The sequence below is a fragment of the Pogoniulus pusillus genome, chromosome Z (genome assembly GCF_015220805.1).
Source record: "Pogoniulus pusillus isolate bPogPus1 chromosome Z, bPogPus1.pri, whole genome shotgun sequence".
Classification (NCBI taxonomy): Eukaryota; Metazoa; Chordata; class Aves; order Piciformes; family Lybiidae; genus Pogoniulus; species Pogoniulus pusillus.
The window spans coordinates 72,079,570-72,367,927 of NC_087309.1; the positions used below are offsets into that span (position 1 = coordinate 72,079,570).

Here is a 288,358-nt window from a genome sequence, read left to right on the forward strand (position 1 = left end):
GTATTTAAAGCATTTTTCTTCAGAAAAGGCAATAAAGTATTTTGGAGGAGTTGGTTTCTTCTGCCAAATAAATAGTGATTGCATGCAAGGAAATGCATTTAAATTGTGCCAGGGGACGTTTAGCTTGGACTTTAGAAAAACTTCTTTACTGAGTGGAGAGGCAATGGAACAGGCTGCCCAGAGAGGCAGTGAAGTCGCCATCCCTGGAGGTGTTCAAGAAGTATGTAGATGTGGCACTTCGTGATACAGTTTTGTGGTAGTTGGCTTATAGCTGGATATCTTAAATGTATTTTCCAGCCTTAGTGATTGTATAATTGTATGACATACTTGATGTAAGTGGGTTCTGAAACATCACATTATCAACTGCTATTTTGTGTTTGGCTCTAGCCTACTAATTTTTATTTGAACAGGCCACATGCTAGCATATTTTTGAATGCAGGAAGTGACTGACTGCTGTAAGAGGTTGTCATTTGCTACCTTCAGCTTTACTCCTTTAACCCTTTTCCTGATAAGATTCTGTTATAGCACCCTTTCAATACTTCAAAGTAAAATTCAGTACTCCTGTTTTGCTTTCAGCCACCTCACATCAAGTTCAATACAATATAATTTGCTTCTTCAGAAAACTACTGATTTGGTTACTTCTCAAGTTTATTTTCCAATCAGTTACAACCCTGCAGTGTATCCCTTGCCTCTTTTATACTATTGTTCATCAAAAGCAGTGCCATTAAACCTGATGGTGTCACTAGAGCTATAAGAAATTAGGGAGTAATTGCCTTTCACGATTTCCTTAAGTAAACTTCACAGAGGTTTGTGACATTGCCTCACCAAAAAGATTGGTTATCAGGAAGCAAACATCACTGTTTACCTTTGAGACAGGTTTGAGTTAAAAAATACTGATTGATACACAAATGAGGATTACTATGTGTATATCCAACTACACAGACAGAAACAGTCTTTCAAACAACAGCCATTTCCTCTTTAACTATTGGACTGTGAAGGCCAAATCAGCAGCACCCAGTGACAAGAACTGCATATGAATTTGCACTCTGTTTTCATGGAGAGCAGACTGTGACCTCTACTATAAAACAAAACCAGAACGGGGGACAGAACATTACCACTTCCAGAATCCATTCCAGGAGGCTCGCAGCAGCTCTGCATTCCATGGAAGAGATTCTGGACTCTCTATTGGGCTTGTCTCCAGTACTGTAGGCAGGAAAGAAGAACGTGTTAAGGATAAGAAAACTAAGGCTGTAACATGACAATGTAATTCATGCTATGTGAGCATGCTCAGACCCACTTGAATAGTGGAAAGAGAAACGTAACCTCACAGGGTGCTTTGATGTAATAAGACGATTTGGGAAAATATAATCCACATACATATAATCCACAACAGCCTAATGTTGACTGTTTTCTAAAGAAAGGATTGCTAATTTCATGGGTATGTACATGGTCACATAGAGGATCAGTTTAATAGAAATAGAATGCATTCAGCAGTTGTCAAAATTAATTTAATGCTGAAATACACTAAAATTTCAAAATTATTTTGACTACACTCTAAGACAGCAGGAAACTTACATTGCAACTAATAAATTTAGTGAAACACATAATCTTGACTACTTGAATTCTGAATAATAACCATTCTGTAGAAAAGAAAAGTAGATATAAAGAGCAACCCTGATTAGAGGTACACTGCTGGACTTTGTATTAACTAATAAAAAGGGCCTGAAGACATTAAGGTTGGGAACAGTATTGGGGACAGTGATTATGACATGATGGAGTGCAGTATTCTAGAAGGTAAAATCAGCCCAACAAGTAGAATTATAACCCTGGACTTCTGCAGAGACAACTTCATGCTCTTCAGAGATGTGCTTGTGGAAATCCCATGGGCTAAGGCTCTAGAGAGTAAAGGAGCCCAAGAAAGTTGGTCAGATTTTAAAGACCACTTCTTCCAAGCCCAAGCTGGGTGTGTTCCCCTGAGTAAAAAATCAGGTAGATGTGCTAGGACACCTGCACAGCTGGGTAAGGAGCTCCTGAAGAGCTCCTGAAGAGCTCTTCTCAGGGAAGAAAGAAACTTACACTTCATGGAAGAAGGGATTTGTTACTTGGGAGAACTACAGAGAAGTTGTGAGGACACGTAAGAAGGCAGCAAGGAAGAGCAAAGCTCTCTTGGAACTGAAGCTGGCAAAGGAAGTAAAAGAGAACAAGAAAGGCTTCTTCAAATACATCAGTAGAAAAGGAAGAGCAGGGAAGCTTTGGGGCCACTGCTGAACAAGAAAGCAGCCTTGACAACTGAGGAGGTGGAGAAGGCAGAGTTGCTGAATGCTTTCTTTGCTTCAGCCTTTACACCTAAGACTGAACTCCCCTATGTATTCTAGACCCTGGATGAAGGAGAGGAAGCCTGGAGGAGGGAATGCTCCCCACTCGTCACTGCAGACCGGGATAGGGATCAGTTACACAAATTGGACATTCACAAGTCCGTGGGCCCTGATGAGATGCAACCATGGGTGCTGAGAGAACTGCCTGATGATATTGCTTTGCCACTCTCTGTCATTTTTGCTAAATGGTGGTGGACAGGAGAGGTGCCTGAGGACAGGAGAAGAGCCAGTCTACCTTGACCTTAGCAAGGCCTTTGACGCTGTCTCCCATGACATTCAACTCAGCAAGCTGAGGAAGTGTGGGATGAAAGAGCAGACAGTACGGTGGATCGCGAACCGGTTATGAGATAGAGTTCAAAGAGTGGTGATCAATGGTGCTAGGTCCAGCTGGAGAGCTGTAACCAGTGGAGTCCTCCAGGGATCAGTGCTGGGTCCTGTTCAACATCTTCCTCAATGACATTGATGAGGGCAGAGAGTGTCTGCTCAGCAAGTTTGCTGCTGACACCAAACTGGGAGGCTTGGCTGATACAGCGGAATGCTGTGCAGCCATCCAGTGAGACCTGGACAGACTGGAGACCTGGGCACAGAGGAACCAAATGAGGTTCAACAAGGACAAGTGCAGAGTCCTGTACCTGGGAAGGAATAATAAACTGCACCAGTACAAGGTGGGAGGTGATCAGCTAGAGAGCAGCCCTCTAGAGAGGGATCTGGAAGTCCTGGTACATAACAGGTTAGCCATAGGGTAGCAATGTGCCACTGTGGCTAAGAAGGCCAATGGGATCCTGAGCTGTATTAAGAAGAGTGTGTCCAGCAGATCAAGGGAGGTTCTTATCTTACCTTGAATATTGTGTTCAATTTTGGGCTCCCCGTTTTAAGAGGGTCAGGATCTGCTGGAGAGGGTGCAGCTGAGGGCAACAATGATGGTTAGGGGACAGGAGGGCATGCCTTATGAGGAGAAGCTGAGGGACTTGGGTCTTTTTAGTCTGGAGAAGAGAAGACTGAGAGAGGATTTAATAAATGTATATAAACATCTGAGGGCTGGTTGGGGTTGGGGAGTCAGGCTCTGCTCACTTGCTCCCTGGGACAGGACAAGGAGCAATGGGTGTAAGTTGTAGTACAAGAGGTTCCACCTCAACACAAGGGGGAACTTCTTTACTGTAGGTCACAGTGCACTGGAACAGGCTCTCTGGAGAGGTTGTGGAGTCTCCTTCCCTGGTGACTTTCAAGGACTGTCTGGATGTGTTCCTCTGATCTGTGCTAGATTGCGTGGTCCTGCTCTGGCAGGGAGGTTGGACTTGATGATCTCCTTGGGTCCGTTCCAGCCCCAACATTCTGTGATGGCTACATCTATTCAGCAAATGTTGCAGGTAGGCTTCATGACTTGCTCAAAGTGAGGAGTGATTAAGCAGCACTCACATGTCAAGCATACTAAAAAGGTGTAAACACAACCTAACTATGCCATAGGACTTTGTGAGACTTCTCCAAAGGAGTTTTCTTCCCAAATAATTTGTCATGATCATGAAAACAAAATCCTTACTAGGAATTTTCATCAATTTTAATGATAAAGGGAGCATTGTGGAAGAAAAAACAATTTCAACTACCTGTCCAAGCCATTCTGCACTGTGAAACTGTGTACACTCGGTCCTTCCAATGTAGGACCACATCTATGGTAAGCCCTAAAATGTTACACTTCTTGCAGCGAAAAATTTTTTCTGAACTTTAACAGAGGTTTTCCTGCCACATCCCAAGTAAATTTTTTTTGTAAGTAGAACTGTATCATTGCCAGAATTTTGTATATAATGACTTAAGTAGGAATAAAACAAGTAAGATTGTGAATCCAAAATCACCAATATCTATGAAATCATGAAATAAAACATCACTTTAACAATATTAAAAATGAAGGTAAAGATGTCATCAAAAAATATTTTGGAACATCTAAAGCTCTTGTTCTGCGAGAGCTACATAAAAGATTGACATATAAATCACTGTATTATACAGAGTGCCATAAACTCTCTTAATGTGCTTACTAGCTACAACAGATCCCTAAGGTCACTAATAACCACTTTAGAAAGTTATAGGTAGGGAGTGTTTTAAAAATGTGAGACAGGGTCAGTTGACAGCACTTGTGAAGTACAAGAATGTAAACTGTGTGTCATGCTGTTATATTCCTCTACCAGTAAAACCTGGCTTATAACCATAATTAAAAGTTTTAAGCAGACAAAAATTGGTGCCAACTCAACAGAAAGCCTCACTGAGTTTATCTTTTTGAAAGATAAGAACACTTATTACACAGTGCACTTACATATATGTACTGATCTAAGATATACTCTGAGGCATTTTGAAATGATCAAGTTCTCATTTTAACACATTATTTTTGTAAGTGTGCATCTGTGTTTGTGAGTACATAGCATGGCGACCCAGTAAGTTGATCCCAAAATAAACCACAGTAAGTTGCAGTGCTAGGTACAACTCTCTTGGACTTTAGATACACACTTCAGACAGGAAATCTGTGAGGTTACATAAAAAATGGCCTCAGGATTTGACCCTGTATTAAAGGTCCTCTAACACTAACAAATCTCTGTGTTAAGATTATAATTCAACTATAAAAAATAATCCAACTGGGTTAGAAAATATTTGCTGAGTATCTTTTTCACTTATCTCATTCATATATATATATATATATATATATATATATATATATATATATATAAGCATATATTGTTCTGTTCATTTCAGACCTTAGGCTTTGAATGTAAACAAAACCAGACTAGTTCTGAATTAGTAGGCCTGAGAAATAACCATTCACTTTTCTTGATAACAGATGAAAAAGACAACCCCTGGCTCCTCTGATTTTTCAGAAGGGTTTTTTCACACCAGTCAAAACTCAGCACACTTGCCGTATGTACAAAACTGCCTAAATATTTCTTGCAGTTGATACACTTATGAGAAAACATTAGTAATATCTGAAAGACATTTAAAAACTACCTTCTCCACTTGCTAGATGACAGTACAGGTTATATAATCTAATATAAAAGATTTTCCATAAAAGAAGGAAAAAACAAGGAACTTTAAACACAAACCAGCCTACATTTAAAGACCCATCAAGGCTGTGTCAGAAGTGACAGAAGATAGGAAAGCAGAATGACAGTGACATTTTGATCTTAATTTACATAATTTAAAAATGGCAAGTTACAGCACATCTTCTAAATTTATGGGCTTCATGGTTCTTGCCTGAATGCTGCAAAACTGTGTAAACCACACATGATCAGTGACATAAAGAGTTAAATGTATACCATACATCCACCTAACTAAAATATTGCACACCAAACTTGCCCTACTCCAGCATCACAAAGTCACTGAAAATTAATGGGTAAGCAAGAGTGAACAGTGCTTAATTGCCCTCCAAAAGAAAATATGGGACTGTTTTGATGAAATAACTGTATCTACTTGATTTCAAAGACATTGAATATCTTTCCCATTGGAGCTCTGTACCTCATGCCAAACTCATGCGAGGCAAGGAACAATGAATCCTGTAATTATTTCTAGAACTCAATTTCTTTAGGTGTAATGTTTACTTTATACCTGGACTCGTTCTTCTCTAGGTGGCAAATTTCATGGTATTTCTGAAAGTCAAGATTTGATCCTGGCATAGGGTAAATGTCTTGTCGTTCAGAGTATTTGGAAGTGCTCCACTCCTTAGTAAAGGGTGCTCATGACCAATCTTCTAAAAGCTGGAAGATACACGAGAAGTAGTGTTCTCAGAATTAGGCAGGTCTTTTATCTCCAAATCTTTAAACAATATTTAGCTATCTAAATCCCACTAGAACACTGATTATCAATTTAGTAGATAAAAAAATTCCAGCTGAAATGAAATATGCAATTAGGCTGAGTATTGCAATACCTGACATGCAGATATTTTTGGTGGCATAAACTTGGAAGGTAGAACATATGTTTTGGTCCATTTTCTGGTGGATCACTTGCCATTTTAGGCAAGAAAAACTGTTTCAAAATAATTCAGAATCATTTGTCAGAAACCACTCCAGATGCTAGTTGTTTTAGCACTGATCATGGAGGAAACCCATTTTACTACAAATTCCATTCCAGAAAAGAGAAGGAATTTTTTCATACTGTGTCTCCTGCAGTCCTAGGCAGTGGTGGAAGATGATGTGCCATATCCACTTTTACGACTGCCACTGCTACTCTCTTTCAAAGTACTGAGCTCTTGAATACTGGACCTGTTATTGACGATTACATAAGCAATGTAAAACCTTAAGTGGCAAAACTTGGGTGTCATTTCTCATGAAGGTCTCAAGGTGTTCAGGAGATGCAGGCCTCAGCCAAAGAGAAAATAATACTAAAAGTCTAAGCATATATAATTTAGCTACCATCATTAAGGCACCAATTCCCGAGTGTAACTTTTGAGACTATCAGTTTGGAATACAGACATCAAAAACAATGCGACTAAATTGCATCTATTTTGCATGTAGGTTTACACTGCGCCTCATCAGAAACACAAACTGCCTGAAGGTAAATCTAGACATTGCAAGCATAGGAAAAAAAAAAAAAAAAAAAAAACCACCACAAAAAAACCACCCAGTCTGAGTCTACCCTCATACGCATCACCGCATGGCATTATCTGCGGTGGGCCTCGGCAAAAAACTGTTTTGGGGTCTTTTCAGGACACAGAACCACTAGGTGCAAAATTAGGGGGGAAATCGGGAATTCATATTACAGTTTGACAGCGGCAGCAGTAAAACAGAGATGAGACGGGAAGGCCTGACGCGTTCTGCAGACTACACATACTGTCGCAGTCACGCTGCCTGCGATATGCAGCTGTAGTTACCTGTCCCCTCCTTTCCACAGGTAATTTCCAGGGTCGTTTATTGCCCTTTCAGAAACCAGGACCTATCCACCTTCCTCCCACCTGACGCTGGCAGAAAATGCACCGTCGAAAAGTCAATTTACAATGTATCATTTAAGTGTACATCAATGTACATTTACCATGTATAATTTAAATGTCAGGTCTGTGAGCCTTACTCTTGCAAGCATCCATTTCCCAAGGACTGAATCCCTCAAGTAAAACCATCAGGAAAAAAGGCGCTAAATCGCATCGTATTCAGCAACTATAACACGGCAGGGCTCCGTCTGCTCAGACCACACACCAAGACCTGGTGGCAGCGGGCACGGGGAAAGAGTGGCGCAGGTGACTGACTTCAAACACCTAGAGGCCGACACGCTGGCTCCTCCGCTTCGCCATAGGTGCCTTCCGGCTGTACGTACTGCTGCGAAGGAAGGTCTGACAAGGCACAGCCTGGGCGGGTGAGGCGAGAGGAGGGCAGGAGGGCGCGCGCCCGCTCCGACAGAGATGCTTGGGGATCATCAGTCCCTCTTAGTAGACAGGCTCCCCATCCTGAACCCAGCGGCAGCGCCCTTCTACCCGACGAGCCGCTACGACGGGACGTGAAAGGCGAGGTCGGGGCCACCGCCCGAAGGGGTGGGCACACGCTGCGCCTGTTCTAAAGAGTCGGTGCCCCCTAATTAGCGCGGGTCCTCGGCGCGCAAGCGGCTGGCAGTGGCCGCGGGCGCTATGAGAGGAGGGGGGCCCCGGGGGCCCCCGGGTGCCCCCCCACCCCGCCTCTCCGCGCCACCGCCCAGCACGGAAGAGGCGATGGGAGCAGCAACGGCAGCGACGGCGGCAGCGACAGCCGACACTAGCCCCACGTTACTTTGATTGACGGCTGAACAAATGTTTCCCCTATTCGAACGCCGGCGCCACGGAACACCAGCGATCTTGAGGCTCCACCTCAGGCGGCGGGCAAACAGGAGCAGAGAGGTAGGCGGAGCCGCCTGATTGGTTTCGAGCCCGCGTGACGTAAGGCCCCCACGTGGGGGCTGAGTCTGGGTCCGCGCCTCCCCCTCCCCTCCATTACTGCCTCTCCGGTCCGTGTGCCCATTTGTCAGCGGCGAAATGATGGGCATTAATACAGAACGGCGATTAATGTGCGGCCGCCGCCGATTGGTAGCTGATGACGCCCTTCATAGGCGGAGCGGCTGAGCGGGCGCGCGAGGGGGGTAGGTGAGTGGTGCCGCGGTGCCCGATGGGAGGAGAAGTCCTAGGTAGGGCGGCATAGGGCCGGGGCGGCGAGAGGAGACGCCGAAAAGACTGCGGCTCCCAGGGTGCCCTGCGGGCGGCGGCCTTCCGGCTAGCGTGAATATGTATCAGAATGTTAATGACGAACTGCTGCTAAATTTGGTCAAAGGAGTCACCTCGCTAGAGCGTGCTGTGGGAGCGGCGCGGAGCGGCGGCGACGGGCCGGGCCGGGCCGACCCAGGCAGGGCAGGGCTGGGCAAGGCCGAGCCGAGCACAGTACAGCATAGCATAGCACAGCACAGCACAGCACGGCGTTCCGCGAGGCGCCGCAACCACTGCTTCCCGGAGTTGTGAAAGGCGAGGAGGGAAAGAAGGATAAAAAGCCCCCCACAACCAAACAACCATAAATAAAGCAGACCGGACCGTACCTTTTTCATATTTCTGGCTTTTTTTTTTAATCGATAAGAACAACTAAAACGAGAAAAGAGCGGCCAAGCAGCGCTAGTGGGGGAGATGCGGTCCGGCCGGTAGGAGGAGGATCAGCCCGCCACACAAAAGGGCATCGCACCGTACTTCCGCGGCAGCAACACTGCGCGGGGCAGTCGCCTTCCCCATCGGGGCGCTCCGCATCGTTCCTCTTCGCGCTGGGAGAGCCGCTGGTAGCAGTAAAAGTTTGCAGAAGGCGAGTAAACTGCCGGCGAGGGTCTCTAGCAGAACCCACACCGGCGTCCGCAGAGAGGCTTTCTCCGCCCTCTTCGCCCGCCGCCGCACGGGCCTCACTGCCCGCCGGAGCTTGTGGAGCGGCGGCGCTCGGGAGACCCGGTCGGCGCCGCCCGCTGACCGCCCCCGGGGGATGTGGCAGCGGCCCCCGCGCGCCGCGGACGCCGCCGTCGCCGCCGCGCCTCGTTGCTGTCGGCGGTGCCCCGCCAGCCCAGGGGCGGCGGGGCCGGGGCGTCCCTCCCCGTTGCCACCGCCGCGCTTGCAGCCCTGATCTCCGCTGCTTCACCCGCCTGCGCCCCGCGAAGCGGCGTGGATGATCCGCGACCTGAGCAAGATGTACCCGCAGACCAGGCACCCGGTGAGTGGCAGCAGCGACCCCGCGGTCAGCGTTCCGACACGCGTACCGCGGAGTTGTAGCCATTTTCTTATTGTTGTCCGCCGTCGCCCCGGGCCGATCTTGTCTCCCACGAGTTGCTCCCTTCTGGTGCATGGTGATCCTGGCTCCCGTTCCGCGGCTACGGCCGGTGCGGAGTCCGAGTGGGCGACGCCTGCCCGTGCAGCGGCCCCGCACCGCCGGCGACCCCCTCGGGATAACAACTCAGGGCGCTTTGGGCGTCGCGCCGCCGCCTCCGGGTAGACAAGGGTCGTGAGGGCGGGGGGCCTGCGCGCCGACTGGGCACGGGTCCGAGGACTGCAGCGGGGGCAGCGGCGGGTGGAGGGTGACGGCTGGGCGGAGGGAGCCGCGGGCGGCCGAGAGGGGCGATTAAAAGACCTGCTGTTCCTTGCTTTCAGGCTCCTCACCAGCCAACGCAGCCCTTTAAATTCACGATTTCCGAGTCCTGCGATCGGATTAAGGAGGAGTTTCAGTTTTTGCAGGCTCAGTATCACAGGTAACGCTGCCTACTCTCCCCGAGTCCCGCACGGGCTCGCTCCCCGCCGCTTCTCACCGTTGCTAGCCGGGGCAGGTGGTGGGGCAGGGGCGCCGGGACTCCCTGGAGAAGTCCGGGCGCGGGGAGGACACACTCGGTACGGGAGCTGCTCCGCTGACCCCTCGGCATCCCGCCACCGCGCCCGGGTCCCAAGAAGGGGGGATTACATGATCCACAAGCCGACTGAAGCGAACGGATTTTCTCGTTGTCCTCACGCTTCGGTTTTGGGTTGGGCTTTATGTGGTTTGGAATTTTTGTTTTGTTTGGTTTTGTTGCTGTTGTTTTTTGTTGTTCTTGTTTTCTTTTGTGTTGTGTTTTTTTTTTTCTTAACTCCGATCCGGCGGGGAGAGGGGCTAGTGATGGAAAAATAGGTGACTTGCTGGTCTCGTCCTCTCCGTTTCTTCAAAATGCTGCTCAGGACACGCATCTCGTCTTGGCTCGGCCCCCTCGCGCCTTTCATTGACATGTCAAGTGCTGATAACCTGGAAGTGAGGCGGCGAGCTATTTCGCTATCCTTAGGTGGAAGAGCACAATGTCCTCAAAGTGACAAGTGACTCTGGCAGGATTGTTTAGTGAGCTTCTGAAAACACAAAAACATAGCGGAGGTGCTCATGTTTACCATAGTATTCCTTGAATTATCTACAGTATTTTCCTAGCAGTTCTGGTCTTGGTAACAAACAAACAAAAAAAATCCATAAGCTTTTGCCCCCTTGTAGTGGTTACACACGTTTGATTCCTCCGTGGATTGAGTGAAAGCAAGAGGTGCTTCTAAAGCTTTTTTAAATAAAAATGCTGGAACTCAAATTACAGATTATTAAGTAACTTCTCAAGTTTAAGTGTTGTAAGTATGAACCCTTGCCATGTTTCTTCTGTGAACTAGTGTTGTGTTTTCTCTTGTTAGAGAAAATTACTCTTCTGTGCACTGTATGCAGTTCGCTTATGAGCTGAGGGTGTTGCACAGTATCTCTTGAAGGAGAAAAAGTGCAAACCCCACGCTGAAGTCCCAAGCGAAAGCTGCAATGCGTGTTTCTGTTTGGTTGGAGAAATGCTTGTAAAGGGGAATAGCCTGTGCTCAAAAGGATGTCGGTTTTGTGTTACGAAGTACCCATGCTTTTTCCCTCTTTATATCTTGAACAGTTTAAAGCTAGAATGTGAAAAACTGGCCAGTGAGAAGACAGAGATGCAGCGACATTATGTCATGGTAAGCAAGCTGCATAACAAATTCAAAATGTCTATTGGTTTGTATACTGATGCTGAAATACATTTGGATTGCTGGAGGTGAACAGAAAGATTATAGTCATTCTGCTGTTGTTGAGATTTCATCAGTCCTTCCATTATAAATCCTTAGTTGCAGAGGTTTATAACTTGTTTACAGCAGTTATTTCCATGTGAAACCTGCTTTTTAACCTTTTAAGCAATTTGATATTTCTTCCAAATGCTGGGAGATTACTTGTCAGGCTTTGGAAGCCTTGTACAACTTTCATAGTGTACCTGGTGATGGTGTTTTAATTTTTGCTGACTTTGCCCAATCCTCATCATATCTCTGTGAAATGGTTTGAGATTTTTTTTTTTATGTGTGATAAGCCAGAATTGTAGGTGTACTAATAAAACCTCAAAGCCTACTTCCTAGATCTGTTGCACCTGGACAGCTGGTTCATTGTCTCACAAAATTCAGAATGGCGGGGATCTCAGCTGTGAAAGAGGTTTCCACTGTGGTCGTGATCTGCCTGGTTAAATAATATACATAGGAAGACGTTTCTAAATGCATAATTGTGTGATACTGAATCACAGGAATGCCAGAGGTGCTCTTTCTGTCTCTTGTATATTTATGAAAGATTAGCAGTTTTTCATATGTACATGACAATACTCTGGTACTTTCAAAAAGAGTGAACAACCATGAAAAATTCTTAACTAAGAGCACAAACCAGTGTGAAGATTCTTCACTGTCTTTTTCATGTGTGATACGCCTAAGTCTTGGAAATTGTTTGATGTTAACATTCCATACTGAACTAAGCTTCCCACAATACTCGAGCACAACAGTTCATACTTAGATTGGTGTATCTGTTTTGGCTTTAAATTTCCATGTTCATTCTTTTTTGTGTTTTTGTTTGTTTTTTTTTTTTTTTTTTTTTTTCCTCCGCAATTTAGTTGCAGCTTTTTGTGTTTTTAAGTTTAAATATTGAATAACCAGTCTAATAGACATTGCAGATTTATATGTGTATCTGGTTTCAAGCAGTTTGGGTGAGTTTTTTGTCATCTTTTATGTGTTCTAGGGAGCAAAATCTTGAACATTTTATCTGTGGCTTTTTTCCTGCTTCTAATCTTTAAGTCTGGTTGTGATTACTTTTTATGATTTTTCTGCCTTGTTTTATTTCTAGTGTTTGTAAAGTAGGCATGATGCAATGTAGACTAAAAAAAAAAGGTTGCTTTGAAATGCTCTTTGGAATTCCAGACCTCCGTCAAGGCCAATAAATATTTTTAGGTCAGTGTGTCTACGTATAGATCATGTGTAGGTCAGTAAATTTGGGTCAGTGAATTTTGGAACACTTTTCACAATTGTGAGGTCTGATAGAGTAATCTTCTTCTCTCTTAGTATTACGAGATGTCTTACGGGCTGAATATAGAGATGCATAAACAGGTAGGTAGATAATTTGTTTTGTGTAAGAATGTTCTGTGACATTTCTCCCATCAGTCTTAAAAGACGTGTATTCCATTTGTCTTGCTTTAATTGCATGGTTGAATAGATTGGATTTTTTTTTGTACTTGATGGGGCCCCAAAACTTTTATTTGTCTAGGGTATATGGATTGTGCTCAAGTTAGAGTTTTGGCTACCAGTCGTGCATTTGTCAGTTGACTTTTCATATGCTATCTTCACACATGCAAGCAGTCCTATACTGTACAGAGAGTGTGTATGTGAGTAGGCATGGAAGTAGTTTGTACTTTCACATTTGTCGACGTCGAACTTTTGAGGTTTATTTTTTGGGATGATATCTACATCACAAATGCATATTAGGTGTTGAGGGATTTGTATTTATGTGTGAAAAAAGACTGTTCTCTTCAGTTAACCTGGACTGATTTAAGCTGGAGCTATGAAAGCAATTGATGCACATCCATGTTCCTGTTTCCTTCAGGTTGGCTACTTGGACTTTTCTGCAAAACCAGTGTCTTAACATGTGAAACAGGAAAGCGTAAATGAGCTTTCTGTGAGGATGTTAGCATGCTTGGTTTTGTCCCTTGAAGTCTAACACTTAGGCCAAGATTAGTAAATTAGTCAGTTGGAGCATGGAAGTGTAAATCAGAGTTTCTTATTTAGTAATGTGTGCTTTTAACCATCTCTAGAGGAGAATGAATTAAATATCTGACCTCTTTTCCAGCAAGGGAAACTTTTTTTTATGATGAAGTTTAATACTGACAGTTCATTTTAGCAAATGGTTGAGCAATTTACCAGCCTTGCTGGGGAGTGTAAACTGCAGCAGTAAAGAAATGACTGGATGGGAGAAGAAAGACCATCAGAAAATTGGTTTGTATGCATTTTTCTTCAAAGTTAGGGATTTGGAACTGCTCTGGATTTTGGAAATAGGATTTCTTTATCTTGTTGAGAGCAGACATACAAGTAATTTAAAAAAAAAAAGTTATTTATTGTTTATTGTATTCCATTAGCATCCTGATAGCAGTGTACTGGTGAGCTCTATTTGCATTAGATGGTACAAATATAAAGGCAGCCCTGCTTCCTGCCTCAAAACATCTTGTCTCTGCATCTCCAAACTTACGGAGCCTTGTACATGTGTAGGTTTGTTTTTTGTTCAAATATATACCTCACAGATACCATGAAGACTCAACAAATTAAATGAATTGTGGGAGGAAAAGGCTGAGATTGCAGCTTACTAGATTGTACACATGTGGTGACTGAACCTGATTTGTGTTGAGGTGCTGGTTATTGACTGTGAGAGATTTTGGGTCTGTTCTCAAATGATTAATTAAGTTCTTTCAAGTCCCATTAAAAAAAAAAAAAAAACAACAACACTGAAACAAAACGAAATGGAAAAAATCCAGCAACACACATTCCCTCTGCCCCCTTAAAAAAGCACAAAAGACACGTTAAAACCTGCCCCAGATCAGTCGGGTACTAGATGTGGAAACAATTTGCAAAGACCATAGTCCTTACAGGTCACCTATGCAGCAAATTGTTACGGGCATTTGAAGTCAAGTACTGCAGTCAAATTTACTTACATTTCTAGGTACTTTATTTTTACAACAATTTTTTCATGTATTCTGTGGACCAAAATCCAAGATGTGTAACCAAAGTGTTTTAAGTAGGGGAAAAAAACACACAGCAAAAGGCCTTTTAACTTTTAATTTCCAAATGCTTTACTTCATAAATTGTATACAGTTTTGGTGATGATGATATTCAGGAAAAAATAAATACTTTGGTGCAATTTATTGTGGGGATTACAAATGATTGAGTTTTAATTAAAAATGTTTTTTACATTACTGTTCAGTATATTCAAATGAGTAGTTAAGTAGCATACTCTTGTGCAAAAGAGTTAAATATTTTGTCAGATGTTGATTCAAATCAGCTGTGGTTAAGTTTACTATCATCCTTAAATCTGATACTAGTTTCACATCTCTCATGTCTCCACTTCTATTGCCACAGTGTTGTGGGCTTTTCTTTCCCTTTTCTTTTGTGTTTCTGGCTTTAGCAACTGCGAAGTATTTCCCACCTTGATGGTTTTATCTGATGCATGTAAGGCTTTTTCAGTCTTCCACCTTAAACTCCATGTCTTGCGCTCAGATCTTTGAATTTTACTTGTCTGGAATTGAGTGATTTGCCCTTCTCTTCCCTGCACTCCCCTCACTTCCTACCCCCTCAGCCCCGCATCTGCTTTCTAAATTCAGTCATATAAAAAATCCTGAGGACAGTTTATCACATTATGTACAGACAGCCCTGCAAACCACCTACTTATTATATTTTCTTTCTTTTTTTTCACTTTAGCAGGGAGGCATATCTGTCTTTATTTGTTTTTCTGAACAGACAGCCTTGGTTCCTCTCAGGTTCTTTTCCAGATGCACTCGCTGGATGCCCTTGTAATGGAAAGCAGGCAATAATGCAGTGAAGTTGCCCTTTGGCGTAATTGGGCCTAGTTCTCAAGATCAGGTTAGGCTTATTCACTTATTAGATTTGCGTCTCAAAGGGTTCAAGAGCAGGACTCCCTGGAGTCCTTGGAAGTACCCTAGTAATTGGTGGCCCTGATATTTGAAACCTTTGTGTATTTTTCTGTGAAAGCTTCTGTTCTTCTTGGCTGCTCCCAGCCACACAGTATTTATTTTTAGAGAATTTTTTCACTGGAACAGAAGATGATGGCTGTGGTGGAGTCACGACTCTGTGACTTAGCAAATTGATAAACGGATAAAAGTGCAGAGAGCAGTAGTAGTGAGTGTGCCTGTGTGTCTAGGGGGAGAAGACAAGGGAAGAGCATTTCGTTTCCCACCCCTTGTATGATGCTCATCATCAGTCATCTTGTGTTGATTTTGATAGAAGACTATTGAAGTGAAACCTATGGGGAATTCGTCATTCTGAAAGGAAAGCTAATGTAATTAGTACCAATTAAAATACATTTAGTAAATTGGATTTAATCTTAATTAAGCCTGCATGATGTTGCCAATTTTTAACAATTATGTTTGAGAACATAATTAATTTAAATTTTGGTAACTGAGTAAATAGTATTAGACTGGTAGAATTAGTAATTTTTTTTTTAAATGTCTGTGGTTGGTTGTGGCATGTGGTGTGAGAGCCTAAAATACTAAGCTTGTTTTTGACATTCTCTACTAGGACAATAGAAATTTGAGATAGATGCATTCTGGAAAAAAAAACCTAACACATCGAGTTGGGAGTTTCGTGTCCTGATGTGAATAGATACTTCCATGGAGTATTTAATTTCAACATTAATGTGAATATGAATATTTGAATGTGATCTGAAGATGATAATTTCTTAATAAGCTGCATTTTAAATGTAAGTGGCTCAGCTCATAGTTTATGAATGAATCGCTGACATGCTACTCTGTGTTTCAAATATACTGTTGGTACTTGGTGGTGGTCATTTGGTTTGATTTCTGAAATTAGGCTGTTTTTAATGTTATGGTAAACAGTTTATTTAAATTGGTGTAATCAAATACACTTGCTGAAGGTTTTAATTCAGCATTGTAATTATTGCTTAAAATAAATGTCTTTATTTGGCAACAGACAGCAGATATTTGTGAATGGGGCTGATGGAAAGCATGAATAGGATACATCATGCACTTTTTACTTTGATTATATCTTTTTGAAAGTATATGTAAATTCTGAGTCACTCTTTTTGGTTAGACCTGTGTCTTTGAGCCAGTTCACATGCTAGAGTGTTGGATTTCAGCATTTTTTAAAGAAAACTGAGGTCTTTTCAGAAGCTGGGTATTAAAAAAATAATGACTTTTTAAGATCACAGTAAAAGAAAAAAAAAAAGATGAGTCCAATCCATATAAATTTTATTACTAGACTTGGACAGCAACCATTTGAGTGCTAATTGGCTAGAAATGAAAGGGCTCTGCTAGCTGATAGGATATCATAATCATAGCTGTAGTAGTCGATGGTAAATGATGATAAATGGCATTAGGAACCTTTTAGCAGACCGTAATAACTATGAGGAGGGAAGCAGTATGGATTTGCATTATATCTGATACTCTCTAGTACCAAGTGGATTGCCAATACTGCTTGTTTAGCATTTTCTAAGGGCAATAGGATATTGATTCCTGACTTACAAGGAACGGCTCTATTTTCACCATTGAAAAGTATTGCAGGTTGTTAAGAAGAAATTGACTTGAAGAGGCCTGACTGCTGCCCATCATGGAGCAAATAAAGCAAAACTGCCGAAGCATAGTGGAGCAGCGAGATGGGGCCCTCAGCAATTTGTTGCTATTAATTTACCATGCTCGACAGCAAATCAATCGGCGTCTACTTCATCTGCTGGAGAAAATGCTGTCCAGGGCAGATAAAAGGCCCTGTGTAGTACAGGGAATAGACTGGATTGGCCAGGCAGAGGCTGTAGTTAATGTGTAAATAAGTGAAATCAAGCCCGCTGTTGCCGAGAAAGCTGTTTTTAATTAGGTTGGGGCTTTATAGTGAGCTATTTAAGAAAGTAGTATGGAGAGTAAGGGTAGATTTATTGCTGACCAAGTTAATATATGGGCTATACAACACCAAAGCCTCGAGTCTGCTTGCTTTTTAAGCCGTAGTAAATTATTTTGGTAAAATGGTAACGGTGGGAGTCAATTTGTTTAATTTAGGGCAGAGTTTAGAATTATTTTTCATCTTCATAGCTGTAAAACATGTATACAACAGAAAAGTGGTTTGTACGTGTTATCCATGTGACAGAAGAATACTCTTTTTTATGGCAATGGTTTGATGTGTGTGTGTGCATGCATATGTGCACAATTTTTTTTGTCATGTTCAGTAGTTGACTGTATACTGTCTTCCATTTGAGGAATAGCTGGAGAGCCCTCTTAAAATTACGCCGGCTGAATTTATTCTCCATTATAAACAGTAGGAGAGATTTAATAGAGATACAAGCAGTGAGTAGACAGAACCAAACGGGAAAACTTCAAAATGAGAGATTAGAAGTGAAATTTTGAAGACTGCAGCTTACATAGGACTATTAAGGCAAGAGAAAAACAAGTGGCTTTCCCATCAAGGTTGCAGAATGTGAAAAATAGACTGTCAAATCAGTTTGACAACTGAGGATTGTTTGTTCCAGTTTTAGGTTATTTAGCGTCCAAAGCCAGCGGAAAAGCTTAGAAGCTTATGGAAAGTTAGAAAATATATTGCTCTGCAGTTAAACGAGAAACCTATTACTTGGAAGTAACTGCTAAGTTCTGAAACAAGATTATGTGCTTTCTTTTGCTCATGATACAGGTTTAGCCATTCTGTGGAGGGGTCCTTTTAATTACTGGGAAGTTTTTTGTTGCCTGTTCTGTACAAATTACTGTTGAAAGAGGCTTTGCCACTGCAGCTGGAGGGTAACATGCATAAGGACTGTAGCTTCCATTCACTCTGGTTTTGCTGTTCATAAAAAAAGGAAAGTGTAGTTTTCTCCCACTTATTTTGGCAATTCAGGCAAATGCTTAAGATACAGGAAGTAGCAAAACATGTTGAGCAAATTTTTAAATTAAGCCATACACTCAGTCTATACTGGCAAAAGTCTGTACTCTGCAGTCCTTAAACATAATATAATTTTGAAAGTTGCTAATTGTTGTGATGCTGCCTCAGGGATTGTGTTAATTTATAGGCCAGCTTGTAATTATGAAAGGACCCAGTGGTGACCATGTGGTTAAGGCTATCTAACACCTTGCCCTGTAAAACTAAAAAAAAATTGCAGTAAGGAACACAATTCTCATGAGAACTCCCAGCTCCTTTTGGACAGTATTAAGGGAGAGGAAAGGCAGAGGGCGAGGCTTCTTCCCACCTGGTGTTTTGCTGTCTCCTTGGGTCAGCTGGTGTGTCTGGAAATAAGACTCTAGCATAAGGCTACTGTAGATCAATCAGAACTTGCTACTCACTGTGAAGAGGGAAGCTGTGTCATCATTTTCTATATAATAATTTATATGGTGAGATTTGCCTACCTTTGGGTATCAGAATAGAAATGCTGATGTTACTCAGTGCAGGAAAAGATGTTATTCAGCAAACGGGATTCAAAGCAAAGCACGGGGATGCTGAGATGCCCAAATTTGGCATGGATCTTGCCCTGTTGTGTATGTGCTTTGTGGTATAGGTTTGACCTATACACTCATTACTAGTTTTCCTAGAAGACCTCTTTCAGTACAGAAAATAAACACTGGGAAAGCAGAATTAAGACTGCAGAGGTGATTGTAAATTTGGTTTGAAAATGTTTGGCTGCTTGGTTTGGCAACTGGAATAACTTTAAACATAAAGCAGGCTTTAAGCATGTGAAATAAGTTCCACTGTAAGCTCCTTGAGGCAAGGATTCTGATTTTGGGTTTTGTTATAAAAAGTGAAGTTGATGCTCACACCTGTAAATCACAGTCTATACCGTGGACTTGGTGCATTAATGCCGGGAAACAGATTTTGTGACTCTTAACACTTGGGCTGTGAAATGTTGATAATTAAGAATTGTCTACTTGGTCTTACTTTTTTTTCGGAGTGTGTGGATTTGTGATTTTTGTTAGGTTTTTTTTTTTTTTTTCCTGTAATGTACTCTTTGTGGACATAATAGAGAACTGAGTTTATCACAGACATGGGCCAGTTTGTGAAGAGAGCAACTATAATTGTCACAGAAGTCGCTTCTTTTGTTGTCTGCAGATTGAGCACATCTGTTGCCACTGACTTTCAGAAAACCTATTTAGACACAAGGCACAACAGGAGCTGAACAAAGATGATAATATGAAACACAGGATGTATAAACTGAAACATGAACTAACAGATGACAACATACTCAAAGCCAAATCTATCTGCACTCAAGGAATGCTAATCTGTGAAAGAAATCAAATGTTTCAATTAAAAAATATTTTTCTTTTAAAATTAAAAAAAATGAAATAGTTTTAAACAGAGTGTCAAAAAGGTATTGTTATCTGTGTGTTTTAACAATTTATGTTTTTGTTCAAGACGTAAGGTATGCTTTTTCCCTTGATATTGTATGTCTTAGTAATTATACAAACTGTACAAACTGTAGTTCAGTGTAGTTGGGAGCATTTTGGCATAATGTCAAAAGCAAGTGTCTGTAACTTTTAAAGATAATAAATTTAAATATAGTGCAAGTATGTCACAGATAGTAAATGGAACTCTAAATAGTGCTTTCTTGCCTATGTGGATAGGATTTAGGCATAAGCCATCATCTTTCCTGGTCCAGGACAGGTATATAATGCTCTGGTATTGAACACTGTGATGTTACGGCTAAGACATTTAAATGTGCAAATGTCAAGTAAGTCAAAGTTATAGTCCCCACAGTAACTTTGAGTTGGTGTCTTTATGGTTATGTATTTTTATGGTATACTATAAACCCAACTCTAAACGTTAAATCATGCCAGTCCCCAGAAAATCATGAGATTGACTTAAAATTAATCACAAGTTAAAAATAATAAACTTTGGATTCTTTTTAATTTCTCTTCTAATTCCAAGCTGTCCAATTCTGCTTATTTCATGCTTCTTAGTTTTCCCTCTAGTACTCTTCTATAGTAGCTTTTTTTTTTTTTTCAAGAAAAGAGTGAAACATCCCAGCATTCATGATAAAGTCAAGGGAGCTGGGTATGAGTTATGACTGGCAACTTTGTCATAATTTCCTGTTCTTGCATGACATGTGAGGTGTAATGTCTTAAAAATAATACTAAATTTAAAATACATACGTACTCATTCTACAATTGCTTGTTAAGCTTTTGTGTATTTAAATATCCTAATATGACACAGATATGCTGGTCGCAATACCCTTTTCTGTGTTAGTAGAGGGAGCACAGTTTTGAGTGGAGGTCTTCTAACTTAGGCTCTCTCCTTTGGTGTGCTTAAATGGTTTCTCTGCAGGATCTTATCCTGCTATAACTTTCTGACATTTGCTGGATGAAATTTAACTTCTTCAAGAGATAAAAACCTTTCTCTTATGTTTGGAATGTGGAACACTGGAAATGAGAACATGTGCTTTTCTTTTGTATTTGCTTGGAAACCTTAGCAGAGCATCTCTCAGATGAGCAGAAGTCAAAAATCTATCTCTTTTGTACTGTAAGTAATATACATAACAATGGGTCCTGCTGCTGGATTTTGTTTGGTGTGTGTCATGTTGTGTACTGTGTGCTTATTGTGTATCATTGATAGCATTTAATTTAAAAACAAAAGCTGCTCTTTCCTCCATCTTAAATCCAAGAAACTTATCTTGTATTTGCTCTGTCTGCTTACATGCATGGCTTCTCCTAGCATTGGTTGTTTGAAGAATTTGCAAATATGAAAAATCCCCTCTGCTTCCATCCTGGCATAACTCAGAGAGAAGTGATTGTCCTAGGATGGAGTAACCAGTGGTGGAGTATCACTGCCTAGAGGGCATGGTGAAGCTGCCTCTGAAACATAACCCAAGTTGCATTTGCAGGCATAGCCAGTGATGCAGGTTTACTTTAGCAAAGAGTTCTTTGGAAAGCAAAGGGTTGCCTATTGCCGTTTCTGGCTTTGAAACCAAAATCAAGAAATGAAATTTATCAATATTTAACAGCAGTCCTGGCTCACTGGAGAGATCCCCAAAGACTGGAAGCTGGCCAGTGTGATGCCCATCCACAAGAAGGGCCTGAGGGAGGAACCAGAAAATTACAGACCTGTCAGGCGAGGTCATCAGACCTAGGCAAGGTCATCTTGAGTGCCATCACAAAGCACCTACAAGATGGCCAAGGGATTAGGCCCAGTCAGCATGGATTTTGGAAGGCCAAGTCCTGCCTGACCAACCTGATCTCCTTTCATGATCAAGTTACCCACCTGGTGAATGTGGGGCAGACTGTGGATGTAGTCTCCCTGGACTTCAGCAAAGCCTTTGACACTGTCTGCCACAACAATCTCCTAACAAAGCTGGCAGCTCATGGCTTGGACTGATTCATTCTGATATGGGTCAAGAACTGTCTTGAAAGCCAGGCCCAAAGAGTGGTGGTGAATGGTGCCACTTCTAGTTGGCAGCCAATCTTTAGTGGTGTCTCCCAAGGATCAGTGCTGGGCCCAGACCTGTTCAATATCTTTATTGACAAGAGGGTTGAGTCCAGCATCAGTAAGTTTGCAGATGACACCAAGCTAGGAGCAGGTGTTGATCTGTTGGAAAGTAGGAGAGCCCTGCAGTGGGACCCAGACAGGCTGGATGGGTGGGCAGAGGCCAGCAGGATGAGGCTTAACAAGGCCAAATGCAGGGTCTGGACTTTGGCCACAACAACCCCAAGCATCACTACAAACTGGGCTCAGAGTGGCTGGAGAGCAGCCAGGCAGAAAGGGACCTAGGGGTACTGGTAGATAGTAGGCTGAAGATGAGCCAGCAGTGTGCCCAGGTGGCCAGGAGACCTATGGCATTCTGGCCTGCATCAGGAACATTGTGGCCAGTAGGACGAGGGAGGTTATTTTTCCCTTGTACTCAGCACTGGTCAGGCCACACCTTGAGTACTGTGTCCAGTTCTGGGCTCCGCAATTCAAGAGAGATGTTGAGATACTGGAACATGTCCAGAGCAGGGAGACAAAGCTGGTGAAAGTCCTGGAACACAAACCCTATGAGGAAAGGCTGAGGGAGCTGGGGTTGTTTAGCCTGGAGAAGAGGAGGCTCAGTGGTGACCTCATTGCTGTCTACAACTACCTGAAGGGAGGTTGTAGCCAGGTGGGGGTTGGTCTATTCTCCCAGACAACCAGCAATAGAATGAGGAGACACAGTCTCAAGTTGTGCTGGAGGAAGTATAGGCTGGATGTTAGGAGGAAGTTCTTGACAGAGAGAGTGATTTGCCATTGGAATGGGCTGCCCAGGGAGGTGGTGGAGTCACCATCCCTGGAGGTGTTCAAGAAAAGCCTGGATGAGGCACTTACTGCCATGGTCTAGTTGACTGGCTAGGGCTGGATGATAGGTTGGACTGGATAATCCTGGAGGTCTCTTCCAACCTGGTTAATTCTGTGAAAACATGGCAAAGGCGACACATGCTCTCTGCAAATACTTTATAAAACGTTGTGGTATTTGTAGGTAGTGACAGCAAATGTTGAAATTTAACACTGACAATTTTGAACTCAAGAACAACACCAGAAAGGTCTAGTCTGGGTCTGCTGTGTCCTCAAGGCAGAGAGCTTCCTCAAAACTCATTATTGGGTTACAACAGTAGGTTTATCAGGCAGCAAGGGAAGAAGAGGTAACTTGAAGCTCTCATGGTGCAGTGATTTTTGGGTCCTCCCTGCAGCAGCTGGGGGAGGCTTGCGAAATGGCGTATGGACCTCAGTATTTGGAAAGTCTGAGTTGCAGAGTGGTGTCCTTGACAGTTGCTTATTCGCTGAAGCTATCATTTGCCACATTATTGTGATGGCATTGTTTTAAATTAATCATAATGCAAAGTAGAATGAGTTTTTGGCTGGGAGTTGAGGAACTTTCTCATGTCTCTTTGCTTCTTGACAGAAGAGCTGGAACATTGTTTTAACTCATTCTTTATAAAACAGATAGCTAACTGTAGACTTCCAGTTTAAAATACTCAGATATCCAGTTAACTTACCTATCTTAGTAATTTTGTTTTTTTGGTGGTCAACCAGTTGCATTTGACTCAAATTTAAAAAAGTAGAGCAATCATTGAGGAAAAGTTTTTGTCTTAGACACCACTTCTTCCCCTTTCTAAGATTCACAAGGATGAGTAAGGAGTTTTCAGCCATGCTGTACAGCAGAAACACTTCTGGACTTCATTTTTAGAGTACAGTGTTGGTTTCCTGTTAAGCTCTTCTATCAAAGAGTGCAAGGGAGAAAAAATAACTGTAGTGCAGCCCAGTTAAAACTTTTAGGAGGGAGTATTCTTAAATCTGCAGCGATGCCCATGTGTTCTTATGACGACAACTTCTCTGGGGCTGTGAAGGGCTATGAAGACCACTTTTCTGAGGCTGTGCAGGGCTAGGTTTCTGTCAGTAGCCCTGATGGTGTCTGACCTGCTCCCTGTATGCCTTGGAAGATCCTGCATTGGGTTTGAGATGGAGAAGCCACCATCTAGTTACTTTACAAACAAGTAGCCAATGGCGTGTGGACTCTGCATGTGTACTTGAATCCAGTAGATGAGAGACTCAAGAAAATCACAGAATATTCAATGAGTATGTATTTGCTATGAAGGGAAGAGAACTTCTTCCAACCCGTATCTGTGTGTAGCGAGGTCCAGCAGTGCCTTAACTGTTATGAGGCTTACTTTGTTCTTATGTCCTAAAGGTTACCAGGAGATTGTAATACAGATACTTTAATTGTCCTCTTACCTGCTACTCTGTTAATTGAATTTGGAGATAAAAGCTTGAAGTAGGGAGTGGCTGGTCTTGTGATAACATTTGAAGGAATAAAAAGCAAACAGAATAAGGTCAAAGTTACCTGTAACACTTGTGCTGGACTTTTTGTTTGAGAGAAGAGGCAGGGAACAAGGAATGATTGGAGTAAGTTCATTTTGTGTCCTAGTTCCCTTCCCTTGTATAACAACCACGCACTTTCACAGAGCCCCATTTGAAAGATGGTATTGTGCTGATGTGTGGAAGAGAGTCAGCTACAGCACCACCATTGTTTGCTTTCTGTAATTTTATAAAGCGTGTGACTGGAAACAAAATAGTTGCCTCTTCTTAAAATATCAATCCATAGTGTCTGAACAGCACAAGATTGGAAGGGCTTTGCGCATAAGATACACCCCATATGTTCATGTCAATGTGTTAACAAAATATGATTATGTGTTATTATACTCAATTTAACCAATAGGCTTTCTGTTCTAATTGCAGAAAGCTGTTGCAGTCTGAGCACATTGTTTATTTACAGTTTTCATCAGTATTTCTTAAATTTCTGTGAGCAAGCTGTGTTTTCTTCTGCAGGTCTTATCCTGAACACCTACAGCAAAATCCAAGCATTGATGAATTTCTTGCAGATTTGTTACTGCAAAATAGTATTGTTGCAAGAGACAGTTTCTCCAAGTATCAAAGGACTTTCTATGTCGGTTACTTGTTATGTAATTGTCCATGTGCAAATATGGAGGTATTACTTTGAAAAGTAGATTGCTTGTAAACTCTCAGTGTAATACATTCAAGAGTTATATTCCTGTTTACTTTGAATCTCTCTGCTTTTCATGCACATCTAGAGATGGCCATTAAGGTCATCATGATGAAGCTAATAATGTATCTTTAACGGAGACAGTATGAGGAGAAAGATGTTTTCTGTGACAAGACACTCAGTTCTTTTCCCTTTCATAAGGTTCCTTGGTTTGTCTCTGCAGACTCATGACACCAAAACGTACATCCTGTTTCAGTTTTTAGCAGAAGACAGTTTTAGAGTTCTGTGTCTGGGACATCCTGGAAATTTCTGAGGAATGGTTTATTTCTGACATTTTCTCTAAACCCACATTCGACTGAGGATGGCAATTGTTCTTTGGTTTGATTATGTAGACAGAGATATAACAGCACCACAAGATTGTAGAAAAAGGGGGGCCCCATGAGCATACATGTGGGTGTTGTTTCATGTTTGTTTTTCTGAGGTTGTAGGTTTCCATTTGAAGACACCCTTTCTAACGTGTATACACAATGCTTTTCAAACTAATTTTATCAGCCTTGCTGTTATGCATTTTCAAAATCTACTCTGTAGAAGGACACAAGAATTCCTTTTGTAGATGTTAACCTCCAGCTTGCTTACATATGCAACTTTTTTTTTTCAAATTTGCCTTCAGCCATAGGGGATATAGGCTGTGTGAATGTACAAAATGATGATATTTTGTCCTTTGTTTGTTGCTATTTACTTGGCTATGTTTTCTGCCTGAACATCAGATGTGAATTTGTTCTAAGGCATTGATTTTTAGCAAGTCTCTTTGTGTGAGTGAAAAGAATTCTGGGATAATCCTAGTTCACACATTTTCAAATAAAAATGACACTGTAAGTATACACTGTGTTAAGGGTCATGAGATTTGTTTAAGCCTTCAAGAGAACCTGGAGAGAACCTGAAAACCTGTAGACACAGAAATTAACTCTCTCTATGAGAAGTGAAGCACAAAAGCTTGCAGGTGGGGATGAGAGGAAGCTGCCAGGGTCTGAGGCTTGGGGGGATTCAGATAGAAGTTGGACTGTGCTGTCAAAGGCTTCCTGTGATACCTGAGACAAGTTGCTTTGTCTGCAGTGAGGTGAGAGCCAGGCCATGGGTGCTTTTATGCCATTGGGCTGTAGGGCCAGCTGAATGAGAGCAAAGTGATGCTTGTGGTGTGTGTGGCAAGTCACGTGATTCAGCTGAGAACCAAAGAAATCCAGTACTTACAGAGGGTAGCTCCTAGAGAAATGTTGAGGTCATGGGTGTGTCTTAAATCTCTGAACTGCCTGAAGGCTGACACATCAGGTGGTTGCTGCCAGGATATGCTGCCTTGGCTGGGTACTTTCAGAACATTTTTCGAAAGATGGCACCTAAATTTTTTAAAAAGTTTAAGCATAACATGGATTTTCCTTAAACTGACCCAACCAACCAAAAAACCAGAACTATCCCCTCAAAAACCAACCAACCAAAAAAAAAAAACCACCCCCAAAAAAAACCCCAAACCAACACTCTGACAAAAGGAATACTCTTGATTTATTTTAGTTCAGCTACTTTTCTGTTTACTAATGAGAGTGATGTTTCTTTTCTCCCAGCAGAAAAACTGGGATACTCAGCAGAAAGCTGTCTGGTTTTCATGAGTTCTTTAGTGGTTCATGAGAGCTGAAAGACAAAGAGATGTGTGCTGTGATGTTGCCTCATAAAGACTCTGTCCAGCAGGAATGAGTTCTGGGTTCTAAAACCCATTTACATGTTTTAGCCCATAGTGGTTTTCTGTGTGGGACTTTGGGGACTTTGCATCTCCAGTGGAAAAACTGTATTTCCTTCTCAGGTTTCACAGAAGCCTATTAGACAGGATGTTCTTGTAGGAGATGGGAAGAAGTAAAGAAAGAATTGAAGTCACGTATATGTTGTTTTGATTAAACTTTTTAGTCACTAAGCTGTTACACATAATTCTACCTGTTCTCCACCCTTTTGGTTTCTTTTAACTCTTTTTTTATTTTAATGTGCTGCTGCTGTATTTCATGTGAGAGTAAATTCTGGCAGTGTTTCTCAATTCCCAGGAGGCATGGGTGGAGAAGCATTGAACTGAGGGAGTTTCAGGGGAAGGATGTTTGCAAAGCTTACTTGTGAGCTGCATGACAAAAAGCTTGGTCTGGATATGCCAAAGGTACTTCTTGATGTGTCTGTTCAGGGAGCTCAGCAAGGTTAATGGGGACCCTCAGTGCTGGAGGTGACTTTCAGCACTGTGTCATTCCTGAGTGAAGAGGCGAAGGGGGTGAAGATTATAGTTTGGGATTCTAATGCCTAAGTTCTTAGGGTGCTCTAGCCTTTATATTTGATGTGCCTTTTTTTTTTTTTAAGATGCAAGGTACATTTATGTATCTAGAGGTGTGAATAGGTGCCCCCTGTGCTGAGGAGTGCTTGAAAATCTTGAGCATTTGACTGTTACTGACTTTTAGCCTGAATTACATGTCTAGTCTGTATAGGCCTCTTTAAAAATCCCATTACATACCTTCTGGAGACTTCACTTTTGGTTTTCATTGTTTTGGTTCTGTGGGAAGTGGAAGTAAATTTAGAGAGTGTGTAGTATCTCACTGTACATTCTAGCTTGGTCAGTAGAGCTGGAGAAAGCCTAGTTTACAAGTACATCAAATGAGCTCTACACAGATTCTGCAGTGGATATGGAGTTGAGAATTTTCTGTTGCTTTGGGCTATATTAGCAGCAAATGGCATCTGTTTTTAAAGCTTTCCTTATAGGTACAGAGTTAAAGTGTTTTTTTTTGGTGCCTGTGGATGATATTCAAGGGTATGACAAGTACTCACAGTTGTTTTTTAACCACCATTGAACAGACTTGTTTAGGTCCTGCTAACTGAGGAGTAAACAGTGTTTTAATGTGCGGAGTATTTCTTCAGCTTTTTGTGTAGTTTTGCAGCTAGTATAAGGCAACTTCAATTTTGTGTTCATGAGCAAAGGTTATACCAGGCAGTGGTAAATTCATTGTATCCCTTGTTTATGATTATTAAAAAATAAACTTTTCTGTTCTCTTTTGTTTGTTTTTGCTTGTACATCATGGTATCTTATAGTAGTGAAAACACATAACTTAATACAAATATCAGTCATATTGAAATGCCTTCCCTTTATACTAAAGCTTAGTATTTTCCAACTTATTTTTTTCTCTTCTCTGAAACCCATACAACAGAAAAACAGTCTGAGCTATACATTATCAAACATATTTCCTTAACACCTCCCAGCTTTTTTGTGTTGTCTCTATGAAAGAGCAGGTAGTGATTATATGCAAAGTAGTTTCCAAACAGTAATTTTAAGGTTTCTATTCATGCATTTTGGAAGATTTATAATGAAAACAGAATAGCACAATGAAGTCTTTAATTGTCATGGGAAGCTGCTCTTTGGAAAATGAATTATTGTAATAGTTGTGCAAAACAGATTCTCATAAACTAAATCAGATACAAACTCTTTGTATCTCAGTAGGTAAAAATGTTAGGATTTGAATTATTATTTTTTGTTGAAATGCTTGCCTGAAGACTTTTGATTAAAAGGGTGGAAAGATTACAGATGTAGCAAACTAATAAGAAATTAACAACCCTAAGACTGCATTTTGGTAAACCATGGCAGAAAGCCAGAGATCCATTTAAAAAAAAAATCTGGCAACAAATTAAAACTCCCCAACAAAACAACTGCACAAAAAAAGACAGGAAAGTGTTGTTTTACTGTCTGTTTTGTGGTCTGCTGTAACTGAAAGAATATATATTCTTCTATGAGTGTGTTTTTTTTCACAGTTTTGACCACAGCATTTAGTTTCTTCATCTGACCACTACCAACCTAGTGCATTCATTGCTGATGTACAGTAGTTTTTATTTATTTATTGTTTTTAATTCTCTGTGCTGTTTGTTATTGGTGATTTGGTTTACCAGAGGATCTTAATAGGTATCTCTAAAGACTAGCCAAGACTTGTAGCTAAACCAGATTGTGATGCTAATCTGAAAAGTGAAAAGTTTGGGATGTGGCTGACAGCACTACAACTTGGTTGCAGGGTAGTGGAGGAAATGAAATAGAATGTCTTCCCATGCTCAGAGAGGTATTGTTATCTGTTACAAGATGAACAGATTGCCAGGAAGTCTGAGCACAGAGATCTTGTGTGCTCAGAGACGGAAGTTTTTTGAGCACTTCAAGTGAGAGAAGATGACATTGGTAATGAAAGAGGTGATCCTGCATTTGGGTTAACCCCATGGTAAGTTTGGTCTGGGGTGAGGGTTATATTTAAAATTAAAAAGAAATCGGGGGGGGGGGGCGCTGTTTTTTAACTTGGGTGTGCTCATCACAAAGTTTACCACATGGATAGAAAAGCGCTAGCAGCACAAGGATGGAGTGAGCAAGAGTATCTGGATCAGGTGAAGCCTTCTTCTGCATCTCATTTTATGCCACTGTGAAGTACATGCGAAGCTACAGTGAAAGTCTTCTCTCTGTCTCAAGAGCAGATACAGCATAACTGGTGGATTCATAATCTGGCCCAGAGATCATTATAAGAGGTGTCGTGGTTGCAGAATTGTACCATCTCTCTGAAGGAATCCTATTTGACTGATGCTTTTTCTAATAAGAACATTTGATCCTATTATCACATGGTTAATCTGTTTACAGAGTTATTTACTCATTTGCTCACATTTGACCTACTGTCCACGGTCTACATGTTTCTGTTAAAATCTGTAGATGCAGTATTATGAAAAGTACATTTAATGTATATTACATCTTAAACATTTGTCTGAATTTAATGTTATTCATCGTGGGTCTCCACATAAAGTGTCATTTCACAGGGAGTCACAGCACTGGAAAAGGTTTCATGAAATCTGCATTTCCTTTGCTCTTTGCCTTCTGTTCTATTTTTTATGCATTTTCTTAAACTTTGTTTCTTTAGAAAGTTATTTTATGTTGAAATCCCTTTTGTATGTAGAATGTCTGAAAACTTCAATAGTACTGATGCAGTTTAAAGGTAAATGCCACTTAATGTTGCTTGACTCAGAGTCTGTCCTGTCAGGAATTTTACTAGGGGAATGCCATTCAAATTACTCTGAACATATATACTTGATGTATCCAACTGTCTTGGACAAGTGAATTTCCTGAATATACTAAGGATACATGTCTTACAAATGCTGTAGCATTTGTGTTTCAAAGATGTCCTCTTAGGAAGGTTAAAAAAAGAATTATAAACTGCCTGATTATTTTAGATATACTTCGCTAGTGAAACTACTAATCGTTAGATATTCACATGTTGAAGGGTAAAATTACCTGCTCTTTCCTTGTCTTCCATCACTTAGGAGAAAAATAGCAAGAAATTCCAGTTGCAGAAAGGCTGCAATTCAAATAGAGATTTTTTCAGCAGAAGTGATTATGATCCACAGCTATTGAAATTATGAGCAATGACAATTCATATAAATATTTTTTCCTCAATAGTAGTCAAAGCTAGACTTTTTTTTTTTTCTTGGTTTTTTTTTGGTTTTTTTTTTGTTTTTGCTTTCAGGAAAGCAGCACTGTGCTGTATCAAGGATCTCTTCCCTTTGAGCCAGTTACAGCAAGTATTTTACTTAAAAAAATAAGAATATGAAGTTGTATCATCTGAGTGATGGCAGAGATGTGTGAAATGCTGGAACTTCCAGTCCTGCCCTGTTGGATGAACTTGCACAGTTGACCAGCTTCTTGGTACTGTCCCATTGACTTTTATAGCAAGCTGCTCCAGAGAAAGGGAAATGGAATGCTGACTGGCTGTGTTATCACAATGCTGTGTGATGTAAATCTGAAGCAATGTAAATCTGAAATGATGTTTAGTGATAATTTATCCTAGCTTGCCCATCCATAGAGTGCTGCAGCATGGAAGTTCATTGCTGGTACATCAGTAGGAGTGTGATATTGTCATTTCAAGGCAGGAAGAAACAATGAGTCCTGGTGTTGGAGCTTGCATTTAAATTCAGAATAAAAAAAGGTGTCCATAATAATTTAGATAATTTGTTGAGTGTTGATTAATAGGGGAAGAAAAAAAAAAGGCATCTCTCTAAGTGGGGAAGTGAAACAGATGTCTAAAATGTTATCTGATTCTAAAATGATGATTTTATTCCAGAAACTAGGTCTGATAAATACCAAGGACTATGAAACATTTGTTTATCTTCAGCAAGATAAACAATGCAAGTAGGTATCATACTTCCACTTGGTTTAAAAATCAAGATAATAGCATACGTTGCAAGGATCCAGAATTGAAGCTTGATTATAGCATTGCTGTAAAATCCACTGCACTGTCCTTTAATTTATTTCAAGGTGATTTTGAAACCCTGGGTTTGTATACTAGCTTAAAAGGGGCAGGATTTTTTTTGTATTCTATCAAATACAAAAATCAGTCACGTTAGTATATGGAAACTGCAGGTGGCTATTTTAATGGTACAACAGAAAGGTGCAATGGGAAAGGAGGTAAATGTTTCCTTTGTATAGACTACTTTTCCTTGAAATAAATACTAGAGGTTTTTTTCTGTATTTCTTAGTCTTTTTTTTTGCCATGTGGTTTGAAGTTACTGGGTAGGAAGAAGAGTTGGGGGATTGAAGGCAAAATATGGTAAAGTTTTCAAACACTCTAAGAATTCTTGCAACCAGATATAACAAGTCCTCTGAATAGGTCAATTTGCTAATTCTGGAGTTTATCTTTTTTGGAAGCAAACATAATAATGAATCAGACAAGCTATGGGTGCTGTCATTCATGAACAGCAGGACTGAGGTGGATGAGGAAAGGAAACGAGACACGGCAGAGAAGAGGTAATCTTACTTCTAATGCAAAAGGCTGATTCCTGGCCTCTAGATGAATATGGAAGAAATAAATCAACTTCAGCAGTTGTGTTGCTTTTCCTGTTTATATAAGGGACTAATGATATCTTCTGTTACAAGTTAATTGATCATCTTTATGTTGCTCTTTAAAATCTGGAACAAGACAGTGCTTGCTGGAGAAACTATATTTTCTTCTTTTCCTTTAATCAGACTACTCTGATTTACTACTGTTTGCAGTATTTTTTGCAAGGTTTGAGGCTGAAAAGCACAACTTCATAGATAAAACTAGAAGTCTTGCACAATCTCCAAAGTTCTCAGGCAGGCTAGCCTATCCACTTCTTCTTGTTTAACATCTGGAGCATAGTGCTCCAGAGAAAGTTTTGTAGCCATAATGCAGAGAGTAGATGTAGGATAATGGATGCCTATATATAGCTACTTCTGAGTGTTCTTTATGCATATATGAAATGAAAGATAAATGCTGATGGGGGTCAGATGTGAACACTAACAGCTCTGATTTATATAAGGAAGACAAAATTAATGTGTGGGTTTTTTTTTTTTCCCTAATATTTGAAAAGAGAGTCAGAACCCTCTTTCCTAAGTACTCCGTATGTAAATTTTAAAAGTGTGATTTCTTTTAGTATCACTTAGTAGAAATGTTTTTGTTTGGATTTTTTTTTTTTTTTTTTTTTTTTTTTTTTTTCTGAGATGCTGCCTCCTTAATATTTTTCTGGGATGCCTCAGGTTAAATGTTAACATGCTGAGAAAAGGTGCTGTCTCATACTTATTTGTATAGTTATTTATCAGTTTTTTATAATGTACTCATATAAATTAATGATCTGCAGTATTTCTCACTACTTTTCCTGCTACCCCAATGTGATAGTTTGAGTGTTACCATACCCCCACACTTTGTAAACCACACAGACTAGACTCAGACAAGTTGGAAATGGAATGAAGCTTTATATTTACAGTTTAGCACAACATACGAGCAGCTATTTACAATATATACAGTTATATACAGAAATATACAAATGAAAAGGTAATACAGAAACACAACTCCTGTCCTGGAAACCTGAGTCCCCAGGAAGGGCTCTCAACCAGCCTTCCACCTTCCTCCCACTCCTCTACCTTATCACAGATCTTGCCTCATGTTTAAGGCAGTTTTGAGGGTCGGCCAGAGGGGTTAGGAAACAAGTGGATTAGTCACAAAGATGGCAGGTTAGGTTAGAGAGAGAAAAGTGCAGCCCACAAAGCCCAGAAAGCGACAGCCTTATCTATGTTTTTGTTCTTGTACATCTCAGCAAGCCTAAGAGTGAAATAGACATCACCACTGTTTCCTTTTCACAGCCTGTAATCTAATTCTCACCAAAACATTCTAGTTAGGCTCAAACTGGCACACCTGAGAAACAGAATATTAACTTGTGATGTGCAAAATAAATAGGATAAATAAATAGGTGTCGCGGAGGGGTATTCTGCCACCTATGCCGATTGTGGCGGAGGGGAGAAATTAATTGGTGCAAGATAATATTCCATAAAAATATGTATTTATTAACTTCAATATTCTGAACTCTCACCACCCCCAACCACTGTAATTTAATATTAAAATGGATCTTACACGATCATGAAAACATTCTAGGATGAATATAAACAGTAACTTGTGAATAACTAGCATACATTCAAACTGTAAACAGAGAGAGGAGTTTCCCCGCAGCTTAATACCACTTGGTGTCAATATGCTATGTGCCGAGCAGGTGGGCTGAAAACTCTTTCTGCTCTAGAGAGGAGGCAATAGATATTACAGAGGCATCAAAACATTTACTTACAAGTTTTGATTATCAATCACCCTCCGGGGCTACATAACAGCCTATTACTAATGTCCAAACTTCAGAGGAATCTTTGCCCATGGACTTTGAGGCTGGAATCCTCCCGGCTTGAGGGGAAAGGAGAATCTTTCTGGTTTCTGAGGAAATGATGGTCTCTGACCCTGTGTCCTGGCTTCTTCTGGAGGCTCTGTCCACGGGCTGTTGGCAGGACCTTCAGGTACAGGAGTAGGATGTACATGTGGTACAGCACGGTCTCACGCTGGCTAGCAGGCCAATCGTGTGCAGATAAGTGAGTCTGCTTCTGGTTAACTCAGCATCAGTGGCATGCTTACCAGCCAATGATAAGGCAGCGGGCGTGCAATACTGTACGCGGCTGCACGGGAGCCTGAGCGCCGTAGGTAAAGGCAGGCAATAAAGGATCTGGTCCTGATAACTCACCACAGCGGCATGCAAGCGTGCACAGCTGCCTGGGAGACTATGGGCTCCACATATACACAGGCAGGCAAGCAATGCGGGGAGCCCAAGCTATGCAGGGGAGTCCCAGCATGTTGTTTACCTGTGTACCCCTATTTATTAAATGTGGGCCAAGATTGATGGCCCCTTGGCCACTAGAATGACCAAAAAGGTATTGGCAGTCAGCCTACAATACCATAATAGGCAAAAGCCACAAGCCTGGACTTTTCAAATATGGTAAACACAACAGGCTAGAACTCAGCAAGTATGAGCTGGGCGCATGGGCTTACACAACATGTTCTCAAACAGGGGTCCTGGGCAGACCAGACTTTATGGCACCAGGCCTATTGTGCCCCTTTTATCCATTTAATATGTTTACCTCTGGTTTGAGCAGAAAAACATGTCCAGGAAGGGCAAGGCATAAAAAAGCCTATTTTCGGGCCTACAGGCTCTCCACAACAACATGAAACTTTCTGTGTCCAATAAATAAAAAAATGCATGCTGAAACCACTGCATGTATACAGTTGCAGGGACAGGCTCAAACCAGCTTGTATCATTTCCAGCAGGTGCAGAAGAACAGCGGTCAAGAGGGAGGTTATTCTTCCCCTGTACTCTGCACTGGTCAGGGCACACCTTGAGTACTGTGTCCAGCTCTGGGCTCCTCAATTCAAGAGAGATGTTGAGGTGCTGGAACGTGTCCAGAGCAGAGAGACAAAGCTGGTGAGAGGCCTGGAACACAAACCCTATAAGGAGAGGCTGAGGGAGCTGGGGTTGTTTAGCCTGGAGAAGAGGAGGCTCAGTGGTGACCTCATTGCTGTCTACAACTACCTGAAGGGAGGTTGTAGCCAGGTGGGGGTTGGTCTATTCTCCCAGACAACCAGCAGTAGAACAAGGGAACACAGTCTCAAGCTGTGCTGGGGGAAGTACAGGCTGGATGTTAGGAGGAAGTTCTTGACAGAGAGAGTGATTTGCCATTGGAATGGGCTGCCCAGGGAGGTGGTGGAGTCACCATCCCTGGAGGTGTTCAAGAAGAGCCTGGATGAGGCACTTACTGCCATGGTCTAGTTGACTGGCTAGGGCTGGGTGATTAGTTGGACTGGATGATCTTGGAGGTCTCTTCCAACCTGGTTGATTCTATGATTCTATATATAGTAAGAGTGACTGATGCTTGTGCATGTATTGCTGCGTTTCAGCTGTTATGGGAAAGAGTAAAACGGGAAATTCTGACCTCATTGCAGCTAGGAGACAGACACAAAAGACCGCTCAGCATCGAAGCTGCCATACTGTCATGAGGGATTTATAAGCTTGCAATAAAAGTTCAGTTTGTTTAAACTATGAAGTCAGATTCTTTCAACTGGTGGAGAATAGTAGAAGCTTCTCATCCTTATGTTATGAGACCATGTTTTACAAAGCAAGTATTGCTGTGAAATGCAGAGGATTGTTAGTGAAGGCTAGTAGTTTACAGAGGACTTCAAAGCTCTGCTGATGTCCATGGTACCTCCTGTGGCTCTCTCTTACCCATTTCTGTCTGCTTTTTCATTAAGTGCTTCCTGCTGCCTTTGAGGGAGGAAAATTGAAACCCATCTCTGCCTTTTCATGTCCACTTGAGGCTTTTTTCCCTGGGTGCTCTGCAGGTGCTTGTGGCAGGACAGGATGCAGCGTGATACCTGGTGACATTCAGAAGAATTGAAGGATTGTGGGGATCTCTAGGCTGTGTCTTTCTGTTTCCCTACTTGCTGGTAGTCAATAAAAACCATTAATGTTTAACTTCATCAAATGACAGGCTTCAAGCGTGTTTACATGTCACCTTACTTGACTTGCTTTTCTTTGTCTTAATCATGAGTGATTCAATGTGTCCTTTCTTATCCAGTTGAGCTCCATGTGGTTCTTGAGTCATTAAAGCCATATCTTATCAGTTTACTTCAGCAGCCCACAGATCAAGATGTACACTAGACAGTAGATTTTGAAAGTTCTGCCTCTCCAAATCATTGCTTATGTTGCTGTCTGCAGTACTCTGTGCAAAGTAAGCACGTAAGTTAACTTACTGAGGGTATTATATTTATAGTACTTTCTGAGCTTAGTTGTTGGGGTGTTTGTAAATTAAGTTGATAGGAAAATTAATTGGAGAATATCTGTGATTATTCAGCAGAATCTAGTGGCCCTTCCTGTACTCAATTCTGCGTGCATTGTTCAGATTAAATCTCCTAAGATTGAGCAATTGGTGAAGAACATATTTTCTGTTTAGTATCTTTCTCAGCAGAGAACTTTTGCCGTCACTCTGTTTACAAGACTAGACTCTTTGTGGCTCAGCCTCCAAAACTATGTCTTTAGGGCTAAAGAAAAATTTTCTATTCAGGGCTTGCAGTATTTCCTCCAGTTCTGTAGAAAATCCTGTAGAACTGAAGTAAGCACTTCTAGACAACAGTCTGTGATTAAAACAGAACACAATCTTCTCTATGAAAGAAGAGTTAATTTTCTGTGAAATATTAAGATTAGCTTTTTTGCTTGCTTTATTCAGGATTGTGGTATATCAGAGTGTAATAATGTTTTTTGTCTCACTAATTTGTGAAATGCTTGTTTAGATGTTATGGGTGTGCGCATGTGTTCTTGGTAAGCACTTAATAAACTAGATGAATCTTTTTCGCTAAAGCTGCGTTGTGTAGAAGAAAATAAACCTGAAGTAGCAGTTGTTTCCAATTATTTTTCTGGAAGTATAATTACATATATTATGTTTTCTCTTGACTGCTGAAATAGATTTCCTAATAGTGTTTTATTATTCTATTTTATTTCAGCAATACATATGTAGTAGTTATGTTTCCATTCCAGTGACTGACCTACAGCCTTCAGTGGCAGTTCTTTAATGACTTTTTAAAAATATTTTACTAATTATGAAACTTTGTGAAGTACAGTGAAAATATTTTCCTGAAATTTGTATACTATAAGTAAAATCCTATTTTTTTTTTCCCTCCTTCACTGGAACAGAATGAAAGCGCCCATTTATAAAGCAATAAAGAGATCCTGAATTCCCTGTCTATTACATAATTTCTGAATATTTTAGTATTTGGAGTTTATATAATTCTTACTTATCTTTTAGTCCCCATCTGTGTTAAGAGTTCAAACATGTGCTTAAACATATTTCCATATTTTACTGTGTACTTATGTCCAATTTTAGATGTGCATGGTAAGAATAAATTGAATTAAACCCCTACATTGCTATCCTCAAAGAGATTTAGGAATCTAATGGTCCATCAAGTACTCCTGCCTGTGCACAGCTGGTAGCTGCAGAGTCGTGGTTGTACCCCAAGGACCAGCTGCTGTACCCTAAGGGCCAGCTACGTTACCTTGTGAGACCTGAAGTGTAGCCTTGACAACGCGCTTATCTTTGAAGAATTTACTGAATGCTTTTTAGGTGCTTAGGAACTTCAAGGTCAGAGCTTCAGGCGTATTTAGGCAATTAAGTACCATTTAACCATGGGCTTTGGTCAAAAAATATTTTGTTGGCTGCTGTTGCTCTTGTGTTCTAAATCTGCAGTAATGCTGAGAGACTTTTAACTGATACAGGTCTTCATTCCTTTTACTTGTATTGGGTTCTGGCACAATGTTTTTATTATTGTCTCATTATATGCACAGCAAAATGGAAAAGTTTTTTAAGCCAGAGTTAGTAAATATTTAATAGCTTAAAAAAAAGTTACTAAAAAAGTGATGAGAAGAGCTCAAAGCTGGTTAAGTAGTGTGTTCAATAGGTGTTTCCCAAAGCACGTAAACAGTATAAGCTTTCATTAGATGACTAAAAAGATTAATTCAGCCTGAGCTTTCCCTGCCTGACTCTCCCTCGTCTTTTCTGGTTCCATGCTGGTGTGTTTTTATGCAAAACCAAATGTCTTTTGTGTTTAGGGAATGAGTATAAGTGTTGGTGTTTGTTAATGTATTTGACAAACTATGGCAGCAAAAGCTATCCTTTTTATATTTTGGCATGAACAATTGCCCTTTTATTGGGCCATTAATGCTGTTTCAGAACATCATGCTGTATCCACAGGCAGTAATTTAGCAGCTGTTTATCAGGAGCTTTCATAAAGCTTTGAATAGTATTATAACATTCAATAACCCTAACAACAGCATTACAGAATGTGTGCTGTTTTAAATGGGATATCTGTGAATGTAGTTGTTCAGGGATGCATGACCCATATAACCTAAAATTTTGATTGAAAGTTACAGTGCTGGCATAGGCTGATGGATAGCAGATTAGAGCCCTGATTAACCATGTGATTCACAGACTGGGAATATATTGTCCTAAGGAAGTTTAATCAGATGCAATCAGAATTTCAAGTGGTAAGATGAAATTCAAATGCACTTTTGGGGTTTCAGGTTTTTTTTTTTTTTTTTTTTTTTTTGCTCCCTTCCTTGTACTTTTCTTCTTAGGCTGTCTTCTGTAATTTATTTAGTTTCCAAAGCTGAAAAATACTTCTTTGATGAATCTGTTCCTCACCCTAAAGCTGTCTGTCTGTTATTCATCAGAAAGCAGGTCTCAGTTCAGTGAGCAGAAGGAAAGATTTTAATAGAAGCTGTGCCAAGGGCTGTAATGCATCATTTTAGAGCCCTAATTACATTACAATGACAAATATCAATGGTGACAACAGCAATAACCTACATCCTTTAATAGCTATGCTGGAAAAGGAGTTTGGGCACTGTGCCATCAGATCAGTCTTGGTTTCAAAACGTAGACCATTAGAAGTGTGTGTGTGTGTCCACAGTATTATTGGCTGATAACTGAAGCCCAGTGGAAGGGCCTTTAAATAAATGATGCCTCTCTAAAGCCTGGTCTCATGAGACAAAAGAGGCAAAATTAGATGACCGTGGAAGCAGCTTTGTTTCCGAGGCAACTTCATCTTTCCATGTGAGGAATTGGATGCCTCATTTTATGAAATCATGCCTTTTTCTTCTTCTGCCAATTAAGTTTATCATGAAAAACCCAGTGGCCTGACATCTTAGAGAAAAGAGAAGATCCTAAATTGCTTTTTAAACTCGGAGTTTTAAAGATCTGTATGAGCATAGAAATGTGAAGTGGACTTGTGTTTTATTCCATGTCTGACTTTTTTTCGTATGCAAAGAAGAACAAGTTTCCAGGTCCCCTCCAATGACAGTATCAATAACTCTACAGAACTACTAACCTACGTTATCAGTACCTACACCTTTAAGTTTTAGGATGGTGTTGCAAGGAAACCAGTCTAGCTAGCAACCAGTGGCTTATTCCTTCCCTTGTATGTTTTGTGGTAAAAAGTTAAGCATGTTGCTCTGGTATTATTGGTAGAGTTATTTGCAGAAACAGTGTCAGTTACAGTGTCAAGTTAGAGGATACTTTGTATTTACTTTGTGAAATGATGGTTTTGGGACAGAACATGTGGTGTGTCCTACCTCTGTGCAAGTACACAGTATTTTCCTTCATGCTCTCCTGCTGACTGGTCTGTGAAGGTAGGCAGTGCCTCTGATCCACAGCCACTCAGCTGGGCAGTTTCCTTGCTGCCCAAGTGTTGAGAATGATAAAATGTAGCTGCATGCACAACCACACAACCAGCGATGCTCCTTGTTAAGGGAAATGAAGACCATTTTAGTATGGAAAAATAATGTAGGCACCTACTTTGGCATAGTAGAGGCATGTCATCTTTGTTGTGACTCGCCTTGTGGGCCCTGTGCCTACCTGAGAAATGCTACTGGAGAATGCTTTAGCATCTCTTCAAACTTATCACAGTATCACAGTATCAACAAGGTTGGAAGAGACCTCACAGATCATCAAGTCCAACCCTTTACCACAATTCTCAAGGCTAGACCATGGCACCAAGTGCCACGTCCAATCTTGCCTTGAACAACTCTAGGGACAGCAACTCCACCACCTCCCCAGGCAGCCCATTCCAGTGTCCAATGACTCTCTCAGTGAAGAACTTTCTTCTCACCTCAAGCCTAAATTTCCCCTGATGTAGCTTGAGGCTGTGTCCTCTCATTCTGGTGCTGGCCACCTGAGAGAAGACAGCAACCTCCTCGTGGCCACAATCACCCCTCAGGTAGTTGTAGACAACAATAAGGTCACCCCTGAGCCTCCTCTTCTCCAGGCTAAACAATCCCAGCTCCCTCAGCCTCTCCTCATAGGGCTTGTGCTCAAGGCCTCTCACCAGCCTCGTCGCCCTTCTCTGGTCACACTCAAGCATCTCAATGTCCCTTTTAAACTGGGGGGCCCAGAACTGAACACAGTACTCAAGGTGTGGTCTAACCAGTGCAGAGTACAGGGGCAGAATGACCTCCCTGCTCCTGCTGACCACACCATTCCTGATGCAGGCCAGGATGCCATTGGCTTTCTTGGCCACCTGGGCACACTGCTGGCTCATGTTCAGGTGGGTATCAATCAGCACCCCCAGATCCCTTTCTGTTTGGCTGCTCTCCAGCCACTCCAACCCCAGCTTGTATCAATGCATGGGGTAGTTGTGGCCAAAGTGCAGCACCCTGCACTTGGAGCTATTGAACCCCATCCTATTGGACTCTGCCCATCTGTCCAGGCGGTCAAGGTCCTGCTTCAGAGCCCTTCTGCCCTCCAACCCAGCCACATCTGCCCCCAGCTTAGTGTCATCTGCAAACTTGCTGATGACTGACTCGATGCCCTCATCCACATCATCTATGAAGATGTTAAAGAGGATGGGGCCCAGCACAGATCCCTGAGGGACACCGCTAGTGACTGGCCGCCAGCTGGATGTGGCACCATTCACCACCACTCTCTGGGTCCGGCCCTCCAGCCAGTTCCTAACCCAGCACAGAGTGTTGCCATTCAAGCCGTGGGCTGACAGCTTAGCCAGCAGTTTGTTTTGGGGGACAGTGTCAAAGGCCTTGCTGAAGTCCAGATAGAACACATCCACAGGCCTCCCCACATCCACCAAGCGGGTGACCTGATCATAGAAGGAGATCAGGTTGGAGTGGCAGGATCTGCCCTTCCTAAACCCATGCTGGCTGGACCTGAGCCCTTTGCCATCCCTCAGGTGCGCTGTTATCATCCCCAGGATAACCTGCATTTTCTTCTCTGTAGGTTGATCTGGTTTCTGTATTCATCAGCTCACTCTCCTGCATACAGCATGAAAAGAGTTGCTGTTCTGCACTGCACTGAGATTGATATAAAAATGTTTATTACAGTTGCGTAACTGTTCATATTTAGTTACCTGTTTTCAGTTACTTAGTGCATTTTGGAATATGTGTTTTAGCTTAATGTCTACTAGGCTCAGAGTCTGCTGGAGGTGAGTTTTCGTATAAGTACTGGGAAAATACGTCTCAAAACACTTTCTGGCCAGAACAGAAGTAGGTGAGAGACATACTACTTCCGATGAGGAGGAGGGAGGGAAATGATCAAAGGTAAAACATTGTATCTGAAATAACTTTAAATATCTGGTATTGACTACCTAAATTGAGAGGAAACGCCTCAAAGTGAGATGGACAAAATTTCTTCTGTTGACTAAGTTATGTTCTAGCTGAAGTAGGATTTTTGGGTTTGATGGAGGGATCAGTGAAGTTTTACAGTGTATGCTACTCAGGAGGTCAGATAAGACAATTTTAACAGTCCATTCTGGCCTTAAAAATCAGTGAATCTACAGGCTTTTCAAAATTACATGCTGAGCTCCTGCATGGCACTTAGAGCCAGTTTTATTCTGTTTGTAAGGAGTGCAGTGGAGGCATCCATCTATCATCACTATGGTAGAAATGTGATCTTCAGCTGAGCACAGCCAAGGCATAGGCTCACACCCTGGAACTGCAGAGGAGGTAGTTAAGTTTGTGAGATGAATCTTAAAGATGGGTATGAGTTGTTGTTTTGCAGCAAAGGAGAGCATTGCTTGTCTCTTTTCACTAAGGCATGTATGTGTTAAATGGCAGGTCAGAGGGTCTTCAGCACATGTCAGGATAGCAGAAGAGCCTAAAAGGGCGAGATGTAGTTTCCTCACTGGTTTTAGGGCACTTTGGTGATTCCTTTAAAAAAAATAAAACTCTGTGTCTGTGTCCTAAAATTTCAAAATGACTAAATTAATGGTGCTTGAACCACTACAACACAGGTACTTTATAGCTGTGCATTATATTGTGGTCTACAATTCCCTGATGAGATACTGTTCTTAAGTAATGCTGTTCAGGATCAAACAGGCTCTCTGGCTGAAGCTTAAATGGACACATCTTGTCACTCTCTGTACTGCTCTATGTAACAAGCAGTTTGTAAATCTCTGTGTCAAATAGTATAATTAATGGCATTTATTTAAAGTTTTATTTAGTTTTTACATAGCATGATATCTGATATTATAGGCACATACAGACCTCTGAAATAAGCAGGTGAGTTAGTTTTGTAGTGGACAGAACATATTCTCGAGTATTCTTTAAGTTACCTATGCTACTGAATAAACAGGAAAGGTGCTTTAGATGAAAGTTTAAAAAAAGAGTTAATATGCATAATTTAATGAGACAAGGACTTGCATAAACAGTGAAGACTACTGAGAGAATACTGGGACAGTATAAAGTAGAAATTATTGTATAAATAACCTAGAGGATTAGATGTATTTATATATGGCAAAGTAGCATGTATTAACTTAAGTGTATCACAGTGTGCACAAGGGGGCAGAGTTAGTTCCACATGTGCCATTACTTCTAGTGTACCATATCCTCTGGTTATGTAGCTGTACAACCTAGATTCATCTTTTATGTGGTCCTGACACTTTTAACAGCTAGCTCTGAGCTGTTCTTTTCTATAGATTCTTTTCTAAGTGTTAACAGCTTAAGAGACAGTGTAGCAATAAGGCCAGAATGGTTGCTGTTAAAAGAAGGAAGCCTAAAGTATAGAAATTCATATATCTTCATCATACAGTTAGCAACTTTGCAAAAGGAAGAGCATTCTGCCTTGCACTATAATGAGGAGCTGATCCTGGCGATAATTTTTGATAAGAAAGTTATTATTTGTTGCAAGAGTCCATGTGGCTTTGGCTTTAAATATTCTGCTTTTGGAGCTGTAATTCTTGTGTTACATTTCCAAATCTCCTCTGTCTCTTCAATACACAGAGAAAGATCTAATCTTCAGTATGGAAGTAGAACATTTTATGTTACTTAATTTCTGATCCAAATTGCTGCATGAAAGTAACTACTATTAACCTTGGGTTTGATAACAGTGTAAATATGACGAAAGACTGCAATACCCCTTTCTAAAATACATGATAGAATGATTACCAGTGAAGTTTTGTATTGCATTACTAGTGTTCTTATAATATGTGATGTTAATATAGAATTAAATAGTTTATTTGCTCCCTTCATGTACAATGGCATTGCTGTGATTTGAAATGATCCTTCTTTTTTCCTCTTAGGAAAAAAAATAATTCAATACACAGTATCATATGTATCTTTTCTTCTTTTTTTGGTTCTCCTGAAGATTCTTTTTCTTTAAATGCTTTTGATGGCATAATCAGAATGAACTTTTCTTCGTGTCAGTTTTAAAAAGTGTTTTCTGTGGAAACCTTTCTAGTCTGCAATTACTAAATTTCTAGGTAGTGTTGAATTAGTGAACTGTATTAATACTTTTGTAATTTTAGTAATCTGTCTTGGCCAGAGGATGACTAGAGATGAAAAAATCCTGAACATATATATGTCTTTTGTGTTCATAGGTGGAGTTGCATCTAAGAATATATATAATTTAACTATTTTTCTTTCTGTCACTTACAGGCAGAAATTGTCAAGAGGCTGAATGCTATATGTGCACAAGTCATTCCCTTCCTGTCCCAAGAGGTAGGTAGTAATTTGTACTGGTGCTGATCTAAACAAATTCCTTATTGTATTTGTTACAAAAGTGAGACTGTGTGTTGAGACTGTTTCCGTACAAATCTCTTGATGCTTGTAGATGACTTTCCACTGTGCTATTATCACTGTAACTTCATTATCATTTCCTAGTCCATTATAATATCATTTAAATATATTAATGAAATAGAACATGTTGTAATGTGCTAAGCAAAATTTTAGTCATTTAAATGTTTTACTCTCACATACAATGTAGTTTTCTCACAATTACCACTTTGTCAGTTTGAAATCAGAGGACAGCTTAGCTTGCCAAAATATTCAAAAGGCATGATTTGTAATACATTCTTGGCAGCAGGCATTAAGATTCAGCAGCAAACTTATATTTCAACATACTGAGTAGTGATGTTCAACACAGTAGTCATACAAATGCAGCTTTTTTGTGCTTTTTTTCTTTCTTCATCCCAGATTACTTGCTATCTTAAATCCTTCAATGTTTTTTGTGGATTTGGGGGACATAGACAGAAGATAGAAGCTTTGAGATAATTCCTCCAAGCACTAATTTTCATCAAATTACAATTTGCTTTTATTATTTTGAGTTCACTGTAGACACTTTTAGGGCCACTGGGATTTAGGGATCTGTTGGGAGCTAGCCGTGTGCCCTTGAAGCTGCAGGTGTATGTGAAGTAAAATGAAGCTGTGGTTCATGAAAGAATGCCTCAGGTGGATAGTGGCTTCTCCTGCACACTCTGCTGGGGGAAGGTGTTGGAGATCACAGTATCACAGTATAGAATCATAGAATCAACCAGGTTGGAAGAAACCTCCAAGATCATCCAGTCCAACCTATCACCCAGCCCTAACCAATCAACTAGACCATGGCACTAAGTGCCTCATCCAGTCTTTTCTTGAGGACCCCCAGGGACGGTGCCTCCACCACCTCCCTGGGCAGCCCATTCCAATGGGAAATCACTCTCTCTGTGAAGAACTTCTTCCTAATATCCAGCCTATACCTACCCTGGCACAACTTGAGACTGTGTCCCCTTGTTCTATTGCTGGTTGCCTGGGAGAAGAGGCCACCCCCCACTTGGCTACAATGCCCCTTCAGGTAGTTGTAGACAGTAATAAGATCACCCCTGAGCCTCCTCTTCTCCAGGCTAAACAGGCCCAGCTCCTTCAACCTCTCCTCATAGGATTTGTGCTCCAGGCCCCTCACCAGCTTTGTTGCCCTTCTCTGGACATGTTCCAGCACCTCAACATCTCTCTTGAATTGAGGGCCCAGAGCTGGACACAGTACTCAAGGTGTGGCCTGACCAGTGCTGAGTACAGGGGAAGAATAACCTCCCTTGTCCTACTGGCCACACTGTTCCTGATCCAGGCCAGGATGCCATTGGCTCTTTTGGCCACCTGGGCACACTGCTGGCTCATCTTCAGCTTACTATCTATCAGTACCCCCAGGTCCCTTTCCTCCTGGCTGCTCTCCAGCCACTCAGTCCCCAGCCTATAGCGCTGCTTGGGGTTGTTGTGTCCAAAGTGCAGAACCCTGCACTTGGCCTTGTGAAATCTCATCCCATTGGCCTCTGCCCATCAAGGTTGGAAGTATCATCAAGATTGGAAGAGACCTCACAGATCATCAAGTCCAACGCTTTACCACAGAGCTCAAGGCTAGACCATGGCACCAAGTGCCACGTCCAATCTTGCCTTGAACAGCTCTAGGGACAGCAACTTCACCACCTCCCCGGGCAGCCCATTCCAGTGTCCAGTGACTCTCTCAGTGAAGAACTTTCTTCTCACCTCAAGCCTAAATTTCCCCTGATGTAGCTTGAGGCTGTGTCCTCTCGTTCTGGCACTGGCCACCTGAGAGAAGAGAGCAACCTCCCCCTGGCCTCAACCACCCCTCAGGTAGTTGTAGACAACAATAAGGTCTCCCCTGAGCCTCCTCTTCTCCAGGCTAAACAATCCCATCTCCCTCAGCCTCTCCTCGTAGGGCTTGTGCTCAGGGCCTCTCACCAGCCTCGTCGCCCTTCTCTGGTCACACTCAAGCATCTCAATGTCCTTCGTAAACTGGCAGCACTAGCAGATGAGTCTGCTAGTGCTGACTGGCATGCATCTATTCAATGCATGGTTTCATTTCAGTAGAATTGGTATACAAGATGTCAAAACTGGAAGATGTGTATCTGTGCATTGCACCTGTGAAACATTGTGCCTCAGAATGTACTGCATCTCTTCCTTACTCCTTTCCAATGGTTCCATGAAATGCTATTTCTTTTTAAGAAACTTTCTCCAGCTGCAAACAAGAAGCTGTGTGCTTGATACTTGCATTCAGTTGATATGCTGCATGAATGCACATGTGTGTGTCTGCATGTGTTTGAAATAAGAACAATGCTATCAAAACTAAAACCTGACAGTGTTCATGAGTGCTGCTTATAAGGATGGATTTGTGGAAACTAAATGATGTGTAATCCTCTTGAAAGGCTGAGAGACCTGGGGCTGTTTAGTCTGGAGAGGAGAAGACTGAGAGGGAATTTAATAAGTGTTTATAAATATATGAGAGCTGGATGTCAAGGAAGGGATAGCCTCTTCTCATTTGTGCCTTGTGATAGGATAAGGGGCAATGGGTGTAAACTACAGCACAGGAAGTTCCACTCCAACATGAGGAAAAAATTCTTTACTGTGAGGGTCATAAAGCACTGGAAGAGGCTCTCCAGAGAGACTGTGGATTCTCCTTCTCTGGAGACTTTCAAGGCCTATGTGGATGCATTAATGTGCCACCTGCACTAGATTATATGGTCCTGCTCTGGCACGGGGGTTGCACTTGATGATCTCTGGAGGTCCCTTTCAACCCCTAACATCCCATGATCCTGTGATCTAGTTATGTTGGTGGAGGACTAAAAAATTCAAGTCTTGAAGGGATCTGAAGTGAGTAGCTGTTGATGCTGTATTTTAACAGCTATAGGATCTCTGTTGGTGTTTTATTTGTATAAATATATAATACATAAAATGAGATGTGAAACTGGTTAGTACCAATGCTAAAGTGAGCACTAAGATAGAATGGCCTTTAAGCAAAGAAAGAGGTGAGTTCTTGGCAGCCAATGCTGTGATCTTGGCAAAGACATGGGATCAGCATGGGATTATGTGGTTTTACAGTATATTTGAAGAAAGTTATATTTGATTCGCAGTGACTGATAGATTTCTGACCTTTGATTTTGAAAATCCCAGCTCCCACCCCCTCTACATCCTCATGTGGAAATTGAGAGGGGAAAAAAAAAAGGCGGTAGGTGTTTAGATTTTACATTAGTGGCATCCCACTCAAGTGAGCATAGGTTCTCTCTTGTTCTATGCTCCCTGCGAATTGAATACTCCTCTCCCTGGAGCTAAATTGCTCTAAGGTCATTCTCCTTAAAGCTGGTATTAGTACATTTTAAGTTTCTGCCATAGAGAGAGAGAGAGGCACTATGAAGGCTTCACATTATACTTAGTTCTTTTCTTCCATTGAAAAGAGTCTGCCATGTGGTGCCTACATGCAGCAGCTTGTCAACTATGAGCCAAGGGGCCTGATATCTGTTTAGCACCCCACTGGCCACCAAGGTGGACATCAAGAACGATTTGAAAGTAATTCTGGACTTACCCATTGTACTAGCTTCTCATTAATATGTTGGTTATGAGAACTATGGAAGCAGAGAACTCAGATGATCCAGATTGTAGATTTAGAAAATTGTTGCACCATTTCTGTCATGGGTACAGTACTGGTGCTTAAGTGCACCAGTGCCAGTGTGCTTAATGACTGCTGTTTATGTTGTTCATCTTTAGACCAGAGCTTTGAGTTAAGCGGTTTTAGATCTGAAAGCAAGCTTTTGTAAGGCTTCTGTGTTAGTGAGTATCTGTTTTTTAAATCTGTGGCAAATAATATTTCCTTCACCTGTTTGCATGTCTCATTTACCAAGTCCTGTAGCTCCTTCTTCAGTGCATGTTGCATGGTGTCAAAGTGCTTTGTGGTACAGCAGTGGTGGAGAGATTTAGAAAAAATACTAAACCTTCAATGTTTTTTCATGCATTAACAAAGTAAAAAGGGAGTACTTCCAAAAAGCCCTTGTACTCACTTTCTGTGGAGAGAAATGTGCTTTTTAAAAAATTCACCTAGTATGAGGGAAGGGCTACTAGACAGGGACTGAAAAGAGAAGCACAAAAAAATGTTTTCACATGATTGACTGTGTCACTGATCATAATGTCTTTCAAATTCTGGTTCAGGAAAACTTGGTAACTGTTTAACCTCTCTTAGGAGAAAGATTTATTTAAATTGATTTATATTGGCATATGCTGATAAGGCAAAAGAAAACTGAAGTGTAGTTTTTAGTATTCTGCTAGTCTTGATTTCTGTCTAATTTGTGTCCTTAATAATGAGCGTCTTAATGGAAGTCTTTATTTCACTATATAGATTAATAGCTGAATCATAACATGGTTTTGCTGTTTGTGCCTTTTGCATAGTCTAATTGTGGAACAGTGGCTGAAAAATGTGATCAGACTCCTTTGTATTGTGCCTGAGGGAAAAATGAATAAAATACAGTGGTTATATGCACTGACGGCAACATTATTGCCTCGTAATAACATCAGGTTAACTTGTATTATTGCTTGTTAACTTTGTAAGGAATCAGTGGCTTGCGATAACTTGCTGTAGAAGAAATCATGGCCAAAATTGCTAGAGATTCTGTGAAAAGGATACAGTTATAATACCTCACTCTATTGTGTACTAATGTCTGCTTTATTTGAGGGGGTAATCCACTAAAGTATTCAGCAAATTCTTGAGGCTTCAGTTAATTTTACTGTGCTCTACATCATCTAAGCATATATAGAAAATAAAATTCATAACACACAGTTAAGTGATGGTTGTTTTTACATTGCCTTCAACTTAGTCAAACTGTAAAGAGCAGCACCAAAAAATATGAGCTTCCCACTTTGATACAATAAAGTGACTTTGTGGTCCAGGTATCAGATGCACCTCGGGAGCAGGGTGTGTGTTCATTGTTGCAGTTGCAGGCTTCCTGTGCTGTAACAGTCATTTTCTACATTGCTGTGATGCCTGAGATACCAAGGCACTCAAAGTAGTTACTATTGCATAAAATGAAGGGGATTCTACAAGATTATAGGTAAATGCTTGGAGGTTGTTAGAACCCAGTTAACTTAGTTTCTGATCTGATGGTATAGATAGTTTGATACTCACATATCAATGTTCTAGCCAGTAACGTGCAATGCATTTTACACCTGAAGTTGTAGATCCTGCCTCTGCTAATTTATGCTTCTTCTCAACTGAATTTACCAGCTGTGGTGGTGTGACAAGCTGGGGCTGTTTCCTGTCTGGTCAAGGTAGTGTGTGTCTGGCTGCAGCCTCTGGCTGTTACGGGGCCTTTCTGGCTATCCAGTGCTGAATGACCTCATCTGCTGGATAGTGGTGTTTGTTTAGTATGGCTGGAGATATTCATATATCGCAATTACCATCTTTTGAGTAAATATAGATGATGTTTATCTTGATAAGACACAAGCAGGCTGGCTGATTTATGCCTAATGATGTAATTGGTGCAACCTGATGCTCAGTATAATTTGCAAAAGCTTCTTGAGAAGCTAGAAAAATATTCATGGTATTTGCCTTGTGATTTTCTATGCCACACTGCAAATATTAATTAGGCTGGAGGAGACTAATACAATTTTTCAGATAGTGCATTTTCCCTTCCACCTGTCAGTGAATTAGCTAATAGTAAGTTAGAAGGATTGCCCTGTAATAGGTTCTTCAATTGTCTGTGCATGATAAGGTAGTCAAATACGTTTAAGAGTACAGTAAAGTGCCAAACATGGGCATGCATACACACCAACAAACATACATAAAGGAAATGCTGCATGCAGTCTTCTGAACATTTCAATATTACTTGATGATTTTCCCATTACAAGATAGCTGTGAGCTGTCATGTGCTTGCTTTTCTCTCTACATACATCCCCTAGAAGTGCTTTTAAAGTTCAGTAAATTTGGATGAACATTGTGAGATTCATTATATAAAACCAGATTAGGAGTCTTCACATGCTGTTCAAAAGGAAGTAGTTGTTCTGAAAAGTGAGAGTCTGAAAAGACAACATTACTTTTCTCCATCATACGCTTGCCCCAAACCAGAGCTGAAACAGTAAGTACGAGGAAGATGTCAAATATCTGTTGTCTTTCTACCAGGGAAGACAATCTTATTAGTGATTTATGTATATAATGCTTATAATATGTTGCTACATTGCTAAAAAATGTTATATTTTTGTAAAGCGGCTGTGATACTGTGATACTGTACTGTGAAATCTTAACTAAGTTAGAGGCTTGATTGCAGTGACCCTGCTGATCCCTGACTCCTAATGGTAGGTGTGCTAGTTTAAGGCTAGCTGAAATATTTTAGTGAGAGAAATTAGATTATAGGCTGTGAAAAGGAAACAATGGTTATGTCTACTTCACTCATAGGCTTGCTGAGATGTATAAAAACAAGAACATAAACACAGATAAGACAATCGGTGTGAGTCTCTGGGAGCCTGTTTTTTTTCTGCTTGAGCTGTTAATTAATCCTTATGCTTTTGAGCCTCCCAACTCGCCTTGCACGTAAGGCAAACTGGGATAAAGTAGAGGGGTGGAAAGCAAGTGGAAAGGTGGCTGGAAGCCCCTCTTCTGTTTCTGGGAGGGGTGTTGTGTTTCTGTATCACTTTTAACTAGTGTATTTCTATATGTAGCTGTATATAGTGTAAATATCTGCGTATATACTGTTCTAAGTGGTAAATATAAAGTTTCATTTCTTAATTTTCCAGCCGTCTGAGTCTAGACTGGGTGATTTCATAAGAGTGGGGGAGCAGGTAACACCCAAACCATCACAGTAATGGTATTCACTCAGCAGAAGACTGTGCCATCCCTAAGCCCTGTACTCACCTGGTCTGCTGTAGCTTCCCAAGTGGAGCTCTGGTGGGAACACATTGTCATTGAAATGTCAGGCTGCAGGGTGTGCCCCACTGTTACAGAAGTGTCAGATGGCAGCAGTGAGCGCACCTGTGAGAGGCGTGCCCAGGTAGAGGAGTTTCTCTGCGTAGCGGTGGAGCTTTGGGAGGAGATAAGTAGGCTGAGGACTATAGGGAATGTGAGAGAGTGGTAGACTCTTAGAATCATGCTTTGCTTTCCCTGGAACAAACCAAATAGGCAGACAGAGCTGGAGATGTGGAGAGTTCCCTGTCCTCTCTCTGCCTGACTGAATACGGTGACTTAGAGATAGGGAGAAATGGCAAGAAGCTGCTGTCCAATGCAACAGGCACTGCAGACAAGCCTCCCCAGTGACTACTGCACCATGAACTCTTGCAAAATAGGTGCCATTCTCTGCAAAATTAAGTTAATGCTGTCGAGAGTTATGGTTCTCCTGACCTGGAGGTGATGCCAAGGTTCAATTGGCTTACAGTATGCATATAAAGCTCTTCTTTAAAGAACAGAAGACAGATCATTGCCTTCTGGTGTGTCAGCCACTCCACACAGTTTGGTGTCATCAGCAAACTTGCTGACAGTGCACTCAGCTCTCATCCAGGTCATTGATGAATACGTTGAACAGAGCTGGCCCCAGTAGTGACCCCTGTGGGACTCCGCTAGATAGATACAGGCCTCCAACTAGACTCCATCCCATTGACCACAACTCTCTGACTTCTTTCCTTCAACCAGTTGACATCCCCCTCACTACCTGATCACTCAGAGCACACTGCCTCAGTTTAGGCAAGGATGATAGGGGAGATGATTTCAAATGCTTTGTTGTAATGATGATGAACCACAATCACTGCTCTACCATCTATCCACCTGGTTATGTCCTCATAAAAGACTGTCAGGTTGGTCAAACATGACTATCTTTTGGTAAAACGATGCTGACTGTTCCTAATGACCCTCATGTCCTTGATATGCCACAGGACAGCACCAAGGATAAGTTGTTGTTTTACCTCTCTGGGAATGAAGGTGACTGCTCTATAGTTACCTGGGTCATCCTTCTTAACCTTTCTGAAGATTGGAGTGATGTCTGCCTTCCTTCATTCTCCAGGCACCTCTTCTATCCACCATGACTTACCAAAGATAGTGGAGAGTGGTCTGGCAATGACCTGTGCCAGCTCCCTCAGCACTCACGGGTACACGCCTTCAGGACCCATGGATTTATGAATGCCCAGATTATTTAACTGTTCCTTAACTCAGTCTTTGTCAACCAAGGAAAACTTCTCCTTTGTCATGTCTTCCTCTGGCACTTCATGGCTTTGGGGCTCCTGAGGACAGTCTCCAGCAGCATAGATGAAGGCAAAGAAAGCATTTAGTAACTCTACCTTCTTTGTATCCTGTGTCACCAGGGTACCCATCTCATTCAGCAGTGGGCTTACATTGCCTCTAGTGTTAGTTTTTTCCTGCAGTGTGTTTGAAGAAGCTCTGGCGGTTTGGGTATTAACCCACCCTCCACACTTTTATGGAATCACCCAGACTAGCCTCAGCCGAGCTGGACATTAAGAATGAAGCTATAGTTACAGCTTAACACAATATACAAGCATATGTACATAAATGTATACAGTTATATACAGGTTAAAAGTAACACAGAAACACAATACCCCTTCCAGAAATAATGAAAGTCCCCAGGAGGGCTCCCAACCCAAACCCCCTTCCTCTTTCTCTCCCTTCAAAAATAACCAGATCAACCCACATATATCTCACATGATAAATCTGGAGATCTGAGGTCAGATATCAAAAAAAGATGACAAGGAGGTTAGGGGAAGAAGGGGTTAGGTAGATTAGAGAGTTATAGATAGTCATCCACAGAAACCATATCTCCAGCCCTGGAGCCATCAACAGGGGTTTGGATTCTAAACCACAGATTGGTTTACAAGGTGCCAGAGCTACAAACAACTAATGGGATGCCCTTGTCCCAGAGGGGGAGAAGGATCCTTGGGGCAGGAGTTGGCAGGGCTCATTGATAGGCCTTTAAACTACATTTGAATGGGGAAGGGGTTAATAGTCTCCTGCTGGCTGATGACAAACAGTGGGGCAACTGACTGGAGGCAGAGGGATGCAGAGCCAATGAGGGCCCTCAACCTCCTGCCCTGAAGCAAGCCAGGGATGATGCAGCAGGACAATCTGAGGAAGTCAAGGGGACACCCACAAGTCCATGGGACCAGATGGGATCCATCCCAGGGTGCTGAGAGAGCTGGCAGCTGAGCTGGCCAAGCCACTCTCCATCATTTTCCAGCAGTCCTGGCTCACCGGAGAGGTGCCAGGAGACTGGAAAATGGCCAACGTGGTCCCCATTCACAAGAAGGGTCGGAGGGAGGAACCTGGGAACTACAGACCCATCAGCCTGACCTCAGTGCCAGGGAAACTGATGCAGCAGGTTATCTTGGGGGTGATAAGAGCACACCTGAGGGATGGCCAAGGGCTCAGGTCCAGCCAGCATGGGTTTAGGAAGGGCAGATCCTGCCTCTCCAACCTGATCTCCTTCTATGATCAGGTGACCCGCTCGGTGGATGTGGGGAGGCCTGTGGATGTGTTCTATCTGGACTTCAGCAAGGCCTTTGACACTGTCCCCCAAAACAAACTGCTGGCTAAGCTGTCAGCCTGCGGCTTGGATGGCAACACTCTGTGCTGGGTTAGGAACTGGCTGGAGAGCTGAGCCCAGAGAGTGGTGGTGAATGGTGCCACATCCAGCTGGCGGCCAGTCACTAGCGGTGTCCCTCAGGGATCAGTGCTGGGCCCCATCCTCTTTAACATCTTCATAGATGATGTGGATGAGGGCATCGAGTCAGTCATCAGCAGGTTTGCAGATGACACTAAGGTGGGGGCAGATGTGGCTGGGTTGGAGGGCAGAAGGGCTCTGCAGCGGGACCTTGACCACTGCAGCAGGACCTTGACCACCTGGACAGATGGGCAGAGTGCAATGGGATGGCATTCAATAGCTCCAAGTGCAGGGTGCTGCACTTTGGCCACAACTACCCCATGCAGAGATACAGGCTGGGGTCGGAGTGGCTGGAGAGCAGACAGAGAGGGATCTGGGGGTGTTGATCGATACCCACCTGAACATGAGCCAGCAGTGTGCCCAGGTGGCATCCTGGCCTGCATCAGGAATGGTGTGGTCAGCAGGAGCAGGGAGGTCATTCTGCCCCTGTACTCTGCACTGGTTAGACCACACCTTGAGTACTGTGTTCAGTTCTGAGCCCCCCAGTTTAAAAGGGACATTGAGATGCTTGAGCATGTCCAGAGAAGGGCGACGAGGCTGGTGAGAGGCCTCGAGCACAAGCCCTACGAGGAGAGGCTGAGGGAGCTGGGATTGTTTAGCCTGGAGAAGAGGAGGCTCAGGGGTGACCTTATTGCTGTCTGCAACTACCTGAGGGGTGGTTGTGGCCAGGAGGAGGTTGCTCTCTTCTCTCAGGTGGCCAGCACCAGAACGAGAGGACACAGCCTTAGGCTGTGCCAGGGGAAATTTTGGCTCGAGGTGAGGAGAAAGTTCTCTGAGAGAGTCACTGGACACTGGAATGGGCTGCCCGGGGAGGTGGTGGAGTCGCCGTCCCTGGAGCTGTTCAAGGCAAGGTTGGACGTGGCACTTGGTGCCATGGTCTAGCCTTGAGCTCTGTGGTAAAGGGTTAGACTTGATGATCTGTGAGGTCTCTTCCAATCCTGATGATTCTGTGATACTGTGTGATACTGTGACTTGGCACAAGGGGACGACAGGGCCAGCCCAGCTGAAGTGCCTCAGTGCAAATGCACAGAGCTTGGGCAACAAACAGGGATGAAGTAAGGGCCACTGTGCTGCTGGGATGCCATGACATAGTGGCTATTACTGAAACTTGGTGGGGTGATTCCCATGACTGGAATGTAGGGATAGATGGGTACAAGCTCTTTAGGAAGGACAGGCAGGAAAGAAGAGGAGAAAGCATTGCCCTCTATATCAGTGACCAGCTAGAATCAGTGGAGCTCCACCTGGGGAAGGATGCTGAGCTGATTGAGAGTGTGTCGGTTAAAATTGAAGGGAAGACAGGGGAGGGTGGCATTACTGTTGGGGTCTGCTACAGGCCACCTGACCAGCAGAACCAAGCAGATGAGGCCCTTCACAGGCAAATAGAAGTGGCTTTCAGGTCACAGGTCCTGGTCCTCAAGAGGGTTTTCAATCACACCGACCTCTGCTGGAGGGACAACACAGCAAGGCAGAAGCAATCCAGGATGTTCCTGGATTGCATAGATGACAACTTCCTCTTCCAAATGGTAGAGAAACCAACAAGAAAAGTGTAGCACTGGCCCTTGTCCTCACCAACAGGGAAAGGCTTGTGATGAATGTTAGGCTCTGGGACAGCCTTGGCTGCAGTGACCATGAAGCAGTTGAATTTAAGATCCTCAGGGCAAACAGGAGGACTTATTCTAAGCTTACAACCCTAGACTTTAGGTGTGCAGATTTTGATCTCTTCAAGGATCTGCTGGCCAAAGTATCACGGGACAAAGCCCTAGAGGGATGAATGGCTCAGGCTGGGCAGTGAGTGGCTAGAGAGCTGCCCTGAGGAAAGGGACTTGATGGTGCTGGTGAACAAGAAGCTCAGCATGAGCCAGCAGTGTGCACTTGCAGCCTGGAAAGCCAACTAGATCCTGGGCTGCATCAGGAGAAGTGTGGCCAGCAGGTTGAAGAAGGTGATTCTCTCCTCTGGTGAGACCCCACCTGGAGTACTGCATCCGGTTCTGGAGCCCCTATTACAAGAGGGATGTGGAGATGCTGGGGCATGTCCAGGAAAGGCCCACTGGATGATCAGAGGGCTGGAGCACCTCTGCTATGAGAACATACAGAGTTGGGGCTGTTCAGTCAGGAGAAGAGGAGGTTCCAAGATGCCATTATTGTGGCCTTTCAGTATCTGAAAGGGGCCTACAAAAAAGCTGGGGAAGGACTTTTTAGGGTATCAGGGAGTGACAGGACTAGGTGGTATGGAGCAAAGGTAGAGATGGGTAGGTTCAGGCTGGATGTGAGGAGGAAGTTCTTCAGCATCTGAGTAGTGAGACCCTGGAATGGGTTGCCCAGGGAGGTGGTTGAGGCCCCGTCCCTGGATGTGTTAAAGGCCAGGGTGGATGGGGCTCTGGCCAGCCTGATCTTGGGTAAGGTGTCCCTGCCCATGGCGGGGGAGCTGGTACTAGATGATCCTTGTGGTCCCTTCCAACCCTGACTGATTCTATGATTCAGTGAGATGACAGGAACCATCTGTGAAGAAAGCATAGTTCTTTTCCTGAGCAGAGAGATCAGCATAAGGAGGAGCTTCTTCAGCATGGATTATGTTCTCCTCTGGAGGTTTTGTACAGTCTGTTCCTTCCAGCCAGTTGGTGATTGCTTCCACTCCAGACCAGGGCGAAGTGAGACAAGCACCCCAATTCTCTCCTTTTGGGGTATGAGATTTAGCAAGGCTGAGTGTGAGGTCTTACACTTGGGTCACAGCAACCCCATGCAGCGCTACAGTCTTGGGGAAGAGTGTATGGAAAGCTGTCCAGCATAAACAGACCCTGATGTGCTGGTTGACAACCACCTGAACATGAACCACCATGTGTCCAGTTGACCAAGAAAGCCAACAGCATCCTGGCCTGTGCCATGAGTAGTGCGACAAGCAGAACCAGGAAAATTATCATCTCCCTGTACTCAGAATTGTTGAGGCCACACCTTGGGTAACTGTGTTCAGTTTTGCACCCCTCAGTATAAGAAAGATGTTGAGGTTTGGGGTGTGGGGTGTGTCCAGAGAAGGGCGTCAAAGCTGTGAAGGGTCTACAGAACAGGTCTTATGAGAAGTGGCTGAGAGAGCTGCTGCTGTTCAGTCTGGAAAAAAGAAGTCTGAGGAAGACCTTATCACTATATTGAATGAGGTTGTAGTGAGGTGGGTGTTGGTGTCTTGTTTCTGGTATCAAGTGATAGGATGAGAGAAAATTGTCTCAACTTGTATCAGGAGAGATTTAGATTGGATTTTAGAAGAAATGTTTTTACTGAAAAAAATTATCAAACACTGAAATAGTGTGCCCAGGGAGGTGGTTGAGTCCACATCTCAGGAGGTGTTTAAAAGGTGCATAGATGTGTGGTGCAAAGGGACGGGTTTATAACTTAGACTTGGTAGAGTCAGAAAATGATTGGACGGGATGATATGAAAGATCTTTTCCAGATGGAACAATTTCATGATTATATTCTGTGAATGCTTGTGCAGGAGTCCAGGCTAGGTGACACAGAGTTAGGTAAGACAAAATGATGGTGAAGAAGCCTACATCCTTCATATGTTTTTTGTTGTTGCACTACCCACTGTCGGTGTGAAAGGAGGTGATTTTCCATAATAACAAGGCAAGTGCAGACATGCTGCTTATTATAGAAAGCAAAAATGGGTGAAGAGAAGAGAAGAGAAGAGAAAGAAGTTCAAAAGGAGAAATCATGCTAGTCTGCAAGACAAGCCAGGCATGTTATTGAGGTAATTGCTCTGACCTGTTAAATTCAATGCAAAATACTGTTTTCCTATAACCGAAAAAAAGAGTGTCTGTCATTTGCCTGTGTGCACAGAGGAAAGCTACCATTAAATGTGTGTGAAAGCTGCAACCCTGTATCTATATATGGGTTGGAAAAAGGTAACCCTTTTTTTTTGTTGTTGCTTTTTTTTACTTGGATGTAAAATTGCTACATGATCAATGGGTGGATAGGCAAATACAAACTGCTTGGTTTTAATGTGGCACTGCTGTTAATGTCTCACTGGTTGGGGGAGGCGTTCAAGCCCTTGGGAAGCCCTAGAGCTATCCATCCTTAAGTAGCTATGTGGACTGCATCATGTAGCTGTCACTCAGCTTGACAGTCCCCTGAGCTTGCTGCCTCTCACCTTGGTTTCAGGTTGCAGTGTGCCCCTAGAACCTATTTGGGCTCCTCTGTATGTAGAACCTGTCCATCCGTTACCGGAGCCACAGCTGATAATGTGGAACTCTCCACCTGCCCTGGGTTCAGAAATGGTAGGACAGCTGGTGGGCCCTTCAGACATTGTTCAGCCTTCTTACACGCCACTGAGTCACCGCTTTCATGTGCATTTATCCACTCAAGTGTGCGGTTCGTGCCTTTGATTTGAGGTAGCCCTGGGGTCATTCAAGGCAGGCCCCCTGTTGGGTTTTGTGGGACTGAGTGAAAGTGTGCTGCATTGCTGCAATAAGGAGGAATTGATGGAGAGGCTAATTACAGACCATCTCTTCTGGGTCTTTTGCATACTATGCCGATGAAGATTAAATCAATGTTAAAGCAGCTAGCAGGAGAGTTTTAATTGTCTCTACTGTACCTAATTTAGGTTCACTGTTACAAGGCCCATGGGTTTTTTCATCTCCATGAAGGCTTGATCCCAAACCTATTAGAATCAATGAAAGATGCCTTGTGTGGCTGCTTAGGGAATTTGTGTCTTAACAGTGCCTTCCAGCAGAAATACGAAAGTAACATTTTGGTCCTCTACCCCTTCATCTTCTCTTCCCCTCACCTGGGAATGAAAGGATGTTTCTCTGAAATACTCCAGAGAGCCATTCTTTATATGTTTGCTGTAAAGGAAATTAAAAAATTCAGATGCCTGTGAAGTGGACTTACTTTTCCAAAACCTGGATGAAAATTGGAGTAATTTCTGCAATAAGTTTTATGCTTTTAGTCTGACTTTCTGTGGGACACTGATTTTTTTTCTTCTGCCTCTGACCCTGGGAACAGGATTTAAGTAAGAGGATGCTGGAGGACTTGAATGCTTATATGTAAAAATCAACAGCTAGGTTATCTTTCTTTAGTGCAGAAAGCATTGCCTAGGAAATGGTAGAATCTTAAAGATGACTGTGAACTCAGTAAGTGATGGGCTTTGTGAAAGTAACATATGAAAGATATTTAGACCCCCCTCTTTTGGATTTTTTTTTTTAGATGACTTAATCAAAAATACTGTGACCCATTTTTGGTGTGGCTGACCACCACCATAAGATGGTAGTATAATTTTTTGGTGATTATTCTCTTCTGTCACTAGTCTTTCAGCAACATAATTGATGAAAGTGCTGCTTATCTTTAGCTTGTGATGACCTGAAGGTGATAACACATCATCAAGAACTTGATGGCTTGAGTATTGTAATTTCCTTTTTACTGGCTATTTGGTAATGCACTGCTAAATATTTTTGTTTTAATTTGTTGTTATTTCTGAAGCCAAGAACATATTTGCTTATATTGTCTGCTTGAAAGTGACAGATTTGGTTTATGTCAGCACTGTAGCATTAGGAAACTCTAGATGGGACTGCTGTGATTCTGTTTGTAGCAGTGTGTTATTTGTTCTTCTGGTATTTCCTTAGTTTAATTCTTCTATGCTTAAAAACAAACAAACAAACCTTAAAACCATTTTCTTCCTTCCAGGGATGTTTCTAAACTACCTCCTTTGTTATTTGCCTTTATCCATTTTTTGTGGATTTCTTACATTTCTTACAATTACTGGTAAATTTTTAGGCTCACTTTTCTTTACCCTGGGGGCTTTTATGGGAGAGAGTTTATTAATAAAAATGCCACTTATGTTTGCATGTTGCTCTGAGGAATCAAATGAGACTGCCAAGCCTCCACGGTAGTGGAGCCCTTTCTTATGGTTCCTTTCCCCAGTGAGGCTTAAGCTAATGCCTGGGAAATTTTTCTCATGCTCTTCACCAGCTCCTGTGTTGGAGAAAGTCTGGAGGATTTGAGTCCCCACCTTGTTTAATGTATCTCTCTGCCTCTAGTAAAGAGGAATGTGAGGTGTGGCTACATAATCTGTACCTTGGCTCTGTTTTGCCTGCATAGACAACTATGATGATCAAACTGGAGGCTTTTTGTGCAAAAGAGCAATTATTTTCGATGTAGATATAATGTTTCCTACTTCAAGCATCAGCATCTCTTGAGGCAGGCAAGAGCTTGCTCCTCTCGTGTTCAACTCACATAAATGAAAGGTGACTCAGACTCAGATTGTACAGTCTACTTGCACCTCTCCCTGACTACACCTTGCTTAAATTTGTTACATGCAATCCCAATCCTTTGAGTCTGCTTGTGCATGTGAGTCTACCAACAGTGGAGCTCTGAATAGACATGACTGGTTGCAAGATGAGGACCTTACTTTATTTGTAGTTGATGTTTTTGACTAAATATCAATCACTTTTCAGCATACAGCAGTGTCAGATTGACTGTAGGAATACGGTATCGCTCAAACTCAGAAAATATAACCACTGAAGCTTACAAACTGTGTTACTAATTAGACCATGTGTTTCTGATGGATTTTTTTTAAAGCTATTAAAATGTACATGTTGGGGATTGAAATAATTAGTTTTCTTTCACATATTTCATGGAATTGTGAATGGCATTTTAAATTTCTTTATTGCGGTTGAGTTGCTTTGAAATGTACCTAAAAGTGGAAATCTGCGTATCCTCTGGTGACATGGGTGCCATGTTTCTTTTTCGGTATACTTTAAAAAAGTAAATTAAAAAAATAAAAAGCACTCCGTGGCTGTAATAAAAGTGGCTTGCATTTTAAGTTGGCATGTAAATTCAAGATCACACTGTGCTGATGAATAAAAGGAAGACAATTCCCTGTTTAGTTGTGTTGTAAAATAGCTCTGTGGGGAGCAAAGGTGTAATTCCTGGCAAAGAATGGCATTAAATATCCTCCTTTTCTCTAGTATTGTTACAGATCAACACAATGTAACTGCCTGTTATAACTAAACAATTATTTCAAGCCCTGCATTTGTTTGAAAATCAAAGAAAAAAAATGAAAGGAACAATCTGTGCTTAATCATTTAGAAAACAAATAATTTTATTCTGTTTCTGATCTTCATTTATAGCACCAGCAACAAGTGGTGCAGGCTGTGGAGCGTGCCAAGCAAGTGACCATGGCAGAACTGAACGCAATCATTGGGGTATGTGGCCTTTCTGGTTTTGCTGTAATTGTGTTTATAAATAGCTTTTATTTTTCTTTCTCTTTCTCTCCTGTATGAATTAATTTCCATCAGGTGGGCAACAGTTGTGAGCAGTGATGTAGTTCAATAGCTTGACCTTCATGAACACTGGTCACTACCTGAAAACATTTGCTTGACTAACGGAGTAATTAGTGTCTGTTTTGTATCCATTTCCCAGAGCTTACTCAGTATCTCTTTTTTTTTTTTTTTTGGGTCGTCTTTAAGTAATATTGCTTCCTTTGACTGCAAGCCAGCCTGCTTCTGCAGCCACAGGTAGTGTTTGTACAGTAACACTGCTTTAGGAGGTTCCCATTCCTGCTGCCCACACCTGCAGGCTCAAGGCTGCACGCATTCACCACACTTTTTACATTAGAGAATGTCCATTATGCTTTTTTAAAAAACAAAACAAACCCCAACCAAACAAAAAGCGAAACTAAACCAAAACACAACAAAAGCCAAAACAATAACAACCAAAACTGATGGCAAAACGACTTATCACCGGTGTGCTTATTGGCACCCTGTTCCTAGTCATATGAATGTACAGGGATGTGGAGCCCTTCTTGTAAAAGGTTTGCTACCATCAGTATTAGCCTGGTGTAGCAGTCCTGTGGGATTTTATGGGTGTGGGCAGCCATGATGTTTACATTTTACAACTGAACAGGAAAGGCATAACAATGACAGCCTTGTCTTTTCACACTACATAAAATAAAGGTGAGAAGTCATAGCTTAATAGCACATTATTCACATGTATAATTAGGCAGCTAATGCAAGCAGTTGTTTAAGTTATTCTAATGAAGACACTGCAACTGTACTTCCCATCTTCTGTGCCCTCCCAAATGCTTTTACTTTCATGTATAGATTTTAAATAAAAGTAAATTCTTTTTTTAAAATTCAGTATATCAAACACACTTTGAAATGCTAATTATTACATTTACTTTCATTAAAATTCAAATTGTTGAGTGAAGATGTGGATAAGGGTCACAGAATAATCAATCTGAAGTGAAGATACTGCTTCAATTATGCCTCTATCTTTTAACTGACAGTAGTGTTGAGCAGCATTCTGACTGTGGCTTCAGCTTAATAGGCTGTTTCTAGTTCTATTTAGTATCCCTTTGACCACAAGAAAACACTGGTAGTCAATTAGAAGATATAAATGGAAAAGAGTAACCTTCATTTCCTCTGAAGTGCCCGTTAGAAAGAAGGGGGTGAATTGCAGTGAGTTGTGTAAAATCATGAATAACATTTGTTGTATGTCTTTTATGCTTCAGTGGGGAGAGTGGGAAATGAATAATTTTCCAATTAGTTTTCATTACCTAACCAAAAATATTGCTTTCTATTAACATTCTGTGCATAAATTAAAAATCTAAAGGTTGGCTTCTTTGTTAAAGAAGTTTTTGTATGCGTGTGCTGCATGTGTGTACGTAGCTTGTACGTATATGTGTATATACTGTTTTGTGTACATGCATGTGCGTGTGTATGCATACTTCACAAGTCTACCTTGCAAGGCCATTAACCTTTATATGTTTTAGAGAGACTGCAAAAAGCAATTTTCTTTCTAGTAAAGAGTAAGTTGATTTATGTACAACATCTAATGTTACAGGTATTGGCTGCTGTACTTATTTTTTTCCTGCTTTTGTGACCACTGACCACAGAGAATAAATATAAACAAACTAAACACTTGTCTGGGAGCCTGGCAGTCACTTTTGTTGGTCTTTGTCCACCAGACAGAATATTTTTTCTATTTTGTTTGTTTCTGAATTATATCTTCATTGGTATTCTGTTGCTTCAAATTTTTGTATTTGAACATTGGTTTTGTGTGTTGGACAGCTCTCACTTCTCTCACAAGACTCACTTCTACCTTGTAGTACTGCCTTTTTTTCACTTTCATGTTCTGTGTTGATTTGAAAACTGTTATGTGGTCCTCTCTTCAGTTTTAGAGAAATTGTAACAGTAGAAACTGAAAATTTGATGTTCATGAGGTTTGAAGACAAGTCATATCATCTTTATAAACTTGTTAAAAGAGGAGAATAACTAGGATAGCAAGTTACCAAAAAAACCAAAGTACTAGCTGTGTGGATTACTAACAGTAATGCTGCCTCTGCACTTAAAGCCAAAAAATGTGGCATGGGATTAAAAGAAAGGCTTAGCATACTTTGTGAAGTGAATGTTGATAAAAGTGAAACAAATAATGTAACTAGAAATCATGTTTTCTCTTTATCTCTAACCATTGAGCTCTGTGGTAAAGGGTTGGACTTGATGATCTGTGAGGTCTCTTCCAACCCTGATGATACTCTGTGTGTGTGTGATACTGTCTTAGGTTATTTTGCTCTTTGGTAATTCTTACAGCTTTTTTTTTTTAAACCCTGTGATATTTTAATAGCTTCTGAAGTTCATGCTTTTTTACATTTTTTTAAAAAAGCAATTTTTAGCCACCCTTTGAGCTGCATATCAGACAAAGACAAACAGTATGTGAGCCTTTGAAATAAAACTTTACCCTAAGCTTCTCTGTGCTTTGAGGGGTCCCGTTCAGTTTGCATCACTCGAACTAAACCCTTTTAGCTTGACACATGAGCCCTGGGTTTGAATTTAAAATGGATTGTGACAGAAAGGAGGTTGGCATAAGAAAAAAAAATTGACTGTGCACAAATCACATCTCTCTTTGTGTTTCACATATATATATATTTGTATGAATGTGTTCTGATATAATGAAATCTGATGAAGCACCTTTTAACCTTGCAGTATTATTCTATCTTCATTGCTAAATGAACCAAATCACTGATCCATGCAGTTTAAATGCAAAATACTGAAGTGATCCTGAAACCCAGAGAGACTACTTGTTCTGACAATAACCTAGTTGTGTTTAATGGAATGAAACACAGTTATAATGACTTCTTTCACAGGTTATGTTCAGTTTAAAACTGTTGACAGGCTGAAACAAGTTAAGTATCATCTATCTTTTTCTGGAGAGATGCAGAGATTTGAACTAAACTAAAACAAAATATCACAAGCATGCTATGGGACGACCATAAATCTCTAGGCATCCAGACTCTGCATCTGGTGTTTACCATGGACAGTATGATACAGCATTCTTGCTTGAACCAATTTGTGGTAGAAACCTGAGCTCTTTTTCAGGTTAGGTGTATCAGGATGAGCAGTGTGATGTACCTAGTTGAATTATAATGTCATTGCTTCTATGTTTTTCAGTTAAAATCTGCAAGATCTTACTATTGCGACAACACACAAATTGTAGCCTTAAATCAGTACTATGATTTAAATAGGAATGATGGCTTTCATTTATCCTAAATTATTTATTTATTGATCTGGTTTGGTTTTGTGTTTTTTTTCGTTTGGGTTTTTTTTTCTGTTTTTGTTTTTTTTTTTTTTAAACCAATTATACTATATATAATCAGAATATGCTGTGCAAATATGGTTACATTTTAATAAGGAAGCCAAGGAATTAACCTGAATTCTATCAAAGTCATTTTTTCCCCCTCAGTTTAAAATAATGAGTTTTCAGCTGCAGTTGGGTCATAAGGCAGAAATGGAGGCCACTGCTTTTGTGTCTGTTTATCATGCAAAGAGTGATAAATGTACCAAAAACTTAGGAACAGGTATGTGATGGTGCTCAAAGAAAATGCAGTTTAGCACAAGAAATGCTGAACCTCAATTTTTAGTACTGACATTTTAATGATAGGAAGTCTGTGAAATTATTTGCCATCAATTGTGAAGGCAATAACAAGCCTTGGTGGTTTTTCACACCCTCTGTGTTAAGTGCTTTCAGAATGACAGCGTAAACTGTGTTGGAGAACTCCAAGGAAGTAAAACTGATTAAAATGTTCATGCTTCAATGGTGCTGATGGAATAGTTCATTTGGACTTTCTCTACCTCCTGCAGCTCAAGCTGAAATATTAAAATTCAGTGGATTTAAATCTCTCTCCCTCAGCTCAGGAAAAAAACATTACATTTTAATAGGTTTTAAACTCATAATTCATTGGTTTGGAGCAGTACTATTAAATCTATTTAAATATTACTTGAATTACTAAGGAAATTATTTATATGTAAGAAAAAAAAAAAAGAAAGCATTGGTTTAATTTTTAAGCATTTTGTTTTATTATATCACTCATTGTCTTCTTTAAGAAGAAGTAAATGGCCGTTATTAGAAGGCATTATTTCTTCTGTATTGTCACATATAATCATTGAACTATATAAAGTTCTGTCTTCAATGTGCTGCTTGTTAGAATTTCTGCCCTGTGCTTGAGACCGAGGTACTTTTTAGTTGCCTTCAAGGGGCCATGATCTGTTTTACAGATTGGAGAACAACAGCTACTTAAAAAAATATCAGTATGCCATGGGAAGCATGTAAATCTTTGAAGGCAATGTGATACAGATTAGTGCACACTAATTATTACAAAAACTTGGCATTAGTGCATGCTGTTGTTGCTGTGGTGCCCAGAGGTCCAAGGCTCCTGCTACCAAACACCAAGACACCTTTTTGCATTGGTGCTAAATGTACAGAGACATCTCCCATTCCTTGTGGAGGGTGGGTTGGTTTTGCCTCGTTTGTGTGCTTGTAGTATGAGGAAGAGCAAGGGGGTTTTGGTTGAACCAGTGCAGTTTAAAGGAAATACCAGTTTCTATGGTATAGTCATTCCTGCCAAGTGCATTCAGAAACAGGAGCTTCAGGAAGTATGGGGAAGGGCAGCAAAATGGTCAAGTGCGTTGTAATTTAGGGACATCAGTCATTTGTCTCTACAGCTCTTGAGTGTGGCTTGTTCAGTGGTGTATTAAGCAGTGACTGAAGCTTACATGCTGTAAAACAAGTTGGCTACCTGCTCTATGTTGTGCACAGATTGTAACATCTAGACAGCAGCCGAGGAGGTTTACAGAGGATGCTTACTTAAAAGGCTATGTGCTAGGTCTGAATGGATTAAAGATAGTTTGTTCTTTTAGGGAAAAGAGGTGTTTTGTAAGGATTTTTCTTCTCCCTATAGTCTTTGTTGCAACTTTCAGAGAGAATGTTGCGGGCAAGGCCTGATTTAAGTAAATCTCTCCCACATGGAGCATTATCCTAATTTTCAAAAGTTGAAAATGAGGCACATGGTCTTTCTAGGAATTTCCTGGAGATTTACTTAGAATGTAAATAACTCCAGGTTTCATATTTACTGAACAAAGAATGAGCTGCCACTGTTTTTCTCTTTTCCTCCTTCTGTTTTCAGTAGCTGTGGTGGATACTGAGTCTATTTCCATTGGTCTGTCAGAATATGGGCAGTCAGTAACATTCCAGTGTGAATTGCAGGACGCTTGCTACATTTCATTGCCAATATGATGATGCCAGCAGCCCTGCTCATGATGCTTAAATGCCTGCATGTGATATGACATTTACAACTCACCTACTGTATCAATCAGGCAGGAGAGATGACTTTTGCATCCATATTTCTTGAGGTTTTTCATACTTTGGCACCAAAGCTAAGTAACCACTCTTCTTTTTTTCCAAGTACAATTAACCGCTGCAGATACGAGGAGTCCTACAAAGACTCTTCTTTATGTTCTACAGCATGAACATACTCAGAATTTTATTTATGACTTGCGTACCCTCTAACTTCATAGACAGTAGAAAGGAAAAGACTCTGTTGCCAAAGCAGTCTGTTCTCTAGTGTATGGAAACTGTCTCTTAACCAATACATATTTGCCATACTCCACCAGACATAGTCATTATGTGCTATATATTACTTTCACTGATGGCCTTATGCTGGTACTTTGGAAGAGAGGGAAAAGTGCATAAAGGATCTGTTTGGCTTTGAGATATTGTGAAGGTAGGGCTTTCCCAAAAATAGTTCACTGCAAAATTAGCAGTGTTTATGTACTCAGTGGAGAAGCAAGTCATTCAAATACCTACTCTTGGCTTCGAGACTGGTGCCTCCAGGCTTTTTTGACCATGGGACCCCCACATGATGCCAGTTCTGCTGTACACCTCCAAATGGAAGAAGGGTGATGTGTCAGCTCCACTGCTATCTCAGGGGCATAGATAACAATGAGTTGTGCACTGGAGAGGATGCAAGAGATGCCACATCAAGGTGGGAGGCTAACAAGAGCCTTCAGCATGTTACCTTAAAGCATGTTGGGGACACACAAGACTCTTTAAGTCTTATAGATCTGGACCATGAGAATCAAGTAATGAGGAATCAGCACACTCAGAACTTACTGCTAGATTGGTGGCCATGAAAGAGGCTGTGAATGGTCAAACTGCAAGAGTGAAAGCAAATAGATTAACTCCCTCCCTGAAATGCTTTTATATCAATGCATGGAGCATGGGCTATAAGCAGGAGAGCTGAAGATCTGTGTTAGGCTGAATAACTATGATATAATTGCCATCACTGAAACATGGTGGGACAGCTTCCGCGTCTGGAATGTTGCCATGAATGGCCATGTACTGTTCAGGAAGGATAGACCAGAAAGATGAGACTGAGGGAGTTGCTCTCTGTGTGCAAGAAAAACTGAAATGTGCTGAGTTCTGTGGAGGCAGATGGAGTCAGGGTCCAGTATAGTCCCCCTGTAATCCATGAGGAAGAAGTAAGGGACCTGCTGAGACAATTGGATCCTCACAAGTCTGTGGGACCGGATGGGATCCATCCTAGGGTGCTGACAGAGCTGGCAGATGAGCTGGCCAAGACACTCTCCATCATTTATCAACAGTCCTGGCTCACTGGATAGGTCCCCAAAGACTGGAAGCTGGCCAATCCGATGCCCACTCACAAGAAGGGCTGGAAGGAGGAATGAGCAAACTACAGACCTGTCAGCCTGACCTCAGTGCCAGGCAAGGTGATAGAACAGGTCATCATGAGTGCCATCAAAAAGCACCTACAGGATAGCCAAGGGATCAGGCCCAGCCAGCATGGGTTTAGGAAGGGCAGGTCCTGCCTCACCAACCTGATCTCCTTTTATGATCAGGTTACCTGCGTGGTGAATGTGGGGCAGACTGTGGATGTGTAGTCTACCTGGACTTCAACAAAGCCTTTTACACAGTCTGCCACAACAAGCTCCTGGCCAAGCTGGCAGCTCATGGCTTGGTCAGATTCACTCTGATAGGGGTCAAGAACTGACTGGAAGGCCAAGCCCAAAGAGTGGTGGTGAGTGGTGCCACATCCAGTTGGCAGCCAGTCATTAGTGGTGTTCCCCAAGGATCAGTGCTGGGCCCAGTCTTGTTCACTATCTTTATTGATGATCTGGATGAGGGAATTGAGTCCATCATCAGTAAGTTTGCAGATGACACCAAGCTAGGAGCAGGTGTTGATCTGTTGGAAGGCAGGAGAGCCCTGCAGATGGACCTGGACAGTCTGGATGGGTGGGCAGAGGCCAATGGGATGAGATTTCATAAGGCCAAGTGCGAGGTTCTGCACTTTGGCCACAACAACCCCAAGCAGTGCTACAGGCTGGGGACAGAGTGGCTGGAGAGCAGCCAGGCAGAAAGGGACCTGGAGGTACTGATAGATAGTAGGCTGAAGATGAGCCAGCAGTGTGCCCAGGTGGCCAAGAGAGCCAATGGCATCCTGGCCTGTATCAGGAACAGTGTGGCCAGTAGGACAAGAGAGGTTATTTTTCCCCTTTACTCAGCACTGGTCAGGCCACACCTTGAGTACTGTGTCCAGTTCTGGGCTCCTCAATTCAAGAGATATTCTGAGGTGCTGAAACATGTCCAGAGAAGGGCGAAGAAGATGGTGAATGTCCTGGAACACAAACCGTATGAGGAGAGGCTGAGGGAGCCGGGGTTGCTTAGCCTGGAGAAGAGGAGGCTCAGTGGTGACCTCATTGCTGTCTACAACTACCTGAAGGGAGGTTGTAGCCAGGTGGGGGTTGGTCTCTTCTGCACCAATAGAACAGGGGGACACAGTCTCAAGTTGTGCCAGGGGAAGTATAGGCTGGATGTTAGGAGGAAATTCTTCACAGAGAGAGTGATTTGCCATTGGAATGGGCTGCCCAGGGAGATGGTGGAGTCACCAGAAAAGACTGGATGAGGCACCAAGTGCCATGGTCTAGTTGACTGGCTAGAGCTGGGTGCTAGGTTGGACTGTGTGATCTTGGAGGTCTCTTCCAACCTGGTTGATTCTATGATTCTATCCAAGGGGAATATCCAAGGCAGAACAGGTTGAAAGCTTGTGGGTAAGAATTAAGGGATGTGGGAAATGAGATGAAATTGTTGTAGGCGTCTACTATTGATCACCAAACCAGGAAGAAATTGTCGATGAGGCCTTTTACAGTCAACTGGAGGTAGCCTCTAGAGCTAACTCCTTGGTACTCATGGGTGACTTCAACCACCCTGGTATTTGCTGGGTGGATCCCACAGTGAGGCACAGCCAGTCCAAAAGACTCCTGCAGTATATCAATGATACCTTCTAGATGCAGGTAGTGGAGGAGCCAACAAGGAGAGGTACACTGCTGGACCTTGTATTAACTAACAAAGTGGGATCAATTGAAGCCATTAAGGTCGGGAACAGTCTTGGGGACAGTGATTATGACATGATGGAGTGCAGTATTCTACAGGGTAAAATCAAACCAACAAATAGAATTACAGCCCTGGACTTCTGTAGAGATGACTTTGTGCTCTTCAGGGGCATGCTTGGAGAAATCCCATGGGCTAAGGCTCTAGAGAATAAAGGAGCCCAAGAAAGTTGGTCAGTTTTTAAAGACCACTTCCTCCAAGCCCAAGCCAGGTGTGTTCCCCTGAGTAAAAAAACAGGTAGATGTGCTAGGAGACCTGCATGGCTAAGCAAGTAGCTCCTGAAGGATATCTCAGGGAAGAAAGAAACTTAGACTTCATGGAAGAAGGGATTTGTCGCTTGGGAGAACTACAGAGAAGTTGTGAGGACCAAAGCTCTCTTGGAACTGAAGCTGGCAAAGGAAGTAAAAGAGAACATGAAAGGCTTCTTCAAATACATCAGTAGAAAAGGAAGAGCAGGGAAGGTTTGGGGCCACTGCTGAAGGAAGAGTCAGCCTTGATAACTGAGGATGTGGAGAAGGCAGAGTTGCTGAATGCCTTCTTTGCTTCAGTCTTCACAACTAAGACTGAACTCCCCCATGTACTCTAGACCCTGGATGAAGGAGGAGAAGCCTGGAGGAGGGAGTGCTCCCCACTGGTCACTGCAGACCGGGATAGGGATCAGTTACACAAATTGGACATTTACAAGTCCATGGGCCCTGATTAGATGCACCCAAGGGCTCTGAGAGAACTGCCTGATGATATTGCTCTACCACTCTCTGTCATTTTTGCCAAATGGTGGTGGACAGGAGAGGTGCCTGAGGACAGGAGAAGAGCCAGTGTCATTCCAGTCTTCAAAACTGGCAAGAAAGAAGTTCCAGGAAGCTACAGACCAGTCTGCTGCACCTCCATCCCTGGAAAAATGTTGGAGCGGCTTCTTCTGGAGGGCATCTCAAGACAATGGAAGAGAAGAAGATTATCAGGAGTAGTCAGCATGAATTTACCAAGGGAAAGCCATGCTTGACTAACCTGATAGCATTCTACGATGACTTAACTGAATGGGTAGATTCAGTGAGACCAGGAGATTTAGTCTGCCTTGACCTTAGCAAGGCCTTTGACGCTGTCTCCCATGATATTCAACTCAGCAAGCTGAGGAAGTGTGGGATGAAAGAGCAGACAGTACGGTGGATCGGGAACCGGTTATGAGATAGAGTTCAAAGAGTGGTGATCAATGGTGCTAGGTCCAGCTGGAGAGCTGTAACCAGTGGAGTCCTCCAGAGATCAGTGCTGGGTCCTGTTCAACATCTTCCTCAATGACATTGATGAGGGCAGAGAGTGTCTGCTCAGCAAGTTTGCTGCTGACACCAAACTGGGAGGCTTGGCTGATACAGCGGAATGCTGTGCAGCCATCCAGTGAGACCTGGACAGACTGGAGACCTGGGCACAGAGGAACCAAATGAGGTTCAACAAGGACAAGTGCAGAGTCCTGTACCTGGGAAGGAATAATAAACTGCACCAGTACAAGGTGGGAGGTAATCAGCTAGAGAGCAGCCCTCTGGAGAGGGATCTGGAAGTCCTGGTACATAACAGGTTAGCCATAGGGTAGCAATGTGCCACTGTGGCCAAGAAGGCCAATGGGATCCTGAGGTGTATTAAGAAGAGTGTGTCCAGCAGATCAAGGGAGGTTCTCCTTCCCCTCTACTCTGCCCTGGTGAGGCCTTATCTTGAATACTGTGTTCAATTTTGAGCTCCCCATTTTAAGAGGGTCAGGATCTGCTGGAGAGGGTGCAGCTGAGGGCAACAAGGATGGTTAGGGGACAGGAGGGCATGCCATATGAGGAGAAGCTGAGGGACCTGGGTCTTTTTAGTCTGGAGAAGAGAAGACTGAGAGAGGATTTAATAAATGTTTATAAACATCTGAGGTCTGGTCAGGAGTGGAGGGACAGGCTCTTCTCTCTCCCTGTGATGGGACAAGGAGCAGTGGGTGTAAGTTGCAGTACAAGAGGTTCCACCTCAACACAAGGGGCAATTTCCTTACTGTAAAGGTCACGGAGCACTGGAACAGATTCCCCAGAGATGTTTTTGAGTCTCCTTTTCTTGAGACTTTGAAGGACTGTCTGGATGTGTTCCTCTGTCATCTGTGTTAGGTTGTGTGGTCCTGCTCTGGCAGGAGTGTTGGACTCAGTGATCTCCGTGGGTCCCTTCCAAACCCTAACATCCTGTTCTCCTTTACAATTTAGCGTAAAGATAGTTAGTATTGTGTCATGGCTTCATAATAGGGAGTTCTGATAGCACTCCTAAACAGTGTTCTATATTTGTCATCTAGACTTCTTCACATCCACACTTTGTTACCTACAGCTATGAATGCGGTCCAGGACTCCAAACGGTTGATTAATTAAGCGTTTGCTTTTCTTCAAGTATGTGTGTTTTGGTGTCTTCGTTCTTAAACATACACTAAAGCGAGGGCTTCACTGCTCAAATGGGATGAACTCTAAAGTATTGTATAAAGTATTTCCAGATGGAGAAGGAATTGAAGAGGTATTAAATAATTTTTTGGTATTTCAGAATGTTTGACTTTCATTAATGAGACAGTTCCTCTATTCTTGTTTGATGAACTTTTCATAGATCCCTCCTTAGCATATGAATACATCACAAGCATTGGCACACTTATTCTGGTAGTGTTTCTGAAACAAGGGAGTACTGCTTTCCCTGTTTTGGCTCCTTCCAGTCTCAGAGCTGCAGATTAAATCCAGGTGGCTTGAATCTTGTTAAAACTTTCTTTATCAAAGATGCTGTAGCTGGGAAACAGCACTAAAGCAAAAGATGTTATTGTAATTTATTTGACAAATAGACGCTACAATAAAGAAACAGAGTACTACATCTCTCAATAAAGTCTGCATGTGGAGAGTTAATGGCATCCACATGTCATGCCTAATGCTGACCTGTGGGACATGACCAAAGTGCCACCAGAAATGACAGTCTTTAAAAACCTGGAGTAGTATGAAAAGAATGGGTTAATCCAAGCCACCCAGGTTTTTATCTTGGGCAAAGACAATTTGCTGAAATCCAACACAATAGGTGTTTGTGTGTTGTAGGCATGATGAAGCATAGTGTTAGCACTCACAGGGTTGTGGAGCCTGTGCTTTTCAGTAGTTGCTATCCAGAAATACGACTTGCTGGGGATTGACTTCAAAAGATGCTTCGAAGAAGTGTATGTACAAGATGCATAACATGCATCTCTTTTATGCTAAGGCTACACAGCACTTTTACTGTACCGTTTGAGGAAGATTGGAAGTGAATTATGGTTACCACATTAAAACCTCTGGTGATAGATCTGCTTATAGATTTAGCAACTATTTTTTTACTTAAACTTTTCAGTTATGTTTGTGTAGCCCAGGGTTTCAGAAACCTTTTTCATGAGGACCCTAGAAGGTTTTTTAAGACTCTTGTGGGAAAAAACATTGGCTTCACCCTCATTTTCTAGTTCTAAACAAAATAACTAAGATTCTCAAGTTCACAGTAGTGACGTGCTCTTCTTACTGTCAGTCCAGAGCACAGAAAATATCTTCCCAGTGTCTGTGGGTAGGAAATGAAAGGAGCACTTTGTAAATAAGGTGCTTCAACTAGTGTACACCTACCTATCTAGAACTAATTTTACCCTCTGCTCATCTGTAACAGAAGACACCTGTTCACTGTCATTTTTACTGTTCTCTCTGCATTTGTCTTTATTAAAAGGTTTTGAAACAGAGATGTGATATTGGTGTGTGGCACTTTTCACACCTCTAGTGCTCTGTATTATAAGACCTTGATCCTACTTGCATTTATTGCTTTCTGCCTTCCCTTGCAGAAAGTTTGGATTTTCTTTTCCTTAGTTAGCAATTGATAGGGAGAAGGAAGGAGAAGAGAATATAAGTAGTGTGGTTTGTGCAAGAATTTATGCCCTTAATTAAATTATAATAGAAAGTGATTCTAAAGAGCCTAATTCTTCACTCAAGGTGTGAAGTTGAGATGGAGAGAAGTAGAATAACGATTCTGGAGGAAGGTACACTGGGCCTTGAGCAGGTGACTAGGTTTTTCTTTATAGAAGTGCTGGTGTTTTTTATCCACAAATCTGTTATTTGCTGGTGGGCTGTGTTTACTGTATTTTGTTATGTTTTTCCTCTGTCTATGCTGTTTTACAGAGTGAAAAATAGTTATAGATGGGAAAAGAGAATAAACGGTGAAATGTATCCTGACAGATGTTCCTATATATAAGATTAAGAATGGAAATGTGTTCTGCATATGTTTCCTTTCAACCCACAATATGATTCAGAAGATGACTTAGTTCCTAGATCACTTAAAAGATCCTTGAGGCAATTTGTAGAGATATGATTCTGATATTTTCTTTGTTATTTTTGCAGGAGTTCTAAATGCACCCCTTCTGATTAATAAGAACTATTGATTTTCTTTTCCTTCTGCCCTGCATTTTTTCCAGTGAATCTTGCTTTCCTTCCTATCCTCAAGGATAGAAAAGTGGAAATTACTGATTCTTATAGACTAGAAAGCTGGGTATTTGCTTATATACATGTACATATACATATTTAGTTACTTTTTAATTACTACTGATATTGGTGTTTTCTTTATACACTTTTCTTTTTTACTGTTTTTCATTCTTTATCCTAGATTTTGTCAAACCAGTGCTTTCATTCCATTTTCTGAATAGAAACAGCATTTGTATTTTCCAATAAATTAGCTGTGTCTGAGTATTTAAGAGTTCTCATCATTCTCTGGATTCACACTGGGTGTGTTCATTTGCAAAATGATTACTCTCCCTTAAAAATGTAATGATAGTAGGTTGCTTTACTGTGCATCTGCACCACAGTCTCTTTAAGGAAAACCAATTACAAGATACATATGCATACAATTCCAGATCTGTTATATTTGAGGAACTGCTGCATGACTGTCTTTGTAGGCTGTTTTGCTGTGTTGTGTCTTAACATCAGGAAAAAACATCAGAGAGAGAACTGTACAAATGAAGTAAAAGCAGTACACATCATGTCAGAGGTGTGAACAGAAGGAGTAGCTAAACATTCTTAGAGTCCTGAGGATACTCATAATTATGTGCCAAAGGACTTCTGTTCTTCCTGGTCTTTATATCATTGACATTGATATTACGTACTCTTGAGCTATTGTTTTTATGTCTTGTGATGGTTTGGGTGTTCCCCGCCCCCCCACACTTTAGAAATCACCCAGACTAAACTCAGACAGCTCTGGAAATATGAATGAAGCTATTTATTTACAGCTAGCACAATATACAAGTGGATATTTGCAGTATATACAGTTATAGACACAAATATACAAGGTAAACAGGTAATACGGAAACACAAATCTCCTCCCAGAAACCTGAGTCCCCAGGAGGGGCTCTCAACCATCCCTTCACCTTCCCCCTGCTCCTCTTAATCTTACCCCAGTCCCAAGGAAGAATAGTAGTTCGGCCAGAGGGTTAGGAAGCAAAGTGGGTTAGTCCAAAATGGAGGGTGAGGTTAGAGAGATGCAGGTCAGCCAGCAGCCCGAGAGAGAGTGGTACCGAGTGTGTTATTTATGGTTTGACTTATGTTTTTATACATTTCAGCAGACCTGTGAGCAAAGTAGACATCACCATTGTTTTCTTTCAACAGCCTGTAATCTAGTTCTTCTTACCAAAACATTCTAGCTAGCTTCAAAGTAGCACATGTCTTTATTACCTCTTCATCTTTGTTAGTGATTTATCTCTGTGTTATGCTACTACTGATTCACTCAGCAATTAATCACTTAATCTAATGTATTTCAAACAGACAACAAATATATTTTTATTCAGATTTGTTGAGGTCTTCTCTCACTGATATTGCAGGTATGAGTGTGTATAGATATAAAATATCTTTATGAGATATTAGTTTGTTAATATTAGAAATGTCTTCATGTCAGAGGAATATGTTCAAGTTGTCTGGACTATGTCTGTGAACTTCCAGGGTCTGTAAGAGGAAATGTGGTGGATTACTGTGACACAGATCTTCTTGGGAAGTATCAAGTGAAAACTTGATTTTTTTTTCCATGAAATTAAACTTTGAATGTGCTGACTATAACAAGAGAACATTGGAAGTTTGTTTGTTAGGGAATTGTTATTACATTTGCTTTAAATTTGATTTCATAAGATATGTTGGGAAAATAATTAAGCTAAGCAATATTTAGAATCACTGTTGTAAAAATCAGTGATACTCAAATAAGAACCTTTTGCAAAGCCTTTTTTACCTATTTGCTTATACCTGGCTTTAGAATTGCTTTGCTTTTTACTGTAAACTGCCTAGAAGAATATAAAGGAAAACCCAAACAGATCAGTAGTAATAAGATGTTATCTTTATCTGACATGTGTTAATATGCCTTGAAGTTTTTACTTCTTTTTTTATTACTAAGATGATCTGGATGATCTGTCTTCCTAAACTTATTACTAGGAATAATGCAGTTTTCCATTTTGGCATCTCTCTGATGACTCAGTTTACCTTTGTTCTTGATTTTTTTTTGTGTTTGATGTTTCTTAAAGTCATTGGAATATATTTTACAATTATTTAGGGCATGTATCTTGGTAACTACCTCTTGGTTATTCTATTTTTAAATCATTCTGGAAGATTTACAGATTAAATCTGGTGTACTGCCTTTGCAAGTTTCCACCTGTTGTGCATTGATGGTGAAACTGTGCTTGACTTTAAACATGCTGTACTCAGCTGTGTTGGAATTGTCTCAATTTATCCACATGCTAAGAGTTTATGAATACTGTGAGTAAGAATAAAAACCATAAAGAAAAGATGGAGGAGTGGGAAGTGAAAGCATTACAGCAACAACAACAAAAAAAAGTGGTTGCTCAGTTGGCTGATTTTGAGAATTTCCTTGCAAGTTTTTCAGTTGTGTCAGATTCTGTGATCTAAATCCATGGTATAGGCATAAAAAAACATAGACTTTTCTTCAATAGTGAACTATTTTTGTGTGAGAAAAATAGCAGCTAATTGTCTTACTCCTTCATATCTTTGGCATTTTGATGATCAGAGTGCTACTTAGAATCATAGAATCATAGAATCAGCCAGGTTGGAAGAGACCTCCAAGATCATCCAGTCCAACCTATCACCCAGCCCTAACCAATCAACTAGACCATGGCACTAAGTGCCTCATCCAGTCTTTTCTTGAGGACCCCCAGGGACGGTGCCTCCACCACCTCCCTGGGCAGCCCATTCCAATGGGAAATCACTCTCTCTGTGAAGAACTTCTTCCTAATATCCAGCCTATACCTACTCTGGCACAACTTGAGACTGTGTCCCCTTGTTCTATTGCTGGTTGCCTGGGAGAAGAGGCCACCCCCCACCTGGATACAATGCCCCTTCGGGTAGTTGTAAGTGTGTACTTCTTCTTAGCACTTTGTATTACCTGTTGCCCAGTGCTTTGAGGATTAGGCCATGTTTTTATAACTTTCCCTGTGATTAAGCACCTGTGTACAAGCCAACTGAGAAACTGATTCTCACCAGTGACATCCATGAACAGTGGAAACCAGATCCAAGCTGTGAAACTTGTGGGCATTTGAATGTAGTAACAGATTTCAAAGGTCTGGAAATGGCATTTAGATATGAAGATGCACTGTCACATTGCCTTTTTGAGTATGTCTATTAGCAAACAGCACTTAATCATGCCATTATGTATTTTTTTTAATATATTCTGAGAGCAAAAGTCTGCACAGTGTTTCACTCATTTTCTTTAATTCAAGTAATTGCTGCTTTTGGACCAATACCTCAATTTTGCTGTACAATGTTGCTTGCTTTGAAACAGCTCATAGTCCTTTCCTGTACCAATCCTAGTCCGTAATTCTCCCTGCTCTGTTGCTAGGTTTCTAGTCCAACCCTGGTCTAGCAATACATACATATGATATTATTGGTGTCTGTGTGGCACAGGCATGTGGGGCTCTACTGGAATTTTGAGTGTTGGCTTAAATTTATGTAGCCATCTGGTTTTCATATGAAAGTGTTTATTTTGTTCCATTACAATGTAACTAAATTGCACTGAATTACTGTAGTGTTACTGGCACTTCTGTGATTGCAGGGACCATCTTCTTTCCAGATGTCAGGCTTCCATTGTTCTCTGTGAATGAGCTTAGTCTACCAAAGTTCTCCATGGTAGGAAGGCACTGTGTTTGGGCTTTTTTTTCACCTCTCCCCTCTTGTTTTCAGAGCTCTCTGCAGCTCAGCTTTCAGTGACCATATGTTACTTCCTGGACAAGAGGGACTGGGTTAGCCATGCTGTTCTGGGTGTCATTAGAAACTGAGGTGTCATTACCCATACTACTTTTAATGCCCATATTATGTCTGGAATTCATTAATGATGTGCAGTTCATCAGCAGTGTAGTTTGTGCTGCTGTCTTGCTGGGCTAGGCAGAGAGTTTCCCAAAAAATAGCAACGAAAAAAGGAGATTTCATTTGCAGTAGCTTTCCTTAAACTCTTTGGAAACCATCTGGTATCCACAGAGGAGGTCCTATAATGCAAATTGGATAGGTCAGTAAACAGATCTGTATAGTAGTGGGCAATGAGTGTCCCATGTCTGGTACACTTGTTTGACAGTGAAATAGTTGACAAGGTGAAAGCTCAGTGCTTTTTTCAAAGCCTTTGCTTGAAGCTGCTGGTGGATTCAGGCAGACATCTTCCAATGGTGGTGTAGCATATTCTTCAACAGGAAGAAAAATTTCTGTGTCCAAAATGAGACTCCAGAGCACAGGTTTTGTCAGTTCCTTTTTTTTGCTCTTGCTTCTCTCCTCTCTCCCCAGATCAGGCAAGCTGGATTACAGAATCACAGACTATGTATTTTTGCGAGACACTTCAGAAACCGTCCAGTCCAGCCTTTGATCCATCACTGAAGAATCAGCACTAAACTATGTCCCTCAGTTCCAGGTCCACACACCACTTAGAATCATACAATCAGTCGGGGTTGGAAGGGACCACAAGGATCTCACCGCTATCATCATGAAGAACTTCCTCCTCATGTCCAGTCTGAATCTATCCACCTCCAGCTTTGCTCCGTTCCTCCTAGTCCTACCTGATAGCCTAAAAAGTCCCTCCCCAGCTTTTTTGTATCCCACTTTTAGATACTGTAAGGACACAATAAAGTCACCTGGGAGCCTCCTCCTCTCCAGACTGAACAGCCCCAACTCTTTCAGTGTGTTCTCATAGCAGAGATGCTCCAGCCCTCTGATCACCCAGTGGCCCTTCTCTGGACATGCTGCAGCATCTCCACATCTCTCTTGTAATAGGGGCTTCAGAAATAGATACAGTACTCCAGCTGGGGTCTCAGCAAAGCAGAGTAGAGGGGGAAGATCACCTCCCTCAACCTGCTGGCCACACTTCTCCTGATGCAGCCCAGGATCTAGTTGGCTTTCCAGGCTGCAAGTGCACACTGCTGGCTCATGCTGAGCTTCTCATTCACCTCAAGTCTTTTTCCTCAGGGCTGCTCTCCAGCCACACTGCCCAGCCTGGATTTGTGCTTGGCATTGCCTTGATCCAGATGCGGGACGCTACACTTGATCTTGTTGAACCTCATGAGGGTGGCTTGTGCCCACCTCTCCAGCCTTTCCACGTCACTCTGGATGGCATCCCTTCCCTCCAGCATGTCTGCTGCACCACACAGCTTGGTGTTATCAGCAAACTTGCTGAGGGTGCACTCAATGCCACTGTCTATGTCACTGACAAAGATGTTGAACAAGACTAGTCCTAGGACTGATCCCTGAGGGACTCCACTTGTCACTGGTCTCCACATGGACATGGACCCTTTGACAACTGCTCTTTGGGTGCAGCCATCCACACAGTTCTTTATCCATCTCATGGTCCACCCATCAAACGCGCGTTTCACCAGCTTGGAGACAAGGATGCAGTGTGGGACAGTGTGAAAGGCATTGCTCAGGTCTAGGTAAATTACATCAGTTGCTTGCCCCTCATCTATGAATGTGGTGACCTGTTCATAGAAGGCCACCAGGTTTGTCAGGCAGGATTTGTTCTTGATGAAGCTATGCTGATTGTAGCAAATCACCTCTTCACTATTCCTCTGTTTCAGTAGTGCCTCCAGGAGGATCTGCTCCATAATCTTACTGGGCACAGAGATGAGACTGCCTGGCCTGTAGTTCCCTGGCTCCTGCCCTTTTTGAACATGGGAGTTCTGTTTCCCCTTTTCCAGTCAGTGGGGACTTCACCAGATTGCCATGAGTTTTGGAATAGAATAGAGAGGGGTTTAGCAACCTCATCTGCTAGTTCCCTCAGCACCCGTGGGTGTATCTCTTTAGGTCCCATGGCCTTGAACACTTTCAGGTTCTTCAGGTGATCACAAACCTGATCTTCACTTATGATGGGCAGTTCTTTTTCCAGTCCTTGCCATTATCTTCTATGACTGCAGGAATGTGGCTGGAGGCGTTTGCAGTGAAGACTGAGGTAAAGAAGTTGTTGAGAACCTCAGCCTTTTCCATGTCACCTGTGACCGTTTCACCAGATCTCTAGCTGCTCAGGCAGCTTCCTTATATCCCCCCCATTTTAGCTGTTTTTTCTTCCACTTCTTGTAGTTTCTTTTTGTGTGACAGCATGTCCAGGAGCTCCTTGCTCAGCCAGGCAGGCCTCCTAGCATTCTTCCCTGCTTTCCTCTTTGTTGGTATACATTGATCTTAGACACAGAGGAGGTGACCTTGAATACTAACCAGCTCCTGGACACATAGGAGGTGATCCCCAAGTACTGACCAGCTGTCTTGGGCCCCTCTTCCCTCTAGGGCCTCAGCCTATAATACTTTGGCCAGCAGATCCTTGAAGAGATCAAAGTCTGCACACTTCAAGTCTAGAATTCCAAGCTTAGAGTATATCCTTTTGGTTGCCCTGACGATCTTAAATTCAACTGCTTCCTGTTCACTGCAACCAAAGCTGTCCCTGAGCCTCACATTCGTCACAAGCTCTTCCCTGCTGGTGAGGACACGGTCCAGTGTAGCACCTTTTCTTGTTGGTTTCTCTACCATTTGGAAGAGGAAGTTGTCATCTATGCAATCCAGGAACATCCTGGATTGCTTCTGCCTTGCTGTGTTGTCCCTCCAGCAGAGGTCGGTGTGATTGAAAACCCTCTTGAGGACCAGGACCTGTGACCTGAAAGCCACTTCTATTTGCCTGTGAAGGGCCTCATCTGCTTGGTTCTGCTGGTCAGGTGGCCTGTAGCAGACCCCAACAGTAATGCCACCCTCCCCTGTCTTCCCTTCAATTTTAACCGACACACTCTCAATCAGCTCAGCATCCTTCCCCAGGTGGAGCTCCTCTGATTCTAGCTGGTCACTGATATAGAGGGCAATGCTTTCTCCTCTTCTTTCCTGCCTGCCCTTTCTAAAAAGCTTGTGCCCATGTATCCCTACATTCCAGTCATGGGAGTCATCTCACCAAGTTTCAGTAATAGCCACTATGTCATGGCATCCCAGCAGCACAGTGGCCCTTACTTCATCCCTGTTTGTTGCCCAAGCTCTGTGCATTTGCACTGAGGCACTTCAGCTGGGCTGGCCCTGTCGTCCCCTTGTGCCAAGTCCCCTTGATTTCCTCAGATTGTCCTGGTGCATCATCCCTGGCTTGCCTCAGGGCTCAGGGCAGTTGCCTGAGCAAGGGCTCAGTTCAAGTGCCTCAGGGCACTTGAACCCCCTCAGGGGTGGTGAGTTCACCACTGCCCTGGACAGATCATGCCAGTGAAGAATTATTGCCCAATATCTAGCCTAAACTTCCCTTGGCTCAGATTATAACCATTTCCTCTAGTCCTATTTTTTGTCATTAAGGAGAAAAGGCTGGCCCCCTCCTCACTCCTACCTCCCTTCAGATAGTTGTAGAGAGTGATAAGTTTTCACCAAAGCCTCCTCTTCTCCAGACTGAGCAATCACAATAACACAGAATTTCTTAGATTGGAAAAGACATTCAAGTTCACTGAGTCAAATTATTAGTTTCACACTGAGAAGTCATTGAGTAAACTAAATCCCTCAGCACAACATCTAGTCATGATGAATCCTTATGGTTGGAAAGGACCACTAGGATCATCCAGTCTAACCTTCATCCCAGCATCCCTAATCACTAGACCATAGTCTCAAGCACCACATCCTCCCTTCTTTTAAACACTTCCAGGGATGGTGACTCCACCACCTCACTGGGCAGCCTGTTCAGTGCCTGACCACCTGCTCAGGAAAGAACTTCCTCCAAACATCCAACCTAAACCTCCCCTGATGCATCTTGAGGACATTTCCTCTTGTCCTATCGTTAGTAATTTGGAAGAAGAGACCAGCTCCAGCCTCACTACGGCCTCCTTTTAGGTAGTTGTAGAGGGCAGTAAGGTCCCCTCTCAGATTCCTCTTCTCCAGACTAAGCAGCCCCAGTTCACTTAGCTGCTCCTTGTAGGTCATGTTTTCCAGACCTCTCCCCAGCCTCATTACCCTTCTCTGCACCTGCTTCAGCACCTCAGTGTCCCTTCTGTACTGTGGTGACCAAAACTGGACACAGTACTCGAGGTGTAGTCTCATGAGTGCCAAGTACAGAGGCATGATCACCTCCTTACTCCTGCTGGTCACACCATTTCTGATGCAGACCAGGATGCTGTTTGCCTTCTTGGCCACCTAGGCACACTGCTGGCTCATGTTCAGCCGTCTGTCCACCAACACCCACAGTTCCTTTTCCACCAGGCAGCTCTCCAGCCACTCCTTCCCCAGCCTGTAGGGTTGCTGGGGGTTGTTGTGGCCAAAGTCCATGACCCGGTGCTTGGCCTTGTTAAACCTCATGCAATTGGCCTCAGCCCATCACTCCAGACTGTCCACATCCCTCTGCAAGGCCTTCCTACCCTCCAGCAGATTGACACTTCTGCTTAATTTGATGTAATCTGCAAACTTGTTGGGGGTGCATTCCATCCCCCCATCCAGGTCATTGATGAAGAGATTAAACAAGACTGACCCCAAAACTGAGCCCTGAGGGACTACACTTGTGACCGGTTGCTAACTGGATTTAGCCCCATTGACCACAACTCTCTGGGCTTGGCCTTCTGTCCAGTTTTTAACTCAGCAAAGAGTCCACCTACCAATCCTGTGGGAAATGGTGTCAAATGCCTTACTGAAGTCCAGGTAGACAACATTGACCACTTTTCTCTTATCTGCTACGTGGGTCACCTGATCGTAGAAGGAGATAAGGTTGGTTAAACAGGACTTCCCCTTCATGAACCCATATTGGCTGGGCCTGATTATGCTGCACTTGCTGTGTGATCACCCCCAGATGAACTGTTTCATAATATTCCCCAGTACCAAGGTCAGGCTGACAGGCCTGTATTTCCCCGGATCCTCCTTCTTGCCCTTCTTGTAGATGAGTGTCACATTAGGAAGTTTTTAGTCATCCAGGACTTCCCCTGTTAACCAGGACTACTGATAGATGATGGAGAGCGGTCTGGCCAGTTCATCTGCCAGCTCCCTCAGCACTCTCAGGTGGATCCTGTCCAGCCCCATAGACTTAGGGGTGTCCAATTCCCTTAGCAAGTCCTTCACTTCTATTTCCTGGATTACAAGGGGATTACTTTGATCTTCGACATCATCTTTCAGCTCAGGGGGCTGAGTACCGCGAGGATGGCTGGTTTGACTACCAAAGATTGAGTCACTATCCTCCCTGTCTTGGGTGGTGTGGCTCAAGTAGTTGCCAGTGAAGACCGAAGCAAAAAAGTCATTATTTCTCCATATCCCCAGTAACTAGGTCACCTGGATCTCTATGAAGGGCCCCCACGTTGTCCCTACTTCTTCCTCTAATGTACCTGTGAAAAGTTTTTTGTTATCTTTGATGTCTCTAGGCAGATTTATTTCTATCAAGACTTTAGCCTTTCTAACCTTGTCCCTGGTTTCCCAAGCAATTTCCTTGAAATCATTCCAGGTTACCTGTCCCTGCTCCCTCTCCCTGCAGTCTCCTTTTGTGCTTGATTTTGGCCAGGAGTTCTTTGGTCATCTATGCAGGCCTCCTGGCATTTTTACGTGATTTCTTCCTTTTCAGAATGCAGAGCCTTTTAGCCTGAAGAAGATGATAATTGAAAGTTAGCTGGCTTTTCTGGACTCCCAGTCCCTCCAGGGCCTTTTCTCATGATATCCAACCAAGGAGGTCCCTGAGGAGGCCAAAATCAGCTCTTCTGAAGTTGAGGTTGCTGAGCACCCCTGTCTTCACTGCTCTTAGGATCTCAGACTCCAGCACCTCATGGTCACTGCAACCAAGACTACCCATAAGCTTAACATTCCCCACCAGTCCCTCCCTGTTGGTGAAAACAAGGTCCATCATGGCACCCCTTCTTGTTGGCTCCTCTGTCACTTGGAGGAGGAAGTTATCGTTGATGCATTCCAGGAATCTCTTGGATTGCCTATACCTTGCTGTCTTATTTTTGCAACAGATGTAAGGGTGGTTAAAGTGCCCCATGATGACCAGGGCTTGTGAATGGGCAGCAACTTCTGTTTGTCTATAGAGGGCCTCATCCATTTGGTCTTCCTGGTCCGGTGGTCTGTGACAGACCTCCACTGTAATGTCCCCTTCCCTTTACCTTGGCCTGTAGGCACTCCGTCTTTTTGCCTTCACTTGCAAGATGAAGCTCCACCATTCTAGCTGCTCATTGATGTAGAGAGCAGCACCCCCTCCTCATCTGCCCTGCCTGTCCTTCCTAAAGAGTCCTAAATCCTAGCTCCCTCAGATGCTCCTCATAGGTTATGTGGTCCAGACCCTTGCTTCCTTGCAGTAAGGCAGCCCCACTCAAACCCTGAAACCAAACAATACTTTTTGTTGGCTCTTGCTTCATTTTGTTGTAGTTAGAAACAAAGCATCTTTCCGTAACAGCAAGTATAATGTGTTTGATACTTCCAATAAGAAGGAACACTTGCTTGAATGACATGGGTTCACAAGTAGAAAAAGGACTGAACCTTCCAACTTCCACCTGAGTGGAAACTTCTTTCTGGTTTTCTGTTTTTCTTAACTTCTCATCTTCATTTCCAGTCATATCTCTGGCATTGATCTGGCTTGTATGATGTGTATGCCACTACCAGTCTGATTCCACTGCACAGGATGTATTAACAAGAGGTAGAAAAGGGCTTGTACTTTCACAGAAGAGTGTTAAGGGAGGTGTGCATGCAGTGTGGTGCACAAGTAACGTAGCATGCTGTATGTCACTTGTAGTCTTTTACTTCCAGATCACCTTTATGTAAGGATTCATGCTAAGGTGAGGAGGTAAAAATCAAGTGAACAACCCACTTTTTCTTGATTGATTAAAGAGCTCACTTGAAAGGTGTGACGTGAATTTAACTTCAAATGAAAAATAAAAGCAAGACTTGAATCATCACAGTTAGGAATTTGAAGTGAAATGCTTTTCTATGAAGTGAGTTAAGTTTCCATTTGTGCTTCTTTGAAAGTCCTGTATATAGATGTGCAGGGGAGATGCAGCAGTCCTAGAGGACCTGTGATTTCATTTAACTTGAATGCTGAGCAGTGACTGCTTGAAAACAAAAAGAAAATTCCGTGACTAATCTAGTTATGGATCTCACTTGGGATATATTATACATAACTTTTCCACTTTTTTTTTTTTTTTCTTTCTTTTTTTTTTTTTTCCCTGCTGCTTTCCTATTGAATAGCTACAAACAATCTACCCCATAATGGTTAGTAAAACACAGAGCTTGATGCAACCCTGGTTGGGGTCAAGCACTGCAATTCGAATCTCTCAAGGGCTTTCTCTATGTGTTGCCAATGTACTGGTAAAAATTACTTTAAACTCTTGTCAGCACAGTTACTGGTGCATGCATCACAGTCCCACTCAAATAAACCTGTCACAACACAGAGTCAGCAGCTAGAGAAGAGTACAAGGGCAGGCCTCTAGCTTTTCATTTGAGCATCACTAAACGTGCACAGAGTGCCCAATTATTTCAGCATTATTGAGCAAGTCTACAGGAGGATCCAAGCCTTGCTACATTAGATTTTCTTTAGTAATTTGCTCAAGTACCACTGAGGACACTTAAAGGGCTTAAAACGGTGACTGTAACCAATTCCCTTTTCTGGATTGTTAATTCAGATTTTCTCTTTCAAATTAACTCTCACTGCATGCTGTGCAGTAGCACTGGGAGAACTCTTTAACACTAATTTTCTCAATTTTCAGCCTTTTTTTTTTTATTTCTTTCTGGTTACGTGTTTTGATTGTACATGCGGTGTATTTCTGCTAGAAAGAGTAAGATGTGATACTTTGGTCAGAGAAATAAAAACTTCACCAAAACTGTAAAATTTCTTCATTGTTTGTTTTTTTGGTTGTAGGTTGGGGTGATATTTGTCATTGGTTATTTTGGTGGGGTTTTTTGTTTCTTTGGGGGAGTTGTGTGTGTCTTTTAATTCATCCTAAATTTCACCAGTTATGTTACGTCCAAACATATGAACATTTTTTAAACACCAAACTGTTTGTGATAATTGATACCTGGATCAGTCAGTTGCATTGTCTTATCTGATCAGTCACATTTGACGTACAGGATCAATCAGATGACTCCTAGCTTGCTGAACAAATTCAATATCTGTGTGACGTTTTTCACAGCAGCAACAACTCCAGGCCCAGCATTTATCACATGGACATGGTCTTCCTGTGCCACTTACTCCACACCCCTCGGGCTTGCAGCCTCCAGCCATCCCACCCATCGGCAGCAGTGCTGGTCTCCTGGCACTGTCCAGTGCACTGGGGGGGCAGTCCCACCTCCCAATTAAAGATGAGAAGAAACACCATGATAACGATCACCAAAGAGGTATGCACTGCCAGATTGATATGTGACTTCATTTTGTTTCTCTTTTCTTTATTCCTTGTTTTAAAATACTCTTCTTAAAAAGAAAGAGAAAAAAGAAATCACAAGAATTCCTAGCTAACTGCTTTGGTATTTTTCATGTAGCTGTAGCTGGAAATTGTATGCAAGTTTAGAAATCCATTTTTATAAGTCTATAATGGCTGTACAGTATTAATAATTAACTTCATAGAAAAGTTAACATCAGTGCAATTTATTATTTAACAGACATCAAAATTCTTTCTTCTGAGTATGATAAATGTATAATTTTATGTAAACTAACGAGTACTTTTCTCTTTCTGTCTTTCCCTACCTCCTCATCTCCTGCCATTATCTACTCCTGTCCTTGTGTATGGGGGCTGCTCTGCATGCAGACAGAGACTCCATCAAGGTAGGACTCCATTTTAGGTATAAAGGGTGACTCAAAAGAGTTGCATGCTTCCTTTTTGTGCAGTATGGTCCAGAATGGTGGAAAGAGTCACAAAGAGAAACCAGATTGTGACCCTCAAGTTGATTGGTGAAGCCCTGTATATATTGTATGTGACACTTGTAAAAGGCAGTTGATATTGAGGTATCTGGAATTGCAGGTGATATGCTGGCCAGTGTGTTTGGTGGAACAGCATTGAAGCTGTTCCTGGATGCTGGAAAAGTGTTGACTGGTGTCTCTGCAAAATTTATGAGACAGAAAGAATTAACCAGTAGTTTTAAGTAGTTTGGAGACTGTAAGCCATAATTTTTTTAGATCCTAATAATACAGTTGCAGAAGAAAAGCTCTGCTGCCCACAGGGGAGAGTTTGGTTACTGACGTTTTTCCTCACCAAAGTAGCTGGAGAGGAGTGAACTGCTGCTCCCTGCCTCTACAAAGGTGGTACTTACACTGAGTATCCCAGGTTTGTTTTCCAAAATTTAATTTTCAGGCTCAGAATGACCCCACGACACACATGTGCACACCCTTCTGTGCATAGCAGCGCTTATAAATTGAGGTAATACACACAGTGCAGCTTGTGTAACTTTGAGCATTCAATGACGCATTCAACCAGTTCAGCAAACGTTGCTGGATTCTTGTCCATAACTGGATAGCCACAAGAGTCCCTCAGAGCTCATAGGGCTTTTAATGCTGCAAGTGAGGAGATGTGTCTGGCTGTTCCCTCTTCTGGATCTGCCTGCTCACCTCAGTTTCCTTAGTGGTTTGCCTACTGACAGCAGACCTCAAAGTTGCCAGCTGTGTATTTGTCTGCCCAGCTCTGCATTGCTGGGTGTAGTTATAGAGTAGAGCCTGAGTGGCTTGCGCAGTTTTCAGAAGCAGAGGATTTAGGCCTTTTTAGGTCATTGTGAGTGTGAAGTGAAAGATACACTTCTCTTACAGAGGGCAAAACCTATGCCTATGCCTTATTGAACACTTATAATCAATTTTTAAAGTTTTCAGTGGTACTTTTTTTACAAAGATGCAATTTATTCCTGGGCTTGGCCAAATGGCAGCAGAGGTGTTCACAGCATGTGTCTTGGATGCATCAGATGAGCTTACTAGGAACTTGCAAGGCATATGTTACTGGTGTGCACTGGAAGACATCAGGAGGTGCAGGGTGCCTGGCACAGGCTTTGTCCCCACTGGAGACGTATATTGCTGAGGCTGCTGTGCAGGGGGCTATGGCTTCTCTTTTCTGGCAGCACTAGGTGAGGATGTGTCCTGCAGCCTTCCCCAGTGCACCGTTCTTCCACTGGCAACTGTGCACGTCCCAGCTGAATGCAGCTGAGCTGATGGTTGTCAGTTTTGCTGTTACCCATATGGCTCTGCATAACAACCAGGAGTTGACGGGAGCTGTCAGTTTTTACTGTGAGCAGCAAAGGAACTGAAGCTGTCTATCTGCCAACATAGGACAACAATGTGTCCGATTCTAGTTCAGCTTCTTTTCACGAGGTCTAGAAACTGAGAGTATTGCTTTATGTGACAAGACTGAGTGCAGATTAATGATGACTTCACTAGAATGCCCCCTGTTTCCTGTGAACAAATTAGACCGTTGTACTTATTCCTGCACCCAAACAAACAAGGCAGATACCTAAATTCCTGCCCAAAGTAGGAATACAAGCCTCCTGGTTTCTTTAGTGAGTTTGCATACCTGTACAATTGGAACCACAAACATTTCACTCAAAAAAGTGAATTAGGAGAACTGCTAGTATGTGCCAGTTGCTGTTTTTAAACAAAATACATTAGTCATGTTTCTGTAACGTGTGGGATGTTGTGGCGTTTATGCTGGCATGGGTATTACAGGAAATGTTTATACTAAAAAGGCTGATTTAGTCTGGGAATGATTCAAAGTCACTGTTGTTCATGCTGCTTTGAGAAGGAGAAGAGAGCATTGCTACTTTGTGCCAGTTTACTTTGAAATGATAAGTAGATGTTTGTCTTGCACGATGTTCAGGTTGTGAGTTGGCTTGTGTGTCAGCGTTATGGGGCTTGCTGCCGGCTTTGCAAGGTGAAATAGTTTGCTAATTTCCTTAAATGTTTTCAGTGATGTCCAGAGTAGCAGTTAGTCACATGTTTGATCGATCTGTCCTCCCTTAAGTGACTCCTGGTTAAGACAGGCTTTTTATGATTGTCTGCTGTTTGACATGAGATTGTTTTTGTCAGCCAGAAGATGCTAGTTGCCAGCAGCTGGAGTCTTGTGTGCTTTTATGAAATAATTTATTCATGCAGGATAATGCTCCTTAACATTTAACAGGTAATGAACATGACATAAATTTCCTTCTTGCTTTAAATTTTCCCCTTTCCTCTTCTAATGTGCAAACAGGCAGCTCTGGTACTCTAAATAGTAAGTAATTTTTGGCCATCTGTCAAGAAGAAATTTCAATACAAATTTAAATTAATGGCGCCTGAAATTTTTTATAGCTCCTCTAAAAGCCTCTAATGTGCAAAAAATTCTGAGTCTGCTGGTAGTAATTAGTGTAGCATGTAATGAGGATATGGGCAATGTTATACAGCCCCAGTGTAACATTTTGATATGGTAGCAAAATTTTGATTTATACGAGGTTGTGCCTGGGTTTAATTGTGAGAGACACTTTAAAGTGTTTTCTTGCTGAGACAGATTATTAAACAGGGCATATTTTAGAAGAGCTCATAAAGAGTAAATTTATGCTTTAGTGTACGACTCAGATAACAAAGGTACCATACCCATTTCTGCAAAGGAAGTTTTCCTGAAGTGTCCTGTTCTTTGCTATCTTTTCCAGGTCTGCTGGATAGTTACCTTTGTGAAACTTGCTGCCTCTAACTGTGCTAGTGCTAACTCTCCTAGTTCAGGACAGGGAAAAGGCAGTTTGCATCACTTCTAAATGTGAGATTTTCTGCCTGGTAAGCCAGACTGGGCTCACATCCTTCCTTGGCACCTCCCCGAAATGGGTGATTTACTGCCGAAAGAGAGTAGTCACCTTCCAGATAACACAAGATTGTCCAGGGACTATTCCTAAATAATAGATAAACATGAGCTCAGCAAGCTTTGTGGAGAAGGTTGGCTTTGGGAGCTCTTTCATATTGTGTTGGATTCAGTCCTACAAATTCTTTGCAAAGTCTGAAGTGTGGGAAAACTCTAGATGTGGTAAACTGGGTCATGAGAGTGCTCTTTGTGCAGCGGCAAGGCTTCGGAACAGACAAAGGGAAGGGTGGCAAGCGCCAGGGCTATGCTCTAAAGTGCAGCCCTGGCTTAACGGTTCTGGGAGAGTATAATGTGTTTAGACAGAAAGACAAACTGCTCTGCAGTTAACTGAGCAGCTTTTCACAGAGGACTTGATGTGTCCACTTTTCAAATCAGTAAAACTTCTCTTTAAAGAACCCAACACCGCACAACAACAATAAAACCAAACAAACCCCCCCCCCCAACCAAACAAACAAAGGCCAAAAAACCCCCCAAAAAACCCAAAAAACACCCAAACAGCAAAATCCAGGATTATTCTGCAGTGGATTCTTTCATGCTAATTGCACATCTTTCAAGAACTGTTGATTTAGGGGGCATGGTCTTCTCCCCAGGTTTAGTACCATGTCCAGGACAAATACGGCAAAAGTTTCTCTGGTGCCTAACAAATTCCCTTCTGTAAAAGGTATGCTTGTGAAGATGCCAAGGAAGCAGTTTGTGAGCAAAATTGCCACTTGGCAGAAAATAGTCTGACTCTAGCAGTTTCTTTCTGTAGCTCTTGGTGCAGCAGCTGCAATGAAGGACCCCCCCTCAAATGCTGTGTGGATTGTGGGCCTGCTCAGAGGTAGCCAGGATGTCCCTGAGCAGGTTATTCAGGAATTCAGGTCTTCTGAATTGCCACCTTGTGCAGGATTCAAGTTGTGTAACCTTTTACCACATCTATTACCTTCCTTTTGCTTATGTTTTTGATTGGTTTGGGGTTGGTTGTTTGGGGTTTTTTTTCTGTTCTGTTTTGTTTTTCACCTGAATTCTTTGGAGCAGAGACTACAATCACAGTAAAATTCACTAATGTGGTGGAGTCTTTACCCATTTGAATGCTGGAAGTTACTGTTTCAGCAGCAACAATTGTCAGTAGTTAAAAGCTACAGTCCTGTGGCTGGAATAAAACAATTTGTTTGAGATTCCCCCAGAGATGAAAAAGGTGTTTTAAATGAAAGAATCTGAACTAACATGACAAATGCAGGTTAGGAGTGAATTTCTGTTCAGCATGTTAGCAAACTAGGCAAAGTCTGTCAGGGCAGATTGAAATGGGTTAAGTAGTAAGATGACTTTTGCCTCAATCTGTGTGAAGGCTAATAATTACATGTGTCATATACAGGGAAATTGAACAAGTGAGATTTTCGTGTACTATTTACATTTTTGGTGACGGGTACTCCAGTGCTTCTCAATTTAGCTTCTTGAGCTGTTAACCACTATGAAGTGTTTAGACCTCCATTCATTTAGTGCATGAGAGTAAGCTGCTTACTCCTACAGCTATAATCTGACACTTTTTAAAAAGAAGAAGTTGTATGAATGTCATGCTTTTCTGGAAAGGACAAGGTAGTTTACAATCAAAATGCTAGGACTTCTTGTTTTGCTGGTAGAGGAATGCTACATTAACTACCGTGAGGTACTACTGTGGACTGCATCTTGTTAGGTTTCTTTTAAATGATACTTTCTCCATTAGTGTGAGTGTTCCACTTAAATGTCTTTGCATCCAGTATGTATTTAACAAGCTAAAGAAGTCTAGTTATCTGTTGTATGCCTAAAGAAATCGACAGGATGTATTTTTTTATTGGTTTGTTACTTTGCCATTTTAATAGCAGTCATCTGACAAGCACCTCACAGGCTTGTTAAAATCTGAATGTTTCACATTCATGTCATGGCTTCTGCTCCTAGCTTTCTCCCTTTGGGAACAAGGAATTGCATGTATTTTGCCTTCTGTAATGATGGTTAGTTTTAAGCTGAGCATATTTGAATTAAACTTTACTCCACAAAAATAGTGTTTTCAATCATTATGGACACTTTGGGAGTAGCATTATCAAAATAGAGTGAACAACTTCTGCTGGCTTCTGATACAGTGATTTTTTTTTCAGTGTTAATTGATACATGCCTCAGGATGCATAAGCTGTGCTGAGTGTAACAGGTGTCCTAATTCCAGAAAATGTGTTGTAATTGTTTGTTTGTGGAACAAGTGAATAAATATCTGTGGGGCATAGCTGGTCCTCAGGTGGTGAATGTGAATGGATTAATGATGTGATTGGGTGAGACGTGCTTGTTTGTTGCAGTCTTGTCCAGTAACTGTCTGCTGAAGCAGAACAAATACTAATTAGCAGAGTCGTGTTTGTTGTCTCAGTATATCTTACGAAGCTGATTTTTTGGCACTGTGTGCTGGGTTTTGTTGTTTTTTTTTTTTCTAATAATCTTTTTATTGCTAGATTTTTAGCATGTCATTCAACCCCTGTGGTTTTTAGCAGATTTTTAGAACAAGAAACTGATCCTTGGGTATGTATCTCCCTGGTGCATTTTTTTTCTTCACCCCCCATCACAGGTTTTAAATTTATTTCATTCAGTATCACATCATTTGCCTTTTTAATGAGGTCATCTGGGAATTTTAGTTTAGAGTGTTTGTATGAAAGTAATAGCATATACTCTAGTATCAGAGGATTATCCTGCTTCTGCCACTTGTGATGGCTTCACCTACTTTGCCAAACAGCTTTCTTCCTGCTTCTGTGTGTTTAACTGTACACTGGCCTCTTACCTTGCCACAGGCTGATTCTTTCTCAGTGGTGTGCCTGTGTTTGAACAAACTCTTGCAGTGCTTCTCGCGGTCAAACTTTCATTTTGCTACGTAGTGATTTAAGGTAACTCCAGTGTTCTCCCTCCAGGTGGTCTCTGCATGGGCTGTAATTTCTAACCTAAGCTGTCATGTATAATTACTTCCATGACAACAGACTGTGATGTTGATAACGCAGGAGTATGACTTCATGTCATAGAGTAGGAAGACGAAGTTTGCAGGAATGAAGAGGTGGGTGGAAAGATCTTCTTGAGTGCAAAGGCTTTGACAATGCAGTAGCTGAGGGGAAAGAAGAGAGAAAAGGAACTTGCTTATTATCTCTTGAATTTCACCTCATTTTAAGTGTGTGATTACTTTGAGTGCTGTTATTCATGTCTTGCACTGATTGACCCATGTTGAATGTGTTTGGAATGAAGAACATGGTGCAGGTTGCGTTAAACAGTTGTTAGTCAAAGTCATGAGAGAAAATAAACATCATTTAACCATGTTTTTGTTGTGCCTTCTAGATTCTGTTGGCCTTGTTACACTTAGATTTAAAGTAACTTGAACCATCTCTTACTTTTACGTGAATTTATGGATGCTTTGGCCATGCTAGTTGTAAGCTAAAGGGATGGAAGAAGGAGAGATTGTCTTCTGGAATCAGCAGCATGGATGACTTGTTGAAAGTTTGTATCCTGTGGTTCAAGTCACCAAATGTCATCAGAGGTTAATAGTTCTATTAATATTTGTGTTGCTCTTCCTGTCTCTTCAATGGCACCAAGAAAGAAACAAATTCCTAGTCAAAGTGTCATCAGTCTCCTAGGTCATTTTTGCAAGAAACTGAAGAAAATGAACAGTCTGACTGATTCCCAAATTATTATACAAGATTGTTGAGTGTGTTGTGTATTGCAAAGTTTTAACTGTGCTTTGAGAAAAAAAGCAATTAGGTCAGCCAGCAGGAATCATCCATAGAGGGGAATTTGCAGGAAACTTATGCTGTCTCCTACCTCTCTCCAGTACAGCTCTAATTGAGGCAAATAGTTAATTAAATATCTTAGGCTCGATTAGCCTATTCTGCATAGCAATTTGAAGAGTTCTGTCTTTTCTTGAGTGACATTTGGCCTTTTGAAGAACTAAAAATTGGAAATGCTAATATTTTTCAGCCAACTAAAGGAAGAAAATAAAAATGTCTCCATAGCAACAAAGCTTCTTTCTAGATGGTTTCCTAAGATATTCCTGAACCAGAAGCAGATGTCTGATTTGTGGATCTCACCTCCTTCAATGTAAACAAATAACTTCTAGGCAGGTGTTGGAAATAATATGGAAATCCTATTAAGAGGCCCTGGGTTCCTGTCACTCAGGAAGCCCCTGCCACAAAAGGGTTGGTTGTCTGAATAAAAGAAGCAGAGTAAATTCTCGTTAGGCTTTAGCTTTTCCCAGGAAATTATTGTCTCTGCATGCTCTTTCTCCCCGCGAGTCTGAATGCAAGCCGTTTCTTCTATTCATCTCCTCTGCTACCCTTGTTTTTTTCCTCTCTTGCTGGATTAGCACTTGGTGGTGGTGGCTGCTGCTTACGGCATTGTGGGATTTGTGATTTTAACTCATATCCCTCCACCTCCAGCACTGCCTCAGTTGGTGAGAGAGCAGCTGGAGGGGATGCCTAATGCCAACCTGGAGCAAGGAGAGAGGAAAGATAGGGTGAAGGAGAAGTGGATAATGGTGGAAGCGGAGCAACCAAGTCTGTCTTGTTTGTGTCAATTTATATCTGAAGTTGTAGCCCTTGGCACTGTGAGGCTGCATGTTGCCTGGACATGGGATTTTCTTTTTGCACAGGTATTGCAACTTTGGAGGGACTTGCTGGTGGTTTGCATGGCTGGCTTGCTGACATCATGTGCTCAGAATGAGAACCTGTTTTTTCTCATAATGATTTGTATGTTTCTAGAACCTAGTTTGTGAAATTTTTAAAAATAATTTTTTTGAAGTCACTGAGACAGTGTATTGTGCCTGCTGTCAGTAGTCTTGTTAGTCTGTGACACTTGTGCTACCTTTGCACATGCCAGTATCACATTTATCCGCAGACTCTGCTGTATAGATCCCTACACTTCCATGGCCTGGTGAATATGTTACTTGCAGACTGTGGGTGAAAACTTCAATGCCAGATGGGTAGGAGCAGGCTCCTGACAGTGCATTTTCTAGGATTTCTAGGCTGGAAGTGGAGACTCCATGTGTGTGCCCCCCTCCCCATCTTTGCTTTCTTCAGTGTGCCAAACATGCATAGTGATGCCCTTAATAACACTCAGAGGGTTAAATGTGAATAAACACAAAACAAGGCTTCTGAAAAGCCTGACAATTATCATGCAGCATTTCTCAGACTATAGCCCCCGAGACACACTTCATAAAGCCAATAAAGCACACACTGGTGGTCTCCTGTTGCCCTGGCAACAGACCACAGGGCACCCTGTGTGTGAAATGCATGAACATCTGTGAATTAATCTTTTTTTAGTTCATTCTTTCCTTGACACTGCTAGGGCTGTGCTGGCTGGCAGTGATGGTGCCTGAGCTGGAGGGTCCCGCAGGGATGTCCCTGGTGCGTGGCAGGGAGGGTGAACAGCTAGCTCTCTTCTGGCAGACCTTCCCGTGTTAGAGGGACTGAGTCTGGTAATGCTTATGCTGAGGTGCTGCAAGCTTCTCCCAAAATATTTGACTTGTCAATCTGCTGTGAAAAAAGCAAAATTAAAAGAAGTGCTGGTGTCCACACCACAGTTTACTGGACTTCACTGCTCCTGTGTTTCTCTCTCACTAGACTGTAGTGCAAACTGAAATTGACGAGTAGATGGTCTAACACAAACTGCAACACAGGTAACAAAAATAAGGAGTGTGGTAGCCAACTCAGCAAGAGGCCCAGCCACGCTATGCGTCAGAGATGCCAAATACAGGGGTCAGTGGTTTCCACAGCCTCTCTGATCAATTGCTGAGTGGCAGCTTTAGGGTCAGCAGCATCCCGGCAGTGCCTATACAAGTGTGTGCAGTGGGGTTCCCCTTGGCTCCTGCACAGCACACCGCAGAGCAGATTTGGCATTTGGCTCTAGATGTTGTGTCAGATGCAGGCCGCAAGCACAGAGCTTGCCCCGTTGCTGTCCACTGAGTCTCCAGGAGGACTGTAGGGGGAACACTGTGTATGTGGTATTATCAGTGCATGCTGGTTGCAATCAATGTTTAAGTGAAGTATTGGAAGTGAAAGACTGCTTTAATCTTCTAATTGCACTAAGAAGACAGCACATTGCTCTGCATCACTTCTTTCTGATCTGCAAGCTTATCAAAGAGTACTGAGGTGCTTTTAAGTGAGGTATGGCAGCCAGTCAGATGGTACTTATTTGCATACGAGTATTAGCAGGCACAGCTGTACCTCTGTTTTTCTGCCTCTCAATAGGTGGCAAACGCAGCTGTGAGAGTTTCCTTAATGTGTAGTTATGAGTAAGTAGGGTGGAGGTGAGGGAAAAGGGAAAAATGTCAAAACGATTTGTTCCTTTTTTTCATTCAACAGGATGAATATCTTCTTTAAACAGTGAATATTCTCTGACATATTTCAAGTCAATGTATTTTTTGAAAGAGGGCATGCATTATTTTCTTTGTTGTTAATCTTGCTTGCTTAAGTCAAAGTAAATAAAATAATGCTTATTTTGCTGATGGTGTCTTGCTTTGTCAGACTGATGTACACTGCAGAGATACAGTGTGGGTGTGTGGAAAAAGGGAAAAGAGGAGTGTCTTCTGATAGCAGCTGCTTTCAGAAGAAGGATTGTCTGCAGGGGTGTGTTGCATGACTTTGGCACAGAATACACACAACCTGACAGCTACAGCAACAGAGCTAAGTTATTTTAATAACAAACTGGCCTGCCTATATAGAAATCATTGATTCCACTGAGTTGAAAAAAAAAGTGTTGACCTAAATGGCATGAAGCTTTGCCTTGTTGCAATGTTACAACACCAGGCATTGTACTTGGCTTGGAGTAATTACAGCTGTGTGTTTATGTCTTGTCTCTCCCTGATGGGTTTACTGAAACCTTACCTGTTGGTACTGTATTTCTGTCCCTTCTATCTATTTCTTTTTAAGATGCCAAACTGCAAAGAAATGAATGTTTTGCTTTGAGAGTTTCATGCTGTGACCTGCAAATACTATTTTGTAAAGAGCTTTGGTGTCCCATACTGTGAAATGCTGGAGAAGTTTCATGTTTGAATAGTTTTAAGATAATCTAGTCAAAATCAATTACAGTAAACTTGTGGGGTGAGGGAAACTACTTTTTTTTTTTTTTTTTTTTTCTGGTCATCCTCTTGAAGTGCAGTATTTTTCCTTGTATTGTATCAGAATGTGTAATTGGCATTGGGGTAGCAAAGGCACCCTGCTTTCTGCTTGAAGGCAGACTGTTCAGGTTCAGTTTGATGCCTTTATAGAAAGCACTCTTAGGCTCACCATCTAGAGAGCTTAAAAGCTTTGTATCACAATGCAGGTATTTGAAAGCACTAAATATTTAACAGACTTTCTGCAGGACTTCTGAGGTGCTTCATGAAGATTTTCTGGTAACCTCAACCATGGTAAAGGCAAGAGGTGGCATTTTTCAACTCTTCTTCCTGTTCCAGGGGATAAGGAAGAAGAAACATCTTTGTGTGGTGTTGTTGCTCTTCACTGTTACTTTTAGAATATGGAATCAGACTGTGCAGTTTGTTCCCCAGTTAATCTGAGGAAATTGCAGTCTTTTTATGTGATTTTTTTTCTGTCCTATAATATTTCTCTGTTGTGCCTTTGGTCTCGAAGGAACCCAAACTATTTTGTAAATATTGCTGATGACTTCAACATTCCTTATGGTACTGATAAACAAACTTCACATTGCAAATAGCAAGCAATAACTCAAGTTACAATGGTAAATTTAACTGAAGTTTTGCACGAAGTGCAGTAGTGCCTAAATGGGTACTAACAGCTGCAGTGATCACAAAGTGACATAGCTGCAGCTACTTAGTGGACAAGTGTTTCATAACTGTTTTGGACAGAAAGAGGAAGAAAACTTCATTTGATTGAAGGGAGCTCTTTATGTTGACAACACACAACTCCAGATATTGTTGCACTGCAATCACTGCAAAATCACTTGTAAAAAAAAGTGTTACAGATTCTAATTATAAAAAAGCAAAAATATGTGTTTGGACTTGATGTGCAGACAGGATTTCTGACACTTACTTGCTTTGTCTTCAAGCTGCCAGGGTTTCTCTCTGGATACTGACTATTTAGCATACGTAACTGCTATTGTAGATGTCAAAAATAAAGTATTTCTAAGTGTGTTCGATACTGTATTCTGATTCAAGGTATGTATCTGTCCAGTCCTACACTGCCAGGTATCTGTACTGGTTGTAGGAAAAACATTTGTTTATATCCAGGGTTGTTCTTGCTAATCATATGATTAAATCCAAACAAGCACTACTATTCTCTGATTTACTCATTTTATTGAAGTTTACTTAAAGTTTAAAAAGAACATCTTGATGAAATTACATGGATGTGCCAGGAATCCCTGCCCAGGGAGGTTGTGGGTGCTCTGTGCTCCCTCTCTGGAGGTGTTCAAGGCCAAGTTGGATGAGCACTTGAGCAACTTGTTTTAATGGGAAGTGTCCCTGCCTATGGCAGGGGGTTGGAACTGGATGATCCTTGAGGTCCCTTCCAACCTAAACCATTCTGTGATTCTATGATTTTTCATCTTTCTTGAGGCAAAATGCTACTTGTCTCTTGTCCTAACCTCTCCTCTATTTAACAGTAAAGATAAAGGAGATGGAGGAGGTGAGGGCAAAAGCCAAAGGGGACTTGGCAGTCATTGAAAAATTCTTTAAGGTGTGAATCATTTAACAAAGGTCCCATTTTCATTACTGTAGAGAAATAGGTGTCCTAAATCAGATTGATCACACAGGTTACATAGGCGGCATACTCATCTATTATATTTTCAGGAGAAAGTACAGCTAACTCCAGAAAAGTACAACTTAATACCGAGTTGTTTTCCAGTCCCTGTTGCCTCCCTTTTTAATTATAAGGAAGTGCTTTAGTTTCAATAGGACAACAAATTAAGAGATTCTTCTATCTCTTTGAAGATATATACACACCTGGTATCTGTGGTTTAGTACAGAAGAAGGAGGGGCTACGGAGTCTTGTTTATGCAGAATTCCCTGCTTATGCCACCAGAGGTTACTGCAAAGAGAGGAACCTTGCAAAAACGAACTTCTTTCAATCTCCTTACTCAAAGCAGATATATTAACACTAAATTTTGTCAACTTGGTCTCAAGCACATACAAACAATTTGGTGCTAGCTGTGTTAAGAGCCGTGGGAACTTTTAGAAAAGTCCCCAGTGGAGGTGAGAGATGATACTTTTAACACATGCAGCATTACTTTGTAATATCTCAGTCTTAAAAATTGAACAGAGGTCCTGAATTCTTTGTAAATTGATTTTGATATAAATGATTGTTTATAGTTTTTGAGGCTTTTTTATCATATGCAGAAATCATGCACCTGGGTCAGGGACTGTTACCTTTTACTTATCTTCCCTTCGTTACTTGACACCAGAAAGATATGATGTTATGAACAAATTTCTTTACAGTACATTCTTTAAGATGAAGGTGGCATAACACTGAAACAGGTTGCCCAGAGAGGTGGCTGGGCCCCATCCCTGGAGATATTCAAGAGGAGGCTCAACAGGGCTCTGGATGACCTGATATATTTGAGAATGTCCTTGCTTACTGAAAGGGGGTTTGACTAGATGACCTTTAGAGATCACGTCCAACCCTTCTATGATTCTACGAAATGCAACAGAAAGGAGGAAGCAGACATCTGAAGGTGGGCTGTTTCTTACACTACAGAGGCAACTGAATTAAAGAATATAATGCCTAGCACTTGGTTCTATGTTGTATGACTAGTTTGCCCTGCTTTTTGAAAGTGTAAGCATGAACCTTTCTGAAATCTCTGGAGAATGCTCTTAAATGTGAAAACATTAAGGTGTGTGATTAAAAGATATCAAGTGAGAATGGGGGGAGCAGAAGGTGAGATGAGGGAATAAATGCATGTTTCCTCTCTCCATCCACCTGACTAACTGCTGTGCTTACTTTTATCCACATTTCACATATTCTCTGGAGATAACTCTTTTACAGCCTGCATGAAAAAAAGAGGAAGAAAAATTGTAGGCAGCAGCCTTGATTATGCTGCATATAGATCAGTCAGGTAGCAGACCTCTGAGTACCTACCATTTTTATGTTAAAAGCCATTTGTTCTCCATTCAGTTACACCGGAAGCAAGGTGTAGGAAGGCATTAATCCTCTGAACATTAACGCTTTCCAAGATCACTGATTACCATTACCATCTATTACACTGTCAGAATTTGCCTAATGTTTCCTTCCCCGCTCCCCCCTTCCCCCCCTGACATCTGGTGGTTCCTCCGAACCTGTTTGAAGAGCCATCATTTAGCAGTTTGGGGAAAAGCCTTGAATAATTCACAAAACAAATGATTAGGCAAGCACTTATCTATCTAACGGAATTATTCTGAATGTTTGCTGAAGCAATTAAGCTGGAGAACAACATTTCCTTCTCCAAAGGGTTTGCAGTGGTAGTATTGACCCACCTAGTTACTGGGTTTCAAGCCTGTTGTTGACACTGTTGTAAATGAAAGCAACCTGGACAGGCGCTGAGCAGCTGGGCTGGATAATTGTGAAGGATTCATGTTTGTTGCTGTTACTTCAGTGTTTGTAGTGGGTTGTTTGCTTTGACTTTTGTTGAACTGTTGACAAAAGCATTAGATACAAATGGGAACAAATAAAGTGGTGAGATGCCAGGAAGGCATGGCAGTAATGGTGATTTTAGTTCTCACATAAATGGGAAATATTGACACTTGAGTGGGAAATGGAAGATGTGTGTAGCATCTGTGTGCTTTCTTCTCCACTTTCCCCTTGTTTCCTTACTGCTAAGTAAGTTTTGGAAAGCACAGGTAAATGAAAACAGAATGGATGCAATTTCTTCATTGCATCTTTGGTACCATGTTTTTGTGAAGCTCTTTCTGACTGTGGATATCTTGCAGGGCAAACCCAGTTCCTAGCGTGAAAGAATTAAATATAGAAAGGGAAGGAAAGAAAAAGGAATGAAAGAAAATGAAGGAATTTGGAAGGAATGGCAGAATTCAGAAGGAAGAAAGAATGAGAGAAAGAAAAGGAGAGCAACGTGGAAGAGATAGAGTTGAGAAAAGAGAGGATTGATTTGAACAATATACACTAAGTAGTATAGCCAGCAAATCTGAAGTCATTTACTGGAACACTTTTAATTTGGTTTAAACAAAATACACTTTTTGTATATTCAGATGGGGAGTAGCTCAGCTGTTGTGAAGCCAGAAAATTAATGGTGTTTTTAGTGAAATAGAAAAAGCATGTCAGCAACATAGCTGTGGATGATAATGCTGGCGTTTTATTCATGAGAAATTATCATTGCGGGTTACTGGACAACATAGTGTGACTAGAATGATTGAGCACAAAGTGAGAAGTGTCTGTCCTTCTGTAAGATGATTTCATTTTGCATTTAGTCTTTCAGGAAGGGAAGGAGAGAAGAAAAAGAAAGCATTTAAAAATACATGTCTAAGATGCTTATCCTTGTGGTTTCTGGCTCCCAGAGACTAACCTTTTTACCTCTGTCTCATGGTTTTATCACTGCTTTTTTTCTAGCCAGCTGTCCTTTCTTTTGAACTCTGTCTTGAGGGATGGCATAGAACAAAGGCAGAAGAATAGAGTCACATTAGGATATCTCTGCTGAAAAGGCAGTTTTGGCCCTGGAGGAGCTGCAGGTTCATTCTAGCCATCTCTGGCTCTGGAATTTTGTGCTGAGCATTGTTTGCACAGGACCCTTAATACGTTTAATGTGTTCCAAAATACAGTCATGGAGCAAGGTAGTATATGATCTGTAAGGCCTTACCACTTCTCACTTACCATTTGGCTTCATATTTGTTATTCCAACTATGGTATTCTTGTAGCCATCAACCTCAGAATGGGCAGAGGGAAACTCGTAAGTAGAGTTCACAGGCATGAAGATACCACTGATGAAAAAAGTCATGGTGTTGTACTGCTGTCTGAAGACATACAAAGGTATTCCTTGCCTCTGCTGTAGTTTGTGTGCCTGGTGGTATTTGAGAGACTCACAGGGTTTCAGAGCCATAAAGTTGTTTGCATGTATTTTTTTGTCACCTGTCTTCATGCAGTTTCAAATTGTCCTAAAGCCAAACACCTTATTAGCAAGGTAATTGTGGTGTTTATGAAGCCACTTTGAGCAATCATCCGTATTTTCCTTACTCTCCATTGTTACAGTTGTCATACTGTTCCTAGTCCTTCACAATCAGAAAAGAAAGGAAGAGCAGTAAGAGATGAAGGGAAAATTGCTTTTTAGTGCTGCCATTGGTATGATTTTCTGTGAAACGTTTGGTGGGTTAGTTGTGCTAAACCACAGCCTTGTGGACTTCAGAAAGAAGTGTTTTGGCCAGATGTTAAATACTTTTGGATCAGGGCCTGAATTTGTTACTAATCCTAGGAATATTAAAAGGAAGTGAAGAAATATCAAGCTATTTCCAGCAAGTGTGTTGTGGGAGTGGTGGTATTATAAACATCATCTTGCTTATGTTGAACCTCCCAGTTCATTTTGTGTCCCACTTTGGGAATACCCTGAACAATTCTACAGGGAGCTAAAGAAATTCTTATTGCAAATTACGACCTTACATGAAGGATAAAAAAGAAGTCTCTGAAAAGTAGGGACATAAAGCCCACTCAGGACAAATATATTTATGTTTGCATAAATGTTATTCAAGTTTGCACAGCATTTGGCTGTGTTTTGCCATCAGAAGACAAGAGTTTCAGGAAACCAAGACCTGGAAATAGGAAAGTACTTCTGTAAAGAATTTGCATTGAACATCAATTTTGAATGATTACGGGAGCAAGAATGAGAGACAGAGAGAGAAGTGGTGTACTAATAGTCTGAAATAGGACTGGACTTAGCCAAATTGTAGAGTGATTATCCACCATAGTGCAACTTTTTTTTTTTTGTTGTCTGATGCCAGAGAGTGAGAAACATGTTAAACTGGCCAAATAAGGATAAGAGTGCTTATCATTAGTGGGTTATAGTAAAAGGAGTGAAAGTGGGAAAACTGTCTCTGCATTTTTTAAATCAAGGAATTTTATCTGACATCTGGCCATCTTTTGGAAGGCCGTACACATTCTGAAGTACAGATTTGAGTTTGTTAGGCAGATGGAAGTTTGACTTTGTTCACATTTCTAATACATAATTTGAGAAAAGGCATTTCAAAGACAAGGTTTCAGTAGCACATTTCCTATTTAATTTCTGTTACGAATGTGTAATTAACAAGGGGAGAAAAAAAAAAAAAAACTGGCTGTGAAGAAGCACTGGCAACGTTTTCTTCCTTCAATTTTCTTCAGAGTATTAAGTTGGTTGCATCTCAGAAGTGGCTTTAGGTTCTTGTGAGTTTAGCTAATGACAGTTTTAATAAGGTTGTTGCATTTAGTGAAGGATACATTTGGTAAGAGATAAATCTGCTTGGGTTCTAGCCATTCCTCAGAGATTAGAGGGGCTAGAGGCAGCTGGATTTATGCCAGTTATTGCTGTGACTATAGGCCTGACACCAGATGCATAAGCAGCCTGCTTGCTGTAGGTCTGGACACATTCAAAAAAAGCTATTGGGTGCACAAACAATACAATTTATTTACATCAAACATATACAGATTCTTTAAGAATACATTTGAGAAAGCTGCAGACAACCTGTGTAGCTCTAAAATACGATTTTAATTGAAAGCATAAAATCTACCAGGGAGTAACTCAGGCATATCCAGTGTTGTGATTCTCACCTAAAAGGCATCCCTTCTGGGGGAGAAGATCAAATCTATTAGTTTGTACATGCTGTTTGGCCTCAAAATTCTTGTTACTACTATATATATGAAACCAGGACAATATAAATACCTTGTATCTAATATTGTAGAGTGTGGAGGGTAGAACTGGGGTCAAAACATTCTTCCATTATCAATTGCACAAGCACTTAAACACTTTTTGCAAGATGATCAGCATAAAAATAACCCTTCAGGGCTGCTTAATAGAAGAATAGATCTCCACCTATTCCACACTTTTTTCCCAGTGACATGGCAGCACAGACCACTGGATCTCCAGCCAACCTCCGTACCTACCTCAGTTACTGTGCTTATAAATAGATTTTTTTGGGGGAGGGTGGCTTTTCCACTGTTTTATGCTTACAACAATGATAAATGATATAGTCTCTACCTCTGTGTTTCAAGTTTAGCAGTCTAAGAATGAGATAAAATTATTTTTAGACATACTAATTTCTGAACTCTAGGCACTCGTTATAGTAGCTAGATTGCTGTAGTTGCCTGGTTATGGTTTTGCTGATAAAATGGATACTGATTTCTGCCCCTCTCTTGTTTTCACATTAGAATTTAGCATATTTAATGATTCCATCCCTCCGATACTGGAGCACCTCCAAATTTTCAATACGTTAATCCTCACAACTGTGTAAGGGAAAGACATACTCTTTAGTCTTCTGAAATTATCCCTATTAATGGATAATGAGCTGAGGTGCGAAGAGCCTTAACTAAGTTAACATGATCAGATAAAACAGCAGACTGCTGAACCTAGATTTCCCAAATTTGAACACAGTTTCCTGTCCTTCCCAGTTTCAGTGTTTTTACCTAGGCATCAGTGTTACCTTTTCATCCTATTTTACATACTTTTGCCTTTTAAAATCCCTCAGTGGATTTGAGATACATTCATGACAAGTGTATGTGTACCTCTTTTTGATGGGTAGCTTGTGTGGGCTAGTTTGCCACCTTGATCCTTTTGGGCTAATTCTGATTTCTGTTGACCTCGTGATCTGTGTATTGTTTTTCAGGACAAAAGCTTTATCTTTCTTTGGTGTTTGATTACATTACTCTTGTGTGTGGTATGGATCCTTCAGTACTGCACAGAGTTGTAGACTCAGCAGAATCAGGAGGCACACTGTATTGTTGAGAGGATCACAGCAAGTGGAGCACATGTGTGATGTGTACCCCCTGTGTTAGCCAGCCATCACGCAGCATATATATATGCCGTGCCACCAAGCACACCACTGAAAATCTGAGGCTAATGCTAACCCATCGTAGTAGCATACCACCTACCAGCAGCACAACTTGGACAGCCTAGCATGGTGCCTGAGCTGTTCCCCATTGCGTTACCTCTGGCCTGGGGCCATATTAGCATAGCTCTGCCTCTTCTTATATGAGCAGACATATTGTTCATCCGTGTATCACAATTGCTGGCACAGTGCTGGGCTGGGCTGCTGTATGGCTGGAGGACTTCCAGGCTTCCATAGTGCTTCTGTAGAGGGAGCAGAATCAGAAATGGATACAGGAATGTGATTTTTGTCAGTAGTCGAAGTGCTCTGTGGGGAGAGCTTGTAGTCTGGGAAGAAGGATTTCCATCTGTGGGTTGGAGCTTCAGCTACAACTGTGCTTGTTGTGAAAGAGCTTGTTACACTGTCTCACTGTAAGGGCTCCATCTGGTGCTCTAGGTGTCTTTAAATGTAAAATTTTGTTTACTGTCAGAACTAAAGTTCATGTGCAATGAGCAGTCTGATGGTCTTACCAGTCACATCAGACGCTGGAAGCCTTTCTTTTAGCTCGTACACTTTAGTACAAGGGGAAGGGAAGGGCAATGATATGGAGGTTGATTAACGGGGCAGGTTCAGAACCTGTTGTCATCATCGTAATAAAGACCCATTTTAAAATCCCTGGTTTTCTCTGTCCTGGGCAGGCAGGATTTAGCTCATTACTAGAGAGTAGGCAAGGTGGCATTGTAAAGAAACTGATTCTGCTGCTGTTCAAGCAGCTCAGATGTTGGTTATTAAACAGTGGTGTGACTTAAAACTGAGCCTCTCAAATTCTGCCTAGAGTCTGGCTTACTGTACTTTGTGTAGTCAGCGTAAAGTTGCCCCACTGATTCATCAGGCCGAATGTGCCCTATGTTGATGACAAATTTGAAGATGATGTGTGCAGGTATCATCATAGTAGTCAAGACTTGCATTAGTAAACACTTTGTTAACTGTCTAAGTCATTGTCTTGGCAGCTACTAAGAGAGGAAACACTGGCAAAATGCAATAGTCTGTGATTTAATAACCCTGCCCAATTGAGAAACACATTTTATAATGTAAATTATCCCATGCATCCTTCCCAGCCATTTGGTGACCTTTTCACTGCTTCAATCTCATCCTGGTCAGTCATTACCACTAAAATAATTCGCAACTGTCCTTAAAATTGTGCTGCATGATTAGGTGTCCAATGAAATATGGCTATTTGCTTATAATGTACTCTAATAATGCTTGTATTTGCTGTTTCACTGTCCAAGTGAATGGTGGCTAGAGGAAACTGAGGAGGCTTGAAGAGGCTTTCGCTTAACTCTTGTCACTCCTGGTTTTGTAGTGCTAATTGGGACTTTGATCTCTGTACTCTTAATTGGCTCATGGGAAGGTTGTTTACAGTCAACAAGAAAAAGTACCTTGAACCTGTCATTTTAATAAACTTGCTACTTGCTGGATTCTCTAGAGACATCCCAAATGGAAATAAACATCTTTCATTTTGTTTCATAAATAATTTTTTAAATGGTTTCCTGGACAACCTTGATGAAATGTCAGCTTCTCAGATTTAAACCCACACTGTAGGTATTGTTATCTCCATCCCTGCTGGGTAGTGTGTACACTGCAATAGTTTGTTTGGAAACATGACTGTTGTTCTTTAAAATGCACTTAATGCTAGATTAGAGAACATAAGACTTCTAAGGCCTTTTTTTTTTTTTTCTTCCTGTTTGCACCAGTTCATTTCCAAACCATTTAAAATAAAGTGCTTGAGGATATTTGGAATTTAAAAAACCTTTCACATGGTGCTTTTAAAACAGATCAATTTCAGCATTAAAGTGTTAGGAATTCAGCCAAGGAAAACTCAACTCAGGATTGTATAGCTATGATAATGTATTATACCCATCTTCCTTGAAAATTATTATAACAGCAGAGTTGAAACTACTGAATTACATAATTCAAGAGTGTTTGCCAGAATTCTGTTTTAGGGAGATTACTGTAGACTTCCCTTAACAAAAGCAAAAGGAATTATGTATTTTATTATGAGATACTTAAATTAGAGAGAATACTCTTCACAAATTATCTTAAGATAACTCATTTGAGTAGAACAGCAGGTCATGTGTGTGTATGCCAGTTATCACACTTAACTACTTGGCAGAGTATAGGGTGAGTACAAGAGGGAGAATTTTGCATTTCCTGTCTTGTCTAGCCTGAATGAAAAGTGTATTGGGTGCTCATTTCTGACATCAAAACATTTCCAGCTATCTTGAAGTTAGTATTTGATTGAGCTTTTAATATTCAAAAAAATAAGTATGACCTGTCTGATATAAATAATGAAAGACCCAGAAAAGTAAAAGTCACTGCTGCTTCTCTTGTCAAAGCTCTAGGATGCTCAGGAGTTGTAATGCATCTACATATCTAGCAGAAAGGACTGTGTTTTGTTTTTCAGTCTTCAAAGTAGATGTTTTACATATAATGTTCTGCTATATACTGCTGTAACTGTTTTAAGTCTGACTGCAGGATCTGTATTCCCATCACTCCTCTATTACTAGAATCCTTGATTTGAAGAACGAGACTGAAGACAATTATTTTTCCAGAAAGCTGAGGTCCAGATTCAGGGTAGTGCATCGTAGGCATCTAAAGTTCAGCACATACATACATTCCTCTGGTTTCTTTATCTGTCTTGTGACTTTCCTAAGATCAAAACATGTGCCCCAAATGTGGCATCTGCTTGAGTTCTTTCCTGAATAGGAAATAGGATAATTTCCTGAACAGGAATCTTGGAAACATAAGTCAGTGAGCACAGATGAAGTGATGCAGATATAATGGGCTTGGCTGTTATTTGGGCAGAAAGGTAAACAGTAGTGCTCAAAGGCGTCTTTCTGAAATGTACCTTCTTATAGAGAGTTGTGAGAATGTTATGCTTCAGAATTAAAATTAATTGGAAGTTGAAATCTTTAACAGCACCTAGCAGTGTTTTATTTGCCTGCCCAATTAGAAAACTGGTTGTATAAAAAACTCTGTTTTTTCTAGACACTTAACAGTGGCTCTGAATTCCTAAATCATGTAGGATGCTAGAAAAGCATAAAATCCATCAAGTCTTCAGAAACCACACAAGATCGGACGCAAGAAGAAATAAGTAAATGGCCAGTCTCTTAGTTAATATCTGTGAAAAGCATGTGGCATGTTTCTGCTGATTGATGCAACTGAGATGTGGAGTGATTGTTGCTACTGAATTTAAGGGTACTTTTTGTGCCATAACCTCTTTTCCCATCACTTTTCTACCGATCAAGTCAGGAACAAAAAGGATTAAAACTGGGGGAAAGGGAGGAAAAAAGCAAGTATGGAAGGAGATCATCAGCTTCATCTATAAAGTATTCAGTTAAAATAATAATTTGCTTTGCCTTCTTATCTTCTAGGTAATCTCTGCAGCAAAACAGCTATGAAATCCTTTAGAGACAAGCAGGCATAATGAAGAGAAATAGTGTTTTTACTTGAAAGGTTGATACATATGGATAGACTGGAAGGAACAGAAATGTGGCAACTCATGAATATATAGCCTGTGTTAGATGTAACCAAAACTAAAATCGTCATCCACTGTGGCACATTACATGATTGAAAGTAGCTAAATGGTGTTTTGTGGGACTGTCATCAGACATGATCTTTAAGGTTTTAAAGCCACAGAAGAAGGCTAACTAGTGCTAGGTTATATCTTTGTGGTCAAAATGAAGAATTAGATAGAAACAGAAATCGTTGGAGAAATTGTTAAGACCCGTCACAAAAAAAACAAATCCACTTAGCTGTCCCTGGAGAAGGTGATGCTTAAAGCTTAATCATTACTACTCTGATATGGACAATCTGGGAGACATAGGTGTGTGGTGGGTTTTAGCTCTGTTGGTGGTACTGACAAGGTTTTTTTTATAACCCCTGTGGCTTGAGCTGCTGCTGGAAAGTGTGGTCAGCTTGGGTCAGTGCTATACAGCTTATGTTAAACATTGTCCAGAGTGATCAGAGAGCAGCTTACTATGATACTCAGTCTTAAAAGAGAGTTATAAGCAAGAACTTGATTCTTGGAAATATTTTTTAATAAAGAGAAAAGTTTACTGACACGGGCCTTCAATGGCTATCATAAAGCATTCCTTCTTTAGTGTTTTCTTACTATTCTGAAAAATGGCGAAATTACCTTGGTGTGTTCTGTTTAAATTCAGTCACTATGAACATGTTGTGTTAATATTATGGATATTACAAGAATTTTCTTTGTACATCCATCACTGGCATTGTGGCATGCTGATGAATCCAAGCCCTTAATGCAGGCTACTGTTTATCCTACTTTATTCCTTTCATGGTGATGAAATGAGAATTAAATTGCTTCACTGAATGCTCTGGTTGGTTGAACTTTGTTCTCTTACCCTGTGATTTTGTGCTCTCCCATGCTCTTTCTCCCTTGTCAATTCCCAGTGCTCTTTTCACTGTCTCTATTGCTGTGACTGCTGAAGCTGTTTCAGGTCTTTGCTGAAGGAAAGAGCGTGAAAGATCAGTACTTAGAACCCCAAATAAATATCTGAGGAGAAGAGCTCTGTAGTTCCATGTTTCATTGGCACTGTTCTGTTCCTCAGATTTCCAAAGATTTATCCTCAATTCTGAATCTTTCTAACTTGGTAGCCTTTGACCCCTCTATTTCACTGTGTGTGATTTTGGTTTAAGTAGCATTTAGCAGTTTGTATGCTGAGATGATCAATATGCAAGTTTGTCTTGAATTTTGGCATTTATGTTCTAAAATGAGAGCAGCATGTTTTTTGTCTGGTAGCATTTCCAGCTTGTGCTGGTGCTATCCAGGTGCATTTATCTTTTCTGGGATCATTAGGGACAGAATTCCTTTGCAGCCTACATGTGCCCTGTGACTCATCTACTGTATTGCCTATACCAGTTGCAGTTTGTGCCTTAATACTGTCTTGCAAATGTTTTCATTCCCTCCAAATTGTCATAGAATCATAAAATCAACCAGGTTGGAAGAGACCTCCAAGATCATCCAGTCCAACCTAGCACCCAGCCCTATCCAATCAACTAGACCATGGCACTATCTGCTCTGCTGTGTCCTTAAACATGTGATCTTTCTTTGGGATCTGTACGAAGAGGAGAAGATTGAGGCATGAGGTTGTGAATGAAGAATGGATCAGGTGAATTGCTCTGTGGATTAAAGGGCAGGATGTTTGACAATGCTTGAGTTGTGTTAGCGCCAAGTAAATTCAATATTTATCAGTTGGCCAGTGCAGATGAAAACAGACTTGAGGGTAAAAGCAATCTGTAAACTCTGAAGTTTCTGTAAACCTATGAGAAATATTTAACTCATTTTCCTGCCAGTCTCTTTATTTTTCTTTTGTTTCTGGCTGAAATCAGGTTCTTTGTTCCAACTGTTTTGCTTACTGAAGGGTGCTTAGTACTTTTGTTGCACTCTTTGATTCACTTCCTTCATGTGCTTGTGCTAAGATACACTTCGACTTCAACCCGTTTTTCCTTTTTGCCTTACAGCTGTGTTTCTCTGCTACTTCACTACTTCTGCTTAAGATGCATTGCTTTTTCTCTCCCTCCTGTGACCGTCAGTGTCAGTGGTGATTAAGCCTTATTTGTGTTATGTCCTTCAGCCAGTGATTACTGGAAAATATGTATTTTTAATGATTTACTGCAAAAATCAATCTGCGAAATGCTAGCCAGATACACTCGTCATTCCTTTAAACACCTACTTTTCGTGTGTTCACCATGCACCTGTACACCAGGAGGGGCCAGAGAAGCAACAGCACATACTGATAGGATTGTATGTCAAAATTGCTATTTATCTCCAACTTTTGCTGTGTGGCCCACTTACCTTTTCCTGAAAATTGATAAGTGTATGTTGAAATACATGACTGGATTTGAAATGTAGAACTAGTGTAGTTTATTGTTTATCACCCATTTCCTAACATGTAGTTTTTGATGCTTTTATTTAGCTTAGATCAAATATTGCAGTGGTACTACCAGAGCAAGGAAGCTGATCACCAACATAAACAGTTAGATATTTTAAGAGAAATTACATACATGTTTACATGATGTGCATACACAGCTAAACTTATGTACAGTTGAAACGTTTGAGAACACTTGTGTTTTGATGTCTGGCTGCTGAGTGTACACATTCTCTTCTGGACTTCTTTATGACTATCTTACTGCTTTTGCAGAAGCACTGCATGTCTAGACTTATGGCACCCTTATCAACTAATTAACTTCATTAATTTTGCAATTAGTGAAGTTAATTAGTGGGTAAAGTTTCTATATAAAACTTCAAAGTTTGCATTTTAATCATAGTTTGTATTAAAATAGTTACCACACACTTGATAACTAGTCCAGTTATCTCAGACTGGTCATGTGATAGTAAAAGTAGCTTTGCTCTCTATCTTTCCTAGCTAGTTAGTGTTTTTTCACTAACAGTTACTGAAACTTTGTATCTGAAAATGGCAGTGAAACAAAATAAAATTTGATCCTGTTATATCTGAGTGAAAGTTCAGTTTGTTTCAGTAAATAAACACATTGGAAAAGAGATAAGTGAAAAAAAAGTCTTCCCCGTGACCAGTGACACGTGTGGGAACAATACTGGGCTACCACTGTCTCCTCTTTTGATGAGCCATCACAAATGAGCTCTGCCCAGGCTGCACAGCCTGACTGTGTCAGCCTCATCACAACACATGGCATATGCCTGAAAGAAAACCCATGTACCTAGGTAAACTCAGACAAAAGCATGCAATCCATGAGACTGGAATGGATCTCAAGATCTAATAGTTGTGATGAAAATAATAATAACAATAATAATGTAGTAATACTAGTAATGGTGCTAACAACATAAATATGTTGTAGTGTAGGTTTTGTGACCTCAGGAGCACAACTACTGCGAAAACACTCCAGGGTGTCTAGAGCAGCGTACAGGTTTTTTACATTATCTCGCTCAGTTTCCTAAAAGTAAAGTATCAGTGCTTATGGGAGTATGTAAACAAGCATTTCTTTTTTTCAGACAGATGGCTGTAGCCATATAGTTAGAGCCGTGCAGGATATTTGCAGTGTGGGAGCACTTGGACTGCATTTTTTGTCACTTGATGTGTGGTCTTAGTGGAATGCACTAGACTGCCCCTTCTCTTGTCCAGGTGTTTTGTATGCCCTGTACTGTGTCACTTGCTATTCATTGGACCAGTCTTTGTTTCATCCATGGCATGTCAGAATTCACAGCACTCATTTCTTTCTTTCTTACTTTAATACACACACACACACATATGTGTGTGTGTGTGTGTGTGTATACATATGTGGATATGTACTTACATATATGTAACTACTTTTTTTCCCATTTCAGGTTTACTTACATAGTTCTGTCTTGTAGACCTCAGTGTTCCAAGCCCAAGCCTGGAGTTGATTCTGAATTCAGACTCTGGTACTGGTTGCTGGTACATCCATCTATAACATTGACACCAGTCAACCAAGCAACACTGCTTGGCCGTTTTCCTGTGATGCATATTGTATCAATTTTTATAGTTTCTTTTATACTTCCTACAGAATTTATTAACAGCAATAATGTCATTCAGATAATTATACTATAATTGACCTTAGTGTTGAGCATCCTTGGCTTTTACTGCAGTTTTCTTAATACTTGAAGATTGTCAATTATCTTGTAATTCCCTCTTTGTTGAGAATTATTGTTTTAATTATTACACTCCAGATATATCATTTTGGCAAAGTAGTAAGGGTACACTGGGGAATCATATTTTTTAATGCTTTAAAGAGTTACCAGCTTTATCGTGTGGGAGGGCTTTTCATCCTGTCATCTCTAGCCTTTGCTTTTAACACTGATGTAATTTAATTATCACTTAGTCTGCTTAGACCAGGTCTTCATCTGCAGGAGACAGCACACGGGGCAGCTGGGGCTTGCAGAATTTGAGAACAATTGGGTGGCTTTGCAATTTGAATGTACTGATTTCTTCTCTGCCATGTTATGGTGAAAGTGATCTGTGTTAGTGCTAGTAACTTCAGTATAATTTGTGGGCAAAATGGTGATTTACTTCTTTCATTTTCCTAGTGATTTGAAGTATTAATTATCCCAAGTAGACAGAAAGCATGCTGATGTTTGCCATGTTACTGGTGAAAATTTTATAGCTCTGTAAGAGGCCTGTATGGCCCTCTTTATGTTAATTTAATTTATGCTTGTATGGCACTGGTGTACTCACGAGGAGCAGTGCCCTGCAGATGCTGGAGAGGAAACAGAGTGATGGGATGGGGTGTTCAGGTGAAGGCCAGTGACTAATCGAGTTCCTTAGGGATCTGTTCTGCATCCAGTGCTGTTTGACATCTTTGTCAATGACATGAATTCAGTGGAACTGAGTGCACACTCAGCAAGTTTGCTAATGACACTAAACTGTGTGATCTTGTTGACATGCTGGAGGGAAGGGATGCCATCTTGACAGGCTGCAGAAGTGCATCAAGAGGAGAGTGGCCATCAGATTGAGAGATGCAATTCTCCCCCCTTACTCTGTTCTGTGAGACTCCACCTCAAATACTGAGTCCAGTTCTGATGTCCTTGTCTCAAGAAGGGCATACAAGTGTTGAAACAAGTCCAGAGGAAGGCTACAAGGATGATTAAAGGGATCATGAGGGTATGCATATAGGCTGAGCGAACTAGGGTTGTTCAATCTGGAGAAGTGAATGATACTCTGGAGGATCTTACAGCTGCCTTGCAGTACCTGAAAGGAGCCTACAGGAAAGGTAGAAAGGGACTTTTCAAAAGGGTGTCTAGCAACAGGATTGGGGGGAATGGTTTTAAGCTGAAGAATAGTAGGCTTAAACTGGATCTTAGGAGGAAATTCTTCACTGTGAAGGTGGCGAGGTTGTCCACAGTAGTTGTGGATGCGTCCCTGCCCATGGCAAGGAAGTTAAATTATCCCTTGCAACCTAAGCCATTCAGTGGTAGCTTTTCACTTAGCATTGTGCTCAGCACTGGTTGAAACAAAGACTGAAGTGTAGGAAGCCACGCTTCATTGTCTAGTGCAAAAGATACCATGGTTGGAGCACTAAAAAAAGAGTGTGACACTTAAGCAAGTTATCTGAACAGGGTAATGTGCTTAGCTTTTCTATAAATCACAGAGTCACAGAAACATCCAGATTGGAAAAGGATCACCAAGTCCAATGTATAACCCTGCTCCACAAGTTTCACCTTAAACCGTATCACTAAGTGCCACGTCCAAAAGAGCCTTAAACACATCCCAGGGTTAACACATCCCAAGGTTGGTGACTCAACCACCTCCCTGGGCAGCTCATTCCAGTGCCTGACCACTGTCTCTGTGAAAAATTTTTCCTAATATCTAATCTAAACCTATCCAGCCCCAGCTTGAGGCCATTCCACCTTGTCCTGTCTCTAGTTATCTGTGAGAAGAGACCAGCACCAGCCTCTCCACAACATCCCTTCAAGTAGTTGCAGACAGCAGTGGGGTCTCCCCTTAGCCTCCTCTTTTTCAAACTAAAAAGCCACAGCTCCCTCAGAGCCTTACCCTTATGAGCTCTCCTCATAAGATTTATTCTCTTGGCCCTTCTCCAGCTTCATTGTCCTCCTCTGGACCCACTGCAGCACCTCCACATCTTTCTTGCCTTGAGGTGACCAAAACTGAACATGGTACTCGAGGTGTGGCCTCACTGAAACCGAGTACAAGAGGACAATCACCTCCCTGCTCTTGCTGGCCACAGCATTTTTAATGCAAGCCAAGATGCCATTGGAGTTCTTGGCTACCTAGGCACACTGGTGGATCATATTCAGCTGCCTACTACCAGCCCCAGATCTCTTTCTGCCAGGCGGCTCTTCAGCCACTCCGCCCCAAGCTTGTAGTGGTTCTTGGGACTGAAATAAGTGTATAGGTATGGTTTGTTTTGACAGCGTTTTGTCATGTGTATAGCATAACTGGAAAAAAAAAGTTTGTGCCCAAGCAGCTGTGACGATTTGTGTGTTACCCACCCTCCCACTCTTATGAAATCACCCAGGGTAGACTCAGCTGAGCTGAAATTAAGAATGAAGCTTAATATTTACAGCTTAGCACAATATACAAGCAGGCATTTACGGTATCTACAACTATATACAGAAGTATAGAAGTTAAAAAGTAATACAGAAACACAGCAGCCCTCCCAGAAACCAGAGTCCCCAGGACGGGCTCTTAACCACCCTCCACCTCCTTTCCACCCCTCTACCTTATCCCAGACTTTACCTTACATTCAAGGAGAGTTTGGAGAATCGGCCAGGGAGGCTAGAAAGCAGAAGAATTAGCTAGACAGACAGCAAGTTAGGGAGAAAAGTGCAGGCAGCCAGAAACACAGAACAACACCGATTGTCTTACTTACGTTTATGTTCTTGTTTTTATACATCTCAGCAAGCCTGTGAGTGAAGTAGACATCACCATTGTTTCCTTTTCACAGCCTATAATTTCTCTCACTAAAATATCCCAGCTAGGCTCAAACTAGCACAGCAGCATGTGAAAAATGGGTACGTTTTGCTAAAGCAGAAACTACATAAAACCTACTTTCACCAAAGAGTATTTTTTCCTATGTCTGATTTATGTGTTGCTTAGCAGGAAAATGCTACTTTCTAGGAGATTAATGTATTTTATTAAAAAACAAACAAACCAAACAACAAGAAAACCCAAACAGTGGTTCAAAAAGACTTTATTTCTCTATAAAGTTTAAGAATTGTTAAAGTGAGGACCCTGGCCCATTAAGCTGCAGTCTGCCAAGTGATAATGCTGAATCACTTAATTTCTTTAGGTAGCTATCGTATTCCAGCTTCTTAAAGGTAGTTGTCAGGAGAGCACTGATATTTTAATGAAAGAGCAGAGTCTTGGCAGATGAGCAGTGTGCTCATGGAGATTTTCTTACACGGTCTGCAAATATAATGAACTCTTTTGGAGCACATAGACTTGCCAATATGCAGGAGAGTATAAGATTATATGTAGGAATATGATGTTAGTGGAAAACATCAGGACAGTTACATCGCAGAATTTCTCACTGATGATAGATCCTTACAAGTGTTTATAGGCTGGAAAAGCTATTGCAAACAGTAGGGGAAACTCAAAGTGGGTAATAAATGTTGTGCTTTGCACACTGAAAATAGTAGATGTTGGGTCCATAGAAAGATCTAGACTGTAGTTCATTGGATTTATGACATATCTTTATAACTGAGCATAAGTTTTATATGTCAGCACCAGTACCAGAAATCTCATGAAGTCAGAGATCATAGACTCATAGAACCATTTGTTTTGGAAAAGACCTGTAAGATCACTGAGTCCTACTCTTTATGTAGCAGGTCCATTATATGGTAAAAGAGGCTAGTAGCACAGGCATTTTGACTGACTGGCTCCATGCAAGGAAAGGAATAGGATAGTTTAAAGTGAGTATGTTTATATTTGTGCTGTAGTAATGGACTCTTGAGGCAAAACAATGTTGAACTTAGTACACTGGCCAAATTTCAGTTTAGAAATTAGATTCTGCCTGCTGTCAATAGATGAGTTATCTCTGGCTCTCTTCTAACATCAAGTGAGATGCCACAGAGTTGATCTATCTTTGAAGCAATAAAATCATTAAGCAGTGTGCATAGCCCCAATGCCCGATGTGGTGCTCATCCTTTATGTGTTAGTGAAAATTAGCTACTCTATAATTCTAGTAGGGAGCTTTAATTTATTACTTTATTAAGCAGTGAAACCAGAGGTTAAAATGGTATCTCTAGCACATAGCTAACTAGATTGTGAAAAATGAAACAGTTTCAAAGTTATGAAAATAAATATTTCTATTTAAATAAGTATGGTAGTTAATTCTTTAGACAACACTATAATTTGTAGTTTACTGGTGATTATTTTTCTTCATTTTGAAGTAAATTGCTTTTTGCAGGGTGAAGTTGAAAAATAATTAATTCAATTCACATTGCAAGCTACTGCCTTCCAAATTGTAAATGAATACAAATGTAATAGGAACGTGCTATCAAAATCTTTTGAAAAAGACTATGCTATATTGCTGCAGTAAGCAAATACATTTTTCAAGCCATCAGTTTATTTAATGATGCATTTCTACTTGGCTTTTATTTTAAGGGCTTCTGTGCCTACTGTGGCTACTGTCTCTGAATGTTTTAACAAGTGTTGTCTGTTCAGAGCAGGAAATAAAATGGTTAGTTTGTGCCATTTACTATAACAGATGGTTAATGATCTGCTTTGAAACAAAATCAGTGAACATATTTTAAGGTGTATTAATTCAGGATGAGAAATTCCTGTCTATCTGTTTTATACTATTGAGTAGAAATTGAGAGGGAGGCAGGAGGCTATTGGAAAAGGCACAGGCTTTTTCAGCACTAGCTTTATTTTAAAATTTTTGTTTCCACTCACTGTGCTTAGAGAGTAATTGACAATTACTGATCAAAAATGTTTTTGTGAATTCCACTGTTCATTAATCCAAACTGCTGTTTTCAAGAACCGGAAATTTTAAAGAAGTGGGAAACTGAAGTATCCCAGCAGGGAGAAATGTTCTTTCATATGACTTGAGCAGCGCCCCCAGCTTAACTTACGTAATTAAGTATTCTTAGTCCTCAACAGAAGTTTTTGGTGTAGTAAGTTAAGGAAAATATGATTTCATTAATACCAATGGAACAGAACTTGCACAATGTAAGTGCTAATTTCTTCATTTGTGTTCCTGATAGTAGCTATAAAGTAAACATAGGAAGGTGTACACTGAAAACTCCAAAACCAAATTGCTGTATTGTGTAGTTCTGTGAGTGACAACAACTATCCGTAATGCATGGAGGAAGAATCCCAAAACGTGTTTCTGATTGAACGGGATGACCTAGAAAACCCTCAGAAAGGATTTTGCATGTTCTCCCTCTCAAGTCCTTATCACAGAATCATAGAATCAACGAGGTTGGAAGAGACCTCCAAGATCATCCAGTCCAACCTATCCCCCAGCCCTATCCAGTCAATGGCACAAAGTGCCTCATCCAGTCTTTTCTTGAACACCTCCAGGGACGATGACTCCACCACCTCCGTGGGAAGGTGGATGGACCGATGGAAACAGGCAGCAGAGTTTACACTGAGAATTGCTTTCATCTTCATTCCTGTCATCTCAAGTTCTGCAAAATACTTGAAGACATCCCTGTTTATATATATTCAGCCATTAACTTCAATGTGAGATAAAGTTTAGCACATCTTAAATGCTTTCTTGAATTAGGTCCAAAAGCTGATGCTGGTGCTAAAAGCACTCCCAGAGAGAACTTTCTATCTTCTATTATTTATTTTTTTGTATACCAAAATACAGGCTCCACCAAGCTTGATAAATATCACCTACCTGTTTAAAGGAGTAGAGCAGATTTGTTGAATGATAGTGCATAAAGTACATATTATCTTCCTTTCTCTTGTCTTGGACAGATGCTCTTTAATAATCACTACTAAGTGAAGTCTGCAGAATAGCAAGAGACTGAACTACTGTGTTGTGTGTCTGCCTACTGTAGGCACAGCCTGTGATTACAAAAAGTGCCCAAATAAATTGAGCCTGGGTGGTTTTACCTGTTCTTTTGTGCTTGGGGACAGTTCTGAAGCTTACTTGTTTCCTTTGATAGAAATCTTCATTCAAACATCTGCTGCAGTGTGACTTACCTTGAGACACTTTGTTTTTCTTGATTTACACAGGCAAATGCACACACATACTCACCCACCCCCTTCTTCTTCAAATTTTGATTTAACCCTGTGTGCTTGCAGATGAGACAAGATGAAACCAGGTCAATGAACAGTACTCATATAATGGTCCAAAGTAGCTCTACATTCATCCCTTTGACATTGAAGATAGCAACTATGATCTGTTGTCAGTTAATCACCTTCATCTGTCTATTACAATGCATTGTGCAGTTTTTAAATAAAACAATTGCTGGGTAGCTGTCCCTGATTAAAACCTATGCTATCTGTGGGAACAACTCCAAATCATATTATCAGGTTAAGTCGTATTGAGGGATAGTGACAAATGACCACTGTTTTCAATGAGTGTGTGATGGTACTTTATCTCTTTTCTGACTGCAGAGCTCTTCTGTATCTCCCTCAGCCAGTTTCAGAACAGCAGAAAAGCACAGAAATTCAACAGATTATTCTTCAGATAGTAAAAAGCAGAAAACAGAAGAGAAGGAAATAGCAGCTCGTTATGTGAGTAGATAGATATAAATGGCATACATTATGCATTGTCAAACTTAAGTGTTCTTCTGTAATGTCACCTGATTCCTGTCACATAACTGATTTTAAAATCAATGGTCAAAATTTTAAGAGGTTCTTACTACCTGCCTCTAACATCTTTACTTGGTAGAAGGTTTCCCTCTGTAGGATTTTCACAATATAAGTACAGAGCACCTGGAAGGAGTGTGACAGGACAACTAATCATTAGGCTGAGACTTTTTGGATCTGGCTCTGCTTCTCAGTGTTATACAGCTTTAGATGATGTTTTTCATCCTGCATTCATGTTCACCAGTGTGAAAAGCAGGAAGAATGCTATAACTGTGGCGCCCTGTTAACCAGGAGCCCTGTGAGCGACCTAAATATTACCATTGTATAACCACATAAAACTTGGTTAAACTAAATGACATGTTGCATAGTTGTAAGCATCCTTGCATTTCACTGGCTTATATTTTCTTAGAATTTAGAGTCATTAAGATGTGAAATAAATGTTTTTAACACATTGTGATTTGTCATTGCAGGACAGTGATGGTGAAAAGAGTGATGACAACTTGGTAGTTGATGTTTCCAATGAGGTATACACAACGGGTGTTTTTGCATGTTACTGTGGGGTGTGTGGGGTGTGTGTCTTCAGTGCGTATTTGGTATATGAATAAGAGAGCTTGAAATGCCTTTAAATTGTCAGGTTGTCTTTCTTTAGAATGCAGATTAAGTAGGTAACACTTGTTTCTACAAAGAATGTTTTAGTTTCTTGTATGAATCAAAAATCTGAGATGTTTGAAGCCAGCCCAGCACAGTAGATAGGTTGCATATTGTATTGGATCTGTGTTTTCCTTTATGCTAGCTATGACTTCATTTGTGAACTTTGTCAAGTCTGCCAAGTGCCTCAAACCTCTTCAATCTGTCACCTTTCAAATGAGATCTACTTGCTCATTTCACTATCTACAGATATTAACATTTTTCATGGTTAATGGTGTTGTATTTTAATGCTTTCTTTAAAAGAATAAAAAGTTCATTCATTATCCAGCTTGATTTTAAATTTTATCAGCTAACTCAATGAAAAACTGAAAGAATATATCACTTTTTATGATAGATTTTCATTCCAAAGTGGGAACTGCTCGATGTAAGCACTAGTAACTAGTATGATTTTTTTTAACTAACCTGTGTTGCTGATATTTAGGATCCTTCCTCTCCCCGGGGGAGTCCAGCACACTCTCCACGAGAGAATGGTTTGGACAAGACTCGACTGCTGAAGAAAGATGCACCAATTAGTCCGGCATCTATTGCGTCCTCTAGCAGTACTCCTTCCTCCAAATCCAAAGAACTTAGCCTTGTAAGTGCTTCAAAATGCTCCTGACCTGTGATCACAAAGTGAGTCACATGCTTACTGTATTTATGTCTGGGCACAATTTGGATTTCCATGGCTATCAGTAAAGCATTTACAAAGAATCCATTTAAAATTTAATTTGTCTCTTCAAAGGAATTTAATAAAATAATGAGAAAGTTCAGAGTGTCTTTTTGGAACAGGAAGAAGTTATTTTCACTGGTGATGTGGTTAGATGATAGATGTGCTATACTGAGAGGTGTTTTTCTCCTCCCTCATATGGAAAACTGTCATTCTGAGAGTAAATAAAAGTACACAGGAGTTCCGTGAGCCGTTTTTTGTGCTGTGGTTTATATCAAATTCAGTTCCCTGCTTAGATGTGATTTGGTTGTTAGCTTTGTTTGAATTACTAGGCCATATAAAACAACAGTCATTTTCATTTTCTATCTAAAAAGTAATCTGTCATTTACAAAAGCCTTCCTTGACTTGCATCACAAATCATAATGCAGAAGAAAGAGCTGCATGCAAATCATGAATGTTCTTTCTTTTCTTTTTTCTGACCCTAGTTAATCATCTTCCTGAGATACACAGTAACTCCCCTCTCAGTTCTTCATGGGTGAGAGTATGCGACTATCTAAAGAAATCAAATAAAAAGAAGGTTTAAAGTGAACCTAGTCCTCAGGGAAGATAATGAAATCATGGGTTCAGATGCAGGACTTAGTGGTTTGATTAACAAGCTAGTCACAGGAGGAGTCCTGCACAGTTCCTGATTTGATGCCCATTGCTATTTCTGTCCTCTGTTTCCAACACAATATTCAGGCATGAGTTGTTGGTCAGTTAAGGAAGTTTTTAATTGATCTTCTTGTTCACCTGGCAGTAGCCTCTCACAGAAATTCATAATTATAGTGGGAGCAGGTCACCATGAGCAGAATGAGACCACCAACAGATTTCACATGTGCTACCAATGTAGTTTTGAGACAGCAATTTTTCAGTCATTGACCTCATTCTGAATCATACAGATATCCCATACAAGAAAAGCAGTGGAAAGTCGCAATTAATTCACAAAGCCATTCTGTCTTTTTCACTGTCTCTGCAGTTTCTCTTCATTGCCAGCAGATACAGAAATCTAAACCTCAAAGCTTAAATATCACTCATCATACACACTCTGGTTGTTATCAGCTTTCTTTCCAACCACTAGCTAAAAAAGTAAGATGACTAACAAGCTGTCTTCTTTTTACCTTTCGGTGATTAGAATGAGAAATCTACCACTCCTGTGTCTAAATCAAATACCCCAACTCCACGGACTGATGCCCCAACTCCAGGCAGCAACTCCACTCCCGGACTGAGGCCAGTGTCTGGCAAACCACCAGGTGTGGACCCACTAGGTTAGTGTCCTTATATCTCAGTGGTGCAGAATGGTGACTGTCCCCATCCAGGCCCCCTTTAAATCTATAGTGATGAGGCAGTGTATTACAGTTGCCTAAACTGGATGCTAAGCTGGTTCTTTAACACCTCAATACAGCTTATTTTATATATATATATATCTGTATATCGAAACTCAGATTTCATCTAATAGATCCAGGCTGGCTGTGTGACTTCTGTTTGTTTTCTCCCCTCAATAGCTTCAGGTTTAAGGACACCTATGGCAGTGCCGTGTCCTTATCCTACTCCATTTGGGATTGTGCCACATGCTGGTATGAATGGGGAGCTGACCAGCCCTGGAGCTGCCTATGCTGGTCTACACAATATTTCTCCTCAAATGAGTGCAGCAGCTGCAGCAGCAGCAGCAGCAGCAGCAGCTTATGGAAGATCTCCAGTGGTAAGTGTTTGCTGATAATGCATTCACTATTGAGAGCAGTTTATAGTAATGTGTAAGACCTGCAGGGTTAAATCTAGTTCAGTATCTTTGTAATTTGGGGAGTATGACACAAATTAAATAGTGTATTTTTATCTAACTCCCTATTTCATACACCATTTTGTTTGTGGAAAAATAGGTTGGTTTTGATCCACATCATCACATGCGAGTCCCAGGCATCCCTCCTAATCTCACAGGCATCCCAGGAGGAAAACCGTGAGTATCAAACATTCAACTTTTAAAAGTCAGTCATCTGTCTGAGCTGTGTTCCCTTACCAATTCAAATTCCCCTTAGCTACTGAAAAATAATGTGTGAATATAAATAAATATAGCTATTTGGCAAGGGCAGGAAATAACTGTTTAATCTTAAAGTTGCAATTGTAAATTTGTTTTGAAGACTAAGAGCATACAGGCTGGGGTCGGAGTGGCTGGAGAGCAGCCAGACAGAGAGGGATCTGGGGGTACTGATTGATACCCGCCTGAACATGAGCCAGCAGTGTGCCCAGGTGGCCAAGAGAGCCAGTGGCATCCTGGCCTGCATCAGGAGTGGTGTGGTCAGCAGGAGCAGGGAGGTCATTCTGCCCCTGTACTCTGCACTGGTCAGACCACACCTCGAGTACTGCGTTCAGTTCTGGGCCCCCCAGTTTAGGAAGGACACTGAGATGCTTGTGCGTGTCCAGAGAAGGGCGACGAGGCTGGTGAGAGGCCTCGAGCACAAGCCCTACGAGGAGAGGCTTAGGGAGCTGGGGTTGTTTAGCCTGGAGAAGAGGAGGCTCAGGGGTGACCTTATTGCTGTCTACAACTACCTGAGGGGTGGTTGTGGCCAGGAGGAGGTTGCTCTCTTCTCTCAGGTGGCCAGCTCCAGAACAAGAGGACACAGCCTCAGGCTGCGCCAGGGGAAATTTCGGCTCGAGGTGAGGAGAAAGTTCTTCACTGAGAGAGTCATTAGGCACTGGAATGGGCTGCCTGGGGAGGTGGTGGAGTCGTCGTCCCTGGGGCAGTTCAAGGCAAGGTTGGATGTGGCACTTGGTGCCATGGTCTAGCCTTGGGCACTGTGGTAAAGGGTTGGACTTGATGATCTGTGAGGTCTCTTCCAACCTTGGTGATACTGTGATACTGTGATACTGTGACATAGAATAAAGGAGACAGAAATACATGGGAAAAGGAGCTGAACATGAAGGTGTTGGATGCCGAGTCTGACTTCTTGTTACTATGTGGAAATGCAAACTGGAACAGAATCATAGGTTTCCCTCTCTACTATATTCAGCTTCTTGGTTTGAGAAAAGGACTTCTTTGCTCACACAGCCTTACAATTACTTGCAAACTTATCAGTTGCTATAACTTATCAGCATTGTACAAAGGAATGAACACTGAAATGTTAATTTGATTGAAAATACTGGAAAGAATTATTGTATCATAATGTTCAAATTCATCCATGATAGAACTGACAGTAGACTTGCTCTACTAGGCTTTGGTGAGCCTCAGGAGAAAAATTACACAGATGTGAAGACCTATCTTCTCACATAACTCTTGAGTTAGGAAAAAAAATAAAAGAGTTATACAAACCATACTGATCGTTTTTTTATGTAAAGATTCTTCAGTTCCACTTCTTATGTGACACTTGTGGAAAACTCTGACCAGCTAATACTGGCGAGTATGAAAGGCAGGGGATATTTGTGCCATTCGTCCTCTCTCATAAGTATTAATGTCCTTGTGCTTGTGTGATTGTAGGGTAGTCACCCACTTGCTTGCAAGGAATTGCATACACTTACTTGCCAGTGAACTTCTGGACATGCAGAATTAACAGTATGTTATGAAAAGCCATCAGTCCTGGTGCCTGTAACTTCTCTTATACATATGTGTCACATGATTTATAAATCACATCCAGCTGTCTTAGACATCACACACTATTTACCAGCTCAAGTTGACTTTTCTGCTAGTTGTGCCACACTATTAGGTGGCTGTGTGAGGCAAGAATGCAAATTGATATTCAGCAGTTTCCAGACCATCTACTTCCATTAAAAATTCTGTGGGGCATAGATCTTCATCCTGTGCACACCGCGGGCACTTACAGGTGTCTTGACATAATGTTCACATGTTCTCTGTGTTTAAGTTCATCCTTGGTGGAGCTGGTCACCTGAAAGGTAACCACTTCTACCAGGTTTTCCTTGCTATGTTCTGAGAAACAGCAGTACCATTGGTGCAGAGACCTTCCTGCTCACTTGCTCATGTTAGACATGAGAGAAATAGAATGTGAGGCAGACCCAAGACAAACCAGTTAAATTCTGGTTGCACTCCAGGGTTTTTAAATGTTGTTGATGTATTGATGACTGTTTTAAACACTTAAATGTAACTGATTCCTTAGGGCCTGAAACCTTTGAAATGTGTGGTTATTTTAGCATAATTGTATTGATATTTCTTCATCTTAAGTGCTGTACTTTTCACAGGTGTCATTCAGGATTGTTGCTTTCTCAATTACTCTTCCTTTTCCCCTACAGCAGAAGTTTTATAAAGTCTGTACTTAGACTGTTGAATGTCTTGAAATGGAGTGGGCATCATGTGGCACATCAGGGAACTGCCCTCTAGTAATTCTCTGTTCACTTTGGAGGTGTATCAAAATAGTGACTCTAGAATATGTAGATAGAAAAAGTAGCTAATGCGAAATGAAGTTGAAAGTGCTACTAGGTGTGTACAGTGTCAGGTAGTTGTATGATATTTAGAATAGTTCAAATAATCAACATGCAGGTGTCTCGATTGTAATTTAAATTTCCCAGAGACTCAAATATAGTTGATAGAACCAATAACAATTTATAGGATACCCTTCCCTTTTCCCCCTTCTTTCTCAAAAGAAAACGAATTAGATGGAGAGAGAGGAAAAGTATGCAGACCCAAATAAATAATCTCACTGTGATTTGGAAGTTAAAAGAAGAGAAGTTTAACAATAAATACAAGGTATATGAGGTAGGGAAGTTACAAAGGTATAGGGAGGGGAAACAAGGTACAAAATATGTAAATATGCAACCAGATTTGATGGCAATGGGTTTTGTCCGCCTCGTGGTGATGATGGCCATGTGGTGAAAAAATAAGCAGCAGGAAACAGGAATGGTGATTCAGGCAGGCAGACAGAGCGCATGAACAGGAAGTCCCCTTGCTTTTATAGATCTTTAGACAGGAAGGGGGAGTGGACTAACCACCATCTGATACTGTGCAGACCCTCACCTGGGGAGAGGTCAAGACCACCTGGGGGTCAGGCTCAAGGTCACTCCCCCCAGGAGGGTTAACCCTGTACAGCAGTGTTAGTTCTCAGAGTGAAATAAACACACTTTTAGTATTGTTAAATATGGTCCCCTTTTACTTCTTAAGCTTGTTAAAAATCACTTTGGTAATCAAAGTATTTTGCGTTCAGTGCCAAACATGACTCTGCAGAGAGTGACTGCATATAGGAATCAAAAAAGATTATAATGAAATTCTACTTGTTTTATTAAACATTTCAGGTGATGTCAGCTTTTTTTTTTCAGTACCTCAGTGCAGCAAATGGTAGTTAGAGTGATAATGAGAAAGATACTATCTTCAGATTTCTGTGGCAAAAATTGGACGCAAATTTTACTAATCTAGGCAGTTTGTTTCTTCTGACAACCACAGAAATCTGTCCTGTGCTTCCTGAATATGCTTAATGCCAGAAAATGGAGAATGGTGATATGATCTGTCACTCAAATCTGCCAGAACAAAAAAACAGTGCACAGAATGAGAAGTGTGTGTGAAGTTGTTGCGGAGGGCAGTAATAATTCGTGGCCGAGTCGAAAATTTATCAAAAATAGATATTTTTTTATTTTTACAAAACCCGCCCCCACAACTATATATACAAAGATTAATTTCGTTTGATAAACAGGTTAAGTTGCATGAGAATTCTACGAGGATACCATTAATAATCTGACTATATATATTTGGAAGTCAGTTTTTGGAAAAGGCTTTAGCTATTAATTAATAGCGGTTTCTTACTAAATTAAGCTAAGCCAAATAACTCACTCAGGCTGGCTCGTGCGGTCTGTCTTCCTCCTCCAGCGGCTGCAGGAGTCGTTAAGGGTCGTTAAGGGTCGTTAGGCAGACAAAGGTGTGCCTAACACCAAGGCAAGTCCTTTGGTCTCTCTGCAGTGCAGGCACAGGAGAGTGAGCGAACTCGTCCAGGCACAGGCAAAATCCAAAAGCGGGAACCCCAAAGGCGGGAAGACCCCCAATATTTATACCCTTCGCTAGACAAAGGGCAGAGTTACCACACTTTAGGCGCGAAAGCGCACGGCCAATCCCAGCCTGGCTCCAGCGCGGGAACTCACGGGGCAGTCGCCACCCCCTTCTCGGCTGCAGGGCAGGCGAGGGGGGGGGAAACCAGGCGGCTTTTCCCCTTTCCCCCCGAAGTCCGGGCAGGAGAGGAATTTAGGGGTACAGGACTCCAGGACATCCCACCCCGGTGGTAATGAGCATCTTTGTCTAGAACTTGAGTGAGAAGTGATCCCCCTTCAATTTAGGAACCTATTAATATATATATATGGCTTAGCCTTTTCCAACATTAACAATAGGTAATATATTAATCGCCCCAACAATATTTAACAATACTTAACAAGGCTTAACAATAGCCCAAACAGTATTAAATAAAGCTACACAGTCAGTTTGAAGATTGCTCTGTTCCTGGTAGAGCAACCAAGTTCATGGCAGAGCCTTGGATGCTCTGAGTCCATGGCTGGAGGTCACAGTCCGTGGGTCCTGATGCCATCATCCACTGGCCACCCCGGTGATATGACTCCATCCCTTGTGTAGCTGGTTCTCCCTTTCCCAGGTGCTGGTCAGGTGGTCAGGAACTGGTCCTCTGCCTCGACCTTAACCTGTAAGGAGACAAAACCTGCCTCGGCCTATAAAGGCCAGGCTTGACAATTAATAATTGGGGACGATCCACCGTGCACTGATCCGGTGGCCTTTTGTACTGGGGCAGGTGGTCAGTGACCACGTGGCTCACCTAGGCAGCAGGTCTTTATTCTGGGGGCTTCTGTAGCTCTCCCCGTGACTGCTGACCATTAAAAGCTGCCGAGCCACTATTACGGTAATTCAGTGTTTTGCCTCCCGTGTGGGAGACGAGAAAGGGTTAACCTTTCTGTCTGGGGACGAGCTGCAGTTCCCAGTGGGGGGGGCTGCCGCTTCTGGGCGAGCCGCTGCCGCTGGCCCTGGCGCGGCTGCCTCTGGATTTTGCAGCCGATTTCTGAAGGCACCGCACTAGATCCTTCAGCTGCCAGTCTGCCAGCTGCCTTAAAACAGTTTTTGGTACCCCTAAAGTCAGGGCTTGTCGATACCAACTGTTCTTTCCTCTGGGTCTCCAGTCACTCTGTTGGTCTCTGCCCCTTTTCCTCGGGGAGAAGCCTGAAGGACCGGTCCCCCTGGGGGGGCAGTCCTGCACTGGCCGGACCTGCCTGCGCAGAGTCCTGGGATTTTCTGGGGGAGAAGCACGAGACTGTCTCTCCCCAGCCCCTTTTCCTTCAGGAGACCCAAACCCAAACTGCAGCCCGTGGGCATTCAAGTCAGTTAACAGTTCAGCCCAAGTCATTACATGCTCTGTAGCATCACCCTCTGCATTCTTTGCAATCACACGTTCAATTTTCTCAACGTTCTTCATTAGTTGGATTTGCAGAGTTGCTGGCAAACCCTTCATAATAGGGTGCAGTCTCTCCGGGTCCACAGGGGCATAAAACGGGCAATCGTAATGTCCCTTATCATAGATAGCCTGGACACAGGCAAGTCTGCGGAGAGCAGTGATGAGCTCAGAGGAGCTGGTGACCTTTAGTTCCGTCGGCTCCCCCCGGTAGGCTGGGCGGACACTGCTTGCCCAGTAGGCTATGCGAGCGGTGAGGCTGTGTGTCCCCTCGGGTTCACGTGTCAGGAACACATCATCCCCCCAGTCTCCAGCAGCTTCCTGCGAGTCTAGAAGGACCCGGTCCCCACCGGCTCGGGACACTCGATACACATAGTCAGCGACTGAGTCCCCAGGATCTCTCGCATATTTGACTTGTAAGTCACTGAGCTGTGCGTCTGTGAACTGCTTTTTGATCACGGAGGTCCCTGCAGCGCCTTTCCTGCCCTTCACGGACTCAGTTCTTATAACAGGCAACACGTGCCTCTGCACCGCGGCGCCCTCCTCACCGGAGCTCTCTTCACCGCTAGCTACGGGAGAGTCCGGTCGGGACCTGCGCTTTCTGCGTGGCTTTGAGGCTTTCTGCCGCGCAGAGGCATGTGCAGAGGAATTCTCTGAGTCTCTTGCAGAGTCTTTTGTGCCTGGTTGCGGGGAACTCCTCTCCCCCGAAGAGCCCCTCGGGGCATTCTCTGCCTTTCTCCCCGATTCCCGCGAATCACTCCATTCAAATTCAGACACGGAGACCGAAGAGGTGGTGTCTGCAGGCGTTACAAGCCTTTCTTTCATCCGGGCAGTCAGTGCCGCGGTCAGGCTCTTTGTCTGCGCCAGCATGCTTTCCCAGATACTTTGGCATTTAGCTTTTTCGGCTAATAAATCCTTTTCCAAGGCCTGAATTCTTTTTTCATAATTTTCAAATTCGGCCAGAGTCTGGGTCACGACTGACCCCAGAACAACAGAGAAATGCTCCGTTGGAGACTCAGAAATCACAGGGTCTGAGCGCTCAGCTAATTTCTCCAGGATTTTCTCCGGATTTTTACAATTTTTCTGAGCCCAAATTAAATCAAGCCCTGTGATTAGGCATCCCTTTTCTTGTAGAAATTCTATGATTGAACTACCCTGCATACACTGCGCCATAATGTTGCGGAGGGCAGTAATAATTCGTGGCCGAGTCGAAAATTTATCAAAAATAGATATTTTTTTATTTTTACAAAACCCGCCCCCACAACTATATATACAAAGATTAATTTCGTTTGATAAACAGGTTAAGTTGCATGAGAATTCTACGAGGATACCATTAATAATCTGACTATATATATTTGGAAGTCAGTTTTTGGAAAAGGCTTTAGCTATTAATTAATAGCGGTTTCTTACTAAATTAAGCTAAGCCAAATAACTCACTCAGGCTGGCTCGTGCAGTCTGTCTTCCTCCTCCAGCGGCTGCAGGAGTCGTTAAGGGTCGTTAAGGGTCGTTAGGCAGACAAAGGTGTGCCTAACACCAAGGCAAGTCCTTTGGTCTCTCTGCAGTGCAGGCACAGGAGAGTGAGCGAACTCGTCCAGGCACAGGCAAAATCCAAAAGCGGGAACCCCAAAGGCGGGAAGACCCCCAATATTTATACCCTTCGCTAGACAAAGGGCAGAGTTACCACACTTTAGGCGCGAAAGCGCACGGCCAATCCCAGCCTGGCTCCAGCGCGGGAACTCACGGGGCAGTCGCCACCCCCTTCTCGGCTGCAGGGCAGGCGAGGGGGGGGGAAACCAGGCGGCTTTTCCCCTTTCCCCCCGAAGTCCGGGCAGGAGAGGAATTTAGGGGTACAGGACTCCAGGACAGAAGTGCTGGGAATAGGACAGAAAGGTGAAAATGCAGTTGAATGTTGTTCCACTGAAAAATTATTATGATGTTAATGCACTATGAATCTTAACAAATTCAGTAGCTGAATTCTGAATACTGCCTTCTTCAGTGACTTTGAAGCGATAATTAAGGAAATGATCTTCAAGTTTTCTCATAAAATGCATTTTCTTTAAGTTTTTCTCATATCAAAATTGTGACGAGATTTTTTCATCAGTATAATGACAATTTTTTAGGTCTAAGGAAATTAAAGTCTTCCTTTAAGCATACCATTGGTATGTGTAGGTGAACTCTCTTATATAACAGTTTGTGCTGTTGTAATAGATGTGATGTGTCAGGTAGCATCTCAGCACAAGACAATTTCACAACCTGAGTGTTCTCTCCAGAAAAATATTTTGAGATGAAACTATTGATAGGTTATTCACAGGTGGTATAACTGACAATCACACAAGATGTTCTTTCTCAGTGAGAACCCCGATTTCAGCAAGAGAAATTGGGATTTTTAGGTGTTGTCAGACTCAAAAAAAAAATCCAGTATATTTTCACTGGTGTGTCATGTTGCATGTCAGCAGCTATGCCTGAAGGACTTAACTCTTTGATGGTGGAGATTTCACTACACGTTTGTGTACAGTGCTTGAAGGATATGAGTCCACAGCATGCTCAGGGCAGCTTGGCATCAGTCCAGCTGAATTTTGCACATTAGAATTAGTAAAGTAGCAACTAAGCATGTCATCTGGTGCTCAACTACTCACTGTACTCTGTGGCTGCTAGCCCACTGTTTTTGTCTTCCAAAAACCCCTGACCAGACCTTCCTTATTCTGCATGTGTTGGTCTCCCCATGCTGCAAATTCAAGAGCAGCTTCACATATCCTCATTCATGCTAAAAATCATCACTGCATTAATTGTAAAAGCTCATCTAATTGGTAGATGGTGCTTGATTTTCCTGTGAGGGCCATGTTATACATAAATTATTTCTTCTTGACACAATAAAAAAAGGTTGTAAAAGGAGCTGAGGGCACAATCTTAAGTGCCTGAAGTTGAAAAGGGAGAAGGGAGTGTTGCCCTGTACATCAGTCAGAAACTAGAGTCCATGAAGCTCCACCTGGGGATGTGCAATGCAAAAATAGAGAGCTTATGGGTGAAGGTTAAAGGGAAGGCATGGGAAGGTGACATCATGATAGGAGTCTGCAGCAGATCTCCTGATCAGGAAGGTCAAGCAAATAAGGCCCTTTACAAACAAATAGGAGAAGCTTCACGATCACAGGCCCTGGTCCTCATGGGGGACTTCAACTACTCTGACATCTGTTGGAAGGACAGCACATCAGAGCACCAGCAATCTTAAGAGGTTCCTGGAATGCATTGATGATAACTTCCTCCTCCAAATGATAGAGGAACTCACAAGAAAAGGTGCTATGCTGTACCTAATCCTCACCAACAAGGAGGGGCTGGTGAGTGAAGTGAAGCTGAAGGGTAGCCTTGGCTGCAGTGACCATGGAGTTATAGAGTTTAAGATCCTCAAAGCATCAAGAAGGGTGCATACAAATGCACTGCTCTGAACTACAGGAGAGCAGATTTCAACCTCTTCAGGGATGTCCTTGGCAGGGTGCCATGGGAAAAAACTCTGAAAGGAAGGGTTGCCCAGGAAAGTTGGTCAGTGTTCAAGGATCACCTCTGCCAGGCTGAGGAGCAATGCATCCCAAAAAAGAGGGAGGCAGGTAAGAATGGCAGAAGGCCTGCATGGATGAATAGGGAGATCCTGGACACACTTAGTTGCAAGAGGAACGCCTACAGAGAGTGGAAGAAAGGACAGGTAAACTGGGACAAATACAAATAAATTATCTGTGCAACCAGAGCTGAGTTTAGGAAAGGTAAAGGACAGCTAAAATTAAATCTGGCTAGGGACATTAAGGGGAACAAGAACTTCTTCAGGTATATTAGTGGGAAAAGGAGTACTAGGGAGAACATGGGACTCTTCCAGAAGGGAAATGGGAAGCTGATGACTAAGAATATGGATAAGGCTAAGGTGGTCAATGACTTCTGTGATTCAGGCTTCAGTGGCAAGGGCTTCAATCACAATGTCCAAGTCCCAAAGGGCAAAAGTAAGGACTGGGAGAAGGAAGATCTGCCCACTATAATTGAAGATCATGTTCATGAGCATTTAAGGAATCTGAAGGTGTGCAAGTCCATGGGGCCTGACGAGATCCACCCATGGGTCCTGAGGAAAGTGGTGGATGATGTTGCTAAATCACTGCCCATCATATTTGAAAGGTCATGGCAGACTGGTGAAGTTCCTGATGGCTGTAAAAGGGCAAATGTAATGCCCATCTTCAAGAATGGAAAAAAGGATGACCCTGGGAATTTCAGACCAGTCAATCTCACCTCTATGCCTGCAAGATCATGGAGCAGATCCTCCTTCTGGTGGTTTGAGTGTTACTCACCCACCCTACACTTTGGAAATCACCGAGACTAGACTCACCCAGCTCTGTAAATATGAATGAAGCTTGTATTTACAGATTAGCACAATACACAAGCAGATATTTATAGTATATGCAGTTATATACAGAAATATACAAAGTAAGAGGTAACACAAAAACATGACACGCCTTCCAGAAACTTGAGTCCCCAGGAGGGGCTCCCAACCGCCCTTCCACCTTCTCCCACCCCTCTACCTTAACCCAGACGTTGCCCTGTGTCCCAAGGAAGAATGGAGGGTCAGCCAGAGGGGTTAGGAAGCAACTGGATTAATCAGAGAGATGGAGGGTGAGGTTAGAGAGCAGTGCAGCCCAGAGCCCAGGCAGTGCTCAAACTGCCTTATCTATGTTTGGATTCTTGTTCTTATACATCTCAGCAAGCATAAGTGAAGTAGACATCACCATTGTTTCTCTTTCACAGCCTGTGATGTAGTCCTTCTCACCAAAACATTCTAGCTAGCTTCAAACTAGCACAATCCACTCCTGTCTATTTCACTCAGAGTATTGCTGAGAACTATCTGATCCAATCTAAACCATATTTACACTAATGAATATCACAAGTTCACTTCACGCTTCATTCCTGCTATCTCAGATGTAGTTGATTTAAAAGCAAATCAACTTTGCTTTTAAACTTTTTGGAATCAACTGATTCTGAAAACAGCAAACAGTTTGTCTCAGATGAGATGAGAACAAGGACTCCCAGGTGATGTTGGGTTCGTGCTCATGTGCTGTACATTCTCTCATAGATTATTTCATTGTTGAATGCCTATGATACCTAGAACAGAAAACTCCTAACAGCTTGTATTTACCTGAATTTAGAGTCTCTCAGCTCTGAATTTAGAGTCTCTCAGCTAAAGTTAGATTTCTCGGTGGAATACACTGGATTTCACCATTCTCCTGCATTACCCAGTAGGTGTGACCAGGACCTTCAGCAGACACCACCCCACGGACAGGTTTCCCTTCACCCGGAAGAGAAAATATCCAAACAGTTCTCTCTAATACATTCTTTTCACGTACAACAGGAACTTTATCACCGTCTACTGTTTGGACCAAATCTGATTGTGCAGGTCCTGCTCTGTTTACTGAACCTCTCCTATTTACCAACCAGGTTGCTTGTGCTAACTGTTGGTTAGTTCAAAGTTCCAACCCCCATGGCTTTTAGGGTGGTTTTCAGCAAATTGTTGTAGTGCTCCATCTTCCCTGAAGCTGGAGCATAGTAGGGTATGTGGCAGATCCACACAATACCATGCTCCTTGGCCCGGTTTTTCACAAGATTGTTCTTGAAATGAGTTCTATTGTCTGACTTGATTCTCTCTGGAGTTCCATATCTCCACATGATCTCTCTTTCCAAGCCAAGAATGGTGTTGCATGCAGAAGCATCAATATCCTGCCATAGATCAGCACACCAAGTAGGCTTTCCTTTCCTCTGCCAACCATTCTTCCAGTCCTTTAGCCTACCCCATAGAGCATTGGCTACCATCCATGAGGTGGTGTAGAGGAAAAGGATAGGGCAGTTTTCACTTTCAGCCACATCAAGAGCAAGTTGGACAGTTTTACCTCATCTAACTGTCTGGATTCCCTGCCACCATCTCTTGGTGCCGTAACTCTTCGGGTAGGACTCCAGACTGCTGACTTCCATCTTCGCTTGTTCCCAACAAGACAACAGGAACCATCCATGAACAAAACATAGTTCTTTTCCTGATCAGAGAGATCACCATAGGGAGGAGATTCTTCAGCATGGGTTATTTTCTCCTCTGGAAGTTTGGTACAGTCTGTGCCTTCTGGCCAGTTGGTGATCACCTCCACCAGACCAGGTCGATCAGATTACCCATTAGTGCTCGTTGGGTTATCAAAGCTATCCATGTAGATCAGGGTGCGTCTGTGGCATGATGCAGTGATGAACCTTTGCCTTTGAACATCCAGTTTAGAACTGGCAGTCTAGGAGCTAAAAGCAATTGTGACTCATTTCCAATCACTTCAGAAGCTGCTTTCACTCCTTCATAGGCTGATAGTATCTCTTTCTCTGTTGGGGTGTAATTTGCCTCTGATCCTCTCTAGCTATGACCTCAGAAACCAACTGGACTACCACATATCTCATTTAGAGCTCTCTGCGGAAGACTCCCAAGTTGGAACATTGTCGCTGGCAGCCATGTACGGAATGTTTTTAATGTCCGGACCAGATCGCACAGGTCCCAAGCCCACTGCATGGACTACTTCTTGCTTTATCTGATCAAAGGCTGCTTGCTGTTCAGGTCCCCACTCAAAAGTGTTTCTCTTATGAGTCACATCATGCATAGGTTTGACAATCTGTCTAAAACCAGGAATGTGTAGTCTCCAAAATCCCACTGCACCCAAGAAAGAAAGTTTGTCTTTCTTATTTGTGGGAACTGCCATGGTGGAGACTTTGTTGATCACATCCTGAGGGATGTAACGGCGACCATCCTGCCACCGCACTCCCAGAAACTGAATTGCTCTAGCAGGTCCTTCGACCTTGTCTCTCTTAATGGCAAAACCTGCTTGCAACAGAATGTCAATGATTTTGTTACCTTTCTCAAAGACTTCCTCAGCAGTTTGGCCCCACACAATGTTGTCGTCAATGAACTGGATGTTCTCTGGAGCTTTACCTTTCTCCAGTGCATTGTGGATGACTGAATGACAGAGGGTTGAGCTGTGTTTCCACCCCTGAGGCAAACGATTGAATTGGTACTGGATTCCTCTCCAGGTAAATGCAAACTGAGGCCTGCACTCCTTTACTATGGGAATAGAGAAGAAAGCATTAGCAATGTCTATGGTATCATATCATTAGGCCTCCTTTGATTCCATCTTGTAGTGGATTTCCAGCATGTCCAGCACAGCTGCGCTCACGGGTGGAGTCACCTCGTTGAGGGCACTAAAATCAACTGTCAGGTGCCAGTCTCCATTGGGCTTGTGCAAAGACCTGGTGGGACTGTTGAAAGGTGAATGAGCTTTCTCAATGACAGCCTGACTCTCCATTTGACAAATCATCTGATGAAGGGGCAGCAAGGAGTCACGGTTAGTTCTGTGCTACCTATGGTGCACAGTTTGAGTAGCAATTGGCACTTCCAGATGGATAGGTTGGACTGGATGATCTTGGAGGTCTCCTCCAACCTGGTTGATTCTATGATTCTATGTCCCAGAACTGCAGATTCATCTGAAAGTTTAGGTCTAGTGGACAATTTCAGTTTACCATCCTCAATCTCTACAGCCCATTTGTGACCCTTACGATCTTTGAAACAACCTTGTCCCAAGAAGTCAATTCCCAGAATGCAAGGCACATCAAGACCAGTTACAATTGTATGTTTCTTCCACTCTTTACCAGTTAAACTTATCTCAGCCTGCAACTTAGTTAACTCTTGAGAACCACCAGTGGTTCCAGAAATAGTGGTAGACTGTCCCTTTGCAATTCAATGGCAATAAATTACACTGAGCACCTGTGTCAGCTGAAGCCCTGTATGTCTGAACTTCTGAACTGCCAGGCCACCTAACGAATACATTTTCTCCACTATCCCTTTCCTCCTCCTGGCTGGAGGCAGGGCACCCCTAATGCTGAACATGGCATGTGAGGTGTACACAACGATTGGTGTTGTTGAAAGAGAAATTGCAATTGTTGGAATAATTGCAGTTGCTCTGGGGAGCTGAAGAAGTGGTAGCTACTTTCCTGGCATTGCTGCCTCTGTTTCTGCCACTCTGCAGTTCCCTGACTCTCTTTGAAAGAGCTGAAGTAGGTTGACCATCTCACTTGATCATTTTCTCACCATATTGGTCACGCAGAATTATCCACAGTGACGCACGTGATTGCTGGTGTCTAGGTGGAATTTGTCTCCTGCTGGGCTGGAATTGCCTTGCAGGAGGTGGGCGTCTGTTCCTGACTGCAGAAACATGCACCCATTCAGAAGATGAAGGGATGGCATCTCTTATCAGATTAGAAATGGAGATTTTAACATCCTCCTTCAGTTCTTTCATGCTATCTTTAATTCCATCCCTTATACCTAGAGTTTTTATAGGAGAGACTATGGCAGAATGTGACAAGCTGTCCTCTATCTTCCTCAGCTGGTCAGTGAATTCACCAACAGTGAAAGACCTTCCATTGTCAGTCCTTGATAGAAACCTTCTAGCCAAGATGTTAGCACAGAATGAAGGAGCACACTTAATATGCTTCTTCATGAGACATCTTCCAAGAGGAATTGTCATCAGGCTTACATGTACCATGATCTCCAGAAAGCACTTCCTTCACAGCAAACTCCTTCAGAAGCTTAATTCCCTGCACAATGGTGTTCCATTTCTTGGCCACCCATGGCAGATCATCTCGGGAAGGATATCTCATAGCCACAGCCAACTGGAGGCATGTCCACAAGCTAACCTTACCAAGGGGACTTGCTAGGTATTTGTCCACTCCACTCTCCTTGGTGAGTGGTCCTAGCTGCTTGACAGACTTGTCTCCCACCTGCAGGGCATTGGCACCAAGAGTACAGCATCTCTCTAGCCAGCTTAGGATTGGCTCACTTGATTCCCTTGAGTATTCCTTTCTAACTTCCCTGACCTCTCTAAGGGGAACATTGGAATCCTGGATGTCATCCTCCTCTTTCTCTTGTTGTTCTGGTTGTCCCTGGCCTAGATACACAACTTTCCTAAGAGCACTCTTAAACTCCTTGGAACCATCCTCTTTCTTGGCAGCCAATCTCACAATGCTCCTCTCATCAGAGTGCTGAGATCTAAGTATGTTGGCCAAATCTTGAAGACTGTACGTCTCCTCTTCCTCCTCTTGTGCATCAAAGGTCCCCTCCCCTAAGTCCTCTTTTGAATCACTCTTTGTCAGATGTTTCATCTTAGCCTGGGCTTTGGCTAGCACCAAGATGATTTGAACTGAGACAGACTTTGAGGACTCCACTAGCGTGTTTGAATCACTGGGGGTCTGGCCTGAGGCCTGTGAGTTCAAATCTGCCTTAGGGCTCCCAACTGCCCTTCTACCTTCTCCCACCCCTCTACCTTACCCAAGACATTGTCTTGTGCCCCAAGGAAGAATGGAGTATCGACTAGGGGGGTTAGGAAGGAAGTGGATTAATGAGAGAGACAGAGGGTGAGGTTAGAGAAAAATGCAACTCAAAACCCCAGCAGTGCCCGAACTGCCTTATCTATGTTTATACTCTTGTTCTTATACATCTCAGCAAGCCTATGAGTGAAGTAGACATCACCATTGTGTCTCTTTCACAGCCTGTTTCTCACCAAAACATTCTAGCTATCTTCAAACAAGCACACTCCTGAAGGGTTTGCTAAGGCAATTGGAAAACAAAACAGAGGTGATTGGTGGTAACCATCACAGCTTCACCAAGGGCAATCATGCCTGGCAAATTTGGTGGCTTTTTATGATGTCACATCAACAATGGACAAGGGAAGGGCAACTGACATCTCTACCTGGACCTGAGTAAGGCATTTGACTTTGTCCCACATGACATTCTTGTCACCTAACTGGAAAAACACAGACTTGATGGTTGAACCACTTGCTGGATAAGGAATTGGCTGGATGGTTGCATGCAGAGAGTAGTGATCAACAGCACAATGTCCACTTGGAGACCAGTGACAAGTGGCGTTCCTCACAGGTCATGTTAGGATCAGTGCTGTTTAACATCTTTGTCAGCAACATGGGCAGAGGAATCAAATGCATCCTTAGCACATTTGCAGAAGACACCAAGCTGTGTGGCAGAGTTGACTTGCTAGACAGAAGGGATGCCATCCAGAGGGACCTGGACATGCGGAAGAGGTGGGCCCATGGAATTCAACATCGCCAAGTGTAAGATCCAGCACCTAGGTCAGTGCAATTCCAAGCACAAATGCAGTCTGGGTGGCAAATGGCTGGAGAGCACACCTGAGAAAAAGGACCTGGCAGTCTGGGTTGATCAAAAACACAACATGAGCTGGCAGTGTGCACAAGCAGCCCAGACAGCAACCGTGTGCAGGGCTGCATCGAGAGAAGTGTGGCCAGGAGAGGGGATTCTTCCCCTTTACTCTGCTGTCCTGAGAGCCCACCTGGAGTGCTGTGTACAGTTCTGGAGCCCGCAACAAAAAAAGGACGTTGAACTGTTAGAGTGAGTTCAGAGGAGGACCACGAAGATGATCAGAAGGCTGGAGCACCTCTGCTATGAGTATGGGCTACAAGAGTTGGGGGTCCTCAGTCTGAAGAAGAGAAGGCTTCAAGCAGACCTTATAGCAGGGGTCCTCAAAGTTTTTAAACAGGGCGCCAGTTCACTGTCCCTCAGACACTATCGGGAGCCGGACTATACTTTGGTTCCAACTCAGTAGTGTCAGGAGCTGGACTGTAGTTTGGTTCCAGCCCAGTCCTGGTGGGTGGATGGCTTGGGGACTGCAGAGGCTGGCGAGCGGGTTAAGTGGCAGGAAGTGGCTGCTTGGTTTCCCTCCCAACCCCCAGTGGGGGTGGGGAGTAGGGGGTTCTGTAAATACCAGCAGGCCAGATTGAGGACCCTGCCTTATAGTAGCCATCCAGTATCTGAAGGGGGCCTACAGGAAGGCTGGGGAGGGACTATTTACAAGGTCTTGTAATGACAGGACAAGAGCTAATAGATTTTAACTGGAATGGGAGATCTAGAATAGATGTTAGGAAAGGGTTCTTTACAGTGAGGGTGATGAGAGGCTGTAACAGGTTGACCAGGAAGATTGTGGATGCTCCTTCCCTGGAGGTCTTCAAGGCCAGGTTGGATGAGGCTTTGAGCAACCTTTTCTAGTGGGAGATGTCCCTGCCTATGTCAGGGGTTGGAACTGGATGATCTTTGAGGTCCCTTCCAACCTAAGCCATTCTATGATTCTATGAAACAAAACTTTAATTTCTTAAATAAGGTAGAAGAACTTCTTAAATCACGCTCTGTATGTTTTTTTCCTTCCCTCAGAGCATACTCATTTCATGTAAGTGCAGATGGTCAGATGCAGCCGGTTCCTTTCCCTCCTGATGCCCTCATTGGCCCAGGAATCCCTCGCCATGCCCGTCAGATCAACACTCTGAATCATGGGGAAGTTGTGTGTGCAGTTACCATCAGCAACCCCACAAGACATGTGTACACAGGTGGGAAGGGGTGTGTCAAAGTCTGGGACATCAGCCACCCTGGCAACAAGAGCCCTGTCTCTCAGCTGGACTGCCTGGTAGGTGCACACCTGCATATGACAGTGGAAGAAGTTAACATTGAAGTGATACCATTAAGGTACAAATCCCAGTGGCTATTTGAGTGCCATCACTGGTATTAAAGCTTGATGTTTCGTTTGTAACTTTATTGTTTCTTTTACAATTGAGTTTGAAGTCTTTTCCTTGTTGCACTTGTGGTTTTCTTCCTTGGAAGAATCAAGGCATGTTTAATGTCATAAAATTGTATTGGTAGGGGGAAAGATCAAACACAGCACAGCAAATATTGTTTATAAGATCCAGCATTTGTTGGCTTGATATCATATGCTGAAACTTGCTGCCTTGCAGCTGTGTTCTCCAAAAATACTTGAAGAGAGTGTGTCAAGTATTTTGTGTCTGTATGCATATTTGAATACATTTCTCTGTCTTAATGTGGCAATTTAAAATATTCCTGTGTGTTATCCACAAATTGTTTAAATATGCTAATACAAAGAATCATTATTATGAGCTTTTCTTGTGTCATTTACTAGTTCTTGGTAAGGTGTTGCTTCTTGTTACAGACACTACTAGTAAAGTGAGAACTATACAGCACATGTAGACAGGTAATAAATTGCTACACAAGTTGCTACACAAATGAGGAAAATTGCCCAAATATTTTCCTCTGACATCTCCTAAATGGTGGCAGCAAATCTCACTGGAACAGAGGTGGGGGAAGTGTACAGGGAATTCTGTACTCCCCCATGCCAAGAGGTTAATGTGCTGAAATAGAGTATGAAAATGTAACTTCATAAACAAGCTGTTGAATGCAGCTATCTTGAATTGTTCTGGGCTAGGTTCAGGTCTTTGCATTTTGGTGCTAATTAAGATTAAATATCTGTCACTGCTGAATTTTGTAGATCAAGTTTAAGTACTTCCCTAATGTCATGTAATTTTCTGGCATTAATACACTTTATCATTATCATAAGTATAAATGGCTCATTAAAACCAGGAGGGAATACAATACTTTTATGGATTTCTGCTCTCATCTTAATGCTGTTTTCCTTTCCTCATGAGTAATCTCTTGATGGCTTGTGTCTCCACAGAACAGAGATAACTACATCCGTTCCTGCAGATTGCTCCCTGATGGTCGCACCCTGATTGTTGGTGGTGAAGCCAGCACATTATCCATTTGGGACTTGGCAGCTCCAACTCCTCGCATCAAAGCAGAGCTGACATCTTCTGCTCCAGCTTGCTATGCCCTAGCTATCAGCCCTGATTCCAAGGTCTGCTTCTCTTGTTGTAGTGATGGGAACATTGCAGTGTGGGATCTGCACAACCAAACTTTAGTAAGGTAGGTCAGGAGAACTGGATCATCAGGTTGTGAAGCATTAATTGGACACAGTCTTACACACTTACATATGCTATTTTCTCCATAGTGTCTGCATAACTGCTTCTAGTATTTCATTGCTATGATAATACCTTGAGCAAAGTCTGTATAATTGTTTATAGCTTTTAAGAGTTTCATGATTCCAGGCCTGTTGAGCAGCCTGTAGCTAAAATTTCCTAAGATTAGTTGATGTTATCACTGCTGTATATTCTTTGAACACATGGTTTTCTTTGTTTCCGTTCAATACACTCTGCTTATGCTCCATCTCATTAATCAGTGCTCCAGCAAATATGTATTGTGTGAAGGTGTGTGTAAATTACTCTTTAACATCTTCATAGATGATCTGGATGAGGGCATCGAGTCAGTCATCAGCAAGTTTGCAGATGACACAAAGCTGGGGGCAGATGTGACTGAGTTGGAAGGCAGAAGGGCTCTGCAGCAGGACCTTGATCGCCTGTACAGATGGGCAGAGTCCAATGGGATGGGGTTCAATAGCTCCAAGTGCAGGGTGCTGCACTTTAGCTACAACAACCCCATGGAGAGATACAGGCTAGGGTCGGAGTGGCTGGAGAGCAGCCAAACAGAGAGGGATCTGGGGGTACTGATTGATACCCGCCTGAACATGAGCCAGCAGTGTGCCCAGGTGGCCAAGAGAGCCAGTGGCATCCTGGCCTGCATCAGGAATGGTGTGGTCAGCAGGAGCAGGGAGGTCATTCTGCCCCTGTACTCTGCACTGGTTAGACCACACCTTGAGTACTGTGTTCAGTTCTGGGCCCCCCAGTTTAGGAGAGACATTGAGATGCTTGAGTGTGTCCAGAGAAGGGCGACGAGGCTGGTGAGAGGCCTTGAGCACAAGCCCTATGAGGAGAGGCTGAGGGAGCTGGGATTGTTTAGCCTGGAGAAGAGGAGGCTCAGGGGTGACCTTATTGTTGTCTACAACTACCTGAGGGGTGGTTGTGGCCAGGAGGAGGTTGCTCTCTTCTCTCAGGTGGCCAGCACCAGAACAAGAGGACACAGCCTTAGGCTGCGCCAGGGGAGGTTTAGGCTGGAGGTGAGGAGAAAGTTCTTCACTGAGAGAGTGATTGGACACTGGAATGGGCTGCCCGGGGAGGTGGTGGAGTCGCCGTCCCTGGGGCAGTTCAAGGCAAGGTTGGACGTGGCACTTGGTGCCATGGTCTAGCCTTGGGCACTGTGGTAAAGGGTTGGACTTGATGATCTGTGAGGTCTCTTCCAACCCTGATGATACTATGATACTATGATACTATGAGTATGAGTTGCTGCTCAAGACTAGTGTCCTGTAAGCTAGGAGCCAGCCATAGAGAGCTTTCTCTTTGCACTGTGCTGTGTGTATCGTATTATAAAGGCAGGCTTTACTCGTTTGTGTTGCCATTTAGATTGCTGGTTTTATTCCAGCTTCATTGGTCACCTGCAGATTCTTCTTAAACAAGATGAATTTTGGCAGCCATGCTATATTCTTTTTTGGGAAGTTTGAGAATTTTCAGTTGAATCATTGAGTCAGCAGCAAAGATCTGCAGAGCATCTGACCTGTAAGGTTTGCTTTTTCAAATCAAATTAGTGCTTAAGTGGCCTGATCACTTCATCAATCCATCACAATACATGATCGTCACCGAGTTTGTGTTAATCTTAGATTGCAGTTGGAATCTATGTTACTGTTGTATTTGATGGCTGCCTGTCAGGCACTGAAAGAAAAAGGAGGTGTGAGAATTCCAGTGTGAGAATGTGCATGCTTTCTTTCAATATTTTCAGGCAATTTCAGGGCCATACAGATGGAGCAAGCTGTATTGACATTTCTAACGATGGCACCAAACTATGGACGGGAGGCTTGGACAATACAGTCAGATCCTGGGATCTCAGAGAAGGAAGACAATTACAGCAACATGACTTCACATCACAGGTTCTATGTCAGGGCTTTGCAACATGACGAAAAATGATTTCCTAAAGCAACCTTTTTGTTTGTTTGTTTGTTTTTAAGAAAAAAAAACAGGCTGAAAGAAAACTCTAAAGATTCTTTTACTTTCACAGTTTTTTCTTTTTGTGATGTAACAGCTAAACATCTTTCTGAATTATGTCTATTTGGCAGATTAGTAGTTCTCCCATAAAAGTAGTGGAGAATCTTTCAATAAAAGATTTGTCAGACTAAAGCATTCCTGTGTGCAGTCTGTTCCTATTTCTGTAAACTGTAGATCAAAAGTATTTTATGACATTATTTAAGAATGCTGTCAGATAAGGTAGGACATTACTTTCATATCTCGATTCACTGTGCTTTAACTGAGCTTTGTTGGCACAAACTAATTTGTCTTGATTGTTATAGTTAATTGAATTATTCTGGGTTTAAAACTGTAGCAGACCAAAATGTGTTCTTACATAGTGTTAACAGAGTACCAGGACTTGTTTTTTTAATGTCTCAAGATCATTCCTTTACTGATTGAAGCATGTGCTGTGCTAATTCTAGATCTTCTCACTGGGCTATTGTCCAACTGGCGAGTGGCTGGCAGTAGGAATGGAGAACAGTAATGTAGAGGTGCTGCATGTTACCAAACCAGACAAGTATCAGCTGCATCTTCATGAGAGCTGTGTGTTGTCACTCAAATTTGCTCACTGTGGTAAGTAGATCTTTCAATGTCACATCTCTCACGTGAGAAATTTGTTCTAACATTACTTTTAAAAGAAGGTAGGAGTGTAGCTAAAAATTAGTTGTTAAATTTAAGTATTAAAAATATTTTTTAAAATCTGTGACTACTTTTTTGTGTGAAGTGCTTATGTTGTGATCAAACATTGTAGTGCAAACAGGAAAATTTCACTGTTCTTTGGATACGTATTCCATTAATGTGTGAATGGATTGTTTTTATGATTAATCTGTTTGTTGGGGTGCATTGCTTGAAAACAAAATGCAGTGGTAACATTTATTCAATCTGTTGCAGGCAAATGGTTTGTAAGCACTGGAAAAGATAATCTTCTTAATGCCTGGAGAACACCTTATGGAGCCAGTATATTCCAGGTAATAATCTCATAAAAGCTATTTTCTACATATAGGGCAGTGCAGTAGAGCTGCACATCTCAGGGTCTGTCATTAGTTTAAGGAATTTTTAAATGGAAATTCTTGGCTAATTATTATATTCCTTTAAGACTTTATAATTAAAAGCACATAAGCTTTTCTCCTTTCTAACATTTAAGTACTTTATCTGTTAGAATAAAGTAGCTTTTTAATCTGTAACTGTTTTTATACCCATCTTTTTCACCTTCTTCTATCTTGTAATGCAGTGCCCAAATCATGTTGTTAGATGAGCATTCACTGAATATGTAAAACTTAGCCAATATAGTGAAAGTCATACTAAACGCATGTATTTTTCTTGGACGAGATGCGTAAGTCGGAGAATTGGAAAGGCAGACTTCTGAGCTGAAGAATGTACCTTATGAAGAAACTCTGTGGAATATAACTGGAAATTGTAAACATTCTGTAGTCTTTAATCCTGCCATGTCCAATTGTAATGGCATGCCACTAAAAAAATTGGGATTTTTGTCATGTTCTTCCTTCACCTAAAAGTACCTCTAGGCTGGGGATTTTTATAACTGAATAAACTACTGTTTCAGGTCTCACCTGTAATGTTAGTTCGCATGTCCCTGCCTTTGGAACAGCTCCATTTGCCTTAATGTGGGAAAGTTGATATTCAGCTTTGAAACCACCTCTCACAGAAAGCCCAAGTCAGTCCGAGAAGTTTGCATCTCACTTAGAAGTGATGTTAAAACCCTAGTGTAGCTTTCTTACTAATAAGTAGAAAGAAACTCCCTGTGCCGTACAGGAGAGGTTTCTTGGCAAAAAATTAGCATGATTGGAAAGTGCTTAACTCTTGCAGTGCAATCAGAAAATGAACATCTATTATGTAAAGAAAACACACATTAAAACAGCAAGTGAAAGGTGACAGTATATATACACAATCTCAGAAGAAACAGAAAAACTGGAAGAGACAGAGATACTGCATCCTGGTGCATCCTGTCTCCTGTTCACCTGCTGCACACTGTTGCACAACCTATTCTGCCACAATATGTTTTTGTGTTTTGCACCTCCCTGATAATGTAAATTCTTTTGTGCAAGGCTTTTATCTTCTGCACTGGGGAAATGGTGAGAGGAGACAAACTTATGTGGAGTCTGTGTTTCATACCCATGAGTAGGTAGGGCTTTGGAGTGCTTCTCGATGCAGATTTCTGGTTTACAACAAAAAAGGGAGAAGGAATAAGTCGACTTTTCATTTTTATGCAAGAGCTAACATATAAAATACTAGTAAATGTCCATTCCATGTAAACTGTATAGAACTGCCCACTTCATTTTTTTTTTTATTGATAGATTATCTCAAGGTCCATAACATGTACTTCCCTTTCCACTGCTTGTTTCTGTTGCCATACAACTTTAAGTAGAATAAGTTTTGAGGAAAAAAAAACACTCTAAGTGCATTTCCTTTCTATGAACATCTACAATTAATCCTCAAGGCCTTCTAGATTGAAGGAATTAAAAGATACAATTTTAATTTATTTTATTTTATTTTATTTTTGTTTTGTTTTGTTTTGTCTCTTTCTTCCTTGTAGTCCAAAGAATCCTCATCTGTGCTTAGCTGTGATATCTCTGTGGATGACAAATACATTGTTACTGGCTCTGGGGACAAGAAAGCTACAGTCTATGAAGTTATTTATTAGTGGCAAATCTGAATGCAGATGGAACTCCTTCTCCTAGCACTTTGTGTATTCCTTTTCTTTCTTTCTAAACTAAGAACATAAATGCTCATCACAGTTGTGAAATTTATTTTTGCCTTTTTAACTTGCTATTGATTTGTGAATGCTCATTTAAAATGTGATACCAAATTGTCAGATACCTACTTGGAAAAGGATGGAATAAGGATACTTAACAGTGAATTCGACTCTTTAATTATGTATTAGAGCTGTAATGTATTTATTTTCTTTTAAAAAGGCTTTCTAACAATGAACTGACTAAATAAAGCTGTGTGGCCCAGCTTTAGTTTGAAAGGTGCATTGTACACTTTGTGTTTTTGTAGGTGGATGAATTGGGGATCTTGGAGAAGGATGTTCAAGATATACCTAAAAGTTACACAAAATAGACTTGTAGTTTCTATTTAAAAGAATAAACTTTGTTATATTTTTTAGTCCTGTTCTTGGATGAGACCTCTTTAAATGTTACTACAGTATAATTATTTGGTGGGAAGATGCTGTATCTTAACTGTTTTAGGCAGTCTTGGAAACTTAGAAAACAACAAACTGTAGCCAGTAACCTACATGAATGGCAAATTCAGTTCACATCTAAAATTCACTTTAAGTAAGAATGTGCTAATTTATATATTTGCGATGTTAATATAGCATCTTATGTACAGATTTGTTCTCAATGCTTTTCTGTTGATAAACATGAAACATTTTGGTGTCAAGCTAGGTTTTTTAATATAAACACCTCTCTTTGTTATATTGTCAAGAGTACAATAAGTTGCCTCAAAGAATTACCTTTGTTACTTCTGGAAACTTTTGTAATGTTTCCTTGAAAATGGGGATATGCGTCTTTGGGCAATTTTTGAATTACAAGAGATTATGAAAAATATTTGATATGTTCTTTGGAAACTGCACTGAAATAAGAATGGATGCTTACCAGTGTAAAACTACAAAAGCAATGACCTCGAGGTAGGATTTACAAGAGTTACTGATTCTCACATGAAGAAAAGGAATGGATTCTCATTGGAAAAGGACTTTATTGTTCGCCAGCAGTTCAATCCAAGTCTTCGTTGGATGTCCCTAAGACAGACATAAACTGAGCCATTGTGCCAGAGACAACATGTTATCTTTTTTATGTTGTTGTTGTTGCTGTTCAACTGATGTGTGACTTTTTTTTCTTTTTTCCTCCTTTTTTTTTTCAGTTTTTCCTTATTTTTTCTCTTTTGTGTTCTTTTTGAACGCTTTAAAAAAAAATCTTTAAGTCTGTGGATCTGCTGATGTACAGTGCCTTTGCTGCTATGGATCAAAATCAAAAGACCCGTGTAGATAAATCTTATTGTATAAGTAGAAAATTACTTAATTTCATACTAGAAATGGATTGATGCTGCAAGTTAAAATGGACTGTTCATTGAAGTTCCAAATGTGGTAGCAAAAAATGGTGTCTTAAGTGCTAGGTGTTTGATGTCATTAACAGTTTCGTAATACTCTACATTGTAGAAAGATTTTGATACTAAACTGTGTCATTGTACATAGTTCTAATGCGTTGTATTGACCACCAGTACTTCTATAATGGTAGATTATTGTTTGTGCATTCAGACTTTTAAGCATTAAACATAAGTAACTTCTAAGGTGCATTTTTCTACTTATTTTTCCTCTCCTTTATTTTTTTTGTGTGTTATAATAGCAGCTATATGTGGAGAATATTATCAGGACACCAGGCATTCAGTCACAGAGCACACCACTGTGGGTACTTTGTTGTTTTGTCACTGAAAGACAGTGTAGCGTATAATAAAATTTCTCCGAGCTGGCAAAATCAATGAAATTACAGTTTCCCAAGTTACCTGACCACATTGATTGTGTACATTTGGAAGCATTGGCCACAGCAGTGTCACGTAGAAGTTTGCCACTTCCCTTTTGTGTAGTTTCCCATGCAACACAAAGCTTTAAGCTATTATACCTTGATGAGTGAAATTTGGGATCATTCCTGCTGTTATGTCTTCTGAAGTATGCAGTGCTCAGCAGGACATGGGGAGTGGTGTTACACTGCATTGCCACACCTCAGTTTCCCCATCCAGAGTTAAACATATGTATATGCCCATGGAAAGGTTTGTCTTGAATACAGTTGGGTTTACATGAAGAATTTAATGCGAACTAGAGGAAATTAATTAATGCAAACTAGAGGAAATGCAGAATTAGTTAATGCGAACCAGAGCAAATTAATTCATATGCTCTTGGGGTGCGAGTAACAGGAAGAGTTGTGATGTTTGTAACAGGAAGAATGGGGACAAAATCCCGTGACAAACGACTCAACTATTTCTGCTGGAGCCCGTTTCTGAGGAGTGACACTGTGCATGCTGTAAATTCCCAGGCATATAAAACTGTCCTGCTGTCATGCGACTGCCAGCATATGAACACAGGCTGAGAAACTGTCTTTTTTTATTTTTTAATTCCAAAACGGGATTAGGATGATCAGGTCTTTTGCCTGTCCTTTGAGTGACTGGATAGTACTTGCTGATGGAGAAGAGTGTAGAGGCAAGTTTTCTCTCAGAACTTTTAGTTTCCCCTTAGACTTAATGGTTTTCCAGATGTCCCCAGGAATAATGTAAATTTTCACTGGTGTTGAGGTTCTATGTTACTTAGTACAATAATGCTTCATGACAGTGAATATGGTACAGATGTTTACTGTTAATTGTTACTCTTGTTTAAAGAGATCAAATTTACCTGTTCTAAGTATTTTGAGACATGATTTGTTTTCAAAGGCATTCAAACATTTAAAAGGCTAGGGTGCAGTCCATTTACCTGAAAAAGAGAAGCCGTCTACTAAATGTTTGCAGAGGATGTTACATTTTTCTGTGGTAGTTCAAGCGTGAGATTACATGAAATTGTTTAAAAAGAGCTTTACTTTAAAAAGAATATGACATTGCATATGCCTGAATCTTCACCAGAGAGATTTCTGACAGCAAATTAATACACTTTAAAAGCAGCTTGCTATATATCTGCTTATTAATGTTTGTATTGATGGCTTGTAAACAGTCTAGGAATTTAATGCTTTAATCCAGGATTACTTCAGTTAAATGTGTAATCATCCTAATTTTTTCCCCTTCAAGGTTCATTGCAGGTAAGAGATGATACAAAGCTACTTTCTGGTTTTCAGATGAGTATGCATAGAGCTAGATTACTTTTACATTTTTATTTTCTCTTGCTACTGAAGAGCACACTTTCGTTCAAAATGTTTTGTTGCAGATGCTTTCTGTGCCACAAATGTGGCCAGCATACTCCATATTCAAGGCACAACCATTGCTTTCTCTGTATCTTTCTCTTCTCAGATGTTCCTTAGTACAATGATATATTAGGAAAGCAATATCTTTCTAATCTTTGTATCCTTTCTGACTGGCCAGTATAGACATGTTTAAGGGGAGCACTCCAAATAATATTTTCTTAAAATATGCTATTGTATTTCTTCTGTTTGTTCTTAACATAAAATGAGTTTTATTTCTTATTTCTTTTTAAGATACTCAGTTACATAAAACAAAGAAAACTATGTGTTTTACCAACTGCAATTTTCCTGCATGAGGGCCTGGAATAGTTGAAATTCGATTTTGTGTTTGTTTTTGCTTTGGCACCTAAAACACACAGAAAGTTCCTTCTTCCTGAAATGTTAATGAGTATATGAGAGAAACAGCAAGGTATGCAGGTTTGCATATGTCTAGAGTACATTCTACAGAAACCCAGACCAGATTCTTCGCTCAAATGAGCTCATCTGTGCTGAAGTCAACAATGCTCCCATGACTTAGCTGAAAATTTAGTCACTGCTATAGGCATGGAGGAGACAACTCATTTGAATTTGAGTTTGCTATTTTAGTTTGGTTTTAAATTTGGTCCTTGGAGCCTCTTCTGTTATTCTACTAGCATGTTTATTTGTGACAATCCCTGATGAATTCCTGATACGACTAGCTCCTACTCAAGGATTTATGCTTGTAAAGAAGAAAAAAAAAGTTAAATCTGCATATTTTTTTTATATGTGCAAGGGTCAGGAAACCTCAAAGCAGTAGATTTGTCTGCAAATAGTTCTTATTTGCATTTAATGAATGTGCATTGAATCTTGTGTGAATTGAATACAAGCACTTGGTGATAGGATGAGAGAGAATGGCTTTAAGATTGAGGAGGGCATATTTAGACTACATATTCATAGATTCATAGAATACTAGACTGGAAAGGACCTCAAGGACAATCTAGTTAAACCTTTCAGGTTAAGAATGTAGTTTAAATGAGATGGGCCAGCACCCTGTCAAACTAGGCTTTGAAATTGTCTAATGTAAGGGAATCAATCATCTTGCGAGTCTGTTCCAAAGTTGAACATTTCCAATGGTGATTTTTTTTTTTTTGTCATCCAGCCCAAATCTCCACAGTAGCAATATGTACCCATTACCCCTTGTCTTTACCATGTCATATTAGTAAATTCTTTACAGGGATGGTGGTGAGACACTGTAACAGGTTGCCTAGCAAGGTCATGAATGCTCCGTCTCAGGAGGTGTTCATGGCCAGGCTGAGTGAGGCTTTGAGTTGACCTGGTATAGTGGAAGATATTCCTGCCATGGGTTTGGAACTAAATGATCTTTAAGGTCACTTCCATCCTAAACCGTTCTATCATAGAATCATCGTAGAATCAACCAGGTTGGAAGAGACCTCCAACATCATCCAGTCCAACCTATCACCCAGCCCTATCCAATCAACTAGACCATGGCACTAAGTGCCTCATCCAGGCTTTTCTTGAAGACCCCCAGGGACGGTGCCTCCACCACCTCCCCGGGCAGCCCATTCCAATGGGAAATCACTCTCTCTGTGAAGAACTTCTTCCTAACATCCAGTCTATACCTACCCTGGCACAACTTGAGACTGTGTCCCCTTGTTCTATTACTGGTTGCCTGGGAGAAGAGGCCACCCCCTACCTGGCTACAATGCCCCTTCAGGTAGTTGTAGACAGTAATAAGATCACCCCTGAGCCTCCTCTTCTCCAGGCTAAACAAGCCCAGCTCCCTCAACCTCTCCTCATAGGATTTGTGCTCCAGGCCCTTCACCAGCTTTGTTGCCCTTCTCTGGACATGTTCCAGCACCTCAACATCTTTCTTGAATTGAGGGGCCCAGAACTGTGCACAATACTCAAGTGCTGAGTACAGGGGAAGAATAACCTCCCTTGACCTACTGGCCACACTGTTCCTGATGCAGGCCAGGATGCCATTGGCTCTCTTGGCTACCTGGGCACACTGCTGGCTCATCTTCAGCTTACTGTCTATCAGTACCCCCAGGTCCCTTTCCTCCTGACTGCTCTCCAGCCACTCAGTCCCCAGCCTATAGCGCTGCTTGGGGTTGTTGTGGCCAAAGTGCAGAACCCTGCACTTGGCCTTGTTAAATCTCATCCCATTGGCCTCTGCCCACTCATCCAGCCTGTCCAGGTCTCTCTGCTGGGCTCTCCTATCTTCCAACAGATCAACACCTGCTCCTAGCTTGGTGTCATCTGCAAACTTACTGATGCTGGACTCAATCCCCTCGTCCAGATCATCAGTAAAGACGCTGAACAGGACTGGGCCCAGCACTGATCCTTGGGGAACACCACTAGTGACTGGCTGCCAACTGGATGTGGCACCATTCACCCCCACTCTCTGAGCTCTGCCATCCAGCCAGTTCTTGATCCAGCACAGAGTGAATCTGACCAAACCATGAGCTGCCAGCTTGGCTAGGAGCTTCTTGTGGCAGACAGTGTCAAAGGCTTTGTTGAAGTCCAAGTAGACTACATCCACAGCCTTCCCCACATTCACCAGGTGGGTAACCTGATCATAAAAGGAAATCAGGTTGGTGAGGCAGGACCTGCCCTTCCTAAACGCATGCTGGCTGGGCCTGATCCCTTGGCTATCCTGTAGGTGCTTTGTGATGGCACCCAAGATGACCTGTTCCATCACCTTGCCTGGCACTAAGGTCAGGCTCACAGGTCTGTAGTTTTCTGGCTCCTCCTTACGACCCTTCTTGTGGATGGGTATCACATTGGCCAGCTTCCAGTCTTTGGGGACCTCTCCAGTGAGCCAGGACTGCTGATAAATGATGGAGAGTGGCTTGGCCAGCTCAGCTGCCAGCTATCTCAGCACCCTAGGGTGGATTCCATCTGGTCCCATGGACTTGTGAGGATCCAAATGACGCAGCAGATCCCTTACTGCTTCCTCATGGATTAGAGGGGGACTGTACTGGACCCTGACTCCATCCACCACTTCAGGAGTCCAGCTGTCCTGGAGACAACCTGTCCCACTAGTGAAGATTTGAGGCAAAGAAGGTGTTAAGGACCTCTGCCTTTTCCTCATCCTTTGTCACTATGTTCCCCTCTCTATCTAATAAGGACTGGAGGTTATCCTTGGCCCTTCTCTTGCCATTCATATGTTTAAAGAAACACTTTTTATTTTCCTTGACAGCTGTGGCCAGCCTGAGCTCCAAGTGGGCTTTTGCCTCTCTAATTTTTCCTCTACAAGACCTAGCATCTTCCTTGAACTTTTCCTGGCACACCTCCCCTCTTTTCCAAGAATGATACACTCTCTTTTTAATCTTTAATTCCTTCAGCAGCTCCCTGCCCATCCAGTCTGGCTGCTTCCCTCGTCGGCTCAATCTTCCGGCTCAGTGGCACATCTGCTTCTGTCCCTTTAGGAGTTCTTTCATAAAGTAGGTCCAACCTTCCTGGATCCCTTTTTTTTCAAGGGCTATTTCCCAAGGAACTTTCTGAATTAGTTGCTTAAATAGGCTGAAGTCTGCCCTTCGGAAGTCCAGTGTGGAGGTTCTGTTGATGCCCCTCCTGGTTTCTCCATGTATTGAAAACTCTATAATTTCATGGTCACTGGACCCCAGGCAGCCTCCAACCACCACATCCCCTACCAGCCCCTCTCTATTTGTGAGCAGCAGGTCAAGCAGGGCTGCCCCCCTGGTAGGCTCACGTAACAGCTGGGATAGGAAATTGTCTTCCACACATTGCAGAAACCTTCTAGACTGCTTCTTCTCTGCAGTGTTTAAGTCCCAGCAGATGTCTGGTAGGTTAAAGTCACCCAACAGAACAAGGGCAGGTGATCTTGAGGCAGCCTCCAGTTGCTTAAAGAGTAATAAATCAACCTCTTCTTCCTGGTTGGGTGGTCTGTAACAGACTCCAACCAGGATATCAGCCTTGTTGGCCTTCGCCTTAAGTCTCACCCATAATGACTCAACTTGATCGTCCTTGATTTCTACCTCCATGACATCCAGAGTATCCCTAATATACAGTGCCACTCCCCCGCCCTTTCTCCCTTGCCTGTCTCTCCTGAAGAGTCTGTAGCCATTGATTACAGCACTCCAATCATGTGAGCCATCCCACCACGTTTCAGTGATGGCGACAATATCATAGTTTTCCTCCAGCACCAAAGCTTCCAGTTCCTCTTGTTTGTTACCCATACTGCGTGCATTAGTGTACATGCACTTCAGCTGGGCTGCTGCTTTTACCCCTAGCTCTAGCCTACCATCCTCAATTCCCTTTGATTTATCTCTGGTGCTGTCATGTTTAACCCCCTCCCCCTTCCATTCTAGTTTAAAGCCCTCTTAACAAGCCCACACAGCTTATGTGCCAGGGTCCTTCTCCCCTTCTGTGACAGTTGTATCCCATCTACTGATTGCAGACCTGTGGCAAGATGAAGTTCCCCAAGATCAAAGAATCCAAAGTTGTTGGAGGCACCAACCTCTGAGCCACTTGTTCATCAAATATGCTTTCCTATTCTTCTCTGTATTCCAGCCTGTAACTAAGGGTATAGATGAAAAGATTACCTGTGCCCCTGCTCCCTCAACTGCTTTCCCCAGTGTCTTAAAGTCCCTTTTGATAGCTTTTAGCCCTCTGTTATTAATCTCATCATTCCCTGCCTGTATAACTAATAAGAGATAGTAATCAGAGGGCCAAGCCACTCTCCATCATTTATCAACAGTCCTGGCTCACTGGAGAGGTCCCCAAAGACTGGAAGCTGGCCAATGTGATACCCATCCACAAGAAGGGTCGAAAGGACGAGCAAGAAAACTACAGACCTGTCAGCCTGACCTCAGTGCTAGGCAAGGTGATGGAACAGGTCATCTTGGGTGCCATCACAAAGCACCTACAGGATAGCCAAGGGATCAGGCCCAGCCAGCATGCGTTTAGGAAGGGCAGGTCCTGCCTCACCAACCTGATCTCCTTTTATGATCAGGTTACCCACCTGGTGAATGTGGGGAAGGCTGTGGATGTAGTCTACCTGGACTTCAGCAAAGCCTTTGACACTGTCTGCCACAAGAAGCTCCTAGTCAAGCTGGCAGCTCATGGCTTGAACGGATTCACTCTGATATGGGTCAAGAACTGTCTGGATAGCAGAGCCCAGAGAATGATGGTGAATGGTCCCACGTCCAGTTGGCAGCTGGTCACTAGTGGTGTTCCTAAGAGGTCAGTGCTGGGCCCAGTCCTGTTCAGTGTCTTTATTGATGATCTGGATGAGGGGATTGAGTCCAGCATCAGTAAGTTTGCAGATGACACCAAGCTGGGAGCAGGTTTTGATCTGTTGGAAGGTAGGAGAGACCTGCAGAGGGACCTGGACAGGCTGGATAGGCGGGCAGAGGCCAACGGGATGAGATTTAACAATTCCAAGTGCAGGGTTCTGCACTTTGGCCACAACAATCCCAAGCAGCACTACAAGCTGGGCATAGAATAGCAGGAGAGTAGCCAGGAAGAGAGGGACCTGGAGGTACTGGTAGATAGCAGGCTGAAGATGAGCCAGCAGTGTGCCCAGGTAGCCAAGAGAGCCAATGGCATCCTGGCCTGCATCAGGAACAGTGTGGCCAGTAGGACAAGAGACATTATTCTTCCCCTGTACTCAACACTGGTCAGGCTACACCTTGAGTCCTGTGTCCAGTTCTGGGCCCCTCAATTCAAGAGAGATGTTGAAGTGCTGGAACATGTCCAGAGTAGGGTGACAAAGCTGGTGAAGGGCCTAGAACACAAACCCTATGAGGAGAGGCTAAGGGAGCTGGGGTTGTTTAGCCTGGAGAAGAGGAGGCTCAGTGGTGACCTCATTGCTGTCTACAACTACCTGAAGGGAGGTTGTAGCCAGGTGGAGGTTCATCTCTTCTCCCAGACAACCAGCAATAGAAGGAGGGGACACAGTTGCAAGTTGTGCCGGGGGAAGTGTAGGCTGAATGTTAAGGGGAAGTTCACAGTATCACAGTATCACAGTATCATCAGGGTTGGAAGAGACCTCACAGATCATCAAATCCAACCCTTCACCACAGAGCTCAAGGCTAGACCATGGCACCAAATGCCATGTCCAATCTTGCCTTGAACAGCCCCAGGGATGGTGACTCCACCAACTCCCTGGGCAGCCCATTCCAGTGTCCAATCACTCTCTCAGTGAAGAACTTTCTCCTCATCTCGAGCCTAAGTTTCCCCTGATGCAGCCTGAGGCTGTGTCCTCTCATTCTGGTGCTGGCCACCTGAGAGAAGAGAGCAACCTCCTCCTGGCCACAACCACACTTCAGGTAGTTGTAGACAGCAATAAGGTCACCCCTGAGCCTCCTCTTCTCCAGGCTAAACAATCCCAGCTCGCTCAGCCTCTCCTCGTAGGGCTTGTGCTCAAGGCCTCTCACCAGCCTTGTCGCACTTCTCTGGACACGCTCAAGCATCTCAATGTCTCTCCTAAACTGGGGAGCCCAGAACTGAACACAGTACTCAAGGTGTGGTCTAACCAGTGCAGAGTACAGGGGCAGAATGACCTCCCTGCTCCTGCTGACCACACCATTCCTGATGCAGGCCAGGATGCCACTGGCTCTCTTGGCCACCTGGGCACACTGCTGGCTCATGTTCAGGTGGGTATCAATCAGCACCCCCAGATCCCTTTCTGTTTGGCTGCTCTCCAGCCACTCCGACCCTAGCCTGTAGCTCTGCATGGGGTTGTTGTTGCCAAAGTGCAGCACCCTGCACTTGGAGCTATTGAACCCCATCCTATTGGACTCTGCCCATCTGTCCAGGCGGTCAAGATCCCACTGCAGAGCCCTTCTGCCCTCCAACCCAGCCACATCTCCCCCCAGCTTGGTGTCATCTGCAAACTTGCTGATGACTGACTCCATGCCCTCATCCAGATCATCTATGAAGATGTTAAAGAGGATGGGGCCCAGCACAGATCCCTGAGGGACACCACTAGTGACTGGCCGCCAGCTGGATGTGGCACCATTCACCACCACTCTCTGGGTCCGGCCCTCCAGTCAGTTCCTAACCCAGCAGAGAGTGTTGCCATCCAAGCCATGGGCTGACAGCTTAGCCAGCAGTTTGCTGTGGGGGACAGTGTCAAAGGCCTTGCTGAAGTCCAGATAGACCACATCCACAGGCCTCCCCACATCCACCAAGCGGGTCACCTGATCATAGATGGAGATCAGGTTGGAGTGGCAGGATCTGCCCTTCCTAAACCCATGCTGGCTGGACCTGAGCCCTTGGCCATCCCTTAGGTGCGCTTTTATCACCCCCAAGATAACCTTCTCCATCAGTTTCCCTGGCACTGAGATCAGGCTGACGGGTCTGTAATTCCCAGGTTCCTCCGTCCAACCCTTCTTCACAGAGAGAGTGATTTGCCATTGGAATGGGCTGCCCAAGGAGGTAGTGGAATCACCATCTCTGGAGGTGTTGAGGAAGGGACTGGATGAGGCACTTAGTGCCATGATCTAGTTGACTGGATAGGGCTGGGGGGATAGGTTGGACTGGATGATCTTGGAGGTCTCTTCCAACCTCATTGATTCTATGATTCTATGGAAGGAGGTTGTAGTGAGGTGGGGATCAATCTCCCAGTACAGCTTAGGAAACCTTCAGAATCAGAAATTGTCTTGACTTTTTAACTGTAATTTAGAATGCATTTCATATAAGAAGTGGTTCATAGGGATGAATCAAGTCTCAGGGCTATGGGCGTGAGGTGCCATATGCAGTGGACTGCTCCCCTTCTTATTCCAGGGTTCGACTCTATGCTGCCTGGCACGTAGTGAAATGGTTTTCATGAACCCTGTATGAAGTGTTTTTACATTATTCTGAATAAAAGGCATTATTCAAAATCTAGATGTACATAATTTAGGGGAAAAAAAAACAACATATAATAGCTGTATTGAATAGAGAAGCATTTTGTGTTGGGGTAAGAGCAAGAAGAACCTCTAGGGAATCAAGCATTTCAAACCCTTAACAAGTGCTGTAAATGTGTGAATGAGGTAGTAGCACCACTGCGTTACAAACTGTCAATCTTCTGATGGAGTGGCAATAAATTAAATCCTAAAATACACTGTATGAATATAATAGACTTTCTTGTTTTTCAGCATAGATTTAAGGTATTAGGGATGAAGTTCAATTTACATTCATTTTAGAATAAACAAGCATGAACCCTCTTGTGGTATTAATGATGACATGGGTGTCCATCTTGTGAAAAATAGTGTCGAAGGAATGAGGATAGCAAGCAGAATTTCTCTTCTGCAATGCATGAAACAGTATTATACTAAAATACTTGTTTACCTTATGGTTTGATCACATAAGTGTGGACAGTGATTTTAATATTTCAATGAAAATATTTTTTCTCAAAGTGCCATTAATGTCATAACCTCATTTACCTTTACAAACATCTTTGCATGATTAAAAAAATATTCACACTTCCACTGCAAATTAGCCTAGTTCATTCAGGCTTTTAAGTAGCAATCAGATTAGCTTCCCTATGTTGTATCAATTTTAAGTTTTTTGGGGGTGGTATATGACTCTGCTGCTATTTTCTCACTCCTACCTCTCCCACTGAAAACCATCTGTCATGGAGGGCTATTCTGCCGCCTACGCCGGTTTTGGCGGAGGGGAGAAATTAATTGGTGTGAGATAATACTCTATAAAAACGTATATTTATTTAACTCAATATTCTGGATTCTCGCTATCCCCAACCACTGTATATTAATATTAAAATGGATTCTACATGGTTATGAAAACATTCTAGGATAAATATCTACAGTAACTTATTAATAACTAGCAAACATTCAAACTATAAACAGGATTTTTTCCTTGTGGCTTAATGCCGCTTGGGGTCTATATACTATTCGCCCGGCAGAGTGGGCTGAAAACTGTTTCGACTCTATGGCAGAGGTAACAGATACTACAGTGGCATTAAAGCATTTACTCACAAATCTTATTAATTATCAATCACCCTCCGGAGCTATGTCACAGCCTATGCCAGTGCCCAAACTTCACGGGAGGTTTGCCCATGGACTTTGAGGCTAGAATCCTCCCGGCTTCTGGGGAAAGGACAGTATCTGACCTTTTCTCCTGGCTTCTTCTGGATGCTCTGTCCAGGGATTCGTAGGAAGGATCTCAGGTGCAGGAGAAGGATGCCATGCAGTCTGAGCATGGTTCTCATGCAGCTGGCAGGCCGATAGCATGCAGACAAGTGGAGTCTGCTTCCCGGTAACTCGGCGGCAGTAGCGCTTACCAGGCAATGATAAGGCAGCGAGCATGCACGGTGTGCAAGGCTGCTTGGGAGTCTGCACTCCATAGGTAAAGACAGGCAATACAGGATCTGGTCCTGATAACACGGTGGCGTGTAAGTGCGCAGTTGGCTGGGAGACTATGGGCTCCACCTATATATAGGCAGGCTTAAGTGAGCTCTGCAAGTAAATACGCAGGCAGGGGAGTCTGAGCTATGCAAGGGAAGTCCAAGCATGGGAGCCTGAGCGATCGGGAGAGTCCAAGCTGCAAGTCAGAGCTATGCAGGGAGTCTGAGCTAGCCAGGTAGTGTGAGCAGGGGCATCCGAGCACGTTGTTTACCTGTGTACTCCTATTTATTGAATGTGGACTGAGATTAATGACCCCTTGGCCACGAGAATGACCAATCAGGTTGGCAGTCAGCCAAAAATTACCATAATAGGCAAATGCCACAGGCCTGGACTTTCCCCAAATATGTGGATCACATGGGCTTACACCAGGGAAGCACGAACTGGGCGTGTAGGGGTTTACACAACATGTTTACAAACAGGGGTCCTGGCAGACCAGACTTTGTGGCACCAGGCCTATTGTGGCCCTTTTGTCCATTTATGTGTTTATCTCTAGTTTGGGCAGAAAAACATGTCCAGGCAGGGCAAGGCATACATAAGACTGTTTTTGGGCTTACAGGCCCTCCACAACACCATCCTATCTGGTGCTCAAGATTTGCTCTTGCTTGTGGCTTAGTCTTGATCTCCAAGGTTGTTCAGAGAACGAGAATGGAAACATCCACAGGATTTGTCTGTCTTGTACTTCTTTTCTTCTTCTGAACAGTCTTAAATAACAAGACACAGTAGGAGAAGTCCTCTGTGTAGCCGACCCTTTTGTTTTACTGTGTTTTACAAATGTTCATCATCTGGGAGTGACAAAGGAGAAAGATCTGGGAGTCCTATCTGGGCTTAGTGTGGCAGTGGGACACAGCCATGAAAAAGACAAATGTGATCTTATGGATGTGTCAGGAAAGGCATTTACATCAGAGAGTGGGAAATGTCCTTATGCAAGGCACTGGTGAGAGCTCATCTGGAATAGTGAGTATAACCTGGCCACATGTGTTCAAAAAACTTAACTAAGGAGGTGAAAGGCATGTCATGTAAGAAAAGCGTACATCCTTTTAATCTAGTAAGTGGAAGACCAAGAGAGGTCTCTTCCAACCCTGATGATACTGTGATACTGTGAAATACATATTCACCAATGTTGCAAGGTTATTATAACTGAAGATAATGCTAGCATAAAAAAAAATAAAAACCAAAACCAAAAACAGCCCCCCCCAATAAAACCACAAAAAACAACCAACAAAAAAAAAAAAAAAAAAAAAAAAGAAAACCAAACCCACAAAAAAAAACAAACTCCTAACAAACAAAAACCCAACAACTAGGAAATTAAAACAGTGGAATTATAGAGGCTCAAGTCTAGAGAAGGGGGGGCCTGGAATGAGTTTCCAATCCAGAGACAGTAAAAATTAAAGCAGATTGCTTTTAAGATGGAACACAATACAATTAGGAAGAGATACATATGCTATCATAGTAGTAGCATCCATAGCCCACAAATCTCTTCCACTCCTTCCTTTATGCTTGACTTGCATATGTGAAGAATCTATAATGGTAATGGAATGGGGGAATTCTTAGCTGGAAAAAATGTCTGGTGTGAGGGAGGAAGAGGATGAAGGTGAGCAAACAGAGTAGGAGAAAAGGATTGTCAAGCAGCAAACACTTGAGTGTTTCTCTGCAGTTGAAAAATGAGCATATCTCGCTGCTTATCTAAAAAACTAGCTAAAAAGAAAGTGACATATTAATCAAACTCTAATGCAGCATGTTCCAGCCTGCTTAGACTCTCCAGGTTTATACTTCACCATCTCAGATGGGTGGTCTGCTTTCTTTTATGTGTCAAAAGTGTTTGAATTTGAAGTGGTTGAAAGTGGTTGATTTTTTTTCTGCTTGGAGATATGGCAGTTCAGTGGAATATCTTAGGGTGCAGCTATGTAGACTGATGGCTATACACTGCAATCCAGAAGGGAAGAGAGGAAAGATGATTTTGGCTACACAGGAAGGAGGCAAAATGGTTATGGCTTGGCATAGTCAGTTTACTGACTGCTGCCATGCACTGCTCTAAGAGATGTGGCTTGAAGACAAAGATTGCTGATTTCCTTTCACTTGCCACGTCAGGAGGATTAGGGGGAAAAGGTATTAAAAGTCTTATAGCTGCATGTGAAACAGGCAGCCTTCTTATACCAGCCTTGTATTCTATATGAAATGTTTCTTGATGGCTAACAAAAGGCAAAAATTCTAATTCCACCACAAGTGTTTGTATATATAGGGCTAGGCAAGTCTGCAGCTAGAAGAATGTGAACATGTATGTACAGTCTTGATGGATCACCATGAGAGTTGTTTTATGTCAACTGACATTTCTTTCTTCCTCAAAGAAATAATTATCAGCCATCCTACATAGCTTTACAAATAACTTTGTTACTGTACCAATGTACAATGATAACGACACAAGAAAATGATGAGTTTTGTGTAGCTTCACAGCAGTTTAAGAAAGAAAATAGAGAGACTGATGCAGTTCAGGAATGGTACCTGGAATGGGACCCAGCCAGAATGCAGCAGATCAGTAGGAGAACATCTAGATAAAATGAATCAAGTGGATGGCTGAATTTTCTACTGTCATGAGGATGACTGTAATAGCGAAAGAGGGGGAAGGAAAAAAAAAAAAAAAAAAAAAAAAAAAAAAAAAAAAAGAGAGAAAACCAAAACCCCAACAAAGCCAAATGAGCAAACAAACAGAAAAACAAAACTTAAATATATATATATATATATATATATATATATATATATATATATCAAGAGGCAGGAGCTAACAAACCTCTGTTTTCCTGCATCTAGAATGTACACAATAGAGCACACACATTTGTGCTTGGTTACTCCTATGTAACTTTTCATTATTTTTGCAATGGTTTATGAGAAGAGACTGCTGAATACTTTTCTGGAAACCTAAAAGGATAATGGGACTGCTGCTAGCTATTTAGTAACGCGTAGTCCTGACATCATTTAGAACAGCTTTTTCTTAGAGAATCACCTGAAATAACTAGTGACATTTACACAGCACCTTTATCCAGGGCACTTGACAAGCTACAGGGACAGTCCTGGGAGTACTTTATTTATTGCCGAATTGCAGCCATTGCTGGTGTGGTGGAAGGCAGTTACTTAGCTGAGAATGAATATGTGCTGTGAAATGTGACACAATATGGGATAGCTAAGGAATGAGTGAAAATACAGGATAGCTGCTGCTTCTTGTTAGTAAGGATGTGTTCCACTATGCACTTGGTCATGTGAACAGGTTATGATAATCCCCTGTAATTATGACCTGTTTCCCAACCCAGTTGTTCACATTGTGGCAGTAAGAATTCGTCACATGGAACAACATGGAATGACTGTGGAGTATGTAGGATTCTCTTGCTACCTGTTACTGAAATACCAACCCACCTTGCTGGCACTGAAATACTTGCAGCCTAAGGAGTATACTGTCAGTATTTTCTGCTAGGTAGTCCTGACTGGTCTGATTACTGGACTGACTTCAGAGGCATGCTGTATGGCTTTCACCTTCACATGATCTGATGATCTGCCCCTAGTGCATCTCACTTACAGCTCTATGACTTGAAGCCTTAGGGGCATTTTCTATATGGCAATGGCATGAAAGGAAATTAAGTCTGCCTTTGCCCTAAAGAATATAAACCTGTGGTGGCCTACACTGGTTATAAAATAGGAGCATTTTGAGGCTTTACAAGGGTTTTTTTTCTCAGCCATTGCCACTTCATCTGAAATATGTGCTTTCTCTGAGCTATAGGCTCAATGATTCTTCCAGGAAAGGACTTTTGTCTTTTATATTGCTTCCTGGTAATATCTTTCTATTGATTTTTTTCTCCTTTTTTAAAGAACTGATGAACAAGAGAGTGTGAGAGAATTAATTCTTATAAGAGTGTTACTGAATTTGTTCGAAAGATGGGGTAGAATAAAATACTTCTGTTCTCTGCCTTTTACCCCACATCTCCTTGTGGCCCTAGCCCAGTGTTAGTTTGAGGCAGCATATTATTTAGGGAAAATATGAGTTTGTGTTCCAGATTAATTGTTCAGGCTACTCAGTCACAGCATTTTTGCTGCATAGTCCTCTTTGCTAGCACACTTCAATGAATGTTTGTCCTATTTTTGGCCTTTTGCTTCATTTTGCACCCTTTCCTTAATGAAGGAAAAGTTTCATGTCCAGAGGAGGGCAATAAAGGTGAAAGGGCTTTGCTTATCTCCACTCTGTTGTCCACTGGCAGGACATAAGGGAATGATTTAAAGCTTTATCCAGGGAAGTTCAGATTGGATATTAGGAAACAAATTTTCACTGAGTGGGTGGTCAAGCCCTGGACAAGATCCCCAGAGAAGTGGTCATGGTCCCAAGACTGTGAGTATTTGAGAATTTTTTGGACAGCGCTCTTAAACATGGTTGACTTCTAGGTTTCCCTGTATGCAGTCAAGAGTTGGACCCAATGATCCATTTATGTCCCTTGCAGTTTAGAGTATTTTGTGCTTCTCTGATTCTGAGTTACTACAAGATACAAATTTTAAGAAAAGTAAACTAGAAGCACCTAAAAAAAAAAAGTGTTATCCTTAATGAGAAACCACAGAGTATTGATAGCAATTAACTTTTAAAATTTTCATTTCTATTGTAGACAAATTTTAGTCTGGAAGCATTTTGGTGACTCAGAGTAGTTTCTGCTAAAGTTACAAGCTCCTTCCCTACATGAGGGCGCTGAGGTGGGGTGGCTTATATTCAGTTTCCTACTTTCCTGGCTCCAAGCAAGGGCTTGTATGATAACTATGGCCAATGTTGCAGGCTGCTGACCCTGACCACTGGATATGTGTTTGTGTGTTTGTTTTTAGATTGCAGCCTCTTTGCATGTGATGATTTCTGCCTTCTCTGTGTGTGCAGTGCCTGAACCTAATCTAAACACTTCATGCTTTATGAAAACACAAAGTTTTGTCCTGGATGCTGATTCTAGAGATCAAGACTGAACTACAGTCCTAAGGGTTCTTCTGAATTAATTGTTTGGGTTTTGTTTTTTTGTTGTTGTTGTTGTTGGGTGAGTTTGTTGACTTTTTTTTCTTTAATCTGTCTTACACCTGCTATAATAAACTTTCACATCAGTTGGTGGTGATGGGGCTGGGACAATTTTTTATTGTTGTTGTCCTGGCAATTAGGAGATGTATAGGAGGTATAATATGAGCTCCTATAATCCTCTTCTGGCCAAGTCTGATGGTTTGGGTGTTCTCTGCCCCGCCCCACACTTTAGAAATCACCCAGACTAGACTCAGACTCAGATGGATCTGGGAATATGAATGAAGTTATTTATTTACTGCTAGCACAATATGCAAGCAGATATTTACAGTATATACAGTTATATACAGAAATATATAAGGTGAAAGGTAATACAGAAACACAACTCCCCTCCCAGAAACCTGAGTCCCCAGGAGGGGCTCTCAACCACCCTTGCACCTTCACCTTGCCCCTCTCAACCTTACCCCTGTCCTACAGAAGAATAGAGGTTCGGCCAAAAGGTTAAGAAGCAAAGGTGAGAGGAGGGGGTGTTAGAGAGATGCAGCTCAGCCAGCAGCCCAAGCGAGAGTGAGAGAAAATGATGAGAGTGTTATCTAATGTTTTCATTTCTTCTTCCCAAACTCCTTAGTGAGACTTCTGAGAGAAGTAGACATCAGCACTGTCTTCCTTTCACAGCCTATAATCTAGTTCTTCTCACCAAAACATTCTACCCTGCTTCAAACTAGCACAATCCACCCCTGTCTACTTCACTCAGAATATTGCTGAGAACTAATCTAGTCTAAAACATTTTCACTAATGAATATTACAAGCTCAGTTCACACTTCATTCCAGCTACCTCAGATGTAGGTGATTCAAAAGCTCAGAACAATTTGTCTCCTCACAGGTGAGATGAGAATAGGAACTCCCAGGTGACATTGGGTTCATGCTCATGTATTGTAGATTCTCTTATTGTTGGACGCCAATAGTACCTAGAACAGAAAACTCCTAATAGCTTGTATTATACACTCTGAGTTTAGACTCTCAGCTAAGGTTAGATTTCTCTGTGGAATACACTTGATTTCGCCATTCTCCTGCATTACCCAGTAGGTGTGTGGTGGAGGGGCTGAAGCCCCAAAACAGAGGCCTCTCTATGCCTCTACATGCCTGGACATGTTTTTCTGCCAGGACCCATGGTAGTAAACAGGTTGTGTAATACACACCATCCTGTGCATCCCTGGGGTCTGCCCAGGTGATCTCCATATTTGGGAGGGTCCAGGCAAACAGCTCCTGCCTATTAAGTTAAGGTTTGGCTTACTGCCAACCTGATTGGTCACTTTAGATGGCCAAGAGGGCCACGAATCTTGGCCCACAGTCTATAAAGAGGGGTGCAAAGGAGCACCATGTGTTCAGACTTAGCTGTTCAGAGGCTCAGCTCTCTGATCCACATTGCAGCTCTGACCTGCACCCAAAGTGCTCAGTTGCTCACACCCACATGCTCGGAAGCCAAAACACTGCTCCGATGCTCACTAAGGCTTTAGGCCTCTTACTTTGATCTCAAGGCGCAGCTAACCTGTCTGCATACCTTTGGAAGCAGAGCATATTCATGCCTGCACCTGATACATATGGGGAGCCGATAGCCCTCTAAGCCTAGAACTATCTCGATTTATCTACAGAGCTCAGTCTCTCAGCAGCCTGGCACACAGTGCATGCCCGCTACTATAGCCTGAAGAATCAGGTCAGCAGACCTTCTAGATTGTCTGCAAATCCACAAACACAGCCTGCTAGCTGTACAGAAGACCGTGCCAGAAGCTGCACGGACAAATCCTTCTCCTGTACCTGGAATCCTGCCAGCTGACCATCCCTGGACATGCAGCATCCAGAAAACCATCAGCATCGAGGCAGAGACCACCTCACACCAGGATAAAAGGTTAGAAAAATACTGTTTACCCCAGAGACTGGGAACACTTATCATCCCCACGCAAGCCGGTGTGGTGGAGGGTTGCACAGGCCTCAAATGTATATGTTTACAAACCTATTCATGCCTGGACATGTTGTCCCCCCAAAGGGTGTTGCCCTGCCTATACTTGGGGTAAACAAGTTAAGGGGGACAATGGGACACAATAGCCTTGGTGCCTTCCAGTCTGGGTTGCCTCCTTGAAGGTTGAAGTAAACACGTTATATAAGCTCACGCGTCTAGGGTGGAGAACCCACCTGAGGCCTCTCTATATTTGGAGTTACCGGACCCTCGGACTTCACCTTATTTGATATGTTTTGGCCTGTTGCCAAGCCCTCATTGGACAGAAGTGTGGCCCAAGGACCATCAATCGCAGGGTCAAAACTCATAAAAGGGGACAATACAGTGTCCCTACCTACCTATCTACCTACCTACCTGCCTACCTCGCATCTGGCCTCTCGCTCCTTGCCACCCGCTCATCTGCCACTTCTAGCTGCTTTTGGGGACCACCGCTGCTGCATGACTACAGCCCATGGCACCAGCCCAGGGAACTGACTAAGGCGCTCCCAGCCAGCCACTGCTCCAGCCGCCGTTCCCAGCATGAACGTACCCGTGGGAACCCCAGACAGCGTGCCCCAATAACTCCTGAATTGTCCAAACCACGATACTTGGGACCATCAAAACTGACTCCGGCCAGTGAGTAACTGAGAAACTCGATCTAAGCCAGAACAATCTCTCAATAGCTTACCAGTGGCACTTTCATGCCACAGACTCTCTTCCTAAATCCTTTCAAACCTTTGCTAAATTTCTAATTTGTTGTACATAGACATTCTGTAATATAATCTCAAAACTGCATGCAAAGAACTTGTGTGGGGTAGTTGTAAATAAGTTTGGGGAGGGGGGATTCCTTGTGTATATATTATTAAATTATTTAAACCCTTTTAAAATTCAGCCTCATATTTCATTCCCCCAAAACCCAAACAAACCCCCATGACAGCCGGGAAGATTCCAGCCTCACAAAGACCCAAACACAGGGCACATGCTGTGACACAATGCTGGGAGGGTGATTAATAATTAAGGGCAACACATTTAAATAAGCTTTAATTCCTTTCTAATTTAAATTATCTCTGTCTTAGAGCAGACACAGTTTCAGCCCCTGCTGGGCAGACAGTTGTTAAGAGGCATTAAGCCTGAGAGAAATCTCTCTGTGTCTATAGTTGATAATTTGATAGGTAATAATCAAATCCCTGTACATATATATATATATCATATCCTAATTGTTTTCATAAACTTGCACTAGAACTATTCAGTGGTTGGCGGTGGCATCGAGTCAGTCATCAGCAAGTTTGCAGATGACACTAAGCTGGGGGCAGACGTGGCTGGGTTGGAGGGCAGAAGGGCTCTGCAACAGGACCTTGACCACCTGGACAGATGGGCAGAGTCCAATGGGATGGCGTTCAATAGCTCCAAGTGCAGGGTGCTGCACTTTGGCAACAACAACCCCATGCAGAGATACAGGCTGGGGTTGGAGTGGCTGGAGAGCAGCCAAACAGAAAGGGATCTGGGGGTGCTGATTGATACCCGCCTGAACATGAGCCAGCAGTGTGCCCAGGTGACCAAGAGAGCCAGTGGCATCCTGGCCTGCATCAGGAATGGTGTGGTCAGCAGGAGCAGGGAGGTCATTCTGCTCCTGTACTCTGCACTGGTGTCATGGAGAGTAGCAAAAGGCTCTCTAAGCTTTTGCTATATTGTGTAGTTTCTAGTGCCTCACATTCAAGCCAGAAGCATCGAAAACCCAAAACAATCTTTCAGTCCCATGGGAAGATTTCTCCCCAGGGTAAGTGAAAAGGTAAACACTGGCCATGTTTTCCCTTCCACTTGACCTTGCTTTCCAGACAACAGGGTATTGTTTTGGTTAAGTAGAAACGACTATCTCAAGCCTGCCCAGCACCTGCAGGTGGGCTGGCCTGAGGAGTGGTCTTTATATTGTTTGAGTAAAATTATCCAATTATATAGATTGCTTACTGTTTTTTACCAATGTATGTGAACAACGTAAAAGTGGTCTGAATTGTGGGGTAGTCCTGTTTTGGAACATTATAAAAATGGTGGACAGGCCAGGATCGGGGCTCGTGTTCTTGCTTTTGCCCTTGCGCCCTTGCCCTAGCCTTCTGGGTCTGCGTCTTGTCCTTCTGGGTTTTTCCAGCCTTTCTGGTTTTTTTCCCGGACTTAACAACAACAAACTGCTCGCCAATCTAGTCTCGCCTCGGGCGGACGCCGAGTCGCAGAGGCTAAAGCCTGCATGCCTGGACCCTGATCGGGAGAATGAGAGACTCCTACCAAGCTACAGACTGTGAGTAGCTGACGAACTATTAACTCAAACCACAAAAACCTCAAAAGAACTCTCTTTAAACATCATAGACTCTTTAATTTGCCATTTTCGGAAATGTTACTTTGATCTCAATCAAAAAGAATTCACAGTGGTGGTGTAGTTTCGGGAAGAGGGAATCCGCATTCTTTGCAATAAATCACTGATAAAATAGTCAACGCCTCGCGTATTTTCCCCATAACTCTGCCGCGAAACTGCGTTCCACGACAACTGGTTAGACCTCACCTTGAGTACTGTGTTCAGTTCTGGGCCCCCCAGTTTAGGAGGGACACTGAGATGCTTGAGTGTGTCCAGAGAAGGGTGACGAGGCTGGTGAGAGGCCTCGAGCACAAGCCCTACGAGGAGAGGCTGTGGGAGCTGGGATTGTTTAGCCTGGAGAAGAGGAGGCACAAACCTCGTGCTTTAATTAAATTTGCAGTTAACCTGTCTGCATACCTTAGATGCAGAAGCTCATTCAAGCCTGCACCCATTCATACTTATAAGGGCCTGCACCCATTCATACTTATAAGGAGCCGATAGAACCTCCTAGAGCCAGCTGTGCATATTGGCCAGCTATCTTGATTTATCTACGGAGCTCAGTCTCCCAGCAGCCTGGCACACTGCATGCCCGCTGCTTATTGCCTGGTAAGAGAACCAGGATGGCAGACTTCTAGATTGTCTGCACAACCACACACCCACAGCCTGAATATGTGAAGGGATCATGCCAGAAACTGCACGGACATTCTCCTCCTGGAATCCTGCCAGCTGATCATCCCTGGACACGCAGTATCCAGAAGCAGCAGCATCGAGGCAGAGACCGTCCCACGCCAGCAGGACAAATGTTAGAAAGAAACCTGTTTACCCCAGAGACTGGGAAGATTTAGCATTTCCCTCTCAAGGTGGGAAGATTCCAACCCCACGGAATTCACAGGCAGAGTCCCTGGAAGTCTGGACACTGGGCACAGGCTGTGACACAACCACGGGAGGGTGATCAATAATTAATAGCCACACTTGTAAGTAAAGCTGTGATTCTTCTGTAATATAAGTTATCTCTGCTTTAGAGCAGACAGAGTTTCAGCCCCTGCTGGGCAAGTAGCATAGTTCCCAAGCGGCACTAAGCCAAAGGGAAATTTCTCTCTCTGCAAATAGTTTGAAATAGTTTTGCCAGTTATTAGCCAGATCCCTTTATATGTTATATTTCTAAATTGTTTTCATAACCTTGCACAAAAGGAACTAAACAGTGGTTGGGGGGGGCAAGAGTTTGTAAATATTAATTTTAATAAATTAATTTTTATATAAAATTAATACCACCTCGAATTAATTTCTCACCTCCGCCAAATAGGCGAAGGCATAGAGAACCCCCTCCACAACATATACCTGTAGAAATTCTTGGTGTTCCCTTTGAATTCCCTGGCTAGATTCAATTCAATCTGTGCTTTGGCTTTCCTAACCAGATCTCTAGCTGCTGGGGCAGGTTCCTCATATCCCCTCCCATTCCAGCTGTCCTTTCTTCCACTCCTTGTAGAGTTTCTTTTTGTGCGACAACATGTCCAGGAGCTCCTTGATCAGCCAGTCAGGCCTCCTAGCATTCTTCCCTGCTTTTTTCTTGTTCTAGTTTGAAGTTAGCTAGAATGTTTTGGTGAAATGAACTATATTACAGACTGTGAAAGGAAAACAATGGTGATGTCCACTTCGCTCATAGGCTTGCAGAGATGTGTAGGAACAAGAAATAAAAACATAGATAACCACTCTCACTTGGGCTGCTGGCTGAGCTGCATTTTATTCTTTAACCTCACCCTCCATTTTGGACTAACCCACTTTGCTTCCTTACCCCTTGGCCAAGCATCTATTCTTCCTTGGGATTGGGGTAAGGTCGAGAAGGGTAGGGGGAAGGTGAAGGGCTGGTTGAGAGCCCCTCCTGGGGACTCAGGTTTCTGGGAGGGGAGTTGTGTTTCTGTATTACCTTTTACCTTGTATATTTCTGTATGCAACTGTATATACTGTAGATATCTGCTTGAATATTGTGCTAGCTGTAAATATAAGCTTCATTCGTATTTCCAGAGCCGTCTGAGTGTAGTCTGGGTGATTTTCCAAAAGTGGTGGTGGAGGGGCGGGTAACACCCAAACCGTCACATCTTTACTTTTGGCACTCCAGCTTGGGGCACACTGATTTTGAGTAATTGTTAATTAACTCTGGGAATAAGATTGAAGCTAATGAAGTTATTTTACTTAGCGGGGGCTATTGTGTGGCCTGTTTTCTGTTTTCCTGTTTATAACTGGATCTTAGCCCAAATTGTTTACTTTTTGTTTAATTTTGAAGAACAATGCTAAACTTACATCCATTTTTTGGAGTTGAGGGGATTTCATCCTTGGCTATATTGGTTTTAATGTCACTGAGTCTTTTACCAGTAATATTGAAGGGGCATTCACCAGTAACATTACAGGAAATGGAAGTATTAGTTCTTCTGCTTTATCTACAGCCTTAATGAGGGTAATACTTCCTAAAACTGATGTGGCAGACCTTGTTCAAAATTTTATTCACGTCAGACTGTGGTATTTCTGTTGTGTTTGAACATAGGCCTTATAATTTTGATTTTCATATTAATTTTGACATTATGTAAGAGAAATGTGAGTGTGATGCCTTTAAGAACTAAAAAGAAGCTGTCTGTGTCCCATCCAAAAGATAAACAAACTGGCTGTCTAAATCAAAACAATGGTAACTGGGGGACACAGCAAGGGACAGCCACTACACTTCCTCCCCTAGATTCTGGGAAAGCTGCCAATGTTCCTATCAGGAATGATAACATGGCAGGATGCCCAGGAACACAGGTGATTACTCAAAACCAAGATGTTCCCTCAATAGATAACACTAACTCAGCCAGTTCAAATCACCAGGCAGCAGATGACAAAGACCTTACCTCTAAGGTAGATCTGAACTCAAAGGCCTCAGGCCAGACTCCCAATGATTCAAACTCTCCAGTGGACTTGTCAAAGTCTGTCTCCATGCAGGCCATCTTGGCGCCTGCCAAAGAGAAAGCTAAGACACGACATTTGACAAAGAGTGATTCAAAAGAGGACTTAGGAGAGGGGACTTCTGGCGTAGAAGAGGAGGAAGAGGAGACATATAGTCTTCAAGATTTGGCAAACATACTTAGATCCTAGTACTCTGATGAGAGATGTGCTATGAGGTTGGCTGCCAAGAAGGAGGATGGTTCCAATGAGTTTAAGAGTGCTCTTAGGAAAGTTCTGTTTCTAGGCCAGGGACAACCAGAACACCAAGAGGAAGAGGAGAGGGTAGACATCCAGGAATCAAATGATCCTCTCAGAGAGGTCAGGTAAGTTAGAAAGGAATACTCAAGGGAATCAGGAGAGCCAATCCTCAGTTGGTTGCTGAGACGCCGTACTCTTGGTGCCAATGCCCTGCAGGTAAGGCACAAGTCTACCAAGCAGCTAGGACCACTCACCAAGGAGAGTGGAGTGGACAAATACCTAGCAAGTCCTCTTGGTAAGGTTAGCTTGTGAACATGCCTCTTGTTGGCTGTGGCTATGAGATATCCTTCCCGAGATGATCTGCCATGGGTGGCCAAGAAATGGAACACCATTGTGCAGGGAATTAAGCTTCTGAAGGAGTTTGCTGTGAAGGAAGTGCTTTCTGGAGATCATGGCACCCATGAGCCTGATGGCAATTCCTCTTGGAAGATCTCTCATGAAGAAGCTTATTAAGCTCCTAGTCAAGCTGGCAGCTCATGGTTTGGACAGATTCATTCTATGCTGGATCAAGAACTGGCTGGATGGCAGACCTCAGAGAGTGGTGGTGAATGGTGCCACATCCAGTTGGCAGCCAGTCACTAGTGGTGTTCCCCAAGGATCAGTGCTGGGCCCAGTCCTGTTCAATATCTTTATTGATGATCTGGATGAGGGAATTGAGTCCAGCATCAGTAAGTTTGCAGATGACACCAAGCTAGGAGCAGGTGTTGATCTGTTGGAAGATAGGAGAGCCCTGCAGAGGGACCTGGCCAGGCTGGATGGGTGGGCAGAGGCCAATGGGATGAGATTTAACAAGGCCAAGTGCAGGGTTCTGCACTTTGGCCACCACAACCCCAAGCAGCGCTATAGGCTGGGGACTGAGTGGCTGGAGAGCAGTCAGGAGGAAAGGGACCTGGAGGTACTGATAGATAGTAAGCTGAAGATGAGCCAGCAGTGTGCCCAGGTGGCCAAGAGAGCCAATGGCATCCTGGCCTGCATCAGGAACAGTGTGGCCAGTAGGTCAAGGGAGGTTATTCTTCCCCTGTCCTCAGCACTGGTCAGACCATACCTTGAGTACTGTGTCCAGTTCTGGGCCCCTCAATTCAAGAAAGTTGTTGAGCTGCTGGAACATGTCCAGAGAAGGGCAACAAAGCTGGTGAGGGGCCTGGAGCACAAATCCTATGAGGAGAGGTTGAGGGAGCTGGGCCTGTTTAGCCTGGAGAAGAGGAGGCTCAGGGGTGATCTTATTACTGTCTACAACTACCTGAAAGGGCATTGCAGCCAGGTAGGGGGTGGCCTCTTCTCCCAGGCAACCAGCAATAGAACAAGGGGACACAGTCTCAAGTTGTGCCAGGGAAGGTATAGACTGGATGTTAGGAAGAAGTTCTTCACAGAGAGAGTGATTTCCCATTGGAATGGGCTGCCCAGAGAGGTGGTGGAGGCACCGTCCCTGGGGGTCTTCAAGAAAAGACTGGATGAGGCACTTAGTGCCATGGTCTAGTTGATTGGATAGGGCTGGGTGATAGGTTGGACTGGATGATGTTGGAGGTCTCTTCCAACCTGGTTGATTCTATGATTCTGTGATTCTATGATTCATCCTATGCTAACATCTTGGCTAGCAGGTTTCTATCATGGAGTGATAATGAAATGTCTTTCACTGTTGGTGAATTCACTGACCAGCTCAGGCAGGTAGAGGGCAGCTTGTCACATTCTGCCCTAGTCTCTGCCATACAAACTATGACAACAGAGATAAAAGGAATGAAAGACAGCATTAAGGATGGCATCAAAGATAGCATTTAAGAACTGAAGGAGGATCTTAAAACCTCCATTTCTAATCTGGTAAAGGATACCATTCCTGAATCATCTGAATGGGTGCATGTTTTGCCATCAGGAACAGATGCCCACCTCCTGCAAGGCAATTCCAGCCCAGCAGGAGACAAATTCCACCCAGGCATCAGCAATCACGTGCGTCACTGTGGATACTTCTGCGTGACACATATGGCGAGAACATGAACAAATGGGATGGTAAACCTACTTCAGCTCTTTCAAAGAGAGTCAGGGAACTGCAGAGTGGCAGAAACAGAGGCAGCAATGCCAGGAAAGTAGCTACCACTTCTTCAGCTCCCCAGAGCAACTGCAATTATTCCAACAATTTTAATTTCTCTCACAACACCACCAATCACTGTCTACACCCCACATGCCATGTTCAGCATTAGGGGTGCCCTGCCTCAAGCCAGAAGGAGGAAAGGGATAGTGGAGAAAACCAAATTATCAAGGTTTTTTTACGAGGGCACAACAGAAATTAAACTCTCGAATCAAATTGGAGAGAAAATACAGAATTATATGTGGAGAGAGAAAACAGCAATAGACATTACAAAAGCAATTACCATGGCAAACCCCCTTGAAGTTTCCCCATCCCCCAAAAAACTAAATCTACATTCCCCAGTGCTCCAATCCTCCCCCCCAATGCCTCTGCTGTCCAAGAGGCCTACTGATTACATCTTTCCTGATATATTTGCTCCTGCCACACACACAAGGAAGGAGGAGGAGGAATGGAGAATGAACTGACCTTGTTGTCAGTCTATAAAGGAATAGCAGAATTATGGGATTGAATAACGATCTTCAAGTCCCAGAATTTAATTTTTTTTTTAACTCTATAGCCTCAAACTGGGACACGAATCTATTGCAATGTATTCATTAGGAGGTCTGGCAGTTCAGAAGTACAGACATACAGGGCTTCAGCTGATACAGATGCTCAGTGTACTTTGTTGCCATCCAAATGCAAAGGGACAGAGTCCATATCTATTTTTGGAATGACTGGTGGATCTCAAGAGTTAACTAAATTGAAGGCTGAGCTAAGTTTAACTGGAAAGAGTGGAAGAAACATACTATTGTAACTGGTCCTGATGCGCCTTGCATTCGGGGAATTGACTTTCTGGGACAAGGTTGTTTCAAAGATCCTAAAGGTCACAAATGAGTTTTTGGAATAGCATCTGTAGAGAGTGAGGATGGTAAATTGAAGTTGTCCATTAGACCTGAACTTTCAGATGAATCTGCAGTTGTGGGACATCATGACATAGAGAATCTGGAAGTGTCAATTGCTACTCAAACTGTGCACCACAGGCAGTACAGAACTAGCTGTGACTCTTTGTTGCCCATTCATCAGCTGATTTGTCAACTGGAGAGTCAGGCTGTCATCGAGAAAGCTCATTCACCTTTCAGCAGTCCCATCTGGCCTGTGCTTAAAGCTAACGGCGACTGGAGACTCACAGTTGACTTTTGTGCCCTCAAAGATTAGACGCCACCCATGAGTGCAGCTGTGCCGGACATGCTGGAAGTCCAGTACGAGCTGGAATCGAAGGAGGTTAAATGGTATGCTACCATAGACATTGCTAATGCTTTCTTCTCTATTCCCATAGCAAAGGAGTGCAGGCCTCAATTTGCATTCACCTGGAGAGGAATCCAGTACCAGTTCAACCATTTGCCTCAGGGGTGGAAACACAGCTCTACCATCTGTCACTCAGTCATCCACAATGCACTGGAGAAAGGTAAAGCTCCAGAGCACATACAATTCATCGATGACATCATTGTGTGGGGTCAAAACAGCTGAGGAAGTCTTCGAGAAAGGTAACAAAATCATTGACATTCTGTTGCAAGCAGGTTTTGCCATTATGAGAGACAAGGTCAAAGGACCTGCCAGAGAAATTCAGTTTCTGGGAGTGCGGTGGCAGCATGGTCGCCGTCACATTCCACAAGATGTGATGAACAAAGTCTCCACCATGGCAGTTCCCACCAGTAAGAAGGAAACTCTCTCGTTCTTAGGTGTGGTGGGATTTTGGAGACTACACATTACTGGTTTCAGTCAGCTTGTCAAACCTCTGCATGATGTGACTCGTAAGAGAAACAATTTTGAGTGGGGACCTGAACAACAAGCAGTCTTAAGGAAGTGGGGGAAAAAAAGAGGGTGTATCGCCATTGGAAGGAGGGGAAGGCTTCTCCTGACGTGTTTAAAGAGGTAGCCAGATTATGCAGGACAAAAATTAGAGAGGCTAAGGCCCAGTTAGAACTTAGGCTGGCCACTTCCGTGAAAGATAATAAAAAACACTTTTATAAATTTATCAAAGCTAAAAGGAAAGACAAGAAGAGCCTCCACTCCTTACTGGACCAGGAGGGGAACACTGATGATGAAGAAAATGCTGAGGTCCTGAATGCCTTCTTCACCTCAGTTTTCAACAGGAAAGGAGGAGGCAAGTGGCCTCTTGAACTGGGGGATGGGGTCAGGGAGCAGTGTGTTGCCCTGGAAATTCATGAAGAATTAGTTCAGGACCTGCTGAGCAACCTGGACACCCACAAGTCCATGGGACCGGATGGGATCCATCCCAGGGTGCTGAGAGAGCTGGCAGCTGAGCTGGCCAAGCCGCTCTCCATCATTTTCCAGCAGTCCTGGCTCACCAGAGAGGTCCCAGGAGACTGGAAAATGGCCAACGTGGTCCCCATTCACAAGAAGGGTCAGATGGAGGAACCTGGAAATTACATACCCGTCAGCCTGACCTCAGTGCCAGGGAAACTGATGGAGCAGGTTATCTTGGGGGTGATAAGAGCGCACCTAAGGGATGGCCAAGGGCTCAGGTCCAGCCAGCATGTGTTTAGGAAGGGCAGATCCTGCCTCTCCAACCTGATGTCCTTCTATGATCAGGTGACCCGCTTGGTGGATGTGGGGAGGCCTGTGGATGTGTTCTATCTGGACTTCAGCAAGGCCTTTGACACTGTCCCCCACAGCAAACTGCTGGCTAAGCTGTCAGCCTGTGGCTTGGATGGTAACACTCTGTGCTGGGTTAGGAACTGTCTGGAGGGCAGAGCACAGAGAGTGGTGGTGAATGGTGCCACATCCAGCTGGCGGCCAGTCACTAGCGGTGTCCCTCAGGGATCAGTGCTGGGCCTCATCCTCCATAACATCTTCATTGATGATCTGGATGAGGGCATCGAGTCAGTCATCAGCAAGTTTACAGATGACACTAAGGTGGGGGCAGATGTGACTGAGTTGGAGGGCAGAAGGGCTCTGCAGTGGGATCTTGACCGCCTGGACAGATGGGCAGAGTCCAATAGGATGGGGTTCAATAGCTCCAAGTGCAGGGTGCTGCACTTTGGCAACAACAACCCCATGCAGAGCTACAGGCTAGGGTTGGACTGGCTGGAGAGCAGCCAGACAGAGAGGGATCTGGGGGTGCTGATTGATACCCGCCTGAACATGAGCCAGCATTGTGCCCAGGTGGCCAAGAGAGCCAGTGGCATCCTGGCCTGCATCAGGAATGGTGTGGTCAGCAGGAGCAGGGAGGTCATTCTGCCCCTGTACTCTGCACTGGTTACACCACACCTTGAGTACTGTGTTCAGTTCTGGGCCCCCCAGTTTAGGAAGGACACTGAGATGCTTGAGTGTGTCCAGAGAAGGGTGACCAGGCTTGGGAGAGGCCTCGAGCACAAGCCCTATGAGGAGAGGCTGACGGAGCTGGGATTGTTTAGCCTGGAGAAGAGGAGGCTCAGGGGTGACCTTATTGCTGTCTACAACTACCTGAAGTGTGGTTGTGGCCAGGAGGAGGTTGCTCTCTTCTCTCAGATGGCCAGCACCAGAACGAGAGGACACAGCCTCAGGCTGCGCCAGGGGAGATTTAGGCTTTAGATGAGGAGAAAGTTCTTCACTGAGAGAGTCATTGGACACTGGAATCGGCTGCCCGGGGAGGTGGTGGAGTCACCGTCCCTGGGGTAGTTCAAGGCAAGATTGGACGTGGCACTTGGTGCCATGGTCTAGCCTTGAGCTTTGTAGTAAAGGGTTGGACTTGATGATCTGAGGTCTCTTCCAACCTTGGTGATACTGTGATACTGTAAATCAAACGAGAAGTAATCCATGCAGTGGGCTTGGGACCTGTGATGTCTGGTCCAGACATTAAAAACATTCTGTACATGGCTGCCAATGACAGTGGTCCAACTTGGAGTCTTTGGCAGAGAGCTCCAAAGGAGACACGTGGTCATCCACTTGGTTTCTGGGGTCGTAGCTACAGAGGTTCAGAGGCAAATTACACCGCAATAGAAAAAGAGATACTAGCAGCCTATGAAGGAGTGAAAGCATCTTCTGAGGTGATTGGAACTGAGTCACAATTGCTTTTAGCTCCTAGACTGCCAGTTCTAAACTGGATGTTCAAAGGCAAAGGTTCAGTACAGCATCATGCCACAGATGCAACCTGGTCTAAATGGATGGCTTTGGTAACCCAATGAGCATGAATGGGTAATCTTGGTTGACCTGGTCTGGTGGAAATGATAACCAACTGGCTGGAAGGCACAGACTGTACCAAACCTCCAGAGGAGAAAATAACTCATGCTGAAGAAGCTCCTCCCTATGGTGATCTCTCTGATCAGGAAAAGAACTATGCTTTGTTCACATATGGTTCCTGTCATCTTGTTGGGAACAAGCGAAGACGAAAGTCAGCAGTCTGGATTCTACCAGGAGAGTTACCGAAGTGAGAGATGGAGAAGGAGAATCCAGTCAGTTTGCTGAGGTAAAAGCTGTCCAGCTTGCTCTTGATGTGTCTGAACGTTAAAAATGACCTATCCTTTACCTCTACACTGACTCATGGATGGTAGCCAACACTCTATGGGGTTGGCTAAAGGACTGGAAGAAACATGGTTGGCAGAGGAAAGGAAAGCCTATTTGGTGTGATGATCTATCGCAGGACATTGATGCATGGCTGGAGAGAACTCCAGTGAAGGTGCGGCACGCAGACACACACATGCCTATGAACAGAGCTACTGAGGAACACCAACACAACCAGCAGGCAGACCAAGCTGCTAAGATTTCTCAAGTTGATGCAAACTCTGATCTTGACCTTGATTGGAAACACCGAGGTGAACTGTTTCTAGCTCGGTTGGCCCATGACTCATCTGGACATCAAGGCAGAGATGCAACATACTGATGGGCATGCAATAGGTCAATTGACTTGTCCGTGGATGCTATCACCCAAGTCATTCATGACTGTGACATTTGTGCTGCTATTAAGCAGGCTAAGCGAATCAAGCCCTTATGGTATGGTGAGAGATGGTCAAAGTACAAGTATGGTGAAGCCTGGCAGATTGACTACATCACTTTACCTCGATCTCGTTCTGGCAAGCAGTATGTGCTGATGATGGTAGAAGCCAGCACTGGATGGCTGGAAACCTATCCAGTTCCACATGCTACTGCACGTAACACCATTGTTGGTTTGGAGAGACAGATCTTGTGGAGACATGGAACTCCAGAGAGAATCGAATCAGACAATGGCACTCATTTCAAGAACAATCTTGTGAAAAACTGAGCCAAAGAACATGGTATTGAGTGGATCTATCACATACTCTACTATGCACCAGCTTCAGGGAAGATTGAGCACTACAATGGTTTGCTGAAAGCCACCCTAAAAGCCATGGGGGATGGAACTCTGAAAAACTGGGACAAACATTTAGCACAAGCTACCTGGTTGGTAAATTGTAGAGGTTCAGTAAACAGAGCAGGACCTGCACAATCAGATTTGGTCCAAACAGTAGATGGTGATAAAGTTCCTGTTGTACGTGAAAAGAATCTATTAAGGAAAACTGTTTAGGTATTTTATCCTTTGGGTGAAGGGAAACCTGTCCGAGGGGTGGTATCTGCTGAAGGTCCTGGTCATACCTACCGGATATTGCAGGAGAACGCTGAAATCGAGTGTATTCCACAGAGAAATCTAACTTTAGCTGAGAGACTTTAAATTCAGAGTGTATAATACAAGCTATTAGGAGTTTTCTCTTCTAGGTATCATCAGCATCCAACAGTAAAAGAATCTATGAGTGTTCTGGGCCACCCAGTTTAGGAGGGACATTGAGATGCTTCAGCGTGTCCAGAGAAGCGCGAGGAGGCTGGTGAGAGGCCTCGAGCACAAGCCCTACGAGGAGAGGCTGTGGGAGCTGGGATTGTTTAGCCTGGAGAAGAGGAGGCTCAGGGGAGACCTTATTGCTGTCTACAACTACCTGAAGGGTGGTTGTGGCCAGGAGGAGGTTGCTCTCTTCTCTCAGGTGGCCAGTGCCAGAATGAGAGGACACAGCCTCAAGCTATGTCAGGGAAAATTTAGGCTTGAGGTGAGGAGAAAGTTCTTCACTGAGAGAGTCATTGGACACTGGAATGGGCTGCCTGGGGAGGTGGTGGAGTTGTCGTTCCTGAGGCAGTTCAAGGCAAGATTGGACGTGGCACTTGGTGCCATGGTCTAGCCTTGAGCTCTGTGGTGAAGAGTTGGACTTGATGATCTATGAGGTCTCTTCCAACCTTCTTGATACTGTGATACTGTGACTGTGATAGAATCTACAGCACGTGAGCATGAACCCAACATCACCTGGGAGTCCCTGTTCTCATCTCATCTGTGAGGAGACAAACTCTTTGCTGTTTTTGGAGCTTTTGAATCACCTATACCTGAAATAGCCAGAATGAAGTGTGAACTGAACTTGCAATATTCATTAGTGTAAATATGGCATTAGATTAGATTAGATAGTTCTCATCAATACTCTGAGTGAAATAGACAGGGGTGGATTGTGCTAGGTTGAAGCTAGCTAGAATGTTTTGGTGAGAAGGATTACATCATAGGCTGTGAAAGAGAAACAATGGTGATGTCTACTTCGCTCATAGGCTTGCTGATATGTATTGGAACAAGAAAAAAAATCACAGATAATCACTTCTCTCACGCTTCTGCTGGTGAACTGGCTGAGCTGCATCTTACTCTTTAACCTCACCCTCCATTTTGGACTAACCCACTTTGCTTCCTTACAGCTTGGCTGAGCTTCTATTCTTCCTTGGGATTGGGGTAAGGTTGAGAGGGGTAGGGGGAAGGTGAAGGGCTGGTTGAGAGCCTCTCCTGGGGACTCAGGTTTCTGGGAGGGGAGTTGTGTTTCTGTATTACCTTTTACCTTGTATATTTCTGTATATAACTGTATATACTGTAAACATCTGCTTGAACATTGTGCTAGCTGTAAATATAAGCTTCATTCATATTTCCAGAGCTGTCTGAGTCTAGTCTGGGTAATTTTTAAGTGTAGGGGGCAGGTAACACCCAAACCATCACACCTCTTTGTTGGTATATATTGCTCCTGGACACAGAGGAGGTGATCCTGGAATATCAACCAACTGTTCTGGGTCCTCCTTCCCACTAGGGCTTCATTCCATAATACTTTGACCAGCAGATCCTTGAAACAATCAAAGTCTGCACACCTAAAGTCTGGGATCGTAAGCTTAGAATACATTGTCCTGGTTGCCCTGAGGATCTTAAATTCAACTGCTTCATGGTCACTGCAGCCAGGGCTGTCCCTGAGCTTCACAATGGTCACCAGCCTTTCCCTGTTGACCAGAGCAAGGTCCAGTGTAGCACCTTTTCTTGTTGGTTCCTCTACCATTTGCAAGAGGAACTTATCATCTATGCAATCCAGGAACATCCTGGGTTGCTGATGCCTTGCTGTGTTGTCCCTCCAGCAGATGTCGGGGTGGTTGAATTCCCCATGAGGACCAGGACTTGTGACCTGGAAGCTGCTTCTATTTGCCTGTGAAGGGCCTCATCTGTTTGGTCCTGCTGGTCAGGTGGCCTGTAGCAGACCCCAACTGTAACATCACCCTCCCCTGTCTTCCCTTCAATTTGAATCATAGAATCAACCAGGTTGGAAGAGACCTCCAAGATCATCCAATCCAACCTAGCACCCAGCCCTATCTAGTCAAATAGAGCATGGCACTAAGTGCCTCATCCAGGCTTTTCTTAGAATCGACCAGGTTGGAAGAGACCTCCAAGATTATCCAGTCCAACCTATCACCCAGCCCTATCCAGTCAACTAGACCATGGCACTAAGTGCCTCATCCAGTCTTTTCTTGAAGACCTCCAGGGACGGTTCCTCTACCACCTCCCTGGGCAGCCCGTTCCAATGGGAAATCAATCTCTCTGTGAAGAACTTCCTCCTAACATCCAGCCTATACCTACCCTGGCACAACTTGAGACTGTGTCCCCTTGTTCTATTGCTGGTTGCCTGGAAGAAGAGGTCACCCAGCATCTTTCCCCAGGTGGAGCTCCACTGATTCTAGCTGGTCACTGATATAGAGGGCAATGCTTTCTCCTCTCCTTCCCTGCCTGTCCTTCCTAAAGAGCTTGTACCCATTTATCCCTACTTTCCAGTCATGGGACTCATCCCACCAAGTTTCAGTAATAGCCACTATATCATAGCATTCCAGCAGCACAGTGGCCCTTATTTCATCCTGTTTGTTGCCCAAGCTCTGTACATTTGCATAGAGGCACTTCAGCTGGGCTGGCCCTGTCGTCCTCTTGTGCCAAGTCCCCTTGATTTCCTTCCTTTCTCTTTTTCAATCCCTCTTTTCCCTTTCAAATCTTTGGAAGCTTCCAGCAACTTCTCACTTAGCAGCACTATAAAAGGACATTTACACATCTCTCCTTGATTAATCTTTTTTAACATTGCATAAATAAGGAAAATAGTCACATTGATCAGAGGAGGGAATGCTGATGGTAAAGAAAGTTAATAAATACTAGTTCAGAAAATCTCTGTATCAAAGCTGGAAGCTGAGAATGGTCTTAACTGCAGCAAATAAGGTGAAGCTGTATGAAGGAGATGGATCTGGGAGGGATTTATCTTCATTAATGTTATTCAAAATGAAGTTTTCAAACTACTTACAATCCAAATCCCCCAGATTCTTAAAAAGGGTCCATTACAGGATGCATTTATAGACTGGCTGAGAAAAAAAAAAAGAGTTTCTATCAACAAATATTGTTACTCTTCCTTTGCACCTCACCCCTATGTTCATTGCTATAGTGTGTATGAGACCATGTAATTACACTATTGTTGACTGAATGTGTGTGTTTGTGTGTGTGTATGTATTTCAATTGTGTGTAAGTAATGGTTTTGAATCCCTAGGACTCTTTCATGGTTCTATAGTTCAATCTACCTACTCTACCTGTTGAGAAATGGAAGAGTGAATGAAACGTTGCAGGAAAGAATTGTGTCTTAGAGATCAAAGTCCTGTGATATGGTGGCACTCGAAGTTTAGCCGAGCTTGAAGCTAGTGCACTTCTTAAAACAAAAGTCAGATCTTGATGGGAATTGTTAAGCACCACAACTTTTCTGTCATCATGGATAAAGCAGAGAGGAAATGTCATTCTGTTAAAAATAAACCATTTTTTTTAGCATATCTGTTGCAATAGAAGTGAGTTTGTGCTTTTTTTTTTTTTTCTTTTTTTTTTTTTTTTAATGAACTATCTCAGGTTCAGCTTCAGGAAATCACAGTAGCATATTTTAACCCTTTTTTTGTCCAGAAAAAATGTCTACTTGTATGTGAAGGAAGGTTTTATATGTCCTACATAACATTCTTTTACAAACACTCTATTTTGCTGGCAATTATATTTGTTCATTGTTAGCATATTACAGTGCTAATATACAGTATGCAAATATTTCTGTAATTGTTTTCTTACAGTGGAAACACATGAACTCTAAACATCCTCTGAAAATGAAATGATAGATTCTATTTTGCTCCTTTACATTTGGAAATACATCTTCATTTATAATATCCTACCGCATGAATATTTAGAGTATATATATTCAGGATTTGATTGGTTTCCTGAAGGTCCTTCTCTCCCAAAACATCTGTGATCAACTTACTATTGATAACTTTTGAAGTATGAAGAGATCTTGGTCTTCAACAGCTGTTTATTTGATATGGATGGCTGAAGTGATTAAACTGTATGATCCTGAATGACTGTCATCGCTGGGACTGCAAAACTTAAAAGCAAATATAAAAAAGTAGAACTGATTAAACCTTGGTTGTTACTGGTATAGAGGGTGACATTCTGGGAATAAAACACAATTTCTTCTGATTTCATGAGTAACTCTAAGGTAGTTTTCAGAGTTCAGAAATCTTAATTTATCTGAATTACAGTCCTGTTCTTTTTCAGTTTGAGAAAGTATTCATGACTGTTAAAGCAAGAATGAAAAGTATAGACATGAAGCAGATGTTACTTTTTGCCTGCCAGACTAAAAATTGACTGAGTATAGACCTCTGTCTAGTTCTTACAGATAATTCAGTGTTTCTGAATGAAAAGAAAGTGAATTGAATCTTGAGAAAGGACTGTTAAATATTTAGATATGTAAATGGACTTTGTATCTCTTAGTCAATATTCAGATTTTTTTTTTTTAATATTCTGGTTTTACTTATTCAGTCTATGTTCACATAAATTTAGCTCAAAATAATGCAGTATCTTTTGGAAAATAGCTCCCTCTGTGGACTGTAGTATTTTCAGAATGAAATAAGATAAACAAACATGCAGTTCCATAAATAAATGCTGAGAGAGGTATCTTGCACAAACTATTCCAGTGCTTTTCCCATAATCACAATATCAACAACAAGGTTGGAAAAGACCTCACAGATCAACAAGTCCAACCCTTTACCACAATTCTCAAGGCTAGATCATGGTACCAAGTGCCACGTCCAATCTTGCCTTGAACAGCCCCAGGGACAGCGACTCCACCACCTCCCTGGGCAGCCCATTCCAGTGTCCAATGACTCTCTCAGTGAAGAACTTTCTCCTCACCTCAAGCCTAAATCTCCCCTGACGTAGCTTGAGGCTGTGTCCTCTTGTTCTGGTGCTGGCCACCTGAGAGAAGAGACCAACCTCCCCCTGGCCACAACCACCCCTCAAGTAGTTGTAGACAGCAATAAGGTCACCTCATGGTCAAGCTGACGAAGGGGCAGTATGTGCTGTGCCGCTGGACAGATGGGCTCTCTTGGAAAGATCAAAAGGGTGAGCGGCTCCAAGCAGAGCTGCCTTGTCACATTTGAGGACAACTCCAAGTACTGGGTCCTGTGGAAGGACATCCAGCATGCCAGTGTCCCTGGGGAAGAGCCCAAGTGCAACATCTGCCTGGGGAAGACATCAGGCCCCATGAATAATAGACAGGCCTCTAATTTTCTCCATGGGAAGATCTAAAGCATGTCTAAAGTATGCTAGCATTTTTAAAGACTGATAAAGCCCAACACTGCCAACAATAGTTTGAGTACAGATAGTCAACAGATATTTCACACCATGCTCAGCTACTTTTTTAGTGGCAGGAAGTTTGTGTTTCCAGTAAGGCAGTGATATGAGGTAAGAGACACAGTATTTACTCTTACTGCTGCCAGAGAATAGAGAGAATAATTCCACTGCCACTTCTTGTGTAAAATATACTGATCCTTTTTCTATCCCTGGTTTTCTATGTGGTCCACTTGCACTGTCAGCTTTCCAAGACAAATATTTTCTTTCTGTAGAAATGCATCCACTTTGTAGTGCTTCTCTGACAGATGAATTGGTTCAAGCTATGAACTGTCATAACTTGTGACTTTTCCCTAAATTTCTCAACACAAAGAATTGGGTGAGTATTATCTAACCTGGTTCAGCCAAATGACAGAAAGACTTACTACTGGTCCTGTTTACTTGCAGCTGATTTGGGTAATTTACACTCAGATGAGATGGTCAGATGGTAGCATGTAGTACTAAGAAGCAGGATTTTATTATATCTTCTCTTGGCGCAGCCATGGCGGTTTATGGGCCAGAGTTGTCTTGTAGTCAAGATAAGTGTAGTGCAGCTCTTTCTAAAGGGACCTCAAATATTACAGCTGTAGAATAGTCTCTCATATTTTATTTTCTAATGGCTGGTCTATTAGATGAGTGAGTGAACCTCAGTTTTGTTGCATTCATGAATTTGTTTTCCTTGGTTTTGTTTGTTCACAATACACCTTATAATTGATCACAAGAGATTTTGGCAGAATAACATGTTTGTTATTTTTGAGCACATAATCAGAGTGTTTTATATCTCAGGAACATACATATATTTTTCTGCTTTGAAGCCATAAGAAGTTGTCAGTCAGTCAAAATAAAAATGTCAGAAGTGGTAGAATTTTATTTTCATGATTGAAGCTGCCAGTCCATCTTCCAAGACAAAAACATTACATTATCAGTCTTACTAATTTTCTATTTAACCATTCATACAGAAAATATAGTGAAGAACAGTGTGACATTGCATGATTCACAGATTCACAGATTGCATTGACCTAGAAGGCACCTTCAAAGGTCATCATGGCAAACCCACCTACAATAAGCAGACAACTCCAAGTAGATCAGACTGCCTAGGGCCAAGTGTAGTGTGATTTTTGAATGTGTCCACTCACAGGGCTTCAACCACATCCCTGGGCAACCTGTTCTAGTATTTTACCACTCTCATTGTAAAGAATTTCCTTATATCTAACCTAAGAACTCCTTAGGTTCGATGCGTAAGAACTCTTTATATCTAACCTACATCTACCCCACTCCAGTTTAAAACCATTGCCCCTCATCACTACAAATCCTTCTAGACAGTTCTTCCCCATCTTTCTTGTGGGTCCCATTCAGATATTGAAATGTAGCTATAAGGTCTCCCCAGAGCCTTCTCCAGGTTGAACAGCCCAAATTCTTTCACCCATCTCCACAAGAGAAGTTCTCCAACCTTTTGATCATCTTGGTGGCACGTCTTTGGACCTGTTCCCCCAGGTCCATGTCTCTTTTATATTGGACCCCCTCCAACAAAGCTGGCTACAATACTCCAGATGAGATCTCACCAGAACAGACTGGCAGAATCACTCCTCTTGACCTGCTGGCCACTCTTTTTTTTTTTTTAATGCAGCCCAGGGATGCAAATGTGTGGTTAACTGATGTCCAGCTTCTGATTCACAGGCACCCCAAAGTCCTTTTCTGCAGGATTGCTTTCAATTTCATCATCCCTCAACCTAAATCAATATTGGTTATGTCCTGAAAAGTCAGGAAAATCACATATAGCATGTAGGAGACCTCAACCCAGAAACAGTCCTTGCTATAGTTTATTTGGTTTCACTGAACCAGAGTTAATTCTCTCCAGAGCATCTTTTGTAGTGTTGTGTCTTGTAATGCTATAGCTGGGTGTTGATAACACACCAGTTTTGGCTACTGCTGAGCCAAGCACTAAGGCTGTGCTTTTCCAGCATTTCAGCCCCCAATAGTAGGCTGAAGGATAGTAAGATCTTGGTAGGAGACACACCTGAGCCAGCTGTCCCAAATTGACCAATGGGGTAATCCCTGCTGTTGTAGAGGCAGAGAATTAATGCGTCCGAGTTGGGAATTTTATAGAAAAACAGAGTTATTTTATTTTCCGCCCTCAAAACTATATACAGAAATTAATTTAGTTTTAATTAGCAGATTCAGTTAGGCTGAGAAGATCTACAAGGATACCATAGGTAATTTGACTATTTTGGAAGTCAGAAGTCAGAAAAGGATGACCTATTAAATAATAGCATCCCCCACTGTTAGTAAGGCTGAGCCAAAGTTACTCACTTTGGTGAGTCAGGCTGGCTGAAAAGAAGGGCAGTCCAGCTGCTTGTCCCCTTTCTCTTTCAGAGACCATCAGAGGGTCGTTAAGGCGTATTGAGCCTGCATAAAGGGTGCTTAAGGTGGTGTTGCAGAGGGGGATTTCAGTACCTATGCCTATTTGGCAGAGGTGAGAAATTAATTTGAGGTGATATAAATGTTATATAAAAATATAATTTATTAAATTTAATATTTTGAACTCTCACCACCCCCAACCACTGTATATTTATATTAATGTTCAGTACACTGTTATGAAAACAATTTAGGACAAAATATGTACAGAGATTTGTTATTTAACTAGCAAACATTCAAACTATGAACAGAGAGAGGGGTTTTCCCTACGGCTTAATGCCACTTGGGATCTTTATGCTATTTGTCCAGTAGGGTGGGCTGAAACTCTTTCTGCTCTATGGCAGAGATAACTTATACTACAGAGGTATCAAAGCTTTTACTCACAAGTGTTATTAATTGTTAATCACCCTCCAGGGCTGCGTCACAGCCTGTGCCTAGTGTCCAGACTTCAGGGGATATGCCTGTGGACTCTTTGAGGCTGGAATCTTCCCAGCTTGAGGCAGGGATAGGTGAATCTTCCCAGTCTCTGGGGTCTTAGTTTTTTTCTAACCTCTTCTCCTGGCGAGGGATGTTCTTTGCCTTGGTGCTGCTGTCTTCTTCTGGATGCTGTGTCCAGGGATATCAGTTTGGCAGGATTTCAGGAGCAGGAGAAGAATATCTGTGCTGTCTTCGGCATGGTTCTTCACGGGTTCAGGCTGTGTGTGTATGTGCAGACAATCCAAAGTCTGCTTCTTGGTTCTCTCAGTGGCAATGGCTTTTACCAGGCAATGATAAGCAGTGAGCATGCAATGTGTGCTCGGCTTCTGGGAGTCTGAGCTCCATAAGTAAATGCAGTGCAGGATCTGGTCCTGGTAGCAATATAGCATGCCGATGTGCACAGCTGGCTTAGGAGGCTATGGGCTCCTTGTATATATATTATGTGCAGGCTTAAATGAGCTCTGCATCTAAGGTACGTAGGCAGGTAAGCTGTGATTGAATCAAAGCATGAGGTCTGAGCCTCTGAACGCTGTAAGTGATGGTCAGAGATGTGTCTGAGCCTTGCAGGTGAGTCAGAGCAGCAGGAGGCTGCAATAGGGTCTGAGTTGACCTGCGGATGGGGTCAGAGAGCTGCGGTTAGGGCCAGAGCACGTGTTGCTTCCCCGTGCACCTCTATTTATTGACTGTGGGCTGAGATTAATGGCCTCTTTGGCCTCTAGAATGATCAATCAGGTTGGAAGTCAGCCAAACCTTACCATAATAGGCATAAGCTACTTGTCAGGACTTTCCCAAATATGGGGATCACATGGATTTGCCCCAGGGAGACACGAGCTGGGTGTGTGGGGGCTTACACAACTTGTTTACAGCCAGGGGTCCTGGCAGAAAAACATGTCTAGGCAAGGCAAGGCATAAATAAGCCTCTTTTAGGGCCTACAGGCCCTCCACGACAGGTGGGAAGCCATCCTTTGGAGCAGAGTGCCAGGGGCTCCTTCTGCAGAATCTATCCAGGCGGGGGAGAACTCTAAGGTGGGAAGCCCAAGGTGGGAAGTCCCCCAATATTTATACTCTTCCTAGACCAAGAGCCGAGTTACAACTTCCTAGGCGCGAAGGCCACTGCCAATCCCCAGCCCGATTCCAGCATGGGCACTGCACGGGGCACCCCTCGTGCCAGAAGGGCCCCTTGCTCCCCCTCTTCACTCCTGCAGGGCAGGGGCAGGAGTGGGAAAAACACGTCTTTTCACGCCTGTTCTTCTTCATTCAAAGCACAGAGGGAGAGGAATTTAAAGGTATACTGGACTCCAGGACACATGCCATATGACATCAGCTCAGATATAAAAGTTCAGAAGAGAACGGAGTGAAGAATAATAACAACAGATGGATCCTGACCTTGGTTCCCACCTTATCTCAGAAGGGATAGATAATGGACACCTCGTTAATGAGAATAACAAGGCATGGCTTATGCTGATGTAGTGGGTTGTCCTTGACTAATTATGATAATGTGTAAGCATGTGTGCTACTGGCTGAGTTATATATATTCAGGCTGTAAGTTTGATAAACATCTCTGGCATAATTCACATTGAATTGTCTTGAGTCTTGTGTGGCAAGGCCTTGATCACATTGGTCTGCAGGCCTTTGACCACGGATCCTGAACCAAGCAATCATAACAAGCAGCAAAGTCTGCAGCAAAAAACAAGTAAAAGAGGGAAGTATGTGGACATTTGTTGATAACTTATATCTCTGCAGTAGCTGCTATGCATATTTGAGCCAAACTTGACAGGAAACAACTGAGCAGCATATGCTGATAGGAAGTAGAAAACAGTATCTTTCTTTGTTCTTGCTTCTACACAAGACCTTTGCTTTGGCTTTTCATCCTATTAAATTGCATCTATCTTGACTGAAAGGCCTTTGGTTATATTTTTGCTCACTCTTGTCCATCTAATAAGGGAAGTAATAGAGTGGCTTTTGTGAGTATCTGGCCCCCTGACAGGGCCAAACTGCCACATGTAGTTACACCTATTTTTAGGATCTGATCTTCATGTGAGTCTTCTTAGTTATACCATTAGCCTTTGAAATGGGAAATTAAACTCAATGGTAGATTTTCAGGAGATGTGGAGAACAGATAGATTGTCCAGAATCACAGAATTTTTCTGGTTGAAAGGGATCTCAAAGGGAGTTGTACTAGATATCAACTAGATAACTAGTTGTTATCTAGTACAACTCCCTTGCCAGAACAAGATCACCTAGAGTAGGTCACACGGGAATATGTCCAGGTGGGTTTTGAATGTCTTCAGAGAAGGAGACTCCACAACCACTATGGTTTCTTCCACTCATTTCATCTGTCCTGAGCTAGACTCTTCATCTCATTCTCCAGCTGAAGCTCTTTGCAGGAATTGGTTTGAAGATTACTGATGTTTTTTGAGGTAATAATAGACAAGGTCCTTAACGTTCTTACTTCTAGCTTATAAAGTTGCTAGGTAAGATCTGAGCATAGTCATCTGCTCTGAAATTTTCTGCCAGCCTTAGCATTCCAGATGGTGATCTATACTTAGGCCTGGTTGGCTATCACCACAGCCTTTTTTGGTATTGCCAACTAAAAATCTACTTTAGGCAAGAGGTGTTGAAAACTTCTAATTATCTCTCTGCATTTTGCTACATAATCTGTTTTAGTGTTGAGAAGGAATTGCTGTTGCATGTTTTCAATTATTTTTTAATTTAGATCAGGCAGCTGCATCAGATCTTTCTCACTTGTCTCCATGTATATTTGCTGTTAAAATTTGTGTTTGTTCACATTTTTTTGACAATTGATCTCATTCTTAGCTTATTCCCCTTTAAAGTATTGGCTTTCTGACAGTTACCTCTTACGTACTGACATATACATGTACTATATATCATTGAGGGGACAACTTTTAATTTTAATTCCTTCAAACATACTATAATTTGCATCATTCACTGTTCTTTGTGAAGTTTCCAAATGTTTATACAACTTAGCCTATGCAAGTTTCAGATCCCTCAGCTATTCTTCTTCATCTTATTGATATCATAGAATCATAGAATCAACCAGGTTGGAAGAGGCTGCAGCCATGTAATCAAATATGTGAGCTTGCTTGTGTACATCACATACAGACCTGAAGATGGACCTGCTCCAGTTTGAAGTGTTGTATTGATACTAATGGATACTAAGCTTAGGAAGTGTGGGTTAGATGAATGAGCACAGAGGATTGTGATCAGTGGTGCAGGGTCTAGTTAGAAGTTTGTGGCTGATGGTGCTCCCCAAGGGTCAGTACTGGTTCCAATCTTCTTCAGTATGTTCATCAATGACCTGAATGAAGGAACAGAGTGTACACTTAGCAAATTTGATGATGATGTAAAACTGGGAGGAATGGCTCACACACCATAATATTGTGCTGCCATTCAGCAATATCTGAACAGTCTGGTAAGCTGCGTGAAAGGGAACCTCTCAAAGTTCAAGGACAGGTGTGGAGTCCTGCACCAAGGGAGGAATAACCTGGGGCACTAGTACAGCTTAGAAGTTGACCTGCAGGAAAGCAGCTCTGTGAGGACAACTGGACTCCTGAAGAGGCAGGTGGAGTCAGGGCCCAGTATAGTCCCTCTGTAATCCACAAGGAAGAAGTAAGGGACATGCTGAGACACTTGGATCCTCACAAGTCCATGGGATCCATCCTAGGGTGCTGAGAGAGCTGGCAGCTGAGCTGGCCAAGCCACTCTCCATCATTTGTCAACAATCCTGGCTCACTGGAGAGGTCCCTGAAGACTGGAAGCTGGCCAATGTGATAACCATCCACAAGAAGGGTCGTAAGGAGGAGCCAGAAAACTACAGATCTGTCAGCCTGATCTCAGTGCTAGGCAAGGTCATGGAGCAGGTCATCTTGAGTGCCATCACAAAGCACCTACAGGATGGCCAAGGGATCAGGCCCAGCCAGCATGGGTTTAGGAAGGGCAGGTCCTGTCTCACCAACCTGATCTCCTTTTCTGATCAGGTTACCCACCTGGTGAATGTGGGGAAGGCTGTGGATGTAGTCTACCTGGACTTCAGCAAAGCCTTTGACACCGTCTGCCACAAGAAGCTCCTGGCCAAGCTGGCAGCTCCTGGTTTGGATGGATTCACTCTGATATGGGTCAAGAACTGTCTGGATGGCAGAGCACAGAGAGTGGTGAATGGTGCCACATCCAGTTGGCAGCTGGTCACTAGTGGTGTTCCTCAGGGGTCAGTGCTGGGCCCAGTCCTGTTCAACATCTTTATTGATGATCTGGACAAGGGGATTGAGTCCTTCATCAGTAAGTTTGCAGATGACACAAGCTAGGAGCAGGTGTTGATCTGGTAGGAGAGCCCTGCAGAGGAACCTAGACAGGCTGGATAGGTGGGCAGAGGCCAATGGGATGAGATTTAACAAGGCCAAGTGCAGGGTTCTGCACTTTAGCCACAACAACCCCAAGCAGTGCTAAAGGCTGGGCATAGAATAGCTGGAGAGCAGATAGGAAGAAAGGGACCTGGGGGTACTGGTAGATAGCAGGCTGAAGATGAACCAGCAGTGTGCCCAGGTAGCTCCATGTTAGAGTCATGCATACAGGGGGTATCAGAGTATTAAGAAAAAGTGTGACCCCTATTTGATTGACATTCAATGCATACTACATCACATCTGTAAGTTGGGAAGTCTACAGAAAAAAGAGGTTGAGACGGTTAAGCCATGGCCACAGAAAACAAGTGTTTTTTAAAGCGTAGAGCAAGCCATTTTCCAGTGGCAGGTGGTGAATAGCTCAGATGAGCTCTAGTGTGGTCTTATGAACAGCCAGAGAGTGATAATGGTACTACTTAGAAGATATTGCTGCTAATGTTAACCTTCACAATTAACAAACGAAGTCTACTAACAATGAAGACTTTTAAATATTTACTACTGTGCTCCTAAGGCAATCATTTCTGACAAGCTAGGAAGAAGCATTAAAGCATTATGGAAAATGGTTTATAATTCTCTTACATTTATCACTCATATTTCTAGGGTCAAAGATAATGTCATTTTTCAATGGTTGCCAGTAGCCATATGCTCAGAAATTAGAAATAATATTAGGAGAAACCTTCATTTGTCAAAAAATCCAGATAATTTTACTTCCCTGTGTGATCTTCCAGGAAAGCACTGCATCCCTCATAAAATAAATACTGAATGTTAATCCTTCTAGTCTAGTTAATTATTACAGAGCTGTATAGCGGTACCATTTCTGTCTCCATTTATTCTTCAGAGCAGAGTGACAGGATGCTTTTAAAGGATGCAAAAGCCTAATATTTCATCTATGTCAAGGATGTTTTGTTTATAATCATTCATTTGTAGTGTTAAAAAGCAATAATGGCAATGAGAAAAGTATCTCAGTGTAAAGCATTAGTAAAATATTAATATTCTTTGCAGAAAATTTAACATGATATAACTCAGTGAAACAGACAAATATAACTGCTTGAAAATCTCTGTTCAGCTTTAACACTTAAACAAACACCTAAGATACTTTGCAGTCAGTGCTTAAATTTAGACATGCTCCAGTGTTTATTGAATCTGGTTCATGATGCATACACATTTATTTAATTAAAAATATTTTTTAAATGTATGCTTTCCTTTTCTGTAGCTCACCAAGCCTTGTTCATTTTGGTTTCCACTGTTAACATTTGTCTTTTTCTCAAATATTCTGTTTCAGGAAGGACAGAGCCTTTCCTTGTACTTTGTCTTTTTTTTATTGTATTAATTTGGTTTCCATGTTAGCAAAATTTTTGAAAACTTGCAATGCTAGCTGCCATATTTTCAGTCTTTTAACTTGCACCCAGTAAAGGCTGACATTATTGGTAAATGTGGAATAAAATAAAGGTGATCCTGAACCAAAATATTAGTTGCAATCATAAGCATCATGACTGCACTGCTTCTTACATGGTAGGTATGTTGTGTGGTACAAGTTATGACATAAAGACTAGATTGTTTTGGAATTAATAATTCTAATTTTAATCAGGGAAAAATTACATCAATGTATACCAATTTTTTATCAGGCTGTCAATGCTGTATCAGACATGGGGCTATATGTGTTCCACCAGTATGACACTATTTGTACAGAAATTCTCATTAGAGGCAAACAGAGATGCCCTAAAAGTTTTGGGCAATAGACTTGATAGGGATATATGACCTGGTTCCTTTTTGAGACTGGGGCACTGGAGGGACAATAGGTCATTGGAATGGGAGCAGCACTGCTGTAGGTGTTGTAGAATCAGGAGAGGCTTGCACTATATGACTACACAGGTCATGGTGTGCATTTCTTCCTGCTGACAGTTGTCTCTCCATCTCTGTCCAAACAGTATATTGGACTGTGGACAGGGGGAAGGAGCAGACCAGTGCCATCGTGCAAAGGCACTGGTCTCCATGAGGGCTGCAGTGAGGAGGGAAATGATAATGTTTATGCATGATAAACAGCAGATCGAAAGCCTACCAGAAGAGGATGCATCTGTGTGCCTAGATCAGAACATTCTGCTGCTTTGCTCTGATAGGTGTTTGTCCTGCTGTTGTCGATAAATCCCCCTGTTGTGAAGGGGTTTTGTCTGTGTTTAGGGTAAGATAAGAGGCCGAATTTAAAAGGGTTTTAAATAATTTAATAATATATACAAAGAGAATCCCCCTCCAAACATATACAGTTAACCTACACAAATTTTTTGTATGCAGTTGTGAAATTATTTTACAGAATGTCTATTTACAGCAGGAATCAGGAATTTAGTAGAGGTTTGGATAGAGAGCCTTGTGGCATGAAAGTGCCTCGGGTAAAGTCACTGAAATTCTTAGCTGCTCAAATCGAGATTGTTCAGTTACTTGCTAGTTGGAGTCAGAGTCTCTGTGGTCCCAAATATGTGTAGCGAAAGCCACACTGTTGATCCTTGTGGACCTGAATAGTTCAGTTCGGATATTGGGGTGCACTGTCTAAGAAGGCTCCATGGGCACGATCGGGCTGGGAACGGCAGCTGGGAGCGGTGGCTGGCCAGGAGCACCTTGGTCGATTTTCCTCTGGATTGGTGTACAGTGGTAGTGGCCCCAGGCGACGAAGAAGCTAGTAGCAGTGGGTGGAGAAGGGTGGCAGGAACACTGAATAGCCCTATTTATGAGATGTGGGCCGAGATTGATGGTCCTTTGGCCATAATACTGCCCAATAAGTGGCTGGCAGCAGGCCAAAACATGCCAAATAAGGTAGAGTCCACAGGTCCGGTACCCCCAAATATGGAGAGGGCACAGGTGGGCCCACATGCTAGGCCTGTGAGCTTATGCAACTTGTTTACCTCAACCTTGCAAGCAGGGCAGGCCAGACTTGAAGGCACCAGGCTTGTTGTGCCCCTTTGTCCACTTAATTTGTTTTTCCCAGGTTTAGACAGAAAAACACCTTTCGGAGGGAAAACATGTCCAGGCAAGCATAGACTTGTAAACAAGGCTATTTGGGCCTATGTGGCCCTCCACCACACCCCCAAAGCCTCTTATACAGATAGAGAATTGTCCACTGCTCGTATAGCTTCAAAAAGGTTGAATTATCTCTGTCTGCTTACAAATACATAGTTACTTCATTGAATCGCTAAGCTTCCTTGCTTTTTACAGTTACTGTGTTATCATACTTATTTAAAAGTGATATCACTTTTAAGTACTATCCAATATATTGGACAAAAAAAAATCTTTTTGTTAATCTTCTTATTCAAATGCAAATTGCAGGAAATTGTAAATCCTGTACCACAGCACAGTGCTTTAGTACCAAAATAGTTAATGTGTTTGCCTCTGCTGCCATTTTATTTATCACTTCTTTCAAACGTGTTGAAAAATAAGAAATAAGAATTGTGCAGACCAACACTTAACATACCTATGTCTTTCCATCTAAAACCATCATAATAATACTGTAAGGGATCTTACGTAATTCCAGACAAATTTGGCACATTAATGAAGAGAATTAGGAAGAATAAATGGGTGATACTATTTAAAATGGAAATGGAAGCATTTTCTTCTTTATGCAGAATGACTCTGCTCCAGTTTAAAACTGTTACCCCTGTTCTATCACTGCAGTTATTAATAAGCATCACTTTTGTTTGCAGAAATGGTATATTAATTTTAACAAAATTAATGTTGCATTTAAATCCATAGAAGTCTGAACTTGATGCTCTTCAGTAGAAAAACAAGTTCCAGAAAAACTTTTAGAAAACTGGGGTTTAATGATATAAATCACTTACTCTCTAAACCAAACACTTAAAAACCACACAATGACATGAAACATGGCTGTCTTGTAGCCCAAAGGATAAGATTCAAGATTCTGTTAACAACAAAGGAAAAATTATTTTTTTAAATTATGCCATTTTTTTAGGTGAAGGTGAAATTAAAGCTGTCACAGAAGCTGAAGTTATGGTCTGTGAGTCATTGTTCACTTTTCTGTTCAAAACAGTCTTCTGAATGGTCTTGTGTTTCTTAGTAACTGTAGTGGAAGAGAAATAAAACACAACTATGAACTATAAATGCTTTTTTTTTTTCTTTCTTTCCCCAAAGATCTGTTAGATCTGTAAGATTCTAAAAAAAGCCCTCAATGATTCTCTGAAAATATCTGTCTGATGAACCAATGTGAACAGCTTGCATTTTATTAATTATCAAATTATGAATGAGATCTGTGAAGATTACAGCTTTTTGTTTGTGTTTGCAGGCAAAAACTGTGTTAAGAACATGTGATGTAACACTGCAGGATTATAGAATAGCCTTTCCAAATTAGGAAAATATTACTCAGTTCACATGGATTCTTCAAAATACAACTGATCAGTCATATTTTAAACATAGTCTATGTTGTGTGGTCTTCTGTTTTAATGGGCAAATAAACCCAAAAACTGAGAAAATTGCCCGATACAGCAGATGAAGTGTGAGATCCGTGCTGTAACACTGAATAATCAAAATTAATTTGAAAACATGTTTTCAATATGTTGGCATATATATATCTGAGAAGTAGCAGGTAAAATTGTTCACTGACCTTCTACAGGTAGGCGGTGGTTCTACATTCTATGTAGTCAAACACATGGGTAAAACAATCAGAGATCTTTCTATGCAGCCAGCAAAACTGTAGTGGTATTAATCAATAGAAAGGACACTCTTTAGTTTAATTTACTGTTTCAACATGAATAGCACTTTCAAGAACTGCTTACATAGATTTTGTGACCCATATTGTTTCATTTCAAATCCTGATATTTTAGAATCATAGAATTCTTTGGGTTTTAAGAGACCTTTAAGATCATGAAGTCCAGACATTAACTCAGCACTGCTAGGTTGTCACTAAACCATGTCTCTGAGCACCACATCTATACAGCAATTACACATAAAACTTGTGGAAGAGTGCCTGGAAAGCTGCTTGGTAAAAAAATTAGTGTGACCACATCCATCACAGAACAAATAAGCAATAAGCAATAAAAGATTCTCTTGGCTCTGAAAAACTGGAGTGGCTGAGGGGTACTCCCATCTTTAGTGCTCTTCTGGATCACTAGCAAAACTCATGCCACTGCAAGCAAATTTGTCTCCAGGAATTTTGCAGTAGGACCATTAAAGAAATTTCCAGGGTATTAGAATGACGGATTGTTCCTGCTTCCTGCTGGAGACGTTTAAGGCAAGGAGAAGTTGTAAAGCAATCTGCCTTAATTCCCCAGTATCATTCAATCTATTTATCTACTGGAAACACTCTTTCCCAAATGTACTGCCAGAAGATTGGTGGTTGTTTTGTTTTGTTGTTTTGGGTTTTTTTTTGCTTTGTTTGTTTTGGTTTGGTTTGTTATTTTGTTAAAATAAATAGTCTCACCCTAGATTACCGCTGGAACTTGGATATAATGTGCTTTTTTCAAAACTCATTTTGTGTGCTATTTTAAGTAGCTGACTGAAAAGGAACGATGTGAATGGCATATTCTCAATGACAGCAGTGTTGAATCAAAACCACAAGCAGGACTGACATGGAAGAAGTAATGGATTTTGAATCAGAGTGGGTGTAACTCAGAAGTTCATGACCCAAATATCACAGAATCATGAAAGCATTAAGATTGGAAAAGACCCTTAGGATCACCAAGTCCGACTAATAGCCCTACTCTACAAGGTTCACCCTAAACCATATCCCCAAGCACCACATCCAAATGACTGTCAAATATGTCCAGGGTTGGTGACTCAACCACCTCCCTGGCCAGCTCATTCCAATGTCTGAACACTCTTTTTATGTTTTTTTTTTTTTTTTTCTCCTGTGAAAAAATTGGTGCAAGTATTTTCTTTGATTTGAAGAGGAATGGATTTGTTTTCCCACATCTGGCATATTGAACATCAGATTTGCCAGTGATGAGTTTTATATGTGTCCTGGTGTCCTAGATACCCCAAATTCCTCTCACACTGGGGTTTGAATGGGATAGAAAAGGTGTGAAAAACCTGTTCCTTCACCCCCCCGCCCCCCATCCCCTGCCCTGCAGGCTTGAAGGGGGGGGAAGCAAAGGGTCCTTCCAGCATAGGGAGTGACCTGTGTAGATGCCTGTGCTGAAATTGGGCTGGTGATTGGCTGTATTCTTCACACATGGGAAATGGTAAATCAACTCTTTGTCTAGGAACAGGTATAAAAATAGGGGATCCTTCCACCTTAGGGGTTTTTCCACCTTGATAGTTCCTGCAGAGAGAGAGTCCCCTAGCACTGCAAAGGACAAACTCCTGAGAGACTGGACCGTCCCTGCTTTGGGTGACTCCCCCACTGTAAGCACTTTTTTGTGCAAACTTAACAGGTATAATGAGCCTTGGATATCCTTTTGAAAGAGAGACAGATGGCAAGCACCTGGACTGCCCTCCCTCACTCAGACCCTATTCAATAACTAGTTGTTGACTGCCTGTGGCAGCCTAGCAATTTTGGCTTTCCCCCTCCCATTGTGAAAGCAGCCTCATCCCATGACCATCCCACTCAGGAAGAAGTGCTAGAGGCATTTCTGATTTTGGTGCTTTGTGACTTGTCTTGGACTTCTGTGGCATGAATCTCTATTGGATATCACAGGCAACATGTCACAGCCTAGATCACTCCATTAGTAAGCTTTTCTGCTTAGCCTGATTGATAGTAGAGGAAAGCTGTGTTTATAGATTAGCCTTTTCCATTTCCTGACTTCTAAAATAGCCAAATTTATCTATAGTATGCTCTGTAAGATATTCTCAACCAAACTGAGTCTGCTAATTAAACTACATTAATTTCTGTATATAGTTTAGGGGGGGGTTCAGGAAAATAAAATAATTCTTTTTTTTTATATGTTTCCTGACTTGGCCACATAAATTCCCTGCCTCCACAACAATCTATTCTCACATTCTTGGGAAATGGTTATATCTATAGGATGTCAACATGAAATCATAGGTCAGCTTAGCTGCTCTTTATGTGAAACACCTGAGAACCTTGGGATAAGCTATAAACCCAAATAATTGTCATATTTGTTTTGCATGCTGTGAGCAACTTTATTACTATCTTTAAGATTTTTTTCTGTGCTATGATTATAAATAATTTGTATTTCTTTCCACTCAAAATACCACTTGTTATGGTAAAACCAAGCAATACAAATCCCCCGATACCCTTTTTATTTTGCAAGGGTTAAAACCTCAGACAGTCAAAACCTTTCATCAGTTTGGCAGAAAGACATAGTAATTAGGATATAAGTGCTAGGAGATAAATTCCTGCATAAGAAAACTTTTATCTGATCATTCCTGGCCGTGGATTCTGACCCTCATTTGTGTAATAGGAAGTATGACCCTGATGAGGCCTCATTTGGAGCACTGTGTCCTGTTCTAGGTCTCCTAGTTCAAGAGGTTCATAGAACTGCTTGAGAGTCCAGTGCAAAGCCACGAAGATGATTAAGTGAATGGAGCATCTCTCTTATGATGAGAGACTAAGAGAGCTGGGGCATTTTAGCTTGGAGAAGAGGAGACTGAGAGTTGACCTCATTAATGCTTATAATACGTAAAGGGTGAGTACCAGGAGGATGAAGCCAGGCTCTTCTCAGTGATGCCTGATGACAGAACAAGGGGAAATGGGTGGAAGATGAGGCATAGGAAGTTTCATGTAAACATGGGGAGGAGTATTTTCACTGTGAGGGTAACAGAACACTGGAACAGGCTGCCCAAGGTGGCTGTGTAGTCTCCCTCTCTGGAGATATTCAAAACCTGTCTGGACATGTTCATCTGTGATCTGGTATAGGTGATCCTGCTCTGGCAGGGGGTTGGCCTAGATGATCTTTTATGGTCCATTCCAGCCCATGACATTCTGTAATTCTATGATTCTGTGAAAAGCAGAACTTCATTCTTAAGTTCTTATGATTTAGAAAATAAAAAAGTCCTTATTCCCAACAGCACAGTTTAATGAAGTCTGTCAGCAGAGTGGAATTTGAAAGGAGATGCTGGAACTAGTCCACCTTCCTCTACCTCCGGCTGTGCCAGCCATGCCAGATGACTTGGTTTGGTATTGATACCTTTTTGAAATGTGGTCCATATGTCCTGACATTGCAGGATGTGGTGCATCTTCTGTCATTCTGGGTAGTCTATCAGTTGCTGCTGGTGTAGACAGTGAATGTGAACCTTGTCACAGTGACAGCCTGTCTCTCACAGTCAGCATGCTTTTAGAAAAAAACATGTGTTGTGTTTCACCGTATTCAAAGTAAGCAAGTCCTTCTTCAAAAAGGCTTGCCGTATTTCATGTAAAGTTTTTAAGGTATCATATATTTTGTTAACAGCCCTTTAGTGGGAAAGGTGAGGAGAAGGGAATGAATAAATAAATTGTGCTATTCCTCAGAACAATATATATTGGATCAAAGGCAGGTGCATTCATAGTGGTATAGGCTTGAAGACTTACAAAGCTAACAACTTTACGCTTATCAGAATAAATTTATTCATAGCTGCTTAACTCAAGCAGACACCTCCTGTACCTTGGATTCATAGTCCACACAGAACTGGATATCTTTAGCTCAAGAATGTACAAAGAACAGAATATTCAGTATTTCAGGCTCTTTTATAACTGTGATATACCACACTAAGTTATTTTTTGGCAGAGATTCTCATTTAATATATCCTTACACAACTGTATAGGGTTAACCCTCCAGCAGGAGTAACCTTGAACCTGACCCTAGGTGGTCTTGACTCCTCCCCAGAGGTGGGTCTGAACACCACCAGGTGATGGTTAGCCCACTCTCCCTTCCTGTCTAAAGATCCATAAAAACAGGGGGACTTCCTGTTTCACTCTCTCTGCGCTCCCCGCCTCCGTGATTACCACCATCACCATCCTGTTTCTGGTTCTCTTTGTTTTACCACATGGCCATTACCCACGAGGCAGACAAAGCCATCACCATCAAAATCAGGTTGTATTTATACATTTTGTATTTGCTTTCCCTTCCCTACACCTTTTGTAACTTCCCTACCTAAAATACCTTTTTAAATTATTGTTTAACATTTTTTTTTAACTTCCAAATCGAGTAAGATTGATTTATTTGGATGTGCTACCTTTACTCTCTCTATATCTAATCCCTTTCTTGTGGGAAAGAAGGGGGGAGAGGGAAGGGCACTCTGTAAAAAATGTTGTTGGTTCTATCAAATTTATTTGAGTCTCTGGAAATTTAAACTACAACTGAGACAACAATGTATAGGACATTTATATCTCAATCTAATCAAGTGCTTTGGATGCTGAAGTATAAATGATTGAAAAAGTGATGGTTTCAGAAGCACAGTGGAAGCCTTTTCCCATCAATAAAGTGGACTCTAGGCACAAAACGAACAATTGCAAGAACTGGGAATTTTCCTAGGTGGTTCTTTTATGTGGAAAAGCACCCTTATTAAACATAAAGGACATTTTCCCTGAATTTTGCTTAAATATATTGCTGAGGGTATATACCAACCAAACTTCCTTCCCTGGTTACTTTGAGTTGTTCAAAATCAACAACAACAAAAGAATCTGGAACAAACCTGTCATCTGGAGAGAGTGATTTGCCATTGGAATGGGATGCCCAGGGAGGTGGTGGAGTCACCATTCCTGGAGGTGTTTAAGAAAAGCCTGGCTGGGGCACTTAGTGCCATGGTCTAGTTGATTGGACAAGGCTGGGTGATAGGTTGGACTGTTAATCTTGGAGATCTCTTTCTACTTGCTTGATTCTATGATTCTGTAATTTGGTTGTATGATGGAGGTGATATATCACACTTTTTGTTGCCAATAAAATCCAGATTTGGTCCTTATCTTTACAATTATGTAGCATCCCATCTCTCTACCTGTGAAAGAAATTATAATGCCAAACTACTACAAAACCTAGTAACACAATTAGGCACTTTTTGTTTTGTTGAATGAAATAAATGCCACGCTAAAAGAAAACGTTTGCATCATTTATGGTACTTTCAAGCACTTTCATATAACAAAGTAACTATGGATACGTTTACTCATATTTTATTCACTCTACACTCCAATAAGCCATTCTCATTGATTTAAAAAAGTGCACATTTTGTTCTGTAAGATGTTTGCAATGTCAATACTCTGCATTTGCAATTACAATGGTTTCTTGGTATTTTGCACAGCCCTCTTGTATGATGATGTCACTTGAATTTAAACCTTTTTTTCCCTTCTTGAAACACTCAGCTATCCCTGTAGATTTCAGGATTTAAAATAGAACTTTAAAGGATAGGGCATGATGCAGGGAAAACTAGATAGTTTATCACTATTAATTATTTGTGCAGTTATTTGTAAAATCAATTGCAAACCTTCCTACTGCCTCCTTATTTACATGTAAATAAGAAATTGAGCGCATTTCTTCATGCAGTACTTAAATCATTGCTCTCTGTATAGCCTTCATCTTCACATTCATGACTTGGGAAGCATGCTATAAGTAAAGTCAGCAACTTTTCCACCCTTGTCAAGCCAAGCTCCTAAAAGCATAGATCAATGACTATCGTCTTCATTTAGTGCAGTTTATCTGCATTTGTAATTTTTTTTTTAATTGAAAAAAAATAGTCACATAGGTTGAACTTCTGTCATATTCTCAAGTGTTCCTGGTTTGTAGGACACATATTCAAGGAAAATAGTCCAAATTAGACATTACCACCTGTCTAAAGAGATACTTACTGAGATTCAGTTTTGAACATGAAGAGAGCATGGAGTGAAATAGAAAACTTTATTGCACCCACACTACTAGTAGCAGAACACGAATAAGCTATCTCAAAATTAGTGAAATTGTCAACAGTGTGAATTCGCAAAACTGCTTGTAGACAGACAGAATCCTTGGCTCTAATTTAGCAAATAACTGAAACATGGGAAGAGCCCACATAGAATTTTATCATAATACTGAAGCAGTTCAAAAATCTTTTCATCTGCCCTCTTTCAGCTCTGGTAGACAGACAGCTCTCACTCCAGTGAGGCCTCTTGTAGCCTGCCACTACTCCTTTGCCAGAAGGTACCTTTCATTCTGATCAATCAGTGTTATTTTTCCATCAAAGGTAGCAAAATGAGGTCTGGGAAGTGCTATACAAAAAATGTAATAGCTGCCTCAGCAGCATAATGATTTGCAGAATATGCTTAAAGTCCATGACTACCTGTGACTGGACCATTTGTTCTCAGCTGCAAAATGAAAAAGACCTAGAGATTAAATGACTTTTCTCTCCACAGAAAAGTATAAGCAGGAAAAAGTGCCTCCTAGAAAAACCTTCTACATTATCAATCTGTTCTTAGCAGCCAAACTACTAAAAATCAGCTTATTTGACATCCATTTACATGAAATTCTCAGGTTACTGTTGCCAATCACGCATCAAAATGAAAAAAATTTCACTCAATTTAAATGTGAGCTTGTACATAAACAGATTTGGATTATTAAATATAACATCATTAAAGTCTGTCTAGAGGGGTAATTAACAGCATGAAGTAAATTAGGCAGAGACATGCTGTATCTAATTTGAATTACTGTACACTAGTTCCTTAGTTTTCTCCAGAAATTGGCATGATGTAATGTAATTTTTCTTAATAAGAAAAATTAGTGGCAATGTGACAGAAACTCATTGGAAGCTCATGCCATGAAATTATTGCAGACATTCAACACGTTAGTGTGTGGATTAGTACCTGTCTTGCATTTTATAAGAAGGATGTATGTAAACTACAGCGCATACAGCTTACTGCTCCTCTTTTCCCTCTTTTTATACTACAAATACAGTATCTTATAATGTATTTTAATTACATTATATATATTTTGATATTGTGTTCAGTGCCTTAACTGCTTGATGTATGACAGCATTGACATACAGAAGCATCCAGGATGTGTGTTACAGATGTGTAAGCATCTGAAACATTTTAGATAATGAGTAAGTACAATAGGCAATATGCAGGACAGATAGCGTTGCAGTGTAAGAATGTAAATTCATGCCTCTATCAGCCAAATGCAGTACAATTTTCTGCAGGGAAAATAATTAATTCACATGCATAATTCACATTTCTTCTGCATTTGTGGGTGACTCGGAAAGGCAAGCACAGTACTTTCAAACTTAGCACAATGTTAGTCAGATGAGGTAAAATGCAGGGGTAGGATAAAGATATGACTTTATCTGGGTACTTTACAGGACACTGTGGATATGCTTTCTCTGCTGTTAGGATTTTTTAATTGAGATAACAGATTTTTTTTAAAATATCTAGTTATAGAAAAACTATAGTTTTGAAGTATTCCAGGTTCCAATGTTTTCCCTTACAAATTCATTCAGAGGAATTTGTTAGTTGAAACATTTGTTGCAAAAGTGATTTTTAGGTACATACAAAAAGTGTTTATTAACTTAACTGAGAACTGAGAAACATAATTCCCAGTCCTGAGAGTTTTTACTAGAAAGCTATGGCTGTTTATTCTCATAATTGAAACCCATGACATCTTTCATAGAACCATAGAATCAACCAGGTTAGAAGAGACCTCCAAGATCATTCAATCCAACCTATCACCCAGCCCTAGCCAGTCAACTAGACCATGGCACTAACTGCCTCATCCAGTCTTTTCTTGAACACCTTCAGGGACAGTGACACCACCACCTCCCTGGGCAGCCCATTCCAATGGCAACTCACTCTCTCTGCGAAGAACTTCCTCCTAACATCCAGCCTATACTTCCCCCGGCAGAACTTGAGACTGTCCCACCCTGTTCTATTGCTGGTTGCCTGGGAGAAGAGACCAACTCCAACCTGGCTACAACCTCTCTTCAGGTAGTTGTAGACAGCAATGAGGTACTCCCTGAGCCTCCTCTTCTCCAGGCTAAACAACCCCAGCTTCCTCAGTCTCTAAAGAGAAGTATGAAGAGTTGTTCCCCACACACATTGTGAATAAACACAAATGCATTTGTAGATACTGGCATTTTCATATACATTCTGAACTGCTGAAAAAATCCTAGCTTCAATTTGTTAAATATTTAACAGGGTTTTCTTTCTTTATTTTTTTCTCTCAGGAATCCAGCACACATATGAGAATGCCAGCTTCCACAAAAGTACTATGTTTCTTTTTGACAGAAGTTTATCACATTGTAAAAGACAATGGAAAGGGTCAAAGCCCAAGAGGGAAAAAAAAAAGTGCTCTGTGAGTTACAGCATTCTGAAAATTAAAGGCATTTCATTCCTCAGTTAAGATCATGAGTTCATCTGTAAGTCATATTCTGATATTGTTTTATGGAAAATCATATCTCAAATATCAGTTTAGGAACTCAAACCCTGTGGGAATAGGGAGGACTTACCAATGGTAAATACTTCAATTCTGCTTATGTTTGTTTGCCAGGATAGCAGTAAAGCTACATAATTTTTCCACAAGTTTCCTCATAATGTAAGTGCTCTGAAGACCATTTTGTGTACTGAGATACACTATTATAGGTTGTCACCCTTTCTTTTTGCATAAGATACAATCTGTATTAGACTGTCATGCAGGAAAAAACATCCCCTTTGAAATTTTTTCTTAAATTTAAATCTGTTGAGGATCTAGGGAGATGAGTGGGTGAGGGCCATTGGAATGCCTCTGTAATTCAGTGCTGTTTCTAGCATGCTTTCTGTAATTCACAAGACAGTCTTTCTTTTCTTATATTACTCTATGTATACATCCACATACATGAAACAGTATCTTCAGAGCAATCACACATATGTTGTAATTTTTACACTCATATAAGGTGGGAGAAATAATCTGTACTTTGTCATCTACTGTAAGGTTTTACAATTTGAGAATTGCCTTACCCATAACAACTGGGTATGCAGAATGCACTCTGAGGACATCTAAACAAGCAAGAAGAAATTTTGTGCTGTGAAATGGGAACACTCTTTCTGTCTATGTTCTAATTAAAATTCCCAGAGACTCTAATAAATGTGATAGAACCAATAACAATTTGTAGTGTGCTCTCCCCTCTTCCCCCTCCTTTCCCAATGAAAGGGATTAGATATAGGGAGAGAGAGAGGGAAGCACACCCAAATAAATCAATCTCACTCAATTTGGAAGTTAAAAGGAAAAGTTTAACAATAACTTAGAAGATATATCTGAGGTAGGGAAGTTTACAAAGGATAGAGAAGGGAAAGTAGCAAAATATAAAATGTATAAATACAACCTGAGTTTGTGATGGTGGCTTTGTCTGCCTCATGTCTGCCACGTGATATGGTGGTATGCAGATATGCAGGGAACGGAGTGAGGCAGAGGGAGAGATAAACTGGAAGTCCCCCTCATTTTATAGGACAGGAAGGAGGGGAGTGGGCTAAACATCACCTGGTAGTGCTGTCATGGAGGGTAGCAAAGCCCTTCAGCAGGTTTCATTTCTGCTAAAGTGTAGTGTCTCACATGAAGCCATCAATCACAAAACCAAAACAATATTCCTATCTGCCCGCATGAACTACAGGGCCCCTGATAATATTCCTCCCTAGGAAGGGTAAAAAGGTAAACATTAGCTTTGTTTTCAATTAGGGACCTTGGTTCTCGTGCTCACTGACCATCTATTGGGGGCTGACCCCTGGGTGGTCCTGCAGGTTGTTTTGCCTTAGGAATTGTCCAATTGTATAGATTGATTATAATTTTGTACCAATCTGTAAAAATAACGTAAAGTCGCCTGAACTGGCTAAGCACACCCCTTTCAAAGACTATAAAAATGGGGCATTTTGCCTTAATAGGGAGCTCTAGCTCTAGCTCTAGCTCTCTCGCCCCTCTCTTCCTCTGCACCCCCTACTTTGCGCCTCGATACCCTCTCAACCGTGCTGAAGGACACCCTGCCTGCACAGGCATCGCTCGCAGCATTAAGAGTTATGGCCTGCTCGGCAGAGAACTGGCAGCACCTGATCCTCGGAGGCCAGGGCCTACCTTGGCCTGATCCTGCGGAAGGCTCAGACAGCACCCTGAACTTCATAAACACTTCGAAACTCTGCTGAACTGCTTTGAACAGTGAGTAACCAATGAACTTTTACTTAAAGACTGAGCAACTTATCAAGACTCAAAAGAACTCTCTTAAAATCACAGACTCTCTTTATTTTAGTAATTTCTGCATTTTAATCTGCGACCGCGGACCAAAGAACTTACGTGGGATAGTTACAGATAAGTTTGGGGAAGGGGATTTTCCGTATTTTAGCAATAAATCATTTAATCTTTTACAAGTCGGCCTCGCATGTTCTTCCCCATAAAATCCCCTAAACTGCATTCCATAACAAGTGTTCAGACCCACCCCTGGGGAGGGGTCAAGACCTCTAGGGTCAGGTTTAGGGTTACTTCCCCTGGAGTGTTAACCCTATACATCTTCTTTAGGAACAGCTCATTTTAAGTTTTCTTCAACTTTGCTGTGTTTTGTAGTGGTTTTAATTTGAAGGTACCTAGGATATATCCATGGTATTAAAATACACTTTGGAAAATAAAACAAAAAAAAAAAAAAAAAAAAAAAAAAAAAGAGTTAAAGAGTTTCCACTTCTTCAGCTGCCTAAAAGATTCACATTTGCATCTCCCAAGGAAGCTCCCAACCAGCACATGTTGAAAGATATCTGAGGCTTTCAGACTTTCCTGGCATAGGTACTATTTGCATCAAATGCAAAAGGTACACAGGAATTAGAAAATTCTATGACTTAGTAGTTGCACGTCATCTGCCATCATCAAGATGTCTGGGTTTTCACTAATATATTATATTTTAGATAAAAATAAACAAGCCAAAGTAGACAATGCATACTTAAAAGTTAGGAATTTGAGTTAGGGCAATGTCTTGAGAAAAGGTAGGTATGCAAAACCCCTCTGTCAAGAAGCTACTTATTCTGCTAAAATTATTTTTCATGTTGCTGTGTTTTTGTTTTCATTTTTATCCAAGTGGCCAACTTCACCTCTTTGCTAATAATTTATAGACATAGAAATTGCCTTTTTTTTTCTTTTCAGATAGGAAAAAAAAAAGGGCGTCCAAATATATATAAACTCTGAGATGATAAAGTAGCGAATAATATTAAAAAGAAGTAACCGTGAAACAGTTAGCTTAATAAATCAAAACAACCACAACGCCTAGACTATGGAGCTAGAAATTGGATGTGTGTCTCCTGAAATGACAGCTTCTCAGCCTGGATCCATTCTTATCACATATCAAAAGTGGGGAAAAAAAATCAAAACCAAAACTAAACCAAACCAAACTAAACAAAAAAAACCCCAAACCAAACCACAACAAACCCAAACCCACAAATGAACAGAATAAAAACTCAAACCGAAAAATGCAAACACACAACCTCCATGCAACAAAAACTAAACACCAAACAAATAAATCCAAACCAACTAAAAAAAAAGTCCAACTGAAACCAAAACCAGAAACAAAACAACAACCAAAAACTCCAAAACAAAACAAGAAAAAACAAACACAAAATATGTAAAATGGTTCAGCTCTCTTTGACTTGTTCCCAAAGCCCTTCCTAACTTTCTCAACTACCCTTGCTGTGGTTGTTGAGGGTGGCTAAAGGTGTAGGGTTAATGGTAAAGGCCTCAACACATTTAGGGAATATACACAAATGTTGGTGTGGCCATAAAGAGAAGCTAAAGCAGAGAGATAGCATTTCATGGTTCTGTGTTCTGTAGTCAGGGATATCTTTGCTGAGGGCCTTGACAAGACAGTTTGTAATAAGTAAGATATGCAAATTTATTTTTAGAAGTGGAGAAATTACACTACCTTAACGTTTTTTAAACAAGAATAATTTTTAAGCTTCTCTTTTGGAGATGATGATATGCCTTAGGCTGGGCCAGAAGAAAGTCTGGTTTTGGTAGCTTATCTAGAATATCTCATCTCTGTATGTGGAGAAAGGTAACTTGAATTCCAAATACAAGAAAATTTTAGAAGATTTGGAAAGGACATGTTGTGCAGAAAAAGAGAAAGAAGATGATACAAAGAAACAAATGTTCATGTTAATCTGTAAAGGGTTCAGTATTATGGGGAAGGATGTGGAAAAAAGGTACAAAAGAGAATGCAACCTTTTCCCATACACTTGAGACCACTTTAAAAAAGCACCCAAAAGGTCACAGTGTGAGAAAGCTTAACAATTCTTTAGACAAATTCTTAGAAGTGTCCATTGTATATCAAAGTACTAAATTTTTGGCAGGTAAGAGTCTGAAGTCTTTAATCCAGAGAAATTACAAAGCCGCTGAAGAGACCTAAAATATCCACCTGGGCTAAATAATGCAAAAATGAGGATCTTTATTCTACTAAATGTACATAAAAAGAAATAGGATTTGATCAACAGACTGTATCACTGGTGTATCTTTTTTTTCCTCATCAGAGTACTTCAACAATCATCATGGCTCTTTTAATGCTAAAATAACAACAATAAACACATAGCATGATCAGTTACAGTGGCATTTCACACTACCCATCCATTACAGAGCCTGAAAGAGGAAGCACCATTTTCTAAACTGAAAATGTTTGAATGGGCTGTCAAAAAACCTCTCAGTAAATGTGTTCCACCCAACAGAAACAAACCCTGTGCAAACAAATCAAGTGGTGCAGAAATACTTTGCACAAGATGATAGGAGAGGCTTCCATGCTGACACTGTATGCAAGCCAAGTTTTCATGTACTTTGATGGCTGACCTCCAACTCCTGACATATGCATTATATTCCAGCATGTTGGGCACAGATTGCATTGAAGTGATGACAGCTACAAGACAGCCAAAAAGGAATATGGGCATTCTGGCAACAGGTGGCCTTTCATTTGTACTGGGAAAGTTAATCTAGTTTATCATCAAAGTATATTATGTTCAAGGAGTGTCATGTTTTGAGAAGCCTAGTGACAGATCAAACAGAAGAAGCGTTCTTCCACAGACTGTGACACTTTTTGTAGACCAAACCTTTCAAACTGCTCTATTGTTTATGCTTGATTTATGTCAGTTTAAAGTTATTCCATTGTCTCGGGGTTTACATTGGTGGCTCCAAATTACTGTTTCTGTCATATGTCAAGGGCTGATGGAGGCATGCTGTAAAGCATGAAGCCCTGAGACCACCATGAGCCACATGCTGTGGAATATTTTATTACCTTGCAAAAAGGTGCTTTTAGAAAGACGATACTCCTCAAGGTAAAATAACAGAGAGAAATACTTCTGGGAACGTGCGTGTCTTTAGCTCTGACAACCACATTAGCTGCAGATCCAGTCCTGAAAAATCTTACCCTCCTGCCCACTTTGCTTATCTGTTTCAACAGACTGAGGAAAATGATGTGTAAAATAGAAATCACGTCTAAGTCTCATAAGTGCTTTTGGAGGAAAGTCAGAGAAATACTGCACCACAGTTAAAGAAAAACATTGATTTTGTATGTGAGAATATAGCCACAGAGGTGACATCAGTTTTTCTGTTGAAACTATTTTGAGGTAACCAAACTAAACAAAGATTTTTTTTTTTTTTTAATTTTTTTTTTTTTTTTTTTACCAATAAATCCACTAGTCCTGGAAATTATAAAGTCAAGATACTCAGGAGACATAAACAATAACTCAACCCAAAATACTTAAACTGGAGATGAAAATATGAAAAAAAAACCAAAAAAAACCAAAAAAAAACAAAACTGCTGCAGTCTCTAAATACCCCAAATCACTTTTTCTTCTCTATTGACCACTTTCTGGGATACAGATTCACCTGAGGATCTAGTAAATAAAACTGGACACATCAAGAGAATAATTAGGGGCACCAAGCCCCTGGGACAACTGGGGAGAACTGGGAGAAGAGCAGGGCTTGAACTACAGCTCCTGCAGGGTACAATGGCAACATTTGCAAATTGAAATGCCACACTTTCAGACTAAATATTTTTAAAATAAAATTCTATTAAAAATAACAGCTTAATGGAAAATGTAGACAAAATACATCAAATAGAGGAAAAATATTTTTTTCCTATCATTGTTGATAGTAGTGTAGTTAATTTTCAGCTATTTCTGAATAAGGATCTAAATGTAGTTTGACAAGAAATCAATCTGAAAAATCCAGGCATGTATGCAAATCTTATTTTTCTAAAAGTGCATGTTACTCATATGTCTCATATGAATATCTGGCTTTTACCTTCACTGAACATAATGTCTGAAAGATTTGAATCAATACAGTTGCATTGACGTTTTACTGAGGTGGAGAATGTGTTCACCAAAGTTATCCTCACCTCCTGCACTCTGGCTTTCACCAGGGAGCTGTCTTTGAACCCATGAACCAAACTAATCTGAGCTGTAACTTCATGAAAAAACATGTTCCAGAAGAGAAGGGCTAAGTTGCCCTTTAGTCTGGCAACTGGACCAGAGAGAATAAAAAGACATTTGCCACCAGTTTTTAGCTTTCCAAGCAAATTATTTCCCGGCTTGTTTTTCGATTTTTTTTTGTTGTTGTTTTTTACTGAAATATACTAATGAGATAATTTCTCAGCTAACAGTGCCTTCAAGACACCTCAGGAAACTCTAGGAACCATGGCATAAATCTATAATGTTTCTGCTAAGACCCATAAGAAATAAAAATCATCTTTTCAAATGACATGTATACCTGTTATAAGGTAAAATATTTTAAGATTAGTTCTGAGACAATATTGAGGACTAATAAACAAGGGATCCTCTTTCAAGTTAGGAAAAGAAAAATACACGTATCTTGAAGGGAAAAGTCAGTTAGGGGAAAAAAAAACCCAAACAAACCCAAAACAATGGGAAAAAAATTACACAAGTTTGCAAAATGTGGCAGGCAAAGTTGAGCTCAAGGCATTTTTTGATAAGGAAAAGCAGACAAATGAACAGCAAGTATGGTGCTACTCATGCATGAATACTCCATATCACCACCTCTCACTATTACAATGGCCATTGACAGCCGAGACTGTCTTTACTTCTTAAGTCCTTTACTGCACACAGAGGAGTGATTTCTAGTTCATCATTTGCCTGTCCCAATCTGTCTAGTCAATTTATAGCTTCTGACAATGATCAGCTTTATAATGTTGTGCAGTTAATTAAGATATATATGTTAACTATGTAATTTTGTGAGTCTCCTGCACCCAAGAGCATGTGGCAGAATTCTTCTTTATAGAACTGCCTGAGCAAGGAGTTAAATACTAACCATTTAAAATCTTCTTTTTGCCTGCTGATTTGTAGAGAGATTTTCCCTTCTCTGCTTTTATGGTGCTGTATTTCAAACTATGAAAGAAAGTCTATCAAAAATAAGCTTTGCAGTGTCTTCCTGTCTCCTGGAAAGGGGGAAAGAGTGGGCCTGCATAGGAAATTTTAATGTCTCAAGACCAGAGTGGCTGTTCTGCTTAAGGAAAATGGCAGGTACAAACTTAGTCTGATGTACATGCCTCCTTCAGCTCAAAAGGCCAAGTTGAGTCTCGATCACTAATATTTTGACAAGAAACTTGTTGAATTTGCTTCCTTCTTCACAGCTGTTATTCCTCTGAGCCTTCGGGTGCTTAGTGTGAGGTGAGGTAAGATTAAAACAGTACATCTTGCAGTCTTGAAAAACCTGGGAGCTGTGCTGCATGACTTTCAGTGTTGCATACAAGCATATTATCTTTCTGTGCATATTTTGCTTTGCAGGGTGTTCCAACATCAGAAACAAGACTAAAGAAAATAAATTTTGCTATACATATAAACAAAATCTTGTGAGTTCTCATGCTTTCATACGTGGGCTAAAAAAATGGGACTACAGTTCACAAAAAAAAAAAAATTGTTTCTACTATTCTAATCTTTTAAAATATGCAATAACATTAGAAGACAAAAGTAAATAAACTCCAGTTGGACAAAATAAGCACGAGAGGTTGTTGCAAAACATAGCCTATGTTTATGCCTCTGCCCCCCTGGGAAAGAGATCTTCCCAGGGCTGTTTGGCTCATGCAGGCAGATAGAAATATTGTTTTGGTTTTTTGGTGGCTGGCCTTCATGTGAGCCACGATCCTGTGTACAAATGGGACCTTTGCAAGAGGGCTCTGCTCCCTTCCATGACAGAGGTTATCAAGAGAAAAGCACTGCTAGAGCCAAACAGGTTGCTATGTCTGTCACACTTGTGTGAAACATTTTGATTGTTACCCCAGTTTACAACTGACTTAGTTTAACGCATCATTAAAATGTTTTTCTTAAATGATAATTTATAAGAAAAATGAAAAAACTTTAAATAGATCAGAGCTGCTCATTGAGACTATTTGGAGACTGAGGCTGGAGGGAGGAACCAAGAAATTACAGACATGCCAATGTGTGGTGTTTTGGGTGCTACCCGCCCCCCCACACCTTAGTAATACCCAGACTAGACTCAGACGGTCTCTGGGAATATAAATGAAGCTATTTATTTACAGCTAGCACAAAATACAAGCAGATATTTACAGTATATACAGTTATATACAGAAATATACAAGGTAAAAGTAATACAGAAACACAACTCCCCTCCTGGAAACCTGAGTCCCCAGGAGAGGCTCTCAACCACCCCTGCACCTTCCCCCTGCCCCTCTCAACCTTACCCCAGTCCTAAGGAAGAAAAGAGGTTCAGCCAAGAGGTTAAGAAGCAGAGGTGAGTGGCAGGAGAGGTTAAGGAGATGCAGCTCAGTCAAAGCCCAGCCCGAGAGTGAAGCAAAATGGCGAAAGTGTTATCTAATGTTTACATTCTTCTTCAGTGAGACTCTGAGGGAAGGAGACATCACAATTGTTTTCCTTTTCACAGCCTATGATCTAGTTTTTCTTACCAAAACATTCTACCCTGCTTCAAACTAGCACACAGCGTGATCTCAGTACCAGGCAAGGTCATGGAACAGGTCATCTTGAACGCCATCACAAAGTACCTACAGGATGGCCAAGGGATTAGGCCCAGCCAGCATGGGTTTAGAAAAGGCAGGTCCTGCCTGACCAATTGGATTTTCTTTTATGATCAAGTTACCCACCTGGTGAATGTGGGGCAGGCTGTGGATGTAGTCTAGCTGGAGAACAGCCTCGTCCCACAACCATCCCACTCAGGAAGAAGTGCTCAAGACACTTCTGAATTTGATATCTCTGTGACTTGTCTTGGATTTCTGTAGCATGGATCTCTACAAGATACTTCTGGTAACATCACAGGCTGCCCATGCAGAAAAAATCCAGCCTAGCTCACATCCGTGAGTAAGCTTTCCTCTTAATCTTCTGCTCAGCCTGATTGATAGTGAGGGAAAGCTAGGTCGGAAGAGGGGGAAGGTAGAAGTCAGGCTTACAAGCCTGAGACATTTTGGGGGGGGATGTATCGGATCCATTGGTAGCTCAGGGGAGATAGATAACAACGAGTTACCAAGGCTGCAGAGAGAACTGGCTGATGTTATCACTCTGCCACTCTCCATCATCTTTGCCAAATCATGGCAGACAGGAGAGGTGACTGAGAACTGGAGGAGAGCCAATGACACTCCAGTCTTCAAAAAGGGCAAGAAAGAGGTTCCAGGAAACTATAGACCAGTCAGCCTCACCTCCATCCCTGGAAAAATGATGGACCAGCTCCTGTTGGAGGGCATCTCAAGGCACTTGGAAGAGAAGAAGGTTATCAGGAGTAATCAGCATGGATTTACCAAGGGGAAGTAGTACTTAACTAACCTGATAGCATTTTATGATGTCAAAACTCAATGGGTAGATTCAGGGAAAACAGTGGATGTAGTCTGTCTTGATCTTAGCAAGGCCTTTGACATCATCTCCCATGATATTTTAGTGAGCAAGCTCAGAAAGTGTGAGGTGGAAAAGTGGACAGTGAGGTGGGTTAGAAACTGGTTGCAAGATAGAGTTAAGAGGGTGATGAGCAATGGAGCCAGGTCCAGATGGAGAGCTGTGACTAGTGGTGTCCCTCAGGGATCAGTGCTGGGTCCAGCCTTGTTCAACATCTGCATCGCATTGGGGCCAGTCCTGTTCAACCTCTTCATCCATGACATTGACAAGGGCACAGAGTGTCTTCTCAGCAAGTTTGCTGATGACACCAAGCTGGAAGGCTTGGCTGATACAGCTGAAGGTTGTGCAGCCATCTAGTGAAACCTGGACGGACTGGAGACCTGGGCACAGAGGAACCAAATGAGGTTCAACAAGGACAAGTGCAGAGTCCTGCACCTGGGGAGGAATAATAAACTGGACCTGTACAGGCTGGGAGGTGATCTGCTGGAAAGCAGTCCTGTGGAGAGGGACCTGAGGGTCCTGGTGGCTAACAAGTTACCCATGGCACAGCAATGTGCCCTTGTGGCCAAGAAGGCCAATGGGATCCTGGGGTATATTAGGAAGAGTGTGTCCAGCAGATCAAGGGAGGTTCTCCTCCCCCTCTACTCTGCCCTGGTGAGACCTCATCTTGAATAATGTGTTCAGTTTTGGGCTCCCCAGTTGAAGAGGGACAGGGACCTACTGGAGAGGGTCCAGCAGAGGGCTACGAGCATGATTAGGGGACAGGAGGGCATGGCTTATGAGAGGCTGAGGGACCTGGGGCTTTTTAGTCTGGAGAAGACTGAGAGGGGATTTAGTGTTTATAAACATCTGAGGGATGGTCAGGGGTGGTGGGACAGGCTCTTCGCACTTTCTCCCTGTGATAGGACAAGGAGCAATGGGTGTAAGTTGCAACAAAAGAGGTTCCATCTCAACATAAGAGGGAACTTCTTTACTGTAAGGGTCATAGAGCACTGGAATAGGATCCCCAGAGAGGTTGTGGGTTTTCCTTCTCTGGACACTTTCAAGGCCTGTCTGGATGTGTTGCTCTACGATCTGTGTTAGATAGTATTGTCCTGCTCTGGCAAGGGAATTGGACTCAGACTTGATGATCTCCTTGGGTCCCTTCCAATCTCTAATATCCTTTGATCCTGTGATCCTGTAATATACTGCAATGAAGTAAAGGACAAAGTTCTATTCCATTCAGCAAGGTCAAAATTTTATGTTTTACAAATAGATTAACATTATGAGGGGAATAACATTTCCTTGTCAAACAAGTGTTGATACCCCTCTAGGTTGTTAGAAATATTCATGATGATGATTTGGTTATTTTAGTCAATAGTCTACAGAAATGTCTATGTCTAACATCTTCTCTGTACCACCAGGCTGTACTGAACTCAGAAAAGCTATGCAAAAGTTTGGTGTAAACAGAGGTAAAAATTGTCACAGGAAAATAGGCATACCTAACAAGACTATTGGTTCCATCTAACTCCATGTTTTACGTTGCACATTAGTTAGTGCCAGATACTTCAATGAAAGTGCTAGATATCCTACAGTGGGCAATTATGAAGTAGTTTGATGGACTGGGAACTATCCCTCCTCACTATTTGAAATTTCCCAAATTAATTCAGGCAGTTTGGAAGACAAAGCTGTATCTTCAGCATGGCAAAATATACAAGCATATGTACACAACATCTGCAAGTATTTACAGTTATATACAAGTTAAAAATAATACAGAAATCCAAATTCCCTACTGGACAAAGAAAACTGCCAAGAAGGGCTCAAAGTTACCCCCTCTCTGTTCCCTCCACCCCTATCTCAGACAGACAAATATGAACAAAATAGAAACCAGCAGCAGCCAGCAGCAGCCAAACACAACCAGCAAAGGCTTACATGTTACGTACAGAGATTAGAGATATGAAAGCAGATTGGGGTTAATAGGAAGTGCCAAGATCTAATGACACAGATCAGAGAGAGAAATGAACAAGGCAATGAACAAGGACAAAGTGAGATGATATCATTTATACTTTGACTTTTTATCCCTCATAGCACACCAATGAAAGATACAGACATCATCATTATTTTCTTTTCACAATGATCTCTAATTTCCCTCATTAAAATATTCCAGTTACCCACAAACCAGTAACACAGTATCACAGTATCATCAAGGTTGGAAAAGACCTCACAGATCATCAAGTCCAACCCTTCACCACAATTCTCAAGGCTAGACCATGGCACCAAGTGCCAGGTCCAATCTTGCCTTGAACAGCCCCAGGGACAGCAACTCCATCACCTCCCCGGGCAGCCCATTCCAGTGTCCAATGACTTTTTCAGTGAAGAACTTTCTCCTCACCTCAAACCTAAATCTCCCCTGGTGTAGCCTGAGGCTCTGTCCTCTCATTCTGGTGCTGGCCACCTGAGAGAAGAGAGCAACCTCCCCCTGGCCACAACCACCCCTCAGGTAGCTGTAGACAGGAATAAGGTCACCCCTGAGCCTCCTCTTCTCCAGGCTAAACAATCCCAGCTCCCTCAGCCTCTCCTCGTAGGGCCTGTGCTCGAGGTCTCTCACCAGCCTTGTCACCCTTCTCTGGACACGCTCAAGCATCTCAATGTCCTTCCTAAACTGGGGGGCCCAGAACTGAACACAGTACTCAAGGTGTGGTCTAATCAGTGCAGAGTATCACAGTATCACAGTATCACCAAGGTTGGAAGAGACCTCACAGATCATAAAGTCCAACCCTTTACCACAGAGCTCAAGGCTAGACCATGGCACCAAGTGCCACGTCCAACCTTGCCTTGAAGTGCCATAGGGACGGCGACTCCACCACCTCCCCGGGCAGCCCATTCCAGTGTCCAATGAATCTCTCAGTGAAGAACTTTCTCCTCACCTCAAGCCTAAATCTCCCCTGGCGCAGCCTGAGGCTGTGTCCTCTCATTCTGGCGCTGGCCACTTGTGAGAAGAGAGCAACCTGCCCCTGGCCACAACCACCCCTCAGGTAGTTGTAGACAACAATAAGGTCACCCCTGAGCCTCCTCTTCTCCAGGCTAAACAATCCCAGCTCCCTCAGCCTCTCCTCATAGGGCTTGTGCTCAAGGCCTCTCACCAACCTCGTCGCCCTTCTCTGGACACGCTCAAGCATCTCAACGTCCCTTTTAAACTGGGGGGCCCAGAACTGAACACAATACTCAAGGTGTGGTCTAACCAGTGCAGAGTACAGGGGCAGAATGACCTCCCTGCTCCTGCTGACCACACCATTCCTGATGCAGGCCAGGATGCCACTGGCTCTCTTGGCCACCTGGGCACAATGCTGGCTCTTGTTCAGGCGGGTATCAATCAGTACCCCCAGATTCCTCTCTGTCTGGCTGCTCTCCAGCCAGTCCAACCCTAGCCTGTATCTCTCCATGGGGTTGTTGTTGCCAAAGTGCAGCACCTGGCACTTGGAGCTATTGAACGCCATCCTATTGGACTCTGCCCATCTGTCCAGGTGGTCAAGGTCCCGCTGCAGAGCCCTTCTGCCTTCCAACTCAGTCACATCTGCCCCCAGCTTGGTGTCATCTGCAAACTTGCTTATGACCGACTCGATGCCCTCATCCAGATCATCTATGAAGATGTTAAAGAGGATGGGGCCCAGCACAGATCCCTGAGGGACACCACTAGTGACTGGCCGCCAGCTGGATGTGGCGCCATTCACCACCACTCTCTGGTTCCGGCCCTCCAGCCAGTTCCTAACCCAGCACAGAGTGTTGCTATCCAAGCCATGGGCTGACAGCTTAGCCAGCAGTTTGCTGTGGGGGACAGTGTCAAAGGCCTTGCTGAAGTCCAGATAGACCACATCCACAGGCCTCCCCACATCCACCAAGCGGGTGACCTGATCATAGAAGGAGATCAGGTTGGAGTGGCAGGATCTGCCCTTCCTAAACCCATGCTGGCTGGACCTGAGCCCTTGGCCATCCCTTAGGTGCACTCTTATCACCCCCAAGATTACCTGTTCCATCAGTTTCCCTGGCACTGAGAGCAGGCTGACAGGTCTGTAGTTCCCAGGTTCCTCCATCCGACCGTTCTTGTGGATGGGGACCACGTTGGCCATTTTCCAGTCTCCTGGGACCTCTCCGGTGAGCCAGGACTGCTGGAAAATGATGGAGAGTGGCTTGGCCAGCTCAGCTGCCAGCTCTCTCAGCACCCTGGGATGGATCCCATCTGGTCCCATGGACTTGTGGGTGTCCAGGTGGCTCAGCAGGCCCTGAACTAATTCTTCATGAATTTCCAGGGGAACACACCGCTCCCCGACCCCATCCCCCAGTTCAAGAAGCCACTTGCCTCCTCCTCCCTCCTTACTGTTGAAAACTGAGGCGAAGAAGGCATTCAGGATCTCAGTCTTTTCTACATCATTAGTTATAGTGTTCCCCTCCTGGTCCAGTAAGGAGTGGAGGCTCTTCTTGCCCTTCCTTTTAGCGTTGATAAATTTATAAAAGTGCTTTTTGTTATCCTTCACGGAAGTGGCCAGCCTAAGTTCTAGATGGGCCTTAGCCTCTCTAATTTTTGTCCTGCATAATCTGGCTACCTCCTTAAACACGTCAGGAGAAGCCTTCCCCTCCTTCCAGAGGTGATACACCCTCTTTTTTTCTCCCAATTCCTTCAGGAGCTGTGTACTCATCCAGGCTGGTCGCCTTCCCTGCCGGCTCATCTTTCGGCACTTGGGAACTGCCAGTTCCTGTGCCTTCAAGAGCTCCTGTTTAATGTAGGTCCAACTATCCTGGACCCCTTTGTTCTCAAGGACTGCTGCCCAGGGGACTTTGGAAATAAGTTTCCTAAGCAAATCGAAGTTTGCCCTCCGAAAATCCAAGGTGTAGGTTTTGTTGTATTGTCTCCCTACCTCCCTGCATATTGAAAGCTGCACTAACTCGTGATCACTACACCCCAGGCAGCCTCCCACTGCCACATCTCCTACCAGCCCTTCTCTGTTGGACAGCAACAGGTCAAGCTGAGCCTGACCCCTAGTAGGCCCACTTAACAGCTGGGTCATGAAGCTGTCCTCCATGCACTCTAGAAATCTCCTAGACTGCCTCCTCTCTGCTGAATTAAGTTCCCATCAGATATCTGGCAGATTAAAGTCGCCCACAAGGACAAGATCTGATGATTTTGAGACAGCCTCCAGCTGTTCGTAAAATATCTCATCTGTTTCCTTGTCCTGGTTGGGTGGTCTATAACAGACTCCAACCAGGATGTCAGATTTGTTAGTCCTCCCTCTGATTTTAACCCACAAGCTCTCATTCCCTTCATCCTTCACCTCAAGCTCAGTGGCAAGGAGTGACTCCCTAATATACAGAGCCACCCCTCCTCCTCTTCTCCCTTGCCTATCTCTCCTGAAGAGGTTGTATCCCCCAGTATAGCACTCCAGTCATGCCTGTCATCCCACCAAGTTTCTGAAATGGCAACTATATCATAGTCACCCTGGTGGACCAGGACTTCCAGTTCCTCCTGCTTACCCAAGCTGCGTGCATTAGTGTAGATGCACTTCAGCTGGGCTCTCGATTCCTCAATTGACCCTAGTTTCCTTCCCACTCTCTCCTTCTCAGAGAGAGTAATTGCCTCACCCACCCCCTTCAGACCTAGTTTAAAGCCTGCCTAATGAGCCCTGCCAACTCCAGTGCCAGGACTCTCCTGCCCCTCCTAGACAACTGCACCCCAAGTAGCCATTTGGCTGAAGCTGTCCAACCCATAATCTGTGTCTAAATGTTTTCAGGTAACACAAACTGATTCCATAGCTTTAGTAATCCATTTAATGGAAGACAAAGGTACCTGTGTCCTGGAGGTTTGTAGTTCAGTTTTTGGTTTCTTTAAAATGTGATGGCATCTGTCTGGTTAAGGGCCTGGAAGGTGCCTTTTTCTTCCACTCTCAATATTTAAAAACCAAATCAGATCAAAACAAAACCAACATAATAAATGAAACCAACCCAAAACTTCTTCAGTTGTTAAATAACACAATATCTGCCTTGTTTAGTTACTGCTTCACCATTTACCAGTAGTACTCAAAAAGATTCAACAGCCATGTTCTTGCTGCTAGAGTAAGAGCAATAGCTGTATTGTGTCTAAATGGACAAGGCAGGACAATTACCGAAACGCAGCTTTCTTTGACCTCTTTTTTCATCTATAGACTTACCTCCAGCCTGTCTCAGGCAGAGCAGAGCATTGACACTTGTGTCATCCTGTGTCAGATTCCATGTGAGTGTCTGGTACTTCTGTGTGTGCTTCTAAACTCTCATCACATTCATTCAGCCTTATTCATTTAACACTGATACTAGGTATGTAGTAAAATAGCTGTTTACATACTAAGTTTAGCACCTTGAAGTGGATATTAGAATTAAAAGGAAAGAAATGGATACTGGAATTAAAACCTGTTTAATGGAGGTGCAATCTAGTGTATAGTTAATCCTTCATTCTGTAAAAACCTTTAATAATTAATTAATATATAAACAGTAACTCTCTTAAGAAAATCTAAATTAAATGTTTATATGCGGATCTTAACATAAAGCATTACAGAGGAAAGATTGCTATTGATTCCATATTGAACCCTAGGACTTGTTAATTAATTGTGTATTTTAAACACAGTATTTAGAGCATTAGTGTGCATTGCTATGAAGCATGATTTTTCTCTGGCCCTTGTTAATATAAAAAGATATGTTCCTTTAGGAAGGTCGTATTTGCATCATTTAAGAATTTTTTCCTTATTAATTGTGCTAGTTTGAAGCAGGCTAGAATGTTTTGGTGAGAGAAAGTAGATAATTGGCCATGAAAGGAAAATGTGGTTGTGTCTCTTCTCTCACAGTCTCACTGAGAACTGTGGGAACAAGAAGTAAACATTAGATAACATTCTCCATTTTGCTCTCACTCTGCTTTTGGCTTCACACTGAGCAACATCTCATTAACCTCGCTGCCACTAACCTTCCTTCTTAACCTCTTGGCTGCGCCTCTATTCTTTCTCAGGATTTGGGGTAAGGTTGAGAGAGGCAGGGGGAGGTGTTGGGGTGGTTTGAGAACCCCTCCTGGGGACTCAGGTTTCTGGGAGGGGAGTTGTTTCTGCTTTGTATATTTCTGTATATAACTGTATATATTGCAAATATCTGCTTGTATATTGTGCTGCTGTAAATAAATAGCTTTCATTTATATTCCCAGAGTCCATCTGAGTTAGCTGGGGCAATTTCTAAAGTGTGGGGGGGTGGGTTACAACCAAACCACCACATTAATTGTTGGAGAAAATCAATGTACCTTTGCAAATAATCCACGTGTCTGTTTATGACTGGAATTCAGGGACTGCAGCTCAAATCTATGTTAATTATAACTTCCAAAAAGATCAAGATAAATATTATAATGTCAAGGTTAATCAGGCATTAGAAATTTCTTTAACTCATTTAAAATGATTCTGTTTAAATAAAATTCAAAACTATTAGAAATTCTCCTTAACAATTAAATGGATCTGTGCACACACAAATGCATATACATAACAATGTATGTTTATGCAAGCCCTCCTGGTCATTCTAAGTATATTAATACTAGGTGAGATTTCCACTTTTTCTTAAGTACAATCTATGTGAAGATTGTGTTAGATTTTTCCGATTTATTATGACAGAGTTTTCTGGTTTTTTTTCCTTTTTTTTTTTTTTTTTTTTTTTTTTTTTTTTTTTTTTTTTTTTTGCATGCTGACTTAGGGAGAGATACATATACAACACTACAAGCTGTTTTGTTGGTTTAGTTCTGTTTTTGCAGCTTATATGTTCTTTGTTTTTCATTTGGATAAATGGCATGCAGATTTGATTAGGATTCTGTGCATGAGCAGGGCTTAGCATTTTACTGTAATGACTCCCTTACTTCTCTGAGTTCCTTTTTCTTTCTCCAAGCTCATTAAAACACCTCTCCACATTACCCTTGCTGCACCATGTGTGCATGTGCACACAATTACTGTTCTCTGTCTTGAAAACTGTAATTTGCGGCTAAATACCTCCTCTGGATCAGTGGCATAAATCAATACATTATCTGACTGGAGGCTGAGACATGCTGTGACTCACCTTTACAGGTGAAGAAATGTGAGGCAAATGTACTTTTCTTCTAGTGGAAAACCACTGAGGAATCTTCTGAAATATTTTAAGTGTCTCCTCCTGCTAGGATTCACTCAGTTCATGGAAGTCTCAAAAACTGTGAAATGGTAACTTCAGATAGAAAAATAACTGGCACATGGATTGTGACTCCAGGAAATTTGAAGAGAAACAGGTTCTTCTGGACATGTACAGTTCAAAGGCAAAACTTACTTCACAGGATACTGGCTTGGTATCACTGATGTCTACTTTGTACAGCTGAAGCAGCAAATAGATAGTACTTTCTCTTCTCTTTTTTAGGAGGTGATGATAGCTTTTATGGCCATATGAGTAAACTTGAGGTTAGCTTCCTTGTTTGTCACTGAACATGTGTACAGCTGAACAGTTGCTACTTCTGCTTCTCATGCCCTTGAGATTTCTCCCAGTGTTTGGGAATAGTGTTTGAGAAGTGACACTGCTCTGTAAGTGTGTGAAATACCATGTTGTTGTCCTGAAGGTGATAGGCTGCTCCTAACCTGAAAAGACAGTCTGATTCACAAGGTTGAGCTAAGCAGTCTCCATCTTGTACAGATCAGATGCTTGTTTGCAAAGAGAGATTGCTCTCAGAAGTCTCTTTCTCGGTGATAATTTTAGCTGGTTTCCTCATTTCGCTCTACTGTCTCAACCCCACACCACTAGTCATACTGATACTGTAGTGGATTGAGAACTGAAGCAAAGGTAAGAACATTGGCTGCTGTGAGAGCAGCAGCTTATCACCAGAGCACATACAGAAAAACTGCTACAGACCTGTTGTGGAGGGCCTGTAGGCCCGAAAAGAGGTTTGTTTATGCCTTGCCCTGCCTGGACATGTTTTTCCACCAGGGCCCCTGGTTGCAAACAGGTTGTGTAAGCCCCCACACACCCAGCTCGTATCTCCCTGGAGTAAGCCCACGTGATCCCCATATTTGGGAAAGTCCTGGCAAGTGCCATTTGCCTATTATGGTAAGGTTTGGCTGACTGCCAACCTGATTGGTCATTCTAGTGGCCAAAGGGGCCATTAATCTCAGCACACATTCAATAAATAGGGGTGCACAGGTAAACAAAGTACTCAGCCGCTCAGCCGCTACCTTGATAGCTCAGCCGTTCAGACCCCCAGGCTAGGACACCATTGCTCACACTCGGAGCCCCATGTGCAGCTCACCTGTCTGCATACCTTACTTGCAGAAGCTCATTTAAGCCAACCTATTTTATATATATATATATATATATATATATATATATATATATATATGTGTGTGTGTGGAGCCTATAGTCTCCAGATAGCTGTGCACATCTGCACACTACTGTGTTATCAGGACCAGGTCCTGTATTGCCTACCTTCACCTATGGAGCTCAGACTCCCAGCCGCCACACACATTCTGCACGCCCGCTGCCTATCATTGCCTGGTAAGCACCACTGCCATGGAGATAACCAGGAAGCAGACTCTGGATTGTCTGCACACACATGCTATCAGCCCATTAGCCACATGAAGAACTGTGCCAGAGACAGCATGGTATTCTTCTCCTATACCTGAGATCTTGCCAGTTGAGAATTCCTGGACAGAAGCATCCAGAAGAAGCCAGCAGCACAAAGGCAGAGATTGCATCCTCGCCAGGAGAGAGACTGCCATTTCCCCAGAAGCTGGGAAGATTCATCCTTTGCCCACAAGCCAGGAGGATTCCAGCCTCAAAGTCCACAGGAAGAGATCCCCTGAAGTTTGGACACTAGGCACAGGCTGTGACAAAGCCCTGGAGGGTGATTAACGATTAATGAGTTGTGAGTAAATGCTTTAATATCTCTGTAATATAAGTTGCCTCTGCCATAGAGCAGAATCAGTTTCAGCCTGCTCTGCTGGGTGAATACCATATAGACCCCAAACAGTATTTGCCATGGGGGAAAACTCCTCTCTCTGTTTATAGTTTGAATGTTTGCTAGTAATTAATAAGTTTCTGTACATAATTTATCCTAGAATGTTTTCATAACCATGTAAATGAATATTAATATACAGTGATTGGGGGTGGCTAGAGTTCAGAATATTGAGTTTAATAAATATATGTTTTTATGTAGTATTATCTTGCTCCAGTTAATTTCCCCCCTACGCTAAAATAGGAGTAGGTATTGAGAATCCCCCTCTGTGACAATACCTTCTAGCATACGGCTTCTTTCCTCATTAAAAGCTATTTATTCCTTCCTCCAGTTTTCCAGAAATATTGTTTTATGTAGTTTGGGATCACACTAAAATGAAATCATATTGATATGCAAGGATGCTTACACAGGTAAAATATCTAGAAATTAAGAAGCTTATATTCATACTGACATTATTATTTGGCTCATGTTGCATGCAAACTGTCTATTTTGTGATAAAGACTGGCAAATATTTTAACTGTACTAAAAATACAGCTCCCAGTCTGTATAAGGTGGCAAAGTTAATAGTCCTGCAGGAATTGAAACTCTTTCATTTCTAGTATTTTCTTATTTTTTTTTAAGAGTGTTGCAGAGTGGAAATTAATTGATGCGAGATGATATTTTTCAAAATTAATATTGTTTATTAATTTTGCTATTCAGAACTCTCATCACCCCCAACCACTAATTTCAATAATATTTCAGTTCTTACACAGTTATGGAAACATTCTATGGATAATATCTACATCTAATATAACCAGCAAAATATATAAACATTAATTGAACTGAAAGAGACTATCCCCACAGTCAAATTCTGCTTGCCCACTAGATGGGCTCAAGCTCTTTCTGCTCTATGGCAGAAGGCAGTAGAGAATTACAAAGAGGCATTGAGCATTTACTCAGAGATCATTATTATTACCCTCACAGGGGCTAGACACAGTCCTGACAGTGCCCAAATGCTTTCAGGGGACTCTGTCTTATTGGATTTTGAGGCTTGAATCTTCCTGGCTTCTGGTGAAAGGACACAGACAATCTCTGACCTTGTTCTCCTCACTTCTTCTGGACAATCTGTTATGTGCAGGAATTCCAGGCAGGACCTTCAGGTGCAGAAGGCACCTTGAATACTGTGTCCAGTTCTGGGCTCCTCAATTCAAGAAAGATGTTGAGGTGCTGGAACGTGTCCAGACAAGGGCAACAAAGCTGGTGAAGGGCCTGGAACACAAACCCTATGAGGAGAGGCTGAGGGAGCTGGGGTTGTTTAGCCTGGAGAAGAGGAGGCTCAGGGGTGATCTTATTACTGTCTACAGCTACCTGAAGGGACATTGGAGACAGGTGGACATTGGTCTCTTCTCCCAGACAACCAGCAATAGAAGGAGGGGACACAGTCTCAAGTTGTGCCGGGGTAGGTATAGGCTGGATGTTAGGAGGAATTTCTTCACAGAGAGAGTGATTTCCCATTGGAATGGGCTGCCCAGAGAGGTGGTGGAGGCACCATCCCTGGAGGTCTTCAAGAAAAAACTGGCTGAGGCACTTAGTGCCATGGTCTAGATGACTGGATAGGGCTGGGTGATAGGTTGGACTGGATGATTTTGGAGCTCTCTTCCAATCTGATTGATTCTGTGATTCTATGATTCTATGATGTCATGCAGTCTCAGCCACACAGGCTGATCGCATGCAGACATCCAGGGTCTGCTTCTGGTAACTCATGTCAGTGGAGTTTACCAGGCAAGCAATAAGGCAGTGTGCAATAGCAGCATGGCTGGACACAGCAGAGAGAACACGGCAAAGAGCAGGGAAGCAAAACAGTGAAGCAAAAGCACATTGTTCACCCGTGTATCTCCTTTTATCAATGTAGGCTGAGATTAATTGCCACTTGGACATTAGAATAGTCAATCGGGATGGCAGTTAGCCAAACCATATCATATTAGGCAAAGCCATAGGCTCACTTTTCCCTAATTTGAGAAAAACATGGGCCTTGCACTGGGCAGGCACAAGCTAAGTGTGTGTACCCTATGCCACAGGACCCTGGGCAGGCCAGACTCAGTGGCTCCAGGTCCTTTTGTGTCCATTTCCTGTGCTTGCCTCTCTGGTGGAGAAAAAAAACATGCCTAGGCAAGGCAGGACATGTATAAGCCTATTTTGGGCCTGTCAGGCCTACCACAACAAAGATATTAATTTTACTTTTTCTTGAAAAGAGACTTTCATGCTTCTATATGTACTAGCCTATTTACATACAAGTGAGTAGATAAACGTGCACCTGCATGTGCATGTGTGCGCACAAGTGAGCTTGTATTTACTAAGTGCACATATCATCAGTACCATTAATAAAGGATGCATTGTTGTTTAAAAAAAAATTTGGTCTGTAGTTGTATCGTAATTTCTCACATGTCAAAAACTTTGAGAGACTTATTAGAAACTGAGACAAACACTGTTGACTTCCGTTTTCTACTTGGAGAAAAAGATGGATTTAAAGTAAAGTATTTCAAGAAACTGCTGAGTTATACAAAACAAACAGAATTTATCATAGATAATAGTGAATCTGAATCTGATGTAATCTGAAACACTAAAAATTTGATTTGACCCTTCAGAGTTTCATTTTCTTGGAAGAAAAAAAAAAAGAAAGTCTTTCTACATTTTGTTCCTTGGTAACTATGTTTCTAAAGTATTAGTAATGTACACAGGTTTTTCACAAAAGGTCTCTAGATGGTCTTTAAAGGGTAAGGTAGTTTTTAAACCCAACAACTCTGTCTCTAGAAATACCTATACCAATGAATATAACTGATGTCTGAAGTTTCTTGTAAGGCTTGACTTTTTTCCTATTTTCTAGTGATTTTCCTCCCCCAATAACCAACTATTAAAATTTCCAAATCCTAATGTTCTAAAGGCAAAATTATTTTTGTAACACTGCTAAAGTCAAAACACACATCCAGCAAGATTCATATGTGGGTAATGTACATATATTTGCTATATGTATTTCCTTGTAGAAAATACACATTACATGACGCACATTAAGACTGAATAAAAAATCAGAAATACTTTCCATAGAATAATTTTCCCATGATGTTTCCAAAATAAATTTTCATTCCCCTTCATGTACTGAGGTGATAATTAATTCAATGTCTTGGTGTGATTTGTATCTACATTTCAGTGTAAATGCCTTGATGAGACATAGGTGATGAGGCATCAGTTCTATTTGTGTGCAGTTTTTATTTTTTTGTCTGTGTGTACATGTGGCTTGTGGTTTTAGGGGCATAGGAAATGTATTCCTTTGCATCTATGTAGTGAATTTGATTTCCACATGGAACTGAGAAGTCAGAACCTCTGAGATTTTGTCATTCCTTTGTTTTCTCATGTTGCTTTATTTATGATAATGTGCTTTGCTATTATGTTGAAAGCCATGCCTACTTACTTTTTTTACAGTCCATTTCTGCTCTAAAGTAGTACTGCAGCATAAATCAGAACATCAAAGTAAGTCCCACTATGCTACAGTGTACAAATAGCTGTTGATGAGTTTGCCATGCTTACTGAACTGAATAAATATAAAAGCTTTTCATGTGCACTCCTATTTTCAGTCCCAACACAGTGTGTTAACCTTAGAATATCAAATTGAATCAGGGGTTCTGAGAAGAGCTGGATCCAAAGCAGTTAGAATGACACTCTTCATTACACTATCTAGATTCAGGTTTCAGACAACCATAACCAGTGCTTTCACAACCTCTCGCCTAAAGCTGGATAATGTACAGCCACCCATATAAACAACTGGATTTTCCTGCAAGTGATTTGAACTTCTCAAAATGCAGAGCCTGTGGAGGCCCTGAAAACTAAGACTAAAATTGTAACAGAGAGACATTACTGGATGAAATTTTTCCTTGCCAGGCACAAATAAACAGCTCTCAATAGGGTGCTCACCACGCAGTGTGTCAGCACATATTATGCAGTCTGGTACTGAGTGGATATGTCAGCTGCCCATTAGACCACACTAAAATAGAATTGCTGGGAGCCTGAAGCATGAAGCATGATATTAGATAAAGTGATGAAATTTCACTCGATTAAAGAGCCAGATCAAGGACAGTTACCTCAGGAAATTCCTTTTTTTCCTAGAGTATTCTCACAAGTTTGATAAACTTATCCTCCTTTTCTGTTTATTTTTTATTATCATTCAAATTATATGAATGGCTGCTGGCTTCTGACATATTTAGGATGACAGATTGTTGTTATTATTATATAAAAAATGGGGAGGAGGCATGAAAGGTTTGACTGTGCTCTGCATTAGAGACTAAAGAAAATACAAGATTGACTTGTTTAGAGTTGTTAGTGTTTTCTTCCTCTGAGGTGAGAGTAGCTGGGATTTTTTTGTTAAGCTTACTGAATGCTGGCTTAGAGCAGCACCTGAGGGAATAGAAAATTGCTCCTTTTATCCACACAAAATGAATGCTGTTGGCAAAAGGATATGCATGTGTTTTGCTTCTTCACTGGAGTGCTGAGACCTCACCTAGTCAGATAAAGCTGTGGATTTGATTTAGTGTCTGTATCAGCTCCTCAGAGTGCTCCACAAGAAGAAATTAGCACACACAGCTAAATCTGCTGCATTTTATTGCAGTTTATAATTTGGCAAGAGCCATCTCTCTCCACCTCTCTCAATTTAATTTCAGTCAAAATCACACGTTGTTCTGAAACTTAAGAGGAATCCAAAAGGTTAATTATCATTGAATACACCATTCTTGGAGCTGGTCCCTGACCTTTGTCCTGTGAAGCACAGATGCAATTTCTAAACAATATAGGACATCTTGCAAATTGTTCTAATGGTTATCAATTACAATAGACAAGCTCTTCTCTTTCAGTAGGTTTCTTTCTCATGCTATGCCATGTGTATTTCAGTTAATTCAAACCCAACCATCCTTCTCATGGAGATATCCACTCACCCATGTATTAATGTATCATAGAGAATTGCATCAGAAATTGTCCTGGGCACTACACATCTCAGCTGTTTGACTGCATTGGTGTTGAATTCTGGACCATTTAGAGATCTGTTGCTACAAGACAGCTGCCAGATAATATTTAGTCCAGGTTGAATTAAATTCCCTTCTGATACAGTGCTTTTTAAGATCAGTAAATTAAATATTACATATACAGTTCTTGATACATTCAAAGCTTACTCTGTAGTTTTCTGGTGCACTCACAGAGAAATGCTGAAATGCTCTTTTGGTGTGACTGATAAGCTGAAAAAAAAAAAAAAAAAAAAAAAGAAAACATTAATTCATCCTGAAAGCAAGTGAAATTTTGCAAGGCTCCAGTTACCACTGGAGATAACCTGTGTGATGAATGGCTTCACAGAAAATGGTCAGATCAACATAATACATAGGTTAGCATAAAATATGAGACCTTAATTACCTTTTGAATGACAAATTGTGTGATATTTGGTTTATTATAGAGGTAATCTAGGGGTCTCAATTGGCACAGCTATCCTACCCAAGCACACCTTTACAAGCTCAAATTATACTGCATGAAATATTTTGTGTATAACATATGATAATAAAAATGCAAGATATAACATGGAGAAGAGTAGCACAGCAGAAATACAGTCAGGGAATCATAGAGGCATACTGATGAAATCTAATAACTGGTTTCCATTTTTTGCTTTTCCTGCTCTGTGAGATTTTTTTTTAATGATTATATTTATTTTACTTCCTCATTGTGTAGATGACAGCTTTTTTTTCTGCTTTTATAAAATTAATCTCCCAGAAAAAATAGGAAGTCATAGCATCCTTTATCCATTTTAATTTTAGATTTTTTTTAAAGTGAATTCTCAGTTTAACTTCAATAAAATTTCCTCACTAAAAATGCACATACACCAGTCCTGCATGAGGAGGATGAATTGGTTACTTTTTATCTCTATGAAGTTAGGATTAAAGTAATATAATCCTTAGATAGACAAAAGATGACATGGTTTGAAATCAGTGGATCTTACAACATCCTTTTCACATCCTCATTGAATGCTAGCAGAGCAACCTCAACAATTATTTTTCGTTCTTACTGTGTTTTGCACTGCTCCAGGTGTCTGCAGTAAATCTCTTGTTTCTTTCTGCCTTACGTTTTGTTTTGTTTAGCATTGTTCTTCAAAACAAAATGAACCAAAATGAAATAAAAATCTGAAATCTTTTGCTTAAATTACTTTAACATAATAAGGCCCTTTATGAAGCAGGGGAAATAGATGTTTGTGGCTAGTTGGCAATACAAAGACATGTCTGTTTAGTAAAGAACCCATAGAACAAAATCTGATATGTCACTTCCCACCTTTCCTTACTGCTGGATCAACTGTTTCTGCCAACTTGTGCTATCTACAGCAAAAGCTGCCTGCTCCAATGTGCTCTGTCAGCCTAGTCTTTTACATCCACTCCTCTGAACCACAGCCAGTGCTAAGACATGTGAGTACCTTGACAACTGATCAGGATATTTGATCATACTTGTTTGTTGGTAGTTCTGTTTTTGTTTTTCTTGTTTTTCTATTAAACAGACAAACAAACAAACAAAATAAAACCAACCAACAAACAAGCAAACAAAAAAACAAAGCGACATTTCATATTGCCCAGTGTTTGTACATGTTGAAACAGAGGAAAGCAAGCGAGGGACATTCTCCCAGCTTGTCATCAGTCTATAAAGAAAATATGAAAAAAGAAAAAAATTAGGAAAGGAATCAAAAGTGGACCATTCAGGCTTTGGAGTAGTATCAGAGATGTAAACACTGAAAATAGACATTTCATCCATTTCTCCCAGGAATATTTTTTTAAGGAAAAGTTTAGGAAACATTGTGAAAGTGTCAGACAGAGGCTGGTCCCTTGGCTCTTTGCACAGAGTGACAGTCCATCTTAGCCTTTTCTTCTGAGCTCCAGTGTGAAGAAGGTCAAGTTATGATATTTCCTTGTGGTTTTGTAAGGCACATCTGCTAAAGAATGTAAATTAGACAAAGTGTAAATACTTCCTGCTTTCTGCCAAAATCCTCAACAGACCTGTGCACAGGGAAGTAGTAGGTCACTTGGTGTTCCACACACTTGAAAAAACCTGAATCCTCAAGCTGCTAAACAGAGTTTACCATTATCACTAAACTATATTAACTACTCTACTTAAATCACCTCCCACAAAGAAACTCATGGAAGATCGTGTTCCTGAAATTTTGAGCACAAGGAACTTTTAGCTATGAGGCTGTGTTGTGTAATGCATGGATCAGTGTCACACCTAATGGTGATATATGATAGCCTCTCAGTAGAAAATGTTACATCAAATGTATCCATGTTGTTTCCCAAGGCTTGAAAACTGATGCCTGATCTCTTCAAGCTTCTGAAAAATGAAGCTGTTCTTCCATTAGACCATTTTGGCTGCCGAGCCGAGAGAGTGAAAAGCTCCGCGGGGGTTGCTGCTGGGTTCGGTTTTGCTGCTCCGTTCTGCTGCTCTCCGTGGTTCTGAGACACGGTAAGGTAAGCAGAGGGGACGGCTGGGCTGTGGTCTCGCGATACAGCGTGAGACTGTGACGAGGCTGGTGACGTCAGCCGCGGGAGATTTTTTTTTTTTTTTTTTTTTTCCCCCTCTCTTTCTGACTGTCAGTATCTCTGTGCACTATGCCTGTCACTCGTGCTACAAAGGGCAGGAGGAGCGTGTGCACACAGACTGATGTGACCTGGGAAAGCACAGGAGTCCAGGCCACTGGATGCAGGGAGTGCTACAGCCTCTCACTTGCTGCTGAAGGGGAGGGGGAGAACAACTGCACCAGGTGTGAGCAGGTGAACTTCCTTCTCACCTTGGTGGCGGAATTGAAAGATGAAGTGGCCGAGCTGAAGGATGAAGTGTCCAGGCTCAGGTCAATAAGGGAGAATGAAAGGGAGCTGGATCTGTGGGTGCAGGCTCTGCAGATCCCCCCTGCTAAGGAATCTGCCCCTGGAAACAGTGAGGGATGGGTGCAGATCCCTGTCAGGGGAAGTAAGGGAAATCCTACCCGGCCCTCTCCTTCTCCTCCTCTGCCCTTGCGCAACAAGTATGAGGCATTGCATGCAGAGGGTACAGAGGGTGAGAGCAATGAGGATCACCCCACTGAGACATTGCCTAGGGTGGAGCAGTCACCACCAACTGTGGTGACTAGCTCCACAAAAAACAAGAAAAAGAGAAGAGTTGTAGTTGTCGGGGACTCCATCTTGAGGGGGACAGAGGGACCCATTTGTCGTCCCGACCCGTCTCACAGGGAGGTCTGCTCCCTTCCTATTGCCCGGGTTAGGGACATCACCAGGAGACTCCCAAACCTAATCCAGCCCTCTGATTATTACCCCTTGTTGGTAATACAGGCTGGCAGCGACGAAATTGAAAAGAAGGGGACCAGGGCAATTAAAAAGGAATTTAAAGCCCTGGGGAAATTGATAGATGGGGCGGGAGCGCAGGTGGTGTTCTGCTCAGTTCCCTCTGTGGCAAGGGAGTTCACAGAGAGGAATAGCAGAACCTACGATATCAACAAATGGCTGAAGGGATGGTGCGAGCGGCGGCGTTTTGGGTTCTTTGACCATGGGGGAACTTTTACTGCACCGGACCTGCTGGCTTGTGATGGGGTGCAGTTATCTAGGAAGGGCAGGAGAGTCCTGGCAATGGAGTTGGCAGGGCTCATTAGGCGGGCTTTAAACTAGGTCTGAAGGGGGTGGGTGAGGAAATTATTCTCTCTGAGAAGGAGAGAGATGGAAGGAAACTAAGGACAATTAAATCGAGAGCCCAGCTGAAGTGTATCTACACCAATGCACGCAGCTTGGGTAACAAACAGGAGGAATTGGAAGTCCTGGTCCACCAGGGGGACTACGATGTAGTTGCCATTTCAGAAACTTGGTGGGACGACAGGCATGACTGGGCTGTTATACTGGAGGGATATAACCTTTTCAGGAGAGATAGGCAAGGGAGAAGAGGAGGAGGGGTGGCCCTGTATATTAGAGAGTCACTCCATGCCATTGAGCTAGAAGTGAGGGATGAAGGGGTAGAGACCTTGTGGATTAAAATCAGAGGGAAGACTAATAAATCTGACATCCTGGTTGGAGTCTGTTACAGACCACCCAACCAGGATGAGGGAACAGATGAGATATTTTACAAACAGTTGGAGGCTGTCTCAAGATCTTCAGATCTTGTCCTTGTGGGTGACTTTAACCTGCCAGATATCTGCTGGGAACTTAATTCAGCAGAGAGGAGGCAGTCTAGGAGATTTCTGGAGTGCATGGAGGACAGCTTCATGACCCAACTGTTAAACGAGCCTACTAGGGGTCAAGCTCAGCTTGACCTGCTGCTCTCCAACAGAGAAGGGCTGGTAGGAGTTGTGATAGTGGGAGGCTGCCTGGGGTGTAGCGATCACGAGTTAGTGGAGTTTTCAATATACAGGGAGGTAGGGAGGCACTTCAACAAAACCTACACCTTGGACTTTAGGAGGGCAAACTTCAATTTGCTCAAGGAACTTATTTCCAATGTCCCCTGGGCAGCAGTTCTTGAGAACAAAGGGGTCCAGTATGGTTGGACTTACTTTAAACAGGAGCTCTTGAAGGCACAGGAACTGGCAGTTCCCACGTGCCGAAAGATGAGCCGCAGGGGGAGACGACCAGCCTGGATGAGCAAAGAGCTCCTGAAGGAAGTGGGGGAGAAAAAGAGGGTGTATCGCCTCTGGAAGGAGGGGAAGGCTTCTCCTGATGTGTTTAAGGAGGTAGCCAGACTATGTAGGAGAAAAATTAGAGAGGCTAAGGCTCAGCTAGAGCTTAGGCTGGCCACTTCCGTGAAAGTTAACAAAAAACACTTTTATAAATTTATCAATGCTAAAAGGAAGGGCAAGAAGACCCTCCACTCCTTACTGGACCAGGAGGGGAACACTATAACTGATGATGAAGCAAAGGCAGAGGTCCTGAATGCCTTCTTCGCCTCAGTTTTCAACAGTAAGGAGAGAGGAGGAGGAGGCAAATGGCCTCTTAAACTGGGGGATGGGGTCGGGGAGCGGTGTGTTCCCCTGGAAATTCATGAGGAATTAGTTCAGGACCTGCTGAGCCACCTGGACACCCACAAGTCCATGGGACCAGATGGGATCCATCCCAGGGTGCTGAGAGAGCTGGCAGCTGAGTTGGCCAAACCACTCCCCATCATTTTCCAGCAGTCCTGGCTCACCGGAGAGGTCCCAGGAGACTGGAAAATGGCCAACGTGGTCCCCATCCACAAGAAGGGTCGGATGGAGGAACCTGGGAACTACAGACCCGTCAGCCTGACCTCAGTGCCAGGGAAACTGATGGAGCAGGTTCTCTTGGGGCCAATAACTGCGCACCTGAGGGATGGCAAAGATCTCAGGTCCAGCCAGCATGGGTTTAGGAAGGGCAGATCCTGCCTTTCTAACCTGATCTCCTTCTATGATCAGGTGACCCGCTTGGTGGATGTGGGGAGGCCTGTGGATGTAGTCTATCTGGACTTCAGCAAGGCCTTTGACACTGTCCCCCACAGCAAACTGCTGGCTAAGCTGTCAGCCCGCGGCTTGGATGGTAACACTCTGTGCTGGGTTAGGAACTGTCTGGAGGGCCGGACCCAGAGAGTGGTGGTGAATGGTGCCACATCCAGCTGGCGGCCAGTCACTAGTGGTGTCCCTCAGGGATCAGTGCTGGGCCCCATCCTCTTTAACATCTTCATAGATGATCTGGATGAGGGCATGGAGTCAGTCATCAGCAAGTTTGCAGATGACACCAAGCTGGGGGCAGAAGTGACTGAGCTGGAGGGCAGAAGGGCTCTGCAGCGGGACCTTGACCGCCTGGACAGATGGGCAGAGGCCAATGGGATGGGGTTCAATAGCTCAAAGTGCAGGGTGCTGCACTTTGGCCACAACAACCCCATGCAGAGATACAGGCTGGGGTCGGAGTGGCTGGAGAGCAGCCAGACAGAGAGGGATCTGGGGGTACTGATTGATACCCGCCTGAACATGAGCCAGCAGTGTGCCCAGGTGGCCAAGAGGGCCAGTGGCATCCTGGCCTGCATCAGGAATGGTGTGGTCAGCAGGAGCAGGGAGGTCATTCTGCCCCTGTACTCTGCACTGGTCAGACCACACCTCGAGTACTGCGTTCAGTTCTGGGCCCCCCAGTTTAGGAGGGACATCGAAATGCTTGAGCGTGTCCAGAGAAGGGCGACGAGGCTGGTGAGAGACCTCGAGCACAAGCCCTACGAGGAGAGGCTTAGGGAGCTGGGGTTGTTTAGCCTGGAGAAGAGGAGGCTCAGGGGTGACCTTATTGCTGTCTACAACTACCTGAAGGGTGGTTGTGGCCAGGAGGAGGTTGCTCTCTTCTCTCAGGTGGCCAGCTCCAGAACAAGAGGACACAGCCTCAGGCTGCGCCAGGGGAAATTTCGGCTCGAGGTGAGGAGAAAGTTCTTCACTGAGAGAGTCACTGGGCACTGGAATGGGCTGCCCGGGGAGGTGGTGGAGTCGTCGTCCCTGGGGCAGTTCAAGGCAAGGTTGGATGTGGCACTTGGTGACATGGTCTAGCCTTGGGCACTGTGGTAAAGGGTTGGACTTGATGATCTGTGAGGTCTCTTCCAACCTTGGTGATACTGTGATACTGTGATATGTTACATCATTCAGGCTCTAGTCTGTTATTTACACGTCCCCACTCTTCTCTACAACTTGTTCACTGCATTTTTTTCTACAGATGACTTTTCACCATCATGCTTTAATCCGCTGACTTATTGACACTAATCATGTGAAGTAATGATACATTTTTTAAAGGTTGGCAAAACAAACTTCATAATTTGTGTGTATAACTCTTTGCCAAGTGAGATGTACAATCTTGGGTGGTTTGCACTGGTCTTCTTTCCATAATGATGACTTTTAATGTCAGCGGCATTGAAGCAAGGTGATCTGTCTTGATTTCCTCTGCTCGTTATTTCTGCATGCCCTCTCAAAACAATTTCTACCAAAACAATTTATATCATTACAAAACTTAAGGATATTATTAAAGCTCTTTTGCAAAAACAATAGACATCCTTCTCTACATCGCAGATGTGATGGTCACTACTCAGAATTGTGCAGGTTTATACAATTCATTTACATGTGAGGGGAAGCCCACGAACACAAACAGTTTAAACCACTTGAGGTTTAATTTTTATGAGATTTCCACAGTGTCACAACTCTGATGTGCTGCAGCCCTCTGGATCTAATTCCACTGAAGTACATTTACAACATTTTCCCTCTGCAGAAACAGATATCACCATAAGCAAGTCCTTAGTTCTTTTCATGAACTGTTGTTCAGGGCTGTATCATAAACGTTACTGAAAAAAACCACACCTTCCCTCTTTGCCCAAAGCATCCTAGTGATTAAGAAGTTCAGGGTTTGGGTTTGTTTGTAATTTGTTGGGGTTTTTTTTGGTGATTTGTTTGTTTGTTTTTATTGTTTTTGTTGTGTTTTTTTTTCTGCCAAGAAACAGGAAGAACCCACAAACAACACTTGAAAGAAACTATTCTCCATTGTTCTCTGCGAAGTATTGAAGTTAGCCAGTTTTGTGCTTATGCTAAGTATCTAGTATCTGGACCCATGTGATCATCACAGATTCACAGATGGTCCTTCATCCTGCAGAGGAGGCAATGATGCTGACAGGCTCAGGGTCACAGTTTATTATAGTGCATCTAAGTACTTCTGAGCTTTCTTTAATTATTTTTCAAATATTGCATCCAAAGAGAAAGTTTGTACTATGTTTTCCTCCCTCCCTCCCTCCCTCCCTCCCTCCCTCCCTCCCTCCCTCCCTCCCTCCCTCCCTCCCTCCCTCCCTCCCTCCCTCCCTCCCTTCCTTCCTTCCGAATTCCTTCCTTCTGAATTCCTTCCTTGCTGCCATCCTAATTCCTTCCTGGCATCTGAAACCCTTCCTTAAGAATTCCTTCCTTATTTCCAAATTCCTTCTTTCCATCTAAATTCATTCCTTCCTCCCATCTGAATTCCTTCCTGCCCTCTGAAACCCTTCCTTCTGAATTCTTTCCTTTGTTCCTTCTGAATTACTTCTGAAATCTACCCTTCCTTCCTTCTTTCTTAAATTCCAAATTACCTCCTCCCTTCCTCCCTTCCTCCCTTCCTCCCTTCCTCCCTTCCTCCCTTCCTCCCTCCCTCCCTCCCTCCCTCCCTCCCTCCCTCCCTCCCTCCCTCCCTCCCTCCCTCCCTCCCTCCCTCCCTCAAAAATCCTTCCTTCTTTCTGAATTCCTTCCTTACTTCTGTCTTGCTTTAAGGTGGATCCTTCCCCCCAGTAGAATAAACCCACCAGAACACAGATTTTTTTGGAAAGTCATGGAAAAAAAAGAAATTGTATCTCTTATAGTTTAAATATAACAGAATAAGAAGAAATAAACTACTAGCAAAAAGTAATAAGCTGAATGAAGATGGGGAAGGGGTCAAGCGGTGGCAAAGCAGCAAAGCAATAGCAGACGAAACAGCAGCAGGGGAAGACAGCAGCGGATGCAGCTGAAGCAACAGAAGCCAGCAAGGGGAAAGAACAAGATGTGCTTCTAGACATAAAGCTCTTGATGCTCCAATGAAATTATATTAACTTATCCATTGTTGCCATTATATGGCCTATCCATAGAATGTTCATCTCTCCCCTATGTCTGAGCTAGAAATCTAGCTCAAACGGACATAATCCATGCCTTTAAGATAATTCCCATTGCAGCATCAAGTGTTTCCATCTAATTAGGGATAACATCAGTGTCATGGACGATAGTTGTCCAGGCTTCAGACATTTTTCTCCAATTCCCAGTCATCCATCTCTTCAGTTCCATCTGTCTCAAGCATTGGCTAGCTCATAGGTTTTCAAGAAACAGTCAGATGTTTTCTTCAGTGAATGGGATGGAGCAGGACTCTTAGCACTCACAGGGTTCATGCTCATGGACGGTGAGTTCTTCATGGGTTTTATGGATACCACAATTACCTGCAAAAGAATTCATAACAACATATCTACATTCTCTCTGCTAATGTCAAGTTCTTTTGTGGAACACATTGTATTTCGCCATTCTTTTTCATACCAGGTAGAAACCATACCTTCAGTAGAAACCATCCCTCAGACAGACGTAGCCTCCCCTGAAGGGTAGAATACCCAAAGAGAGTTCCCCAACAAATTCTTTTCCTGAATGACAGAAACCCTGCCACCTTCTACTTTTTGTAACACATCTGAATGGGCTAGACCTTTATTGTTCACTACCCAGGTAGCTTGGGCTAGATGTTTCTCCCAATTCTCTAAGATTCCTTCCCCCATTGCTTTTAAAGTTGTTTTTAGCAAGCCATTGTAACGTTCAATTTTGCCTGAGGCAGGTGCGTAATAGGGGATATGGTATACCCACTCAATGCTGTGCTCTTTGGCCCAGGTTTTTATGAGATTATTTTTAAAATGGGTGCCATAGTCTGATTCAATTCTCTCTGGAGCACCATGTTGCCACATGATTTCTCTTTCCAAGCTGAGAATGGTGCTATGTGCAGTATCATGGGAAACTGGATAGATTTCCAGCCATCCAGTGCTTGCTTCTACCATGGTCAGCACATATTGCTTTCCAGTCTGAGAATGAGGTAGAGTGATGTAATCAATTTGCCACGCTTCACCATATTTGTACTTTGCCCATTGTTCACCATACCACAAGGGCTTCAAGATGCTTGGCTTGTTTAATAGCAGCATGGATATCACAGTTGTATATAACTTGTGTTATAGCATCCATGAATATGTTGATTGCTCTATCCTGTGCCCATTGGTAGGCAGCATCTCTACCTTGATGTCCCTAGGAATCATGGGCCCACTGGGCTAAGAACAGTTCACCTCAGTGTTCCCAATCTTAATCCAAGTTACAATTTGCATCAGCCAAATCTGTCTGATAATTGTGCTGGTGTTCCTGAGTAGCTTTACTCCTGGGCATGTGAGAATCTATGTGTTGTACTCTTTCAGGAATTTTCTCTAGACTGGTAGCAATGTCCTGCTGTAAGTCAGCAGCCCAAATTGGCTTTTCTTTCCATTGCCAATTATTTATTTTTCAGTCCTTTAGCAAACCCATTAGGTGTTGGTCACCATCCATGAATCAGCATAGAGGCAAAACATGGGCCAGTTCTCATATTCAGGCACATCAAGAGCAAGTTGGATAGCTTTTACGTCTGCAAATTGGCTTGATTCGCCTACTGCAGCTTTTGCTTCAGCCACTGCTCACACAGGGCTCCAAACTGCAGCTCTCCATTTTCTCCTGTTCCCAACAAGGCGACAGGAACCATTGGTAAAGAGATCATAATTCCTTTATTCTTTAGACAAATCACCATAAGGAGGAGCTTCCTCAGCCCATGTTATTCTCTCCTCTGAAGTGTTTATACAGTTTGTGTCTTCTGGCCAAGTTGGTGATCATCTCCACTATGCCAGGTCATTTAAAACTCCCTGTGCATGCTTGCTGTGTTATGAGAGCCATCCACATAGACCAGGTAATATTGCTAGCGCAATGTGGTGATGACCCCTTTCCTTTAAACATCCAGTTCAAAAACGGTAATCTGGGAGCCAAGAGAAGCTAAGAATCTGTACCAATTACTTCAGAAGCAGCTTTTACACCTTCATAAGCAGCAAGGATCTCTTTCTCTGTTGGCTTATAGTTTACTTCTGACCCTCTATATCCTCCACTCCAGAAACCAAGTGGTCGACCACGTGTTTCTCCTGGGTCTCTTTGCCATAGGCACCAGGTTGGACCATTATCACTTGCAGCTGTGTGCAGAATGTTCTTAATGTCCAGACGAGTTCAAACAGGTCCCAGACCCATTGCATGAACTACTTCCTGTTTTATCTGATCAAAGTCTGCTTGTTGTTCAGGTTCCCAGCTAAAGTTGTTCCTCTTTTGAGTCACATCATACAAAGGTTTGTGCAACCCAGGGTTGCACAGCCTCTAAAATCCAACTGTTCCCAAGAAAGATAATGTATCCTTCTTATTTGTGGGGTTTGCCATGGCAGAAACTTTATCTATCACATCCATTGGAGTGTGATGGCAACCATCTTGCCAATAAATTCCCCAGAACTGGATCTCTCCTTTCACCTTGTCTTGCTTTATGGCAAAACCTGCCTTCAGCAGAATATCAGGTATTTTGTTGCCTTTCTCAAAAGCTTCTTGTGCTGTGTTCCCTCAAACAATGATGTCATCAATAAACTGCAGATGCTCTGGAGTTCCACCTTTCTACAACGCAATGAATCACTGCATGACTGATCATTGAGCTGTGCTTTCACACCTCAGGCAAATGGCTAAATGTATACTGAATCCCTCTCTAGGTGAAAGCAAACTGAGACTCGCATTCCTCCGCTACTGGAACATTTATGGTTGCATACCATTTGTCCTCCTTGAATTCCAGCTCATACTGGAGTTCTAACATGTCTGGCACAGCAGAACTCATGGGTGGAGTTACTTCATTTAGGCTGCAGAAGTCAACTGTCAATTGCCTTTCTCCATTTGCCTTTTGTACAGGACATATTGGACTGTTGAAAGGTGAATGGGTTTTTTAATGATGTCTTGACACTCCAGATGGCAGATCATGTATGGGCACCAAAGAGTCACGGTTTGTTCTATATTTCCTATAATATACAGTCTGAGTGGCAATTGGCAACTTCACATCCTCTATATTATGCTGTCCAACAATTGCAGACTCATATGAGAGTTCAGGTCTAGCAGACAACTTCAATCTGTCTCCAACAGCTTTTACAGTTGCTATTCCAAAGGTCCATTTAAAACTCTTGGGATCTTTGAAGTACCCTGTGGTGTGCAGGAAGCTGGTGGAGGTGAGATTGGGGTAGTGATGAGTCGACTCAGCTGCTAGCAGTGCAGTACATTTTATTAAGGCAGCACAGTGCTTTATATACTACTTAGGAAGGCGTGTACAATTAATTTAGGGTTGGCACAAGTGGACAGTACAGATTGGTTCAGAGTTATGTGTAAGGTACAGATAGGTTGCCCTGTGTCAAAACAACCAGCGGCATGCGCCCCAGGGGGCTGACAGGCTCAGCCCCCTGCAGCTGTGTGTGGGCTGCTCATAGTTTACAGCTTGGTTTCCTGAGCCCAAGGTGGCCCAAGGACACATCCCAGCATGGGTTCTCATGTTTACCAGCTCATGTCCTGCCAGTGGGAGAATTCTCCCACAGCACCCTTCTCTCAGAAAGTCAATGCCTAAAATGCAAGGTGCATTTGGACCTGTTACAATGGCATGCCTTTGCCAATCACCAGCAGTCAAACTTATCTCTGCCTCCAAACTTGTCAATTCTTGAGATCCTGTTGTGGAGGGCCTGTAGGCCTAAAAGCAGGCTTATTTATGCCTGCTCTGTCTGGACATGTCCCTGTGCCTGCACCAGGGGTAAACGAGCACAAAGGGGCAACACAGACTGGGGCTATAAAGTCAGTTGCCCAGGACACCTGATTGTGTAAGTCCCCACAAGCCCAGGTCGTGCCTGAGCCCAATGTTCGGATCTCTGTGAGGCTGGAATCTTCCTGGAATGTGAGGATTATTAAGTCTTCCCAGTCTCTGGGGTAAACAGGTTTTCTCTAACCTTTTCTCCTGGTGTGAGGTGGTCTCTGCCTCGATGCCACTGGTTTTCTGGATGCTGCATGTCCAGGGATGGTCAGGTAGCAGAATTCCAGAAACAGGAGGAGGATTTGTCCATGCAGCTTCTGGTACAGTCTTCTGTACAGCTAGCAGGCTGTGTTTGTGGGTTTGCAGACAATTCAGAGGTCTGCTGTCCTGGTTCTCCAGGCTATAGCAGCGGACATGCAGTGTCACAGTATCACAGTATCACAGTATTATCAGGGTTGGAAGAGACCTCACAGATCATCAAGTCCAACCCTTTACCACAGAGCTCAAGGCTAGACCATGGCACCAAGTGCCATGTCCAATCTTGCCTTGAACAGCCCCAGGGACAGCAACTCCACCACCTCTCCGGGCAGCCCATTCCAGTATCTAATGACTCTCTCAGTGAAGAACTTTCTCCTCACCTCAAGCCTAAATCTCTCCTGGCACAGCCTGAGGTTGTGACCTCTCATTCTGGCACTGGCCATCTGAGAGAAGAGAGCAACCTCTTCCTGGCCACAACCACCCCTCAGGTAGTTGTAGACAGCAATAAGGTCACCCCTGAGCCTCCTCTTCTCCAGGCTAAACAATCCCAGCTCCCTCAGCCTCTCCTCATAGGGCTTGTGCACAAGGCCTCTCCCCAGCCTCATCCCCCTTCTCTGGACACGCTCAAGCATCTCAATGTCTCTCCTAAACTGGGGGGCCCAGAAGTGAACACAGTACTCAAGGTGTGGCCTAACCAGTGCAGAGTACAGGGGCAGAATGACCTCCCTGTTCCTGCTGACCACACCATTCCTGATGCAGGCCAGGATGCCACTGGCTCTCTTGGCCACCTGGGCACACTGCTGGCTCATGTTCAGGTGGGTATCAATCAACAGCCCCAGGTCCCTCTCTGTCTGGCTGCTCTCCAGCCACTCCGACCCCAGCTTGTATCTCTCCATGGGGTTGTTGTGTCCAAAGTGCAGCACCCGGCACTTGGAGTTACTGAACGCCATCCCATTGGACTCTGCCCATCTGTCCAGGTGGTCAAGGTCCTGCTGCAGAGCCCTTCTGCCCTCCAACTCAGTCACATCTGCCCCCAGCTTGGTGTCATCTGCAAACTTGCTGATGACTGACTCAATGCCCTCATCCAGATCATCTATGAAGATGTTAAAGAGGATGGGGCCCAGCACAGATCCCTGAGGGACACCACTAGTGACTGGCCACCAGCTGGATGTGGCACCATTCACCACCACTCTCTGGGTCTGGCCCTCCAGCCAGTTCCTAACCCGGCACAGAGTGTTGCCATCCAAGCCATGGGCTGACAGCTTAGCCAGCAGTTTGCTGTGGGGGACAGTGTCAAAGGCCTTGCTGAAGTCCAGATAGATCACATCCACAGGCCTCCCCACATCCACCAAGCGGGTGACCTGATCATAGAAGGAGATCAGGTTGGAGAGGCAGGATCTGCCCTTCCTAAACCCATGCTGGCTGGACCTGAGCCCTTGGCCATCCCTGTGCTAGTTTGAAGCAAGCTAGAATGTTTTGGTAAAAGAACTAGATAACAGGCAGTGAAATGAAAAACAATTGATGTCAACTTCTCTCACAGTCTCACTGAGTGTTCTGGGAAGAAGAAGTAAACTTTCTCCATTTTGACTTTTTCTTCTGCCTTTGCCTTCAAACCTGGTCACATCTCATTAACCTTGCTCCTACTAACCTTGCTCCCTAACCTCTTGGCTGCACCTCTCTTCTTCCTGAGAACTGGGGTAAGGTTAAGAGGGCCGGGGGAGGTGTTGGGGTGGTTTGAGAGCCCCTCCTGGGGACTCAGGTTTCTGGGAGGGGAGTTGTGCTTTTGTATTGTTTATCCTTTGTATATTTCTGTATATAATTGTATATAACTGTATATATTGTAAATAGCTGCTTGTAAATTCTGCCAGCTGTAACTAAATTGCTTCATCTATATTCCCAGGGTCCGTCTGAGTTAGCTGGGGCAAATACAAAGTGTGGGGGGGCGGGTAAGAGCCCAAACCATCACAATCTCCCAGGTGCGCTCTTATCACCCCCAAGATAACCTGTTCCATCAGTTTCCCTGGCACTGAGGTCAGGCTGACAGGTCTGTAGTTCCCAGGTTCCTCCATCCGACCGTTCTTGTGGATGGGGACCACGTTGGCAATTTTCCAGTCTCCTAGCACCTCTCCAGTGAGCCAGGACTGCTGGAAAATGATGGAGAGCGGCTTGGCCAGCTCAGCTGCCTGCTCCCTCAGCACCCTAGGATGGATCCCATCTGGTCCCATGGACTTGTGGGTGTCCAGGTGGCTCAGCAGGTCCTGAACTAATTCCTCATGAATTTCCAGGGCAACACACCTCTCCCCGACCCCATCGCTCAGTTCAAGAAGCCACTTGCCTTGAACTCCTCCCTCCTCACTGTTGAAAACTGAGGTGAAGAAGGCATTCAGGACCTCAGCCTTTTCCATGTCTTCAGTTATAGTGTTCCCCTCCTGGTCCAGTAAGGAGTGGAGGCTCTTCTTGCCCTTCCTTTTAGCATTGATAAATTTATAAAAGTGCTTTTTATTATCCTTCATCGAAGTGGCCAGCCTAAGTTCTATCTGGGCCTTAGCTTCTCTAATTTTTCTCCTGCATAATCTGGCTACCTCCTTAAACACGTCAGGAGAAGCCTTCCCCTCCTTCCAAAGGTGATACACCCTCTTTTTTTTCCCCCAATTCTTTCAGGAGCTGTTTGTTCATCCAGGCTGGTCGCCTTCCCTGCCTGTTCATCTTTCAGCACATGGGAACTGACAGCTCCTGTGCCTTCAAGAGCTCCTGTTTAATGTAGATCCAACCATCTTGGACCCCCTTGTTCCCAAGGACTGCTGCCCAGGGGACTTTGGAAATAAGTTTTTTAAGCAAATTGAAGTTTTCCCTCCGAAAATCCAAGGTGTGGGTTTTGTTGTAGTGCCTCCCTATCTCCCTGCATATTGAAAACTCCACTATCTCGTGATCACTACACCCCAGGCAGCCTCCCACTGTCACATCTCCTACCAGCCCTTCTCTGTTGGAGAGCAGCAGGTCAAGCTGAGCTTGACCCCTAGTACGCTCACTTAACAGCAAGTGAGCCAGGCTGCTGGGAGACTGAGCTCCATGGATAAATCAAGATAGCTGGCCGGTATGCACAGTTGGCTCTCGGCTTAGGGGGCTGCCGGCTCCCCATATATGTACCAAGTGCAGGCATGAATGTGCTCTGCTTATAAATGTATGCAGACTGGTTAACTGCAAATTGTAATCAATGCAAGAGGTCTGAGCCTCAGGGCCAGACTCTATGTCTAGGCCTTGCAAGCAGGTCAGGGCAGCAGGACACTGCTGTGTGGATCAGAGAGCTGAGTCTGAATACTCTGAACACTTTGAACACGTGGTGCTCCTTTGCACCCCTCTTTATAGAATGTGGGCCGAGATTTGTGGCCCTTTTGGCCATCTAAAGTGACCAATCAGGTTGGCAGTAAGCCAAACCTTACCTTAATAGGTAGGAGCTGTTTTCCTGGACCCTCCCAAATATGGGGATCACCTGGGTGGACCCCAGGGATACACGGACTGGGTGTGTGTGTGTTACACAACCTGTTTTCTACCACGGGTCCTGGCAGAAAAACATGTCCAGACATGTAGAGGCACAGGGAAGCCTCAGTTTTGGGGCTGCAGCCCCTCCACCACACCCCCAAACAGAGCCCACCTGTAGGAATGCAGGTGTCCTGGTAACTGGATGTGAGGGATGTTGGAGCCTGGCACTCGAAGTCAAGGGAGACAGAGGCAATGGATGCATTAGATGTGAGCAGATTAATAGTCTGCTTAACCTAGAGACTGAACTCAAGGGAGAAGTGGAACGTCTCAAGGCTGAAAGGGAATATAAAAGAGAGCTGAACATTCAGCACCATGCTCTGCAGTCGCCCTTTGTTGTGAAGGGGTTTTGTTTGGGTTCAGGGGATTAAATATGAGGCCAAATTGAAAAGGGTTTAAATAATTTAATATTATGTACACAAGGAATTCCCCCCCCTTCCCCAAACTTATATACAGCTACCCTACACAAGTTCTTTGTATGCGGTTGTAGAATTATTTTACAGAATGTCTATTTACAGCAGGAAATCAGGAATTTAGTAGAGGTTTGGAAAGATTTTGGATAGAGAGTCTTGTGGCATAAAAGTGCCATGGGTAAATTACTGAAAGTCTATGCTGCTCGAATCAAGATCACTCAGTTACTCATGAGCTGGAGTCACAGTTTCGGGGATCCCAAAATATGTAGCAGAAGCCACGTTGTTGACCCTCGTGGATCTGAATAGTTCAGTTCAGGTATTATTGGGGTGCGTTGTCTGAAGGCTCTATGGGCACAATTGAGCTGGGAATGATGAGTTGGAGCGACGGCTGGCTGAAAGCGTCTTGGTCAAATTTCTCCTGGACTGGTACGAAGTACCATGGGTTGAAATCATGCAGCAGCGATGGTCCCCAAAGCAGCAAAGTGGCTAGGAGCGGTGTGTGCTAGTTTGAAGCAAGCTAGAATGTTTTGGTACAAGAACTAGATAACAAGTAGTGAAATGAAAAACAATTGATGTCAACTTCTCTCACAGTCTCGCTGAGAACTCTGGGAAGAAGAAGAAAACTTTCTCCATTTTGCTCACTCTTGCTTTTGCCTTAGACCTGGTCACATCTCATTAACCCTGCTCCTACTAACCTTGCTCCCTAACCTCTTGACTGCACCTCCCTTCTTCCTGAGAACTGGGGTAAGGTTAAGAGGGCCGGGGGGAGGTGTTGGGGTGGTTTGAGAGCCCCTCCTGGGGACTCAGGTTTCTGGGAGGGGAGTTGTGCTTTTGTATTGTTTATCCTTTGTATATTTCTGTATATAATTGTATATAACTGTATATATTGTAAATAGCTGCTTGTAAATTCTGCTAGCTGTAAATAAATTGCTTCATCTATATTCCCAGGGTCTGTCTGAGTTAGCTGGGGCAAATTCAAAAGTGTGGGGGGCGGGGTAACCCCCAAACCATCACATTTTTAATTGGCTTTCCCAACGTGGGGCTAGAGATTTTTGAGTGTTTGGAAAATTAGCTCTGGGAATTAAGATGAAGCTAATCAAGCACCTATTGTACTTGGTGGTGATTGCTGTGTGGCCTGTTTTCTGGTTTTTTGTGTACAATTGGATAAAAGATCAAATTGGTTATTTCTTGCTTCATGTAGTTTTTAAGAAGGCTAAAGTTAAGCTTTCAAACATGTTCTGGAGCTGGGGTGCTTTTATTCTTGGTTATGCTGGTTTTAGTGTCTCTGAGAATATTACCAAGGATATTACAGGAGCTCTGGTCAATAATGTGACAATCAATGGAAATTCTGCTTTAAATATGGCTCTAATGAGAGTTATTCAGCCTAAGACAGGAACTCCAACTGTTTGCTTAGGTACATGCTCGTGTAAAACTTTTTTTTTCTTCTCACAGTTTTTAATATTTGCCTCATGATTTTAATATTCATATTAATTTTGGCATTATTGGTGAAAAATTCCAAACCAGCTTCTGTAAGAGCTAGGAAAAATTCTGTGTCTCAGAAGCAGTCCCTTTCACAGCAAAACAAGGGAACACAGTTATCGGCTTCCCCCTTGCCAGCCTCTGCCCCTCCTTCTCCAAGTGCTGGGAACACAGCCAGTGTTCCTGCCACTAACATAAACAATAATGATAAAGGGCAGAGTTCGGCAGGAGCCTCAGGAGCACAGGCAGGTACCCAAAATCAGAATGTTCCTAGCAAAAATGATAACACCTCAGGGTTGGCAGGCATCCCAGGAGGACAGGCAAATAATCCCACTAATGTTAATAATACTACTAGTGCTAGTAACACTAGCCCAGTCAGTCCAAATCCTAATGACACCAGCTCAGCCAATTCGAACCCCCAGCCAGCAGACCAGAACAAAAATCCTCCTGTTAAAAGCAAGGCAGATTTGAACTCAAATGCTCCAAGTCAGACCTCCAATAATTCAAGTGCTCCAGGTCAGACCCCTAAAGATTCAAATCCTCCAGCAGACACATCCAAGTCTGTTGCTGCTCAGGCCCTTCTGGCACCTGCTAAGGCAAAAGCTAAGACAAAGAGTGGTTCGCAGGAGGATGTAAGAGACGGGACCTCTGGTGATCAGCAGCAAGAGGAGGAGCAGATAGTTAGTCTGCGAGACCTTGTAGATGTGCTGAGACAACAATACTCAAGTGAGAGGAGCTCTGTGAGGTTAGCTGCCAAGACAGAGGATGGTTCCAATGAGTTTAGGAATGCTATGGGGAAGGTTCTGTTAGGCCCAGTACCACTAGATCAACAGGAAGAGGAGGTGGAAGATGACATCCAAGGCTCCAAGGATCCACTCAGAGAGGTCAGGGAAGTTAGAAAGGAATACTCAAGGGAATCAGGTGAGACAATCTTAAGCTGGCTAGTGAGATGCCGTGGTATTGGTGCTAATACTCTGCAGGTAGGAGACAAGTCTGCCAAGCAGCTGGGACCACTCACTAAGGAGAGTGGAGTGGACAAACACCTAGCAAGTCCTCTTGGTAAGGTTAGCTTGTGGACACGCCTTCTATTGGCTGTGGCTATGAGATATCCTTCCCGAGATGATTTGCCATGGGCTGCCAAGAAGTGGAACACCATTGAGCAGGGAATTAAGCTTCTGAAGGAGTTTGCTGTGAAGGAAGTGCTTTATGGAGATCATGGTACTCATGAGCCTGATGATATTCCTTTGGGAACAGGTCTCATGAAGAAGCTGATTAAGCTTGCTCCTTCATCCTATGCTAACATCTTGGCCAGTAAGTTTCTAGCAAGGAGTGATAATGGAAGGTCTTTCACTGTTGGTGAATTCACTGACCAGCTCAGGCAGATAGAGGATAGTTTGTCACATTCTGGCCTAATCTCTGCCATACAAACTATGACCACAGAGATTAAGAATACCATGAAAGAACTGAAGGAGGACCTTACAACCTCAATTTCCAATCTGGTAAAGGATGCCGTTCCTGCATCATCTGAATGGGTGTATGTTTCTGCCATCAGGAACAGACGCCCACCTCCTGCAAGGCAATTCCAGCCTAGCAGGAGACAAATTCCACCCAGACAGCAGCAATCATGTGCGTCACTGTGGATACTTCTGCGTGACACATATAGTGAGAACATGAACAAATGGGATGGTAAACCTACTTCAGCTCTTTCAAAGAGAGTCAGGGATCTGCAGAGTGGCAGAAACAGAAGTAATAATGCCAGGAAAGTAACTGTCACTTCTTCAGCTCCCGAGAGCAACTGCAATTGTTCCAACAGTTGCAGTTCCTCTCACAACACCAGTCACTGTGTACACCCTACATGCCATGTTCAGCATTAGGGGTGCCCTGCCTCCAGCCAGGAGGAGGAAAGGGATAGTGGAGAGAACCGAATCTATTGGAATGTGTTCATTAGGTGGCCTGGCAGTTCAAGAGTTTGGAAATACAGGGCTTTAGTTGACACAGGTGCTCAGTGTACTTTATTGCCATCAAATTGTAAAGGGACAGAGTCCATTTCTATTTTTGGAATCACTGGTGGATCTCAAGAGTTAACTAAGATACAGGCTGAGATCATTTTAACTGGTAAAGAGTGGAAGACACATACTATTGTAACTGGTCCTGATGCGCCTTGCATTTTGGGAATTGACTTTCTGAGACAAGGTTGTTTCAAAGATCCTGAGGGTCATAAATGGGCTTTTGGAATAGCATCTGTAGAGATTGAGGATGATAAACTGAAATTGTCCATTAGACCTGAACTTTCTGATGAATCTGCAGTTGTGGGACATCATGACATAGAGGATCTGGATCTGACAATTGCAACTCAAACTGTTCATCATAGGCAGTACAGAACTAACCGTGACTCTTTGTTGCCCATTCATCAGCTGATTCGTCAATTGGAGAGTCAGGCTGTGATCGAGAAAGCTCTTTCACCTTTCAACAGTCCCATCTGGCCTGTGCGTAAACCTACGTGTGACTGGAGACTGACAGTTGACTTTCGTGCCCTCAATGAGGTGACGCCACCCATGAGTGCAGCTGTGCCGAACATGCTGGAAGTCCAGTACGAGCTGGAATCGAAGGAGGCTAAATGGTATGCAACCATAGACATTGCTAATGCTTTCTTCTCTATTCCCATAGCAAAGGAGTGCAGGCCTCAGTTTGCATTCACCTGGAGAAGAATCCAGTACCAGTTCAACCGTTTGCCTCAGGGGTGGAAACACAGCTCAACCATCTGTCATTCAGTCATCCACAATGCATTAGAGAAAGGTAAAGCTCCAGAGCACATCCAGTACATCGACGACATCATTGTGTGGGGCCAAACTGCTGAGGAAGTCTTCGAGAAAGGTAACAAAATCATTGACATTCTGTTGCAAGCAGGTTTTGCCATTAAGAGAGACAAGGTCAAAGGACCTGCCAGAGAAATTCAGTTTCTGGGAGTGCGGTGGCAGGATGGTCGCCGTTACATTCCTCAGGATGTGATCAACAAAGTCTCTACCATGGCAGTTCACAGCAGTAAGAAGGACACACTTTCTTTCCTTGGTGTGGTGGGATTTTGGAGACTACACATTCCTGGTTTCAGTCAGATTGTCAAACCTCTGCATGATGTGACTCGTAAGAGAAACAATTTCGAGTGGGGACCTGAAAAACAAGCAGCCTTTGATCAAATGAAGCGAGAAGTAGTCCACGCAGTGGGCTTGGGACCTGTGAGATCTGGTCCAGACATTAAAAACATTCTGTACACGGCTGCCAGTGAAAATGGTCCAATTTGGAGTCTTTGGCAGAGAGCTCCAAAGGAGACACGTGGTCGCCCACTTGGTTTCTGGGGATGTGGCTACAGAGGTTCAGAGACAAATTACACTGCAACTGAGAAAGAGATTCTAGCAGCCTATGAGGGAGTGAAAGCAGCTTCTGAGCTGATTGGAACTGAGTCACAATTGCTTTTAGCTCCTAGACTGCCAGTTCTAAACTGGATGTTCAAAGGCAAAGGTTCATCACCGCATCATGCCACAGATGCAACCTGGTCTAAATGGATGGCTTTGATAACCCAGCGAGCACGAATGGGTAATCTTGACCGACCTGGTCTGGTGGAGGTGATCACCAACTGGCCGGAAGGCACAGACTGTTCCAAACCTCCAGAGGAGAAAATAACTCGTGCTGAGGAAGCTCCTGCCTATGGTGATCTCTCTGATCAGGAAAAGAACTATGCTTTATTCACAGATGGTTCCTGTCATCTTGTTGCCAACAGGCAACTCTCCTGGAGTCCAACCAGGAGAGTTACCGAAACGAAAGATGGAGAAGGAGAATCCAGTCAGTTCGCTGAGGTAAAAGCTCTTCAACTTGCTCTTGATGTGGCTGAATGTGAGAATTGGCCTATCCTTTACCTTTACACTGACTCGTGGATGGTAGCCAATGCTCTATGGGGTTGGCTGAAGGACTGGAAGAAGAATGGTTGGCAGAGGAAAGGAAAGCCTATTTGGTGTGCTGATCTATGGCAGGACATTGATGCACGGCTGGAGAAAATTCCAGTGAAGGTGCGGCACGTAGATGCACACATGCCTAAGAGCAGAGCAACTGAGGAACATCAACATAACCAGAAGGCAGACCAAGCTGCTAAGATTGCTCAAGTTGATACCAACTCTGAACTTGACATTGACCTTGATTGGAAACACCGAGGTGAGCTGTTCTTAGCTCGGTGGGCCCATGACTCATCTGGACATCAAGGCAGAGATGGAACATACCGATGGGCTCGCGATAGGTCAATTGACTTGTCCATGGACGCTATCACCCAAGTCATCTATGACTGTGACATTTGTGCTGCTATTAAGCAGGCTAAGCGAATCAAGCCCTTATGGTATGGTGATAGATGGTCAAAGTACAAGTATGGTGAAGCCTGGCAGATTGACTACATCACTTTACCTCGATCTCGTTCTGGCAAGCAGTATGTGCTGATGATGGTAGAAGCCAGCACTGGATGGTTGGAAACCTATCCAGTTCCACATGCTACTGCACGTAACACCATTGTTGGCTTGGAGAGACAGATCTTGTGGAGACATGGAACTCCAGAGAGAATCGAGTCAGACAATGGTACTCATTTCAAGAACAATCTTGTGAAAAACTGGGCCAAAGAGCATGGTATTGAATGGATCTATCACATACCCTACTATGCACCAGCTTCAGGGAAGATTGAATGCTACAACGGTTTGCTGAAAAGCACCCTAAAAGCCATGGGGGATGGAACTCTGAAAAACTGGGACAAACATTTAGTACAAGCTACCTGGTTGGTAAATAGTAGGGGTTCAGTAAACAGAGCAGGACCTACACAATCAGACTTGGTCCAAACAGTAGACGGTGATAAAGTTCCTGTTGTACGTGAGAAGAATCTGTTAGGGAAAACTGTTTGGGTATTTTCTCCTTTGGGCGAAGGGAAACCTGTCCGAGGGGTGGTTTCTGCTGAAGGTCCTGGTCATACATACTGGGTAATGCAGGAGAATGGTGAAATCCAGTGTATTCCACAGAGAAATCTAACCTTAGCTGAGAGAGTTTGAATTCAGAGTGTCTAATATAAGCTGTTAGGAGTTTTCTGTTCTAGGTAACATAGGCACCCAACACTGAGAGAATCTACAGTACGTGAGCACGAACCCAACATCACCGGGGAGTCCCTGTTCTGAGCTTTTGAATCACCTACATCTGATTGAAGTGTGAACTGAACTTGTATATATTGTTTTAGTGTAAATATTGGTTTAGATTAGATTGGATAATTCTCAGCGATACTCTGAGCGAAGTAGACAGGGGTGGATTGTGCTAGTTTGAAGCAAGCTGGAATGTTTTGGTACAAGAACTAGATAACAGGTAGTGAAATGAAAAACAATTGATGTCAACTTCTCTCACAGTCTCGCTGAGAACTCTGGGAAGAAGAAGAAAATTTTCTCCATTTTGTCTCTCACTCTTGCTTTTGCCTTAGACCTGGTCACATCTCATTAACCCTGCTCCTACTAACCTTGCTCCCTAACCTCTTGGCTGCACCTCTTTTGTTCCTGAGAACTGGGGTAAGGTTGAGAGGGACCGGGGGGAGGTGTTGGGGTGGTTTGAGAGCCCCTCCTGGGGACTCAGGTTTCTGGGAGGGGAGTTGTGCTTTTGTATTGTTTATCCTTTGTATATTTCTGTATATAATTGTATATAACTGTATATATTGTAAATAGCTGCTTGTAAATTCTGCTAGCTGTAAATAAATTGCTTCATCTATATTCCCAGGGTCCGTCTGAGTTAGCTGGGGCAAATTCAAAAGTGTGGGGGGCGGGGTAACCCCCAAACCATCACACGGTGGGTGGAGGTGGGTGGCAGGAACATTAAATTGCCTCTTTTATGAGATATGAGCCTGAGATTGATGGTCCTTGGCCACAATTCTGTCCAATAAGAGTCAGGCAGCAGGCCAAAACAAACCAAATAAGGTGAAATCCATGGGTCCGGTACCCCCAAATGTGGAGGGAGCTCAAGTGGATCCCTACCCTAGGCGTGTGAGCTTACACAACGTGTTTACTTCAATGTTGCAAGCAGGCAGGCCAGACTCAAAGGCACCAGGCTTATTTTGCACCTTTGTCCCCCTTAATTTGTTTTCCCCAGGTTTGGGCAGGACAACACCTTTTGGGGGGACAGCATGTCCGGGCAAGAATAGGTTTGTAAACATGGCCATTTGGGCCTATGGGGCCCTCCACCACACCCTTGCCAGAGGGAGATGAACTAAATAACTAAGGAGAATGGATGCAGGTACCTGCCAGAAGGGGCAAGGGTACACCCTTCCAGCCATCCTCACATCCTCAGCTGCCCTTACACAACAGATATAGGGCACTAGAGGTTGAGGATGAGGTGGTTTTTGGAGCAGGCAGAAGCACCACCAGCTGGGAGGTCAACTGAAACAAGTCAGTTGCCTCCTTGCATCAGAACAAGTACCCAGAAGAAAAAAAGGAGGGTAATTGTTATTGGTGATTCCCTTCTGAAGGGAAGAGGGGGCCCCATATGATGGCCAGACCCCTTCCACAGGGAGGTCTGCTGCCTCCCTGGGGCCCAGGTCAGGGATGTTACCAGGAGGCTGCCTACTGTAGTGCAGCCCTCTGAATACTATCCCTTATTAGTTATACAGGCGGGGAATGATGAGGTTGATAACAGAGGGCTAAAAACTATCAAAAGGGACTTTAAGGCAATGGGAAAAGCAGTTGAGAGAGCAGGGGCACAGGTAGTCTTTTTATCTTTACCCTTAGTCACAGGTTGGAAGGCAGAAAGGAATAGTAAAAGCGTATTAGATTAAGAAGTGGCTCAGAGGCTGGTGCCACCAACAAAACTTTGGATTCTTTGATCTTGGGGAACTTTATATGGCCCCAGGTCTGCAAGCAACAGATGGGGTACAACTGACGCAGAGAGTGAGAAGGACCCTGGCACATGAACTGGCTGGACTTGCTGAGAGGGCTTTAAAGTAGAGTGGAAGGGGGAAGGGATTAAACATGACAGCACTAGAGATAAATCAAAGGAACTTGAGGACGGTAGGCTAGAGATAGGGGTAAAAGCAGCAGCCCAGCTGATAGTGCATGTACACTAATGCACGCAGTATGGGTAACAAACAAGAGGAACTGGAAGCTTTGGTGCTGGAGGAAAACTATGATATTGTCGCCATCACTGAAATGTGGTGGGATGACTCACATGATTGGAGTGTTGTAATCAGTGGCTCCAGACACCTCAGGAGAGACAGGCAAGGGAGAAGAGGTGGAGGAGTGGCTCTGTATATTAGGGATGCTCTGGATGTCATGGGGGTAGAAATCAAGGATGGTCAAGTTGAGTCATTATGGATGAGACTTAAGGCGAAGGCCAACAAGGCTGATATCCTGGTTGGAGTCCGTTACAGACCACCCACCCAGGAAGAAGAGGTTGATTTAGTACTCTTTAAGCAACTGGAGGCTGCCTCAAGATCACCTGCCCTTGTTCTGTTGGGCGACTTTAACCTACCAGACATCTGCTGGGACTTAAACACTGCAGAGAAGAGGCAGTCTGGAAGATTTCTAGAGTGTGTGGAAGAAAGCTTCTTATCCCAGCTGTTACGTGAGCCTACGAGTGGGACAGCCCTGCTTGACCTGCTGCTCACAAGTATAGAGGGGCTGGTAGGGGATGTGGTGGTTGGAGGCTGCCTGGGGTCCAGTGACCATGAAATTATAGAGTTTTCAATACATGGAGAAACCAGGAGGGGCATCAACAGAACCTCCACACTGGACTTCCGAAGGGCAGACTTCAGCCTATTTAAGGAACTAACTCAGAAAGTTCCTTGGGAAACAGCCCTTGAAAATAAAGGGGTCCAGGAAGGTTGGACCTACTTCAAGAAAGAACTCCTAAAAGCACAGGAGCAGGCAGTGGATTGAGACGGAAGATGAGCCGACGAGGGAGACAGCCAGACTGGATGGGCAGGGAACTGCTGAAGGAATTAAAGATTAAAAAGAGAGTGTATCACCTTTGGAAAAGAGGGGAGGTGTGCCAGAAAAAGTTCAAGGAAGTTGCTAGGTCTTGTAGAGGAAAAATTAGAGAGGCAAAAGCCCACTTGGAGCTTAGGCTGGGCACAGCTGTCAAGGAAAATAAAAAGTGTTTCTTTATATATATGAATGGCAAGAGAAGGGCCAAGGACAACCTCCAGTCCTTATTAGATAGAGAGGGGAATATAGTGACAAAGGATGAGGAAAAGGCAGAGGTGCTTAACACCTTTTTTTGCCTTAATCTTCAATAGTGGGACAGGTTATCTCCAGGACAACTGGACTCCTGAAGTGGCGGATGGAGTCAGAGATGAGTATAATACCCCTCTAATCCATGAGGAAGAAGTAAGTGACATGCTGAGACATTTGTATTGTCACAAGTCCATGGGACCGAATGGGATCCATCTTAGGGTGCTGAGAGAGCTGGCAGCTGAGCTGGCCAAGCCACTCTCCACATTTATAAACAGTCCTGACTCACTGGAGAGGTCCCCAAAGACTGGAAGCTGGTCAATGTGATTCCCATCCACAAGAAGGGTTGAAAGGAGGTACTAGGAAAGCTATAGACCTGTCAGCCTGACCTTGGTACCAGGCAAGGTGATGGAACAGGTCATCTTGAGTGCCATCACAAAGCACCTACAGGATGGCCAAGGAATCAGGCCCAGCCAGCATGCGTTTAGGAAGGGCAGGTCCTGTCTCACCAACCTGTCCTGGAGTCCTGTACCCCTAAATGCCTCTCCTGCCCAGACTTCGGGGGGAAAGGGGAAAAGCCGCCTGGTTTCCCTCCCCCTCGCCTGCCCTGCAGTCGTGAAGGGGGGGATGACTGCCCCGTGAGTTCCCATGCTGGAGCCAGGCCGGGATTGGCCGTGCACTTTCGCACCTAAGGTGTGGTAACTCTGCCCTTTGTCTAGCGAAGGTTATAAATATTGGGGGTCTTCCTGCCTTTGGGGTTCCCGCTTTGGATTTTGCCTGTGCCTGGACATATGTGTCTGCCTGAGCTCACACACTCCCCTCTGCTGGACTGCAGAGACCTTCAGGAATTCACTTTCCTATTGACACTTTTGTGTGCCTAATGACCCTTAATGACCTTTAACGATTCCCCTGCAGCCGCTGGAAAAGGAGAGGAACACAGACCGCACGAGCCAGCCTGAGTGAGTTATTTGGCTTAGCTTAATTTAGTAAGAAACCACTATTAATTAATAGCTGACGCCTTTTCCAACTTCTGACTTCCAATATAGTCAGATTATTGATGGTATCCGTGTAGATTAATTCTCATGCAACTGAATCTGCTTATCAAACTAAATTAATCTTTGTATATATAGTTGTGGGGGCGGGTTTTTGGGAAAAATAAAAAATAACTATTTTTGATAAATTCCCGACTCAGCCACGTATTAATTCCTGCCCTCCGCAACACAAACCCATCTCCTTTTATCAGGTTACCTGCCTGGTGAATGTGGGGAAGGCTGTGGACATAGTCTACCTGGACTTAAGCAAAGCCTTTGACACCGTCTGCCACAACAAGCTCCTGGCAAAGCTGGCAGCTGATGGCTTGGACAGATTCACTCTGATATGGAACAAGAACGGTCTGGATGGCAAAGCCCAGAGAGTGGTGGTGAATGGTGCCACATCCAGTTGGTAGCCAGTCACTAGTGGTGTTCCCCAGGGATCAGTGCTGGGCCCAGTCCTGTTCAACACCATTATTGATGATCTGGATGAGGGGATTGAGTCCAGCATCAGTAAGTTTGCAGATGACACCAAGCTAGGAGCAGGTGTTGATCTGTTGAAAGGCAGGAGAGCCCTGCAGAGGAACCTAGACAGTCTGGATGGGTGGGCAGAGGCCAATGGGATGAGATTTAACAAGGCCAAGTGCAGGGTTCTGCACTTCGGCCACAACAGGCCCAAGCAGCGCTAAAGGCTGGGCACAGAATGGCTGGAAAGCAGCCAGGAGGAGAGTGACCTGGGGATACTGGTAGATAGTAGGCTGAAGGTGAGCTAGCAGGTGCCCAGGTGGCCAAGGGAGTCAATGGCATCCTGGCCTGGATCAGGAGCAGTGTGGCCAGTAGGACAAGAGAGGTTATACTTCCCCTGTACTCAGCTCTGATCAGGCCACACCTTGAGTCCTGTGTCTAGTTCTGGGCTACTCAATTCAAGAGAGTTGTTGAGGTCCTGGGATGTGTCCAGAGAAGGGCAACAAAGCTGGTGAAAGGCCTGGAATACCAGGTGTATGAGGAGAGACTGAGAGAGCTGGGGTTGTTTAGCCTGGAGAAGAGGAGGCTCAGGGGTGACCTCATTGCTGCCTACAACTACCTGAAGGGAGGATGTAGCCAGGTGGGGGTTGGTCTCTTCTCCCAGGCAAGCAGCAACAGAACAAGGGGACACAGTCTCAAGTTGTGCCAGGGGAAGTATAGGCTGGATGTTAGGAGGAAGTTCTTCACAGAGAGAGTGAATTCCCATTGGAATGGGCTGCCCAGGGAGGTGGTGGAGTCACCATCCCTGGAGGTGTTCAAGAAAAGCCTGGATGAGGCACTTAGTGCCATGGTCTAGTTGACTGAATAGGGCTAGATGATAGGTTGGACTGGATAATCTTGGAGGTCTCTTCCAACCTGGTTGTGTTGTGGAGGGCCTTTAGGCCTGAAAAGCGGCTTGCTTATGCCTATGCATGCCTGGACATGTTTTTCTGCCAGGAGCCCGTGTTATAAACAAGTTGTGTAAGCCCAAACACACCCAGCTCATGTCTCACTGGAGCAAATCCATGTGATCCCCATATTTGGGAAAGTTCCAGGTGAGTAGCTTCTGCCTATTATGGTAGGGTTTGGCTTACTGCCAATCTGATTGGTCATTCTAGTAGCCAACAAGGCCATTAATCTCAGCCCACATTCAATAAATAGGGGTGCACAGGTAAACAACGTGCTCTGGCCCTACCCGCAACTCAGCTCGGATCCTATTGCAGCGCCCTGCTGCTCTGACTCACCTGCACAGCTCAGACACAGCTCTGACCCTCACTTGCAGTGCTCAGCTGCTCAGATAGCTCAGAGGCTCAGATCTCATGCTTTGACTCATTCGCAGGTTACCTGCCTGTGTGCCTTTCTTGCGGAGCTCATTTGGGCCTGCACATGTGTATGTATGGGGAGCCTATGGCCTATGGCACATCTGCACACTATGGTGCTACCACGACCAGATCCTGCATTGTTTCACCTACGGAGCTCAGACTCCCAGCAGCCACACACAATTTGCATGTCCAATGCCTATCATTGCCTGGTAAAAGCCACTGCCGCTAAGATAACCAGAAAGCAGACTTGGGATTGTCTGCATACATGGCCTGAAGCTGTGAAGAACCATACCAGAGACAGCACAGGTATTCTTCTCCTGCTCCTGAAATCCTGCCAGTTGATAATCCCCGGACAAAGCATCCAGAAGAAGCCAGCAGCACCAAGGCAGAGATCATCCCTTGCCAGAAGAACAAAGGTTAGAGAAAAGCTATTTCCCCCAGAAACTGGGAATCCTCTCCCCTCAAGCTGGGAAGATTCCAGCCTCCAAGTCCACAGGCAGAGAACCTGGAGAATGGGACACTAGGCACAGGCTGTGACACAGCCCCGAAGGGTCTTTAATAATTGATAAAGAATTGTGAGTAAAAGCTTTAACACCTCTGTAATGTAAGTTGCCTCTGCCGTAGAGCAGAAAGAGTCTCAGACTGCTCTGCTGGGCAAATAGCATAAAGATCCCAAATGGCATTAAGCCATGGGGAAAACTCCTCTCTTTGTTTGAATGTTTGCTAGTTAAATAACAAATTCCCTGCACATATTTCATCCTAAATTGTTTTCATAACCGTGTACTGAACTGAATATTAATATACAGTGGTTGGGGGTGGCGAGAGTTCAAAATATTGAATTTAATAAATATATATTTTTATTTAAAATTTATGTCACCCCAAATTAATTTCTCCCAAATAGGTGTGCATACTGAGGAATCCCCCTCTGCAACAGGTTGATTCCATGATTCTGTGAATTCCTTCTGTTGGGGTCCAGAGGCTGGTGAGGGGCAAGATCGGGGTACAGACAACTTGACTCAGCAGTTTGCTATGCATCAGTGCATCAGTACGCTTTATTAAGGCGATATAGCAATTTATATAGTGCCCAGAGGAGGTGCGCACAACCAGCCTGGGGCTGGTACAAGTGGAAGGTACAGATTGTCTCAAAGTTATGTGTAAGGCAGAGATAGGTTACCCTGTGGTAAGCAACCTGTGGTTCCCACCCCAGGAGGCTGGCAGGGGTCAGCCCCCTGGAGCTGTGCCTGCCTCAGGGGCCAGCAGGTTCCACCCCCTAGCAGGTGTGCGTGGGTTGCTCACAGTCCACGGACTAGCTTCCTGGGAGCCTGCAAGACTCCAAGGACATTTCTCATCACAAGGTCTGATGTTTACAGCTTTATGCTCTGCTGTGGGAGAAATTCTCCCACATCCTTCCATCTGAATTTCTTCTGAATTCCTTCCTTCTGAATTCATTCCTTCCTTGTGAATTCTTTCCTTCCAAAATCCTTCCAAATTCCTTCCTTCCAAATTGCTCCCACACATATTCCTTCATTCTAAATATCTTCCTTAATTCCTTCCATCTGAATTCCCTCTTTCCAAATTCCATCCTTCCATATCCCTCACTTTCAATTTTTTCCTTCTTTCCTTACAAATTCCATCCTTCTGAATTCCTCCCCTCTGAATTCCTTCCAAATTCCTTCCATCCGAATTCCTTCCTAATTCCTTCCATCTGAATTCCTTCCTTCCAATTTCCTTCCTTTCTTCTGAATTCCTTCCTTCCAAATTCCTTCCAAATTGCTTCCTTCTGAACAACTTCTTTCCTAATTCATTCATTTTGAATTCCTTCCTTATGAATTCCTTCCTTCCCTCCTTCCAAATTTGTTTCTTCTGTATTCCTCATTTTTGAATAACTTCCTTCCTAATCCATTAATTCCAAATTCCTTCCTCCAAATGTCTTTCTTCCTTCCTTCATACCTTCCTTCCATATTCCAAAATCCATCCTTCCTTCTTCCCTTCCAAATTCCTTCCTTTTGAATTCCTTAATTCTAAACAATTCCTTCCCAGTTTCTTCCTTCTGAATTCATTCCTTACAGATTGCTCCCATATGTATACCCTTATTCTAAATATCTACTTTCTGAATTTTTTTTTCTGAATACCTTCCAATTTCCTTCTTTCCCTTCTTTTGAATTCCTTCCTTCTGTATCCCTCATTTCCAAACTTTTCCTTCTGATTTCTGTCATTCTGAATTCCTTCCTTCAATCTAGATTCCTTCTTTCTGAATTCCTTCTTTCTGAATCCTTCCTCCATTTGGAATTACTTCCTGTCTTCCTTCCTCCCAAAATCCTTCCTTGCCTCTGAACTCCTTACTTCATTCTAAATTCCTTCCTGTCTTCCTTCCTTCCAAAATCCTTCCTTGCTTCTGAGTTCCTTTCTTCTGAATTCCTTCCTTCTGAATTCCTTCCTTCCTCTGAATTCCTTCTGAATTCCTTTCTTCTGAATAAATTCCTTCCTTCCAAATTCCTTGTTTCTGAATAACTTCCTGTCATGTGAATTCCTGCCTTCCTTTCATCCCTCTGAAATATTTCCTTCCTTCCTTCCTTCCTTCCTTCCTTCCTTCCTTCCTTCCTAATTTCTTCATTCCTGCCTATTATCTCCTTCCTTCCTTCCATTTTTTTCTCAATTCCTTCCATTTTTTTCCAAATTCCTTCCTTCCAAATTCTAGCCCAGGAGCAGACAAATCCAATCTAGACACCATCAATCACGTGGGTCACTGTGGATAATCCTGAGTGACCAATTTGGTGAGAACATGAACAAGTGGAAACTGAATTCCTTCATTCCTTTGTCCGAAGAAGCAGATTATGATAAGTTCTGTTCCCACACTTTTGCCTCCATTGTATTTTCCCTTTCTTTTCATCATGCCAAATAAATGAGGAAAAGGAAGAGAAAACTTAAAAAAAAATTAAAGCAGCCTTGAAATTAATTTTGCTCTAATACACATAATATACTTATTATCCAATAACTACTAGGTTTTTTGGTTGGTAGGGTTTTTTTTTTTTTTTTTTTTTTTTTTTTTTTTTTTTTTTAGCTTATTCAGGTACAAGATGTCAGAATAAAAAAAATTGATTAAAAGTCCATCATTCTGAAGTGCTTTAGACTTTCATTTGACGCTGCTTCCATCTACTCTGTTATGTGTCTATTAGTACACAAACAACTCAATTGTGCAATGAAATAACATACTAGCATCTAACCTGTAAATTTTACTAAAAATTATGGAGTGAATTCCAAACAGGTTGTCCTAGAAATCTGTAATTATGCTCAGCAGTCCTGTCAGTGTAGATGAAACAAATTAATTTCTAATTGTCTTCTGCTTTTATTCTCTCAGGAATGTATCACTAAATTTTCCACAGAACTAGGAATCTTAATAGGTGCTAATGCAATTGTGAATTGTAGTAATTGTTACCTAAATTAACCTCTGTACATTCTGTTTTGTATTGACCTATGCATAAGCATTGTGGAAAAACATGTAATAACTAAAATATGTATAAATTCTGCTACTCTTGTTAGACAGTATAGCATTACAATTAACCAGTGTGTTGAGAGATTTCTGTGAGAAACTTGTTAGGATCATAGATATGTACCTTTAAATAAGTGGTTATTTTTTTCTTTACATCTAGGAATTTGAAATGGAATAATATACATTAGTGCATATAGTAATATCCTTCTATGTGAAGATATCTGTGCAGTCTATTACATTTTTTCTTAGTTGTGTGCACACAGCACAATTTCTATTACTGTACATTAAAACAGTATGTTTCATTGATAAGATATTAAAATGTTTTACAAGACCAATTTAAATGTTAGAAAATTCTTCTGGAAAATATGAGGAGCAATAATCAATTCCCTAAACTGATCATTGAAAGGTAGCCATCATTTAGATCAAACAGAGTAGCTGTTGACCAGTAGATTCTCTTCCAGGAGACAAGGCAGGGAGAATGCTACCATATTTAGTTGAGACCTGATCCTATATTCCAGAGTTCCCAGATTCAGGGTCAAACCCTTAGTTTGGCTAGCAGTGGTTGCCTCCTATGTTAGAGAGGCTTGGCTTTGACAGTAACACTCTTTCAATTGTGTTTTTATTATGATGTCTTCCTGTAACTTATTATTTTGCCTTTTATTTTTGTTTGTTTGGGGCTTTTTTAAGTTACTTTATTTTATTTTTCAGGGCATAAGCTGGCTTCTTCCTGATCCAGGTTCAGAAATTCTCTTTATGCTTTTCATTTAATAACTAAGTATGAAATCTCTCTTCCTGCTAATACAGTCCTCCTTGGACAAATAATCCATGACCCTTAGTTGATAGTCTGCTCCTGCACTTGCTCCACTTTGTTCCATGACTATTCACTGCAGGAGGCAGAATGTTTCATTAAGGAAAAAAATTATGAACTTAAAAGTTTTGGGAAGATAAAAAAAAATAGTATGTTTTTTTTTCCCTAATACTACTGTTTTTAATTACTAATTTTGGAATACCTTCATCTTTTAATCTGATCAATCTTGTCTATTGCTCATATCAGTTGCAAAGTGTAGCTGTTATATACAATGTGAATGATAACAAGCCAAATAGTTTAACACACTAAAGAGGTACAGAGCTTGTGTGATTGAATAACTTAATGCTGAGATTTTTTCAAACTAATGAATTTTCTTGTAGCAATGCAGATGTTGATAACATGAGTGAAATAACACCATTGATTTGAAACAAGTGTCTGGAAAGTCAGAGTTAACAAGAAGGATGAATGAAAAGCCAGTTTCTTTAATAACTCTAATGCTAGCAGTATTTTAGCAATCAAACATTTTTGTTCATTCTTGTGACCTGCTATGTTCTCTGTAGTGTGGCATATTTTCCCAGAATTAAGTATAAGTAGAGATTTATGATGATTTACAAACCCAGCAAATTCTGTTTTACAGCCACAGTGTTTCAATTTTGTGTGCTTATCTAGAACCTGTAGGAGAAAATTACTGTGGCGTCTGAAAATTACTGTTCATAATTATGCACAGTCAACTATCAATTTCTATTTCAGATGATTCTGTTTGAGCACAAGTTCATGGTCACTAATGACAGAGGCAAACACTTTAGTTTCCCTTCAGTAACACTTCTGGCAAGAACAAGCTCCCAGATCTCAGTGCTTCCCTGGGTGATGAGAAAAAAACCTGAAAAAATAGGTACACCTTTCCAGACGTGCAAGGGTTGAGAAAAGAAAAGTGACAAGGGATTGCTCAGTCTTGATAAATCCTTCCTCAACTCATTCATTGAGATAATATCTTATATCAATTCTGTTGAACAGAGGAAATTATTCCATGCTAGACCAGAGAAGGAGCAAATTGATCAGAGCCATTGTTCAAGGGTCTGCAGTCTTGTAAAATTATGTCTTTGATGACTAAAATGGTCTAGAGACTTCCAGGAATACAGCAGCAGGACAGGAAAGAAAATACTTGAACTCTACATATATCTGTGTGACTTTGTAACACCCCATAACAGTATGAACTTTCATGACTTCATGACTCTTAATCATCTCCCTGTTACCTGCTTTCTAACACATAGTTTTGGATGGCCCCTGAAGGGACAAGTCAATTAGAGGATCAGCAATGGCTTTAGGCGTCTTACCTGTAGGTGTGGGACCATTTCTCAAAAAACAAAACAAAACAAAACGAAACAAAACAAACAAAACCCATTAAAAAAAACCCAAACAACCCCCCAAAAAAACCCCAAAACTACCCACCCACAAAAAGAAAACAAACAACAAAAAAACCCAACAAAACAAAACCACCAACCCACAGATATATGAAATATGAGTAATTCCTTCCTTCAAACCAGAAGTTTCTGCCATTGTAGATTCATAGTAAAAACTGTGATAGGTTCCACTCTCAGTACTTTGGTGTCTGACTCAGACAAACAAAATTCAGATGCTTGGTTTTTACGGCTATAAATACTCATAGTTTAGCAATGGCCAGTAAAGATGCAATTCACTAATTGCTGGGGTTTTTTAGATCTTACTCTTTTTTCTCATATTACAATCTCTTAAAAAAGCCAATTAGCAGAAAAGTAAAGGAGGAACCATTAAATGAATTTGCTTTTTCTTCAGTTTTTCAAAAAAGGTTTTCTAAGTCTTATTTAAATGCAAGACATTTTCCTTCAACTTCCAACACATGTATTAATGTAGCACCTCAGGTCACAAATCCTCTCCTTTCCTTCTTTTTCTTTTTTTTTCCTTTTCTTTCTCTCAGAACTTGCTAGTTCAGAAAGACGATGTGTGAGATATTCAAATCTCTGTACCTCGTTTAGATGACAGTGATTGTAATGAGAACTGAAAGAAGCTACTGGCACAACACAAGCACATTCCCGTGACAGGAACTGTAAATGAGGATTGTAAAACTAACACCTTTTCTGAACCTCCTTTCTTCATTGAAAAAAGTAACTTAAATGATGGTTCCTAGAGGCACCCCTACTGGCACCAAGTGTACAAATAATGCTTGTATTTCAGTTCAGAAAAACAAAAATGAAAATATTTCATTGAAAGCTGACAGCTTTAACAAATGTTAAAGGTTAGCCTTGGTGCCAGTTAGCATATCTATTTATGTCTATTGAACTATTCAGTGGAGCACACACACAAAAGCAAATATAAGGAAAAAAAGCATCAAGAAAGCAAGCATTATAACTCATAAATGCTAGATCCTTCTGACTGACTGTTTTTTTTCAGGATATTAGAAGTCTTCTAAGTGAATCCTGCTGGTTCCTAAGTTACTTGAGAAGCTCATGGAGAAACTCTGCCCAAGAATGTTAACGTTTTTGCAAGTGGTTAGCTACCAAAGCATAGTATGATTTTTCACTCCTCCAAGCACTTGTTCATGTTTCTTTGTATTAGTATAAGTTAGGGCTTTTCAAGAAATGTTTACCTGACAGTTTTTCATATTTGAATTTCACGACTCCTTATAGACTATAAAAAGCTCCAAATTTAGTCATAATCCACTACTACAAAATATATTCAACCTTTTTTTACAGATTCCAAATGCCAATTATGGTAATAATGAGGATATGGAACCTTCTTCTCTGCTTCATCTGCATATGATGCTGCTTTCATCAGAATAACATGTTTTAAAAATTTCTAAGAGGAGGGAGAGTGAATAAATGAAAATGTTATTCATTAAACCTCTCAACTGAGGGCTGAAGCTTTTAACATTTATCAGAATTAACAACTTTTCTGGCAATCAGTTACAGTGAATTTTGCAGCTCTCACCTAATAAATAATTGATTTTAGACAGAATTTGTGAATTGATTGCATGGTTTTAGCAATTAAGATAGTTTGGTGAAACTAAACACTCCAGCAGTGAGCTGATGATAGAGGGACACAACTAATTTCAATACTTACCTCTGCATTCAAACAGGATAAAATAGAAAGTGAGTGGCAAATGACAGAATAGAGGCTTTCCTTCATCAAGGCTGGACTCCAGATATCATCCCAAATGCAATCCACTCCACCACAATGAAAACGTGCTTGTTTATCAGAGAAGACTTCACAGGTAGGAGGAAAACCTGTCTTTTCCAGTGGTTTTTAGGCAGAGAAAGGTACTCTCGTAGTGATCATGTCATTGCCATACTGACAACAAATAGGATTTTTAGTGAGGATGAGTTGAAGATTATACCTTGAATCTGGGTCAGGTTCATTGACAGCACAGGTGAACCTGTTTTTTGGCAAGTTTACTGAATGGCATCTCTGTAGACTGGTGCAGTATTATAGCCTTTATTGTGTTGTTAATCTCCATCATTAGGTTAGTAAATTGTCTTTTGAACTTTTGAAGAATCCTGATGACATGAAATTATGGAAATGAGAAATACAATGCCATTTCCTGTGCAGCACACAGGAACAAGGTAGTCAGAGTTGCCAGGAAAAGTTTAGAGCTTGTTTAAATACTGCTTTGAAAGTGTTAATACAAGTTCTGCAAGCTATGATGATTTCCAGATACAATGGTGCAGTACTCTCACAATAAGCTCACAGATGCATATCTTATGCCAAAACAGATGCAGGTAGGACTAGAGAGAAGATAAATAAAGTACTAACTGAGATAGAAATTAAAACCAATATGAACAAGTTATTCATCATCACTCATAATGATAGAGGATTTTATCCTCCTATAAGGGTGTATGCAGTTTCATAATTACAAAAACAAATATCATATCAGAGGGCTTGTCATCTACCAAACTTAGGAGGCTTTTTTCCTCCACTCTGATATGTGTTATATGGCCATGTATGTGTACATCTAGTCTACTGAGACTGTAAAATAAAATTATCTATTGTAAAACATCACTGGTTCTGGTAGCAGACAAACATTTTACCATATCTCTAGTAGGAGATACTAATTTCCTGAAAAAGTTCTTATTTTATTATAGATATTAGCATGAGAACATTTTCTTTACTTCAGTGGTGCTCTGTAACCCCATATTACTTCTGATTTACATATTTCATACTTACCCTTCTGTCCTGGAGTCCTGTATACCCCTAAATTCCTCTCCCTCTGTGGCTTGAATAGCAGAGGAAAAGGCACGAAAAGACCTGTCTCCCCCCACCCTGCCCTGCAGGCATGAAGGGGGTGAGCAAGGGGCCCTTCCAGCACAAGGGGTGCCCTGTGCAGTGCCCGCGCTGGAATCAGGCTGTAATTGGCTATGATCTTCGCGCCTAGGAAGTGGTAACTCTGCTCTTTGTCTAGGAAGGGTATAAATATTGGGGGACTTCCCACCTTGGAGTTCGTGCCTGCCTGAGAGTTCTTACCCCCCCCCTTGGATAGATTCTACAGAAGATGACCCCGGCACTCTGCTCTGAAGGACAGCTTCCACCCATTAGCACTCTTTAAGCAGACTCAATAGGTCTTAACAACTCTCCTATGGTTTCTGAAAGAGAACCTGAGAGGACAAGCAGCTGGAACACCTTTTTCAGCCAGCCTGAGTTATTTTGGCTCAGCTTTATTATTAAGTAAAAACATTATAATTTAATAGCTCAACAAGCCTTTTCCAACTTCTGACTTCTAAAATAGTCAAATTATCTGTGATATCCGTGTAGATCTTCTCAAATGAACTGAATCTCGTAATTAAAACTAAATTAATTTCTGTATATAGTTTTGGGGGGTGGGTTTTTGGGAAAATATTTTTTTAATATAAATTCCTGACTCAGCCACATTAATTCCCTGCCTCCACAACACCTTCACAATGCCTGTAACTTAATTTTTTATATTATGGTGCTTGCAACCAGATAAAGAGCACCACTGAGTCTGATAAACAGTTAATGTCTCACTATACCTAATGTTATACTATTATATAATGTCCTAAATGCATATGCACTAGTTAGAATTACAAAGTCATAGAATCAGTCAGGGTTGGAAAGGACCATAAGGATCATCTAGTTCCAACCCTCTGCCATGGGCAGGGATACCTACCCTAGATCACGCTGGCCAGAACCTCATCCAGCTTGAACTTAAATGCATCCAGGGACAGGGCCTCAGCCACCTCCCTGGGCAACCCATTCCAGGGTCTCACCACCCTCATGCTGAGGAACGTCTTCCTCACATCCAGTCTGAATTTACCCACCTCCATCTTTGCTCTATTCCCCCTAGTCCTGCCACTATCTGATAGACTAAAAAGTCCCTCCCCAGCTTTTTTCATAGAATCATAGAAGCAACCAGGTTGGAAGAGACCTCCAAGATCATCCAGTCCAACCTAGCACCCAGCCCTATTCAGTCAACTAGACCATGGCACTAGGAGCCTCATCCAGACTTTTCTTGAACATCACCAGGGATGGTGACTCCACCACCTCCCTGGGCAGCCCATTCCAATGGCAAATCATTCTCTCTGTGAAGAACTTCCTCCTAACATCCAGCCTGTACTTCTTTCAGCACAACTTCAGATAGTGTGGTGGTTTGGGTGTTACCCACTGCCCCCACACTTCAGAAATCACCCAGACTAGACTCAGCTGGCTCTGGAAATTGAATGAAGCTTATTATTTACAGCTTAGCACAATATAAAAGCAGACATTTACAGTATATACAGTTGTATGCAGAAATACACAAGCTAAAAGGTGATACAGAAACACAACACCCCTCCCAGAAACCTGAGTCCCCATGAGGGGCTCCCAACAGCCTTTCAACCTTCTCCCACTCCCCTACCTTAACCCAGACATTGCTTTGTGCTCCAAGGAAGAATGGAGGGTTGGCCAGGGGGATTAGGAAGCAAGTGGATTATTCTGAGAGACAGAGGATGAGGTTAGAGAGAAAAACGCAGCTCAAATCCCAGGCAGTGCTCAAACTGCCTTAGCTATGTTTAAACACTTGTTCTTATACATCTCAGCAAGCCTATGAGTAAAGTAGACATCATTATTGTTTCTCTTTCACAGCCTGTGAACTAATCCTTCTGACCAAAACATTCTAGCTAGCTTCAATCTAGTAGAATCCACCTCTATTTCACTCAGAGTATTGCTGAACTATATCTAATCTAAAACAATATTTATGCTAATGAATATTACAAGTTCAGTTCACACATCATTCTGGCTATGTCAGATGTAGGTGATTCAAAAGCTCAGAAAACAGCAAACAGTTTGTCTCCTCACAGATGAGATGAGAACAGGGACTCCCAGGTGACACTGGGTTCATGCCCATGTACTGTAGATTCTCTCATAGATTATTTCATTGGATGCCAATGGTACCTAGAACAGAAAACTCCTAACAGCTTGCATTATACACTCTGAATTTAAATTCTCTCACCTGAAGTTAGATTTCTCTGTGGAATACACTGGATTTCACCATTAGCCTGCATTACCCAGTAGGTATGACCAGGACCTTCATCAGACACCACCCCTCGGACAGGTTTCCCTTTGCCTGAAGGAGAAAATACCCAAACAGTTTTCCCTAACAGATTCTTTTCACATACAACAGGAACTTTATCACTGTCTACTGTTTGGACCAAGTCTGATTGTGTAGGTTCTGCTCTGTTTACTGACCCTCTACTATTTACACAAGCAACTAGGTAGCTTGTGCTAAATGTTTGTCCCAGTTTTTCAGAGTTCCACCCCCCATGGCTTTTAGGGTGCTTTTCAGCAAACCATTGTAATGCTCAATCTTCCCTGAAGCTGGTGCATAGTAGGTATTGTGGAGGGCCCGTAGGCCTGAAAATAGGCTTATTTGTGTCTTGCTGTGCCTGGATGTGTTTTTCTGCCTAAACCAGAGGTAAATACATAAAATGGATAAAAGGGGCACAACAGACCTGGTGCCATGAAGTCTGGCCTGCACAAGACCCCTGATTGTGTAAGGTAGTTATAAACATGTTGTGTAAGTCGCCACATGCCCAGTTCGTGCCCACCCAGTGTAAGGCCCACGATTCCCATATTTGGAAGGTCCAGACCTGTGGCTTTTGCCTATTATGGTAAAGTTTGGCTGACTGCCATTACCTGATTGGTCATTCTATTGTCCAAAGGGCCATTAATCTTGGCCCACATTTAATAAATAGGGGTACACAGGTAAACAGTGTGCTCAGACTCCTCTGCATTGCTCATGCTCACTTGCTTGCACAGGATGCCTTGCTTGCTCACTCTCTTATTATTAGACTTGTACTCACCACCATTGCATGCCTAATTGTTTTGTTGTTATTAGGGAGACAGAATCTCCCATAGTCTCCCAGCCAGCTGTGCACACCTGCACGCCACTGCAGTGAGTTATCAGGATTAGATCCTGTATTGCCTGCCTTTACTCACGGAGCTCAGACTCCTGTGCAGCCATGCATACTATTGCACACCCACTGCCTTATCATTGTCTGGTAAGCACGCCATTGCTGCTGAGTTAAGCAGGAGCAGACTCCACTTGTCTGCATGCTATTGGCTCATGTAGCCAGTGTGAGGCCATGCTCAGACATTGTATTCCTTATGCACCTGAGGTCCTGCCTAAAAATCCCTGGACAGATTGTCCAGAAGAAGCCAGGAGACAAGAGCAGAGATTACATCCTTCGCCGGGACAACAAGGTCAGAGACTGTCATTTCCCCAGAAACTGGGAAGATTCTCCTGTCCCCTGAAGCCAGGAGGATTCCAGCCTCAAAGTCCATGGGCAAAGACTCTCCTGAAGTTTGGACATTAGTAATAGACTGTGACATAGCCTCTGAGGGTGATTATTGATTAATAAGAATTTGTAAGTAAATGCTTTAATGCCTCTGTAATTTCTATTGCCTCCTGCCATAGAGCAGAAAGAGCTTTCAGCCCACCTGCTGGGCAAATAGCATATAGACCCCAAGCAGTATTTGCTGCAGGGAAAAACTACTCTCTCTGTTTATAGTTTGAATTGTTTGCTAGTTATTAATAAGTTATGGTTTGATATTAATCCTAGAATGTCTTTCATAACCATGTAAGATCCATTTAATATTAATATACAGTGACTGAGGGTGGTGAGAGTTCAGAATATTGAGTTTAATAAATACATATTTTTATAGAATATTATCTTGCACCAATTAATTTCTCCCCTCTACAACAAATTAGTGTAGGTGGCACAATACCCCTCCGCAACAGTAGGGTATGTGGTAGATCCACTCAATACCATGCTCTTTGGTCCAGTTTTTCACAAAACTGTTCTTGAAATGAATGCCATGGTCTGATTTGATTATCTCAGGATTTCCGTATCTCTGTGTGATCTGTCTTTCAAAGCCAAGAATGGTGTTATGTGCAGTAGCATGTGGAACTGGATAGGTTTCCAGCCATCTGGTGGAAGTCTCTACCATCATTAACTCATACTGCTTGTCAGAACGAGATCGAGGTAAAGTGATATAGTCAATCTGCTACACTTCACCGTACTTATACTTTGACGATCTCCTACCATACCATAAGGGCTTGATTTGCTTAGTCTGCTTAATAGCAGCACAAATGTCACAGACATGAATGAGTTGGGTGATAGCATCCACGGATAAGTCAATTGACCTATTCCATGCCCATAGGTAAGTTGCATCTCTGCCTTAATATCCAGATGAATCATAGGCCCACTGAGCTAAGAACAGTTTACCTCAGTATTTCCAATCAAGGTCAAGATCAGAATTTGCATCAACTTGAGACATTTTAGTAGCTTGATCTGCCTGATGGTTGTGTTGGTATTCCTTAGTAGCTCTGCTTTTAGACATGTGTGCATCTATGTGCAGCACCTTCACTTGAATTCTCTCCAGTCGTGCATCAGTGTCCTGCCATCCATTTAGATCAGATTGCATCTGTGGCATAATGCAGTGATGAACCTTTGCCTTTGAACATCCAGTTTAGAACTGGCAGTCTAGGAGCTAAAAGCAATTGTGACTCAATTCCAATGACTTCAGAAGCTGCTTTCACTCCTCCGTAGGCTGCTAGTATCTCTTTCTTTGTTGGGGTGTTATTTGCCTCTGAACGTTTGTAGCTATGACCCCAGAAACCATGTGGACCACCACATGTCTCCTTTGGAGCTCTCTGCCAAAGACTCCAAGTTGGACCATTGTCACTGGCAGCCATGTACAGAATGTTTTTAATGTCCTGACCAGATCGCACAGGTCCAAGCCCACTGAATGGACTACTTCTCATTTTATCAGATCAAAGGCTGCTTGTCGTTCAGGTCTCCACTCAAAATTGTTTCTCTTATGAGTCACATCATGCAGAAGTTTGACAATTTGACTGAATCCAGGAAATTTAAGTCTCTAAAATCCCACTGTACCCAAGAAAGACAGAGTGTTCTTATTGTTTGTGGGAACAGCCATGGTGGAGACTTTTTTTATCAAATCCTGAGGAATGTGACGGTGACCATCTTGCCACCACATTCCCAACAAATGAATTTCTCTGGTAGGTCCTTTGACCTTGTCTCTCTTAACGGCAAAACCTGCTTGCAACAGGATGTCAATGATTTTATTACCTTTCTCGAAGACTTCCTCAGCAGTTTGGCCCCACACAAAGGTGTCATCAATGAATTGTATGTGCACTCCTTTGCTATGGGAATAGAGAAGAAAGCATTAGCAACGTCTATGGTAGCATACCATTTAGCCTCCTTTGATTCCAGCTCGTACTGGAGTTCCAGCATGTCTGGCACAGCTATGCTCATGGGTGGCGTCACCTCGTTGAGGGCACGAAAATCAACTGTCAGCCTCCAGTCTCCATTACGCTTATGCACAGGCCAGATGGGACTGTTGAAAGGTGAATGAGCTTTCTTGACGACAACCTGAGTCTCCAGTTGATGAATCAGGTGATGAATAGGCAACAAAGAGTCACGGTTAGTTCTGTACTGCCTGTAGTGCACAGTTTGAGTAGCAATTGTTGTTGTGGAAGGTAGAAGAGCCCTCTTGCAAAACTCTCATTTGTACATAGGGTTGTGGCTCACATAAAGGCCAGCCATCGAAAAAGTCAAAACATTGCTTTCTATCTGCCTCTATGACGGCAGCTGCTGTCCCAGCAACCGTACAGTCTCTGGGAAGATCTCTCCCCCAGAGGGGCAAAAATATAAACATAGGCTATTGTTTTGTAATAAGGGACATTGGTTCTCATGTATTGTGACCACCCGATGAACACCTGTTGGGGGCTGACCCCTGGGGTGGTTTCACAGGTTGTTTTGGTAAAAATTATCCAATGTATGAATTGATTATAACTTCGTACCAATCTGTAAAGTTCACGTAAGTCCGCCTGAGATGGCTTAACACACCTCTTCTGGACACTATAAAAATGCTGCATTTGCCTTAATTGAGCACCCCCTTGCTCTTTGCACCCCTTTTTTGCTTGTTACCCTGAACTGCTCACTCTTTTTCTGACTGATACCCTCACACACGCACACACACATCGGCACAGACCAGCATTCGTTTGGCATTTGCAGCAACAAAGCTACAGCCGGCTCGGGATGGCACGGAACTTGGCAGCACCCCGATCCTCGCTAGCCTTGAAGGCCAGCATCCAGCTCAGCCCGGACCTGCGGAGGCTCAGACAACGTGCTTTAATCCATAATAATTTAAGACTTCTCTGAACTGCATTTGGACAGTGAGTAACTAACAAAACTTAATCTAAAGACTGAATAATCTCTCAAGACTCCAATGAACTCTCTTAAATCATAGACTCTCTTCATTTTAGTCATTCTGTATTTTAATTCGCAACCGCAAACCAAGAACTTTCATGGGATAGTTATAAATAAGTTTGGGAAAGGGGATTTCTAGTGTTTTAGTAATAAATCATTTAAACTTTCATAAAAATAGGCCTCGCATATCATTCCCCAAAACTCCTCTCTGCAGCAATTGGCACTTCCAGATCCTCTATGTCATGATGCTCCGCAACTGCAGATTCATCTGAAAGTTCATGTCCAATGGACAAATTCAATTTACAATCCTCAATCTCTACAGATGCTATTCCAAAAGCTCATTTGTGACCCTTAGGATCTTTGAAACAACCTTGTCCCAGAAAGTCAATTCCCAGAATGCAAGGCACATCGGGACCAGATACGATAGTATGTTTCTACCACTCTTTACCAATTAAACTGATATTAGTCTGCAATTTAGTTAACTCTTGAGATCCAATAGTGATTTCAGAAATAGTTATAGACTCTGTCCCTTTGCAAATTGATGGCAACAAAGTACACTGAGCACCTGTATCAGCTAAAGCCCTGTATTTCTGAACTTTTGAACTGCCTGGCTACCTAATGAATACATTCCAATAGATTTGGTTTTCTCCACTATGCCTTTTCTTTTCCTGACTGGAGGCAGGGCACCCCTAATGCTGAACATGGCATGTAGGGTGTACACAGTGATTGGTGGTGTTGTGAGAGAAATTGCAATTGTTGGAATAATTGCAATTGCTCTCGGGAGCTGAAGAAGTGACTGCTACTTTTCTGGCATTGCTGCCTCTGTTTCTGCCACTCTGCAGTTCCCTGACTCTCTTTGAAAGAGCTGAAGTAGGTTGACCATCCCACTTGTTCATGCTCTCACCATATTGGTCACGCAGAATTATCCACAGTGATGCACGTGATTGCTGATGTCTAGGTGGAATTTGTCTCCTGCTGGGCTGGAATTGCCTTGCAGGAGGTGGGCGTCTGTTCCTGACTGCAGAAACATGCACGCATTCAGACAATGCAGGAATGGTATCTTTTACCAGATCAGCAATGTTTTTTAAGTTCCTCCTTCAGTTCTTTCCTGTTATTCTTAATGCCATTCTCAATGCCTTCTTTCATCTCTGTACCTAGAGTTTTTATGGCACAGATTATAGCAGAATGTGACAAGCTGTCCTCTACCTGCCTGAGCTGGTCAGAGAATTTATCAACAGTGAGAAGCCTGCCATTATCACTGCTTAATAGAAACCGGCTAACCAAGATGTTAGCACAGGATGAAGGAGCAAGCTTAATAAGCTTCTTCATGAGAAATCTTCTAAGAGGAATGTCATCAGGCTCATGTGTGCCATGATCTACATAAAACTCTTCCTTCACAGCAAATTCCTTCAGAATATTAATTCCCTGCTCAATGGTGTTCCACTTCTTGGCAGCTCATAGCAGATCATCTCAGGAAGGATATCTCATAGCCACAGCCAACAGGAGACCTGTCCACAAGCTAACCTTACCAAGAGGACTTGCTAGGTATTTGTCCATTGCACTCCCCTTGGTGAGTGGTCCTAGCTGCTTGGCAGACTTGTCTCCTACCTGTAGGGCATTTTCACCAATAGTATGGCATCTCACCAGCCAGCTTAGGATTGGCTCACCTGATTCCCTTGTGTATTCCTTTCTAACTTCCCTGACCTCTCTGAGGGGATCGTTGGAATCCTGGATGTCATCCCTCTCCTCTTCCTCTTGTTGTTCTGGTTGTCCCTGGCCTAGAAACAGAACTTTCCTCATAGCACTCTTAAACTCATTGCAACCATCCTCTTTCTTGGCAGTCAACCTCACAGCACTCTTCTCATTTGAGTATTGGGATCTCAGCATGTTCACGAGGTCTCACAGACTAAATGCCTCCTCTTCCTCCTCTTGCTCACCAGAGGTCCCCTCTCTTACATCCTCTTTTGAATCACTCTTTGTCAAATGTTGTGTCTTTGCTTGGGCTTTGGCTGTTGCCAAGATGGCCTGGGCTGAGACAGACTTTGACGTGTCTACTGGAGGGTTTGAATCACTGGGGGTCTGGCCTGAGGCCTGTGAATTCAGATCTTCCTTAGAGCTAGGAGGGTTTTTGTCTGCTGCCCGGGGACTCAAACTGGCTGAGTTGGTGTTGTTAGTTGAGGGAACATCTTGGCTTTGATTATTTCCCTGTACTCCCAGGAATCCTGCCATGTTATCATTCTTGATAGGAACATTGGCAGCTTTCCCAGAATCTGGAGGGGAAAGTGTAGTGGTTGCTCCTTGCTGTGCGATATAGAGGGGTGGATTGTGCTAGTTTGATGCTAATGTTTACTGAGAGAAATTAAATCCTGCACTTTGAGAAGAAAAAACAAAAAAAAATAAAAAAAAATCTATATCCCTCAGTTTTCTGCTGAGAAACGCAACTAGTCAAAATATAGATAAAATGGGCATTCCTCACACACCTCTTAGGTTTTATTTTTGGCAGTGCTTTTCTTTCTGGCGGTCTGGTCTCTGTGGCTGATTCTGCCTTTAACTCTCTAATCTACCTAATCCCTTTTTCTTCTAAACTCCTTGTCATCTTTTTTTGACATCTCATCTCAGATCTCCAATTTTACCATGTGAGATATAAGTGGGTTGATCTGGTTATTTCTGAAGGGAAGGAAAGAGGAAGGGGGAAGAGGAATTGGGTTGGGAGCCTTCCTGGGGACTTTGATTGCTTCTGGGAGGGGTATTGTGTTTCTGTGTTACTTTTATTTTGTATATAACTGTATATATTTGTGTATATATATGCTTGTATATTGTGCTTAGCTTTAAATATAGCTTCATTCATAATTTTCATCTTGGCTGAGTCTAGTCTGGGTGATTTCATAAAAGTGGGGAGGTGGGTGATACTCAACCATCACATCCTCTAATAACCAACTTTGGATTTTTTTTTATAGACTAGTACTGCAAAAGTATTCATGATATTACTCCACTTACCACACCAGCAACAGTCATGTGGTATGCCCTTCAAAGTAAAATGAAATAAACCAAACTAAAACAAAATGAAAACAGCCGCAACATAGGATCACTGAGAAAAACATAATTTTTTTTTAATCAAGGCTCAACTGTTTTAAAAGACACATCTACCTTTCAACATAACTACACCCTAATATCAGTCACCATTAAACAAAGAAACAATTAAATCCAAAAGAAAACAAAAATTGTGAGATCTAAAATAAACAACTGCATAGATTTGTCCTAGAGTCCTGTATACCCCTAAATTGCTCTCCCTATGTGGCTTGAAATGGGAGAGGAAAAGCTGCCTTGTTCCCCCCTCCCCCTCACCTGCCCTGCAGGTGTGAAGGGGGTGAGCAAAGGGGTCCTGCCTGCATGAGAAGCACCCCATGGAATTGGGCTGGGATTGGCTGTGCCCTTTCTTGCCTAAGGAAGTGGTAACTTTGCTCTTTGTCTAGAGAGGGTATAAATATTGGGAGCTTCCCGCCTTTGGGGGTTCCCACCTTGGAGTTCGTCCTGCCTTGGAGTTCGTTATTGCCTGAACCTTTGTGCTTGCCTGAGAGTTCTCCCCCACCCTGGATCCAGAAAGAGCCTGGCCTGGATCCAGAAAGAGCTTCAACGGACTGCTTCACCCATTGACACCCTTTGTAAAGCCTAACGACCCTTAATGATCCACCTGCAGCTGCTGAAAAGGAGCAGTGGAACAGGCCTCACGAGGAAGTCAGCCTGTTCGTGAGTTATTTTGGCTCAACTTTATTAGTAAGAAAACGCTATTAATTAATAGCTAAATCCTTTTCCAACTTCTGACTTCCAAAATAGTCAGATTATTGATGGCATCCCTGTAGATATTCTCAAGCAACTGAATCTGTTGATTAAACTAAATCAATCTTTGTATATATAGTTTTGGGGGTGGGTTTTTTGGAAAATAAAATAACTATTTTTGTATAAAAATTCCTTCCTCGGCCACATTAATTCCCTGCCTCCACAACAGGCTTAATTTTCAAAATACAGGATATTGAGAAATGCCATCTAAAGAAATATGATTGCTGATGTCAGTAATTTACAGAAGAAAAGGGTCCCTTTCTTTCAGAAAAGGCACTAAACCCAAGTAGAATAAATACAGCAGCAGCAGGAGGCAGATGCACAGTTGAAGAAGTGAGGATCAGTAGCAGGCAGAGAGAAACCTGACTATTACTTTATTAATGAAAGTCGTTGATGAGCTCTCTCAGAATCTATTCCAGTTCTGTGTCTGGAGAAGTTTTCTTTTTTTTGTAGCTATGACGTGTGCTCTATCTTCTTTTTCAGTTTTCTCCTAACAGGTAGCTCTTTGTGCCATTCTTCTTTCTTAAATTAAATCATGAATTATAATCCTTACACATTGCCTTTCCTGAACTGTTGTTCTGTGTTTTGCTGTGAATTTCTCACATCTCATTTAGACCATAAGCTTTTCAGATAGGGCATGCATCTCGCAAATTTATGGTGCAGCATGTGTGTTTCATGCTAATAATGTGCAGCGACAGGGCAGAGCAGGTTCATAAGCAATGCAGTGGAAAAGAGGCAGCAATTGAATTAATAATTTGGCACTTCATATTCACAAGAGAGGAAAAAGCTGTCATCTCAGAATAGGGGATCTGGTATTAAAAGAAAGATTTTTGTGCTAATGATTATCAAGAATTCATACACTGCACTTCGTTTGGGAAGAGAGCAGTACCAAGGCTACCTCCACTGTACAATGACTTTTTTGAAGCTTTTTCGAAGACTTTTCAAAGTTTTTTTTCTTTGGGGCTATCCTGATCAGAGAAACCCAGAAGGGAACAGGGAAGTGGCAGGCAAAGTAGGCATAAGTGTACACCTGAGTATGACATAGCAGGGATGGGGCTGGGCATATGGGCAATATAAACAAGGAGTAGCAACAATAACAGAGCCTTATTCAGGAAGAGAGCAGCTTCTCTGCTGAATGCAGCCCATGCTGAAGAAAGAAAAAAAAAAAACAACTGTGCTAGTTAGAAGCTAGCTAGAATGTTTTGGTGAGAAGAATTAGATGACAGGCGGTGTAAAGGAAACAATGGTGATGTCTACTTCACTCACAGGCTTGCTGAGATGTATAAGAACAAGAACAAAAACATAGCTAACAGAGTCACTCTCTGTCTGGGCTTTGGGCTGAACTTCTCTCTCTAACCTAACCTGCTGTCTGTGTGAATAATCCATTTGTTTCCTAACCCCCTTGGCTGATCCTCCATACTACCCAGAGCATAAGTCAGGGACCAGTATAGTACCCCTGTAATCGATGAAGAAGTAAGGGACCTGCTCAGACACTTGGATCCTCACAAGTCCATGGGACCGGATGGGATCCATCCTAAGGTGCTGAGAGAACCAGCAGCTGAGCTGGTCAAGCCACTCTCCACATTTATCAACAGTCCTGGCTCACTGGAGAGGTCCCCAAAGACTGGAAGCTGGTCAATGTGATGCCCATCCACAAGAAGGGTCGAAAGGAAGAACCAGGAAAACTATAGACCTGTCAGCCTGACCTCAGTGCCAGGCAAGGTCATGGAACAGGTCATCTTGAATGCCATCAAAAAACACCTATAGGATGGCCAAGGAATCAGGCCCAGCCAGCATGCATTTAGGAAGGGCAGGTCCTGCCTGACCAACACCATCTCCTTTTCTGATCAGGTTACCCACCCGGTGAATGTAGGGAAGGCTGTGGATGTAGTCCACACGGACTTCAGCAAAGCCTTTGACACTGTCTGCTACAACAAGCTCCTGGCAAAGCTGGCAGCTGATGACTTGGACAGATTCACTCTGATATGGAACAATAACCGTCTGGATGGCAAAGCCCAGAGAGTGGTGGTGAATGGTGCCACATCCAGTTGGCAGCCAGTCACTAGTGGTGTTCCCCAGGGATCAGTGCTGGGCCCAGTCCTGTTCAACACCATTATTGATGATCTGGATGAGGGGATTGAGTCCAGCATCAGTAAGTTTGCAGATGATACCAAGCTAGGAGCAAGTGTTGATCTGTTGAAAGGTAGGAGAGCCCTGCAGAGGGACCTGGACAGTCTGGATGGGTGGGCAGAGGCCAATGGGATGAGATTTAACAAGGCCAAGTGCAGGGTTCTGCACTTTGGACACAACAGCACCAAACAGCGCTAAAGGGTGGGCACAGAATGGATGGAGAGCAGCCAGGAGGAAAGGGACCTGGGGGTACTGGTAGATAGTAGGCTGAAGGTGAGCCAGCAGTGTGCCCAGGTGGCCAAGGGAGCCAATGGCATCCTGGCTTGGATCAGGAACAGTGTAGCCAGTAGGACTAGAGAGGTTATTCTTCCCCTGTACTCAACACTGGTCAGGCCACACCTTGAGTACTGTGTCAAATTCTGGGCCCCTCAATTCAAGAGACATGTTGAGGTGCTGGAGCATGTCCAGAGAAGGGTGACGAAGCTGGTGAGGGGCCTGGAACACAAACCCTATGAGAGGAGACTGAGAGAGCTGGGGTTGTTCAGCCTGGAGAAGAGGAGGCTCAGGGGTGACCTCCTTGCTGTCTACAACTACCTGAAGGGAGGTTGTAGCCAGGTGGAGGTTGATCTCTTCTGCCAGGCAACCAGCAATAGAACAGGGTGGGACAGTCTCAAGTTGTGCTGGAGGAAGTATAGGCTGGATGTTAGGAGGAATTTCTTCACAGAGAGAATGATTTCCCACGGGAATGTGATGCCCAGGGAGGTGGTGGTGTCACCTTCCCTGGAGGTGTTCAAGAAAAGACTGGATGAGTCACTCAGTGCCATGGTGTGATGGTTTGGGCTCTTACCCGCCCCCCCACACTTTTGAATTTGCCTCAGCTAACTCAGACGGACCCTGGGAATATAGATGAAGCAATTTATTTACAGCTAGCAGAATTTACAAGCAGCTATTTACACTATATACAGTTATATACAATTATATACAGAAATATACAAAGGATAAACAATACAAAAGCACAACTCCCCTCCCAGAAACCTGAGTCCCCAGGAGGGGCTCTCAAACCACCCCAACACCTCCCTCGGCCCTCTCAACCTTGCCCCAGTTCTCAGGAACAAAAGAGGTGCAGCCAAGAGGTTAGGGAGCAAGGTTAGTAGGAGCAAGGTTAATGAGATGTGACCAGGTCTAAGGCAAAAGCAAGAGTGAGAAACAAAATGGAGAAGAAGTCTTTCTTCTTCCCAGAGTTCTCAGCGAGACTGTGAGAGAAGTTGACATCAATTGTTTTCATTTCACTGCCCGTTATCTAGTTCTGTTACCAAAACATTCCAGCTTGCTTCAAACTAGCACAATCCACCCCTGTCTACTTCGCTCAAAATATCGCTGAGAATTATCCAATCTAATCTAAACCAATATTTACACTAAAATAATGTATACAAGTTCAGTTCACACTTCAATCAGATGTAGGTGATTCAAAAGCTCAGAACAGGGACTCCCAGGTGATGTTGGGTTCATGCTCACGTACTGTAGATTCTATCGTAGACTCTCTCAGTGTTGGGCGCCGATGTTACCTAGAACAGAAAACTCCTAACAGCTTGAATTTAAACTCTCTCAGCTAAGGTTAAATTTCTCTGTGGAATACACTGGATTTCACCATTCTCCTGCATTACCCAGTATGTATGACCAGGACCTTCAGCAGAAACCACCCCTCGGACAGGTTTCCCTTCACCCGAAGGAGAAAATACCCAAACAGTTTTCCCTAACAGATTCTTCTCACGTACAACAGGAACTTTATCACCGTCTACTGTTTGGACCAAATCTGATTGTGCAGGTCCTGCTCTGTTTACTTAACCTCTACTATTTACCAACCAGGTAGCTTCTGCTAAATGTTTGTCCCAGTTTTTTAGAGTTCCACCCCCCATAGCTTTTAGGGTAGTTTTCAGCAAACCATTGTAGCGCTCAATCTTCCCTGAAGCTGGTGCATAGTAGGGTATGTGATAGATCCATTCAATACCATGCTCTTTGGCCCAGTTTTTCACAAGATTGTTCTTGAAATGAGTACCATTGTCTGACTCGATTCTCTCTGGAGTTCCATGTCTCCACATGATTTGTCTCTCCAAACCAACAATGGTGTTACGTGCAGTAGCATGTGGAACTGGATAGGTTTCCAACCATCCAGTGCTGGCTTCTACCATCGTTAGCACATACTGCTTGCCAGAACGAGATCGAGGTAAAGTGATATAGTCAATCTGCCAGGCTTCACCATACTTGTACTTTGACCATCTATCACCATACCATAAGGGCTTGATTCGCTTAGCCTGCTTAATAGCAGCACAAATGTCACAGTCATAGATGACTTGGGTGATAGCGTCCATGGACAAGTCAATTGACCTATCGCGTGCCCATCGGTACGTTCCATCTCTGCCTTGGTGTCCAGACGAATCATGGGCCCACCGAGCTAAGAACAGCTCACCTCGGTGTTTCCAATCAAGGTCAATGTCAAGTTCAGAGTTGGTATCAACTTGAGCAATCTTAGCAGCTTGGTCTGCCTTCTGGTTATGTTGATGTTCCTCAGTTGCTCTGCTCTTAGGCATGTGTGCATCTACGTGCTGCACCTTCACTGGAGTTCTCTCCAGCCGTGCATCAATGTCCTGCCATAGATCAGCACACCAAATAGGCTTTCCTTTCCTCTGCCAACCATTCTTCTTCCAGTCCTTTAGCCAACCCCATAGAGCATTGGCTACCATCCACGAGTCTGTGTAGAGGTAAAGGATAGGTCAATTTTCACATTCAGACACATCAAGAGCAAGTTGAACAGCTTTTACCTCAGCGAACTGACTGGATTCTCCTTCTCCATCTTTTGTTTCGGTAACTCTCCTGGTTGGACTCCAAACTGCAGACTTCCATATTCGTTTGTTCCCAACAAGACGACAGGAACCGTATGTGAACAAAGCATAGTTCTTTTCCTGATCAGAGAGATCACCATAGGCAGGAGCTTCCTCAGCACGAGTTATTTTCTCCTCTGGAGGTTTGGAACAGTCTGTGCCTTCTGGCCAGTTGGTGATCACCTCCACCAGACCAGGTCGGTCAAGATTACCCATTCGTGCTCGCTGGGTTATCAAAGCCATCCATTTAGACCAGGTTGCATCTGTGGCATGATGCGGTGATGAACCTTTGCCTTTGAACATCCAGTTAAGAACTGGCAGTCTAGGAGCTAAAAGCAATTGTGACTCAGTTCCAATCAGCTCAGAAGCTGCTTTCACTCCCTCATAGGCTGCTAGAATCTCTTTCTCAGTTGCAGTGTAATTTGTCTCTGAACCTCTGTAACGACGTCCCCAGAAACCCAGTGGACGACCACGTGTCTCATTTGGAGCTCTCTGCCAAAGGCTCCAAGTTGGACCATTGTCACTTGCAGCCATGTACAGAATGTTCTTAATGTCTGGACCAGATCTCACAGGTCCCAAACCCACTGCATGGACTATTTCTTGCTTGATCTGATCAAAGGCTGCTTGTCGTTCAGGTCCCCACTCGAAATTGTTTTTCTTATGAGTCACATCGTGCAGGGGTTTGACAATCTGACTGAAACCAGGAATGTGTAGTCTCCAAAATCCCACCACACCAACAAAAGAAAGTGTGTCCTTCTTACTGGTGGGAACTGCCATGGTAGAGACTTTGTTGATCACATCCTGAGGAATGTAACAGCGACCATCCTGCCACCGCACTCCCAGAAACTGAATTTCTTTGGCAGGTCCTTTGACCTTGTCTCTCTTAATGGCAAAACCTGCTTGCAACAGAATGTCAATGATTTTGTTACCTTTCTCGAAGACTTCCTCAGCAGTTTGGCCCCACACAATGAGGTTGTCGATGTACTGGATGTGCTTTGGAGCTTTACCTTTCTCCAGTGCATTGTGGATGACTGAATGACAGATGGTTGAGCTGTTGTGGCCGTTTGAGCTGATCCTCTAGCTCAGACATAGGGGAGAGATGAACATTCCAGGGATAGGCCACATAAATGGCAACAATAGATAAATTAATATAATTTCATTGGAGCATCAAGAACTTAATGTCTAGAAGCACAGTTTGTTCTCCCCCTTCTCCCGCTGGCTTCTGCTGCTGCAGCTTTGCCTATCTTCCCCGGCTGCTGTTTTGGCTACTGCTGCTTCTGCTGCTTCGCCGCCGCTTGACCCCCTCCCCATCTCCCTTAAGGTTATTGTATTGTTTTCTTTTTTTTTCCCCTTCCTTCCTTCTCTAGTTATTATTTCTCTGTACATTGTTATATTATAAGAAAATACAATTTCATCTTTCCCTGACTTTCAAAAAGTAGGGGGGTTTGTGTTGTGAATTTTCTTCCCGGGGGAGGGATCAGCCCAAACCCGGGACAGGACTCTTTTTTTGGCGCCTTAACGTGGGGCACGACCTTGGCTTGTCGTTTTGTTTTTTTTCCTTTCCCCCTGTTGATTTATAATCAGAATAAGAACATCAGGGAAAAATGAAGTTGTTTGATATATTCTGGCCTATTATTGCCTCAATTCTGACTCTGTCAGTTCAGCAGTGTTTTACAGCTATGGTGCACTACCAGGTGTGTTCATTCTTTGCTAAGATGGTCTGGGACTTGGTAAAAGCTGTGCTAAGGAAGGTTGGAGATGTTGTTAGGAATATTTTAGGGTTTAGGAATGTCATTGAGGGTGTGCCGTATGTGACATTGGTGTCAGAGACTGGGAGTTATTTGGAAGAGATGAGCTACCCAGTAGCATGCCTAATATGTGTGAACTTGATGTTTTTGGCTGCTATTGTAGGTCTGGTTATAGTGTGGAGACGAGAGAAATGCAGGAATAAACAGGCTGTAAGTGAGGTTTTTACCTTCTCCGGAGGCAATAGTAGGGAGCTAAGGGTTAAAGAAACAGTCTGCAACCGACGTGGGGGAGGGAGGGCCACGGCACCGGGCAGACGGACTGCTCGCAGAGCAGTGAAACGTCCTGCCTCGGAGCCTTTGAGAGGCGAAAAGATTGTTGGACATGGCCCGTACCCCACTGACCCTGAAGCATGGAGGCAGGAAACAATCTGGTTCCCATTCGTACCTAATAGAACAGAGGAAAGTAAAGGTAGAGGCGATGGAACCCCTGCAGAAGTGCAGTCACAAAGGGCTGCTGCGGCGGCGGCAGATCTGGCTGCAGATGGTGTGGGCTATGGCAAAGTTCCTCGGACAGATAAAGTTGAGGAACTGGTTTGTGGAAAATGCGGCTCGAACGTTTTGATCTGTAGGAGGGTCGCTGACACCAGAGCCACTGCCAGCAGAGAGGCTGCTGAGGCAAAGATTCTTTCGCCTGCAACCAGGGGACTGGAAGCGGTCCCAGGGGAGGCGGCAAGGTCCTCGGAAGGCAAACCCACTAACGCCATCAAGCCTGCTAATGCCACTGCTCCTGCCTTAGCCCCATTTGCCTCTGCTGAGCCGGCTGCTGTTGCTGCTGTGGGGAAGGGTCCTTCTACCTCAGCCCCACTACCGCGTGTGGAACAGAGCCAGGCAGACAAACAAAACTCAGATGATTCAGTGAAAACCACCTCCCAGAGTAAGACAGAGTTTACCTTAGATAAGGTCTCCCTTGCCTCGGTTAAAACGAGGAGAAAAATGGCAGCTAGCCTTGGGGGTCGAGATAGCTCAGATGACAATGGGGATAAACCAGAGCAGGGTGAACAAAAGGAAGAGGATCCAGGAGAAGGTACATCGGTTGGTGTGAAGGCCAGTACCCTTGTGGGCACAAGGAGTGGAAAGGCTAAAGCAAAGGAAAAACATATTCAGGAGAGGGATGATAGTGACGATAGTGATGATGAGGAGGGAGCCCCGTTGCCAAGGAAGGAGGTCAGGCGTATTAGGCAAGACTATGCCCGGAAAGAGCGAGAACTGCTGATGAGTTGGCTGAACAGATGCTGGCATGGAGGCATGGACACCATAAAAATAAACCCTCCGACAGTAAGGCAGTTGGGAGTTTTCTCGAGAGACAATGGCATAGATAAACACTTAGGACATCTCGGTGGCAACTCTAACCTCTGGTCACGCGTATTGACAGCTGTGGTACTGCGGTACCCTAACAGGGATGATTTACCCTGGAGACCCTTACACTGGAACACAATTGAACAGGGGGTTCAGTGCTTGCGAGAGATGGCCATAAGAGAGCTAATCTATGGAGATTATACAACAGAGAACCCTGAGGAGATACCAATGAGCCGAGCTCTCCTAAAGAAACTTATTCAGCTTGCCCCCTCTAGTTATGCCCATACATTGGCAAGTAAGATGGTGGGGAAAGACGATGCAACAACTTCTATGACTGTGGGTGAATTCGCTGATCAAATGAGGCAAATGGAGGATAGCCTTACAGTTAATGCTATGGTGTCAGCCGTAAATACTATGACTGAAGAGATTAAAGATAGCATGAAACAACTCAAGGAGGAATTAAAAACCTCCCTATCCCATTTGGCAAAGGACAGTGAACTTTATTCTTCACCCTCAGAGTGGGTACATGTCTCGGCCATCAGGGATAGGCGTCTTCCTAGAAGACCAATTCAACCTAACTCACTAAAAAATAGACAACAGTCACGTGGGTCTCTTTGGTTAATCCTACGTGACCAGTTTGGTGAAAACATGGATAAATGGCAAGGAAAACCTACCTCTCTTCTCCTAAAAAGAGTGAGAGAGTTACAGAGTGAGAAGCCTAAAAGAGTAGTCGCCTCAGTTTCACCACATGACTCAGATGGTTCTGGTGATGATTCAACTAACACCACTAAAGACTGTGCCAATTGCAATTGTAATGGCCAACATTAGGGGGGCCCTGCCTCTTACCAGGCAGAGGCCAGGGACCAGGAAGACAACAGAATATACTGGAATGTATATGTTAAAAGGCCTGGTGCCTTGAAAATTCAGAAATACAGGGCTCTAGTGGACACGGGTGCACAATGCACATTGATGCCTTCAAACTGTAAAGGAATGGAGTCTATTACTATTTCTGGAATTACAGGAGGCTCTCAAGAATTGACAAGGTTAGAGGCAGAGATGAGTTTGACTGGAAGTGATTGGCGAAGGCATGTCATTGTAACAGGTCCTAATGCACCTTGCATCTTGGGAATTGACTTTCTGAGAGAAGGGCATTTTAAAGATCCCAAGGGTTTTAAGTGGACCTTTGGAATAGCAACTGTAGAAGCTGTTGGAGACAAATTGAAGTTGTCTGCTAGGCCTGAGCTCTCAGATGAGTCTGCAGTTGTTGGGCAGCATAATGTAGAGGATATGAAGTTGCCAGTTGCCACCCAAATTGTACACCACAGGCAATATAGAACAAACCGTGACTCTTTGGTGCCCATACATGATCTGATTCATCGTCTGGAGTGCCAGGATGTCATTAAAAAGACCCACTCACCTTTCAATAGTCCCATATGGCCTGTACAAAAGGGAAATGGAGAGTGGCGACTTACAGTTGATTTCTGCGGCCTAAATGAAGTGACTCCGCCCATGAGTTCTGCTGTGCCGGACATGTTAGAACTCCAATATGAGCTGGAATCCAAGGAGGCCAAATGGTATGCAACCATAGATGTTGCTAATGCTTTCTTTTCTATTCCAATAGCAGAAGAATGCAAGCCTCAATTTGCTTTCACTTGGAGGGGGATTCAGTATACGTTTAATCGTTTGCCCCAGGGGTGGAAGCACAGCTCAACAATCTGTCATGCAGTGATCCATGATGCATTGGAGAAAGGTGGAGCTCCAGAGCACCTGCAGTTCATTGATGACATCATTGTCTGGGGGAACACGGCACAGGAAGTTTTTGAAAAAGGTAACAAAATAATTGACATTCTGCTGAAGGCAGGTTTTGCCATAAAGCGAGACAAGGTGAAAGGACCTGCTAGAGAGATTCAGTTCTTGGGAATTCGTTGGCAAGATGGTCGCCATCACATTCCAATGGATGTGATAAATAAGGTTTCTGCCATGGCAAATCCCACAAATAAGAAGGACACATTGTCTTTCTTAGGAACAGTTGGATTTTGGAGGCTGCACATCCCTGGGTACAGCCAAATTGTAAAACCTTTATATGATATAACTCAAAAGAGAAACAACTTTCAGTGGGGACCTGAACAACAAGCAGCCTTTGATCAGATAAAACAGGAAGTAGTTCATGCAATGGGTTTGGGGCCTGTTCGAACTGGTCCAGACATTAAGAACATTCTGTATACGGCTGCGAGTGATAATGGTCCAACCTGGTGCCTATGGCAGAGAGCCCCAGGAGAAACACATGGCCGACCACTTGGTTTCTGGAGTGGAGGATATAGAGGGTCAGAAGTAAATTATAAACCAACAGAGAAAGAGATCCTTGCTGCTTATGAAGGTGTGAAAGCTGCTTCAGAAGTAATAGGAACAAACTGTCAGCTTCTTTTGGCTCCCAGATTACCAGTTTTGAACTGGATGTTTAAGGGAAAGGGGTCATCGCCACATCACGCAACCGATGCTACCTGGTCTAAGTGGATGGCTCTCATAACACAGCGAGCATGCATGGGGAGCCTTGAACGACCTGGCATAGTGGAGATGATCACCAACTGGCCAGAAGATAGAAACTGTATAAATCCTCCACAGGAGCGAATGAGTTGGGCTGAAGAAGCTCCTCCTTACAGTGATTTGTCTGAACAAGAAAGAAACTATGCTCTATTTACTGATGGTTCCTGTTGCCTTGTTGGAAACAAGAGAAAATGGAGAGCTGCAATTTGGAGCCCTCTACGGGCAGTGGCTGAAACAAAAGCTGGAGAAGGTGAGTCAAGCCAGTTTGCAGAGGCAAAAGCTATCCAACTTGCTCTTGACGTGGCTGAACGTGAGAACTGGCCCATGCTTTACCTCTATACTGATTCATGGATGGTGGCTAATGCCTTATGGGGTTGGCTAAAGGACTGGAAAAGAAATAATTGGCAACGGAAAGGAAAGCCAATTTGGGCTGCTGACTTACAGCAGGACATTGCTACCCGTCTAGAGAAAATCCCTGTAAGAGTACGACACATAGACGCTCACATGCCCAAAAGTAAAGCTACTGAGGAACATCAGCACAACCATCAGGCAGATCTAACTGCCAAGATGTTTCAGACCGATGTAAATTGTGATTTGAATTTAGATTGGGAACACCGAGGTGAACTGTTCTTAGCCCGGTGGGCCCATGATTCCTCAGGACATCAAGGCAGAGATGCTACCTACCAATGGGCACGGGACAGAGCAATCAACATCTCCATGGACGCTATAACACAAGTTATACATGACTGTGATATTTGTGCTACTATTAAACAAGCCAAGCGTCTGAAGCCCTTGTGGTATGGTGAGCAATGGGCAAAGTACAAATACGGTGAAGCGTGGCAGATTGATTACATCACTCAACCTCCTTCCCGGACTGGAAAGCAATATGTGCTGACCATGGTGGAAGCAAGCACCGGATGGCTGGAAACCTATCCAGTTTCCCGTGTCACTGCACGTAACACCATTTTGGGCTTGGAAAGACAAATCCTGTGGCGACATGGCACTCCAGAGAGAATTGAATCAGATAATGGTACCCATTTTAAAAACAATCTCATAAAATCTTGGGCCAAAGAGCACGGCATTGAGTGGATCTATCACATCCCCTACTATGCACCCGCCTCAGGCAAAATTGAACGTTACAATGGCTTGTTGAAAACAACTTTAAAGGCAATGGGGGGAGGAATGTTAAAGAACTGGGAGAAACATCTAGCCCAAGCCACTTGGGTAGTGAATAGTAGAGGTTCTACCAACCGAGCTG

General features: G+C 42.7%; 1 protein-coding gene across 4 annotated transcripts; it reads left to right on the forward strand.

Annotated features, from left to right (window-relative positions):
- The first annotated feature begins 9,371 nt into the window (after window positions 1-9,371).
- On the forward strand, window positions 9,372-146,726 carry LOC135173699 (transducin-like enhancer protein 4). Of its 4 annotated transcripts, none has more exons than XM_064140801.1 (20): window positions 9,372-9,544; window positions 9,979-10,076; window positions 11,253-11,316; window positions 12,709-12,753; window positions 43,691-43,753; window positions 60,615-60,689; window positions 85,814-86,018; window positions 86,426-86,442; window positions 118,544-118,663; window positions 119,209-119,262; window positions 119,868-120,020; window positions 121,264-121,396; window positions 121,634-121,830; window positions 122,006-122,082; window positions 138,778-139,027; window positions 140,087-140,334; window positions 142,138-142,285; window positions 142,844-142,994; window positions 143,313-143,389; window positions 144,973-146,726. In XM_064140801.1, exons 1-20 carry the CDS (start codon window positions 9,500-9,502, stop codon window positions 145,078-145,080), a joined length of 2,328 nt encoding a protein of 775 aa, XP_063996871.1. In that variant the 5' UTR covers window positions 9,372-9,499; the 3' UTR covers window positions 145,081-146,726. The 4 variants fall into 4 exon arrangements, with proteins under 4 accessions (XP_063996871.1, XP_063996872.1, XP_063996873.1 ...); XM_064140802.1 differs by having other exon boundaries at window positions 85,817-86,018; XM_064140803.1 differs by lacking the exon at window positions 12,709-12,753.
- Window positions 146,727-288,358: the final 141,632 nt, after the last annotated feature.

Coding starts and splice junctions, on each gene's coding strand:
- LOC135173699 (XM_064140801.1), top strand. CDS start 9,500: ATGATCCGCGACCTGAGCAAGATGTACCCGCAGACCAGGCACCCG. Junction 43,754..60,614: donor TTCCCTTCCTGTCCCAAGAG/GTAGGTAGTAAT, acceptor CTTCATTTATAG/CACCAGCAACAAGTGGTGCA. Junction 142,286..142,843: donor AACATGACTTCACATCACAG/GTTCTATGTCAG, acceptor TGCTAATTCTAG/ATCTTCTCACTGGGCTATTG.